General features: G+C 41.9%; 10 protein-coding genes across 21 annotated transcripts in view; 2 read left to right on the top strand and 8 right to left on the bottom strand.

The window, feature by feature from the left end:
* ACADSB (acyl-CoA dehydrogenase short/branched chain) overlaps positions 1–15,587 on the bottom strand; it is a 24,115-nt gene extending 8,528 nt beyond the window's left edge. The window contains exons 1-7 of the mRNA XM_074831475.1: positions 15,521–15,587; positions 10,790–10,949; positions 9,774–9,874; positions 8,802–9,008; positions 8,169–8,339; positions 1,053–1,178; positions 569–661 (exon numbers count right to left, since the gene is read on the bottom strand). Coding sequence (XP_074687576.1) covers positions 569–661; positions 1,053–1,178; positions 8,169–8,339; positions 8,802–9,008; positions 9,774–9,874; positions 10,790–10,949; positions 15,521–15,559 — 897 coding nt within the window. The 5' untranslated portion in view covers positions 15,560–15,587. The remainder of the gene's footprint in view (positions 1–568; positions 662–1,052; positions 1,179–8,168; positions 8,340–8,801; positions 9,009–9,773; positions 9,875–10,789; positions 10,950–15,520) is intronic.
* A 31-nt stretch (positions 15,588–15,618) lies between these two features.
* On the top strand, positions 15,619–29,954 carry IKZF5 (IKAROS family zinc finger 5). 4 transcript variants are annotated; one of them, XM_074831472.1, is made up of 7 exons: positions 15,619–15,710; positions 17,351–17,416; positions 18,267–18,361; positions 18,666–18,830; positions 19,103–19,285; positions 24,695–25,573; positions 28,004–29,954. In XM_074831472.1, the coding sequence occupies exons 4-7, from the start codon at positions 18,698–18,700 to the stop codon at positions 28,063–28,065; spliced, it is 1,257 nt and encodes a 418-aa protein (XP_074687573.1). In that variant the 5' UTR covers positions 15,619–15,710; positions 17,351–17,416; positions 18,267–18,361; positions 18,666–18,697; the 3' UTR covers positions 28,066–29,954. The 4 variants fall into 4 exon arrangements, with proteins under 4 accessions (XP_074687573.1, XP_074687570.1, XP_074687572.1 ...); XM_074831469.1 differs by having other exon boundaries at positions 24,695–29,954; XM_074831470.1 differs by lacking the exon at positions 15,619–15,710 and adding an exon at positions 15,828–16,013 and having other exon boundaries at positions 24,695–29,954.
* Positions 29,955–30,866: 912 nt separating this feature from the next.
* Positions 30,867–34,559, bottom strand: PSTK (phosphoseryl-tRNA kinase). The gene is made up of 6 exons (XM_074831473.1): positions 33,489–34,559; positions 32,939–33,236; positions 32,368–32,566; positions 31,847–31,922; positions 31,304–31,397; positions 30,867–31,073 (listed from the first exon to the last, which is right to left on the bottom strand). Exons 1-6 carry the CDS (start codon positions 33,825–33,827, stop codon positions 30,868–30,870), a joined length of 1,212 nt encoding a protein of 403 aa, XP_074687574.1. The 5' UTR covers positions 33,828–34,559; the 3' UTR covers position 30,867.
* A 1,299-nt stretch (positions 34,560–35,858) lies between these two features.
* LOC141926147 (disintegrin and metalloproteinase domain-containing protein 9-like) lies at positions 35,859–54,725 on the bottom strand. The gene is made up of 23 exons (XM_074831463.1): positions 54,656–54,725; positions 51,800–51,897; positions 50,788–50,864; positions 50,057–50,135; positions 49,015–49,091; positions 47,218–47,425; positions 46,660–46,725; positions 46,507–46,578; positions 45,700–45,872; positions 45,129–45,213; positions 43,971–44,092; positions 42,913–43,084; positions 41,742–41,831; positions 41,041–41,236; positions 40,810–40,915; positions 40,433–40,607; positions 39,937–40,017; positions 39,203–39,308; positions 38,122–38,254; positions 37,638–37,701; positions 37,130–37,182; positions 36,662–36,775; positions 35,859–36,318 (listed from the first exon to the last, which is right to left on the bottom strand). The coding sequence occupies exons 1-22, from the start codon at positions 54,723–54,725 to the stop codon at positions 36,697–36,699; spliced, it is 2,382 nt and encodes a 793-aa protein (XP_074687564.1). The 3' UTR covers positions 35,859–36,318; positions 36,662–36,696.
* Positions 54,726–56,283: 1,558 nt separating this feature from the next.
* Positions 56,284–94,013, top strand: C7H10orf88 (chromosome 7 C10orf88 homolog). Of its 3 annotated transcripts, XR_012624046.1 has the most exons (8): positions 56,284–56,539; positions 56,732–56,935; positions 58,088–58,160; positions 58,745–58,951; positions 59,791–60,260; positions 61,243–61,496; positions 66,486–66,567; positions 93,964–94,013. XR_012624046.1 is itself a non-coding variant. In XM_074831468.1 (7 exons), the coding sequence occupies exons 1-6, from the start codon at positions 56,361–56,363 to the stop codon at positions 61,469–61,471; spliced, it is 1,362 nt and encodes a 453-aa protein (XP_074687569.1). In that variant the 5' UTR covers positions 56,284–56,360; the 3' UTR covers positions 61,472–61,496; positions 66,014–66,062. The 3 variants fall into 3 exon arrangements, 2 of the variants coding, with proteins under 2 accessions (XP_074687569.1, XP_074687568.1); XM_074831468.1 differs by lacking the exons at positions 66,486–66,567; positions 93,964–94,013 and adding an exon at positions 66,014–66,062; XM_074831467.1 differs by lacking the exons at positions 66,486–66,567; positions 93,964–94,013 and having other exon boundaries at positions 61,243–61,787.
* LOC141926149 (CUB and zona pellucida-like domain-containing protein 1) lies at positions 63,154–73,713 on the bottom strand. The gene is made up of 9 exons (XM_074831466.1): positions 73,632–73,713; positions 71,563–71,698; positions 70,211–70,425; positions 68,964–69,111; positions 67,474–67,697; positions 66,478–66,650; positions 65,419–65,804; positions 64,820–65,088; positions 63,154–63,326 (listed from the first exon to the last, which is right to left on the bottom strand). The coding sequence occupies exons 1-9, from the start codon at positions 73,711–73,713 to the stop codon at positions 63,154–63,156; spliced, it is 1,806 nt and encodes a 601-aa protein (XP_074687567.1).
* Positions 84,163–153,508, bottom strand: LOC141926224 (scavenger receptor cysteine-rich domain-containing protein DMBT1-like). The gene is given in 46 exon segments (XM_074831650.1): positions 84,163–84,293; positions 85,649–85,947; positions 88,336–88,717; positions 92,602–92,712; positions 93,955–94,044; positions 95,058–95,138; positions 96,999–97,100; positions 117,137–117,408; positions 118,037–118,425; positions 118,950–119,122; positions 119,369–119,580; positions 119,893–120,043; positions 121,619–121,648; positions 121,855–122,202; positions 124,165–124,479; positions 127,305–127,616; positions 135,765–135,899; positions 136,542–136,813; positions 137,890–138,278; positions 138,648–138,817; positions 141,137–141,345; positions 141,555–141,708; positions 142,462–142,827; positions 143,383–143,694; positions 143,938–143,985; positions 144,250–144,561; positions 144,805–144,852; positions 145,117–145,482; positions 145,597–145,619; positions 145,668–145,719; positions 145,982–146,375; positions 146,842–147,240; positions 147,710–148,108; positions 148,572–148,891; positions 149,136–149,183; positions 149,448–149,813; positions 149,928–149,950; positions 149,999–150,050; positions 150,313–150,624; positions 150,869–150,916; positions 151,181–151,492; positions 151,737–151,784; positions 152,049–152,360; positions 152,604–152,651; positions 152,914–153,225; positions 153,469–153,508. Coding segments are annotated over 45 exon segments (9,621 nt in total). The 5' UTR covers positions 153,200–153,225; positions 153,469–153,508.
* Positions 153,509–161,256: 7,748 nt separating this feature from the next.
* On the bottom strand, positions 161,257–184,815 carry LOC141926148 (scavenger receptor cysteine-rich domain-containing protein DMBT1-like). The gene is made up of 20 exons (XM_074831464.1): positions 184,737–184,815; positions 183,142–183,186; positions 181,407–181,454; positions 181,034–181,051; positions 180,471–180,773; positions 179,537–179,581; positions 178,944–178,961; positions 178,382–178,684; positions 177,983–178,012; positions 177,447–177,491; positions 176,854–176,871; positions 176,292–176,594; positions 175,893–175,922; positions 175,440–175,484; positions 174,553–174,706; positions 174,117–174,331; positions 173,723–173,767; positions 171,432–171,582; positions 170,871–171,082; positions 161,257–161,910 (listed from the first exon to the last, which is right to left on the bottom strand). The coding sequence occupies exons 1-20, from the start codon at positions 184,798–184,800 to the stop codon at positions 161,870–161,872; spliced, it is 2,133 nt and encodes a 710-aa protein (XP_074687565.1). The 5' UTR covers positions 184,801–184,815; the 3' UTR covers positions 161,257–161,869.
* Positions 184,816–196,960: 12,145 nt separating this feature from the next.
* On the bottom strand, positions 196,961–231,519 carry HTRA1 (HtrA serine peptidase 1). The gene is made up of 9 exons (XM_074831462.1): positions 230,973–231,519; positions 214,156–214,255; positions 213,624–213,828; positions 203,463–203,657; positions 202,733–202,765; positions 201,338–201,452; positions 201,159–201,216; positions 200,187–200,282; positions 196,961–197,681 (listed from the first exon to the last, which is right to left on the bottom strand). The coding sequence occupies exons 1-9, from the start codon at positions 231,445–231,447 to the stop codon at positions 197,513–197,515; spliced, it is 1,446 nt and encodes a 481-aa protein (XP_074687563.1). The 5' UTR covers positions 231,448–231,519; the 3' UTR covers positions 196,961–197,512.
* Positions 231,520–238,929: 7,410 nt separating this feature from the next.
* Positions 238,930–277,699, bottom strand: PLEKHA1 (pleckstrin homology domain containing A1). 7 transcript variants are annotated; one of them, XR_012624045.1, is made up of 14 exons: positions 277,502–277,699; positions 261,977–262,137; positions 259,306–259,362; positions 257,783–257,828; positions 255,627–255,724; positions 252,860–252,991; positions 251,059–251,202; positions 249,972–250,040; positions 246,939–247,003; positions 246,037–246,100; positions 244,742–244,831; positions 243,568–243,608; positions 242,295–242,447; positions 241,346–241,427 (listed from the first exon to the last, which is right to left on the bottom strand). XR_012624045.1 is itself a non-coding variant. In XM_074831457.1 (13 exons), the coding sequence occupies exons 3-13, from the start codon at positions 262,115–262,117 to the stop codon at positions 241,098–241,100; spliced, it is 1,236 nt and encodes a 411-aa protein (XP_074687558.1). In that variant the 5' UTR covers positions 262,118–262,137; positions 277,134–277,245; positions 277,502–277,699; the 3' UTR covers positions 238,930–241,097. The 7 variants fall into 7 exon arrangements, 6 of the variants coding, with proteins under 6 accessions (XP_074687558.1, XP_074687561.1, XP_074687559.1 ...); XM_074831457.1 differs by lacking the exons at positions 242,295–242,447; positions 243,568–243,608 and adding an exon at positions 277,134–277,245 and having other exon boundaries at positions 238,930–241,427; XM_074831460.1 differs by lacking the exon at positions 242,295–242,447 and having other exon boundaries at positions 238,930–241,427; positions 243,568–243,642.
* Between the last annotated feature and the right edge of the window lie 10,659 nt (positions 277,700–288,358).

Raw genomic sequence — 288,358 nt, 5'->3', positions numbered from 1 at the left:
AAATAACTCCAAGGTCAGCAAATATTTTCCCCTAAAATGCCATAAGGTTCAATTTTCAAACACAACAATGAACTAGAACACTTCTGCTATTAAAAAAAATCATATTTATTTTAAAAATAAGTTGACTTTAAAAAATAAGTTGTTGGGAAAACATCAGTTAGCATAAGATCACATTTGGCAATCCCATACAAACATAGCTGGAAGGATTAATATTATACATTTCAGTGTGCTATACTTTCCAAAGCCAGTTTTCTTTGTAAAATAAATTTACATAATGGTAGATAAAAATGTTGATATATTTCAGGAGAAGTAAGTTAACCACCAAAGACAAACTAATTGCCATTTAATGTTTTCTAAATGTATTGCTTATGTCACCGAAGGAGAATTTTACCATTCACAGTGGTTTCAGTATTTTACTGCAACTTAGATACAGGAATAGTGACACCTAGTGGCAATTTAGTTTTTAATAAAGTATTTTCTAAATTGTTCTTAGTAGCTTTAAATACTTTGTAAATGTCAATTTCAATTCAAATACTGGCTGTATTCATTATTAAACAAAATTACCCACCTGTGCAGCAATACCTATTCTGCCGGTATTCAGCATTCCAATTGCATACTTATAGCCTTGTCCAACCTGTCCCAGGATATTGGTCTTAGGAACCTAAAGAATGAAACCACTCAATTAATCCTTCTCTATTCTGCTTTGCAACTGCTAGTAGGGTTCACAGGTGAATCAGAGTACATGTTTTATTTAATGTTCCTCATAAATGAAGGCATAAAACATAAACCAGACATTTGATTCCTAGAATATCTGATTAGAACATTTCCTGACACATGTGATTATAAACTGATGATTGAGAAAAACTGTATCACAACGGAAGAAACCCAACCCCCCTCAAGACTTCTGTGAAAGAATTGGGAGGAAGAAGGTAAAATATGCCAGTCAGTATGTCTAAGGAAAAAAAATTGGGCATTTAACATTCTTTCCTTGTATGTGGTCAGATTCCAATTATACACAAAGTCTGCTTCAATAGCTGAACAACTCACAGTACCTTTACGTTTTCAAATGTTACAGGGCAGGTAGAAGACGCTCTGATTCCAAGCTTGTCCTCCTTCTTCCCTACGTGTAGTCCCTCTGTGTTGCGATCTACTATGAAGCATGTAATTCCCCTGTATCCCTAGGACGAATGAAAAAATGATCAAGAACTGAGTTTTCTACTAATATCACCAAATGGTGGTCTAAATATCTCGTTCCAATACTGAAATGCTGTATCTTTCCAATACTGAAATTAGGAGACATACCTTTCTATTAAAATATTCCACGTGGCAAACATAATCAGAACAACCTTAAAAGTTCTCTTGATAAGATAGGGGACTGGTATTACATAAATAAAACAGAAAGGACTGTGGTGCCTGTCCATACTGGAAATCACTGGGAAAGCAAGCTGTTGCTGTGCAGTGAAGTCACTGCTTGCTGTTGGAACATATGTCACAGTCAAACAATGGACTGCAAGAAGACATCGGGTATCTGTAGACTAAAGTGGTCAAACGAATAATGGCTCTAAACTCATCTGTCAGATGATTCTCTAGGATGCAAGATTTTCCTTAAGCCAAATTACTTCAGCTGCTCTTCTCATGGAAGGCTGCATATATACTCTTCCTTTTAAGGTTGTCCAAAGTAAGAGCACTGACTGATGAGAGTGGTGTCACTGGGAACTGTGCTTGAACATTCAAACTGCAGCATAATTGTAACAGACCTAATTGTATTACAACAGTCCTAATCTAACACCCAGAATTGGTGCACACATTCTCCCTGCGATTCCAGTTTGCAGAACACTGATATCACCGTCTCTGCACTTTAGAGAAGTAGTGGGAATATAATCAATAAAGTAGTCTGAAGTCATTATGATGGCTGTTATCAAAAAGCTCAAAAAGTTGATTTGCTGTTGTCCCAGATGAAAGTATTTCACATGATTATGACTTAATAGCAATTTAAGATTCATTAATGGTGTGAGGTAGATCAAGGTTGAATTTTAGCAGCACTTAGTGATTGATTAATTTAAAGGTTAACAAAGTGATTTATTAAGATATGTTATGATTAAAATAGCAGCTTAATTACAGATTTGAGAATGACAAGATTCATACTAACTTACTACAAAGTGTTCTATATCAGTGGAGAGATATATATATATCTCTATGTATATATATATATAAACACAAAACATACACTCACACAGAAATAGTAGAATATTCCATCATCTGAGTTGGACTGAAATGGAAAAGTACCTGACAAAAGTCAGTTGTCTCGGCCCCTATAAATAGCGATTCCAAGAGAGACCCTTCAAGCTCTCCTGAATGGCAGTGGGCTGTGACCAGCATCTCCCTGCAGCTGGGACGCCTCTAGGGCTCAAACTCCTGGAATTTTGAAGATCCTCTGCCCACAAAGCCACAAAAGGCTGGGGTGAAGTCAGACTTCCTCTTGACTCTTAATTATTGCCCGTTGAGAGACACCAATGCATTGTACTTGCTCCAAACATGAGGAAAGGCAAATGTTAACTACAGACTAGTCTCTTCTGTCCAGCTCTTTACCTATCTATGTGCTTAAATACACACATTTACCTTTAGGAGTGTGGACGCCTACATATTCTACTGGATATCCGAATATTTCTGCACTGTTTGTGTGTGTGTGTTTGTATATGTTTTGTGTTTATACATATATATATATATCCTTCAATTTAGAATACCTTGTAGTAAGTTAGTGTGATGGGAGGAGATAGAATTTTGCTAAACAGCGATGAAGGCAATGGCTATTGGGGTCCTGGTGTCTTCTTAAATGCTGGCCCCAGCCTCCCCCCCACTCACAAACAAGCAGAGTGGCATACTGGGCTGGTGGCACCGATGTCTTGGAGACGACAAAACCTTTATTCATATCTATAAAATCTATACATGATCACAGGTGACAGCTTTTACAAAAAGCTATCACATAGCTTTTACAAAGGCTGCTGTACTCAAGCCATACATGAACGCGATCCCACTGATGTTCCTGTCTCAGCACCTGTAGCTCCCACTATACTTAATCCATTGATAAAAGGAGCCCCTCCTGCACTCAAACCAAGATGAAATCCAGAGGGACTTAAATCATAATGAATTAATAAACTTAACGCAAGTCTTTAAAGAGGAAGAGGAATTAGCAGGAAGGGAGGTCCCCACACGGGCAGCATTAATGCATGAAGTTGTAAATCATGTGCAAGAAATGGGATGGCACAAAATTCCCAGCGAAATGAAAAATACAGGTCGTGCTGTTATGCAAATTAAACAATCATATCAAAACGGCTCCCAAAAGCCAAAATCCTCTAACCAACAATTAAAGGCCCAGAAGTGAAGAAATGAGCTATGGAGACAAGCACTGGCACTGGGAATCCCTAGAGCTGTGATCAGAGACAGCCTGCCGGCCTTATCCTGAGTCTGATTCAAGTGTTTCAGAAACATGACATCCCAAATACTCCAATCTCCCCGCCACTGACTCCTACAGGGAGAAATAACCTTTTTCTGCCTCAAAGGGATCAATTTACAAGACACAAAACCAAAAAACTAATAGTGTCCGGATGGCAACTGGGCCTGCCTGTCCAGCAAGTAGAAGCTTATCAATGGCTAAAGGAAAGCAGCCCTTACAGTTTAATTCCAGTTGCTCCTTGACAACAATTAACAAAATTTTTAACTGATACTGGAGCACAAATTTCAATAATTACAGAACAGGAAGCTGACAAGCTAGGCACACAACCTGGACGGCAATAGGTTAAAATTGCTGGAGTTATGGGAACTAGTACTGTGTGCCAAACCACAAAATTTAATTTATGGCTCCCTGGCAAAAAGTGTATGACATCTTTTTGCTCTGTAGTTAAGGAGCACCATGAACATAGCTTAGGTTTTGATGCTTTAAACGGCTGAATCTGGCGTCTGCCATCTTTTGGTTCAAATACCAACCCTAATCCTAACAGAAATCAGCAAACTGCCCCAGTACCTCCCAAATCAAAAATCACTCATGGCCCGCAACACTCAATTTCTGCTGCGGCACGGACTGGAATTTCTGAAGTAATTACAGATTTAGAAAAATGACAAATTATTTCCCAAACTCACTCCCCACAGATCACTCCAGTTTGGCCAGTCGGTAAACAGGAGGGGAGAAGGCATTTAACAATCGATTGTGGGTGCTTAAAGGCCAATACAGCCCCACTGACGGCTGCAGTCCCCAACACTGCAGCCTTAACAGCTACTTTACCAGCTGTAAAACGAAAAAAAAAAAAGTTAGCAAGACGTTCTGGCTTATAGCTGCACACCCTTGGACCGCAGTGCTAGATGTGAAAGATATGCTCTTCATGGTCCCCTTGCAGGAGGAAGATAAAGAGAAATTCGCTTTTACATGGGAAGGTATCCAGTATTCCTTTAATAGATTCCCACTGGGATATAAACACTCCCCACAAGTGCTCAGCTGCGCTTGCTGAACTCCTACAAACAATTGCAGAACACAGTATTTACTGTAATCTATCTCAAACCCATCCTGATGGACCAAAAAGACCTTTACTATACAGCTCGACCACTTTTAAAGAAACAGAACAGAGGTATGCTGAGCGGGAAAAGGGTCTTTTGTCTTTAGTCTGTGCAATTAACCCTAATTAGACCATGAGGATCTCTAGCATGGAATGCTATTGGAAGTGATGGAATAAAACACAAAATCAGTACCAGATGGATTTATCTTGTATCATAAAAGGGGTAACCTGATCAACCTTCCCCACTGAGACCATTCTTTCTCTTTATCAGCAATAATGAATTTCACCAGTGACAACGTGAGGACAAACAATCCTACTAACAGCACCTTGGAAGCAATTCTCATCTTGGACGTCATCATCTTCACAACACTCTGCCTACTCCTCCTCGCCCTCGCTGCGCTGATCTGCTGGGATATACATCAATGGCAACAACGACAATGGTTATATGCCCCTTCCCCTTCTCTCTTCTTGCTCACTGGAGTGAGTATATTCACAATGGCCCAAGCACAAGATCCTTGGGACCATGTGCTACCAAAATACACTGGAAGCACTGGAACACCAGACAACAAGCTCAAGAAACCGGACAAAAGTCTTATCACAGTCCAGCATGACATCAAAGAAATATATCAAGTGTTAAAAAGAGTCAAAAAGGATGGAGAACACCGATGGTGGGAAGTCCTGTTTGGATGGTCTCCAACAGCAACTGGAACACTGAATCTGATGTTGCATCCCATCGTAATTTTAGTAACTGCTGTTACATTATGCTTGTTGTTAATCATTGCTTTATATGTTAGAGTTTGGAGGATGGATAAACACGTTACACTAACGGGGAGATTTCCTAGTGTATATATTCCTTCGTGTACATAATACTGCTTTAAATCACACTTAATTAATAGAGACTAACCAAACACAAAATTTCCCTCAAATTATAACTGGATTACAGTATTACCTGTTTATAGGCTTAGAGGCAAGAGGCAACCACACTGCCACTCTATGGAGGAGATAAATTGACTGTACTCATGGGGTGGACTGCGGTAGTGTGCCTTCCCCTGACCTGCCTGTACTTAGTGCAATTCCCCCCTGGGCCACACGCCAACCCAAGATGAATGGGGAAAGGTAGTGGGCCAGAGCATTCAGACACTCCCTTAATGCTCCAGATTCCTATCTTCCTTATCACTTGGAAACGCACTGCATGCCAACTCAGAATGGACTGGGAAAGAGAAAGGACCAGAGCCTTAAGGCATCCCCTCAGGCCACTCAGTGTTTGCTCCCCTCTTCTCTTATCTCTTAAGAACAATAGGAACAATCCCTCCTTACAGCCTAGCACATCCACACTCAGGTCCTAGCCCAAAGGGGGTGATACCAGAACTCCAAGATTTAGCAAGTCCTGGGCTTGCACAATGGATAAAAAATACCACAATATTTCATCATCCCAGTTGGACTGAAATGGAAAAGTACCTGACAAAAGTCAGTTGTCTCGGCCCCTATAAATAGCGATTCCAAGAGAGACCCTTCAAGCTCTCCTGAATGGCAGTGGGCTGTGACCAGCATCTCCCTGCAGCTGGGACGCCTCTAGGGCTCAAACTCCTGGAATTTTGAAGATTCTCTGCCCACAAAGCCACAAAAGGCTGGGATGAAGTCAGACTTCCTCTTGACTCTTAATTATTGCCCACTGAGAGACACCAATGCATTGTACTTGCTCCAAACTCGGGAAGAGGGAAATGTTAACTACAGACTAGTCTCTTCCATCCACCTCTTTACTTATCTATGTGCTTAAATATGCACATTTGCCTTCAGGACTGTGGATGCCTACATATTCTACTGGATATCCAAATATTTCTGTGTTGTTTAGGTATGTTTTGTGTTTATACATATGTACATATATATCTCCTTTGATTTAGAATACCTTGTAGTAAAATAGTGTGAATATCATCATTCTCAAATCTGTAATTAAGTCACTATTTTAATCATAACACACCTTGCCAAATCACCTTGTTAATCTTTAAATTAATCAATCATTAAGTGCTGCTAAAATTCAACCTCGATCTACTTCACAGCATTAAGAAATCTTAAATTGCTATTAACTCAAAACCATGTGAAATAGGTTCATCCAGGACAGGTATTCAGATAATGATCTGGACAGAACACTAAATAATGCATGTGACAACACATAAATAGATTGTTTAGCCAATCTAAATTCTGGCATCTCCTACATACAGGCTTACAGTCTTCACATCTTCGATGCCTTAAACCAGATTCTTGAAGTACAGAACGGTGATTCCTGATAGCTGTCACATTCTCTTTCTCCCTCTGTGTATTTCTTATTCCCCCTCCTCTCTCCTTTTTACCACTCATTCTTGCTCCCTCAGCATTTCCCCCAGCCAGAACCACACAAGTCTCTTATTCAACATACTACAAGGTCCATGAGACAGAAATGTGAGGTATTCCTGGCCATGTTTCCATCTCTTCCTGTCCCTAACATCCGCAGCACCTCCTCTCACTAAGAGGGTGACACTGAGAGGCAGGAAAATTCCTGTGGTTCTTCTGGAAGAGCTGCCTCTTATTAAAGAGGAGGCTGCTGTTTCAATCTCTCCTCAGTGACAGCCCATCTCACCAAATGGGAGCTGCTAGTGCAGTGTACATCTCAGTACACAATTCTACACTGGTCTGTTCTCTCCTTTAAACCGACATCAACTGTTATTTGATCTTTGAGCAGCACTGACTTTTAATGTCCTTCTTGAATATTTAAAAGCCAATTTCTAACTTTAAGCAGACAATGTATTATATATTTTTAAAATGTTACAGTAATACAGAAACAACTCCAGATTCTACAGCAAAGCACAGCAGTTAACAAATACAGAAACTGCCTTATCAAATATATTTTCATTGTGTGTAGTACTCAAATCGCCCATCAGCTTGTGAAGAAATAAATACAAATTTAGAAAGCAATGGAATGTTCAATTGTTCGATACAATGAAAGAAAAACCCCTCTATTTAGTCAAAACCTGAAATTTAAATTTTAGAAGTAAATATTTTCAAGTTATATTTCAAAGAAGGATACTGGAAATTTAAAAAATAAGTGATAAACAATTTAGTTTTGTATTTGATTATCGCTCCACCGTATTGGTATGGTACATTTTAAAGCCTGCAGTTGACTTTTCTGAATCTACTACCTATATCCAAATTGGTGACAAAACTTGAAACATGCACATTCAGCTATGTATTTTTTTACCTGATCATACTTTGCTGTTGTATTCTTGTTAGTTTTCCAGTGTATGTAGACTAAGCTCTATTTTGCCTTTTAAGAACAGCAATTTGTCAATTAAGTTAGAAAGGCTGCAAAGACTTAGACTATCTGTTCTTCTGTTACTCAGAATAATATTCTGTGCTCTTCATCTAAGCAATTATGATTCTGACATTTTTATTTTCCCTAGTGGGAGGAATTTATTAAATTGCCTAGCAAGTTTGCAATTTTTGTTGGGAAATATTTTTAAAGGTTTGCTGTCACCTAGGAAAAGGTTCAAAGAATACTAACCTTTCACATGGGATTATTAATATAAAATCCATAGTTTCATATATCATCAGCTGTCACTGAAATGCAACTATTCTTGAGCAACTTACTAAGGACGGATCTGTATTTGCCATCACAAAGAAAACTCCTGCATGTTCCGCTAAGCTAATCCACATCTTTGAGCCGTTGATAATGTAGTAGTCTCCTTGCTTTTCAGCCCGAGTTTTCAAAGAAAAAGCATCACTGCCAGATCCAGCCTCTGAAAGGCAGAAACTGCCTATCTGTCAATTGAAGGGAAAAATTAATTTTAATTTTTACTGAACATATAGGCATAACATATAACAAATTCTGCAATGAAAATAGTTATAAACAAGCACAAGTCTCTTAAATTCAAACATTTTAACCTACTGCATTGAAGTAACAAAGTTTCAGATACGGAGATTAAAAATAGAAACACTATGTAATTACACATCTCTCAAAGTCAACTGCTTTAAAGTTCTTTTCCACAGTAAATTAAATTTTAATGAAACTAATAAGCACCCTTCCACTTTTACCTCTCAACTACTGCTGACAGGTCGTATCTATATCACCACAGATCTCAGCTCTGAAACACTGGTTAAAGTTCACACATATTTTCCAATCCTGCAGTCACCCAATTTAGTTACTGAAAAAACCCACACCAGTAACATTACTTAAGTATTAAAAATTGTATTATAGTTTAGTAAAGTGAGAATTTGACTCACTGTATCTTTAGCGACTCTGGGCAAGTAAGTTCTCTTTTGTTCTTCTGTTCCATATGTAGTAAACAACCTATTTGTTAGTGTATTTTGGAGTTCACATAGAAGAGATACAGATGGATCAACTTTGGCCAATTCTTCCACCACCAATATGACTGAAAAAAATGAAGCTCCAGTTCCTCCATATTCTTCCCCAAGCTCAATACTCATCAGCTGCAATATGAGAGATGCAGATATATCAATCTGTTGGTTCCTGTCAACAACTTGTTAGTCCATGTTGATACTTAAGAGATTAAAATGAAAACCACAGAATGTATTTCCAGATCCTTCCCAAAGACCTGTTTTCCTTCAATAGCCTTAAACTAACAATTCTTCACAGAAGTTGATAGTCAATTCATGCAAGAAATAACTAACATGTGCAGTACACAGGCCAATCATCACCCCAATCTGATTTCCAGAACAACTGCAATCTAAACAGAAGTCTACTATTTAGAGTTGTTGTATAAAATGACATTTTAAACACAGACAAGCTTTATGTTTGATAGGGTGCAAAGTCTATAATTGAATCCAGGAATAAACACAAGTCCTTGTGGTTGCCCAGTGAGGACATAGAGGACTTCTGATACCATTTTCCAGCAACACTTATCAGAGTCACAGCAGTTCTAACATTTAACATGCTATGTGATTACACTTATCCAATAAAAAAAAAAAGGGGGGGGGGGGGGGCAAGGCATTCAAGATTAAGAATGTGGTATGGGAGAGGGAGAGATGGAAAGAATATTACAGTAAAAGATGGAGACTGATAATGCAGTAAAAAAGAAGATAAAGTTGTCTTGCTGTTAAATACAAAATTTTTAATGATTCATTAGTTAATTTGAATTATACCCCTCCACCTTTTCATCTAGAAATCTGAAAAGTGCACAGCTGGAGACTCATAAAATTATGTCACTTTCTGAATAAAAGATTAAGTGTGCAGACCCCTTGTTCAAACAATCCCTGTATTACAGAGTCTTCCATTTTCGAATTCTCATCCATTTTTTGCACCAAAGGTGCAACTCGTTCCTGGGCAAATTTTGTCACTGTAGTGAAAAGAAAGAAAGAAAAGAGTGTAAGTATTCTAGCACTCTCCTTGAAGATCAATATAACAGTAATGTGGTACTTCTGACAGGTTATGCATACATTTCCTGACTGCCAGACAAGTTAATAAAAGGACAAAAAGTTGCCCAAGTGAAACAAGGTGATGTGCCACCAGGCTCAATTATAATTGCTTTCTGTATCAGCTACAACTCTCTAAACCAAAACAAATACTTCCTATAAATTCAGAAACTTTGAAAGCATCTCAGCAACACTTATATAACATTGGTTGACCACAAAAATTACAGAAAATATTTCAAATACATCCCTTATTTGGTGAGCTGTATCGTATTTCTTTATAAATTAAACCTGCAGTTTGGGAAGATGGTCTCAGGCTTTAATGCATGTTATTTTGAGTGCTCAAAATCCTGTAAGACTGACCAGAGCCTTTTATAAGCTCTCTCCCAGACATGCAGGTCCTCACTCTTCCACCTTTGCTCTGAAACACTGTCTTCTTCGGGCAGGCCTGGTGGCGTGGCAGACACATCTGGCACCATTCTGGGTATACTTAAAATCTCTGCAAACCAGCCCAAGCAGCTAACTGTAGCTGAACTAAACACTTCAGAAAGGGCACAAGTCAATGCCAGGCAACTTCAGTTCTGCGACAGCAACAGTTTTAAACACTTACTATTTATTTATGCAGAGTAAACTGCACTGTGGTATACGGAACTGCTATCGCAACATGGAAAAAGAACATTACATTTTTCTCTTCTGAACTAAAGCAGTTTTAAAATTAAGCACAATCCCCCACAACCACCTCAACATTTAACTAGAATTAAATAATGATAAGAAATTTTTTAAGCTAAAATTTCCCTTCTAGTTAGACATTTCTGAATTTTAACTACACAGATAATAGGTACCCATATTTTTCAGCATTGTCTCCTCTTCGGTGAATGTCTGAAGTGGAGCACAGACAACTCCATCACTGGCTAGATTTGGCATGAGTTCCGATTTGGAGGATCTAAAGACACATGGGGAAGCTCTCCAAGGAGCCAAGTACGCTGGCAAATTTCTTTTCAGCTGTTGACAATAAGTACAGAACATGCAAACAGTTAATAGAATTTGTATTTGTAGACAGACAGCAATACACAATTTTAGCCCGTGTTTTTATTCAGTGATTACAAAATATAACATTCAATGTCTAGTTTAAAAGTTTTTGAGAAGAAATAACCCCCCAGTGTCCTAAAACAAAATATCCTTTAATAACTCTTCTTTTAACCTCAAACAATTTTCTTTCTGGAAGTTTGCTAACACAATGTTATTCTACAAAGTATTCACAAATGTTAATTTTAGTCAGTTTTCCTGTTTTCAGCAAATAAACCCTGCTGATATTATTTAGTTTTGTAACGATTTTGCAAGTCTTCAATATTCATAGTAGTGTGTATTTTGATAGAATTAATATCTTCATTAACAAATAAGGTAAGAATAAATATGAAAGAGACATACAAATGTTTTTTACAGAAGACCTATCAAGTTTAATGATAGACATAGCTTTCTCTCTGGTTTTCTAGGGACCAGCAACTTGTTTCTAAAGCAATCTGATAGCACTTCATCTGGATTATTAGTATTTTGATGTGAAAGGGCATAACTTTTAACAGCACTGTAGATTTTTGTATTTAAACTGAGTTCTTATCCACCACTTAATGACTTCCAGAATGTTAAATCCTATAGATAGTATGTTAATAGTTAATAATTAATGTGTCTTATTTGGTTGATTTATTTAAAAAATAGAGGAAGGAACTAAAATTGAATAATTTATGCTTAACCTCTCCCCATTCGTCCATGATATACAATTTCAAATGAAATCAAGAAGAATTGCTTATCCACCCAAGACAGCAGAAGTGTTACAGAGCGTTTTACTACAGGGGGAATGGCATTACACATACGTGGCAAAAGTCACAAAACCAAACAGAACAGACAGTGGCTTTTGGGAGCAAGCTAAGCACAGTGACTGTCAGGTGGGTGGACATTGATAATGTGACAGGTAATTAGTTTTGTACCTTGGAGACCTATAAACTACTTAGTGTTCAGAGACTTACCAATAGATAACAGCAGGCTTTAGAAAGTAACGCATTTGATTTCAAAGTTAATTTACTTTATAACCACAGAATAATTTCTCAGGATTTTAAGAAAAGTTAGCATAATGAATATGATCTTGCTCGCAAAGTAACAGGCTAACAGTAGCTAAACTGCTACAAAATGTTTTCCTGAAAAGCAATATTCAAAAAAGAAGCACAGTTTGACTGACTGATCTCAAGTGGCAAGACAGAAAAATGGCTTTGCTCTCATAGCTCCCCAAACCCAACTTACTGTGGCTAACGTCTACAGATCAGATCTCTGCTACAGATATCCGTCACTATTGCTATGTCAGTCTAAAGTGTGGAGATATTAATGTCTTACCAAGACAACTGCTGACAGAAGCCCCCAGTAGAGACACAGCTGTGCCATAAAAATAATGTATATACAAGCATATGCCTGCCAACATCCATTTTTGCCAGCACACACTGTTAACCCCACAGCGAGCAGACCAACTGCCTGTGCTGTAACCAGACTGCTGTTTAGCTCACAGAATGCAAGACAATTTTGCAATGCACACTGTGAGAGCAGCATTCCTGAAAAAAATGGCAGAAACTTTGGGGTCAGGAAGTAAAAATTCCTTTGATCCTTCTAATAATTCACTCTTTCATGTTGGCTTTCAACACTTGTCATCTTCCTGGCTAAGGAACTGATGTAAACCAGATATATAGTCTCCTTCTGTCTCAGAGACTAGATGCATAAGTCTATTATGGTAAAGAAACTCCAACTTTAGCACAACCAGTCATCCATGACCAAAAAAACAGTAGGGAGTAGTGATATACAAAACAAATATTGCTGTGAACGTTCAACATTCATTCACACCCAACCCCCCTGGGCCCATAAAACAAATACTGACTAGTGGGGCTGGTTCATGAATACAGTTTGGATGATCAGCAATAGCTGCAACACTTTCAAATGAAGACTTGAGTTACTGGAGTCACTGTAGGTCTTCACAGAAAAACAAAATAGGAGTTGCCTTAACAGAGATCAAATCCAAGGCAACCATGTTCTGGAAGCCATCAGTCAGGAATGGATTATTTGCAAAACATCCAGCTATGGTAGGATCACTCAACACCCAGATGTGCAAGACTATTAAACATCAACCTGTGTAAATTCATATTCTTAGCAAGGTCTGAGAAGGAAAACATAAGTATACGCACACGCAGACATATATATTTAACACAGTATGCCTCCTGAGCAGTTGTAAGATGACAAATCACACATACTTCCTGCTTTTTCCACTACTTATTTACAAGTGCAAAGAAAAGAGCATTTTTCTCTCATGGTGGCATAACCAAAGATGAATCGCTGAGAATATTTCACTAGTATTGACCAAGAGCTGTCAGGAAAAACACACGGTGCCTTTTTGAGAGTACAAAACTTTTTGAAAAGCTGTAAGTAGGTACAATCAGTAGGCAATCGGCCAGTACTGTTGAAACAACCGGTAGTACTCTGTGACTACCTCTACTTTCGTTTGATGGCTCCTGACACATGGATGTAGAATTATCGACCACGCAGGTGAACCCATTGCTAAATGCATGCAGAGGCCTCTGCTCCAAGCAGATCTTGATCACAAAAAATACACAGATTTTTTTCAAGTGCTTCCATGAAAATGGGAAGCTGGACAAACTTGATTAAAAGCAGTTCAGCAAGGTCAGGTACAAGTGCCCAGGGCTGTATTAGCTGACGTGACCTGCCAATAGCCTGGCTAGCAAGTAAAAGCTTTGAAACACAACAAACAGCTCAGTGTTTGGTACAGGTTACAGCCATTACAGCAGGCCTGCTCTTGCCAACAGCGCCAAAGGTTTTGAGAAAGTTGGTGCTCACAGGAACTGTCTCTTCCTTCACTTCCTCTCCTTCCCCCCTTAGTAAAAAAACAGCCCCAGGCTTTGCCCCCTGGCCAGAGCTTCCAGCTGGAGGCTCTTCCACTTCCACCAACCCACTTGAGAGTGGCAGAGAAAGGTGTCCCACCACTGCAGGAGAAACAAAGGCAGTCCTTAGCATGCATATGCAGACACGGTTTGATAAACGCTTGTTCGACTGGTGATTGAGATGGCATGAAAGGACAAAAGGAATATTCATAGCAAGGTTACCTTGAAAAGTCTTAAAACCAGTAGGATGACTCCAAGGGATGGGACCTACATTGGCAATATCCACACACAGAGCTGCAGCCCACAGGTATGCCAGAGCAATAGCACAGTGTAGAAATGTTTTATTTCAACATTTAATTTTAAAAAAACCCAATCAAGTAATTGTTTACAGTTTTATTTTTTGAAGTCATGCAGTCATATGGCTTTACTAACTTTCAGATAGTTATTTAAGGTACATGTATGTTACTCAAATGCTTTGACACTGCTTCCTTGCTTTTTAGCCCCTCTTCTACAGGTAAGGTAATGATTTATGCTGCTACAAGATTTAGACTGCTCGCCCTACTAAACACATGTATTTGAAAATTGGTTTCCGGGTTGCTGATAACATTGATTTTTCTGTTTATCTCAATTCTTACCTCCACCTCAGCTCTTTAAAGATTGGTTCTTCTGGTTTCCTTCTGTTTGTTTTACAATCTAAAATGAGATTTTAATGCTGGTGGACCTGGCAGCACCATTAAGATATAAATAAAAAAAGGCCAAAGCAATATATTTTCCTAAACTGGCTTTGCTTGCCTTGATGATTTCCACTGCTGTATCTCTCCTAGCTGGCTTCCAGACAGCTCCTATTTCTCAGCAGAGAAGCTCCATCTCAGGAAGCTTGTTTGCCCTCATTTATGGGGTTAGTATTCTTTGTTTTAGCTGTCACAACACACCCACAAGCTGCCGTGAGAAGGTCCCAGGCCAGCATGTCTTCTCACTGCACAGTAAAAGTGTGTCTGTGGCACAAACCCAGGTTTTCCACTTGTTTGTTTTGTCTTTTGATTACCCCTACAGTGCCACACGTCTGTCGAGAAGCAAAGGAGACATCAAAGCACCTCTGCTGCTAGAACCAGGCTGCCTCCTCACAGGGGTATCAGCCACGGGCTGCTCCGACTACGAGACGTTTCACAAGCCCTGCAAGAGCTTTTCTTAGCCAGAAGTTACCTAGTATCACCCCTCCACACACAAAAAACCCGCCAGACTGAAGGAGAAGAGGGATTTCTAAACCCACCCCCACCGGACTCGCACCTCAACCGGCCAGGTAGACCCCGGACCCCGCCAGCTCCGAGCCCCAGCCAGCGGCTCCTCGGTGCCGCGCTCCCGGGGAACCGCGGAACGGACCCGCGGGAGCCTCCTCGGCAGCGCCGCGCCGGCACGGCCCCCACCGGGCGGCCCCTCAGCAGCTTTAACCGGCGGCTAGCGGTGAGAGGCGAGCCGGGATCTCCCCGGTCCGCCGCTCCCTCAGGCGCCCGGCGTCGCCATAGCAACGGGTGCGGCCGCACCCGCGGGCTCGGAAGCACCGGGGGACACTGGCGCCTCGGTCAGTGAGGAGCCCACCCCGCTCCCTCCCTCCCTCCCGCCCAGCGCTCAGGCGCCTCGCTTCACCTTCGCGCAGCTCCTCAGCCAAACTCCCGCCGCCGCCATGTTGCCGCCCGGCCCGGCCCGGCCCGGCCCGCCCCCGGCGCGGTCTCGCGAGGCTGCGGTGGGCCGGGCCGCGCCGGGCCGTGGGGGGCACAACAAACATGGCGGCGGCGGCGACGGCGGGCGGCGGCCGCGGTGAGGGGCGGCGGAGGTGGTGAGTAGCGCCCTTTTCCGCGCTGCTTCCTCCTCTCACCGCCGTGAAGGTGCTTCGGCGGCAGCGTGGCCCGCACCCTCCCCCCCAACCCCCGCGGCAGTGGTGGCAGCTTGAGGCGCTTGCCCCGGGCCGCGGGGTCCCCGCTGGGGCCTCCCTTTGACGGGGGGGGCGGGCGGTGGGGCCGCCTACGCCCCGGGAGGCCGCTCTCGGCTCGCCGCGGGGAGCCGGCGGGCAGCGGCGGGGAAAGGCGGGCGAGGAGACCCGCGCTGCTTCTCCCTTGTTTTGGAGCCGGGGGGACCCCAGGTTAGCGCGGAGGTCTCCCGTGGCTGTCTCACTCCGCGCCCACGCGTGAAGGCGGCGTGGTTTGGGGAAAGGTGGAGGAAAGGTCGGGGTGATCGTACGCTCTCTGGTGTGGGAAGGGGGCGGTGGAACAACCGGCAGTTTTCGGTGGCTGATGACAAGTCGTGGGGCTCGGCCCGGCAGCCGCCGGAGCGGCGATTCCTCTTCCCCTTCCCACGCTCAAAACGCCTTGAGAAGGAGCAGGAAAGACTTGGATAGAGTTTGGGATCCTTCCTTCTGCCTTATTCTAAGTCCTTTGCACTGGAAAAGATGAGACTGGGGCAGAGACAGACCCCTTTTTTTTTTCCTTTATTCCTTAAAAGAAAATGGGGTGCATACATATGCTCACAGTCATTATTTTATTTCTTTATAATTACTGCCGTATGAGTTCTTCCTCTGTGTGTTAAACTACTGGTTTTACTGTGTCTGAATTATTTTCTTTAGTAGAATTCTTTAGGCAAAATATTTATAATAAACTTCTTTCATCCTGGCATATCCTGTGGCGCTTCCTGGACAATAAACTTACCACATATCAGCACCGTAACTACTGTTAAATCCAGCGGTTGTGCCTGTGTAGAAAATGAATAACCAGGATTCTATCTGTCAGGGTATAAAGCTGGAGAAGATGTAGTTGTTTATGCAGAAAATGTTCTGTATAAGTAGAGTTTGAGGAACATCTAGTGTGATCAGCCTATTCAAGTGCATGAAACATGATCTGGTCTGCTCAGGTTTCTAATAATTGGAATTGCATTTAGCAGTTTGCAGTAGTGACATAGCAGGCATCTGATCTGTATCATTCTTCCCTAAAAAGGAGAACTGTTGCTTGCATATCCATAAAAAAATACCACATAAAATCACAAAAGGTTCTTTTGTGTATACAAATGTAGAGGTTTGAGGTGGTGCTTAGATTGGGGCAAACTTACCTGCATTGATATAAAAAAAAGGATGAATGTTTTCAAATTAAATTGGATGAGGTAGAGAAATGAGGTTTTATGCAGTTGATCACCAAAATAATGTCTTGTCACCAGTCAGATTTTTAAAATTTTGTCTAATTTTCTTTAAAAATGTCCTTATAAAAGTAATTGATCAAATAAGTTTTTGTGCCTTACACAAAGGGATACATGGATTCTTCTGTGAAAATATGGACCTTTAATGTTTCATGTTGAACCATTCAACACTTAGAATGGTTTAATTTTAAATTGTTATTTCTTATTATAATTTGGTGAGTCAGGACTCTACAATGTCCTGTTTTTCTCTTCCATATCTTTGATTCATATCCTGATATCCTTGTTTTATTGCAGGAGACACCAACAAATGGAACACAAATTAACTTAAGCCTACACGAGGCTGGTGACACCTGAAGGAGGGTAGGCAAAATAGATACATAAAGATGTGTTCAAAACTAACTTAATGGTGATAATAATCATAGTAGTTGAGCGCACTTAGTTATGATGTGGAAGAACATACTCATCTGCATGCCAGAAATAAACTAATGCTTGTAAATAACTTTGAAAATACAGGAGTGTGTTCAAATGTGGCCTTGTACTCAGGACTTGAGTTTATGTAGGTCACGTAATGCTTTATTTAGTAGCTACTGGAAAACCGGAAAGATATTCTTATTGAAAATGTAGCATTATGACTGATTATAACCTGCAGGAATAATAATGTGACTGACTCATTACCCTCTTTCCAACTGAATCCTAAGTTCTGTCTTCACAAATTCATTGCAAATTGAGACTCCAGAGGTTTGTCACTTACAGTCCCAGAAAAGAGCATGACCAGTGACTTCTAGTGAATATTTTTATTATTTCAATGCAAAATAATGAAATGGATTAAGACTTTTATGCAGGATAGGAGACTTAAATTTTGCGAGAACTGTGCAATACTGCTTTCTATAAGGCTTCTTTTCATCTTTGCTAATCAGCAACATTCAGTTGGTTTCCCAATATTTCAGTTGCTGTAACTGACTTGCCCAACTCTGGGACTTTTTGGAGCCATGTGTTCATCAGAGAAGCTATTAAAATCATCAGTGAGATGCATGAAGGAGTGGATGCAGTCTTTGAAAAGTCTTTGCTGGAAGTGTAATTGTTTTAATAAAACAGTAGTAGAGTGTTAGAATCTGTCTTTCAAAACATAAATATTTTTTCAAGTTTCTTTCTTACAGCTCATGGGGGTTGGGAAGAATAACGGACCTACGTTTCCTTTTTTTCTTTCCAGGGAAAGTGGAGAAGCTGTGCTCTGTGCTTTCTGTCTGACCTGTTGGGAGTACAGTTTGGAGCATGTTTGCTACTTAGCAGGGGACTGAAATTCAGGTACAACCCATTAAAAAAAAAAAAAAGACAAGTTGATTTTGGTTATTATGTTATTTTATCCAATTTGATATTGTCCTTTTACTACTGTTGCTGAAAATGGTTTCCACAGTGATATGTATTTGGTGATCTTCAATGACTTAAAAATTCTAGAAATAATATTATTATGGTTGTCAGTTTGTGTGTTGAGTTGTGCTGTATGATAAACGTACTCCTTCACTTAAAAAAACCCCAACAAAATAACTTGTTTTTACGAATGCATTCAAATTCAATGACACTTGCATTTTGAAAATATTTTTCCTTCTAGGCACAAGAGGTTGTAAACATAAAAGAGTGAATATGGGTGAAAAGAAGCCAGAACCTTTGGACTTTGTAAAAGATTTTCAGGAATATCTTACACAGCAGACTCACCATGTAAATATGATTTCTGGATCAGTTAGTGGAGACAAGGAAGCAGAGACTCTTCAGGGAGGTAAGCTAATTTCAGAGCTATCAGCTTTTATTTTTCTGAGAATGCACTGTTTACATTCCAGATAATTATGCAGATGACTACAATTGTATGGAAGCATTTTGCATCACAAAAGATGTGTAAGTACCTTTGTTTTGATCAGGGTATGTTTTTATAGTTCTGTCTATTTAAAGACCAAGGGCATAGAGAAGCAAAAGATATTTGGCATATTCTCGTGGCATGATAGATAGTGTCCCACGGATTCTTGATTGACATCTCTGTTGCATTATTCACAGCTGGGACAGAGGGTGATCAGAATGGTCTGGATCATCCTTCTGTTGAAGTTTCACTGGATGAAAACTCAGGAATGTTAGTGGATGGGTTTGAAAGGACATTTGATGGAAAGTTGAAGTGTCGATACTGCAACTACGCCAGCAAAGGAACAGCACGGCTCATAGAGCATATCAGAATCCATACAGGTATGAAATACCCCGCAGTACTTCGCTGTGAGACATTGTGGTATTAACTCGATGTTACAGTTTGTACCTGAGGAGGAGTTAGCATCTTTAAGCAGTGTGATAGTTCTTACAATTACTCAACAACTCAAGGGTTTTTTTTTGTGGGTTTTTTAATATACTTTTTTTTTAAGGTGTGCCGTGTACCTATTTAAATTACGTAAATTCCAACTTACATTCATTATTGCAGACTACTGAATTTGAAGTAACTATATATGGGAGTAAAGTTTAACATGAAAGCATCAGTATAAATTGAAGGGCCCTAAAAGTAACTTTTAGTTTTTCCTTGCTAATCAGAAAAGTGAAAAATGTATATGCTGCCACAGGCAGATGTATAGGGGCTTTTCCTCCTGTGTTGTTTAGCTATGAAAATATTCCTGTTTTATACTTCCACATCTAGAATGTTGTGCAAAACAGGAATAAGAATAAAGTTTTCTTGGTAGAATATAAAAATGTGAGGGCATATCATCAAATAAGGGATTAATAACAGTAATGGAAAGAAAAAATATTTACTGTGGCTTGTAAGAGCAATTACTGTGCTTGTTAAAGAGTGTTTGCCACTGCTTGGTTTATAATGCTGAAAAGCAAAACTCTTGGTAAAGGTTAGAATATCCTAAACTGTTCGTGAAGTCAGTTCGACTTCTTGGAAATGAGAGAAAACAAACAAAAGGTCCTGGTGAAGTCTGACTTCAGTGTCTGCTGAGTATATTACACTGATGCAGACGACTGTATGGCTGTTAACTAACTAGAGTAAGGAGAAAAAAAATTGTGTTCTACAAAGAATAGAAGTTTTTACAGGTTTTCAGTCTGGTATGGACTGTCCCAAAACTTCTAAGTGTATCATTTCAGTGATCCTGGGTAGGTGGATTCTGGGACTCACCTTGAAGGAAAACACACTGTTGTAACTGGGTGTAGTTGTAGCTCTCTTTAGGTACGGTTATTGTTAGGCAGACTCTCACTTTGCTGTGAACCATTGCTTCTCCACAGTGACTCCCAGGATGTATTTTGGGGAAGTCGGTGCTCCTTGCTGTCCTGGTTTTGGCTGGGATAGAGCTAATTTTTCTTCTCAGCAGCTGGAATAGTGCTGTGTTTTGGATTCAGTATAGGATTTGGTATGGGAAGAATGTTGATAATACACTGATGTTTTCAGTTGTTGCTAAGAAATCAAGGTCTTTTTGACTTCTTGTGTCCTGCTAGTGTGTGGGTGCACATGAAGCTGGGAGGGACCATGGCCAGAGCAACTGGCCAGTGGAATATTCCACATTTGTACAACGTCCTGCTCAGTATAGAGATGAAGGTTGAAGGTCTGTTTTTTTCTGGGATTGTGGTTTTGGGATTTTTTGCCTCTTCTGGGATTGCTAGCCAGGAACGGGCTGGGCATCACTTGGCAGGTGGTGAGAGTCTCATTGTGCATTACTCGTTTGTATGTTCTATTATTACTATAATTATTATTTTAATTTTATTTCAATTATTAAGTTGTTTTTATCAACCTACGAGTCTCCTTACCTTTACCCTACAATTCTCTCCCTCTCCCCCAGGGCAGGGGAGGGTCAGCGAGCGGCCGCATGGTGTTAGGCTGCCGGCTGGATTTAAACTGCAGCAGTTGCACTGGCCCTGCAGTGTTGGCTTGTTTCGACAAGGTGTAATGGGATAGAAAACAGCAACCAACTAGAAATAAGAGTTGTGAGGTTTAGACTCTGAAGATAGAATCATAGAATGGTTCTGTGATCTTATAAATTCCTCTCTTGTGCTACCGTGAGCTACCTCTGTGTGTAGCTGTTGCTGTTTTCAGATTCCCAGTAGAAATTTTGTGTAGTTCCAATAGTGGATAAAATACTGTTGCTTGTGTACCTGCATCTGACACAGTGTTAATGCCACGGCTTGCTGCAGATCTGCAAAGCAGCAGTGTGTTTTGGAGCATTTTTTTGGTCTAGTTTTTCAGAAAGCAGTTACAGCTTCACCTACCATTTGCCTCGTGGCATGTGGACGAGATATTTTTCTTTTAACAGCTTTCCTCTGTGCAGTGCTATTTCTGAGCTTGTGAAATGAGTGTCATGTAGTGGGAGAAGCTGTACAGCAGACTGAGGCAGCTCATTTTTAAATGGTACTTAAAGATGCAGAAGTAACATCAACGTTCATGTCTTTTCAGTAGCATATTGCTATTGCCATCTAAAAACTTGCATCCCTGAGCCCACAGTTACTACTAGCCAGTTGTCAACATGAGCAGATGGGCTGCTAAAGCTGTGGTGGGAGACATAAATTGCTACTAGAAGATGTTGGTGTTAGTATATTTGCTGGTATATTTGCTGTTCTTGGTATATTTGCTGATTCTTGAGATGGTTTTGGCATGCATGGGGTTTCTCAAACAGAACAACTGAAATAATGTGTTGTTACTTAAATATCATAAATTTTAGCCATACTAGAGAGCAAAAAAAATGAAATCTTCCTTCTTTAAGTATCAAAATGTGGGTATTGTGTGTCAGCATTCCTTCTCTTACTCCAGGAAGCTGCCTATCTTTTTTATACTCTCAGATGTTAGGTTTACAGTTCTTTGGAGTTTTCAGAATGCCTCCTTTAGGGAGTAGAGGTCACTAAGTGGCTAGAGGTAGCAGAACAATTCCTGCTGCAGACTATGACCATTTCAGCACAGTTGCAGCATAATATATACAAAAATAAGATAGATTCCAATAAAGAATTGGATACTGAAAAATGTCCTCAGAAATCGCTGACCCAGTGGTCATTATCCAGAAACAAACATTCCATGAGCTACACAAACTTGGTTTTTAGGGCAAAGCATAATACTTTGGGTTTATGCCTTGACTAACATTTTGAGTTGTTTCTCGTGGTCGTAGTATATGATATTGTTGGCATTATACCAGAAGAACGGAGCTTTTCACGTGGGTTGACAATTGTCTTGGTGCTGCTGCAGGTGTTCCTATTATCAGAGGGTATATGCATGACTCATTTCATCAAAGAAACTTGCACAAAGGTGCTAGAATAAGGTAGCCAAATTGAAGGCACGCATCACTCTACTTCAGAATCATGCAGTCTGAATTATTTCTGTTCCAGAAAGCAAACTAGCCGTGAGAGGGGGATACAGGGGGTGTCTGCCTACTGTCTGTCAAAGAGCTTCAGCAGTTTGAACACACCTTCACCCAGTCAACACTTTGTAGCCAAATTACTGGTTCAAACATCTCTGATGCCCAATGAAATGCCAGTAACTGTACAATGATAACAGTTCATTTCCCTATACCAATCCATTTCCCTATACCCTATAATATGGACAACAATCTCGGGCTGCCAGAGGCCTTCTTGTTTCTCTTTCCCCTCTGCCTTCTTGCAATACGTTTCATATCCTTAATTTTAATACAGCACTGCATGGTGTGCTGATGGCAACCCCATTTGGCCATTACCTTAATGGCTCTTCAGAAAGCCCCACTTTGTGTCTTTGTACAGAGACAGGGCACTCCAGAACAAGAAAGGGTGTTTTTGGTTTGGTTTTCTTGGTTGCTTTTTTTTTTCCCACCCCCCTCACTTAAGGGCAAGGAAATCCAAGCCCTGAGTGTAGTTTTGCTTAGAAGCATAGTGGGGAGGCGTGGCAAAGGGCCAAGAGATGGATTGCATGGACTATGAAGGCTCAGAGTGACTGAATCAGCATTAAAATCAGGAAGTGATAGCTGGCTAGTAGCCTCAGAGCACTGCAAGGAAACAGATAATGCATCTGGGATAACATGAGTGCAGCAAGGTGTCTGCCAAAGTAATTGTGGCCCAGGCAGGATCACGCAACCATTATTAAGTGCAACTTAACTGCAGAATTAATTTCATGCTGAGTCTGACAGCAGTATAATTAGTAGCTCACCAGCTGTGTTGTATTAAGGGCGTGCAACATGGTATGTGAATATTTATCTCTGTGTAACCAGTTTAGAATGAAGACCATTCAGATTGACAAGCTCTTTGTGAACCCACAGAGTTTGTCAGTCTTACATCGTTGTTTGTACCAGATCTCCAGCTCTTTACGCATGTGTGTGTCTGTATATGTATATACATCCACCTATCTGAATATATTTATAAGCTTATGGAGAAATCGTATTTTCAGTTGGTGCAAATAAGGTGCTTAAAGGTAGCACAAAAATTGCTTGCTCTCTTCTTGAAGAGTCAGTGATGTAGGGAAAAAAAAAAATCTTCAGTGTGCTTAGGTTGTGACTCCAAACTGTGGGATGCTCAGCATGGGAAGGGTTTTCTGTATCAGTCCCATCTTACGGGGCCTGTAGAGTGCTCGCTGTGTCATAGTGGCCCTCGCTGCCTGCAGGTCTCTGGCTTCTACAGTTGTTCTAGATGGATTTTGAAAGCCACAAACCAGATGTATTGCCTTGTATTTAAAATGGTAGAAAATGCTTCCAAAAAAACCCATAAAGGCTGAAGAGGAGTAGTCCACTCGCTTTGTTTGTTTGTTTGTTTGTTTGGAGTTTGTCGGCTGTGTGGCAAGAGAATCAGTTGCACACCAGTGATTTAGAAATTGATCTGACATTCTAGATAGGAAGATAAGATGATGTTTCATTTCAGCGCCTGAATGTGCATCAAATCCTTTAGGACTTTTCTAACGTTGCAGACCTGGATCTAAAAGCTCCTAGAAGATCAGCCTATGAAAAGAAAATCAAAAGTCCCAAAGTACTGTGTTACAAATGCGTTGGCCTGTAATTATGTTTGCAAGTTTTCTAAGTACTTTTAAAAGTGTTAATGTGAGTATCATTTAATAGAAGAGCAAAGTCCTACCTGTCAGAAAGGAGAATACTTGACTCTCATGTCTGAGAGAGCACACAGCTGTGCAGGGATTAGCTGCCTTTTGTGTTCTTTCATAACTCTTTAGCCACAGGATCCTTTTTCAAAATTCAGTTCTTGAGTGGATGCATGGGTTATTTAGATAATAGGAATGTTTGGAAGATATCAAAAGGATACCCTCCATCAATGTTTAAACACAGTTCCTAAGAATGACAACACTTTGGTTGTACAGACATTCCTGTAGCCAACTACTTATGTGCTTTGTAGGCAAGGGAGAGTTTGGATCCAGTTAAGAGCACCACACAGGCATCATGGCATTCAGTCCTTGGCATCACTGCTGCAATTCCTAGTCAGGTTATTTGTTAGGCTAATTCTGGTCACATCTTTTACTTATGTTTGCTGTCACTTGGGTGAGGCAGAGATGTCTTAATCTACTCCACTCTTCCACCACATATCCCTCTAAACTCGAGACTAGCAGTGACTCTGAAGCTGAACTGTTTGATGAGCAGCTCCCAGTCAGCTACTTTCTGTTTCTTGAAAAGCCTTTTTCAAGCACTTGGAGATGCTATAGTATAATCTCTTTTAATTTTCCAGGTGAGAAGCCACACAGATGTCATCTGTGTCCCTTTGCATCAGCTTACGAACGTCACCTGGAAGCTCACATGCGATCGCATACTGGTGAAAAACCATACAAATGTGAATTGTGTTCCTTTCGCTGCAGTGACAGAAGCAATTTATCTCATCACCGCAGGCGCAAACATAAAATGGTGCCTGTCAAGGGTACAAGGTCTTCCCTAAGCAGCAAGAAAATGTGGGGGGTTTTGCAGAAGAAGACCAGCAATTTGGGGTACAGCAGAAGAGCATTAATTAATTTGAGTCCGCCTTCCATGGTGGTGCAGAAACCAGACTACCTTAATGATTTCACTCATGAAATCCCAAATATCCAGACTGAAGCCTATGAGAGTATGACAAAATCAGCCCAGAGCAGTGGGTTGCCGAGAGATCCACAAGACCTCATGGTAGATAATCCTTTAAACCAGCTCTCTACGTTAGCCGGACAGTTATCTAGCTTGCCACCTGAAAACCAAAATCCAGCCTCTCCTGATGTTGTTTCCTGTCAAGACGAAAAGCCTTTCATGATACAGCAGCCTGCTGCTCCTGCTGTAGTTTCAGCTGTGTCAGCAAATATTCCTCAAAATTCATCTCCGACCAGCCCGGATCCTCGGCCTACACACAATCAAAGGAACTATAGTCCCGTGGCAGGTCCCAGCAGTGAGCGCAGTGCCCACACCAGTACTCCCAGCATAAGTAACAGTCAACCGAGTACTCCAGCTCCAACCCTTCCAGTTCAGGACCCCCAGCTTCTGCATCACTGCCAACACTGTGACATGTACTTTGCGGACAATATCCTTTATACTATTCACATGGGATGTCATGGATTTGAAAATCCTTTCCAGTGCAACATATGTGGGTGTAAGTGTAAAAATAAGTATGACTTTGCTTGCCATTTTGCAAGAGGCCAACATAGTCAACATTGACTGAGAACATGCTTTCATTTAGTTTTTTAACATATTACAATATATTTTTCATACTTGCTGAAGGAAAGCTTGCACATTCCCATAAGGAATCTTCACATTAATCAATTTGACAAAGGAGGCAAATTTATTTCTATGTTGTTGTAAAACTTGCCAGGGAAATTTTGTATAAGATGTGATTATTATTTTATATGTAGCCTTTCAAAAAAGCTGAGAGTGCTATAAGAATTGGAATGCATTTACATGCTTTGGTTGCTAAATTTATGTTGCTTGCACGTAATCCCAATAAACATTCTACAAATACAGAAGCAGAGTATGTGTCCTGAAACATAGGATGCAATTATCAGACTATTTACTAGGCAAGACCAAATATATTAATCCTAAAATACAAAAGGTTAATTCAGTGACACATGGTTACTTTTGAGGCATACTTATGCTTAAAAACTTAGCTGCTCCAAACTGGAAAAACAAACAGAAGCAACTTTCGCATACAAATTAAGTTTGATGTAAAACTTCCTGTAATCTGAAGGTTACTAATAAGTTTTTGCGTAGTATAGTCTAAACTCTTCATGCCAGGGCTCAAACACTAATTTAACTATTAGTTTTAAAACTTGTCACAAAACTAGAAGATAACAGGTTATTGTGAATGAAACTCTGATAGGAAAAGAGAGTTAAAAGCTTGTCGTTCACTAATTACACAAGAGAAGAATTAAATATGACACCTTAAACTACACTTACCAAAATTTTACGTGTCATTCTTTTTAAAAGGTAATTTTTAACAGTCATAATAAAGAGCTTGTAGAACTAATATATATTCTGTGAGATTTTTAACTGCCTTAAACTAATTTGTACAGCTATTTAAAATTTGCACAATTGGACTTCTGTCTTGCCGATAGAAGTTCTACTAGAAACAAACAAGAGGTTTACAAATTAAAAAAACATTTGTTCAGTTTTATCTCGGGCCAAGCTACAACTGATAGGTTGCCTGTATGTTTGAAAGTTGTATAATCTAGTTTACTGTAAACTTCAGCTAACTTGGAAGTCAGTCTGTCTGTCCCTTCCCCCACATCTGTTGTCGTTTTGGTGTGCTAGAAATAAGGGGAAAGGCTTCTGGGTTTTCTGAACTGTTCATGTGGTAGGTGAAGAAATACCAGCTGACTACATTTGAAGTCATCGTGATTAATAATTGTAGGTGGCAAATGGTAACTAAAGATGTACATGAAGTCCATTGCACATGCTGGGGTTTTATTTTATGCTGTACATCTTACTTTAGAAGCACCTAGGCTAATGAACAGGCACTTTAATTTAAACCTAAATAAAACATCTTAGCAAAATTAATAAAAGCTCTTAATGTGCTACACAGGAATTTGTAATGTTTCAAAAAAGTGAAGAACTGTTATTTTTCCTATATTTAGACATGCACTTTTACCTTAGTTTGCCTCACTCGAGGCAAATTAAAGCTTCCTTTATATATTCCCCTTTTACTATCAGCAAAATATGGCAACAGATATGTTTTGTTAAAAGCAGGAAGATTTTATTCATGTTGTGCAAGTCAGAGGTTGGAATCTGAATAGCAAATGTTTGGCTTACTCAAATCTATATTGTTCTGGGAGCTAAAGCTTCCTGAAGCTGATGGAAAAACTTACAATGACTTCAGTGTAAGATCAACGCAGGAAAAACCACCCTTCTGAGAATTTTAGCTTTAGAAGTAATTTTGACTTTAGTGAATTAGAAATTTGGGAACCAAATGTGTTTCTCTCTACCTGATTTACTGACTGTTGAATTTTCTGTGCTTAAGTAACCAGTTGAAGGAAATGGATTCTTGACTGCACATAGTCTTGTAGTAATGAGGTCAAAAATACACCACTGAAGTATTTCCAGTGTAGTGAAGATGAATGATAACACACTATCACTCCAGAAACTGTTTTTGGTTTCAGGCCTTGTTCAAACCCCATTTCAGTTGATTTGTAAAGCAGAATGTAATTTCTACTTTTCATAATGACTCTTTTTATAGTTCCAAAATGTCTCTTTGTTGCTTTACACTTTTTAAATCTATTTTATAAGCAAAACTGCAACTCTGTGTGTGTAAACGTACAGAGTCCTTCATTTTAAGGACTAAAAGTTGACTGAACGGGAATCCAGTTGGAAGCTACTGCTCCTGTACAGGTTTTGCAACATGACTCTTTTTAGTCAAAGAATACTGTAGGACTGACAGTCCTCTTTTGACTGTGTATCGGCACATTTGAAAATCTAAATTTGGCTAAAATACAGTATTAGAACAACAGATGTTACTGTTGAAGACCAATAGCGATTTACAGAGATCATTTTCCTTGCCATTTGATATCTGATGCACACTTCTATTCCTCAGCTGTAGCAGCTCCAAGGAGTGTTCTGAAATGGTGGGGCTCCAGGAGCACCTTCCAGCACTGAATGATGCCCATCGCAACCCCCGAGTTCTCCTTGGTTTGCGGCTCTGGCCTTTCCCTCTCCTGGTGTCAGTAGGGAGATTAACTCCAAAATGCACACGTGTGTTTTTGAGATTTCATCCATTCCATTTATGCCATTTCCGATCCATTAGGACTTTCACTGGCAGTGCCTGTAAACTATAGACTTTCCTTTTTGTGTCAGCTAATGATTTGGCGATTTAGAAAAAGGACTTCTGAACCATGCTGCTCCTGAACAAAATTTTCGCTAGCAGAAGAGTTAGATCACAAATAGGTAGCTGGTAGCAAGAGGAAGCCTGCGTGATCTTACTGAAAAGGGGCCCTCATTTAGGAGGGGATCCTCTGTTGCAGGGGAATGTATGTTAATAATAATAGAACTCGGTATGGGAAAAAAAAAATCTAACCCCAAACCTTGCAAATAGCTGTTTAGAAGTATTTTAATAATGCTGACTTAATACCATCGTTTCTGCTTCGAAGTACCTAAGGAAAAGAAAATTAGCTTGAACATCTATGAACTGTTGAGCAATGAAAAAAATATTTTTCCTTCTTTCCTCTTGCAAGTTCCTGGTTGCAGGGAGGTTCTTCAGCGGCAGCAGGCCTTGGTGTTCATCCCTCGATCTGCAACCAGATCTGTGGGGCGGATCCCTGCTAACTAATTATTAATTTTTCCGTGTAATACTGTGTGTTCAGTTGTGCCAAACATTACCATGACTATATCTGTTTCCTTCTGTCTACCGAGTAGGTGTGGAAGGTGAATTTTCATATTAGTTTTTCATAATTTTGTATATACTATTTAATTTAAAGAGCAGAATTAGTACTGGAAAACTGTTTTAGAGTATGATCCTGATGATTCCCTTGCACAAGTAAGGCCTTACTCAGAGTCAAGGAGGGATACTTGGCAGGAATTGTGGGCTCGAGTCCTCAGGTAGTAGGACTTTTCATATTGAGTTCTCAGTGTGCTGCACTGCACTAACTTTTTTGTTTTCTGTTATTTTTTTTTTTAAAAAAAAACCCAAATCCTTATTATAAGGTGGTGATTAGCATTTTAACTTGTCTTAACAGGGAAGTTTGGGAATGAGCTGTTAAATTCTGCTTGACTGTTAAATTCTGTAGTTGAAAAAAAAAACAAATTAACTGTGGGTTTTTGTTTTTATTGTAATGGATTGTTTTATGGATTCGTTGACGTTTTTAACATGCACTATTTATAGTACTCTTAACATAGACATCTTGAGACTGAATATTCCGTTGAACATGCAAATATTAGACTGAATATCTTAGTATCTCAGTTAATACTTAAACCAACTGTGAAGCAGCTAATAGGGAAAAATAGTTGTTTTTTTCGCAGTTACATGTTTAGATGAAGAGGATTTTGACATAAAACATTGATTGGCATTTTAACATAAAACTCAGTGTTAGAGGACACGTTCCAACGGTGTTTCCTAGCAAAATGATCTGTTGCTATTTGTTTTGTTCCAGAATGTTTGGGGGGTGTTTGCTTTTTGTTTCTTTTTGACGAAGGGAATGTAATTTAGAAGTCTTCACTGGCAAGTTTTCTATTCATCTTAAGCTTCTTTGAAAATCTACAGCAAATGGATGTTCTGCTGCAGGAAATCTATCCCCTGCTGAAGCATTTTTCATTGAGCAATCTTTGTGTATGTGCTTCTAAGTACCTGCTTTGTTAATAATATGTATTTCAGTGTAAAGAGCATATTTTGTATGCAAAAATGAAACCTGTTAGAGTTGTAAAATAAATTTTATTGTGTAGTGAATGTTTTCAGATGACAAGGTTAATTCTGAAATAACTATATCTATTGTAGTTCATGTTGTGAAGCTTTGCTTTTGTAAGATAGGAATAAAATAACACTTTCTAATTAAGTCTTATGTTAATTCTTAATTGCATATGCTTCAACAGGTGGAACTGATGAACTGCTCATGACTAGCTGTGGCTTAGATATGGTAAGGGAGGTCAGCTTACCTTTTGGGTAAGCAAGGAACAGTGTGAGGAACATGTTTGTCGTCTTAATTTGAAAATGCTTAATGTTAGTGCTGACCCAGGACACGCTTTTACTCCTTTCCGCTGTTAATCTTGCCCATTTGGTCATCTTCTGAATTCTTTGTTGCCTTATACTCATATTTCCTTCTTAACAAAGAGTGGTTCTTTGTCTGAAATCAGAGTTGTTATCATGGTGAGGTGGTTGTCGCTGCATATGGAACTTCTCCCTCCGTACGTTGCTATTAGCAATGTTGAAGGTAGCACCAAGTTCCTCTGGACACCGGGGTTAATTCTCCCTGCGTGCGTACGTGCAGCATGCAACCCTCCAGTTTCCGGTTCTTTGCAGTTTCTGTCATTGAAACAAGTGAGATCCCTCTGCTTCTTGTTTTTGTACCTTCCCAGGCAGGTGCTCTCTGCCCCTTCGCTGGAGCAGAGCGGGTCACCACCCACGGTGCGCTCCAAAGCCGCAGCCAGAAGCTGATCCAGCCTGAAGTTAGTCCCCCTGTAAGCAGGAAACAGGACTAGATGACTTAAGTGTTCCTCCCAGGCTAAGTTTTTCTATGATTCTGTTAAATTTAAATAAAATCTAAGGATGGTTTGCTATTGGCTTGATCTTCAAAGTCAAAGAGAGGATGTGAGATGGTGTTTCTTTTCCGTAATATGGGGAGAGGAGTTTGAGAAGGCACAAGCCTCCAGAGCAGGAACCTGGAGATCTCAAATGTCTTCAACTGTACTGCTGAAAAAGTACTAAATTTTAAACACTCTGGCCTTCTAAAAAACACCAACACACTCTCATTATTTTAAAATGTATTTATTAACTATGTTTGTTGCCTCATGTTGGAAGGAAGAAATGACACTTGTAACAGGGTCAGAATATTGATTTTGTAGGCCAATACGGCTTTTCAAATTCCTTCCTTGCCGCAAGTCTTCCAAAAATTCTATTCTGAGTTTGTTGAGTTCTTCTGCCAGGCTCTTCATCTCACTTGGAAGTATGTTTTTATCTAAAAGAAAATTAAAGCCAAACTTTTAACTTCATGCTTAAAAGACAAAATTTACAGGCTTTGACTCGCATTCTACAACTAACTTTGACCAAACTTCTGAAGGCGATTGCCTCAGTCCCACCTGCAGGGTTGGGATTCCTTAACAATTTACCCTGGGGGAGTTTCACTGGTTTAGTCTTGGGTTGCCAGCCAGCACCGAGAATGTGCTACAGAGAATGTGCTACACGTACCTTTTGCATCCTTCATTGTCTGCGAGACGACGCGTCTGCACGTCTGGTCTGCCTGATGGACAGCACTAGCCGCACAGATTGCTCGATCTGCTTCCTAGCCAGGGTGACCAACAGAAGGGAAGAATACATGTAAACACGTTAAATTTGATTTAGACTGTCAGCTTTTGAAGCGCTCTTTGAAAACAAGGAGCCTGTTAGCAGCAAGTCAGTGACAGGCGCAGCGCGCGCCTACTCCTCTCAAGTCGGAGGCAGGTGACTGCCAGAGACAGAACTATTTTCCTCAGTGTGATGAGACTGCTCCAAAATCTTTTTACTACTCTAGGACATGTAACAGTATTCTTAAAGTTACTTCAGTGGTTTAACTTACTAAGGTGACAAAAGTACCCACTTCAGATAGGACTGACTCTTCGGTGTATGCTTTTTTAATCAAGAAATGCAATAGCTGTTCCTCAGTTTGTCATCACTGCGTTCCGAATACAACACAGGAATCACTCATTCATCATCATCTGACAGAGCCGTGCCGGCGCAGACAAGCACTGCTACCTTTTGCTCAGCGTTCTCCTCAATTTGCTTCACCGGATTTTCCAAAGCAGTGGCCAGCAAACTAATGATCTGCTCACTAAGAAAACAGACAAAACCCACATTAATCAAACAGTTTCACTGAAGATTTTTCTTTCGTTTTGTAATGACACTTCATACAAGAAAAAAAAGCAAGTTTTCAGTTAAGTTTGAGGTAATCAATGAAATAATCTTTGTACAGCAAGTTAGATGAAAAACAATTACAATTAAAACCACAGAAAATTATTTCCAGTCTTAATGTATTAACAATTTATGTAAATTACTCCAAAATAGTTTAGAAATGCAGTTAGTTTTGAGGTTAACTCTGCAAAGAATGGTGGCTGTGAGATCCCAACAACTGGCATGTATGGTGTGTAATTGACTGGCTTCCAAAAATTACCCTACAGAATACTTTTTACATACTGTTTAGATACAGTAAAAAGCTTCTACACCCCATTCATAAAAACAGTACTTAGTGAAAACCCAGCATCAACCCAGTAGCATACTCATCCTCCAAAGTGCAATCAAAACTTTTCAGAATGAGGCTGTTCTGTTCCCACGCATTTTTCTTGAGATCTGGCATTTCTATTTTTCTTGCCATTAAATATATCGTCTGGTCAGGTAACGGATGACTTCTCAGATGATTTCTCTGCAAGCAGCATTCAACTGGACAGTCTAAAAATAGCTGGCAGAAGCTCAAGGAATCTAAAAGAACATAAAGAGACCATTTCACCTTTAAACTGCTCAAATAAAAATTTCTGAGAGCAACATGCAACAAGAAAGGCTTTACGTGAATGAGGAACTTCTATGCTAGTTCTGAGCCTGAAAAGAATACAAAACTAAAAAGTATACAAACAATTTCACCTTCAGGGCTGCTCAAGTAGTAATTTCTGAGATCAACATACTTAAACGCTTTAAGTGACCAATAGAGTAATAAAATTGATGCTTAGTATACTGCAGGCATCTAGCAATTAAGAATAACAAACGTTCCACAAGTGCACTTAAAGAAAGGCAGCTGAAGTGCACTGAACTTCCTACAAGGGGAAAACGTTAAGCGTAGGAACAAAGAGGAATTACATTTGCGAGCCAGCTGGTACACCTCGTATCTCATGCTCTGGTAATAAAAATTGTCGTCCAAGATCAGGTAGAGTGGCCCAGGCGCGGCTGCTTGTGTCCGGTCCCGGCCAGCTCCGGCGTGGCTCTCCGCCGCGGCGAGCAGCCCCTGCCGCCGGCAGCAGGCCAGGAGGCGCCCCCAGGCCTGCGGGGAGACGGCGGCGGGGGGGGGGGCTGGCAGCGGCCCCGCGCTGAGCAGCGCCCGCAGGAGCCGCTCCAGGCCCTGCAGCACCTCTCGCCGGCTCCGCTTCCAGGGGGGCAGCTGCGGAGGGAAAGCAGCGGAGGCGGTGAAGGCCCGCGCTGCCCCAGCTCCCCCCCACCGCCGCCGCCGCCCCCCCGCCGCCCTCCCCAGGCCCCGCCGCCGCGGCACCGGCACCGGGAGGCCGCCCCTGAGGGCCGCGCCGCGCTGCCTAGCAACGGCCGCCGCGCGAGCAGTGACGCCGATGAGCGATGCGTCTCGGCTGGCCAATGAGGGCAGAGAGCGCGCAGCGGGGCGGGGAAAAGCCGCACTGACCAATGGGGACGGTCCCGGCGGCTCCGCCCCCGCCTCGCGCGGCAGGAAGGCCTCTTCCGGGATGAGCTCGTCGTAGCTGAGGAGCGCGCAGGCCCAGCCCGGCCGCCGCGGCAGGCGGAGGCACAGAGCGCGGCCCAGGGTGGACTTGCCGGCCGCCGGCAGCCCGCACAGCACGCACAGCCCCACCCGGGCGCGCCCGGCGCCCACCGGCTGTTCCGCCGCCGCCAGCGCCGCTAGAAGCCCGCTTGGCCGCCAGGGCCGCGGCCCGCCCGCTGCTTGCGCATGCGCGGGGCCGTGGTGGCGGGAGGCCCCCTGGCGGGCGGGGCGCGCGGGCCTCATCCCGCCGGTGTAGGGAGCTCCGGAGGAGCGGTTCGGCCGCGCGCGCGAAATTGCCGGTTTTACTTGATTTTAGCGTGGTAATAAATTCAGGAATACATGTCAGTGAGCCCAGAAGCGCCAGGCGGCTGAGCGATCCCGAGTGTGCCCAGCGGTGGTTTGTGTTGTGATCGTACAATGAAGATATTTCTAAGTGTGCTGACCCTGATTTATTTTAAATTCTATTAACGTAACGCTAGGCTTGTTAATAAAGTCTAAATGATAGGAATAATTAATAATAACAATTTCAGATTCTGAGGAATTAAGAAAGATGACACTTCTTTGGAAGACATTTCTCACCAGTGCAGATCTCGCCTGCAATATATTCTGGGTATTTTGTCCAGCTCCTTGGTGAAAGGTCATCTAGGGGAGTAGAAATATTTTCTTGGTGAGGCGATTCCATAATTTATTCACTCTTTTTGCTAATTTGTATTCCCACCGTTTGCACGGGGACACGGTCAGTGTGTGATTTACTCCCCCATGTACAGATTGGGCAGTAGCCACAGCTTTGTTCTTGCCAGTGTTTTTTTCTGCATAGCAGCTTCCTTTATTAGTTGCCATTTTGACAAACTATGTAACTTCACACATTTTCTTTGCAACCGTTACTATTTTCTAATTGTCCCATTTAGAATGATGAAAGTTTTCTATTGCTTTTGTAGTGGAATTAGTTTTGAGCAAAACTGTTATGACCAGTAAACATTAAAAAGCTGTTAAATTGTATAATGTATTTCCTGATATACCACATTTTCTGTAACAGATGGCTTGGGTTTTTTAGACTCAGCTATGTTATCTACAGAGCTTCTGCTGCATTTAAGGTGACGAATAAATTTGGTAAAACCTCGCGTTCTAGCCGGTTCTCAAAGATTAGAGGAGGGGCCAGGGGGTGGTTGGATTTATCTCTTAATAAGTAGGGCAATTATTGCTGTGACTAGGTCTGACACCAGAACAGCTCATGAGCTGTAGGTCTGGCCACATTCAAAAGCAGCAGTCAGATTCACGAGTAGTATGATTTATTCTTATGCAACATCTACAGATTCTTTGAGATTGCCAGTGATAAATGCCCTGTACTGCAGAATGGCTGCATAACTCTCTAAACGGAAAGCAAAACTGATTGCAATTGTAAGCTTAATTTCCTGGGTCGTCACCTGGTGTAGCAGAGGTCACAAATCTTACCAAAAGGCTTCCTTTCTGGGGAGGGGTGAGGAGAACAAACCTGTCGATTTGTCCTTGTGATTTGGTGTGGGATTCTAGTCCCTCCCAGTTAGGTATGAGCTCAGGGTAGTGTTTACCCACTGTTGTGCCAAGTGTGGATGTGGGTGTGGGTGGGGCTGTGGTCAAGCTGCTGTTCCTTGAGTTGTAGCACAAAACATTTCTTGGTGTAACTTCCAAGCAGTTGTGCAAAACATCTCTTGTGAAAAGCAGAAGAATGGGACTGTGCCCCCTCTACCTCGCTTCACGTTCCTCCTCGGTGCCACGGCAACACAAACCACCAGATTAGGTCTGCCCTGGGCACCAGGTGCTCAGCAAGTGTGGGGTTTCTGGCCTTTCAGCTTTGTGCTCCCAACACTTCACAGAATCCCAGAATCATCTCGGTTGGAAAAGACCTTGAAGATCCTCCAGTCCAACCATTAACCCCACACTGACCGTTCTCAACTCCACCAGATCCCTCAGCACTGGGTCAACCCGACTCTTCAACCCCTCCAGGGATGGGGACTCCCCCCCTGCCCTGGGCAGCCCATTCCAACGCCCAACAACCCCTTCTGCAAAGAAATACTTCCTAAGAGCCAGTCTGACCCTGCCCTGGCACAGCTTGAGGCCATTCCCTCTTGTCCTGGCGCTTGTTCCTTGGGTCAAGAGACTCATCCCCCCTCTCTGCACCCTCCTTTCAGGAAGTTGTAGAGGGCCATGAGGTCTCCCCTCAGCCTCCTCTTCTCCAGACTAAACCCCCCCAGTTCCCTCAGCCGCTCCCCATCAGACCTGTGCTCCAGACCCTGCACCAGCTCCGTTGCCCTTCTCTGGACACGCTCGAGTCATTCAATGGCCTTTTTGGAGTGAGGGGCCCAAAACTGAACCCACTCATCGAGGGGCGGCCTCACCAGTGCCGAGTCCAGGGGTAAGATCCCTTCCCTGTCCCTGCTGGCCATGCTAGTGCTGAAACAAAAGAGTATCCAAGAGATTCTTCCTATTGCTACTCTCTCTAGATGAGGTTATTTTCATAAACTACCCGAACTGGAAAGTAACACAGCTAGTGGGTGATGCGAGATCGGGTCCGGATCCCAGGTTTGATGGGGTTGCAGTGAAGCCGAGGCTCCGAGCGATGCGTGGGAGCTGTCTGCAAGCCTTCAGCGGGTGCCACAGAGGTCCCCAGCCTGCTGAGGGGATGAGCCAGGAGGTAGACTGACAGCAAACGGCCCAAGAGGTCAATCTACATTCTCATTTTCACAGCAGCGTATGCCTAGAGGTGAACAAATTATGTCTGTGAATAACTGAATTCACTTCTCTTTGGCCTGCGAGTAAGGCTGAGCTTCAGAAGAGTCCTGTTCTCTGATGCTGTTACAGGTTTAATCTAACAAGAGTTGAACTTCAGGTTTCTGATTTAAAAAAAACCAAGAGGTAAGGTAGAAGAGGCACAAATACAGTCAGCAGTGATCAGCAAAATAATGGGATGTTACAAAATCTGTGTTCAGTGCCTCTTAGCATCAGGTCCTTTCCAGAGGTACGTGCTTTCAGAAGGCATTTTGGCTGCACAAGCAGGGGACTGGAAGGTTGCAGTCTTTGATCTTTGTCAGACCAGTTACCTGTCAGAACTGGTTGAGGGCTCCCAAGAAATGCTTCAGAGAGCTGGTCTAGGTGGGACAGCAGGTTGTTGAGGTCCTGAAGGAACTGCAGGAAACTGGTTTTGTACTGGCTGCCTGAAGTGTGGAAAACACATTTGGTGAAGTATTTCATGACTTGAGACAACTGGTATTTCTAAACTGGTTCTTTACCATTTTTAAACAGTTGCTAGCATTTATACATATATTTGACTCTCTCTGCCCCTCCCTCTCCCTCTCCCTAGTAGCATTGACATGTCCCATTATGCTGTTTTCTATACAAGCAATAAAACAGCATTTCTCCTTTAAGCATTTAACCTAGTATCTCATATGATGCTGCACAAAAAATGCTCCTAAGCAGGACATGAGACATTAGGAACTTCACTTACAATGATACAGTAATAATGTAAACATAGCAAACATGAAGTAAAGAAGGTTTTAAAGACTACAAACCTGGGACAAGGGAAACCTGATACGGTAAAAATGTCAGGACTTGATGTGGCAGGCTGGAAAAGATGTTGCAGAAAATTAGGTTAACAGAAAACACCAATTTCAAAGTGTAGCTAATCAGTATTAAGCTAATGGTGTTTTAGAACTAATTTTCATTTCCCGTGACATTCTTCATATTCTCTTGCAACATTTTGTTTTGATAATTTTTATTTTGTTTTATCAAAACTAGATGGCTGAGCAGCTTCTCTGGCATTTGGCTGCAGAATTCAGAGTTCAATCTTCGGCTGCTCCGTTCAGTTGCAGCCTGTTCCAATGCAGTCTGCTCATAGCCTGTGTTAACAGGGCAGACAATAAAGCTCGTACTTACCCAAATAGAAATCCTGTTTAACACATATGAATTATTGATGGTTTCGATGTATCAAAAAGCCACAAAGTCATCAGTAACTGTATGAGAGAAAAGGCACTGTATGATTTGGGTTACTCAAAATAATGCAAGGATGTATTATCTTACCTGATTATTTCCTGTGTTATGACTTGGTCTGTTATTTTGCTTTGGTTGCTGCACGTTGTTATCCCTGAAATAAGAACCACGTCATCAGGAAAACCTGCATTTGGTTTCACTACCTTCAGGGGTGGAGCGTTTTTCAAGGGATGAGGCTACAGCTCGGAGATCTGGCTTCTGTTTCTGACTCCACCCCTTTCTGGCCTTGGCAAGTAGTTTCAATAGCTATGCCCCTGTGTCCATGCGATACAATTATCAATAACAGTTAGGAAAGTGCAATGTATTTTGAGAAAAAATGCTTAAAAACTGACAACTGGAGTATCTGGATTAAACTACCTAATAGCAGGATACTGGCTGTTAAACTACCTACTGCTACATTAGCAGGGAAATCTTTTAAGAATTCTTTTATAGATAAGGCATCTACCTGGCTTGCTACTTTAATCTGGAGAATGCTCTCAAGTGTTGAAATACGCATTTGTGGTAAGTGAAATACCTGTGTTGTCTTCTACTTTTCCTGCAAAACTTCCTTTTTATTGCATCACGCTTAATTACTGCTAATACAGTAATGATTACTACTGGCAATACAAGGAGGAAAAAAATAAGCAGACCATCCCGAAGTGATGTATCTAGAGAAAAAGAATTGAAATCATGTAAGATAGTAATCTTGTTTAATCTCATATTAAAGCATTTTTTTCTGCTAAAAACACCTTTCTGAGGTAAAAACTACAATCTTCAAATTATTATAGATTAAAATCAGTAACTCCACTGAAATTTATGGAACGCTATGATCAGAAAAGTAGGATTTGGCCTTATGTTATCACAAGTTCTTTCTGCCTTACCCACCCCACACTGTATTAGATACAAACTTTCTCCTTTTCCATATATTTTTGCAAGAATTCTAAAGCAGAAAAATGCGTTTTGTATTTGCTTGCCCACAAATGATCTGCACGTCTTGCCTTCCTAAGCCTTTAATAATTTGATAAAATATGAATTGTTTTTTGCCTCACAAAGCTACAGATGATGAACTTTCCTTGTAAACAAAGAGACGGAAACATTTTGCGTGGTCTCAGTGTGCAGGCCAGCAAAATCTCCTCCATTTTCCCTTTGCAGAATTTCATGGCTCTTACACGAGCCAACTGCTGCTTGCTGCATGCATCTCCTTAAGCCCTCTCATTTCTGAGAGACCCTTTCCATATATAAAGGCTGCTGGTTTCATTCTCAAGCTATAGGCTTCCTCTATTGCATCCATTTTATCAGAACTCTGTTTTAAATACCTAAATAAATATCTAACTATTTAAAAATGTAAGAGTAATTTATGTATTGCTTTTAATTTCAGTAATTTAATGTATTGCTTTTTAGCTCAGACAAAATAGAGATCAGATTTTCCCTTGGACCAACTTCCTAGATGTCTGCAAATGTACACATCAGGTGTTTGTTCTTCAAGTCAGTCCATGATTAAGTGTCCCGTGCAGTAGGAAAAAACAGTTGAAAAGAGACTGAAAAAACCCCCTGTTATTAGTAGACTATTTTATCAGACACTGGGGGCAGAGTGAAGGCCAGTTGCACTATCCTACCTATGTGAGCTGGACCACTGTCAACGCTGCCACCGTAGCCTGACTGGCTACAGAACGGAGGCGCCCATCCAGAATTGCAGTGGCAGTTCCCCTTGTTGTTACACACCTACGGTCCATACAACAGGGATTAGTCAAAGACAAAGACAGGGATTAGTCAAATTAGCCTTTCTGGAAGCGGCCACTTTCAACCTCCAGTGTATATTTGGAGTTGCACACTAAGAATTGCACGTGGAAACAAGAAGTATTACATAGGAATACAAGAAGTGTTATCTGGTAATAAGCTCTCCCCTCCATAACATCCCAAATTGCTGAGTGATCCTGGTACCTCTACAGAAGTTAATCTTTGTTTTGATATTTGCCTGCAGTAGATTACAGTCCAAAGAACTTCACAGTTTTACAACCTTTGGACTCCATTTTGATTTTTCACTGAGACATACATAAATCAGGAATCACTAGACTGTCCTCCTCAAAGGAATATTTGCCTTTTACAATTCAACAGCTCAGTAATATTAGAAAATTCCCTTGGGAAATTCAGAAGACGTGTCTTTCAATGTCAGCGCTAAGAGGTTTACAGTATACTGGCAACATGAATTACAGATAAAAAAGTGGACTTCACTTTTAATACTGATCAGAAAAAAACCCAAAGCCAATCTGGCTGGTTATTGCATTTATGCAGGGATTTTGCACCTATCTCTGTCTTCCAGAAACAGGGCATGAAAACACCATCTACTCACCCCATTATCATTACACTTCTCCTTTACATCACAGCTGTAGCCCAGATGACTTGCATCAACACATTTAAAGTCTACACAAGCCTGGAAAAAGTAATTAGTGTCTTTCAAACACAAAACTTCAAAAAATCCCATCCTTTTGTAAATATACTATATAAATGTACATGTTTACAAGTCTACAGCTTTTACTTAAATGTCAAAAGAAAGGGCTGATAGACCATTCAGTACTTCACAATTTTATAGCTGTATTTGTCTCAGATTTCCTTAAGTCTGTGGATGCATTTTGGTGGAGTAATTTGAATAACTGATAATGTAGTTCATGGATTTGTAGCATCCCAATTTTTGAAGAGTTAATTAATTGTTTGTATGTATATATCTAAAAAAAGCAGATTTTTAATTATGTTATGGCATACAAATAAGAGCTATGTAATGCTTTTGAAAGTTAAGAACTTTCCAGTTGGAGGAATATATTCTGTAATGCTGCTGCGATTCATTTTACCTTCTTTTCTCCACAGGCTGTTCCATCATGAACTTGGGCAGGATCAGGGACATCTGATCCTAAGTCAAAGTCAGAAGACCAGCATAAAACTCCAGATGCGTTATTGACAACACTCCAAGCAGGAAGATTTTGAAGACTAACAGACGTGCACTGGAGCTTGCCGCACAGACTGTGCCTGTATTGAATGAACGACACGCAGAGAGAAGGTGAACAGAAAAAAACCCACCAGTATCAGTGCAAATACACCATCCAGTTGAACTTTATAGCTTGCATTTCAAGGAAGTATTCTTTTAAATCTCATGCTCTAAGAGTTTGTAACAGAATATATTTTTGACATTGAAGATTTTAGGGTTAGCTTTTATTTGCTGGTGACTTACTGAACAGGACATTTCTTGTACGCTCCACCTCTCATTCCACAGTTTCCAAACCTATCTCCTTTAATATTTGCTTTTTCAAAGCATACATCAGGTGCTTTTTGTGCCCCTGTACAAAAAATAGTGAATCTTAGTAAGCCACTACGTTGTCTTAAAAATATGAGAAAGAAAAAGAAAAATCGGAAATGTCTATTAGGAGACTACAAGTCTTTTTATGTTAAATTATAAACATACCTTTTCCATATATAGATTCACATTGTGAATCAAAACTCTGGCATACTCCATAGTAGCAATACGCCTTCATGTTGTCGCACGGGTAACCATTCATGATATAAACATCATCCGGACAGTAGGCACTGCTTCCGTTGCAGTATTCGGGGAGATCACAGAAATCCATTTTGGATCTGCACTCTGCTCCTGCCACTTTAAACTAGAACCAGAGAGCCACCCTACTTTTACTTTGCAACAGCGGAAGTTCTAACATGAAACAATGAAACAATGTGATTTTAAGGAAGAAAAAATAGTTTTTCGGATCGATATCTAACAAATATCCAAAACTTCCCTCAGTTTCATATGGTGTAGCTAGAAAGTTTATGAGCTGACCCTACAGAGGACTTGGGTAGATCGTACAAATGCGTACACCCGTACAAATTAAAACTATTATAGCTGGAGCAGCTTGGTGTTGCCTAAAGGAGATCGCTCTACCGAGACCCCTGACCGCTCCTGCCTCCTCCGAGGGATGACACAGAGATGACATTCCGTTCCTAAGCTGCTGGCCAAGAGCTGTTAGACACAAATTCTCTGCCTGCATGCTCTCTGCTGGTGAATGTAGTTTGATAATGTGAAAATATGTCAAGAGTACTATGATAGCTCTTTTCAGACATTAAAAAATACTAGTAAATAACATCAATTTAGCTTTATAAAACACAGCCTACCTTGCAATTTTTGCAGCACAGCCCTTGAGCGCACTGCGATCCAGGCGTGAGTTTGCAGGTTGCAGCATCACAGCAAGGGTTAGTACATTCCTGAAGAACAGCCAGGGACAAGGGGACACAACTTTTCTACCTGGCTATGTAGCTAGGAAAGTACATCATCAAACCAAGTGCATGGACAAACCGAACTTTAAATACACCCCCTCTCTTGCATGTTCTGAGGTTGACAGCCTTCTGCTCTAACAGAAACCAGCATAGAGTTTGGCTGTATTTTTTTACCAGAAGCCATCAGAAAGACATCTGTTTTGATCTGTTGTGGCACAGAGGTAAAGGATAGGTTTACACTAAAAGAAGCAGAACACACGGGTTTTCAAATAACACTTCTTATCATCCCTCCCCTCATTTTCCACTACACTAGCAGTTTGAGGTAGAGAAATGTTGTATCTTTTAATGACTTAGCAGAAGGCCTATATGAAGGAACCTGAGTTTGCTGGCAGCCTTTTGATTTACTGGTGTCTTTTTTGAGACACCTTTATCTTCTAAAGAATGAGTCATTATTTGAGAGACATTTTGATAATGCAAATACAAAAGTAATTTTGTTGTGGGCAAAGTTTAAGGGTTGCAGTTAGGAAATCTGTAAGTGCTCTACAGACGAGTAATCTCTTTTATGTAACAGAAATACCCATGTTGCTAAAACCCAGCAAAAAAAAAAATGGTGTTTCCACATACTCTGCACTGAAGTGCTCTTCTTGCTTAGGCATTGGCTCAAAGTTCTGTGAAGTCCTGTGGCCCTTAACTGAGTTCATATCAAAATCAAAGTATGATTTTAGGCTTTCTCTAAAATTTATCTTCATATTGCTGGCAAAAATGTAAATTTACAAGGAAGACTCCTCAGACATTAATGCAAATCAGGTATACCAAACCACCAGTGTTACACAGTCAAGCATTGGAACAGGCTGCCCAGGGAAGTGGTGGAGTCCCCATCCCTGGAGGTGTTTAAAAGGTTTGTAGATGTGGTGCTTAGGGACATGGTTTAGTGGTGGCCTTGGCAGTGTTAGGTTAACGGTTGGTCTCGGTGATCTTAAAGGTCTTTTACAACCTAAATGATTATATGATTACATAATACAGACTAGTATAATAATCAAGAAGCATCCAGTTGAATTTCATTCATTACCTGCGGTTTGCCACAGTCACATTCTTCATTGTTATCAACCACATTATTACCACAGACAGGTTCCTTGTAAACGTTACTTGTTTTGGGAGGATTTCTAAGGCAGTTTCCACCTCCATTTAGAATAAGGTTCTCAAAATCATCAGCACTGCAGGTGCTGAAATTCCTGGATCCCCTGAAAAGCATAATATTATTTTTTATTATAAATATTAAAGGAAAAAATACAACTCAAGCTCTTAAAATGCTGTCAATCTATAATAAATACTGTGTTTCACAGCATTAGGAGATCATGAAATACTTAACTTTTACTCTATTTTGCATTAGAGTACAGTACTAGAAGTTAAAAATACTATATATAACATAAATGCAAGTACTTTCAGAAGAAATAGAGATCATCAGATTATTCATTCCGGTGTCCTGTATAAAACAGGCCTTAGAAATTCCTTGTCCATACTGAATCTAAAACTGCTTGATTAAAAAATAATTTCCAGAAAGACATTCAGCTTAACTTGGAGTCCCTAAGAACTCAGGAATGCATCTTCTCATAGTAGTTTTGTCCAGTATTCAACTACCCTGATTTATTAATACAAATGTGGATAGATAAAATAATATGATCTTTTTCTCTTAAGGGGAAGCCAAGGAACAAATGAACTGAGAGAAATCTAGGCTGGTAGTTTTTGTTTAAATTAACTGTTAAGAGAATCTGTGCAAAGAATGCATGTTTGCACAAGCCCAGTGAATATATGTAAAGCATTCTCAGCAGCGTTAAAAAAAAAAAGCAGCATATTATAATTTAAAAAAAACCCACAATTAAGAAAATCCAAATAAGTTTTTAGGAATGCTACAAATAAAGAATGACCGGATCACAAAACAGGTAACATTTCAAATAAATTAAAATGATGTCAGGAACTAGGTCAGTGAATTCACCTCTGTGGTTAAACTTTTCAAACAACTCCCCATTCACAAAAATTCTTCAAGATTCATGAGAGTTTCAGAGCTTATAAGGCATAGTCACTGCAGGTCAATAACAATTATAAAAATAAAATAGCTGGAAATCTTACTTATCTATGCTGTACATAATATAGGATGCAGGACACCTTTCATCATCATGTTTCATTCCGAGATTATGCCCCAATTCATGTGCAACTACTGTAGCATGATGCAACACATTGTTATGATCCAACTAATAAAAAGAATCAGTGTTAAAAAAAAATATAAACCTAAAGACATTACTAAGTTTCTACCTACTGATTTAATAAAGCCAGAAGTCTCTTGGGGGCTATGAAGACAGAATACTAGATTGTATTGCAAAGCGAAAGCAGCAAGAACAGACAGTTGGTCACTGTTTTTGCAGTAGGGCCAGATTCTGCCACTCTTTCTATTTCTTTCATTAGGATCATATTCTGAATAATGACAGAGTTAATCAGTCATGACACTGATTTCAATGGAATCTTCAAAGACAAAAAGACAGACTCTAAAAGAACAGAATCTGCCTCTAAGACTGTCCATGATGTTGTGGCATCTGTATTATAAGGACAGAAACCTCTGGAGATACTGGTGCTGCCCCGGGGGGAAGGAGAAAAAAATAGTTTCTGGCTAATTTTACCAGTTTTAAAATTCTTGCCTGTTTACAGCTTCATTGTGGAGAATTCCAGACACTTTAGAATAGAGCGCATTATGTTCACTGTCTGTCCATGTAGAGTCAAAAAATACACATTATTTTGTAGCAGCATTCCTGTCCCCAAAACACTGTGGTTATCAACCTTAACAGTACAAGAATGGGCTTTTCTTATACAACCTTGAGCTAGCTCAATTACAAAAAGGTGGTAAAAAATTATTTCAGGGCTAAATCAGCCAAATGGACTGGAACGTGATGAAGACAGAAATTGTAAAAAACTTTTTTTTTTTTAATGTAAGTATAAGAATACGCACAAGTCTTTACATCAGAAACCCCGTGAAAGAAACCATACCACTCCAAGACCTGAGTGACTTGAGCAAATAGGTCAACAAATCGCACATTACTTATTTAGGAAGTTCTGGGAGGTACCTCTGTGGAAGCAATGTCTGGCAATAACAGTAGCTACAACTGGATTGTGTAAATGCACAGGGGAAAGCCTTCGATTGGTCAGGTACCTCTTGGTCTCACTAGCAGCATATCTATGACATTTTAGCAGCTCCTGTGCTAGTTTCTGCCAATAACCACAACATTATGTACTTACAGCACTGATTGACCCTCCCAGGACTTGTGAGCAGATGCTACCTACAAAAGCCATTCCAATGGTTGCATTGTAAGAGCTTCTCCCTCTGCAATGAAAGCAGTTTGAAGGTGGTGTTGAAAGAGGGGCTGAAAGTTCATGATTTATACTAAAAGACACTGATGAATCTGAAACAAATACTGCAAGTCAAAAGTTGGTCTTGAAGTCAAGATAATTTATCATCATATCGGGGTTTCACTGCAATAAATTACAAACATCTGAATAACAGAACTTGAAAATAATGACTGATCACCTAAAACTGCTGTGTCAGTGCTTCTGAGTTCACAGAATCACAGAATGGTTGAGGTTGGAAGGGACCTCTGGAGGTCATCTGGTCCTACCCCTCTGCTCAAGCAGAGCCACCTGGAGTTGATGATCTATAAAGAATTCATTACACTTTCTTGACATTTTTCCAGGTTAAAACAGTTTGGAAGTTGAGTGAATTTTACTCTAGTTCATTCATACACAAACCCAAACTCATACACATTGACAACTCTGGCAGCACAGCTAGTTTTTCCACTGAACAAACACTTACACTATGAGATGGCTGACATCATTTTGTGATCGTTTAAGAAGATCTTTCTGTCTCCAAGAAACGAATCTACGCAGTACATCTACAGCTGAACCATCCATTACAGATATGTGGTTTGTATCTGTCCAGATCTCTAATCCAACCAAAACGATCTGGATGTTTAATGCTCTATACATCTGAGAAAAAAAAAAAAATTACTGTCCATCAGTCTGTTTCAACTGAATTATGAAAGATTATATCACTACTACAGTAAATATTAAGCTGAACATAATGGCCAAGACATAACTTTAGTTTCTTTGAATAATTAACAGTTCGATGTGAGGAAAGAATATATGACTGAAGGCAATCTACTTTATGAAGGTACCTAAACATATCATTCAGTTGGAGAAGTTGGAGAGACCATGTTTATTCATTTCCTTAGCTAATTGTCTTGAGGAGAAATTGGGAACAGATGATCAGAGTATGGAATTGTTCACAGCGCTGACAGTTTGCTTAATAAAAAAGAACTGCATACATGAGAAACAGGCTTCCTGGAAATGTAAAACCTACTGGAGACCTCACGTTCCTGAAGGAGCCAAAGTCTGGGAGCGCAGAGAAGTGGTTTAAAAACATCTTGCATCTCTCCCTCTCTCTACACCTTTGTAAGACTTGTGCATAGATTCATGAGGTGCCTTAAATATGTTAGAAATCGCTGTATAACTTCCAAATACAGTTTCAGGACATAATTGTTCAGATTTACTGCATTAGCTGTTCTTTTGAAAACGATGATAAAGTAGAAACTACTGAATCTCAGCAACTTATCTGACCTACCCCATCCACATAATTAATCAGCTCAACTGTTTCCTTTTGCACCGCAGCAGGATCAGATTTCTTCAGCAAAAACTGTAAAATATCATATGAGAATATCAGAGAAAAAATTTAATGGTTTAATAAAATGCATGTAGCATTGGATGAAATCATTACCCTGTTGTTATCCACAACCACAAATAATTCCACATAGCTTTTCTGTGGCAGGACAGCTCGCTTCTTCTGCAAATTAGAAAGCACAATAGGTTAACATAATGACTAACGAGTTCAAGGTTTTTTTCACTTATCTTTCTCATGATTTTAATTTCAAGGATTTATAAAGCAATTCTATATTTTTTTTTTAATGTGGCTTATCAATTTGCCATAGATTTCCACATAAATATATGCTAGCAATTCACTTCTGCTCAGGCACTGGGATGCATGAGCTGAACAGCAGCTTCCTGCCTTTCACATTATACCCACAACTGTCTCGGGCAGAGCTCTGCTCTTCTGCTAAAGGATTGCTTCGAGCTATGTTAAATTCACACTGTGCTGTTCTTCTGGTTTGGGATGTCCTTAGCAACACTCCCACCACTTTGGGGTCCATGAAAATGAAGGCAAGGCCAAACCCACCTGCAGTGATACCAAGCCAAAGCAAGAGCTCAGAGACCCTTGGCTGCTGGAACAGACTGAGGAGAAGGCTTGGGCTCAGGAGAGAAACGGAAAGGTATTTACCCTCAAAACCTTTTCCCTGCTAGAGGTACTGTTTGATAAAAACACGTATTTCATAGATGGCTTCACAAATATCTTCTCGTGATTCAGCACACCGCATTGGAAGGGGATATCCTGCATATCTTCTAACTGGTAAAACACGTGTTCAAATGTGCTGGATGTGTTGAGCGGCTCCATTCCATACCATTTGCCACCAATGTAGAGAATTCCTCTAATAATCATAAAAGAATGAAAAATTATTCCACAATTTTTCCCTCGTGGTTATGACTAGGTGAGTAAATGACAGCTGGATACTTAAAAACTAGAATTCTTCATACCACTATGCTGAAATAAATTATTATCTTAAATTATCTTAATATAGGGTGTAAGTTCAAATGCCCAGCAGGATCTCAGAAGACAAACCAACTTATTTAAAATACTCGATCGTACACAAGTGTGGGCTCCTTGCATCAGTTAGCAGGAAAGCCAAATTGTTACTGAATGAATCTGGATTGTGGGTACAGAGCTGATGCAAAGGGTCTCTTTTACTCCTTATCTCTAGTCTTGCTCCTAGCCGCATGCAGCTGAAGTAATCTAGCATTTTAGAAAAAGGTATCTTCCAAGACAGAAAGAGAGGTTAAAAGCAATCACCAGGGTGTTTATGAGGGCACCAGCAGTATTGCACTGTTGAGTGCAGCTAAGTATAAAGATTTTGCATTTCTCCATGGCTCAGAAACACCTGGCACATGCCCATTTGCTGTACCAGAATCTTTCAGAAGCTATTATCTTGTTCTTCAGAATCTCAAAACTGTATTTAAAACAAGAATTCTCTAGTTAATATCTTGTGAAAGAAGATCCTCAAAAATGTGAGTATAAGGTAACCAAAGGAATTGAGTCTGTGTAAGTCTGCAGAACAGCCAAAATGAAATATCTGTTCTGCTTAGTGAAATACCAATATGTTGACTATTTTATTCTTCATTTAGAGGAATGCCAGGAAATGTCATTATTTATTGCAAGTGGCATCTCACTGACATGAATACATGAAAGATATGTTGTTGAACTTTATCCCATTTATCCCATTTGCCTCTTCCTGCTTGTCAAAGAGACATCAAACTGAACAAGGCTACTACAACTGACAAGTATATCCAAAGTCCAGCTGAAGAGCCAAGCTCAGCAAACACCAAGGAGCATGGACACACTCTAAGCACATTCTGAATATCTGCACAATTTGCTGTACATGCCATCACATTTTGCCAATTCACATGGACTGATTCTGCAGGGAGAACATCACCATCTTTTATGCATTAATCTGGCCCCTTTATGTTTCTCAAATAAATGTAATTTTATTGTATTTGAAACACAAAAAATTGTTTTAAATTTGGTCAAAAATTTTTCACGGAAATGGTTTGTGTTTGAAATGTGCCCATTTATAAGATCGAATTGTTCACAGGAGAGTTGTATGTTCAGCAAAATCTTCATCAGATAGCACTTCTGCAAAGGTACCTCTGGTCAAGACATTCGTATCAAGTAATAGAGGCCTCAGCTGGTGCCCATGTTCTGCCTATATTTAGATTATGCTCTGTCTCATGTTATCTTTTTTCTGTGAAGGAATTTTGGAAAAGGGGGAAAAAAGTGGTAGTTGAAGGAATCTATAAAACCTGTAAAGAGTTTCGGCTTCATCAAAAGGTGAAATATTACAAAAAATATTTATAAGATAGGGTGGTGTTTTCTCTCCGGCTGTATGATGAATAGCAACTGGTTTTTTACTGTTTTACTATGGTACTGTACAATTATCATGAATTAAAAAGCAAGAGGTAATACCTAAGGCCATCGCAGGTGCTAAGAGCAAGCATTGAGTCAGCAATTCCTTCAACAGTGCCATGATAATAACAGTGTGTCTGAAATGCAACAAAACCACATAATCAATGACAAAATAAGGTTGTTGCCTTCAAATGCATACATTTTCTAAGTAACCTTTTTATTTGCATGACATTAAGGCTGGCTGTTACAAATTTACGGAGTTCCCTATTCTAAAAATAATCCCAACCTTCTTAGAGTAAAATATTACTTGACATGAGTACCTACAATAGCTTTTGGTTCCTTGGTTCTAGTAAACAACCAGCTTTTTAGTTAATCCATCACCATCTTTTAGCAAAATGTTTTCATCTACATAATGCTCATCTTGTTCTTAAACAGACTCCTCTAAAAGGCTGATCTGAGATCTCCCATGCACAAAGCACCCAATTAGGTCTCACTGAGATCACATTCAGTTTAAAGCTGAAATTAAATTTGAAGTATTTATAAGGCTTGTTTGATACAGGATCTAAAAACTATAGAGCTTTGGTGCCACCATTGCACCTTTAATCGCATACTATGCAAAGGTGACCTAATCAGGTAGCTCAAATTCAGTCTTGGCATAATCTCCTGGCATCTCCTTTCACAGTCTGGAAAACAGTGGGGCGTGATCACCATAAACAGCCCACTCCCTCAAGAGACATAGAACCTTATGTTTTGTATCCGTGGTAACCGTGAAACAGAAATGCTACAAATGTGAAAACTCACAAAGCCTCTTTCCCAGCAAATATACTTTTCTTCTGTAGATACTTTATGGGCATCACTTGCATTTTCCCTTCCACTGCCAAAAATGTAACCAATTTTCACTGTCCTATTATAGCGATGTGAAGACACTCAGAATTAATGATTGTGCATTCGCTTTTGCTTTGAAAATTCATTTAGGTGCACACACATCCTTGTTGTCATCATCAGTTCTATCAAATTGTTAATACGGCCTTCAATTCATAAAGCTTGGCTTCCCTGGTTTGAGAAAACTGACACAAAAGGGGAATTTTATTATATACAGTACCTCGGTTTTTGATTGTGTTGCCTCCAGTTTCCCATTTTCCCCATATGTATATAGCATAAAGTCTTCGCTAACAAGCTGTCTGGAAACAAAAATAAACTACTGCTCTTTTAACAGTCTAGAAAGCAAGAAATAAGTCAAGAATCCTTGTAAGTACTATATTCTCTTAGCAGCACACTCATGCTAAATTATTAAAATTCACAGACATGAAACAAAATACCTTAAAATGAGATGCATAATTTGCAAAATGAGTTATTTTGAAATATTGTAACTAAAATAACCATAGAAAATCTGAGCAGACTATGTTGCATCAGGGCCTGGACTATTGCAGGCTCAGAAATGAGGAACAGTACCAGAAAAATTTCTTCAAATACAACATGGTCAACAACCCTCCCCCCTGATAATAAATGTTGAACTGAATTCTAATTTTCCATAAGGATTTTCTGAAATGTACTATCACAGAATCATCAAGGTTGGAAAAGACCTTGAAGATCATCTAGTCCACTATCTTGTGCTGCTAATAAAAAATTAATCAAAATAAATTTCTTCACAACTAGAAAAAGTATTATTCCCTTCTATTTGCAAGCTAGCAACATAACAGAGACACTATTTAACAGAGTCATTTTGTAATTACTACAATCTGCCATTTAAATGGTTTCTTCTGAATTTTTTCAGTATAAAAATATTTGTCTATATGCAGCTAGGTCCCAAGATGGTATGAATCTATCACATACTTATTTTTCTTCAGTTTTAGGAGATATGTTCCATTTCTGGTTTTAACTGAGTAAGAAGGACTGTCATCTGAATGCTCCTGAAAACAGAACAAAAGATACCACTTAACTAGGTGATTTTCTACTTGGTTGTGTCAGTTCCATGTTTTGTCTGAGGAGAGAGGTCCAACTACTATATATGTTTTAAGTATCTACCAAAATACAAATTCCTAACCCTCATGCCTTCTATATTTCAAAGTCTCAGCAGCACACTCTACATTTCTTTCCTAGGGAAAGTTTAAATTCTATTAATCTATAAACTTTCACGTAGAAGGTAGAAGGGTACAGCCCATGTATGCACTCTTTGCCCAACTACCACATCTTGTTTCCTGACACTCCTTATCTAGTTCATCAGCAGCCAGATGAACAACTCACAGATTCTTCCTTCCTTAATTGGTTTGCACAAAGATGACTAATGTTATTTCATTCGCAGTTACTTCAGTAATTGAACTCGATATCTAGCACAAAGGTAAGTTACCTCAGAACTGAAGAATTAAGGCTCAGATCTTTCTCTTTTAACTCATTCATTTAACCTGTGTGACTCTGTGGGACCTTTTCTACAAAGTGGACATCAGCCCTGTAGGTGCTATACATGGTTGACATCCTCTGGTTATCCAAAGACCAGGTACAATGAGCAAAATAACTTATACAGCATGGATGTGAGTTCAAGTTCGAGTTCAACATCTACTCTGACTTGGAGGAAATAGAAATATTCTTCATGTTCCTTCTCACTTCTGTCTGATGAGGCTGTTAACAGGACTAGAAGTTTGAAAGGTGTCAACTTAAGAGTGTAATCACAGATCTTGTGGGAACAAATTTCCTCAAAACTAGTTGAAAACACTAAGAATCTGAAGAGGTAGTGTGGGGCATGTTTCTTCACAAGAAATATGTATACTATACATTGTGTGTACTTAATATAGGACAGTATTGTGAAAAAGAGCAACATCAGAAGAAAAAATCAGGTAGAACAACAAACCTCATGAAAAAATTGGTGATGTTTCTCTCTGTCTGTCAGATTTCGAGGAATAATTATTTCTAATGTAGAAAGTCTGGACGTCTGTTCAGAAGACACACCTAAAAATAAAGTTTGAAATTTCTGAAGAATCAGAAAGGATAAGTAAGACATTATGCTGGCACCTGCACAGGGGTGATTTCCAAAAGACCATTCTGATCTGCCTATAAATGGAGAAAGAGTGATTTCACCAGTACAGGACCTGACTGCCCATGCTCAGCTTGGTCTGTTCTGTCTCTGCCAGAGCTCTTGGATTATGCTGGGAAAGTCGCAGAAATCAGCATTTTCATTCATGGCCAAGTTACTCTTCATTTCTGAGTGTTTAGACTAAATATATGTGGCCTCATTCTCTGCAGAAATGCTGTTTTGACTGTATTCAGGGTTAATGACTACATGACCCCAAACACAGCTGATGTAAAGTGCTAAAACCTGCAAAATCGAGAAAAAGTTTTCTTAAACAGGTGTCCAAAACTGGATGGCAATCTTGGATTTAACTCATGATCTTAGTTATTTACATTATAAACTGGGATAATAGCTCGAATGTTTCTAATTCCTTCATACAGACAATATCAAACCAAGTTAATTATTGTTTGAAAAAAAATCCCTCAACCAATATGACAGTAACATAATAGAGAATCCCAAGAACAAGAAAAATGAAAAAAAAAAAAAATCCCTTCCTGTATTCAGTGCATACTTTGATAATGATGAAGAAATAATTTAGGAATGGGCAAACTGATTTTCAAAAAGTTAACTTCAGATTAAACCTGGGGTCTTCTGGAGCACACAAATTGAAACTATCAAATGATTTAAACACGATCTTAATTCTCACAGATTCTGGATTATTAACTTTGTACCTTTGTGGATAATTTTTGAAATGTTTTTTCCTCCATGACCTATACTTTTAACCTGATGTGCCACAGAAAACTTATGCAGCTACCTTCTCTGTCCACATATCTGTCCCCTCACAGTCATTTTTGAAGTAGCTGGCCAGTTAAAATCAACTGTGCAAGAGAGCTAACATCTCAGATAGAATTAAGTTCCTTCAAGCGTCGGGAAATCCCCTTGTCGGTGCCAGGAAGACTGCGCTGATCTGTAACTCTACAGCAGGGCTCTCTCGGAGTGGCTGATGGACCTATAGTACAGTTATTTTGAATGGTGGATCCAGCTTTTCCAGGATGTTTCAGAACTTGCTAAACAAAGAATTGGAGAATATTATATCTCTAGAAGAATAAATTCAGTCCCTAAATACTCTGGGGGAATGTTTTTTACTGGTTACAGAGCCATTTGCTGTGGTTTCGCCTTCTGGCTACTGTTAAGTCCTGCGCTTGTTCATCTTCTCCCTCTTGTTCATGCCTCCACTTCCTTCTGTCCTCTCCTTGATTAAATCAACTCTCTTCTTACATTTAAATCCCTTTACTCGTATTCCTTTCCCCACTGCCCTGAATGAGGAATACTTGCAGTTGTCCTCCGGATAGAATTCTGCCACCTGCTGCATATATAAACTTGGCTCACCACGCTGCCTCCTGCCACTCCCTAACACGGCATTTTGTTCGTTCCAGTGACAGTCAAACCTTTGCAAAAGGTTTGTAGCCTTTTACATTATATCAGAGTTATCTCCAGAACATCATGCTAATGCAGGAAGCTAAAGATAAGAAGCCCACTGAGTATCTGGTTTCAGGTAAACGGTTTTATAAAAACAAAACCAATCTCCAGCGACTTTTTTTTAAATTGTGTGAACTTGAATTCATCTTCCTTTTTCTTGTCTGCTCATCAGTCTGGTCTGAGTGTTGACTTTGATCAACAGAGACACAACCATTGCTTTTAAACAGGTTACAGAACCAACAGTAACATGGCTTTTAACAATGAAAGTGGTTTCTTCCTTCTGAAATTGTTCTTTCACAAGGAAACAAAGAGATTTCTTCTCATCTATAGTAGCACAAAGTCACCCTCAGCCTCCCATGTTTCTGTGAAAGGCATTCATAATTGCAAAGAAGCCACAGAATCACCCATTCAAAGTGAGGAGGAGGATTCTTCAGTGTAATGATGATCTCTACCTGTTAGATAACATCAGGATTTTTAAAAGCTAGTTGCAGGTAGCATATGTTTAACATTAAAGACTGCCATTGCAATCAAAATGTGGAAATTGCTATTAGCAAACAGTTCTGAAAATAATATTGGCACTCAATATTTACTTCTGACTTTGCTCTTAGTCTTCCAACAACTATATTATTATCTAAATCATAAAATCCATTCTGTTTTGTGAGTTAAGTGTATGTTGAACTAACGGTGGAAATGCAGTTCTAACAATTTAAATTTTGACACCTGAAAGCAGGAAACCATCTTTAGTGCACGTCATAAAAATATCACTTTCTAAGAAATATTTCAGATGTTACATCTCAATCTGAAACCAGATCATAAATAGAAATAAGTTAATGAGGAACTAAACCAAAACTGTAGGAATTTCCCTCACATTACTGAAGAAGAAATCTTTTTCTACAGTCTCTACTATTGATCAGAGCGACAGTAACTGCACTGCTCACAACCAGCGTCTGGTAGAGAAGATGATGTATTTATATATCTACTACATCACTATATCCTGGAGAAAAAACCCACAAAGAGCTCAATTATAAAAAGCTTGTAATCTTTTCTAGACACCTTTTTCTTGAATAAGATTTTCTCAATTAGCAGGTCAGCTAACAGCCTAATACCTGGGGAGAGCTGCGACTCGATTTGAAATGTGTGCATCGTTATGATCAGGACCGGAGAGTACAAGACAATTTGGAGAAACTTTCTGAATACTTAAAAAAACTGAAAGCTTACCTTTTATCCAAAAAGGTTTTCCAGTTAAAGTTAGTCCAAAAGTGAACAAAAATAGGCTGTGTTTTAACATGACTAGATTTCCTGGAGAAACCACTACAGTATCCGAGCAGACACCGTGTACCTGGCGCTTAGCTGCTCTACGCAGGAGGACCAGAACGGGAGCCCTCTGCTCTGAAGGCAAACCACTGAAAAAGCACTCTGATACTGCATCTCTGCTAAGGAAACGGGAACTAAAACTGAATCTATTAGGCTTGCAAAAAATCTGGTTAGACAGCTTAACGCCAATAAACAGCAGCACATTCTTAAATGCTGATTGGAGAAAGAGCACAAACCCAGGCCAGGATCAAACTGGTTTATTCTAAAGGACTTTGAAACCACAGTGAGATCATATAAGATTAGAAACAAAACATTGCTACCAATGGATACGACGCTTAGGATGTTTATATTGGCTATCGTCAGCTCTGTAAAAAGCTCTAGTATAAAGCACTCCCTGAATTTTCAGCTTGTTGTTTTCCATTTTTTCATCTTTAAAGATATCAAAAATAAAATGCATATGAACACACGGAAATGCCACAAACACATGGAAATCCCCAAACCAGGGATTTTACCCACTCCCTGCTACTTTAAAGATAATTCTCACCAAAACTCTGTAATTTTGTGCAGCTCATCACTCTTCCAGGATCAGAATAATCTTCCAAGGCATCATGCAACCACAGTGTCACCAACACCAGACGATAAACGCTTCTAAAACTGGCTGAATTTGCAATGCATTTCAGAAGTAGCAAGCACGGTAAGAAACTCAAAAAGGAGCCTGAGACAACACAGTTTTCACGCTAAAATATTTACATTAATGAATTTTAATTAATCAGTTCATTAAAACAGAGCAAATCTGTTTTCCTATTGCTAGTAAGTCACATAAAACAATGGCTTAAGTGAAAAAAAAAGCAGAGATGCCGACTACATTTGTAATATTAGCTCGTACAAAGCCTGTTCAAGTCCATCTTCCCATTTTGACAGACCTAGTTACGGTTCCCCAGGCGAGCACCGAGCCGAAGAACCCGATATCCGCGTTGCCTGGGTTTGTGTCTGTTCCGCAGCGTCAGGAGCAGCTTTCCCCGACTCCAGAAGCCGGGATCCTACTGAAAATTAAATGAACCCAATCTTTTATTTATGGCCTCTCTCCTATGTGGTACACTATTAGCATGCAACTTGGAAGAGAGAATTCCGTTGCTCCGAATTTTGCTATCCTGTCAAGTCCCGTGGTACTGACTTGCTTTTAAGGGTTTTCCATCTCGGCGAGAAAGCTTTATTTTATTAGAAAAAGGACTAATAACTGGCATTTACCCTATGGTGGGTGTTATTTCAAACAGCTGGCGCGCAGAGACGAGCCCGCCCACAACCCGCCTCTCCCCTCCGTGTCAGCCCTTGCTCCCCGGAGGGAGGCGGGACGCAGGGCCAGCGAGGGGAGCCCCGGGGGCCGGGCTGGGGGCAGAACACCCGCTTAACAGCCCTGAGACGCCCTGACCCGTTCCCGCCTCAGGGCCGCGGCGCTGCCGGTACCTCAGGGAGGCTTCCCGCCGCGCCCCCCCAACCGCGCATGCGCGGAGGCCTCTTTGCGCAGGCGCGGCCCGCCCGCCCGCCCGCCCGTCGCCGGGGGGGACCAGTGCCGCTGCCGCCGCCGCTCGGTTCCGCCCGCGGTGTTGCGATGGCAAGCGGCTGTGCGGCCGCGGAGGAGGAGGAGGAGGAGGAGGCGGCGGCGGAGCCGTCGGGCGGCCGTCGGGAGCCGTGCTGTGTGGCGGTGGGGTGCTCCTGGTCCTGCGCGCCGCCGGACGGCCTGGCCCGGGCGCTCTGCCTGCGGCGGGACGCGGGCGGTGGGGAGACCAGGTGAGGGCGGCGGAGGAGGGGAGGGGGGGGACGGACTGTCCGCCGCCCTTGGGGACCGTCCGCCCCTCAGCGGCTGCGGCCAGGCGGGCGGCGTGAAGGGACGCTGGGCTGGGCCTGGGCGGGTGGCGGCGGGGCGGGAGCGGGCCTGGCGGGGCAACGCGGCCGTGGCGCTTCCCCCGGTCCCTCCCGTAGCACCGAGGCCGTCCTTGTGGAGAGGCGGACGGGCGGCGGGAGCGAGGAGCCCTGCGTGCTGCAGCTGGAGTGCCGGCCGCCCGCCGCCGGGGAGATGGTCTCCGTCGGGATCCTGAGCGAGGCCCGGAACATGGAGGTGTACGTGGGCGAGGAGTACTGCGGCACCGGCCGGGGCGAGAGCCTGGGCGCCGCCCGCTCCCCGGGGTGAGTGGCCGCGGGGGGTGCCTGGAGCGGGAGGCGGACGTCGCCCCGCGGCGGGTGTCGGGGTGGGGGGCGGGGGGGTGCGACTGGGTCCCCAACACCGTCAGGCCCTTCTCTTGCTGGCAGCGTCGTTCTCTGTGTATCTGTGAGGTGCTGCTACTAGTAGAGACCTGACGCCTGCCCCACGGAAGCCACCCGGTTTGGCCTTTCTTGAAGGTCTGTGCAAAACTGGGGGAATGGTCATAGGCCCTGCAGTCTCCTGGGATAGCCCTGGTGTACCCTCACAGTTACTGCTGGCGTGCACAAAACCTGCCTCTCCGATGAAGATAATAAGGCTGCAGTTATGCTAGTTACTTGTTCTTTTGTAATTAGTGAAGCGTTTAATTCAGTAAGTTACAAAGTGCTACTCTGAAGTTCTGTTGTGTAAGACTACAGAGGAGTTAAGGCAGCTGTAACTTTTCTGTATTGTTTGATCTTTCTGGGCAGCAGAACTGCTGTTCTTCTTCAACAGATCTCTTTTAGCTGATCTTTACCGAAAGATCTGTTGTCTCTTTGGTACGTAGTCATCTCACACTTTTAAGAACAAGAGAGAAAATAAGAAGGATTTGTTTTCCCCTTCCAATACTTCCTTCTGTACTTTGCTAGGGGAATTAAAGCAAGGTCTTCTCTTTTGTTTTTAAGTCATTACATGGCACTTCTGCTGCTTAATTAGCTGAATTAAAACAGCTGACTCAGAGCCTCAGGAAAGATGTGTGAATAACGTTCAGAACCTCAAAAGCTTCTCTAGTAGATAATGTATGTATGTGTACAAATCCTTTCTTACATATGTATCTGATGAGATTCAATATAAGCACTAAAGCTGCATACCACATTGGAAATATCTTCCAGTCAGTCTTGTTTCTTACCTAAATATTTACTGTGTGAATAATGTACTGAACATCAAAAGCTTCTCTAGTAGATACTGTGTGTACACATACAAATCCTTTTTTACATACGTATCTGATAAGATTCAATACAAGCATTAAAACTGCTATACCACATTAGAAATATGTTCCAGTCAGCCTTGTTTCTTATTGCAATATTTACTGATATAGAGTATTTCTACTAAAGTACTTCATATAGTGATGTCACAAGTCTTTTATTTTATTTTTCTAGCGAAACTGAACAGGTGACTTTATACAAAAAGTACCTTAAGTTCGAATGCCCTGCAGCCTCCTGTAGAATTAAGGTAGGGAGTTGAACAGAATTGTTTTATTTTTCCCTGCCTTTTTAATCACTTAATTGACTAAATTGCGTTGCTCTTAGTCAAATTATTGTTTTTATACACTTCATCACTTCATGTAATCACTTAAAAATCTGTTAGATGGTACTTTGTCTTGATGGCAGAGTTCTTCTAAATTTGTATCTGTTTTCTTTTTATGAAGACTTTATATAAGAGAGATAATATAGTCTTAGAGGGGGAAAAAATTTCGTAAACCAGATAAACTGCAGATAATCAACGGTTGCTGTGTAGTTAGAACTGTCAACTCTGATGTGGTTAAATAACCTCATGAAAATCGGTATGGCCACTGCTCTTAAGTGCTTAGACGATCAAAGCCTTATTTATTTTTGGCTCATGTAAGCACCTCTGTTCCAGTCAGAATTTTCCAAAGAGTAATAGAAAGGAGAAATCTGCTTAATTTCTCTGGAAAAGAGTTCAGCATTGTTTTTCCCAAGACTCAAAAGAATAACGCATTGTCCCATACATACAAAGAAAACATGAAACTATTTTCTTCCTAATCAAAGTTTTTTTTTTTTTCGTTCTTGCAATAGCTGCTCTCCATTGGTGAGAAACAAAGAGTACTCATCAGTAAAATAATTGTACAAGTGAAAACAGCGTCTGCAAAGCTAGCAACTGATTTTCCTCTACTAGGCTCAAGCATAGATCTAGACAGAGTGCAAACTATAATGGAATCTATGGGATCTAAGTTGTCTCCAGGTGCTCAGCAACTCATGGACATGGTCCGATGTCAGCAGAAAGTAAGTCACTGTGCTTTTCCGTAAACATAAATAGTACTGATCTGTGACCTCATTTTCTGTAACAGTCAGGCATGTTCTAAACTGATTTAGTGAAAAAGATTTTTGATGAGCTTTTTTTAAGCCACACTTTCTGCCATTTTAATGCTGGTTTAGCTACTTGCACCCTTAAATGAGCACAATGAATAAAGATGGTGTACTCGAGGAATCACTGTGCATATGCCGAATCCAGAGTTAAGAACTCTGTATTGTCATCATTTTAAACTTCACTGCTACCCTACTCCTTCTGTTCATTTCCGCTGTCACTGCTTGTCAAGGATGGTGGGCATGTTCCCCGTAATGTTTGGTGTGTAGGTAGATGGGCTGGTTTGTTTCCTTTGTGGTTATTAAAAGCATGTCAACTTCACAGAATCATCTAGGTTGGAAAAGACCTTGAAGATCATCTAGTCCAACCATTAACCTAACACTGACCATTCTTCAACTAAAGGGAACATGCTCTTACAGAGCATTTATTTAGATCCTAATCCTTCAAAGTAGGCTATTCCAACAGAATCCTGAGTCCATCTGATGTTAATAACGTTCAGTCTTGGGGACGTAGCATGGTAAAAATGAAGTCAGTAAAACTGTTTTGTTACTTGGAGACTGACAAGATAATTAACACATGATATGTACAGGGAAAGTATTTTCCTGTGCTTTTCCATAAGAATATAATTCAGAACTACTTTTAAAATCTTTACACCACACTTGTAGAATTCTGAGTTATAAAGTATCTATTATTATTGTATAATTTCCAGTATATTTTAATACTTAAATATTAATTGTATTGTTTTTCTTTCCATCAGAACAGTTTACCTCTTGGAGACAAACTTAATTGGATCTTTGGGAAAAATTCAGACTTTGGGGGTGACCATGCAGTAGATGGATTGTGCAGTGCAGCTGTTCAGACATCACTAGATCAATCAGCCAGTGAACCTTTGCCTGTTAAAAATCATTTAACAAGTGAAACAGTATATGAAGACTTAAAAATAAGTCATGATCTGAACGCACAGGTACCTGAAAGAGGCAATACTTCTGAGTCTGAAAGACTTACTACCCAGCAAAATACAGTTGACCTCAGAAATGATTTTAAAGTCGTGGGATCTTTGCATATACAGGAACAAGTGAGCGAAACCCCAAACATAGATAATCCACAGGTGCTTCTTCCTTTTCTTCGAAACTTATGTAGTCAGGTAAATCATCTTCGGCTAAAAGATGGCAGTAGGCATTATGGTAAAAATGCAGTGACTAAGGAGGAAGGCATTCAGTGTGTTGGGTAAGTTCAGTTTGGTACACTTATTAAACTAGTAGTTTGACTGCATTTATTGACAAATTTAAAAAATAAGATATGTAATGTAAGCATTTTATTCTCTTAACAGCAATAGTGAATCTTAAAATATGTGGTGTCGAAGACTGTGTGGCAATGAACACGATTAGAATTAATTTTTCAGATGAAATGCTTGAGTATAGGAGTTTTTTTTAGAAGAAATCACATCATTTGTTGTTACTAAACTGTGTCTTTTGCCTCTGTTTCACCTTTTATGATTTCAAAAAAAAGTTTGTTCTTTCTACAACTCGTACACATTGTTTGTGTTTCTCATCTGTTACTACATTTTCATTTTGACTACTTCTACCTCCTAAATTTTTATCTCTTCTTTTCACACTACGTGCCACAATCTTTCTACTGTACTTAGTGTATTTCATCCCACCAATCTTTCCTGTCCCTCCTCATTTGGCATTTACAATGCAGGCTTCATGGTAGTAGTAGTAGTTTGATACCTAAGTAACAGTAGTGGAAATGGTGAGATGTGGGAATGTTGCGTAGGAATCTGGGTTCTAACAGAGCCTCCAGATGTGAAAATAAAGAATAACATAGTTTGTATAACTCTTGAAATGCTTTAGCTGAGAAGAATGAAGTCTGCTGTACTGACAGAATTTGAACTCTGTGCATACAGTTGAGTTGTGTGGGTTTTGTTACATGTAGCTAAAGCTGTCTAATGCATAATTGAGCCTTTGGAAAAATCAGGCTGAAAGATAATGACTATATGCTGTAACATGTTCTTAAATTTTTGAGATTTAAAATGTGGTAGACAGGCAAGGTATTTCACTTATGCTTAACAACCTAATACCTTCCAAGGTTTATTGTCTAATAATGAGATTTTTACATTTAAAAGAAGTTCAGCTGCCCAGATCATCTCTATTGCCCCTTGTCATTAAGAAATAGGTTGTACTTATTCTTTTATTTGCTCTTTTCACAGAGTAGAACAACAGCCAATTTGCTCCTATTTGGAAAAGATCATCTCAAAAAATATGGATCTGATGGAGAGAAAACTAATGGACTATATTGATTGCCAAATCCAGGCTCTTCAGACACATATAGATAATAAAATGGTTCTCTTAATGGACTTGGTTCAGAACTCAAAGCCAACCAAAATTTCACAAGCACGCTATGATTCTAACGAAGGGTTCTCTAATGGAGAGAGATAGATGTATATAGATATAGGACTTCAACGTAAGTACTTTTAAGGGCAATTATACTTTACAAAGCTTAGTATTTATGGAGTTATAACTGTAAAAAACCTCAGTGTTGTTGACTTGCATTTTGTTACTGTAATTCTATCTGCATTGTACACAGTTGTTTTATGAAAGATCTTAAGAATGTGTATGTTTTCCTAAATACAAGAATTTTGTATGTCCTTTGTGGCTTATTTATTTAAAGGGCATTGCTAAGAAGCCGTATGAAACAGTTCCCAAGTTTCAATTTGAACAATGAAGTACTCTAAATAAACTGAATTACAGCTTATCTTTTTACTACATGTAATCATTTCACTTTTTTGTTGTCTTGATTTTTGATGTGTAACGTGTTACCAGTAGAACAGAATGTAGTTTCTTTGTGCTTTTGGTTTATCTTAATGGCACTCCTGTTAAAGATGTTTAATACTCCCATCTATAAGAGGAAGGGTAGTACTGGCATTGCCTAACTTGGACTGTTTAAGGAGCCAGGTTTGGAGAGACAGGTTAACTTGAAGCCCAGCCTGGGTTCCTTGAAAGCCTTGCTGGCTGTACAGGCGCCTAAGTTAGGAATCTAGGATCCTAAAGTGATATCTAAAACAAGACTCATTAAACTTTTCCCTCCTAAACCAATGGAGCCATGCAGGAACAACTGAAATGAAGGGGTACTTAGCAGACTTGTATGTGTCCATGTTTCATTACCTGAAGAAATATAAGCACTTCATTCGTGGTTCCTCTCAAGGGGACGCTGTTGCCCAATAGAACGTGCTGGGGTAGGTAGGATCTGCTGCACTTCACCAAGCTGAGGCCAGAGAAGTACCCTTAGTGCATCATATTTAATTTAACCTGTTGGGATCAGTTCTGCTGTCATTTGGGGAGGTAGAAACGGGAGTCAAAGTCATTCTTTTCTGGAAGGTCGAGCTTCATACTTCATTCTGTTTATTGCTCTTTGAATTCTGGGGTGTGCTGTTTAACTTGGACCGTGTAAGGACTGAATACTGAATGGCAAACTCCTAAGCTGGGTGCACAGACGTTGGTTGTATTTGGTGTCTTAAAATGCATTGAGCAAAAGCTATCGATGGGGAAACAAGTGTGATTCAACAAGCAGCATAAGCACGTACAATCTGGTATCTTTACCTAATCTATCTAATAATATTATTTTCTCCTTCTCCAGAAAAACTAATGTCTTCTAAAGACTGTCAGATCATGATGGTAGCAACCCCCAGAAGCAGGTTTTTGAAGAAAGGGTAATTTGCTTTGAACAGACATCTTGCAGTTGTCCCTCAGCTTAACTCGTGCCAGGTGCAGTTTCAAAGTGATTCAAAAAGATTCTTTTTCTTTTTTGGAAGAAAAAAGGAGCTAAATTATCTTGTACTTTGCAAGTCACTTTACAACTGTAAAGTCAGTTTTTAGATGCTTTGTAAGCAACACCCTGAGGTAGACACTTACAGGCTTTTTCAACTCAGTGATTTAAGATATAGTACTACGTTGAGAGGATATTTTAATTACAAAAAAAGTTGGAATATGTTTCCAAGCATTGTTGTGTATTCCAAGGCTTTTAGTTTATTGATTTTTGGTTGGTTTGGGATTTTTCTCTCTTCTCTTTGGGTGACAGATCTGAGTAGAAGTTGACACAAATTCAGAATATCCTGAAGTAGTTAATAGGAGCTCTGGATTTTTTGGTAGCTGTATCCTGCTTGATGTTTGTGATATTTTAGTATCACAGTTCCCACAATGATAATATTTGAAATTAAAGCCACAAATGAAAGAGTATAGAAGCTGTATTGTTGCAGGTTCAGGGTTTCTTCAGCATCTGCTTTAGTGAAGGATTCTGTGTGGAGGAAAAAATTAAGTGGGATGTTTAAAGTTTTGAATACCATGTCATTTTAATGAAAAATAAGCCTTTCTTCAGATATTTTGGTTCTGAGGAGTTGACCCACACTAACTGCAAATTCTGAATCTGTAGTACTGAAGAGTTGTAAAAATTTGGAATAAAACAGTCATGCAGAAGAGCTTTGCAATGTTAACATTCTCTGGTATCGCTGCGGCCAGTTTTCTGCCAAGCAGCGCTGTCGTTATCTTTGTAACTGGATAGATGGGAGACATTGCTGAAGCAAAGCTGGGCAAAGAAGAAAGTCATGGTTCTAACCCTGTCACTTCTAATGGTTTACTGGCTGGTCCTTGGTAAAACTCATTATTTTCTGTAAATCATGAAAGATGCTATGAGCATTAATCTGTGTTTTATAATACTTTGAGTGTGATCCATTTGCCCTTGAATCCTTTTCACATTATACATGTGTCCAGTTTCTTAGCATATAGATGCAAAATCTTTTACTATTGAAATAAATGGGAGCATGTTTAAAATTGTGCTAGATTTTAAAGAGGTTAATAATTATTTTTAAAAGGAAGAAAATGGTTATTACTATTAAGAGCATGATTAATGCTAAGCAGTTCTTGGATCTGACTCCTGAAAGTGTATGACACACTGTGCTTTTCTCAGGTGAAGCACTGCTCAGCAAAAGTCAGAATGATGGGTGCAGTGGGAGTTGCAAGATAAGCCCTTTAAAATAGCTTTTTCCGTATTTTTCAGTCTGTTCTACATTAGCTCTCACTTCTCCTCTGGACCACTGTAGAGCTGACTGCAAATTGTGCTAAAGAGTATGGGAGATTGGGGCACTTAGAACCAGCTTTGCAGCTCTATTTTGAAAGCGTGGTGCTTTTGATTTCTGCTCCAGTGGCTGTCCTCTTCATATTTTTATTCTAAGAGACAATACATACAGTGTGAAGATTCAGCCTAGCCTGGAATAAGTCAATTACACTTATCATCTGGCATAGCTTTTCTGTAGTACCAACAAATCAAAACTGAGTAAAACTGAGTGAAACTGGGTGGACTCTTAGAAGATACAAAGGTTGTAACAAAGCCTGACTGATTTGGAATGTGCTCTTTATGTAGTCTGTGGCTTTGAGATGTGAGCCCTGGTCCCTGTGTATGCCTCATCAAAAAAATACCACATTTGAAAATCTGAATTATTCTCTTGCTGTTCATAATTTTTTCTGAATAGTCAGATTCTGCATACACTACTGTTATAACTAGGAGTAAGCACTGCTTTTTCTCCTTCAAATACCCCTTAATCCAAAAGACTTATCAGTCTGTCACTTCTTCGAAAAGTACTTCTGTGATCTCAAAACACAAACTACTGAACCCATTGCTCTGATGCTACGCTAGTTTTGAACTAGTGTAACTCACTTATTAGCAGAACAAAGGTAACTGCTTTACAGCAAGGAAGAGCTTAATCAGGTTCTTAACTTATGTATTCCTCTTACCTGAGTGATCAGCAGACCTGAGATCTCTTTTCAGGCGGATGGGACCTACTACCGTATTAGTTTTCCACATGTATGAAGAAATAGCTCTTTTTTGCCTGGAGATACAGCCTTCGGTACAGCGAGAGTTTGTGGTTTTGCTGTCACAAATTAAAATATCACACTGGAGATAAACTGATGCAAAGCTCCGAAGGAACCTGAAGGCGTTAAATTTGAATCTTCCATAGTGTTCAAGTGGTGGGTAGGTTACCACGGTGTCATCTTTATTGCAGCTGCAACAGAATTTACAGAGCTGTTACAGTCCATGTACAATAATCATTCTTGCTAACTATTAACTGTAACCACAGCATTTAAGTAGGGAATTATTTTTACGTGTGGGCATAAAATGATGTGCTTTTTTTCCTCTCCCCAGTGCCATGTGGTGCTCGTTTTTCCTAGCTATGTTTATGTAATGCCTTTAAATTTCATAGAAATTTAACTTCCAACCAGAGTCTACTAAAGATAAGTGTAAGAGAGACAAAAATAAAAGAATTATGGCTGACATTTAGATTGTATTTCCTCACATATTAGGGAATAGTCATAAAATAATTTTAGAGTCTTACCCACTTCTGATTAAGTCATACGTTAGCGATCCAAAATCAGGTTGTGGAGATGCTATACAGCTATCAACAAACACCAGAAGATTTGGGTCAGTGGAATGAAGACTGACTTGAGCAAAAAGAGTTTGGTTCAAGTCAACATAATACGGGGACTGATGTACAGGCTTGGAGAATGAATCTGAATCGTAGAATGACATGCTAACTTTGTATCGTCCCACAGCAGTTGTGTTTTGGATTATATTATTTTTCGTTATGTAAATGACTTCTAAGGTTGAATTGTTTTCCATTTTGCATTTTGCAATAATCTGTATGCTCTTTTGACGGGTGATAATGTTGCCAGTTGCAGAGAGGGATACGATGTTGGTGTAAGTGATGCTGTGACCTTCATCCTGTAAATGGAATTGTAGGAAGTGCTCAGGTGCGATTATATGAGCAGTACAGTTGAAAGCAATTTACTGAAGTTACAAAGCTGCCCAGCTATGCTTATCAGAGGCTCAAGATACCTTTGAAATGTGAAACAAGTTTCAATCAAAAAACCATTGTCAACACTCCTCCTGTTTGTTTTTTTTTTTTCAAAACACTGAACCAACCCGTGCAGCAAAAAGGTTAAGAAATACTGCATGGAGTGTGGAAACTACCAAAACTACGCTTCAGTCACCCTTATCAGAACAATGCTATGAACTAGCTCTTGGCAATCTTCACATCTTGGGGGTTTTTCCCCTTTCCTTGTGACTCCAGGATAAGTCGCAGCTGTACCACTTGCAGAGAATGTTTAAGTTGCCTAACATCGTGCTACTTCTGATAACCTGGATTGGAGAGGGAATGAAACTGGGGGTTAATTTGTGTGGATTCTCCTGGACTTCTTTGGAAAGGCTCATTGCTCATCAGGTCCTTAAAGAGGAAAAATGTTCTACTTAAGACTGGAAACAGACAACGGGATGAGGGAAGTTAAAGCAAATCTGTTAGCTTATTTATGTGCTACTCATAAACTGCTTTTAGAAGCTCTTGTCATTCATAAGCTGTTGTTAGCTTCCTCATGTAACATTTTTTTCCCCTCTTTACCTTTTTAGTTGTTCCACAGCTGGCTAACGGGAAGGAAAAGATCACTGACTCTGTTATAACAGGACTGCAAGATGGATCGTTCAGCTGCAGGTGAGTTTCATTATAACCAAGGGAAACCAGGTAAGACTTGCTCAGAACAATTTTCATGCTATCTGAAGAGCATGTAAGGAGTGCTGCCGTTGAAAGAGGAAAAAAAAAAAAAACACAAAACAAACACGTTACCACAAACTACTGTGGTCATTTCTCACTTGGTCTAGATCCTTGAAGCTGTTGTGTAGCTCTTGATCTGTCAGTCTGAAACAGCTCCTGCACGTTTGAGGTCATGCAGAATTTGGAAGAAAATTTCATGCTCAACTTCAAAAATGTTAGATAAGCAATACCATGGAAAACTCATGCTGAAAGCTTAGTCACAGTAACAAAGAGTGAAATGCAGCCTTAATAAAAGGGAAAAGGAATCAAAGTGCTAGTGCAGAATGGTGGGTGGAGAAATTGATTTATGGCAGACATCAAGGCTTTAGAAGCTCCTTTTCCACCTCAGTTAATGAGAAGTTGGGCATGCAAACATGGAAACAACAAGGGGAATGGTCCAGCTCGGGGGGAGGAGAAATTACAACACACCTAAACCCTGTTGGACTAACCAGTGCAGACCATTTTCCTGAGTATCTCAGGGAACAAAAACATTTAAATTAACCAGTCAAAAAAAGTTTACATCTCTGGGATGGTGACAGTGCCTGCTTTGTCCAAAAGATGGAAAAACTCAGATTTTTAGTGGTGCCAGCCAGAGAAAGGACCGAAAAGTGAAAGAATAGGCTTGCTTTTGCAGATGGGTCAGGTGATAACATAGGTGAGACTACTGTGGGATTTTTGTATGTAAAGAGGGTTACCGATGACCAATAAAAAGGCTTAAATCCTCAATATCAACCATCAGTTCTTATTGATATTTATAAGGGAAGGCAAGAATCATGTGTGAGAACAAGAAACAGCAAGTGTACTTACTGTCAGGCTCCACAGGACCTGGCAGCGGAACGCTGGTATACTGAGCAGAAAATCCTCTGTAGGAGTTGGCATAGTCTGTGGACAACACAACTGTCATAACATTTGAAGAAGATTCAAATTTGGGCTGAGCACGACCACATACTTTTCCTATTAAGCCGGTGTTAGTGGTGAGGCCATCATAGACTGCTGTGAAGTCAAATCGACAGTTTTGGTCTAGTTCCAGGCTGTAGACAGAGAAAAAATAATTGCACGGTAATCTGAGTAAAGAGAACGTTGCTCATACTGGATAGAGGATCCAGTGCAGATAGTGATGAATTCCCATCAGCTGAAATAAAGGAATGGAGAATAAATGAATACATAAATAGACATTATTAAAACCAAATAAAATATGAAAAACCCTTAAAGCCAAGAAATATGTAGGAGCAGGATTCTGCTCCCATTGAAATACCAAACATTTTGCTATAGCTCGACGGAAGGTGAATCAGCTATGCTTTTATAGCTCCGATACTGTATGTATTGATTGCTACTTATTTACTAAAAATAACCACACCTTCAAATACATATATAAATAATCTTGTATCTTAAAGACCTTTTAAAGTGTAGAGTTGAGTTCAATGGGTCTCTGAAACCTGTTATGTATGTCACCAGAGGAAGGCTCTTGCCCTTTTTGTCAATCTGCATGTGAGCTTCTCTCAGGACTGGTGAGAACATAGACCACACTGCAGAGTTCATCTTCTCAGAGGGCGGTGGTTAAGGTAACGATTTCCTATAGAATCCTGTGCATTTCATACTGAATTCTTATACAGCATTCTGTAGTCTGAATAGCTCAAGTGATATTCTTAAAGATACTGCCCTTCAAATTCCCTTGTTCTTGGGACTTTCCTTCATGCACGGTGTCAGCTGATGCAGGGAAAGCCAAAAAAGGGCTACCAGCCCACTACATATGGGCAACCAGCCTTGATAAAGAGCACTGTGAGTCAGGGAAGTCCATGCCAGCATGGTTTCCTTATGAAAATGCATCCATTAGCATTTACACTTGGAAGTACTTAAGCCAGTGCTGTGCAATTTTGACCCAACGACCAGCAATACTGAGGAAGATGTGCTTTGGGCAATGTTTGCTTTATTCTTTCGACCCTCAGTTCTAAATTGCAATTACAGTGCACACGATGGTTTTAAACCTGTTCCTTATGTAGCAAAAGCTTTACTTATACTGATGGTTTTAAATTCTGATCATTCAGGCTAGCTCAAAATGGACCTACACCTTGTGGGTAGTCACCTGAAATGTCTTCTGTGCTTCACTGACTGGCACTGCAGTAGCTATAGTGATGTGAAACACATTGCAATTACTTTATCGTAAGAGTCAGCAAAGCACATTTGTTTTAAAAATGTATAGCTAAAAGTTTGAAAGCACCTCTGCTTCCTGTGTTTAAAGTAATACCTTTAAACAGAATGAAAAAAATGTGTAATAGAGCGTTAGGGCATTTACTCACAAAAAATCCTGGAACTGTAAGTTTATCTTCGAGTTTTTTGCTGTTTGTATGTGCCAGACACAGTACATAAATTCAGGGTAAGGTGCTGGGTAGTTGGGGCTGGTAAGTGTCCCGTTAGAACCAGTTAATTGTCCCCCACAATTTTCAGCTTCTGAAAAGAAGAGTAAATATATTGGTAACATAATAGTATATATAATGAGCCATAAAACATAAATTAAAGATCTAAAGTTATGTCAGCAGCAGGATTATTTCTTTATATTTCTTTATATATATTTGTTCCTTTGGAAATGATTAAAGGTACTAAAGATAGAACTTCTATAGAGGATTTCAGGTCAGGTGGATGTTACAAAATGAAGCCTGTTGTCACTATGGTATATCTGTGAGGCACAGTGTAATGACATCTGAGATGGCTGTAGATGAGTTAGCTTTGATACTGTGAGCAATATAGTTATATCTACATTTCAGGTAAATTCGGTGCCATCTTGAAAAACTGCTAATGAAGATACTACACCAACCAAAAGAAAAGAGACTTTATGTTAGAGAAATCTATGAGGCCTTGGTTGTGACCTGCATGGAAGTGCAAAATCTTCAAGTTTGAGAGAGATTTTACTTGATAGATAAAGGCAAAATAAAATCAAGTGAATGGAAACCTCAGAAAGACAAATGTAGACTAGAAATAAGGCATAATTTTTCAGTAGCAAAGTTAAACACTGGAGCAGCATAAACTAGGATGTGGTAATTACTCTGTAAAATTGAAGCTTTTAAGAGCTTAATACCATGCCACTCATCAGCAGAAGCAAAGGAACTGGTCGCAAGCTAAGACTGATTTTGTCCAAGCTATTCTTTTAAGGAAAAAATGTAAGGAGCTTGTTCAATGAAAACCCTGACTTCTATGACCTGTACTCAGCAGAAGGTTTGACCAGTTTCTCTTTCTGGGTAAATGCTGTAATATTTACAAACTGAGTAAATTTAGTAGAAGCCTGTAAGTAAAAGTAGAGTCCCATAATGCTCTCTTTGCAATCATTTCTCTGAGTAAAATTTAACTTTTTAAGCTCTGTGCAAGTGCACTGTCATCCTGCTGCCTCTTTCCTTTCACTGATTTTCCCCCACACCATTCTCTAAGGCCTGAAGAACTGAGTGAGACTAGTTAAAGATTCTGTTAATAGTCTCTAATTGCAGTCCAAAACTTCCCCTTAATGGAAAAATTTCTTTTAATGGTGCAATTCAAATTGTATTTAATGACTTACTTGCTTCTGGAGAAAAGAAGTAATAGAAGACAAAGAAGTTTCGTGTAAAAGCCACGGAGTTTGTTGTTACAAGAAAAGTTAAACTGTTTGTAGATGATTGAAGTACTGGGACTGCATCAGTGTCGTTACATACTTGTCCAAGAAGAGGTGAATTAGTTGAGGGACCATCGTATACTTTAATACTTTCTGTTTCACAGCTTGAAGAAGGAGCAAATCTATTGAAAAAACAGAGTGAGAACTACCTAAGCTCACTGATAGATACACAGAGGAGTGCTGTTCCTCAGGGGTGGGTGTTGGGACCGGTGCTGTTTAACGTCTTTGTCAGTGACATGGACAGTGGGATCGAGGAACCCTCAGCGAGTTCACCAACGACACCGAGCTGTGTGGTGCGGTGACACGCTGGAGGGAAGGGATGTGCCATCCAGAGGGACCTGGACAGGCTGGAGAGGTGGGACATGCAAACCTCATGGAGTTCAACAAGGCCAAGGGCAAGGTCCTGCCCATGGGTCGGGGCAATCCCAAGCACAAATCCAGGCTGGGCGAGGAGTGGATGGAGAGCAGCCCCAAGGAGAAGGACTTGGGGGTATCAGTGGATGGAAAACTGACTGTGAGCCAGCAACGTGCACTGGCAGCCCAGAAAGCCAACCGTGTGCTGGGCTGCATCCAGAGCAGTGTGGGCAGCAGGGCGAGGGAGGGGATTCTCCCCCTCTGCTCCGCTCTCGTGAGACCCCCCTGCAGTGCTGTGTCCAGCTCTGGGGGCACCAACATCAGAAGGACACAGACCTGCTCGAGCGGGTCCAGAGGAGGCCATGAAGATGCTCGTGGGGCTGGAGCAGCTCCCCTGTGAGGACAGGCTGAGAGAGTTGGGGGTGTTCAGCTGGAGAAGAGAAGGCTCCGGGGAGACCTTAGAGCAGCCTCCCAGGACTGAAAGGGGCTACAGGAAAGGGGGGAGGGACTCTTGATCAGGGGTGTAGGGATAGGGTGAGGGGTAATGGTTTTAAACTGACAGAGGGCAGATTTAAATTAGATGTAAGGAAGAAATTCTTCCCTGTGAGGGTGGTGAGACACTGGCACAGGTTGCCCAGAGAAGCTGTGGCTGCCCCCTCCCTGGAAGGGTTCAAGGCCAGGTTGGACGGGGCTTTGGGCAACCTGGGCTAGTGGAAGGTGTCCCTGCCCATGGCAGGGGGGTGGGACTAGATGGTCTTTAAGGTCCTTTCCAACCCAAACCATTCTGTGATTCACTGGAGTCCACAACACAGATTGAATACAGAGAAGTATTTGGAGGCAATATTCTTCTGTGCTGTATTGTAATGGAATGAAACTATACAAGAGCATCTGGAGGAAATACTTACTTAAAATGGGAGAAAATGAGCCTAATTGTTTGATTTGCATTCCTCTGAATTTGCCAGACACAGTTTGCATTTGCATTTAGTTCAATCCTTAATACTTTGTTCAGCTCATGAAGTGAAGCACCACAGCGAGGTACACCTGTTGAAGAACAGCAACAACAAAAACCAGCTTGCAAGGATATTTCTCAAGTTTTCTCTTGCAGTAATGTTTCATCCTCCACCATGCAAAGACTCTGGGACAGTCCATTATGGAACAGACATGCAAAATGTACTATTTTATTTTCATTTATATTACTGCAGTTTATGAAACCTGAAGAATCAAATAGTAAAAGAATATTAGAAAATACATTTTATCCTCATTTTCCTAGTAGCAGAGAAAAGGGGATTTAGGGGAATACATATCACAGATGAAGCTAATGGCAAAACTGGAAATGCCAAGTGATACAGGATAGCTTAGCAGCTCTCTTCAGCAAGGTTTGTCAACACAAGCACTTCAAGCCTGTGGTCTTTCCCCTGCACTGAGTTCCTAAAGATCATTGAATCCAGTTCTGAGGTTCAGTGCTTGACTTAAAAGCATTTGGGAACCTACACCCAGGAAATCACAGACTTTTCAGATTTGAGCTTCTAAAGGACTATGTGAGGGATTACTGTATATTTACAGCTGCATACAATTCTGATTCTCCATCTCTAAAAGGGTACTGCTACACAGGAAAAGCTTCAGAAAATGGCAGTGAAGTTGTTCAAAAGTTTAGAATAGCTTCCAGACAAGGAATAAGTAAATGGACTGAAGCATTTCAGGTTGGAAAGGGGAGAACTAGGGGGTAAAGAAGTTACTAGAGGTCTGTAAAGAGGGTTAATATGGGATATTCTCTTCCAATATAGTAATTCAGTAGCCTGCAGTGAAACCAGTAAGTTGTGGTTTTGAAACAAAAGGAACTGGCTCTTTGCTTGTGGATCTTTGCTACAGGGTGATGTGGATGGTAAAAGTGAAGCATAAAACAGGTCAGATCCATGCAAGACAAAGCCTTTGGTAACTATTTAATACAAAGATAGCATTTCATCTGTTTCAGAAGTCCTGAACCATGTTTTCTGGTGACTGGGAGAGTATTGTGGGGATGTATTATCCAGGCTCGTATCTGTATTCTTGCCTGAGCTCGTGACTGTTTCTGAGTTCAGGATGTGGGGCTACCTGGACTTCAACCCAGTTCTCTTCTGAAAAAAACCCACAAACCAACCATGATTGACATTACTGACATCACTTAATAAGTTATGAAGTAGTTGCAGTAATGGCCATTGTATAGGGAACTTTAGAGAAAGTTTATAATCCTGTTTGAGCATAAAATCTCCTTTCTACTTTAGTATTAATCTAAAATTAATGGTCTAAAAGAGCAGGAAGGATTTCCTATACAGTGTATGCAGTCCCAGATAAAAAGGTCAGGGTTTCTGATGAGCTCCAGAGGGAAAAGAAAGTTTTAGGAGAGACCTTTTTCATCACATAGGAAACCTCCCAATTGCAAGAGCATTACAAGGCCAGCCCTGCCCTCCCTCCGCATCCCTCTGGACTGTTCTGTAGCCAGGCACCACTAGAGCAGCTCTGCAGCAATACTTCATTATCCTACAGTAGCTACCCACCATTAGTCAGGTGAATTGCTGATATGAGCACAGAATGGTGATCCCAAACCGAGCAACAATGCTTCTGATTGAACAAAGGAAAAATGAAATCTCTTTCTGAAAGCAACCCTTTCCCAATTAAGTCACTTTATTCCTGTTACTCCAATACACTATTAATTTATAAATGCAAATTTCCATTCCAGAGTAAAATCTCTTCAAAATCAAGTTCTTAGGTTAAAAATTTGCCATAGGGAATCATATATTGAATTTTTTTTTTTTTTTATTTACCATTTTTAACACTTGCTGGCATATTCAGGTGTTACCGTTATGCAGCAGTACATTAAAATAAGATGCACTTTTAGAGATACGTTTAACATTTTTCCATTCAGTTGCCTATAAAATACCTATTGTGCAAAAATTAATCAAATTTCACAGATGAAAAAAAGACTAAATTTCCATACCTGTGGATTGTACTGAGTTGTCTTCTGCAAGAGCTAGAGCAGCAAAGAGAGGCAGGAGGAGGAACTGTGTGAGCGCCTGCATTTTGATGGCAGCTGGGGAGGTTAGAATTTTCTACCTTTTATACCCTCTGCTATTTCACAATCATCTTGTATTACATGGTATCATGGAGGGAGGGCTTAATCTCTCAGTTATTTCTTTTTAACAGATATAAATGAGAAAGTAACAGGTGTGCCCATTTTTTTTTTAAATATGCACTGCGTGGAGTAAGTTCAACTGTGCTTTTGTCAGCGCTCGTGGGTTCAAAGGATATTTCTCAGTTGATTTCATTGAGTGTCTCAGGTGTGTTGATGTGAGCAGGAATGTTCTGGAAGGGATTGCCAGCACTGGTCCACAGAAGCTTGGTTCTTCCCATCTTCATTTTGACACCCATCCTTTTAGCTTGCACTGGGCAAATTATTCCATCTTTTCTGAGGATTCCTCAGGTTGTAATGTGCAACTATCATAATAGAGCTGTTGTGAGTAATGATTTCCTATTGCTGAAATATTCATGGATGAACAAGGCCAGATTCATGTTAGTGACAGATTTAAAAGAAGATGGTTGCACTGCAACCACTTTGCAGATAAAACTTTTAGTCTCACAGCAGAAGCTACAGAAAAAAAAAAAAGGAATCAGCCTTTCCTTCCTGAGGTAAGGAGACAAGCACAGTCCCAAGAGCCTCAATTCCTTCTAGCATGAGTCTAGTGAGTATCTGTGCCAATGTAATTACGTTACTTTGTCTGTCTTTGTCTTGAAATCCAGAGTATTTCCTACTGCAGCGACAGATGCCCAATCTTTAAAGCTTCCAGAGGCTGTGATGGTGCCAGCGCCACAGATGTGCTGTTACCCTGACCTTGGTTGGGTGCAGTACCTGTGTGGGGTGTGAACAGCCAGGGTTCACGCAGGAGCCTGGCTGTGTGATTCTTTCCAGTGCAGAGAGTGGGTATCCCACAGCTGTGCAAACAGGTGTTCCTTCCAGTTTCCTAGGAAAGTCAAATTGCAACGCAGACCTTCTTGAAACATATCCAGGTGATTTCATTATGGGTACAAGTTACTGCTGGGGACATTCCAATTGGACACAAGAGGAAAATTTTTCACAATGATAACAATCAGCCGCGGGAATAATCTCCCTAGGGAAGTGGCGGGTTCCCCAACATTGGACACTTTCAAGATTCAGCTGGACGGGGTGCTGGGCCAGCTTGTCTAGACCGTGCTTTTGCCAAGAAAGGTTGGACTAGATGATCCGTGAGGTCTCTTCCAACTTGCTAATCTATGCTTCTATGATAAACAATTTTTTTGTATGAAACCCTTTTTTTTCTTTTATAATCAAACTGAAATATGATGCATCTGTAATGATCCTGTATTTCTAATCTCAGACCCATGACTTTTTAAAAACAACTCTCTCTGATTTTTAACTCACTTTAAGGATTTTGAATGCAACTCTCTTCATCATGACAATGTACTTATACTGCCTTTAAACACAGGCATTGAATACATGTATAACGATGTTGCATCATATCTGAATTCCATTTAGCTTCTGGAAATGCTAAATTTGCATTTACTCTGTATAGTCTTTCATTTTGTAAACCCACACGCATACTTGCAAGCAATTTTCAAATACTGACATCTATTTTGTATGAGTTTCATGTGTGAACTGGTGTGTGGAGCCTTGCCAATCAATGCTGTGTCTATCAGAACCAAGAAAAAAATGATTGTGGCTATGATACCCTGGTAATTTACTCTGGTGGTTACAGGTTGGTAGTTAAACTGTTTGGAATTACTTGTATATGAATGATTAGGAAATTTTGTTGCACTGGAGTTGATAATAACAGACTGGACCCCTAAGCAGTGGCCTGGTGATTCTGAAGGGCTGAGTGGCTGCTCCCACTTGAGGCTGGCTGGCAGCTCCGTTTGCACAGAGAAGTCTCTAAGCAACTGTGGCTGCTCCTGCTGCTCCATACTCGTGCTACAAATCCCAGTGTTCAAACTGTTTTTAAATCTTGTGTGTTAAGCCCATGTGATGTGATGGTGTGATGTGTTCAGATATCAGGTGATGCTGAAATGTTAATGGCCCGCTCTGAAACTCCTCTCCCACCTCAAAAGAAAATGGCCAACAAGTCTTCATGAAAGTTCTTTAAGATGAGAAGAGGATGACTGTAGGGAAGGTGTTTTACAATAGCAGATCCTCAGAACAGATTAGCGTGCATTTTAGTGCAAAGGAGCAAGGATTCAGCTGTCGTGACACTTATTTACAGGCATTTTCTCTCACTGCAGCCAGGAGTGCCAACAGCAGGGAAAATGTGATTTCAAGCACTTTAAATCATTACTTGTGAGAAGCAGAGCAGCAGGGTTAGAGCGTGATAGAGGTTTGTAAGAACTAAGTATGATCAGGAAATAGTCTGGCTCAGGACGGGCGTTACAGTTCTGCAGGATGAGGACTTTGGCAGTGAGCCTGCTCAGCCAATGCCAAGGCTTAGCCACCAGGTAAGAGATTAGATCTGCAGCCTTCGTGGGAGAGCTGCATGATTTTGGCATTTGAGAGCTGGCTAAGTTTTTCATGGAGAAGCTGAGTTTCAGAATTACTCTAGTCCCTTTTTTGAAGGGATGAAGCATAAAAGGAAAGGTTGCTGAAAAAAGTGGATTTTTGTTGTCTTGTGTGGCACAGCCATTAGACACTAGGCATCCTCACTCAGTACAGGACATCTCATTGTGAGACCGAGTAATCTGCACATACTCGCCATATGGAAATTGAGCATTGGCCTTAAAGATGCTTTTCACACTCAGGTCAAATTCACCAGATTATCAAAATTTAATCCATCTCTTTCCCTGAGATGACTGCTGTAGTCCTGTACAGTTCTGCAATCGGCAAGATATTTTTCTCTATTATGAAGTGAAAATTATTAATTTCCATTTTTTTTCCCACTAAGGCATTCCAAGCAGGACAATTTAACATTAAAATGCAGAAATGCTTTCTTGACTTAAAGTGATATCATTTGAAAAGATACTGAAAGAAAAAGGATGAAGCAAATGCTTATAATGAAGTAAGATTAGATGTACAATCTTTTATAGTTCTAATCTCCAGTAATAAAACCTGATACATGGAAAGATTATAATAGTTTATAGGTATTGCAGAGATTATACCTCAGTACGTGTACAGTATTTTTTGCAAATATTTGAGTTCATATTTAAGGTAATTGCTCAGACAGTGCTGGTTACAAGGGATGCTTATCCTTTGGTTTATGTCTCTGTGAGCTCAGAAAGCAGCATGTGATGTGTGTGTCTGTGAGGCAGGTTAATCTTTAAATGCTCAGTATTTGAGCTATTTGGTACAATGGGGAGAACTGGAAGAACTGTGAGAGTGAAACAAAGTCTTGATGAGAAAAATCAGCCAACTGATCCACTTTTTGTCACTGAGAGTATTTACTGAAGTTTAGGGTTTTACAAATCTGGAATATAGATTCAAAATATCTGAAATTAAGGAACACAAGTACAGTTGAGATTAAAATACCTTTAGATTTACACCCTCTAGTATAATGTATTTTTAGAAATCAGTAGCAAATGTGCAACACACTGATCATGGATGTAAGTGATCAACATAATGTTACAGTCAGAAGAAGCATTATTGGGGCTGTTTGGGGATGATAATAGTAATAACACGGTCACTTGTGCTTCTTTTGCCTCTTATGATATAGCCCTGGTAGCGCTGGGAAGGATAACTGTGGTAACTGTTGCACCCTAGTATTTGGCACCGTAGGCAAACTCCTGAGGAGGTGGGACCCCTGAACTGGACAATCCTCTGGCCTGGTGAATAGTAGTTCCTACAGGTTGGGACCCTTACACACCTGAGAAAAGAAAAAGGAAAAAGCCCACATATAATTGTTGTACAAAAATTGTGACATGGTCACTAAGCCCATTTGTTTCATTGGTTACAAGAAACTTTCCTTCAGAAATTTCTAACTGTGAAGTTAATTACAATTCACAGCACAGAACTCCTAAACGCAGATGCAACTATATGGAATTAAAATTTCTATGGTGGTGTAATATGTAACACAACATATATAAATGTCACACATGTATGTAAATGTATAAATGTAAAGCACCTGATGGAATTCTGAGTATGTGAAAAAGAGTTACTGTGTAGGCCTGTTACCTCTCCAAAGTTATTTTTTATTTCAATGTTAAAATTTCTGAAGAGATATGAAGAAACATTTCCATATACCAGATCAGCCAAAACCCCTTTAGTCAGATGCTTCATCCTTCTCTAAATTTTTTATATGATTTGTGAAATACCTTCTGGGAATTTATACCAATTCTTCTTCCCTAGCAGAATATTATGGTGAATTAAACATAAAAAGCCAACTAAGAAAACTGTGTTTTTGTCCTAATAGCTAGTTCACTTAAAATCCTACTGCTTCTTGCAAGCAGGTAACTTAAATGTGTTTCAGGACTATGTATCTTTGGTGTATGTATTTGTTGTTGTCTGTATGAAGTCAATCACATGTGAGTAATTGTTTGGAAATAGTTTTTGAGAGATTTTCCTTATTGTCTTCTGACTAAATCAGATGCCACCGTCATAAAGTCATGAGGATTTGGAGAGACCACACACGTGTCTGTAAATAGCACAGATTTGGCTCTGTGCAGTAGAGGCTAGCATGAACAAACAAATCCTGGTTTGGCTGAACATAGTATGATGAAGCCCTCAGCAAATTTGAAAAAGATGGTGAATCATAAAAGGCAAACTTGACAATAAATCATCTAGATGGAGTTTGCTGGTATGGAGACTCTGTAACACTGAGTATCGTTTGGGCACCAGCATTTCTGTGTGTTTTGCAGTGGAGGTTGGCCAGAGAATTTGTATTTCTGCTTTTGAAGGTGCTAGAAATGGATCCTTCTGCTGTGTTGGAATAGGTCGTGGTTTGATGGACTATGAGTTTAGACCTGCAAAGTATGGCTAAGAGCTTTTTCTGGATGTCTCTAGAAAGTCAGACAAACTAAGGGGTGACGACTCAGCTGTCCATGCTGGGAGAATCCTGGCCCCCCCAGGATGGCCCAGCTGCAGGTCCCAGCTGAGGACATTGCCAAGTTGTGACGAAGTCTGCAGAGCCATGCAAGATAAGAGAGGTGAAATTACTGACGAATCAACAGTAGTTCATTTGGGTTCAGTTAGTAGCTCAAGGACTCAAGAGGGAAAACAACAATGTGGAGAGGTAGAAAGTCTTAAAGGGGAAAAAACCCATGGGGAATGGCAGCTGAGCAGAATGGAGGGTCTGTTTCAAGGAGTATGGAGGAAGGCCAACCCTTCCCTGCCTGACTGTTTCCTGGCCAGCAAAAGCTTATTGGGAGTTTCCTCGCTGTGGTGAGCATGCTACTGCCCAGCTCGTTAAATTCTACTCTCCGTTGTATGTTGGAGTGAATACACCATCGCCATATATGTCACAGCTGTACTTAACCCTCTTGCAGAGTTTCTTTGTTCTGGTCACATTTAGCCACGTGCAAAATGACCTGACAGGGGAAGGTTATCAAAGGGAAGTGGGGCAGGAAAGTGTGTGAAACAGGGAAGGTTGATTATATCGTATAATTTAGAATAATGAACTTTCAGAAACGTAATTTTGTTGTTGTGTTAATATAACGTTCATCTATGCTGTGGATGTTCCATGTCAACTTCCTGACTCTTGGCATTCACAAACCCGCAGGGTGGCATCATCCAGTAGCAATCTTTAAAAATATTTTTGAATATTATTTTCATAAATAATTTTGATAATGTTTTAGCATGTGATAATTTCAAACTCATATGTCCCTACCAGCCTTCTTGTGTTACAGCATCTTGTATGGCATGTGAAACAGGAGTTGACTCCAGGCCTACATCGGGGGTTGCTCATGTCTGTTCCCTGCATGGTAGCCTCTGGCATTGGTGTAGGGTCTTCTGGTGGACACTGTTATGAAAATTCCCTTCCCTAACTCTTAAATCAATCAGTCTTTAGAGGATGAAAGTGTATTAGTTTCGTTAATACATATTAGTTCACATTATAAACTGTAACATAATGAGGTAGTAGAATTTTACTGGAGAATCTGGTATTGTCCAGGCTTAGTTAAAACAAACTAAAGGACAACCCAGCCCTGGAAAGAAGGACTTTTCCTTGTGGCAGCTTAGAGCTCTCCAGGAAGGATTCCCCCGGACAGCCGAGATAATGCCAGCACCCCAGCCCCTCTGACATGTCTTTGAGACCCTCCCAGCATCACCTGGTGTCATAGATCAGTAACTCCAGCAAGACTGACTCCAGGGACATCTGAATCAATAGACAGGCAGCAAGAATGCTGCAGAAGTAGAGTTGTTTGGCAAAGTTTTAGTATGATTGGTAATCTGTAGTGTGAGTGATTAGTCAAATTGTGTTGTACCTGAACATTTGAAGGGTGTAAGAACCCGGTGTGAAACCACATTCGGGGTGCCCCAGTTTGCCTGGGACACCTCATGTGCATGAAATATTTACCCTTGTAATTTTACACTTTGCATCCCGGGTGTCCTTGGTTGGCACAGGCCAGTTAAGAATCTTAGTATCGTCAACCGCATGTATTGAGGCAGATAATGAAGGTTTTCTGGAGATGAAGAAATGTAATGTTAATAAACCATACATAAGCATAGAGTAAAATGCAACATGCATTAAATCCTAGTATGCTTTGCAAATGCAAATGTGGGCCTTGCTGCTGGACCTGGAAATAGTGACTGAGTGGAGAGGAAATTAATTTCTCTTCGTTTGATGGTGTGTACCATCGAAAGCTCATTACTCCTTCCTATGACTAACCCAAGGTTACACAAGTTACTGCTGTCCATCCGTCTGTTCTCTGGAGGGAAGAGGGTGAGCTCACCATGATAATGAGCTGTTTCTTTGCCTGTGAGCCCTCCAGAGCACATGGTCACTGACTGGCTGGCAGCCGGGCAGGCTATGGGCGGGTATTTTAAATGTGTTTTTTTCATAAATGGTGCAGACATAGGCCAGCTCATCCCCTTGATGCTTATTGCCAAGGATGGTTGGGCTGCCAGCCCCTCTATCAGCAGTGTGCGGTCCCTGGGTAAGCTGTGGCATCCCCAAGCTCTCTGCCTGCTCCTGGCCTCTCCCGCTCCCCCCTTTCTTCTGCACTCGGATACCCTCTGACATTCAGCTGCCAGGCTCTCCCAGCTCACGTCTCTTACCCAGCACATACTGCCCTGGTGAGGAGAAGTCATTAAAGAGAAAGAATGAGAATACCTTACCTGGGCTTATAGCTGCTGGGTCTGGTTTTGGATGGGCTTTTAATGCAAAAAAAAGAAAATAAGTGAGACCGAATGAAGGAAATTAATCAATTAATATGCATTGTAACCAGCTGAATGCATTAAGACTAGGAAATGTTAGTAGCAACTGTTCTGAGTAATAGAGGTGTCATGGAAAAAGGGCTCATGCTAAGAAAAGTGTAGGGGCTTCAGTACTAAAGATGACATATTACTAGCACTAACGGGAACAAGATTTAATTCTGTTTATTCCTTTGTGGAGGCATATAGGCCCATGCTCCAATGCATGCTTTACATCTGAAGTTCAGTTTCCTGTATGTTGTCAACACAGGTATGTATGTTTTACTGAGGCAAGCGAGTGCCTTTACTGATGTGTAGCTGATAGAGCCAGACTTTAAAAGAAAACCTTAGTCTGCTACCTAAGCATCTGAGGCAGAATATTTTCAGTTAATGAGCAGAACCTGCAGTTTTAGATTTTTCAAAAGATAAATCCCATTGTAGAAAACTAAGGTTCAAACCAAATACCACTGAAAGTGTCAGGAGTCCCACTGACTCAGCTTCCAATGGGCTTTGAAAGCACAAGGAGGCTGACTTTCTTGGGATGAGATGATCGAATGAAAATCTGAATTTATACTGGTGTGGTGTGTCTGGCCCAGTGCTTTCCCCCTGGTACTTTAATCAGTGCAGGTATTTCTTCCATATCAATACCAAGAGCATTTTCCATCCCTTGGTTTATATGCAAACCAAAGGAATTATCCCTGAAGATAAATACCAGATCCATGAGATTATGCACACAGTGGAGTCAGGGAGCCATGCCAACACATCATCAGATCACAACTTTGATAGAGAACTAAGGACATAAACCAGAGTAATGCTGCATTACTTACGAGTGGTAATGGCTCCTGCTTCAGGAGTTGGAGAGACTAATAGAGTGGATGAGTTTGTTACTGTGAGAAAAGAAAATATGAAATTAAAGTGTTCATGTTTTAAATAGATTGATGACTTACATGAAAAATAGTAAACTGCTCACCATGGTTCAATAAATGACCAAAATAAATACCTGGTTTTTCAGCCGTTGTGGACTCAGTCGGGACTGTCAAAGAGAAAGAAAAAGCCACACTTCAGTAACTGTTACATTACTGTGTGAGCAAGGCAAGGACTGTTAATGGGGAGCGAATCAGTTTACTTCCAGGATCAAGCATTAGACCAAATCTACTAAAGCTAAAGTCATACATACCTGCTGCTTCAGGTGTTGAGTTTTCTGCAGGGGCTGATCCGAGACATGAGAGAAAACAAAACTGCAGGTTAGCCCTTGTGCCAGCACTGGAAAGGCGCGAGGTACCCAAACCCCAGGAGACATGCAGGTCTCATTCAAGTGGCGATCAGAAGATGCTGCTGCTGCCCAGGGCAGGGGTTAATTAGCAAAGTCTGCCCGGAGCATGAGCAGCCTTGGTGGGAGGAAAACACGTCCCCATGAAGGCTGCCTCTGCCATGGCCTCCGACAGGCTGCTGACCTGCCGCGGGAAAGGCTCTGGAAACCTGTGGGGTGTTTGCTAAATAACAGTTTGGGTGCTGGGGGACAATGACATAAAGTTTTGTTTCTAATATGCAGTGCCCATAGCAGTGCTGTGCGCTGCACCGACGGTGGCGAGGCCCGTGCTGCCGCCTCCTCAGGTGTTGAACTTGGCCGTTCCGGTGAGAAGCACAGCATGGTTTGTGCAGTGATGGGGATGCAGCTGTGGGAGGCGCAGAAGGCTGGCTTCTTGGAGTGGGATGATCAAGTGCAAATCTGAATTTGTATCAGTGTAGTGTGTCTGCCCCAGTGGTTTCCCCTTCCCTAGTGCTTTCATCAGTGCAGGTGTTTCCGCTGTACCAATACCAAGCCCCTTTCCCTCCTTTGTTGTGTATGGAAGCCAAGGGAGAGGTGATTGGGGTTACCCTTGGAGCTAATGGTTAAATCCATGAGATTATACACACAGTGGAGACAGGGAGCCAGTCAATACATGATCAGAACTGGGGCAGACAACTAAGCATGTAAGCCAGAGTAACGCTGTGTTACTTACGAGTGGTAACGTCTGCTGGTTCAGGAGTAGTAGAGACTGTTACTGTGAGAAAGAAACGATGACATCAAATATTGTCTGCATTTTAAAGGTATGTTTTTGCCCTGAGACCCATAGAAGCAGCCTTGGCTGCTTGCAATATCACATGAAGCCATGTGAGTAAGCAGGAAATACTTGGCTACATGGCTGAACGTAGCCCAAGTATTGCTGCATACAGCTGTGAACATACCCTCTGCGGTGACACAGCCAGCACGATGGTGTGCATCACCCCTGGAAAACCCTACAGCGAGACCCTGAGCTTGGGCAGGGAAACAAATAATGCAGCTGGACAGGGCACGGCTCTGGCATCCAGTGTTGCCTTGCCAGGAAGACAGGTAGTCTGCTAAATCCTGAATTGAGACTGAAAATGTGAGTGCCTGGCAGTTAATTCCTCAACTCATTCTGGGAGCACTGCATGAGCCAGGGCTCCTGCTGTTCCTCATGGTCTGACAGTACCTCTGCTCACCTCGGTTCAGTAAGTGACCAGAAGTAAATACCTGGTGTTTCAGCCATTGTGGTCTCGGTCGGGACTGTCAAAGAGAAAATAAAAGCCACAATTCAGTAATTTTTCCAATACAAAGTGAGCAAAGCATAGGTTGACAAAGCAAAGCAATGTTATAATTTAGGTGTAATTAGGCGTGGTATAATGATATCCCCAATCCAGCTAGATTACAGCAGTTTACCCCATAATTTAACATATGTGTAAACCAGCTTGTGGTATTTCCACCGCCCTTGAGGATGGGTGGAAACCATGTGTCTGATTGTGTGTATCTCCACAGAGGCAAAAGGGCTTAGTGCAGCAGGACCCCTCTGTCCACAGATCCCACCAGCAGTTTGTGTTCACCTGAGCACCTTTGGGGCTGATGATGAGCTAAGGGCTCTCTCACCTCCGAGGGAACACAAATTTCAGCTCAGCGCTGCTGAAGTCCAGGGGAATTTGCGCTCTGCTGCAGGACAAGTTGTATTAGACTAAACCTGAGATAAATAAGTGAACACTGAAGTACTCTATACCTGTTGCTTCAGGTGTGGTAGGCTCTGGAGGGGCTGTTGGGAGACAAAATAAAAAACATCAAAAGAAGGAAAGCCAGATCAATGCATTCAGTTATAAGGCGAGACAAGCAGCTGCACAGTCAGGGCTCTCCCCAGAACCGTGACTGAGGTGATGCTTTCCGAATCCTTGGAGAAGGCTGCAGGTGTTTCTGCCTCGCTGTTGGTGTTTCTGCCTCGCTGTTTTCGCTGCCACCCTGTGCAATGAGTACATCTGTCGACAGTGGGGCAGAGAAGCAAACCTGGTGGGGACAGGTATAATTTCTGTCCTGCCTTCTCACCCAGGCTGAAATCTAGTGTGAATTGCTGTTTGCAGTGAAGTAGCTCCACCACTGCAAGATCTGCCAAAGCCTGGAAGATGAGCCACCCGGAAGTCCTTTTTAAATTAAATAAATTACCTGCAGCTTGGGAAGGTTAGTTGAGAAACAAACATATTGTTCTGTAAATTACTAAATTGTTTAAGCAAGTATGTCTTGTGCTGCAATACAGCCTCTTGATGGATCAGAGGAGAAATGGTTTGCAGTGTGCAGACTATGGTGGATTGAGCAGGACTGAGTGAATTAGGAATGCAGGCTGATAGTCTGAATGTGATTTCTCTTTAAATGCTTCTCCTGGGGCTTGCAGCTTGTGTAGAGCATGTCAATGATTCGTTGCAGTTGTTTCTCAAATATTCATTGTAATTATCTGTCAGTAACCATCAACTAAGAACAGTGCATGGTACCAGAAAAAGGGGAGAGGAAAAGAAATAAAAATAAAATCAAAGTGAAAATATGGGCCTCTTCAGAGGGGTAGTAGAAGCCTTATCGCTTTTCAGGAATATATAAGTGCCACGGCTATTGTTATTCATTATATCATTATAATACAATATGACAGCACACCATGAGTATCACTTCCCTATAGGATCTCAGTTTCTCTTGGGCAGAAACAGCTGAGTCCACAAAGATGCAGTGGCCTGCCAGCCTACACTGATGTCTAGGATCAGACACACCACATTCATCTAGTGCCAGAACCTCCATCAAAACAATTTCCTTATGCATCCTCAACTGGCAGGAATTTTCTTAATTTTCCCCAATAAACTTCACATAAATATGATGCAGATCTTTGAAAACGAGTACAAATTCATAAAAAGAAGAAAATACGTTTATAAAACTGCAAGTCTGACACAAGTACTTTGAGGCTTTTAGGCAAATAGTCTTTGTCCCAAAAGCAGATTCCAGGTTGGTCTGCCAAAACCTACTGATGGTCCTCTTTGGAGGAAAATGCCTATAGCCCCGCTTTTCCCTCTCTGCTTCCCTCAGACCCAGGTAGAGGAATCCCCTTGTTGGAAGGATGGAATGGCCTCAGGATGTGTGGAGCCTGTGGGGGCTGGTCCCACCCGTGACCAGGGTGCCCTTGGCTATCCTTCTTGGCTCTCATCGGCCTCTCCTCTCCCTGCATGGCCACTGCCAAGGGTCCCTGTTCCCATAGTGGCTCCCGCCTTGTGCCAAGCTCCTCCTTTCACCCATACCGGCTTGCATGCATGGCTTAGGAAATTTAATTCATGTTAAAGAAAATGGAAAAGGTCAGTACCTTCACAGATAACACCAGCATCTTCCTTGTGGTAGCAGTCGTGTGTGCCCAGCCCCCTGTGAGAGCACTGCTCCAGGGAGGACTCATCCCCTGCGCACGCCACGTTGTCCAGGAGAATATCTCCTGTGCCTTCCCCAAAAAATGCCTCGATATTGGCTGAGACAGCAGGTCCGCAGCCCAGCTGCCTGCACACAACCGTGGCATCCTGCATGTTCCAGCCATCATCGCAGATGGTTGCCCAGCTCCCATTGTGAAAGACTTCCAGGCGTCCCGAGCACATGTCCCCTCCGTTCACCAGTCTCAGGGACATGTCTTGGAAAAGCAGAGGGAAATGCATGGGCACTTGTCAGCCTCAGAAATGGGCTTGCCAGGTGCATTTATCAAAGAGCAAAAGCCAACTTTGTTGTGTTGCACTGAAAATGGCAAAACCATGAAAATAATCGTATTACAGAATCCCAGAATCATCAAGGTTGGAAAAGACCTTGAAGATCACCTAGTCCAACCATGAACCTCACACTGACCATTCCCAACTCCACCAGATCCCTCAGCACTGGGTCAACCCGACTCTTCAACCCCTCCAGGGATGGAGACTCCCCCCCTGCCCTGGGCAGCCCATTCCAACGCCCAACAACCCCTTCTGCAAAGAAATCCTTCCTAAGAGCCAGTCTGACCCTGCCCTGGCGCAGCTTGAGGCCATTGCCTCTTGTCCTGGCGCTTGTTCCTTGGGTCAAGAGACTCATCCCCCCTCTCTGCACCCTCCTTTCAGGGAGTTGTAGAGGGCCATGAGGTCTCCCCTCAGCCTCCTCCAGACTAAACCCCCCCCAGTTCCCTCAGCCGCTCCCCATCAGACCTGTGCTCCAGACCCTGCACCAGCTCCGTTGCCCTTCTCTGGACACACTCGAGTAATTCAATGTCCTTTTTGTAGTGTAACAAGCCACATTGTGTCCATTCATCAGCTATCATAAAGCCTTACTCTCATAGTGTGCCATGTACACCTGGGAGTAAACATAAAGATGCTTTTTCTCTTTCAGGCTCTGATGTATATGTCTGTAGCTAACACAACCATTCCTATTGATACCAGTAGTCTTTAACAGCAAAACTCTTAGATAAACCTCAAGTATCTCAGGAACTCATTTTACACACATTTACTTGTTTTGAAATTTTTACCTGTAAAATTTTTGCCTTCCTACCAGTGCTTAAGCTCCTATATAACATATATCAGTTGTGAAAGCTTTGCAAGACCCATCTAGGGAGAACTCACCAGCTGGAACTGGCTCTGTTGTGAACGGGGGAGTAACTGGCTCTAGGAAAGGAAACGGAAAAGTGAATTTCTAGTTTTACTACAGAGGATGCTTAATAATGTTCTTCAGGTACTATATGAGAAAAAAAAGAAAGCAGTAGTGATAAAGAGCAACCATTCAACTTTGGAAGCACATCACCAAAAAGGAGAAGGTGCAAACCCATTTTTAAATGTCAGGTATTAATGGTTACTGTTACCTTGTAGGTGTAATCTTCAAGTGTTTTAGGTGTGGGACATACTCACCAAAGAGACATGTCTGCTTGTGTCATGTGTTTAACTTCACTTAAGGTCTTTATGAAAAAACCTAACTCTATTAAAATTTGCTTTGGTTTTTCCTCAGGGAAAGGTATCCCCAGGATAAGCTGTAAACCAGCATTCTTTGTGCCAGGTCTCACCCACAACCTCTTTCAGCCAGTTATGCTTCACCTCGGTCATTTCAGGCTCATGGATGAGCTTTATCTGTGGACCACCACTTGCTGTGTCACCGGCCACACAGAGGCTGCAGTGACTTGGGCTCTCCAACTGCACACATGATTCCAGTCAGAATAAGAAATTGAAACTGATTTGGAAAAATCCTAGGGGAAGTTACTAAAAATAATTTCCTACTAAATACAAGAAAAGGAAATCTGATTTACTAGTCATAGTTCATAATTTATGGGAAATCAGGACTAGGAGGACTGAAATATAATAGTGATGACGCAAAATTGTAATTCAAATAGTAATACAAAAAGCAGTCAGGTAATAGAGGAGGAAATGCATCAGATATAAGACTGACAATGATATTCCAGGTAGCTAAAGGAGTTGAGAGTTAAAATTAAAAGTTGAACATAAACCTGTGTGAATAAACTGCGTAAGTTAACAAAAAGAAAAAATGTGGTAAAACACAATTCTCATAGCTCTTGGTTTCATGCCTGAAACAATTACACAATCACAGAATCATCTCGGTTGGAAAAGCCCTTGAAGCTCCTCCAGTCCAACCATGAACCTCACACTGACTGTTCTCAACTCCACCAGATCCCTCAGCACTGGGTCAACCCGACTCTTCAACCCCTCCAGGGATGGGGACTCCCCCCCTGCCCTGGGCAGCCCATTCCAACACCCAACAACCCCTTCTGGAAAGAAATACTTCCTAAGAGCCAGTCTGACCCTGCCCTGGCGCAGCTTGAGGCCATTGCCTCTTGTCCTGGTGCTTGTTCCTTGGTTCAAGAGACTCATCCCCCCTCTCTGCACCCTCCTTTCAGGGAGCTGTAGAGGGCGATGAGGTCTCCCCTCAGCCTCCTCTTCTCCAGACTAAACAACCCCAGTTTAATTCCACTGATGGAAACAAGTTGTGCATCAAAATTTTAGCTGCAGGCAAGCTTGCTTTGCTCACGAAGCAATAGTTTACGAGAGATGTGCTAACGTACCTGCACAAATGACGCTGGCATCCTCTTTGTGCTGGCAGTTATGGACAGCGATCCCTCTGTGGGAGCACTCCCACAGGTTGTCTTCATCCCCTCTGCACTGCACGTCATCGAGGAGGATGCTCCCGGAGCCTGGACCAAAGTGGGCTTCCAACACAGCTAGCAGAGCTTCCCCACACCCCAGGCTCCTGCACACCACCTTGGCATCCGCCAGCTCCCAGGCATCGTCGCAGACCGTTCCCCAGCTGCCGTTGTGATAGAGCTCAACACGGCCCGAGCACCGGCCGTCCCCATCTGCCAGCCGCAGGGATGGAGCGGAGGGGTCTGCTGCGGAGAAAGAGCCCACAGAGCACATCGGTGGGGTTCATCCGGGGCTTGAGGCCAAGTGCCACCCCACTGAAGACAGGAGCAGGTAGCCCATAATGTAGCCTGCGCTGACAAAGGGCCCTTGCCTGAATTTCAGTGCTGTTGCAGGGTATAATATTATAATATATAAATGCTCAAACCCATCTTTCTATGTGCAATATCCAACGGGTGTGGACATAGTCCTCTCCCACAATGTGCTGATCTCCAGGGAAAATGCTCCTCACCCCTTTAGCTAGCTGCCACCTCTCCCCACTCTGCGCATCAAAGGGAAGGGTTTCTACCTCTCCTTTATCATCATTCTCATCTATACAGTAGTGCTGTCTAAAGGATGAACACAAATACCCAGAGCCAAGCTTTTCCTGGAATACTTTGCAATCTAAGGGATATGGTTTGATTTTTTGTGGTGTGGTTTGGGTTTTTTTTCCTTTAAATAATGCCTGGTTCAGCTTCTTTTCCCATCCTTGCTAACCCTCTGGCATAACAGATGGTTGGCACAGCATCATTTCCCCAGAATAGTAGCAGAGCTATTTCTACAGACCAAGCTCATTTCTGAGAGCTGGGTACTTATGGAATAGTCCACACATTTATCTCACTTTCAGAGGGAAAGGCTTTTAGAGATCTGAAGTTCCAAATGAGTTTTATGGGCCTGGGGTGTATTTTTCTTTCAGAGAAAGAAATCAGAGACACCGCTGACAACATAATTGAGTTCCTCCTAGTTTGTGGCCATCATAAACTGTACCAAGTATACACACCTGTCTTACTCCTTGGTGGGTCAGCGATTACGAGGTTTTAATTTTGGGACATTTTGCTGTCACCTGGCAGCCATTTGTAACTGACTAATGCACATCCATTCAGAATGAGGGCCATGTTTCCTAGGACTCTTTCTCCTTAATTCCTCTTTGCTGACCATGATCAAAGCTCCTTCCATCCGAGTACCATGCTTATCATTTACTTCTGCAAGTGTTGGCTGTAAAGAAATGCCAGCAGCAGTGTGCTTGGCTCACTTCCCAAGATCTAGGTCTAAACTTCTACAAGACTTTCAAATACAATTTCAAGGAGAAAAAAAATTGAGGCAAAAGATAATTAACCTGTTGGTCCAGACATTGAATATTCACCAGTGATGGTGAAAGGTGTTAAATAAAAATTTAAGAACTACATTACATTAGCTATCTAAATCCAGGTGGGAATAGAGAGAAAGAGGCAGATTAAAAATTCTATATCCAGATCCAGATCTTGACTTAAGTTACAGGCAGAAATAAATTTGTTGTGATTCAGCTGATATTAAAAATGGCTTTACTGGGAGGGAGGCATCTTTCCTATTAAAATTTCTAAGTAAATGATGTATTTCATTATTCTGAAATATGAACATCAATCTGAAATTTTTGGGGGCGCTTTTTCAGAAAAAAAAGGACTGATTAAGTAACAGTCCCAAGAATCTTTCTTGTGGGGGAGTCTACAGACAGCTGAAAGGCAACTTTTTACTTTCAGCAAATTAATAAGAGAAAATAATTAATATTTGTATCTCTTCAAATTCAATGCTTTGTGCTTAGTTAAGTGTAGAATATAATCAAAGGAATCAGTAAGCATTTAGTTTTCCTGAGTCTTTAACACAAACAACAGTTTAGCTGCCATATGTACAAATGAAAATAATGAGGTTATTATTTAGGGCTATAGATGAGCCTTTTTTTTTTCCTTTAACCATCGAATAGCATCCCTGTTACACAGAATATGCATAAATAAGATGAAATTTTTTTTCTCAGATACTTGGTTGAGTAGACACAGGCAAAGCACTTAATAGTTACAAGCACGGAGTTGCATAGTAATGAGGGTATTATTAGGAAACCATATATACCCCATGTATTAAGTTCCTTATGCCTGCATAATAGTCAACAGATTACTCGTTTAAGAAATTCACGTTCAGCTTCTGAAAGCCAAGCAAATCAAAGTAAATCTTGAGGAACAAGATTCATTTCTCAGTTTCACTGCTGTGTGCAAAGAAGTGCAAACTTCTTTCATTCAGCTGGAAGAGAGCCCAGGCTGAGTAAGTAAGGCAAGCAGCAAAATCTGACCAAAGCTCTGTAAAATATTTTTCAAAGTAGGACGGTTTTAATTTCTATTCTTTTGAAAGTGAACTGACTGGCAGAAAAAAGGTAGAACACTGGCTGAAATTTCTTCTTCACTGTGCTGAAGATTTGTCTGTTAATTTCTAAGACATTTGTAGAAATTAAGGTGGATAGATCCTAGATCTTGAACATGAAAATATTTTTCAAAATAAGGTTAATGGGTGGAGCAGTAAGCAAATCTGTATTACAATTTCCAGTGCTGCTACCAGGGGTATTGAGTCACAGCTCTGAACTTCTGACAGCATAGATAAGGCTGTAGAAGATGAGCAGTGTTAAAAAAAGTTTTCGAAGAGAGGAGTTATCAGTTGCTTTGCTAATTGTTTATCATGTTATGCAGCATCTTGGACTAACAGATGGTATGGGTGTTAAACAGCCAGTCACAGCTACCAAACCATAATGAGATCCTCAGCCCTTGCCACTGAAACTGGAACAGAACAGAGTGGCAGAAGGAAAGGCAAGATCTGTGCGCTCTCTGGAGGACACGATGAGAATTCAAAACGATCTTCACAAACTGAATAAATGTCAAAAGTCAGCAAGCTGAAATTCAATAAAGACAGGTGGAATGGGCTGCTCATTGGAAAGAGAAAAACTAATGCACAAAGGCAAAATCATCCTTTCAGATGGCACAGCTGGCACCGTGGAAAAACTGGAAGTTGGTAATGTTAACGCTATGGTGAGCCAGTCCAGTCTCAGCCTTGCTCTCAGTGATCCATGGGAGCTACTTGTTCTCCTTGGTGCTAAAGAGACCTCAGCTGCTTAGTCGGTGATTGCACATTTAGGAAAGAGAGAGGTAATGGGGAGAGCTTGGATGAATGCATCAAGAATATAATACGCTTGAAAATCATGACCTCTGAGGAGAGCTTTAAAGAGCTGAATTTAGTTTATGTGGGAAGTGTCTTTCACTATTCTGAAGAGGGGTCTAAAGAGGATGCCCACCAGCTCCTCTGCTCCCAGGAGCCCACAGAGAGCTAAAAGAGCAGCTCTAGGCACTACAGAAAATGCCCATCAATAAAAGAGCTTTGAATATACTGTCCAACATATTTTTTGGTGTGTCTTGAAAATATCTGTCAAGTTCAGAGGCAAAGTACACTTAGTCATCTTTCCCTGGTGGAGATTTGCATAGCAGTTTAAAGCCTACTGGTGCTACCAATTTCTGTTTCATTAGAAGAGGACATAGGACAGCATGTGGTGGATAGGAAGGTCCCAGCTCAGCTGATGTCTGATGCAAAACGGCCCTGTCTGGTGAAATTCTGGTTTTAAGATTTTTTTAATACCCAAGAAATTATTTCTTAGATTCATTAAAACAGCTCATTCATTTAAAACTTGTATTTAATATATATTATATTTATATTTATTGTATTTAATTTATTGTATTATTTATAATATTTATATGTATTGTATTTAATAATATAAAACATATTACAAAATGGATGCCAGACTAAAAATTGCCCCAACAAAGAGAATGGGGAAAAGGTGGGACACGCACACACATTGCGGTGTGATCAGCCCTGAAGAAGGGCTGGACCTGAGCTCTGTATAATTTAATTTCTCCTCCGCAACGAGGACCACTGAGAAGTGCTGAGAAGGAGTATAGGGATGGGACAAGCATACAAGGTATGCCCAGAGTTGTCCCCTAGCCACCTGTTTGCAGCTCGGGGACTTTCTGAGCCCCAAATGGTGCCTTGTGTGGTGATGCAGGACAGAGACATTTCTGCTCCTAAAGCACGCAAGGCACACAGGTTGTATCTGGCGGTTCCTTACCTTCGCCCAGCGTAGATGGTGATGCTGGAGTTGTTAATGGCTCAGTACTGTCTGTGACTGCGGGAGATGGGATCAGGTCATCTGTTTCTGTGACAGAATAATCTGTTGAAGCTTTGAGGAAAAAAAACAATAGGAACAATGAACGATAATGACCAAATATGAATATGAACCAGAATTAAATTTTTGGTTAAAACGATTTGGATTTGCTACAAAAGTGTGAAAATACAGGCACATGGACTTATCCCTTGTATTTCTACCCAAGTCTCTATCACCACATAATACAATGATAAATAAATATTTAAAATTTGGATTTTTAAGCTTCATAGCTACTGGAGAATGAAGTAATGTGTTCTTATCTCTCTTCATTAAAACTTCATTACATACATTTTCCATACAGTATGACTTTCCCTTAGGTCACTTAGACTCAAAATTGATTTTGCAACTATAATTTTGTCTTTATAAGCTGTGCTTAGATTTTCTGGTGTAGATATTGCCTCAGTCTCTTCATTTACTGAAATGGATGCAAAAGAGGAATACAGGGATATTGAAGGGACTGTGAAAGGTTGAGGAAATACATTATTGGAGAAAAACATTATCAGTGATAGAAACTGGAGCTGATGGTTGCTGATATGATTTTGATTATGTCCTTGAAGGAGAAGTGAATTGGATTGTAGCCGCTAAAATCTGGTAATTTCAGTCAAAACTTCAAGTAAATAATTACTCAGGTAAGGTGATATTTGGTTAATGTTGACAATAAGGATGTGGGCAGCAGATCTGGGGTCTTAGGGGTAGCAGGCATTCAAGTGAACTTTCTGCTGATATTCTCCATAGGCAGCTCCACAAAACAACTACAGCATGGTGTGCTTTATACTCTGCCATCATTAATTCCTCAGTGAGAGAGTCCAACAGGGATGAGTGGGAATGTATAGAGAACCAGCTTCTTTACTGTGTCAGGTGGTAGCATCTCCATCTTTAAGACTGGGAAAGAATTATCAAAGATTATTGAATCTTTAAGGTGAAGATTTCCCAGTCTGATTTAATCATTGATGCTCTCCACTTCCCAGACAAAAACACTGATATTTGGTCACTTTTGCTGATGCCTAAATTATAAAAATAGCACAAGCATCTTAAAGCTCTAAGTTGTTCATAACTGCATACCTCCCAAACTTTGACAGCCCAATATTTTAGAAATGAAGGGTTTAGAAGCTGGATGCTTTCTTCATTGAGATGATTAATTAACAGTTAACTGATCTTAAACTTTATACAGTTATTGTAATCCTAACAATGTAATCTATTTTAAACAAACTTAAACACTATTAATTTTACATTTTATGGCATAGTGTCTGTTCTTACCTTCAACAGCTGTGGAAGGGATTTCTGGAGCTGAGGTGCCACTGTCTCCTGTAAGTGGGATGGGTGAACTGGATAATTCTGCAGCTGCGGCTGTGAGAAGAAGGAGGAAACATAGAAACAAGAGGGAAAGAGCATTCAGGTAAGGCTGAATGACTGAAATCAGTTATAGATGAATTTAATTGCCTTCAGGCTTTCTGGAAAAAGGAGTCCATGTATTAGTTGTCTTCCACATCCACTGACATGGCTCAGAAATGGGTCTTCATGTTAATGCTTTGTATTACAAACATCTGAAAAGTTTCAGACTTCTTTCACTGAAAGTGAGAAAAGCTGCCCAGAAAGCCAGCAGGTTGGTACCAAGCAGATGAAGTTCACAGACAAACATCAGCTGCACTGAGAGATGATGATTTTACAACATTTCTCGGCATCTCCACTGATGTTCCCTCTTAAGCAAAACTTATAACCACCTTTTTCTAATATGCTGCAGGTTGTGCAAATGCCCTTTACCTGTCTGCAGCACAGTCAGGATTTCTGATGTCCTGCTTTCCCCTGTGGTGGTGGTGGAAGCCAGGGAGGCACCTGTGCTACCAGAGCAAGCTGTAATGATGAGAAATTAAGTGGTTGCAAATAGCAATTAAAAGCACAAGTGTGCTTTGAGGAGCTTATGACTTGCTTTAGGTCTCAGGCTTGACAGAAAACTGTGTTATCAGTCTGCTAAATAACTGGAGAGGCAGACATCCAACTGAGGAAAATGAATGCAAATACCTGGCTGTGCTCCTTAATTTTTCTGGAGTTTTTATGAATCTTGGATGCACAAAATCACAATGATCCGGACACTTTTGCTTTACAAAAAAAGTGTAGTATTTAGAGCTACAAGCTCTGAGGTATTAATCATTAAATGCATATATTCCTGATATGTCCTGACAGTCTGATATTTTTGAAGTGAAGATGTCGTAAGGGGGTTATTCCTTCACAGAGATGTTTAATTTGTAGTTGTCTGCTATGAATATTTTACAGATTTACATGGTCACATCTTAATTCAGCTGAAAAACCCAAATTAACAAAATATTTGTTTTAAAAAGCACTTGCAAAATGGCTGTTCTTACCTTTATAAACTGTGGTTGGGATTTTGAGAGTTGTGACAGTTTCCTCTGTGACAACAGTGGGCACGGGAGATGTAACTGAGGCTAAGAGAAAGTTGAGGAAATACAAAGAAGAGGAGAGATTTGCAGTAATTACGAGTGAACATGTGAACTGAAATCTTGATGAAAGTAAGTAGATTTCGGCTTTGCAGGACAGTGAGTCAATGCATAGCCTTTTACTTTTGCTGAAAAAAAGTATTTCCTCTTCAATTAATATTTAATAATAAAGATAGTAGATATTTCTGACTGCATTCTTTTACTACTAGAGATGCAATAGTTATTTGGAAAGATGCAAAGTGGCCATTGTTAGGGGGAATAAAGAATGAGATTTTTCTTGTGCTTTGGAAGTGACTTCCAGCATGCAATGTGCCTCACCTTCCTCGAGGGTTGTCAAGGTCCCTGGAACAGATGTTGTCTCGGCCTCAGTTGTGCTTGAGCTGGGTGCAGAGGAGGAATCTGCAGAGGTGGCCAGGGGGTGGGGAAATATGTTACTAAACAGAATCACCACCATGTAAAAGAAATGACGTTTCAAGGATCTGTAAAATCATTAGTACTTCAGGCATGGAAAAGAAAGTCAGTTCCCTGGACTTTAACTTGTGCTAATGTGGCTCGGAAGAACACCTTCCAAGTAGTGATTATAAGTGAACTTGGGAGACTGATGCAACTGGTGCACCTCGCAGCAGGTTATAAACACACCTCATTTCCATTCTATCTTTGCACTAACTTAAGAACCAGGAATAATTAAGCAAGATTATTAAAAGAATTGAAGGTGAAGAAAATATCCAGGTAAGAGTGCCCCAGATGAACTGATTGTAAAGATCTCACCATACATACATGCAGTCTTGATAATTGTGTATGCAGGTGAGCTTAATCATGTACCCATTTTCCCTCCAACCACATTTTCCTATGAAAATGAAGATAGTGTTGGTCATTGGCTCTTCCAAGTCTAATTACATGCAGAGTTATTAAATATTTTTACTGAATTTCCAGTGTTCCTCCTGTCTGCTCTAAACAAACTGCATATATGGCTCAAAATTTCCGCACATGACATTTGCAGTTTTTTCCCTTGCCTTTGCCAACAAATGTCAGGGGTTCTGTGGTAGATGTCACAACAGTGCTGTCTGTGGAAAATGTTGGTGCAGAAGTGGAAGTTTGGGGCTTCTTTGAAGATGCTGGAAGTTAGAGGAAGTAAATTATTAGAGAACTGTAAGAATGGTCATGAGAACTGAAACACTTGTAAAGTAATTTAATCATCAGGTTTTATACACCACTGGGTTAATGCACCAGACCTTAACTTCTGGTAGTGTGAGTGAGATTTCTGTTGAATAATGGCAGTTCTAAATGAACTTCAGAAATATTTGCCACTGGTGCCATCAAGGGCAGAAATAATGTGCAGAACATGCTACAACAGTTCAGGGCTACTACAATGTGTTTTTGCAGGTTCAGGTTTTGAGAAATGATTTTGGGAGCCAACCTTTCATTTCTGCGCTACCTATAATAGAAAACTACATTTTAGCACCCACTCCCCTGTGTCTGTATTATGAAGAGCATAATTAACTCAACACTTAAAAACCCCAGGAAACGTGAGTAAAGTCTGTAAGGTTTCCAGGGTGCTATGATTATTTCAGGAACAGGAAAAAAACCAGGATTCAGAAACTTAGACCTGGAGTGTTAAGACTTGCTTTATGTTTTCCCTAATTATTAGTAGATGAGTAGCAAATACAGTTCCTGTGAGCAATCCGAACAACAGAAATAAAGTTACAGTGGATGAATAAATAGTAATTTGGAGCATTAACTAGTTATTCAGAGCATGTACCTTTCTAGAATACCACCCAGAGCTGGCTCTTGTAACTCTACAGGTGTGCTCAGTGTGTTCACACTCAGGAGCATGTCTCACCCTCTTACCTTTGGGTTTAAATTTGTCTTTTATCCATTTTGAAAATTGCCACAGTAAGTTTTCACCTCCAGTTGCTGAGCTTCCTGGTGAGTTCCACCACGTACCACTTGCTGTGGCAGATAAGAAAACATATTAGCATTGATGTAACATATTACAATTCTAGGTGTATTTTATGTTTTGTTGTGAGATGGTACCCGGTATGTGTTGATACAGAGTTAGATACAGTAAGTGTTGGTATGTGGGGTGTTTTCAAAGCAATCCTGCAGTTCCCCCCTGTGACTGGAAGGACAAGCTCATTTCCTCATAGTTCAGTGGAAGATGACTGTAGAGGATCTTATTTCATGGCAGCACAAAGAGCAAAGGGATATGACCCCAGAAATCCTTGTGTACGTCCTTCACCTCTAGTGAAGACATGGGCTTCTGGGAGCTGAGCTTTGCCAAATTTCACCGAGGCAGTAGAAAGGGTTACTTACCTTTGCCATATGTGATTACCACAATAGCAGGGGAGGCTGTGGACCATTTGTCTGTGCAGAACATGACAGTTGTTTTGGCTGACAGCCCAACCTGTTAGCTTAAATCTTTGCAAATGCCTGTTCAGGTCTGTATGGGAAGCCTAACTTTGTCTAACTCTGCAGTGACAAATATACTATATACTGCTTAAGGTATTTAAAAATGTATGTTTGATTAAAGCAGATCATGGCATCATGGTTCGGGTACCAGGGGATGAAATGATCTTCCAAACCAGGATACAAACCTGTGGTCTGACAGTGTGATTTTATAATCTGTAGTTTTAGTCACATAAATACCTCTGAAAATCTACTTATATTCACTGAAAGGAAAAAGGATTTAGGCTGCTAGGGGTCGAAGCAATGTTTTCAAATGGCAGCTTTTTTGAAATAGTATCCTTGCTCTTTCAGAATCAGCATGCTCTGGAGATCTGTGCCTGATTCAATCACTAAAATCAGGAGAAATTTCATGTGGGGATATTTTTCTTTTTTTTCAAATTGGCATTTGACTTTCAGACAGTCACTTTCACAGACTTTTACTTTAGTGATGCTAAAGTCTTGGATTTGCAAGACAGGATCCCAAGTGATTTTTCCAGTCAAAGTTAATCCAGTCTACATTAGGTCAAATCAAAGACAAGAGTGAGCCTCTGAAATAAGGACAGAGATTATAGGGTTGCTGAAGTGCTGGGATTTGACCATGTTCTTGAAATGAAGCTTAGTCCTCTTTGATATGGCACCTCCCTCTGGATGGCCTTTGCTCTTGTCTTATAAATAATTTAATATAACAAATCCCTTAATCTAGACTCCTTGTAATTATCTCTTTTTGTAAGGGATTGACAAGACTTTATTTGTGGTGTCCACACTGATAATTAAAGATCAAAGTGTCTCGTTCAAACTACCAAGATTATAAGGAAGGTTTGGGGTTATTGTTGCTTGAAGTTTGAAGGAACATAGCACTGCAGTAAAGTATATTTCCACCTGGGTCTGGCAGGCTGTTCTGTGTTTCTTTTTCTCTCTTTCTCTATGTTTTCAAATGTGCATTATAGAAGAATTTACATTAAAAACTAGAATATTGGAAGAAGGATGTTTAGAGAACAACTTCCCCAAACTATTCCCTCACAGAAGAGAAACAAAGAAAATATTCTTCAGCACCTCCAGTTTTGGAATATAACCTATGGATTTGATCCAAATCACTGAATTAGAAGAGAAATTAAACCAACAATTTTATGGTACAAATCTTGTCAGCAATATTCTAGGAGACTCTTTGCCACACTTCCCAGCAAGGCAGTCTATTAGTAACTGATTCTGTCTGTAACGTTTCCCTACAAGCTTGAAAAAAATTTAGATACAGTACCTGGTTCAGATAGAAGAGTAGCACTTAACAGCAGCAACCAAGTGAGACTCACTTGAAGGCCCATTTTCATTGCGGTTGTCTGTTCTAACCCAATGCAATTTCAGAATTTATACTAAGTGAGTTCTGGTCTACATCAAAGGTGTGTGCTGTGCAATTTGATCTTTCTTCCTGAACTTCCAGATCAATGCCAAGGAAGTGATTTACTGAGTATTTTCATTTCACAGGGTACATCCAGATATCCGGATAAGTAGATCCAGATCACAGTGCTGTTCCGGACCAGCTACCGAGGTCTTCCCAAACACTCCCCAAGCACCTTTGTGGCCATGTGTTGATGATGTGGTTGTTCCAGGAAGCAGTGATTTACTTTTGGAGATTAGGCTGTTTGGTAAGGATTCTCATACCACCAGCTAAGTTGGTTTTCAATTTGCAACCATACTAAACCAGATTAAATTGGTGTGAGAATTGTGCCAAGAGAAGATTAGCATCCTAAAAATGTCAGCAAAGGCTCAACAAAATTCTCTCTGTCTGCTACAAATTATTCCTGTAAGAAGCAGTTTCTATGCTTTTTCGTATTTCTCTGACTCCTCTTTAACGTGGGACTAGATCCCTCCAGCATGTTTCAGATCTGCAGTTATCTTTCTCTCACTTGCAGCCTACAGAGCAATAAAATGTCTGTAAGAAATATTGGCCAAGGCATGGTTGGGTGAGAAGAACTCTTTTGGGGGGTAAATAAGTAGGGCTAAACTACAACCAAGGAAATGGAGCAAGATAGGGCCAGAAGGTGCCTAATTAAGGTAAGCAAGTCAAGGAATCTGTATGTAAAAACAGAGAAGCATGACCAGTTGCCATACCCTGTTCTGGGGAAGACCAGTATAGGCTGAAGTCATGAGGCACTATGGAGTGATCTGCACTGATTTGATGAAATCCCTGAGAGAATGGTGAGCACCGATGGAGCACAATAGGGAAAATGCAAATGATCTTTATGAGCCAGGAGGCTGCGAAGGGAATTAGTCACCTTCCCTACTTTACAGTAACCATAAATGCTGGACAAGATGAAGACTCCACTAATTTATGCCCTGCTCTCCATCACCAGTTTCACAGCTGGTATGTTTCTGATCAAACTAGACTGAGATTTTCCCCTTGTCTTCAAAGGACAAGTACACATGCTATCTGACAGTCCTGTGTGTTACATCCCTCACAAACATAGACGGCACAGAGCCTAAGGAAGTGGAGCCTTTGTCTGTTAGGACCTGTGAGACATGCTTTTGGATCTGTGAGATATTACACAAAAGAATCAAGGTACAATATATTTTTCAGGTGAAAGGAAGAAACTAGAAACAGGTTTTTATTCTAGTGACAGGAGATACGCGATTGTAGGAGGAGAGCCAGAAGATATTGTAGTGCCAGTATAAATACAAATTAATAAGGACTGGGAGAAAACATGAAAAAAAGTCATCATGACAAGGAAATATACAACAGGCCGTGCTGGAGATTATCCTTTGCCACCTGTTTTCATGGTATCTTTTCAGATTAGGTGACTTGCATGAAAAAAGGGAATTCCATCTAGAAAGACCAGCTGGAAAATATTTGCCCCTAGCAAAGCCATGGATCCAACAGGATCCCTCTGGCTATGCAGTCTTATCCCTGGCATGAGGTGGTGGTGTCAACACCCCTGTGGCCTCTGATACCCCAAAGAATGCTTCCAGCTCTGCCTCACTCTGTACTGTCAGGGAGAAGATGGGTCTCGGCTAGAGAGAGAAAAAAAGCAAAGCTAAATTTTCTTAGCTGATTTAAAAATGAACATAAATTCTTTCTTTCTGCAAATGCTTTTCTTATTTTCTTAACACAGTACAATGTATGATATCTATCTAGATATTCATGTTTCTCCCATCACAGTATCTTCCTGAGCAAAACCAGTCATGTCAAGTATCTAAACTCCTAGTTCCCTGTGTCTGTATTACTTAAATTCAGTGTCATTTTCTGAAGTGACTGAGTGGGTTTATAGTAGATCGTTATCAATATACTTCTATCATGTAGCTTTAAGATGGGCCTGAACAGTACAATATGTACCAGTTTTCTTTCCTGACAGCAGTTAAGCTATTTTATACAAACATTTTTCACTTTTGACTGAAAAAGAAATTTTAGAAACAGCCCAAAACTCCAACTGAAATCTCATTAAGATTTTATTCTCAAAACAATGACTAACAAATTTGTTATATCTTGTGATTTGACCCAGATCTAAGTGCTCTGCATTTAAAGATTTGGATCTAAACAATGTCACATAGAAGACACAGAAGTCTGGTATGTTTGTGCCATTTCAATGCACTTCATATCCACCTCATAATGAAAGTATTTATTTGGCTGCTGCTGGACTTTCAATAATATTCTCTCTAGGAAGTGTAGAGTCCTGTAGAAATAGCTGATGTGTCAGTCTGGTGACTCAGCCAAGTTGTGCTCAGCAGTAAAGCTACTTGTTCAAGAAACCCCATGCAGCAGGAGCATGAGTGATAATGGAAAGTGGGGACATAATTCACATTATCTGGTTGTAGGCATGTAATCTATTTAGAAACTAAGCTCTTAATCAGTGGTATTTCAATGCACCTCTATTTGGACCCTTGATATAGGGGTAGGAAAATATGGAGAACATGGCTGAATGCAAATATCCTGAGTATGAAGAAGTGTCAAAATTTGCTTTTTTCAGCATTCCTCAGTCTCTTTTATAAAACAGGTCCCAAAGAAGACATTAGTCTCAGCAAACATGCGGAGAGCTGAGAACTTTTCTATCCAACTCTTGCCTGGTGAGGCTGGATCTCACCTTAGGCTATTTTACACCATATCTAAGAAGTAATGGTGGTAGGTGGGAATGCTAGCAGGGACAGAAGGTTTGTACAGCTAATCTGTAGTGATAGGTGACAAAGAATGGCCAGCCTCCACGTTAAACACTGCAGCTCCTGTCACAGGCATTGAAGGTGCCATTAGAAGGGAGGTGGTAAGCTTTCAGCCCAAAGCTAAGCAAGCAGACTAATCCTGTGAGGCAGGAACCAGCAGTGATGACAGTTAGGGATGACCTTTGTGGTCTTGGAATAGCAAAGCTGTTTCCCAGAACATCTTCTTAAAGAAATCTGTCAAAAATCACTCATAGAAAACAAACAGCATTTGTCTGTAGTGAAACAGTTTTATGCTGGAGGTTGGGTTTTATGCACTGGCAAAACTACCCCTCACTTGAAATAGATTTTTCCAGCTTTTTCTAACTACATATGAATTTCAGTGTGTATTTTGTGTGGTGCAATCTAGGATCAGAATAGTGGGGAAATAGCATTCATAAAGTATGGGCTATATGTGTGCATACACAGACAGAGGTATGGATGTTTGTATATGTGACATATTCTCATAGAACACCTTCTGCTAAGGGACAGGCTCTCCGTGAAGTCATTCTGCTCTGCAGCTCTGGGTGGGCAATTTCTCCACCATTTGCAAACAAAAGTAAGCTCACCAAAGGCATTTGAACATCTAATTTTCATGGAAAATTAGTGTTGTAATTTCCATAATGTGTTGTAATTTCCATAAGGGTCTGGGTCTAACATAGTTTAAGGGGCTAAAAGCAATGGGAAAACGCAGAGCTGTTCTGGAGGCTCCTGCCACTGGAGGGCAGCCAGGCACTGTCCTTGGGGAGCGAGCATCTTTCTGGGTAAGATGGTCTAACAACACTGTGTTTGTAGGGTCCATAAAGAGGCCTCCACTCTAGCAAATACCTTTAAAAGCAAGCAGACGTGAAAATAAACATCTGCAAAAGAGACAGCTACAAATAGCAGGACAGTTGTTTCCATTCCTCACCTACCTCCTGCCAAGGTCAGAGGATATGTCTGTGCCCAAATGGAGATTGGGAGAAACTCGGGCCCACCTCAGACGTCCATCTATTTCATCTTCCCTCGTTATCACATAAACCATGACACCTGATAGCTCTCATATCTAATATTTATAAAGGATTTCACTGGAGTATCTTTGAAGGAATAAACAAGGGCTGACTGCCTTTCTCCTATACACGTATTTCTTGTACAAATACTTATTTGTATTTCTTCTTCCCTGAAAAAAAGAAATTACTAGTGTGTGTGAACTCACAAAATGGTGCACTTTTTTCTTTGCTATAGTAATGTATTTGTTACTTCTTTAAATATACTTACTGGACTTTTCAGATTTCTTATGCAACAAATCCTGTTTTTTGCTGAACCCGTTGCCTTCCCAAGGGTCTGATAATGGCCATGTCTAGTTCGCTGCCATAGTGGAAGTGTTTGCAGTGCCATACAGAAACAGCCCGGGCAGCTCTCAGCTAGTGTGGCTGAGGGACCAGCGTGACAAAACCTGGATCCCTACACAAGTAACTCATCTGCTCCTTCAGGCCTGACCTGGGGAGATAAGGGAAATACTTCTCTCAGGTCATGAAACACCTTTGCTAAGGACCTGCTTAGCTGTTTGAAAAATAGTGTCTTTTGAAGCATGATGAAAAATGATTCAGTTAAATGTAATAAGGACCAGTCAAAACATTGGTTTCAGAAGAAATGTCATGCTTTGTTTCATTAATTTTACCTTCTGTTTCTAAAACCAGAGAAGGACTAACTTCAAAGGAACTTTTGAGGCCTCAACATGTACATGTAAATGAAGGCTTCTTATTTTTTCTACTTTGAAAAACATCTGGAAATAAACACAGGAATGAAATAATATGTTGCCAAAGAACGGCAAGGTGAAAAAGATGCACAAGAAAAAGTGAGCAAGCAGAAGAGCCAAAGACTGCCTTTTTTCTACATTTCCCAGCCCCAATCCCTGCCGCCTCAGGGGCAGCAGATTTACCTGATAACAGCAGTCCTTGTTCTGTATACATACATATTTCTGCATGCCTGAGGTGAGCAGTGGGCTGGGTGCAATGTGTGTGCAACAAAGGATGATGAATAGCTATTGTGCAGCTCGGTGGTATGATGTGCATTTGGAAATGCAATCTTCTGTTGAGGTTTGGAGACCCTGGGTGTGTGCCTGGTTACTTGCTCCAGTTACGGCCCGTGATAAATATTCAGTGTTGCTGTTACCCATGCCATCTCTATGAAGCTGTGTAGTGCCTTAATATTTGTTGCTTAGCTGTCCAGACGTATTCTCAATTATAATTGTGTATTCTTTCAATGTGTTCTTTTTTCAGGTTTTCCCTCTGCCAGACATTCCACTAAATTCAACCCCAATAAGTTCATGGAGTTGTAGAATCATAGAATGGTTTTGGTTGGAAGGGACCTTAAAGATCATCCAGTCCCAACCCCCTGCCATGGGCAGGGACACCTTCCACTAGCCCAGGTTGCCCAAAGCGCCGTCCAACCTGGCCTTGAACCCTTCCAGGGAGGGGGCAGCCACAGCTTCTCTGGGCAACGTGTGCCAGTGTCTCACCACCCTCACAGGAAGGAATTTCTTCCTCATATCTAATCTAAGTCTACCCTCTTTCAGTTTAAAACCGTGACCCCTCGTCCTATCCCTACTCCCTTTAAGTCCTGGGAGGCCGCTCTAAGGTCTCCCCGGAGCCTTCTCTTCTCCAGCTGAACACCCCCAACTCTCTCAGTCTGTCCTCACAGGGCAGCTGCTCCAGCCCCCTGAGCATCTTCATGGCCTCCTCTGGCCCCGCTCGAGCAGGTCTGTGTCCTTCTGATGTTGGGGCCCTCGTTCTGAAATGAAAGGTATTTTTGCACACTGAAGAATGTATAGAGAAAAGGGCAAAGCCCAGGTGAAATAAATCATGTCCCTGATAACATAACCTTCAAACAGATTCCCTGCATTTATTGGTAAAGCAAAGTGAAAACTTTACATGTGAAGCCATCTTCTGTGGACAAAACTGAGTTTTGAGTGCTGGGTCTGGATTTCTTGTCCCAGAGGAGAATTTCTTGTCCCAGAGGAGAGTTGCCTTGGGGTAAGGATGTCACCATGCAGCCTCTGGAAACCCCAGTCCATCCCTGTGAATCCTGCAAGGGAAAATCTTCGTCAGAGATGAGGGCTATGCCAATGTAAATGGGTATCAGTGATCTCTGCACATAGTAGGACAGGTCATTTCATCCTGTTACCCAGCTAAGGCTTTGTGTCAACACAGGGTGCTTATCTTGGCATATGCTGCATTCTTGCAGTTTTTCCGGCTTTTCATGTTCACGTGGCCAATGGTACAGTCTTAATAAAGAGGTTTTCTCAGCTTCTAGCAAATCCCTTTGATCTCAGCAGGTACCATGGGTAGGGGTCACACAGAGTACCACCAGTGCTGGTGACTGTCTCCAGCACCCTTTTAGCATTTGTTATTACAAAAATGGAAGTGGCCTTCTAGTGCCTTGGGGGTGTCAGGGAGTGAGGTGTGACTAATACCGCCTTTAAATTTCTTTTAAGTAGATTTTGATAGTAAAATCACTGCAATAAGAAATGTCGATTGACATGCACAGTCTGACCAAATGCTAACTCTATCCCAAAGTCTAATTCTTTCAAGAAATAAGATCCCTTTATGAAAGCTACATTTCTATTTAGAGCTTTAGCTCCTGAGAGTTTGGGGAGACTGTAACAATTTCTCAGGATTTTGATTCAGAGACATCTCTACATAAGAATAATCAATACATTACTTATTAAAAAGTGCACAGAGACAACACAAAGCCCAGCACATAAATGACTAAACCCCAACCCAATTCAATCCCTTATTAAAGTAATCAAAGCTCAAATCACAGAAGAGGAGAGAGGAGTACCCTGAGCCAATGTTTCCACTGATTTTGATTAATTGTCTCCTGATACTCCTCATGAGTAGTGTTCAATGAATGAAAAAAATTGATTAGGGAAACTCACAAATGCTTCTCTGGAGAAAACACTGGGAGTTGTGCCTGCATAAAACTCAAGGATTTTTTATACAATATTAGAGCCCTAGTAGAAGACTTCAGCAGGACCCTTGCATGGTTCCTGCCATCCATCAGCCTCAGCGGCACCTCCGAGAGAGCAAAGGGAATGGGTCTGGCACTTTGATTTTCCTCAGGAAATTAATGTAGCAATGCTCTGGGTCTTGATTCATAAGGTAGCTGAATATACCAGTTGTAGGTGCAAAGCTGCTTCAAATCTTGATACATGTTTACTGGAAATAATAATGATAAATAGGACTGATGCTGTCCTAGCTTTGTTTTATTAGTTACTAATGAAAGATGATGAAAAGAGTAATTAACAAAATAAGGAAGATTAATTAGTAGAGAAAATAAACAACAGGAAACAATCAGGTTAACTGCATCAATTGATTAAGAAAACCTTTTTCCCTGCATGAGTCCTCAGTGGCTTGGACGCAAGAGGAAAAACAAATTCAGTTCTAAAACATTAAAACATGCTGATATTAAAGGCAACGGCACAAATTTCAGAAGTTTACCTGTCACTTCAGATCCTGTGTAAGCTGTGAATGAAAAAACAGTAGGTCACCCCTAGGTGGAGTTTTCAGTTACTGCTCTAACAACTACATCTATCAATGAAATGTTATAGTGCACATTATGCTGAAAATATTACTGAAACAGTAATAAGCAGATTAATGCACCTTGTATCAGAACTGTTACACAGGTCTACGACAGAAGTCAGACCAGTTCTGAACTGCATCATCTGATGACTGTAGGGGAAAATATGGATTTTTAAAGTGTTAGTGATAAAAAATTGTATAAACTAGACAATGTAGTCACTAGAGAAAAAACCCAAGGTAATCAAAACAAAAACAAGGGATTTGATTTGGTAAAGTTTGAGTACTACAGAGGAAATATTACTGGAAGGTAGAAATATTGTGAGAAACTGAAAGAGCAGTGGTGGCCAAAGTGTCTCATTTAATGATTGCTTGCTGGCTTTCAGAAGACTCAGGTTAATGAGGAAACTCAGGTAGGCTTCAGTGGAAAGTGAAAAGCTAGGTCTAGGCTGTTCTCTGAAGGACATCAGTGACTCCCATGTGAAGTCCAAGGGTGTCTCACAGTGTATAAATTCAGGGTACTAATTTTCTTGTAGGCCTGTTCTTAACATGTACAGTTCAGTGCAGTATAGGTGATACTATTACTATTAACTAGTAAAGGATGAGGACAGTTTGCTGTACAGAGAGTTCAGTTTATCAATGTCCAGACAGGCTGTTGCTCCCAGTGACTGCATGGGGCCACTGTTTATTTCACCTTTAGCACAATGACACCTCTGTGTTAAAATTCTTGAAGATATGCCTTGCCAGGTGACTCAAAAATCAATCTGGACCCACGCTCTGCATCTACAGAGGCATTTCTCCCTGGGATGGCTCCATTTGCTGACATGCCAGTTGCAAGATAAACAAACACCAAAGGAACTACCACATGATGGGAGGAGTAGGAAATATTAGGAGATTAATGACCGAACAGTTTTACTTCACCTGGTAATTCTCTTGGACTGTTTTATCCAGTTTTCATGGAAAGACCTTTGGCCATTTCAATTTTACCCTAGACCAAAATATCTATGTAGCAGGGCTCTCCCCTGCGCTTTGACTGGCCATGACTTTGCACCACTCCACTGCCAAGCTGTGAGCCAGGTGTGCAATGGAGCACTGAGTATGGGGTGAACAAAAGGTCAGTACAGGAGGAAATAAAGCAGTAGGCTTTTGCAACAGTGGTTTTTATGCTGACATTTAGCTCTGCAAAGTCAGACTTACATAAAATGCACCTGAGCAAACGGCACTGATGTCTTCCACATGTACACAGTTGTGTACAGACCTCCTCTGGGGCACTCCAAGATATAAGCCCTGTTCCCGTTGCAGTGCACATCGTGAACAAGGATCTCTCCTGAGCCTTGACTAAAATTGGCATTTCCAGGGGCAGAAACTGCCCTGCCACACCCTAGCTGGCTGCAGGTGACCTGAGCTTCCTTCAGGTCCCAAGAGTCACCGTAGACAGTGCCCCAGCTGCCCTGGTAATGGACTTTGACATGGCCCCCACATCTGTTCCTCCCATTCACGAGCATGAGGGACAAGTCTTTGGAAGGCTAAAAAAGACAGTGGTATTTGTGAGTGATACTTTCATATTGCCAGATCTTTAGTTGGCTGTTGCAAATTGAAGACAAGAATAAGAACTTGTAATCAAAGACAAGAGATTGGCCAAAAATGAAATTAATTCATTAAAAACTGGAAGATATGGCATATTCCTAACACAAAAGATTGGGATTGATATATGATATGGTCAAAATTTCACAGGGATGCATATTCTGAAATATTTGGGATCCATAAATTAAAATCTCATTGTGACAAAAGGATTTACAATTACTCCTCTTCATAAACTGTATACTGGTACTAAATGACTATATTAGGCAAAAAATTACTTCATCAGTAAAATCAATAAAGATATATATGAGATTAAAATTACCGGGAACTTCAGACAGTAAAGAAGCTGGGAAAAAAAAAAAAGAAAGAAAAGAGATAACTTCCACTAAACCAAAATGAACAGAAATTATCTATTTACCCACACTGCTAGAAAAAAACCCCCATAAACCAACTCTCAGTAATTTTGTGCTTATAAGGTTATTTATATTTTTAAAATACATAGTAACGTATATTTTGCAAATATACAGTAATATGTCTCATGAAAGATGCTTTTCTACATCACATAAGGAAATTTCTAGTTGGTTTGTGATTCTTATGACCAATAAGTTGAATTCATTTTTTAGTTAGGAAGCAACGGGAATGGTAAGATGGATAAACCTCTGCGGAGCGTTATGCTCTACAAAAAAAAAAAAAAAAAAGGCAATGTAACTGTTCTGCTCCTTACAGTTTATTATTTGAAGATTTTGAATGCAGAGGCTAGTGTGTGGGTTATACTACTCTCTCAAGAAGTATCTGCTGAAATACAGGGGAATAGTTTGGAATGTCCTGAAGAGCTTGATAATGATTTTGGTGGTTTTGTTCCCTATCTCTGAGCACCAGAATATCAACGCAGCAGGTGTGTATAGCATGCTATTGATCACTGACATCAATAAACCAGACGTTATCTGCACAGATGACACCAGCATTTTCCTGATGGATAGAGTTATTGATGAGCCTTCTGTTATGGGAGCACTGCCAGAGGACAGCTTCACCCCCTTGGCACTGCACCTCCTCCAGGAGGATTTCTCCTGTGCCATCACCAAAATGAGCTTCTTCCAGAGGTGCAGAACACCTGTTCTACCCATTCACTATCTCAGGGACAAGTCTCTGGAAGACAAAAGGAAATTAGGTCAACTATTTAGGGTAACTGATGTGTTTTTAGTGGCCCCTGCAGTGTCAGGCTATTGGAGGTAATGCTTTACAACAGAATTTTAAGGAGTCCATCAGCAAGGAAGGGTGCTCTAAACTGTGCTGTGCACCAGACTTCAGTTCCTGTGGTTTTGGGCCTGATTTTAAAGCACCTTCCAAGGGTGAGGCATGTGAGTGTCCTTATGGCAGTTGCATAAAGTCAGTGTTACACTGATACAATGCTGTCATCATCTAGCGGGGACTTCAGCATATTATATTGTGTTTTATCTGGCTAGCAATGGACTTAACAAGGAAACCAGTGCTGAGGATAATGTAGGAGAAGGTCACTGCCATCAGTGTTTCATTTACTGAATTAAAATTGAATGCATGTGGCCCCTTAGGGGTTACTTTTGCATTGGGTGCATGCATACTGCATGGCTCCTAGCTGAAGATCTGCACAGTGAAGACCACTGTGGTACCCCTTGGCTCTGAACTACTTCCAGTTTATTACCCACACTGACTAATTATTCCCAAAGCTCACAGAAACCGTGTCACAGACAAACACCTCGCTATAAGGAAGAGATCTGCTGACACTGGTGTATCCAAAGCAGTAATTCAGACCTAGGCTGTGTCTAACCTCTAGGCTGTGACTAACCTGCTACACCATGCTTTTACCAAATGCTCTTACCTGCTTGGTAGGATCCCCTTTCAGTGTGTCATTATATTTTTGTCTAAGCCCCTCCAGTGCACTAAAGAAAATTAATTACTTATCATTATGTATGTTTTCCTACAATTCATTAGAATACAATACTATATATATGCTTTCTACATTACATTTAAAGAAATAATTAAAATCTTTGGTTGCATCTTGAGTCCTCGAGCCCACTAAACACCCATGATGTGTATTGGTTTGAGTGGGCTTTGATACAGGTTACAAAATTTGCGAATATTGATTTTAGAAGAAAACACAAGAGAGAAAGGTAGTGCTGAATAGCATAAGGCACAGTACCTGAGCCCTGCAGACATCCTCCGTGCAGCAGTAGCATCCGAACAGCAGTCAGCATGGGACTCATGTTAATCAGGTTCCCTATAATGCTGATAAAACATGTTTCAGAATTTATAAGCATGTGGATTTAAAGGGGTGTGCTCTGCAGTTTGACCAACCTTATTTTTTTTTTTAAGTTAGCGATTTCATACAATGGAGATACTTTTAACTTCCAAAAACATTCTCTTAATTTTTTTGGCAAGAGTTTGTTTAGAATACCTTGATTTTTTGGTTACCTTAATTATTGTTTGAAACCTTTCTCTTCTATGGGACCAGAGATTAAACCCTCCCCCTGGCACATCCAATGGCAGCCAGTGGCCCAAGAGGAGCCAGCTGCATGCAGCCAGGGAGAAAATTAGTGATGCCAAGCGAAAAATGATGGCAGGCTTTTTTCACCTCTCAGTTTCTCCACTGCCCTGAAGTTGAGCTAGGGGTGGTTTTGTTCCCCCATCCTCTCGCAGACCAGACCCCCCAGCCCACGTCCATGGTGGTGGCTCTGTCTGGGGTCCATTGGGGTGGCTCTGTGGGCTGAGGGTTGCGGGGATTTGCAGCACCTCCTGCTCTGGGCTGCTTGTGCTGTCCAGGAGCCTGGACAGATCGAGCCCCAGCAAGGAAAACCCATTCTGGGGCACCCCTCTGGGCAGGGGTATCACGAGCTGGCTGAGGTCTTAGCCCCATGCTCCCATGGCTCACACAGACAGGCCCTGGGCACCAGAGCACTGGCAGCTGTACGTGTTACCGGGGCAATGGACTGCCTTATCTGCTAGGAAACAAAATGGTATTTTTTCAGAATGCAATACCAGAAACCCCTCAAATTCTAGTCTGTATTTCAAGCAGTTAATTTTCAGCTTGATCTGTAAGTGTCATCTCAGCTGTCATACTTCACAGCCTTTGGGAGGCATCTCACGTGGCGCCTGGATTAATCCTTGCAGTGTTGGCAGAGAGTAGTCCACTTGTCTTCCTCAACAATATATTCCTCAGAGAAATCCAGTGAACTTTTATGGAACAAAGAAGGCTTGTCTCACACTGACAAGGCTCAGATCAAGTGTTTACTCTATGGTGGTAACTAATGGTGGTAACTAATGCCAAATGCTTCAGAAACACCTCAACATCACTAGATGAACCTGTGTATAAACCTTTGTAAACAGATAACTTCAGCAAACAAGGAGCCCTCAAGTTGGAGTCCTTTTGTGCTAGCAACTTGCCAGTCATGGAAGAAAAGTCAGTCTTTGTACAGAGTGCCTAATTTTACTCAGTGCCTAAATTAAAGATCAATAAGCAGAAGTGATGAGGGAGATAAGGCAAGGAGTAAAAAGATCTTGACATGTACGAGGAATTTACCTGCATGGTTTTCAAGAGCAGGGATGAGAGGGAGGGAAAAGAAGAAAGAAAGCAAGAAGTCATATGAAACCTCTACTAAAACCAGAAGAGACTTCATCTCCATCCCAGTAGATGGGTTTCTTTGCAGCCTCTGAGGCTAGCAGGCAGCACTCATCTGACTGCAACTGTGCAAAAACCACATTATCTCTATTCTGTGTAGTCATGCGCACACCCACAGGAAACTTTCATAGACTCAACATGTCTGAGGACGAAATACAGCCCTCACAGTCTTCATACAGAAAGAGGAGAAAAGAGAGAAGCCATCTCTCTGAAACTATAGTTTCTGCATACTGAAAAAAAAAAATGCAAATAAAGAAGACGACAGTCATTCAAACTTGTCAGACTCTTTAGAACATCAACAGTCCAATTAATTTCTACATTACAGCCTGTGACTAATTCACTTATTTCAGAACGAAGGAAAAATCTGCTTGGATGGGTACCAGGTGATTCAGGGCAAAAGAGGCGATCTAAGTGTTATTCTAGGAAATTTAAAAAAATCTCACTCCCAGTGACCCAGCTGGGTCACTGATGAGTTTCCTCAGCTAAGCTTGATTTCGTTAAAATATGCTTTTTGTGTCATAGTTCTTGAGCCTGAGATAGAAAATCTCCTAAAATATACAAGCTGCTGTGAGAATTTTAATATCTCCTCAGTTTTTCCCAGCTAGATATAAACTGCCAAATAAATAAAAAATAAATTAAAAACCCCATGAAAATAAAACTACCAAAATAAAGAAAAACAAGTAAATAAGGAAAATCTCTTCTCCTTGTAACATAAGGCATTTAACATAAGTTGTGCAAAAAATTGCTCTTGGGTTCAGGGATGCTGGACAGCAAAGGACTGCAATTCTTTTTATCCTCAGCTTGTCACAAATGAATGGCAGTGGTGGGTCAGTCTCAAGAAATGCATTTGTTGTTTCCTCTGGGTTTATTAAGCGTGGTGGACAATTCAGCAACCCAGCTGCCTGATTTCCCATTCAAGGTAGATTGTAGTGCAATCCTGCTAAAAAAGCTTGCCCATGGCTGGTGAGTCTGATGGAGTAATTATTAAAAAAAAAAAAATGTCGGTCAAGTGAAAGTGATCTTCAGAGCATATTCATTTAGCTATTTAATTGGAATTTGGTGCAAGCATTCAGTCTTGGGCATTAAAGGGCACCTAAGTCAGAACTGTGAGCAGAAGGTTATGCTTAGCTGCTTAATTCAGCTTGATGTCAATGAATACCTGTGGGCTTCTATGGCAAGTCATGGGGAGAAAGTAATGGAAACGAGAAAAATTGTGTTTCTTACCCATACCCTGCAAACCCAAATTAGCGCTTTTTTTTGTCTCAATCTACATGAGGATTTGTTATTAACAACTGGAAAATGAATCTACTTGCTAGCTATGAGATACAGAAACAAAACAATGTTTATTTATACCCAGTTATAAATATTTTTATATTATGTTCCTGGGAAGGAGGACTACAGAGTTGAGTTATCTGCTTCATACTCCAAAATTAGAATAGAAACATAAACAGGACACCAAAACACAGGAAATTTAGCATACAGACAAGCAAAAAGAACTTTGTTTCTGAGCTTTGTTTTAACCCAGATGCTGGCCAAATATGTTATATGACAACACTGGGAATAGCATAATGGCAAGAACCCATAGAGTCCATATAATCTTTTTTACCAAAAAAGGTATATGTATTTGAAACCAAAGTGCTATGGATCCATCCTCTTTCCATGAAAAAAAACCTCCCTCAAGCGCCGCTTCAGGGAAGTTGTTCAGGGATGTGCAGTTTTGTCAGAGTTATGAACACTTGGAGCTACATGGTCTGTGTATACGTGGTGTAATTTAGGAAATATCCTCTCCCAGCACAGCTCACACTACATAGGTTGACACTTGTAAGGGATTTTAGCATGATGTTGCAAACAACATGCTTAGTTGGTGCTGAGGTTGTTGGTTGAGTACATACTACTGAGAGAACAAGTAGTGACAGGCACACTAGGAAGAAACTAAATGATCTAACACCAAAGTCAGACAGTTATTCAAAGCGAACACCTGCCAAGTGATGGTTGGTGTGTCTTCTCTGAAGGTGGAGGAGGTGACAACAAGGAGCTTAACTGCAGCTTCCAGAAAGCACATTTAAAAAGAGCAAAGGCAGTGGCCTCCACATGCTCCTGGTTCTTGACATCCTTGTGCTTGCAGGCACCAGGCTTCACTATGTGGTTGGCATAACACTGATCCCACACAAAATGAATAAACAGTTTAGTTAACATTTTGGCTTTAATTCTCTGTATTTTCAACTAGGACATGAAAGGCAAAAATCCCAGATCTTGCTTTTCATGTTTGCATGCACCAATGGTTAATGTTTATGTGGGATTTGACTGTTTGCATTTCCAGCATATTTCAGCCTGATTTATGAATGCACACAACACACTCTGAGAGGCTGGGTAAGTCCTGAGAAGCCAAACTCCTCACAACCACAATGCATACAACCATGGGAAAAAAAAAAGAAATTAAATCATTTTATTGTGATAAGCAACCAAAAGTATTAAAAATTAAACAAAGCTCTTCCTTCTGGAAAGCAGATATGAAATGTCTTTCAACGTTTAAATGACATTTTGCTGAGACCTGAAATGTCTCCTGGCTGAGATTCGATCTCTTGGATGAGATTTACAGTTTTGCCTGGCTTAGGATGTATGTCAATGGGAAGGCTTCCAATTAATTTGACAAACCTTTAGATCAGATGTGTGATTCAGCCTTAAATATTACAAGCAAAACACCTTTAACAGCTCAGTATCTTTTGAATTAGGATTTATTTAGTCTAGAGAAGTGAAAACTTAATGGAAAAAACATCAATCTTCAACTAGATAAATAGACCTAAAGAGAAAGGGGAGAAAATTACTCCCATGGCCAGGAGGGACAGGGCAAGAACTAATGGGCTTGACCAGCAACAGTGAAAATTGAGGACAGCCATTGTGAAAAGCCTTTTCAGCAGTGATGCTAATTTCAATAGTGAGTCTCATTAAGCATGAGAAGAGATTGCTTAGGCAAATTAGGGAAGAGTCTGTTGGGAAGCTGTTGGGCTGAGGTGGTGGTGCTGAGGGTGCAGGGGGAAGCTCCAGCTGATGTGATTTTGATGCTCTGGGTGAGCAGTAGTGCCCATGGCCAAGGAGGAGGTGGCACAGGGGTGGCTGGCAGTTAAGATGGAGACAGCAGCAGTGACCTAGCAGCTCTGTGGAAAACAGGCTGTGGTGTTCATGTGGACAAGTGCTGCAATGTGGAGAGAAGAGACCGGGGCTACAGCAGAGATGTCAGGAGCAGGAGGTGTGTGTCATGAGGAGATAACAGAAATGGCAGGAGAGCAAAGAGCAACGGTAGTTACAGTGAAATAGTTGGGGAACTTCTAGATCTCTCAGGGCACAATGATTTCTGTGCTCTATTGATTCTCAGCTTTGCAAATATGTCTATCATCAGTGAGGAACCAAGGAGTCTTTCCGAGCCTTCCCTGTGAGGGTTGGACATTTGTTTTACCTTTGCTGGTAGATTTTATTTTATTTTATACCCACCCTTTACAGCTTAAGTCTATTAAAACGCCTTGCTGTAGCCACATACACAGAATGCACAGAGGTGTGCCCAACACTCATACAAAACAGAGGTACTTCACAACTCTTCACAGCAGTATGTAGGAGTGTTTCAAAATACAACTGATGGGCAGAAAGTCAAATACTGGAGGAAAAGTTTTCTCTCCAATAACATGGAGAAACACACTGGCGGTAGAGGACAGTTATTCCTCACTGGCATGTAGGGGAAGCTCCTCACCTTTGGCAATGCTGTGGGAACAGCAGTTGGACGTGCTTGGGTGGGAGAGGATGCTCTGGACTCGGTCAGCCATCTGCTCTGGAGGGAACACAGGGGCTGGGGAAATGTGGATAGACAGGTCCTTACAAGTCCCCTGAACTATGTGGGTCATTTTGCTTTTGTGTGTGACACACAGGAGAAAGTAATGGAAAACAAAAGAAAAGGCATTTCTGAATCAAGAGCAGCAATCTGGCTTCCTGGGGCCAGGTATTTTCCGTAAATTTGTATGTGCAGAAAGAAAAAGAATTAGCTCATTCCTTTTGAAGTCTACATTAAGATATTTAGAAATTCAGAAATTCCCTACCTAGTATTTCAGAAGCAGGGGCCCAGTCCGTCGCTTGGCAAATTTTTAATCCAACAGACCACACTCTTCAACACAGTAAAACATTTGTTTGTATTTTAATCAGAGACATTAATTTGAAAGTCAAAATAGAATTATTGCTTTGTAAACATTCCTTCCTTTGATTTTAAATTACACTGCTCATATAACAGATTACTTTAGCTTGGAGATCTCTGCATTTTATAAATAAGCACAGTTTCAAAGAGAAATTTAGCATTAAAAGCCATGCTCAAAATAATTAGAATATTGTATAGCCACAATTCCAGATGCAATGGTAAGATCAATTTTCACATTTCCTTTCCAGACATGACCTATTACTTCTCTCCAGATTAAATCTTCCTCCCTTATAATAAACCTTGAAATATTTATCAATACCTCATTCATATTTTCTCTCCAGCTCACAACATTTCAAGGCATTAGATAAATGGTCTTAGGAGGATGTGAGAAGAGAATTAAAGAGGAGAAAAATGATAAAATGGTTGTATCAAACAACTTGTGACATGAATGTAGAAAGTAGTTTTTAATCATTTAAGAGATGATAGGATTACAAAGTTATTCTAAATCATTGTAACAGGCTCGAATTAATTGTAGATAAAGATATCACAGTTTCTTACAAATGGCACCTATGTGACTGTCGTCAGTGAGGCATTTTGGCAGCTCATCATATGTGGCATTTGCTCTGTAGTCATTTAATGGATGATGCTGACCTTTGATCTCACATTATCCCATGCGAAAGCATTTTCTTCGGTGCAAGTCTTGCAAGAAAACCAGCAAGAACAAAAACAACAACTGCCAGGATGGCGACAGCAACAACGAATGACACGAGGGGTTTGTCAGCAGCAGTGGAAACCGCCTGGGGAGGAGGCACAGAAGGGTCCAGCCCTGCGAGTGAAGGCAAGGGGCATTGATCTCAGTATATTAAAGATAACGGCACAACGAGCTGCTGCATTAAAAGGGGTGGTTCCCAGATCAGAGTCAGAAGTAAGCTAACTTCTTAGAGAGTCATTACTTTAAACTATTTGAACAGGCTTTATAGCAGCAGGGATGACAACCTAACTAAGCAGTCTTCATAAGCAGAAGACAACTGAGGGAATCAAATGTTTCTCAAGAAGGCTGGGAGTTTGCTCCCCGTTGGCCATCACCTTACACAAGCAGATTGGGTCTAATTAGTTCAATGGAGTTGCAGCACAAAAATGGGTTATACGCTACCTGTCCCTTGGGACAGCCAAAGCAGTTACATTTCTTGCAGGTGAAAACAAGGGGCTTTCAAGGTGTTGAAAGAAGAAAAGATCTGTATAAATTTGGGTCAGCCAAACAATCCCTACATTTTTATAGTGAAGTTAGCAAAAGCAGATTTCAGTGGCAGATGTCAGAAACACAGAGCTATGGCTTTTCTTGAAGCCTGAAGTATTCTTAGGGTAAATATGAGAGAAATTTATTCGACTTTACCAGTATTCCTACTCTGAGCACCCCCTCCTCGAAGCTGAAGTGGTCCGACAACAACATTCACTTTTTCCTCGGCAGAACTTGCATCTCTCTTGGACCTGCTAATGCAGCCCCGGTAGCAGCGGGAGGAGTAGTCCCTGAGCTGGCACACCACCAGCTCACACTGCAGGTAGACTAACGTATGGCGGCTAATGAACTCGAAGGCATTAAATCTGAACCGAGCAAAGTGGCTGTAGGGAGAGTAGTACGTGACATAGGAAGAATCTTTAACACATCTAGAAAGAAACGAAAAAGAGAGTTAGTCTTCACGGATACACACATGTACAATCCTGCAAAAACACAATAGATTAAAACAAAATTATATTATAGACAGGTACTAAACACAATGGGATAAAAATGCTACTTTTATAGCACAGTATAGACTTTTAAAATATAGACTTATTTAAGTCCTCCGAAGCATCTAGAGCATTGGCAACTCTTTTTTATCAAGAGGAGACTATAAGTGGTGAAGAGGAGAGAACAGACTCTTACTAATATCTGTGCTATACAAGGCATAAAAAAATGAGTCTAATCCTTGATCTGGTTTTACTAAAATAGAATAGGACAGTATATTCCTGCTGCCAGTTTTCACTATCTCATCTCATCTCATCTCATCTCATCTACCTCACTCCCACTACTTTGAATTTTGCATATCAGACAAGAATGACGTAAGTGAAATGAAATGATAGTAAGGTCTAAATGTTTCTTATTTCTCAGTCATACTGTAAAAATAAAAAATCAAACACCCCTTTTAACAGTCTGTTGATAATGAGATCTAAACCAATTCAAATTGGCTCTATTCTTTTAAATAAATGCAGAAAGGGTATTACAGCTATGCTTCTAATGACTTAAGAAAGCTCTTACCCATTCTTGATTATATCATAGGCCAGAGTATTAAAATCATGAGGATCAGGTGATGCCACACATGTGTCCACAAACACCACCAAATTTGGGTCAGAGCTGTGAAGATAAGCCTGAAGGTACAAATTTTGGTTCAAGTCAATGTAGTATGGAGAGTCGTGCACTGGCCGCAAGAATGATGAGGAATCATAAAAAGTGATGTTCACATCATATCTTCCAAACTGATTTTTGTTCACGTCTACAGTATCCTCAGCAACATACATTATTTGCATCCATGTGTTCTGTAGCATTTTGCAACTGATATGTAAGTGAATATTCTTTTTCCTCTTGATTAAGTACCCAGAAGATGTAACTTTGATCATGTTGGAATAGTTGATTGTATCATTGTTCTCCTGTTTAACACACAATTTAAAACGAGGAATTACATTTTTGTCACGTACCATGTTCTAAGCTTTGATAGAGTAAAATGCAATTTTAAAATGTAGATCCATCTTAAACTCTTTAAACCAAGAAGCTTGATGTTGGTCTTTTCCGCTCACACATTGTAAATAAACTTGCTGAAGTGTGTAATTAAACAGAAATCAGTGGAGAAAAACTCTTTGTTAAATCCAAGTCAGAGCCAACTCATTGAACATCTGTACAAAACCGCAATTGTGAGTACACAGTCATCCCAAACCTGCATGGCATTTACAAAACTTTGTCTGCTTTAAACCACGGAAAGTTCATATAAATTCCTCCCGTGTTTTCCTCTCTAGAAGCTATTTTCTGTTAAGCATGGGGATTCCCTAAGGCATGGAAATCTAAAGCACCAAAAACCTCCTGGTCTTGTTGGTTGACTTCTTAGCACCACAATGGCCCTTTCATGGCTCTTTCCAAAGTGGGTCCTGCAATTCAGTGTGCACAGTGGTGAACATACCTCTCGTATGGTCCCACAGCCATTGTAGGGAATGTTGAATATAACTTCGTGTGACGTGACTGTTGGTTTACAGTGACTGTCGTTCAGGGTGACCATCTGCGCCGAGTAGCCTTGAGACTGGAGATAGTCTCTGCTAACCACTGCATGCATGTAGTCTGGCAAGCACAGAAGGGCTGGTAGAAGAAGAAGAAATAATATATTAGTGACTTCAGGAATTTGTTAATGATTAAAGTTTCTAATTGAACCAAATATTGATTTTTTTTCTTAATTTAGAAAGTAGGTAGTTCACACACCAACCCATCTTATTTCACACCCATCATTTCATTTCCCTAACATCTTTAAATATACAGAAATATTTATTTTTCAAACAAAAGCAATAAACAGGCTTGTCCATTGAGAAACACCGACCAGGAACTTACTAGTGTTGTGATCTTCTGGAATGGAGGAGTAGTGAGCCTGAAACCCTCTGAAAGTGTATCTAGAATCACTGTGAAAGCGAACAGTCATCATGTTTGAAGACGATATGTACGTGGGAAAGGAACCAGAACAAAGTCTTCCAAGAAGTGGGGAAGAGTGTGGAGGCCCATCATAGACTTCAATGTAGTCATACTGGCATCTGCTGCTTTGCATCCTGGCGAACAAACGTCAGCACCTTGTCAAATGCATTTCAGAAACTCTCATTTAACTGCTTAACACATGATAAAATCTTTCAGCACTTAAAGTTTTCAGGGAAGAGGTATTAGTCATTTTGTATGTAGCTGTAGCAGAAAATTTTGAGTAGAAAATACCACAGTAAACCAGATTTTGTTCTGGTCTTCCAACTGCTGGATGTTATTGAAAATATCTTTAAAATTGGGAAGGCTGTCTGTGTCAAATAAGTTTTCAAACTTCTCAAGCAAGTTTTTACTTTGTTATTTGCCCAGGGAATCAATGTTTTACTTACACAATATCTCTAAATGTGAGCATAACACGGAAATTGTTCTCTACTTGTATTTCCCACACGCAGTCAGCATTGTTTGGATAATTTCCAGGGTAGAAGGGACTCTGCAGCAACCCAGAGGAATTTGAGATTGAGCCACCACAAAAATAAGGTGCTGCAGAAAGAAATGGAAGAGAATTTACTTATGGTAATGTCTACAAAACTGTACTTGAGCTGCACGTGTCTCATCCACAGCTGCTAAGCAGGTCTCCCACTGACTGTAGGTGATATTCTGTATGACCCAAATCAAAACAAATATTTGTTTAATCTTTAGGTTTACTTTGATATTGGATTCGGGATTCCCTGTCACATCCATGGTGTCAGGCCACCCTCTTCAGGCTGGGCTGGTAACACTCTGACGCTTTCTGCTCTGGTCTCTCCATTCTGCAACCGAGGTCTGATTCTGGGAGGTGTCATGACAGTCAAAATGGAAGTACCTTCCTGAACAGACAACATCTCCTCAGTTACTCTGCTGCTTCTCTTTATTCCCCTAAGGACTTTGGAGGATAAATAAGTTGCAAGTCTTCTAGGAAACTCTGTAATTTTTGGTCTCAGACTGAAATAATCACTCTAGGCTGCTGGGCCAAGTCTTAAACATATTTCATTTCTCCTGTATGTGTAGAAGCAAAAAGCTTTCATGTCCCTGCCAGTATGAATGACGTATAATTCTTATGTTAAACACAACCAGATAATGCTAAAATTTTCCTTATAGGAAGGTGAGCACAAGCTCTGAACTTATTTCCTACAAGATGTGACACATAAACGCAACAACCCCCCATTTTATATTCCTGCACAAGAACATCCCCCAGTGCAACACACTCCTCCCTGCCTCAGAGTTTTGGGATTCTCGGGCGATTTCAACCTTGGGAGCATCAGTTGTACCCAGACACTGCCCCTTCCTCTGATCAGACGGGACAGGCTGTCAAGCACCTTCACTTTTGTACTTTTTTCTACTGTGAAGGTCTAAATCTAAAATCTTTCTAAGTCAGAAAGAGAAGACTGAAGACCATAACTGCTCTAGTAAGCAGAAAAGACAAAAATTACACATGGCAATACTTGAACACCACCCTCCCAATACTGAAGTATGTGGTTAAAAGTTAAAAATTTAGATATTTCCTAAGCCTTGACCCAGTTGAATAGCCCAACGAGGAAATGGCTTGCCCACAGCCAGACAGCATAAATGCAAAATAAGCATCACTGAAAAGTAAGTGGATATCACAGTCTGTCTAAGAAATATCATGCAAATTTAAAGTGATATTACCATAGAATAGTCCTTCCAGTACTTAAAGAGGGTCTACAGGAAAGGTAGGGAGGGACTCTTCATCAGGGAGTGTAGTGATAGGATGAGGGGTAATGGCTTTAAACTGAAAGAGGGCAGATTTAGATTAGATATAAGAAGGAAATTCTTTCCTGTGAGGGTAGTGAGGTACTGGAAGAGGTTGCCCAGAGAAGCTGTGGCTGCCCCCTCCCTGGAAGTGTTCAAGGCCAGGTTGGACGGGGCTTTGGGCAACCTGGGCTAGTGGAAGGTGTCCCTGCCTGTGGCAGGGGGTTGGGACTGGATGATCTTGAGGGTCCCCTTCCAACCCAAACCATTCTATGATTCCATGAAACAAAAATCAAATTAAAAACAGCCAAACAAGGAGACGGCCCACAAATTAAGAAGGTGAAAAGAGCCACAGAAGAACATTACCTGAGGGAGGTGTCGGGGTGGCTGGAGGACCTACGGGTGTAGAGGAAGAAGAGCCACAAATGAGACATGTTGGTCAGGAGAGAGGTGCTGGGGCACAGATATGAACCCACCATGGGGAATAGGGTACCATGGCAGGGAAGGTGGTGAGGAGGACATGGGGACACAGAGGATAAGGGATAAGGGACAGAGGGCCATGAGCTCGATGGGAGAGCTGGTGGCCTCTGCTGCCCACGCACCTGCACAGATGACGCTGGCGTCCTCCACATGCTCGCAGTTGTGCACGCCCCAGCCCCTGTGCCTGCACATCTGGAGGGAGGGCTCATCCCCGCGGCACTGCACGTCGTCCAGGAAGATGCGCCCGGAGCCGAGGCCGAAGTGCGCGCTGCCTGGGGCGGCCACGGGCTGGCCACAGCCCAGCTGGCGGCACACCACCCGGGCATCCCTCAGGTCCCACATGTCGTCGCACACCGTCCCCCAGTTGCCTTCGCCGTTGTACAGCTCCACGCGGCCCTCGCAGCCATTCCTCCCTCCGGAGAGCCGCAGGCGGGTGCCTGGGACACGGCACATGGCACTGGGTTAGGGCCCTCCAGCCTGACACCCATGGCCCCCACCTCCCCGGCTGTGTTGGAGATTTGGCCACAGTGATGGTGAACTGGGGTGGTGCAGACCCCAAGGCACCAGGTGAGGGTGGTGGGCGAGCAAAGACCCCGGGTGCACAGAAGGCAGATGCACAATGTGCAGGGACCTCCTCGGGGGGCCTGTGGGACCTGCCTGGGGGTCTTGGGGAATGCATGGGACACATGGGCATTTGCCAAGTAATCTTTTGTACACCTTGACCATGGCCCATGCCCTGAGGGGAACCACTTGTGCACCCTGGAGATGTCACAGGCAGAGGGGAGCAGCAGCCCTGCACCCAGCAGGCACAGGCCATCATGTCCCCCCTCCTCTTCTCTCCTCTCCTGCCAGTCTGGGGCTTGCCGCAAGGTTGGGAAAAAGTTGGGTGAGCCCAAATTACCTGTTGTGTATGGTCATTCAGCAGGAGGGTTCAAATGCAGAGTTTCAGGGAAAGAACATGCAGGGAATGAAAGGGCAGCGAATGCAGCAGGCTCGTGGCCATGGATATGGCAATGGCCATGGAAATGGAAAAGCAAGGCTGGAGCACTAATTGGGGGAAAAGACCGTGGGGCTCTGTCCCTCTGTCCCCCATCCAGACACCAGCCTGATTTGTCCCAGTTCTGTCACTTCCTCCCTACACCAGGATTCCACAATCCTGCTCTTTGCCACTGCACTGAGCCCCTACAGCTGTGAGCGTGGAGAGCCTGTTGTGGTCTCTGGCCCCCACCTCCCCAGCTGTGTTGGGAATTTGGCTGCAGTGGCCAAGAACTGGGGTGGTGCAGATCCCAAGGGATCAGTGCAGGGCATTGACTGAGGAAAGACCCTGAGCGTGCAGAAGGCAGATGCACAATGAGCAGGGACCTGCTGGGTGGCCCATGGGACCTGCCCAGGGTTCTTGGGGCTACCTGGGTCATATGGGCATTTGCAGAAAAACCCTTTGTACACCTTGACTGTGGCCCATCCCCTAAGGGGAACCACTCTCGCACCCTGGAGATGTTTGAGTCCATGGGGCTTGACAGGGTGCCTTCAAGGGTGCTGGTCACCTTGGCTTGACAGTTGTAATGTCACCGCCATGCCCTGGCATCAGGGCATCAACCTGTGTCCTGGGCTGCCCCAGCAAGCGTATGGCATTGAGGGAAGGGATTACCCCCATCCACTTGGCACTTGCTGCCCCACAGCCAGGAGCCGCGGGGTGGCTGGCAGAACACAGCTTGGAACTGTCACCAATGCAGCCACCCTTCTGCAGCGTCTCAGCTTCTCCCTGGCAGCAGCTCCCAAACCACATGGCCTCTTTGCTGTGGGGAGAGGGGCACAGCAGACCCGCACTGGGCAGGTTCGGGCTGGCATGTCCCCTCTCCTCTCTCATGCCGGGCTGGGACTCGCTGCAAGGCTGGGAAAAGGTTAAATGGGCACAACTTACCTGTTGTGTACGGCCATTCAGCAGGAGGGGTCGAATGCACATCTGCAGGGAAGAAGATGGAGTGAATGAAAGGGCAGCAAATGCAGCAGGCTCGTGGTGATGGAGGGACAGGGACATGAACATGACAATGGACATGGAAATGGAAAAGCAAAGATGGAGCATTAATGGGGGAAAAGACTGTGGGGCTGTGTCCTGCCATTCTTCCCCAGACACCAGCCTGACACATCCCCAGTGATGTTCCATATTCATCACATCCTGATGCCACAATCCTGCTCTTTGCTACCGCACTGAGCCCCTACAGCTGTGAGTGTGGAGAGCCTGTTGTGCTCCCTGTGTGAAAAACAGGGGCTTTTGCATGACACGAGCTTCCAGCACCGGGCAGCAAAGCCCCCAGGGTCACTGCTGTCCCCTGGCTGTACCAAGGGAGGTGAGCACAGCTGCTCCCAAGGGAGGGCACCAAAACCTGCCCAGTGGGGTCTGCGGGAGCCGGTGGCCTCTGCTGCCCACGCACCTGCACAGATGACGCTGGCGTCCTCCACATGCTCGCAGTTGTGCACGCCCCAGCCCCTGTGCCTGCACATCTGGAGGGAGGGCTCATCCCCGCGGCACTGCACGTCGTCCAGGAAGATGCGCCCGGAGCCGAGGCCGAAGCGCGCGCTGCCCGGGGCGGCCACGGGCTGGCCGCAGCCCAGCTGGCGGCACACCACCTGGGCATCCCTCAGGTCCCACATGTCGTCGCACACCGTCCCCCAGTTGCCTTCGCCATTGTACAGCTCCACGCGGCCCTCGCAGCTGTTCCTCCCTCCGGAGAGCCGCAGGCGGGTACCTGGGACACGACACATGACACTGGGTTAGGGCCCTCCAGCCTGGCACCCTGCTGTCCCCAGATGAGTCCCTACAGCAGGGAGCTTGCATCGCTGATGGAAGACCAGGGATGGGTCTGATGGGCATGAATTACCTGTGGAATATGGCCAGTCTCTGGTGGTCCTTTGAGCTACGGATTCAAATAAGAATTTGGTGTCAATGAGAAAGGCTCAGAACACAGTCAGTTCCTGTCATGCACCCCAGAGTAGCCCATCTTCAAGGAATCCCTGTTCTATGGCATGTCACAGCATAGGGAGGTCTTTCATTCAATTGGAATGACATCATGACTTCTCGTTTCACATAGCCATCTGCTCCCTGGTCAAGAACCACATGCCCATGGAGATCAAACTCGCATTGCAAGCATTTGATGCAGCAGCTTTGTCTTTTCCAGTCACATCCAAATTCCAGAGCATGTCTAAGAAATAGCTACAGTACTACCGATGAAGGAACTGGAGGGGTGAAGGCAAAATGATCCCCTGTCGCAATTCCCCAGTTGCAGTGAGAGGAAATCCCTCTCTAAACAGTTTCCTTCACTAGCATTGACTACAGACGTCCTGCCCTCAAGCCTATGCCCCCCCAGTTTACCAGCTCTTCTCCATGATCTGATTGTATCCTCAGTGTGGACTTGGGTGCCAGGAATGGCCTAACTGGAGTGGTCCAGGGATGGGAGATGCCCTCCAGTGCCATCAGTTCTGGGAAGGGAGATCAAGGGCACCAAGGAGACCAGTAAGTGAGAGTGGACGGAGTTACCTGGTGTGCTCCCCTCTGCTGTGGTAGCCATTGTTGCTGTGGTGGTCGTCTCTGCTAGGGTGGTCATTTCTGCTGTGGGAGTTGTTGGCGCTGTGGTGGTCGTCTCTGCCAGGGAGGATGTCTCCATTGGGAAGGACATCTCAGCTAGGGAGGTCTTTAGTGCTGTGGTGGTCATCTCTGCTAGGGAGGATGTCTCTGCTGGGGAGAATATCTCTGCTAGGTAGGTCGTTGGCGCTGTGGTGGTAGTCTCTGATGGGAAGGTTGTCTCTGTTATGGGGGTCATTGGTGCTGTGGTGGTTGTCTCTGCTAAGGAGGTTGTCTCCACTGTGGGGGTCATTAATGCTGTTGTGGTCATCTCCACTAAGGAGGTCGTCTCTGCTATGAGGGTCGTTGACGCTGTGATGCTTGTCTCTGCTAGAGAGGTCATTGATTCTGTGATGCCTGTCTCTGCTATGGAGGTTGTCTCCAGTGTTGAGATTATTGGCACTGTGAGGTTCATTGGTTCTGTAGTGGTGTTTCCTGTGGATACAGAAGAAAAACACACCCACATGAGTACCATGCTTGTGCAACGGGTACATCTGTGTGTTAGCTACAAGCCCAGTTCCTCAAGGATGAAGTAAAACCAAGACAAATCACTCTGCTGGCATACTCCATCTTGACTGGGGTAAATAGAGAGAATGGAGGTGGGTAACAGCCAACTGAAAATTTTTCTTGGAAGTGGTTACCAGGTGGTAACAGCAGGGAAAGGTGCTGATGGGCATCTGCTCCCAGACACGGGACAGCATGGCCCAGGCATAGCCAGAGGCTGTCTTCTACAGGCTCCTGCCACAGAGCTGGGAGCTGTAGGGTTGCTGGCAGCAGCAGGGCTTAGACCTATCACCATCACGGACACCCTTCTGCAGAGGCTCAAGTCATCCCCAGGAGCAGCCCGGGGAGTGGTCTTGGGGTGGTGCTTCACCTGTTGAATGCAGCCAGTCTGTCATAGGCACGGGAGCTACAAATGCAAGCAAGAAATAAATGGCACTTATAAAGTTACTGAACACAGCATGCATATGGTAGTAGAGGTATCACAGCAAGTTTTGTTGTTTTCTTCTAAGTGCAAAGCACTGATGTAGCTAGCATTTTCTTCTAGCATGAGTTATCTCTTTAGGCTCTTCCTTTTTGAGGAAATATGGAAAACTGAGATATATATAAAACACCTGACCAACCTGTTGCCATCAGTGATATCTGAGTTCATCATGATCTGTTGTTAATACAGAAGAAAATAACGTACAAATGCACTACCTTTTCTTAAGAAATAAGGGGAAAGTAAAATCAGAAAACAGCAAAGTAACAGAGTACTAAAAATGGATGGATATTTGTAAAAGAAAAGAATATTAATGGACCTAAACTTGAAGGGAAACTTGAAGAATACAGAAGCAATGCAAAGTGAGTTGTCAGCTATGGCAGTTTGGGTTGTGACTGTGAAATTAGTATTGCCCATAATGAATGCATTAGGGCTTGAGATAAGATGAGTTTCACCTAACCCCATTCCTCCCTGATGAACATGACCTATCAGACATAGCTTTGCCTCTAATTTCAACTTATTTCCTTATTCTCTTTGTCACTGCTGGGTGATTAGATGGAATAAAAATTCTGCATGTTGCAATGCATATCTGATCCTTGGGGTTTTTAATTGCTTTGCATGGACTGAGCAAGCACAGTTTGTATACTACCCTAGTGAGAAAAACATAAGTCCATGCTGGCTCTGCAGGGTCATCCAAGTGAAAAGACAGGGCTGTTGGAAGATCAGACTCTGCTTCCTGAGAGCAGGCCTTTTCAGAGTGAGTGTGCCCTTCCACAGATAGAAAATTCTTAATAATAAAGTAGAAAGAAAGATAGACATATGTCTGGTATATCTGGTATAGCTTTCCACCATATGTCGAATGAATAAAATGTTAACTCAGGAGGAGAACGTTTGCATATCCCCATGCTGACACATGTATATTGAGTGCAATTTATAGCAAAAATATTTAGAAAAGAAAAATGTGACAGCACCTGAACAGACAACACCAGCATCTTCATAGTGGTTACAGTTGTGTATCCTCCATCCAGAGTGATTGCAATGCAACAAGGAGACCTCATTTCCACTGCACTGCACGTTGTCCAGCAGGATATCGCCTGAGCCTTGCCCAAAGTAAGCACTTCTTGGAGCTGCGATGGCCTGGCCACATCCCAGCTGCCTGCACACAACCTGGGCATCGGAAAGGTCCCAGAGATCATCACAAACTGTCCCCAGCTGGCCTCTGTAATAGAGCTCAACGCGGCCTTCACATCTGTGCCTTCCATTCACCAGCTGGAGACCGGTCGCTTTGGGAGAGAGGGAGTTGAGCACAAACAGTCAGATAAAGAAGCTGGAAGTGACCTTAAAAAGTCATCTATTCTGTCCTCTTGCCCCATCGTTCCTAGTAGGTGCTTGCCCAGCCCAATATTGAATGTCTGTGAGGACAGAGGTGATACTTTTTTCCTTCCTCTCTTCCAGATCTCAAAATCAGCTGCATAGATTTTATGCAAGATTTCTACAGAAAATTTAGTCGGCAGGCTAAGCACAAACCAATAGAGCAAGAAAGGAAATTCTTTAATAATAAAAAAAGCATGATAGGAAAGCAAAGGAGAGAAAATTAATTTCAGTCTCTGAATGAAATCTAAGTAAAACTGTATTAAGAAAACAGCACTTAATTTTTTCACTTTGTTAATAGGAAGAAAATGACATGTTTTAAGAACACACTTCATGTTTATCTATTTCTTTTATTAATTGTTGTCGGAATGTTTTATTTTATTAAAGAACAAGGAGATGTTGCAATTTGCATTGAATCCTACTGGAATTTAGGATGTACAGCACGCCTTTCCTGCCCTCCACTTGTGTCTTCCCAGAAGCATGTATGTGTAGCACTTCTACGTGATGTACGAAGCCTCTGCTGACCTGGGTGCAGGGGGGCAAAGCAGAGCAGTGGCTCAAGCAGATCACTGAGGCTTCAGGGACACAGCAAGATGCACCTTGGACAGCCAAGACCATGGCTTTTTCCTAAACTTATGCTCATGGGGCTGCTACAGTGCTGCCATACAAAAATTACCAGGAAAGTAAGTTGCAATTCATGAGCTATTATGCACTACTGAAGGACAACAAGCACTACTTTGCTTAAAATAATGTCAGAATTAGGCCAAATGAATCCTTCATAAAAACTATACAATTTTAGAGAAAACAATAGCCATTCTTTATTTTTCTCTCAGGTTTATGTAATTTAACTAGAATTTCTCTTCTTGCTCTAAAATTTTTAGGAGAATTTTAAGAACCTAGAGTCCACACATCACAAACAAATCCTATAGTTTTTAAGAATAATTTTAGCTGAAGAATTCCACTAAGTGTTCAACAGAATGGACAATGGTCTCAACAGGATTATAAAAAATTCAATAAGAATCCAGTGGCTTCATTTCTTATATGCCAGTAAAATGTTATTAGAGTTTTAAATAAAGGAACACCTAACAACCTATCATGTATACATCTGATTACTGCATTCATTCAGATAAAGGCAATCTGCTTCCCTGTTTGATTGAGCTTGTTTAGACATTCTGCAGTGAACAGTAGGAAAATTCTGATTTTAGAGGTTCATTTGTGATGAAGAAGTTTATTAAAGACTTTACCACTAAGTGTAAGTGAGCAAATAAATGTTGTAATTTAAGATTTGCAGTATTTACACTTTGGAAATCAGAACATACACACTGCATTTCTTATATTTTGCATTTCTGCCAAACGCTTGTTATTAAACACTGAATAAGTCATCCAAAGCAAAACATATCTGAGATGTTAACAGCTCTAGGATTTCTTCACCAAATCTAATTCTTTGTTGTTGGACTAGAAGAACAGTCAAACAAAAAACAGTGTCAAACCGAATTTGTCTCTATTTGTATGCATTTAACTGGCAGTTCAAAGGGAGAAGCTATGAAAGTGCCCCTTGACTTATATCTAATTTGTTTCTTCAAATATCTACTTGGACATGCACATTTTTGAACGACACTTACAGGATTTTTGAGAAGTGAAACAGCAAACCTGGCAAAAAGTCAGAGTGGGATTAGGAAATTAAAGCTGAGCTAAAACAGTTTTATTTGCTTTCATTCAGGGTCTGTCATCACTGTGAGAGCATAACCATCAGCTGGGCATGTAATTAGATAGGTTGCGTCCTGCCTCACATTTTAAAGGTGTCAAAAAGACAAAAGCCTGTGGTTATACAAATACAACACTTACTCTGACCCAGGAAACAGAGAGAAAAACTAGAGTTGCCAGGGTGAGATGGTTTATCACCAGACAAGCAGAAGACAGATGAAGAAAACTGGATGAGGTGGCAGATGACAATATAAATTATCATAATGATGCTTAAACAACTAGTTAGAAAAATCATTTTAGGATATACATAGGACTATACATAGTCACCCAAATAACTTAGGAGATAGAAACCAATCATGTAATGAAAAAGCCAATGACCAAGAAAAAGTTGAACTAAAAGTGTTTCATGTCTTTCATTATTTTTAGATGTCCCTCATTTATCCAGGGCTAAATTATGAAAACTAACTTCTTGTTATATTTCGTTAAATTGTACATAAGATTAAGAAGAATCAAATAATACAAGCAATATTAAATATATAGCATATGTATGCATGCATTTACTCTGGAATAAATATACATTTTTAAAAAATAAATACATTGTTCCATAATTCTTAGAGTAGATTTCTGGAACTGGAAGAATTACTTGTTCATAACATACTCACAGACACAATTCTCACAATGATACAAGGTGCTAAGACAAGTACAACCTGTGGCAGCAAAATGAGCTCCACTAAATGGTTTAAATCATTCTTATTATTCCCTATGATGATTAGTTCATAATTTTAGAATGAAACTGCCCTATCTCTTTCATCCAATTTCCCCTTTAATCTTTCGCCCAAACCGATACCAGCATGACTGTGATTTTTATTCGCAGAATCAACAGAGAGGACCCCAAGTAGTCTTTATATTTTTTTTGCGTGCTCTGGAACAAGTCTAAGTGCTTTACCTGATTTGACTTCCAGAATTGCTGGACCTAGCAAGAGTAGCCATGTCAAAATCATAGTGGTACCCATCTCATCAAGTGGTGTTGACAGAAAGTACCGTCAGAATATATAGTCTCTATTTCTGAAGGGGAGTGGCTGTATAGGTTTCTCTTTCTACAGGAGAACAATAAACCAACAAAAGTCCTATGATCCGAAACAAAAATAAGTTTCATTTGTTATTTAAGATTTTGTAACTTCTTGGCTTTTGCAGAAAGATAATATCTCAAGAGTAACATTTTCCACTGCCTGGAAGGAAATATTTATGCTACCATAGGTTTCACAATCATCTCATCTTCAAAGAAAATGAGCTCCTATCCAAAGATATCTTTCAATTATGGTTGATTAATCTCGGTATTTTACTTTTATGGGGAGATTATTTGGCAGGTCTGAGGAAGCTAGTGGAATCTTGAAACTTAAATACTTTCCTCCAGCAAAGTAATAAAAAAGCTTCGTAACTTGGTACCAACTAGTGTGGCAAGTCTCCCTGGGGAGCCATATTCATTCTTAAAGCTTCAGCATACTTTAAATAAAATCAGACCTAGTGGTCATGTTCATGACTAGGGAGTCTCTGAAGAACCTTGCTGTTGAAATCAAAACCTCCAGCTCTGTTCCTTTTTGGCACTTTTAAGTTGAGGTCAAACCTCTATTCACTGAGAGACTGTTAGACTGGAAGAAAGTGTCAAGAGAATTAGGGTCAGCTGGTAATATTTTGTGAAAACTGTGCAGAAAGATCAGTGGATTTTATGCATAATTTAGTAAATTGCACAGGTTACGACTTCACATTATTCTAAAATTTCCTTTGATCCTTTGAACCATCAAAAGGGGGATATAAAGGTTCAGATTTCTATTAAGAATTTTTCTTAATATATTCCTTAATTTTGCATAGTGACAATTACAGCTGTGTCATTCTTTAAAGAATGAATCCAGATCTTTTCCACAACATGAAATACTGCTTAATTCTCATTCATCACTCTCTTGCCAGATTGGTTGCTTTCCTCTGTTTCTGTGTTCTAACCATTTAATGAGAAAAAGCTGATGACCATCCTAACACTGAAGAGCCAGAATATTGTTCTTCACCTGATTCCTACCTCTACAGCCATCAAGTCTTGGATGGCATTATCAGGAGTCAAAATTCATGATACAGTTGTTGCCATATATGTATTTACTGCTCCAGGGACAGTCATCAAGGATGAAGACTCAAGTCCAGAAGCCCAAGGGAAAAAAATAATTACTTAGAAGGTCTTTCCACAAAGGTCAGCATTATTGGAATGGAAGAAGGAAGTGCAAAACGCAAGAGGCCAAAGAAAATGTTGGGAGCCTTGAAAGTGGATGTTGAGAAGGGTAAATATGTTTCATCTTTATTCAAACATCCAGATTCGTACATGAATGAGGAAATGTACACAACACTTGGTATTCACTATTCATATTCTTCTGGCTTTGACATCTGGCAAGAAGCAGAAAAAATCCTGTATGTTTGACTGACCAAACACTGTAATCAGTGAAGCAAGAGTAAGTGATGGATAGCAATTCTTCTCCAAACTCTTGTAATAACTGGAAAGGGTGGGGAGGAAAGGGTACACGAAAGTGATTCCTAGGTAGTTCAAGTGAAAAAAAAACATGTCAAACTGCCCAGGTAAATGAACAAGACTTATTAATTAATCATTCACTACATTCTTCACTAATTCTTTACTACAAAATTGAAAGATCTAGATATTTCTAGATATCTTGATTATCAGACAATCTCTGAACAATAGGAATAGATAAATCATAGAATCACAGAATGGTTTGGGTTGGAAGGGACCTTAAAGACCATCCAGTCCCACCCCGCTGCCATGGGCAGGGACACCTTCCACTAGCCCAGGTTGCCCAAAGCCCCGTCCAACCTGGCCTTGAACCCTTCCAGGGAGGGGGCAGCCACAGCTTCTCTGGGCAACCTGTGCCAGGGCCTCACCACCCTCACAGGAAGGAATTTCTTCCTCATATCTAATCTAAGTCTACCCTCTTTCAGTTTAAAACCGTGACCCCTCGTCCTATCCCTACTCCCTTTAAGTCCTGGGAGGCCACTCTAAGGTCTCCCCGGAGCCTTCTCTTCTCCAGCTGAACACCCCCAACTCTCTCAGCCTGTCCTCACACAGGAGCTGCTCCAGCCCCTGAGCATCTTTGTGGCCTCCTCTGGACCCACTCGAGCAGGTCTGTGTCCTTCTGATGTTGGTGCCCCCAGAGCTGGACACAGCACTGCAGGGGGGTCTCACGAGAGCGGAGCAGAGGGGGAGAATCCCCTCCCTCGCCCTGCTGCCCACACTGCTCTGGATGCAGCCCAGCACACGGTTGGCTTTCTGGGCTGCCAGCGCACGTTGCTGGCTCACAGTCAGTTTTCCATCCACTGATACCCCCAAGTCCTTCTCCCTGGGGCTGCTCTCCAGCCACTCCTCGCCCAGCCTGGATTTGTGCTTGGGATTGCCCCGACCCATGGGCAGGACCTTGCCCTTGGCCTTGTTGAGCCCCATGATGTTTGCACGTCCCACCTCTCCAGCCTGTCCAGGTCCCTCTGGATGGCACATCCCTTCCCTCCAGCGTGTCACCGCACCACACAGCTCGGTGTCGTTGGTGAACTTGCTGAGAGTGCCTCGATCCCACTGTCCATGTCGCTGACAAAGATGTTAAATTGCACCGGTCCCAACACCCACCCCTGTTGAACGCCACTTATCACTTGTACGTTCCAACTAATTTGAATTAATTAATTAATGCAAATACCATACAGCACATGTTTTCATCCTTCCCATTAACTAGATAAGTCTCTTGCAGTAATACTTTTTGTTCTCTAGGACTTCTGGCAGACTGAAGTGTTTCTCAGCACATTACTCTGAAAGAAGCTCCACTGAGTTTTGAAAAGACTTTCTCTTCTGCTGACTATTGTTAGGAGACTTCTGCAGACATACTGGCTTTTGTGAGGTCCAGAGGAAAACCAGTGAAAGGACAAAGAAGATTAATCAGCTTTCACCTGTGACTGTAAGAAAGTACCTACACTGAAATAAGGGTATCCACAGACTTCAGTGTAAAAGCATGATAATCTGAACTCATGTGTCATGATGCAATGGGACAGCTTAGTCTAATTTACCGGGTTCCTTGATGGTCTTTTGGGCTCTGTTGCCTGTGTCATGTGAAGCATATAATTACAAATTGATTTGCATTTGGGGTGCAAGAGGATCAGAACTGTCTACTGCTGAGAGTTAAATCCACTGGATTTACTGGTAGATTTCCTGAACGTGGTGGGGAAGGAGGTGGGAAGGAAGGTTCTTGGTAGGAGATCATTCATCAGGCACATGTACTTTAGAGCATGACCCTTTTCTCATCATCAAACCCAGTTTTCTTGAATCCTGCATTTCTATAATACTTATGGATGAAGGAAGATGGCAGGAAATGAGGATGAATCTGAGACACCAACTACTTGAACAGTTTAGTGGTGCTTTCTACAGCAACATTTAATATGAAAACCACTGATCTTGGTACTTCTACCTTGCATTCTGATACAACCTTGGTATATCTCCATCTGGGATCCCTGGCACAGACATAGTATGAGAAGACTCAGCTCTGAGTAGCATAGGCACATTACAGATTGGAGGCACACACGTCCTAGGTCTAGGATTTTTCTGCTTGTCTGATCACAATAATATTCAGAGACTAGGAGAAGTGGAAAAAGTGCCATCAGGCTATGCCCTGAAAAATGGTGGGGTAGCAACACCGCAGCAGCAAGGCCACAGCAGGAGCAGGGGCAGGAGAAAAAACAGCAGGTCTGGGAAGAGCAGAGGGGAAGGTCCTCTTCTAGAGAGGTAGGAAAGCCTGGGTCCAGGAAAGTCTTCACTGTGTTGAGCAGGTCCCTGGATTCCTCCAAACCTGGACAATCTCTGGTCCACACAACAGGACTAGATGAAAGTCAGGTCAGCCTCCTGCATTGCTCTGCCTTTCAAAGTTGGCTGTAGGCAGAGAGGAGAGAAGAACCCTCTATCCTTCTTCCTCATGTGTAGACAACAAAATTCACTTCAGCTTTCTGTGTGCAATGCCTGTCCCTCCTTGTATAGTACCTTCTCCACAGCACAGTGACGAGAGGCCTGCTTGGAGTCACCAGGAAAAGGCAGCTTGAAGGAGGAAATGGTACAGGCTGTAATGATGATTCCTGTCAGAGCTGGCTGCATCCTCCTTGTCAGGTCAGGATGTCACCCTAGAGTACAGCTCACCTTCCTTACACGTCACTACTTTGTCTCTGGCTCACCTCACACATAGTACATTATGCTGCTCCTAATGAACTTTCCTCTTTCATAGCTGGCTAGCAAACAAGAAAGTCTAAAGAAGAGCATTTCTCAATCAAATACCAATGACCTTTCCACCTGTAGAAGTACCTTCATACTCTTTACAACAATAGTAAAGGATTCTTCCTTTACTATTGTTTTTATTTTGTTTTCACATGGGGATAGGAGACAGGTCACCCTTACGGCAACTTACGTATATTCTTCCCCCTCCCCACCATTACAGGTGTAGAAATGCGTAAGAACAAGAGCAGAAATCATTGCTGGGCAAAGCCACTTTGTCAGAAGTCACGTTCTCCAACCTGATCATGCGTTAGCTGAGAGTTCAAACACATAGGTGGCATGCTTGCAAGTACACAAAAAAGTATTGCTCAAAAAATGCTTTCTTTTGTGCTTTTTTAAATTACACATTTACAGAACAAATTTGATTATGTTCACCCTCTATCTTATAAATGGCCTACATTTTCTCAGAGAAACATGTAATTGTGAAGAACCATGCCCCCCAAAATAACAAATGCTGTACAGGAGGAATTCCTTACATTCATTTTCCCTTATGACTTGTTATGGAAATATTTTTACTGCAAAGAAACATTTTTCTTGGACTACTTTCCAGAGTATCACATGGTGCTACACAGGTGTTTTATCTGCATATCAGCAATGGCAAAAGAAGTCAGTTTTTCTTTCTCAAGTCACCTAAATCAGTCTTCTCAGACAAGACACTCAACCAGGAGCTCAAATGAGATGCTCTGAAATGTCCAGCACTGAAGACAGTAGCTTATTTGGATGCTGGGATGGAAGAATTAACCTTTCTTTAGACCTTAGATATATTTGGACTTGAGGATTTTAAAGTCAGGCTCCTTTATAAGTTCAGTTCATGGTAACACTGGGTGCTATCTTGATACAGTACATTCTTCAAACAAGATCTGCGTGGCGGAATAGTCAAGTAAGAGTTGCCCTCTACACATATTGAAAAAAACCCAAACAGATGGCTGGTGAAAATATCCTTCCACCTGCAAGTCTTGGGTTGCCTCTCACATTATCTGGTACGGGATGGGTTCCTGCAGTTTACGCTTCAAAAGAAATCCTCCCACCGTGAGAACAGCAGCTACCAGCACGATGGTGGTCACAGCCAGAGGAGCGTGGGAGCTGGCAGCAGGTGCTGAGCTCTGAGACTCCCCTTTCGCCTGGATGTCAGACTCCAGCTCTGTACATAAATGAGAAAGAGAGAGGCTTACATATGTTTTCCTGAGCTAGATAATCTCAAAGGTAATTAAGCAAAGAGAACTTGAATTAAAATCTCAGTCTGATCAGAAACCAGATTTTTTTATCTCACATTGTTTCACAAATGATTCTGTGGCCATGCCAAACAAGTAAATATTATGACAAGAAATTAAAGAGCAAGTAAGAGTTTGTAATGCTTACACTCTAAGATGCTGTTTTCTGATAGGGGAAACAGCAGCTACAGGACACTGGGTAACAACATTTCCAAGGGGACCTACAGATTGGTTGCTAATATATAAGAGACATGCCAATCAGGCACAGACAGCTTTGAAAAATTAATATAAATCCTGCAGGGAGATGAGTTATATCTCATCATTCTTCCCACAGAACTGAATCAATTGCCATTTGGCATGTGCAGAACAAATAATGGATCTAAACTATGATAGAAAGGACATAGCTTGTAAACCTTATAAAACAATTTTATAAAAAATAATTTAAAAAAATCCACATAAGAATTATAGCAGTTATTAAACTAACAAAAGTGTATTTCAGAGCTGGATTTCATGTCTGAACTGACATGCAAACATACAGTAGTATACCGAGTCTTATGTTATTTAAAACTTACCAGTGTTCCTGTTTTTAGCATAAGCTTCCCAAAGCTGGACAGGCCCAATAACAACATTCACGTTTTGCTGGGAAGAGCCTGCATTCCTCTTGAACCTACTCACACAGCCTTGATAGCAGCGGGAAGAGTAGTCATTGTACCTGCACACCACCAGCTCACACTGCAGGTAAACTGACGGGTATCGATTAAGAAATGAAAAAGCATTAAATGCAAACCGAGCAACACTGCTGTCTGATGAATAGTAAGAAGAGTAGGTAGGATCCTTAACACACCTGGAAAGACATAAAATTAACAGATTAGCTATCGTGAATAGAAACACTATTACACTATCTCTGTGCAATGTTTCCAGTTTAAATATAAAACCAGAAGGTAAAACTATAAAAGAACTCAAAAGGATTTTTTTTAAAGTGTGTTTTTAGCAGGAAGAGAAATAGAGACAAAAATAAGCAAGAGTGGCAGTGTTTTCTACCACAATGATGTATACAGCACAGAAATTTCATAGCTCAATAAATTTCATGTAAACACGAATAGCTGAAAAATAACTAGTGGTTCTGCTGGCTTCTGTGTTTCAGGTGAGGACCTGTTTTGTACACACCAAAGTGTTCATATTGAAGGCCAGGTTGGATGGGTCTTTGAGCAACCTGGGCTAGTGGAAGGTGTCCCTGCCCCTGTCAGGGAGTTGGAACTCCAGCTTAGCAGTAGATTACTACACTGCTAAGGTTACTGATGTGAACACCCTCCCAGGAGGCAGAGAAATTCAGATGCCACAGAGCACAGAAGGGAAATAAACTAGTATGTCTTTCATTCCTGGAACAAAATGGGACACTGAGAGTTGCACTTTTATGCTCCTAGCTCCTTGTCTTTTTTGTATTCTTTACAAGAGTCCACAACTTTTCCATTTCAAACCAAAATGCACATTTTGTATCAAATTAAGCAAAATGTTTTAGGTTGCTAGAATAGCAACAAAAGGCTAAGGATTTTCTCTTCTTTTTGAACAGACTGTTTTGTATTCTAGTTGTGATGATGCAAAACTCTAATTCTGATGCACTGAAAGGTAGAGCCATTGACATCCCTATATTTCATGCATTTATTTCAGAAAGAAATGCAGACCTTAGATTCTACACTGCCTTCTTGAATAAAATCTCAGTGCTTGACTGCAACTTCTGAATGGCATTTCTCTGTCATATTATCTTTTATTCAGGCTTTACCAGAAGGTTTTTCATAGAAATATATTTGTATTGAGAATTGCAACCAACATATGCTGGCCCTAAATCACCTCTTTCATAAGTTAAGCTTTCAGAACTATGCATACAGATACTTTTAAAGTAATTCTTTAGAAAGTTCTTACCCACTTCTGATCAATTCATAGGTCAGTGTTCTAAAATTGGTAGGATCAGGTGATGCCACGCATGTGTCCACAAACACCACCAGATTTGGGTCAGAGCTGTGAAGAGAAGCCTGAAGGAACAAATTTTGATTCAGGTCCACGTAGTATGGAAAGTCATACACTGGCCACAGGAAAGATGAGGAATTGTAGAATGTCAAGTTCATGTCGTATCTGCCATACTGGGTTTCGCTGACATCAGTGATGTCATCAGCAATGTACATTACTTGCACCCAGGTGTCCTGAAGCATTTTGCAGTTGATATGTAGATGAAGGTCCTTTTGCCTCTTGATGATGTAACCAGAAGCAGGCACTTTTATCACATTGGAGTAGGTGATCGTTTCATTGTTGCTCTATTTGACACATGAGATGGGTACAAAATTATCACATGTAGACATGTTATGTCAGGTCCTAGTATTAGTCAGAAAGAACAGTCATACTCAAAAACCCCAAGCATCCTGGATGGGATTATTTGCTTAACTCTCTCCTATACTTTGTTCTCTTGAACATCACTCTGAAAGAGTTACAGGGATTACCTAAACCCTGGGAAGGATAAGTAAGAATGTTTAACAGACTTTAGCCTCCAGAGATACATGTCTCTTTTCTGTGTTTTGAATACCTGTGGGCTACAACACCCTTTGCGATTCATGACAATTTTCTAAATGTCTGTTAAATTCCCATGCCCAGATCTGGAGGGCTCTTCAAAATATGTTGACACCAACCTGTCTACGTGTACCACAGCCATTGTATGGAACGTCGAATATAACCTCGGTTGAGGTAATTGTTGGTCTACAAGAGTCAGACAAGCTGATTTTCCACACCGAGTAGCCCTGTGACTGGAGATAGCTTCTGTCTAAAACTGCGCGCATGTGGGTTGGCAAGCACACAAGGGCTACGGAAGAAAATATGAATTATTAGTGATTTCAGGTGCTTGATAACACTTGCATGTTACGACTTCAACAAATGCAATAGCTGCTACCATTTAGGCGAGAGAATTCATAAGCCAAACCAGTTATTTTTGCACCTTAGACTTAGATATGAATAAGAAATAATCTCTGACAAACTTCAGCTGACCTTTGGTTATTCTCCCAACAAAAATATATATCTTACAATAGGCTTTTTCTGAGACCTTGAGCCTGTATCACTCCTCACACAAAAATGCTAAGTGGGAGTTTTGCCTGAATAAGAATCCAAAAGTTATTGTGAAAGGTGTACAGCTAAGCGTGCACACTGGCTTGCAGAAACATTAATTGAGTGGGAGGGGATCCTGAAACCAATCTCCATGACGGTTCACTGAGTCCATAACATGAAAAGCAATGATCCCAGGGAGAGTTTGGTCTTTGATAAAGAGAGATATCTGATGACAGAGACCTACTGGCAACACACAGCCTCTTGAAAGGCAGTTACAAAAACAAAAGAGCCAAATGTGATGTCCACTGTTTGTGCCTGGGGAGGTTGTGAGTGCATATTAGATAAACTTTCCCACTGGGACTGCAGGACAGTACTGGAACAGTCACTCAGAGAAGTGGCTTTGAAGATTTCATCCTTTGAATGTTTCTAGAGACTCAGCAAGACAAATTCATAATGGACCTGACCTGGTGTTTGCTATACCTCTGCTTTGAATAGTTAGGCTAGGAAGCCTCCAAAGGTCCTTTCTAACCAATGATTCAGTGAAAACCTGTCCACAAAGGTAGAAAAAGTATATGTGAATAATGATATGATAAGAAAAAATATGAATTTAGACTGCCCATTGTAGAAAACATCTATAGGCAATTAATTTAATACTTGAAGATTTTTTTTTAATTTATAAAAATATTATTGTCTGAAAGTGATTGGTCAATAACCAGTTATGAAATTCAAGTAGGAATGTCATCTATGTGGGATTTCTTCAACAACATTAACAAATACTTATTTAGCAAATAAAATCAGGATAGAATCATAGAATCATAGAATGATTTGGGTTGGAAGGGACATCAAAAAATATCTAGTCCCAACCCCCTTGCCACAGGCAGGGACACCTTCCACTAGTCCAGGTTGCCCAAAGCCCCATCCAACCTGGCCTTGAACCCTTCCAGGGAGGGGGCAGCCACAGCTTCTCTGGGCAACCTGTGCCAGTGTCTCACCACCCTCACAGGGAAGAATTTCTTCCTTAGATCTAATCTACATCTAACCTTTTTCAGTTTAAAACCATTACCCCTCATCTTATACCTGCACCCCTGATCAAGAGTCCCTCCCCCCCTTTCCTGTAGCCCCTTTAAGTCCTGGGAGGCCGCTCTAAGGTCTCCCTGGAACCTTCTCTTCTCCAGCTGAACACCCCCAACTCTCTCAGCCTGTCCTCGCAGGGGAGGTGCTCCAGTCCCCTGAGCATCTTTGTGGCCTCCTCTGGACCCACTCCAGCAGGTCTGTGTCCTTCTGATGTTGGAGGCCCTAGAGCTGGACACAGCACTACAGGGAAGGGTCTATTCCTGCAGAGTGGAGGGGAGAATCCTCCTCCCTCGACCTGATGGCCACATTTCTCTTGATGCAGCCCAGAAAGCCAACTGTATCCTTCGGCTGCATTGCTGGGTCATGCTGAATTTCTCATCAACCAACACCCCCAAGTCCTTTTCCTTGGGGCTGCTCTCAATCCACTCCTCGCCCAGCCTGGATTTGTGCTTGGGATTGCCCTGACCCATGGGCAGGACCTTGTTGAACTCCATGAGGTTTGCATGTCCCACCTCTCCAGCCTGTCCAGGTCCTTCTGGATGGCACATCCCTTCCCTCCAGTGTGTCACCGCACCACCTAGCTTGGCGTAGTCAACGATCTTGCTGAGGGTGCCTCGATCCCACTGTCCATGTCACCAACAAGCGCCGATCCCAACACCCACCCCTGAGGAATGTCACTTGTCACTGCTCTCCACTTGGACTTCAAGCTGTTGAGTTGTCTCTTTGAGTGCAACCATCCAGCCAATTCCTTACCCACCGTATGTTCCATCCCTCAAATCCATGTCTCTCCAATTTAGAGACAAGGATGTCACATGGGACAGTGTCAAATGATTTACACAAGTCCAGGTAGATGATGTCAGTTGCTCTTTCCTTATCCACCAACGCTGTAACCCCACAGTAGAAGGTCACCAAATTTGTCAGGCACAATTTGCCCTTAGTGAAGCCATGTTGGCTGGTATAAAAGCTTCTGAGCAAAGAAAACATTGCAAACAGGATGGAAACTTACTGGTGTTCTGGTCTGCTGGGAAGGACTGATACTCAGCATGAAATCCTCTATTGGAGTATCTGGAGTCACTGTGAAATCTGACAGTCATAAAGTTTGAGGATGATGTGTATGTGAGATGAGAATTAGAACAAATTCTTCCAAGCAGAGGAGAAGTCTTGGGTGGCCCATCATAGATCTCAATATAGTCATTGTTGCATCCACCTTGCAACCTGAGGGAGAAACATGAATATATTGTAAAACGCTTTTGGTAAACTTTGTTTTTAAGTTCTGAATAACAATAAAATAAGATACTGCACACACACAATTCCCATGTAATATTTATAATTCACTTATAAGCATGGGAAATGTGCTTGGAAACTGTGGTTGTAGTTGAGATTTGAGACCCATTTATTGCCCAGGCAGGACGTGGTTTACTTACTGAATACTTCCAAATGTGAGCATAATGCGGAAATTATTCGTTACTTGTATTTGCCACAAACAATCTGCATTATCTGGATAATTTAAAGGATAAGAAGGACTCTGAAGTGTTCCAGAGGAATTAAAAAGTAAGCCACCACAAATATATTTTATAGCTGAAAAAAAAAAAAAAAGAATATAAGATATAGATGTAATTCATTTAGATTCAAAGGAAAATACATTTTATATTTCCAAGACATAGCAACAAGAGGTTAAATCTCAAGAGAACCTGAACTGTTCTGTTCTTCTCACTCAGGCTACAACTGTGATGATCTCTTCAGAGGATCCTGACTCTCCCTTACAATTTTGCATTTCATAGGCTTAAGGCATAGGTATTTCTGAGAGAAAGAAAGAGATGCTCGCCCAAATAACATAAAAGCTAGACAAGAAAGAAAAGAAGACTTCCGACACAACAACACGGTCCAAAATCCAACACCAGCAATAGAACTCAATGACATAAAAGACCAGTATGTAGGATTTAAAAAATTAGTACCAATAATAAATTTTTTTTAAAAAATTGAAATATGTAAATGAAAAAATTATAAACTAGATATTACTAATTAATACACACTAAAAGAAAGTCATTGAACAGAGGAAAAAAGCAGACACACCTGGAGGAGCGGATGTTGTGACGGTGTCTGGGGTCGTGCTTGTGGCATCTGTAGGGGAGGAAGAGAAAGGAGCGAGTGAGGCCTGTGTGGATGAAGGAGCATGGCCAGGTTTTCTCACACCACTGTGGATGTTGCTGCCACCCTGACACAGAGGTGATGGAGAGCCTGGGCGTCTCAGCAGGCTGGTCCCCCATGATGGCAGCAATGCAAACCACAGTCTATCAACACGTCTCCAACGTGTACCAAGCTGCGGCCAACAGGGTCCAATTTTTGGCATGTCTCCAAGCATTTAGGAAGACAAAACAACGGTACCTGAACATACAACACCAGCATCTTCCTGGTGGCCACAGTTGTGGACACCCCATCCTCGGTGGCGGCACTGGAAGAGGGAGGACTCACTCCCTGTGCACTGCACATCGTCCAGGTAGATACTGCCAGTGCCTTGCCCAAAGCGGGCACTTGTTGGTGCAGAAACAGCAGAGCCGCATCCCAGCTGCCTGCACACGACCTCGGCATCCTTCAGGTCCCAGCTGTCATCACAGACGGTGCCCTGGCCCCCATAGTGGTAAATCTCTACGCGCCCCTCGCAACGGTTCATGCCGTTCACCAGGCGCAGGTAGGCACCTGGGAAAGAAGGAGACAGGGAAACAGTGGGAAAACCCTGCAGCACGCAGGCATCTTCTCTCGCTGGTGCATTGGACACGCTCTGTGAGTTTCAGAGCAACAGGCCTGCCACCCTCAGCTTAATTAAACTGGGCGTTTCACTGGCCCTGCTCTCCAGGAAAAAGACTAAACCCCACCCAGGTAGTCACAGACAGGCACCAGAAAAAGGAATGACTGAAAGAATCATGAAAAATTGCGACCCACCTGGAGGAGCGGACGTTGTGACGGTGTCTGGGGTCGTGCTTGTGGCATCTGTAGGGGAGGAAGAGAAAGGAGCGAGTGAGGCCTGTGTGGATGAAGGAGCATGGCCAGGTTTTCTCACACCACTGTGGATGTTGCTGCCACCCTGACACAGAGGTGATGGAGAGCCTGGGCGTCTCAGCAGGCTGGTCCCCCATGATGGCAGCAATGCAAACCACAGTCTATCAACACGTCTCCAACGTGTACCAAGCTGCGGCCAACAGGGTCCAATTTTTGGCATGTCTCCAAGCATTTAGGAAGACAAAACAACGGTACCTGAACATACAACACCAGCATCTTCCTGGTGGCCACAGTTGTGGACACCCCATCCTCGGTGGCGGCACTGGAAGAGGGAGGACTCACTCCCTGTGCACTGCACATCGTCCAGGTAGATACTGCCAGTGCCTTGCCCAAAGCGGGCACTTGTTGGTGCAGAAACAGCAGAGCCGCATCCCAGCTGCCTGCACACGACCTCGGCATCCTTCAGGTCCCAGCTGTCATCACAGACGGTGCCCTGGCCCCCATAGTGGTAAATCTCTACGCGCCCCTCGCAACGGTTCATGCCGTTCACCAGGCGCAGGTAGGCACCTGGGAAAGAAGGAGACAGGGAAACAGTGGGAAAACCCTGCAGCACGCAGGCATCTTCTCTCGCTGGTGCATTGGACACGCTCTGTGAATTTCAGAGCAACAGGCCTGCCACCCTCAGCTTAATTAAACTGGGCGTTTCACTGGCCCTGCTCTCCAGGAAAAAGACTAAACCCCACCCAGGTAGTCACAGACAGGCACCAGAAAAAGGAATGACTGAAAGAATCATGAAAAATTGCGACCCACCTGGAGGAGCGGACGTTGTGACGGTGTCTGGGGTCGTGCTTGTGGCATCTGTAGGGGAGGAAGAGAAAGGAGCGAGTGAGGCCTGTGTGGATGAAGGAGCATGGCCAGGTTTTCTCACACCACTGTGGATGTTGCTGCCACCCTGACACAGAGGTGATGGAGAGCCTGGGCGTCTCAGCAGGCTGGTCCCCCATGATGGCAGCAATGCAAACCACAGTCTATCAACACGTCTCCAACGTGTACCAAGCTGCGGCCAACAGGGTCCAATTTTTGGCATGTCTCCAAGCATTTAGGAAGACAAAACAACGGTACCTGAACATACAACACCAGCATCTTCCTGGTGGCCACAGTTGTGGACACCCCATCCTCGGTGGCGGCACTGGAAGAGGGAGGACTCACTCCCTGTGCACTGCACATCGTCCAGGTAGATACTGCCAGTGCCTTGCCCAAAGCGGGCACTTGTTGGTGCAGAAACAGCAGAGCCGCATCCCAGCTGCCTGCACACGACCTCGGCATCCTTCAGGTCCCAGCTGTCATCACAGACGGTGCCCTGGCCCCCATAGTGGTAAATCTCTACGCGCCCCTCGCAACGGTTCATGCCGTTCACCAGGCGCAGGTAGGCACCTGGGAAAGAAGGAGACAGGGAAACAGTGGGAAAACCCTGCAGCACGCAGGCATCTTCTCTCGCTGGTGCATTGGACACGCTCTGTGAGTTTCAGAGCAACAGGCCTGCCACCCTCAGCTTAATTAAACTGGGCGTTTCACTGGCCCTGCTCTCCAGGAAAAAGACTAAACCCCACCCAGGTAGTCACAGACAGGCACCAGAAAAAGGAATGACTGAAAGAATCATGAAAAATTGCGACCCACCTGGAGGAGCGGACGTTGTGACGGTGTCTGGGGTCGTGCTTGTGGCATCTGTAGGGGAGGAAGAGAAAGGAGCGAGTGAGGCCTGTGTGGATGAAGGAGCATGGCCAGGTTTTCTCACACCACTGTGGATGTTGCTGCCACCCTGACACAGAGGTGATGGAGAGCCTGGGCGTCTCAGCAGGCTGGTCCCCCATGATGGCAGCAATGCAAACCACAGTCTATCAACACGTCTCCAACGTGTACCAAGCTGCGGCCAACAGGGTCCAATTTTTGGCATGTCTCCAAGCATTTAGGAAGACAAAACAACGGTACCTGAACATACAACACCAGCATCTTCCTGGTGGCCACAGTTGTGGACACCCCATCCTCGGTGGCGGCACTGGAAGAGGGAGGACTCACTCCCTGTGCACTGCACATCGTCCAGGTAGATACTGCCAGTGCCTTGCCCAAAGCGGGCACTTGTTGGTGCAGAAACAGCAGAGCCGCATCCCAGCTGCCTGCACACGACCTCGGCATCCTTCAGGTCCCAGCTGTCATCACAGACGGTGCCCTGGCCCCCATAGTGGTAAATCTCTACGCGCCCCTCGCAACGGTTCATGCCGTTCACCAGGCGCAGGTAGGCACCTGGGAAAGAAGGAGACAGGGAAACAGTGGGAAAACCCTGCAGCACGCAGGCATCTTCTCTCGCTGGTGCATTGGACACGCTCTGTGAGTTTCAGAGCAACAGGCCTGCCACCTTCAGCTTAATTAAACTGGGTGTTTCACTGGCCCTGTTCTTGCAGCAAGACCAACAAATCCACCCAGGGAGCCACCAACTGGCATTGCCAGAAGTAGACTTCAGAAAAACCGTGAAAAATTGCAACCCACCTGGAGGAGCGGATGTTGTGACGGTGTCTGGGGTCGTGGTTGTGGCATCTGTAGGGGAGGAAGAGAAAGGAGCGAGTGAGGCCTGTGTGCATAAAAGAGCATGGCCAGATTTTTTAAAACGCAACTTGATATTTTGGTGCCACCCTGAAACACAATGGATAGCCTGGGCGTCTCAGCAGGGTGGTCCCCCATGATGGCAGCAATGCAAACCACAGTCTATCAACACGTCTCCAACGTGTACCAAGCTGCGGCCAACAGGGTCCAATTTTTGGCATGTCTCCAAGCATTTAGGAAGACAAAACAACGGTACCTGAACATACAACACCAGCATCTTCCTGGTGGCCACAGTTGTGGACACCCCATCCTCGGTGGCGGCACTGGAAGAGGGAGGACTCACTCCCTGTGCACTGCACATCGTCCAGGTAGATACTGCCAGTGCCTTGCCCAAAGCGGGCACTTGTTGGTGCAGAAACAGCAGAGCCGCATCCCAGCTGCCTGCACACGACCTCGGCATCCTTCAGGTCCCAGCTGTCATCACAGACGGTGCCCTGGCCCCCATAGTGGTAAATCTCTACGCGCCCCTCGCAACGGTTCATGCCGTTCACCAGGCGCAGGTAGGCACCTGGGAAAGAAGGAGACAGGGAAACAGTGGGAAAACCCTGCAGCACGCAGGCATCTTCTCTCGCTGGTGCATTGGACACGCTCTGTGAATTTCAGAGCAACAGGCCTGCCACCCTCAGCTTAATTAAACTGGGCGTTTCACTGGCCCTGCTCTCCAGGAAAAAGACTAAACCCCACCCAGGTAGTCACAGACAGGCACCAGAAAAAGGAATGACTGAAAGAATCATGAAAAATTGCGACCCACCTGGAGGAGCGGACGTTGTGACGGTGTCTGGGGTCGTGCTTGTGGCATCTGTAGGGGAGGAAGAGAAAGGAGCGAGTGAGGCCTGTGTGCATAAAAGAGCATGGCCAGATTTTTTAAAACGCAACTTGATATTTTGGTGCCACCCTGAAACACAATGGATAGCCTGGGCGTCTCAGCAGGCTGGTCCCCCATGATGGCAGCAATGCAAACCACAGTCTATCAACACGTCTCCAACGTGTACCAAGCTGCGGCCAACAGGGTCCAATTTTTGGCATGTCTCCAAGCATTTAGGAAGACAAAACAACGGTACCTGAACATACAACACCAGCATCTTCCTGGTGGCCACAGTTGTGGACACCCCATCCTCGGTGGCGGCACTGGAAGAGGGAGGACTCACTCCCTGTGCACTGCACATCGTCCAGGTAGATACTGCCAGTGCCTTGCCCAAAGCGGGCACTTGTTGGTGCAGAAACAGCAGAGCCGCATCCCAGCTGCCTGCACACGACCTCGGCATCCTTCAGGTCCCAGCTGTCATCACAGACGGTGCCCTGGCCCCCATAGTGGTAAATCTCTACGCGCCCCTCGCAACGGTTCATGCCGTTCACCAGGCGCAGGTAGGCACCTGGGAAAGAAGGAGACAGGGAAACAGTGGGAAAACCCTGCAGCACGCAGGCATCTTCTCTCGCTGGTGCATTGGACACGCTCTGTGAGTTTCAGAGCAACAGGCCTGCCACCCTCAGCTTAATTAAACTGGGCGTTTCACTGGCCCTGCTCTCCAGGAAAAAGATTAAAACCCCACCCAGGTAGTCACAGACAGGCACCAGAAAAAGGAATGACTGAAAGAATCATGAAAAATTGCGACCCACCTGGAGGAGCGGACGTTGTGACGGTGTCTGGGGTCGTGCTTGTGGCATCTGTAGGGGAGGAAGAGAAAGGAGCGAGTGAGGCCTGTGTGGATGAAGGAGCATGGCCAGGTTTTCTCACACCACTGTGGATGTTGCTGCCACCCTGACACAGAGGTGATGGAGAGCCTGGGCGTCTCAGCAGGCTGGTCCCCCATGATGGCAGCAATGCAAACCACAGTCTATCAACACGTCTCCAACGTGTACCAAGCTGCGGCCAACAGGGTCCAATTTTTGGCATGTCTCCAAGCATTTAGGAAGACAAAACAACGGTACCTGAACATACAACACCAGCATCTTCCTGGTGGCCACAGTTGTGGACACCCCATCCTCGGTGGCGGCACTGGAAGAGGGAGGACTCACTCCCTGTGCACTGCACATCGTCCAGGTAGATACTGCCAGTGCCTTGCCCAAAGCGGGCACTTGTTGGTGCAGAAACAGCAGAGCCGCATCCCAGCTGCCTGCACACGACCTCGGCATCCTTCAGGTCCCAGCTGTCATCACAGACGGTGCCCTGGCCCCCATAGTGGTAAATCTCTACGCGCCCCTCGCAACGGTTCATGCCGTTCACCAGGCGCAGGTAGGCACCTGGGAAAGAAGGAGACAGGGAAACAGTGGGAAAACCCTGCAGCACGCAGGCATCTTCTCTCGCTGGTGCATTGGACACGCTCTGTGAGTTTCAGAGCAACAGGCCTGCCACCTTCAGCTTAATTAAACTGGGTGTTTCACTGGCCCTGTTCTTGCAGCAAGACCAACAAATCCACCCAGGGAGCCACCAACTGGCATTGCCAGAAGTAGACTTCAGAAAAACCGTGAAAAATTGCAACCCACCTGGAGGAGCGGATGTTGTGACGGTGTCTGGGGTCGTGGTTGTGGCATCTGTAGGGGAGGAAGAGAAAGGAGCGAGTGAGGCCTGTGTGCATAAAAGAGCATGGCCAGATTTTTTAAAACGCAACTTGATATTTTGGTGCCACCCTGAAACACAATGGATAGCCTGGGCGTCTCAGCAGGGTGGTCCCCCATGATGGCAGCAATGCAAACCACAGTCTATCAACACGTCTCCAACGTGTACCAAGCTGCGGCCAACAGGGTCCAATTTTTGGCATGTCTCCAAGCATTTAGGAAGACAAAACAACGGTACCTGAACATACAACACCAGCATCTTCCTGGTGGCCACAGTTGTGGACACCCCATCCTCGGTGGCGGCACTGGAAGAGGGAGGACTCACTCCCTGTGCACTGCACATCGTCCAGGTAGATACTGCCAGTGCCTTGCCCAAAGCGGGCACTTGTTGGTGCAGAAACAGCAGAGCCGCATCCCAGCTGCCTGCACACGACCTCGGCATCCTTCAGGTCCCAGCTGTCATCACAGACGGTGCCCTGGCCCCCATAGTGGTAAATCTCTACGCGCCCCTCGCAACGGTTCATGCCGTTCACCAGGCGCAGGTAGGCACCTGGGAAAGAAGGAGACAGGGAAACAGTGGGAAAACCCTGCAGCACGCAGGCATCTTCTCTCGCTGGTGCATTGGACACGCTCTGTGAGTTTCAGAGCAACAGGCCTGCCACCCTCAGCTTAATTAAACTGGGCGTTTCACTGGCCCTGCTCTCCAGGAAAAAGATTAAAACCCCACCCAGGTAGTCACAGACAGGCACCAGAAAAAGGAATGACTGAAAGAATCATGAAAAATTGCGACCCACCTGGAGGAGCGGACGTTGTGACGGTGTCTGGGGTCGTGCTTGTGGCATCTGTAGGGGAGGAAGAGAAAGGAGCGAGTGAGGCCTGTGTGGATGAAGGAGCATGGCCAGGTTTTCTCACACCACTGTGGATGTTGCTGCCACCCTGACACAGAGGTGATGGAGAGCCTGGGCGTCTCAGCAGGCTGGTCCCCCATGATGGCAGCAATGCAAACCACAGTCTATCAACACGTCTCCAACGTGTACCAAGCTGCGGCCAACAGGGTCCAATTTTTGGCATGTCTCCAAGCATTTAGGAAGACAAAACAACGGTACCTGAACATACAACACCAGCATCTTCCTGGTGGCCACAGTTGTGGACACCCCATCCTCGGTGGCGGCACTGGAAGAGGGAGGACTCACTCCCTGTGCACTGCACATCGTCCAGGTAGATACTGCCAGTGCCTTGCCCAAAGCGGGCACTTGTTGGTGCAGAAACAGCAGAGCCGCATCCCAGCTGCCTGCACACGACCTCGGCATCCTTCAGGTCCCAGCTGTCATCACAGACGGTGCCCTGGCCCCCATAGTGGTAAATCTCTACGCGCCCCTCGCAACGGTTCATGCCGTTCACCAGGCGCAGGTAGGCACCTGGGAAAGAAGGAGACAGGGAAACAGTGGGAAAACCCTGCAGCACGCAGGCATCTTCTCTCGCTGGTGCATTGGACACGCTCTGTGAGTTTCAGAGCAACAGGCCTGCCACCTTCAGCTTAATTAAACTGGGTGTTTCACTGGCCCTGTTCTTGCAGCAAGACCAACAAATCCACCCAGGGAGCCACCAACTGGCATTGCCAGAAGTAGACTTCAGAAAAACCGTGAAAAATTGCAACCCACCTGGAGGAGCGGATGTTGTGACGGTGTCTGGGGTCGTGGTTGTGGCATCTGTAGGGGAGGAAGAGAAAGGAGCGAGTGAGGCCTGTGTGCATAAAAGAGCATGGCCAGATTTTTTAAAACGCAACTTGATATTTTGGTGCCACCCTGAAACACAATGGATAGCCTGGGCGTCTCAGCAGGGTGGTCCCCCATGATGGCAGCAATGCAAACCACAGTCTATCAACACGTCTCCAACGTGTACCAAGCTGCGGCCAACAGGGTCCAATTTTTGGCATGTCTCCAAGCATTTAGGAAGACAAAACAACGGTACCTGAACATACAACACCAGCATCTTCCTGGTGGCCACAGTTGTGGACACCCCATCCTCGGTGGCGGCACTGGAAGAGGGAGGACTCACTCCCTGTGCACTGCACATCGTCCAGGTAGATACTGCCAGTGCCTTGCCCAAAGCGGGCACTTGTTGGTGCAGAAACAGCAGAGCCGCATCCCAGCTGCCTGCACACGACCTCGGCATCCTTCAGGTCCCAGCTGTCATCACAGACGGTGCCCTGGCCCCCATAGTGGTAAATCTCTACGCGCCCCTCGCAACGGTTCATGCCGTTCACCAGGCGCAGGTAGGCACCTGGGAAAGAAGGAGACAGGGAAACAGTGGGAAAACCCTGCAGCACGCAGGCATCTTCTCTCGCTGGTGCATTGGACACGCTCTGTGAGTTTCAGAGCAACAGGCCTGCCACCCTCAGCTTAATTAAACTGGGCGTTTCACTGGCCCTGCTCTCCAGGAAAAAGATTAAAACCCCACCCAGGTAGTCACAGACAGGCACCAGAAAAAGGAATGACTGAAAGAATCATGAAAAATTGCGACCCACCTGGAGGAGCGGACGTTGTGACGGTGTCTGGGGTCGTGCTTGTGGCATCTGTAGGGGAGGAAGAGAAAGGAGCGAGTGAGGCCTGTGTGGATGAAGGAGCATGGCCAGGTTTTCTCACACCACTGTGGATGTTGCTGCCACCCTGACACAGAGGTGATGGAGAGCCTGGGCGTCTCAGCAGGCTGGTCCCCCATGATGGCAGCAATGCAAACCACAGTCTATCAACACGTCTCCAACGTGTACCAAGCTGCGGCCAACAGGGTCCAATTTTTGGCATGTCTCCAAGCATTTAGGAAGACAAAACAACGGTACCTGAACATACAACACCAGCATCTTCCTGGTGGCCACAGTTGTGGACACCCCATCCTCGGTGGCGGCACTGGAAGAGGGAGGACTCACTCCCTGTGCACTGCACATCGTCCAGGTAGATACTGCCAGTGCCTTGCCCAAAGCGGGCACTTGTTGGTGCAGAAACAGCAGAGCCGCATCCCAGCTGCCTGCACACGACCTCGGCATCCTTCAGGTCCCAGCTGTCATCACAGACGGTGCCCTGGCCCCCATAGTGGTAAATCTCTACGCGCCCCTCGCAACGGTTCATGCCGTTCACCAGGCGCAGGTAGGCACCTGGGAAAGAAGGAGACAGGGAAACAGTGGGAAAACCCTGCAGCACGCAGGCATCTTCTCTCGCTGGTGCATTGGACACGCTCTGTGAGTTTCAGAGCAACAGGCCTGCCACCCTCAGCTTAATTAAACTGGGCGTTTCACTGGCCCTGCTCTCCAGGAAAAAGATTAAAACCCCACCCAGGTAGTCACAGACAGGCACCAGAAAAAGGAATGACTGAAAGAATCATGAAAAATTGCGACCCACCTGGAGGAGCGGACGTTGTGACGGTGTCTGGGGTCGTGCTTGTGGCATCTGTAGGGGAGGAAGAGAAAGGAGCGAGTGAGGCCTGTGTGGATGAAGGAGCATGGCCAGGTTTTCTCACACCACTGTGGATGTTGCTGCCACCCTGACACAGAGGTGATGGAGAGCCTGGGCGTCTCAGCAGGCTGGTCCCCCATGATGGCAGCAATGCAAACCACAGTCTATCAACACGTCTCCAACGTGTACCAAGCTGCGGCCAACAGGGTCCAATTTTTGGCATGTCTCCAAGCATTTAGGAAGACAAAACAACGGTACCTGAACATACAACACCAGCATCTTCCTGGTGGCCACAGTTGTGGACACCCCATCCTCGGTGGCGGCACTGGAAGAGGGAGGACTCACTCCCTGTGCACTGCACATCGTCCAGGTAGATACTGCCAGTGCCTTGCCCAAAGCGGGCACTTGTTGGTGCAGAAACAGCAGAGCCGCATCCCAGCTGCCTGCACACGACCTCGGCATCCTTCAGGTCCCAGCTGTCATCACAGACGGTGCCCTGGCCCCCATAGTGGTAAATCTCTACGCGCCCCTCGCAACGGTTCATGCCGTTCACCAGGCGCAGGTAGGCACCTGGGAAAGAAGGAGACAGGGAAACAGTGGGAAAACCCTGCAGCACGCAGGCATCTTCTCTCGCTGGTGCATTGGACACGCTCTGTGAGTTTCAGAGCAACAGGCCTGCCACCTTCAGCTTAATTAAACTGGGTGTTTCACTGGCCCTGTTCTTGCAGCAAGACCAACAAATCCACCCAGGGAGCCACCAACTGGCATTGCCAGAAGTAGACTTCAGAAAAACCGTGAAAAATTGCAACCCACCTGGAGGAGCGGATGTTGTGACGGTGTCTGGGGTCGTGGTTGTGGCATCTGTAGGGGAGGAAGAGAAAGGAGCGAGTGAGGCCTGTGTGCATAAAAGAGCATGGCCAGATTTTTTAAAACGCAACTTGATATTTTGGTGCCACCCTGAAACACAATGGATAGCCTGGGCGTCTCAGCAGGGTGGTCCCCCATGATGGCAGCAATGCAAACCACAGTCTATCAACACGTCTCCAACGTGTACCAAGCTGCGGCCAACAGGGTCCAATTTTTGGCATGTCTCCAAGCATTTAGGAAGACAAAACAACGGTACCTGAACATACAACACCAGCATCTTCCTGGTGGCCACAGTTGTGGACACCCCATCCTCGGTGGCGGCACTGGAAGAGGGAGGACTCACTCCCTGTGCACTGCACATCGTCCAGGTAGATACTGCCAGTGCCTTGCCCAAAGCGGGCACTTGTTGGTGCAGAAACAGCAGAGCCGCATCCCAGCTGCCTGCACACGACCTCGGCATCCTTCAGGTCCCAGCTGTCATCACAGACGGTGCCCTGGCCCCCATAGTGGTAAATCTCTACGCGCCCCTCGCAACGGTTCATGCCGTTCACCAGGCGCAGGTAGGCACCTGGGAAAGAAGGAGACAGGGAAACAGTGGGAAAACCCTGCAGCACGCAGGCATCTTCTCTCGCTGGTGCATTGGACACGCTCTGTGAGTTTCAGAGCAACAGGCCTGCCACCCTCAGCTTAATTAAACTGGGTGTTTCACTGGCCCTGCTCTTGCAGCAAGACCAACAAATCCACCCAGGGAGCCACCAACTGGCATTGCCAGAAGTAGACTTCAGAAAAAACGTCAAAAATTGCAACCCACCTGGAGGAGCGGATGTTGTGACGGTGTCTGGGGTCGTGGTTGTGGCATCTGTAGGGGAGGAAGAGAAAGGAGCGAGTGAGGCCTGTGTGGATGAAGGAGCATGGCCAGTTTTCTCACAGCACTGCAGATGTTGCTGCCACCGTGACACAGGAGTGATGGAGAGCCTGGGTGTCTCATCTGTGTGAGCCTTCTTGGTGGGAGCAATGCAAACCACTACCTTAGAACTTGTGTTGAAAATATTTTTTCTTCAGGCATACAGGTGCCCATTTCTTGATTGCCCAGAGACAGTAAAGAGAAGCACTGGAGGCAACTCTTTTACAAATTAAATACAAAACAGTGGTGAGGAACCTGTTTCTGAGGATACATATTCCACAGTGCTTGGTAGACATAAAATACTATAAACAGAGACAACTGAGGGCAAATCTGTCATCTAGGAAACTGATTTTTCATATATGCAGGTTTGGATCAATGTTCTGTCAGACTAAATTGAATAGTTTGGACTTTTGACTAATATTTGAATTATCTGTGGTAATTCTTAGAGTGTATTTGCTGGCAATAATGGACAGAAGGTGCTGGAAGTTAAGTAAACCAAGAATTGCAGAGACTTGTCATCATAATAAAAAGAAATAGTCAAAGTTTACAGAAAAATTTGACTAGGTGAGAGTAATGTAGAATATTTGTGGTATTTCATTAAATCTGTGATTTTAGTTTGAAATACCCACAGTATTTTAGTTGTTGAACACATGTTATTTATCTGCAGTTGTGGGGTTTTTTCTGTAAATTTAAATGTGTAGTGAAAAACATGTAAAACAGTAACAAAGAAAACTTGCATAAGGTACTTATTTCGTACCTAATAGGAAAAATGTATTCATGATTTTCACATAAAAATGAAGTATTAACATGCTTAGCCATAGTTCATGGCTGAGAACAACATTTTTGAACTGTTGTGGATTTCTCAAGCCTTTTTCATTTTGAGTAGCACACAGAAAATACTTGGTAATTCCCACACATTCAAAAAGTGACTCGAGACATTGACACAGACTTTAAGCTAAAACGAACAGCAAACAACAATCACCATACAAACTCCTCCTTCTCTTCCAGTCTGGGTCATGTAAACTCCACTGGGCTTCATGATTAAAATATATATTCTTGTAGTAGGGGAAGCTCTTTGGAAAGCCAGAGTAACTTTCATTAAGTAATGGTTTGTGCATTCTTTAAAATTGTACAGCTTGATTTAAAACAAACAAGACATCCCGATGTTCCCTTCAATCCTCCCCTAATGAAGTGCTTTTCTTTAAGAAGTGATGTATAAAGCCATGGGTTTGAGTCACACTGTTAAGTTTATATAAGATATAGTTTATTTAAATCATCCCTCATCTGAATAATACTCTGTAATTCATTGTGGATGTGAGTCAGGCTACCTACAAAAATTTCAAACTCTGGTTTGATTTTGGTGTTATTTTCTGGGCTTCTTTGTTCTATTATTTTATTTTTGTAAATGTCTCAGAAATTCTGATTTCCTTGTCTTAGTTTCTGTTTCTCTGTTTTCTATTGATATAATTCAAGCATTTTGTGCTGCCTTTTTGAAAGCAGTGGGCAAAATAAGCAACACACACTACATCCCTCATATATCCCCAGATCTTATTCAAGGCTGCAAAGAACAGTGAACAGAAAGGTGTCCCAGTCAGAAGAAATTCCTAGCAGGAGCACACCACCTCAGATCTCTTCTCTGAAAGAGGAGTGAAAGTTGCGCCTTTCTTTTTTTTGCCTTGATATTACAAATGCTTGTGCCTGAAATAAAACAGGGAAGTCACCTTGCCAAGGCAAAGTGAGAGACTGGCAGGCATGATGCAACTCAAGAGTTGCCTGGGAATAGTAAATCCAAGAATTCATCCCTGTAAAATACTGGTAGTATTCAGAAAGTCCTCAGCAGTACTAAATAGTGTTTCTGAGAAAACCCCATGCTGTTCTGATTTGCACATGTAAATTTGCAGACTGGATTGTTACAGTCTCCAGGTTTTTATTCCACATGTATGAAAGTCTCAAGGGTACAACTGTCAGCAAAATGCACACCTCTGGGACTTTGTGATACCATACAGAATAGCAACTCTGTCGTACTATTGTGCTTCCATTAAATTATATAAAGTTAAATAAATATTGGGTGGTTCCATGTGCATCTGCAAGATTGAATTTGGAGTCTTTTAAAACAGATATTCATTCAGCCAAAGATATTATATTCCCTCTTAATTCCATACTGAGAACCACAGTTTTATAAGAATAAAGTATTTCAGTAGTATTTTCATGGTAGTTGTTTGTTTTTTAAATGTGGTTTAAACTATGCTACAAGACACTACTGCAAAACAGAGCAATACTAATTTCATTGCATTAATTTTACTTCAACATGAATAATAGTTAATAATGATATTGACTGGTTCATACTTTTAATAAGACAACATGATGTTATTTAATTTCAGTCTGTCTTACTTCTAATCTTTGCACAAAGTTCATCATACTAGCATGTGAGTTACATGTATGGAACCAGTGTAGAGGAGTAGGACACCCCTTTTTCCTACCTTTTTTGGAAGAATGTTCATTAAAGGTTGTAAGTGGTTTATCTGAGGTGGCATCCAGGAGTGCTGTATTTAACAGGAATAACCACAGCAAGTTCTTGGTGGTACCCATCTTGTCAAGAGATGCCAGTAAAGCAGGGCGTGAGAATTTATACTCTGCACCTGTAAAAGAGGGAGGTTCCCAAGGTTAGTCTGGCCCATGACATGTCTGATTTCTTAGGCAATATTTTTATGACTACTTTGTCTTTACATAATGATTATATGTGAATGGTAAAGTTTCCATTTCCTGGATAATTTGTGCTACTGCTCTTATTATAAATTATCTTAACTGTATGTGCAGGCCCAGTGTTACCTTTGGAACCAGACCAGTAAATCTACGTGTTTCTTTGTACCCACCATCCCAATTTTATTTATTTACTGCTTGTAGCTAATGACTTAATTAAGCAGACCTAATGCATTGCAAGGTGAGGCAGCAAATTTGTAGCAAGCTTTCTGATAAATTCTTCAGCAAAGAGTCCTGGTCTCATAAATGTCTGTATTTCTGATGGTTTCCCACTTGAAACTACAGGCTTGTTTCTCTGTTGCTTGTACACAAACAGCACATCATAAATGGGATTATGTCAGGTATTGAAAGTAAATAAACAGCCGCTGTTTGTAACATACCCTAAATGGAACTCATCTGGGGGCCTCTGTTGAGCTTGCCCTGCTTTACCAATGTCTTCCCTCAATCTACTGCTATGCTCCTTAGCTGAATTTGCCAACAAGGCTTCCTTCAATCCTTTGAATCACAAAGTTTATAAAAAGAGAAAGAAGTATAGGTTGAAGTAAAATCAAAAGTCTTGTTGACTGATTTCCTCAGTTGGTCTACGTGAAGTCTTAATGGAGTTACTGATTGCTTACGGCACAACAACCCATCATCCTGTCCTGCTAATCTGTTCACTGATTCTTGCACTTCTGCTGTTTCTCCTCATCTGATGAGGGCAAATACAGGCCAGCCAGAAACAGGCCAATAGTAATATTCTATTCATTACACTTCATCCAGACTGTACCTATCTGTTCATTTTGGCTATGATACAAATGCCAACCAAACCACAATAGCTGACATAACTCATGATTCATGCTGGTATATTCCAACCTTCCTCCTGCAGAAAAGCACAGCTTGGGTCCAGAGAAAAAGGGAATAAAGAGTCCTCTTTTTGCAAAGGTTCACAGCACTAGAATAGAAGAAGGAAAGACAAAAGGCCAGAGTCCAGAAACAGAATCAGAAACTGTCAAAGCAGTCGCTGAGAAAAGCAAACAAACTGGAGGACAATGGTAAATACAACTGATTGTATTCATATGTTAATAAAGAAATGTAAGCCTGAACATTGCTATTCACAGCTCTACTGTTCCTGACTTCCTGACAAAAGCAAAAACAATGCCATGTGCTCAGTGGAGTGATCACACACTGTCATTGGGAAAGGGCTATGGGGGCACAATGCTGTCTCTAAATTCTTGAAAAATAAGACCTTTGTACAGACCAAGGAGCCCAAGCAGCTGGAAAGCAGTTTGCAGAAAAGGACCTGGGGGTCCTGGTGAACGAATTGACCATGAGCCAGCAATGTGCCCATGCAGTAAGATGGCCAGTGGCATCCTGGTGCTACATTCAGAGAAGCATTGCCAGCAGGTCAAAGGAGGTGATTCTCCCCTTCTACTCAGCACTGGTGAGATACTCCTGGGGTGCAGGTTCCAGCTCTGGACTCCCCAGTACAAGAGAGACATGGACATACTAGAGCAAGTCTAGCAAAGGGACACTAAGATGATTTAGATACTGGAGTGTCTCTCATATGAGGAGAGACCCAGAGAAGAGAAGGCTCAGTGGGATCTCATCAGTGTGTACAAATACCTGCTGGCATGGAGTAAAGACACAGCTGGACTCTTCTCGGTGGTGCCTGGTGGGAGGATGAGAAGCAATGGGCATGAAATGAAGTACAATAAATTCCACTCATACATAAAAAGGAATTTCACTGTGAGGGTGGTCAAGTAGTGGAATATGTTGACCAGCAAGGTTATAGATTCCTCCATGCTTCAAGATATTCAAACCCAACTTCACACAGTCCTGAGCAACCTGTTTTCTCTGACCCTGCTTTGGGCAAGGGGATGGACTAGAGGATCTCCAGATCATCCAGCTTTTTCGGTCTGTGACACTGTGAATAGAAAATCTATGGATGATGTCAAGGATATTCAAGAACAGAGGACGACTAAATGTGCTGTGGTTAAGTTTATCCATAACAATTAAATCTGCTAGTATGGTTCTTTAACACAAACTTGGCTGTCAGAGTTCTTGCCAGGCCTCACCAATTCCAGCTTACTGGTGCATTTCTAACATTTGCAGTAAATGTTCTTTAACTTATATTAGGACCTATGTCTTCAGGTTTGATAACAGGAACCTTTGATTTGAAACTGCTAAAACGCCAGAGTCCTTTGTACAAAATACGCCTGAGATTACCTCTCTTTTCCATTGCACATACTGACATTAAATCAGCAGGAAGTTTGCTGCAAAAATAAGTGCCATAAAAAACTGTAAATAACCTGATGTGTGAGGCTGCATTCCTGATAGCGTATCAGCAATCCATTGCTGTTCTCATTATTTCCTCAGATCTTGACCACGTATCACTGAGACAAAATACAAGGGATCAAATTTGTCTTACCATAATACAAAAAATATCAGGCACAGGAAGCCTAAAGAAGTTTGTGTAAGAAAATCAGACTCAGTTAACTCATGATATCTTCTATCAGAGATCAGCTGTGCGCTGGAACTAATGTTCACTAAATTATACTTGGATTAAAGAAAAAAATGTTATCTTTCTATGCAATTCCAATAAAAAATGCAGGTCCAAACTACCAAATATTGAATTTTTCAAACACAGTTATCATTTTTAGTGGCACTTAGAGCTGATAAAGACTATAGAAAGGTCTGTCATCTCCCTTGATCAATCATTTTCTTTGAGAAAGAAAAAAACTTTTACTTACTGTAACACTCTGTGTTCTAGATCCATGGACTGGTTTTCTGCCATGTGCTGCTCACAGGAGGGAGCTTATACACATCAGTCTTCACACTGATCCTTTGTATCTGCCCAGGAATTCTCTGCAGGACTTAAATTCTTAGATATGTTCCCATTCATTTCATGTTGTATACAGATGGGTAATACCCCATCAGGAGAGCACCCAGTATTTCTCAGACTTTACTTTTAGTCTACTTTGCTTTGTTTCTACAACAGGAGAAAATGTCAGTTGTAAGTCTAAGAAAGTGACAAAAATAAATATCAGAAATCTTACGAAGAGCTATATACAGCTGAAATAAATCTGTACACCATCCATACCTAAGTCTAAAAATTGGGTAGTGTCCTGGTTGGATAGGATCTCCTATCCACAAAACAATCTGGAAAATCTAAAGAGATTTTGAATCGAGAGCTTGCAGCAACATTCTATTTCTTGAATGATATTCTCCATTTTGAACTGACTCTTTCTGCCTGTAGCAGAAAAGTCAATAGCCAAGTTTTAGCTTGTATGTAACCTCATTGTCACCTCTGGTGACAAATGCACATTTGCATTTGAAATCTGGGTAGAGTCATGTTTCTTCCTTTGTTCAGACTTAATCAGGCAGAAATATAGAGACTGTATACAGTTTTCTTAAGGCTGGGCATTTCAGGCACCTGTATTATTCTCCATACGCCTATATGGCAGCTGCTGCTCAGCTAGCTGCCTGACTGCCCCTATCTGGTATGTAGAGTTGAGTATAGGCCCTTAATCCTTTTGTAGAGATGTTTATGCTTCTTAATAAATAGAATATATACCAAAAGATGAACATACATTCTGCTAAATTCATAAGTACCTTTCTATAAAATGATGCATTACCAACTCCAGTGGCAGACTACACCATTTGATTTGGTCATGCCTAAAACAACAGTTTGGTCTTGCCTCTTTTACTGCCCTGAGCAATTACCTCATTATTTTAAATCACCCATTTCATGCTATTTTCACCTCTTTTACAGTTTTACTGCATTTGCTTTCTCATGGCCCACTCCCCTATTTGATTTAAATTCTTCTGTAGATCTCTAGTCCTCTCCTCTCTAATTTCTGTGCACTACTCAGCTTGCACCTCCCACATTGGGCCTGGTACTGTCCGGTAAGATTGCAAGACCTCTGGCAAAAGCAGGATAAAGCATGGAAGAGATGGCTGGCAACACCTAGCCAATGGCTGAGCAGGATTTCACAGTGCTTATAGCTAATTGCTGATACATAATTCATACATTTTTGGACACTCATGTTCTGTGACCTTCCCTGCACTATGTGCCAGTTTCAAGGAACTTCCTACAGACTTGGACAGCCAGGGTCCAACAGAGATGACTTGGGAACATGTAGCAGAGCTGTCTCCCAGTGATATGTCTGGGATGTGGGATGTACAAATAGTCTTCAAGGATGCAAGTCGACCTGCAAGCCACTCTCTCATTGCATGCTCAGACTTGCACTTCTCTTATGACACGATACATGTGCATTTTTGTCACATAATGAATGAAGGTCCTCAACAGTCAGAACAGCCTGTACTTGAAGGGTTTCTGGAAAAGACCGTGAGTACAATCTCAGTGAATGCTTCTTACTGGCCATATCTGCTCCTGTGTTACACTTCCCTGCAGCTGCATTTTTTCCTACTGCTTTATATCTGAGTCTCAAGCCTGGCTTTAGCCTTTCAACCTCTTTTTATACTCCTCTATTTAAACCATCCTTAGTTCTTTGAAGTATTTTTAGTTGAGTGATTTTGTCTTCAAGTAATGCCAGTTTCCTTTCCAAGCTTCATTGAACTAAAATATACCAGATGTGGGGGAGCCTGAGGCAGCTGGCTACTGAAAGAGAAGGTGTGAACTGAGAAGACAACTTGGGTCCAAGACTTCCAGCTCTATTCAGTGTTACCATCTGTTCACCTTCATGCCCTGACCTTGCCTTCAAACCAGGAGAAGGACCAGCAGGAAGGAAAGGATGCTGCTAGTTGCCAAAGGGAATTGCTCAAGGAAAGTCATTGCTTCATGACTCATGCAAAAATACGTAGATGCATGAAAAGCCACATGCACTCAAAACATCACAGGTGTTGTGCTGCAGGTGTGTGCTATGTGATTTACGTATAAACTCAAGGAAAGTATATAAGGAAGTAATACTCATTTCTTTCTGTGTGAAAGTTTATTTCAACATAAGACATAGAAGTCGTGATTGCTTCTCAGCACCAATCCACTTATAATGTGTTGCTCAACTTTTATTCTACTTTACAACTGATACAAACTGATAAACCATAAAGTCCTCCTACAGAAAGCTAAAATTGCCCTGTATATAACATTTTGTCTAAATGCTTTTAACCATTCCAGCTCCTTTCAAGAATGTGTTTCCATGTCTGGTTTTAGCTAGCCTCCATATTTTTTCCTTTGTTCTCACAACTTGACAACAATAGCATATTTCTGAAGCTTTTCAATGACCCCATGAACTTTAAAAATAATTCTCTGGCCACAATATATCTTTGTCAAGCACTTTTTGTTTATCCTGTGTACCTGCCAGAACTTGGTGTCATCCAAAAAATTTTCTTAAAGCAATTTTACTTCCGGTTAAACATAGAAGTGCAAAGTAAAAGCTGAACTAAGCTACTTAAAAATTAATATATTTTATTTACTTGGAATGTTACCGAATAAAAACAAGTGTCCCTAAATTTTTGATATTCATTGTGTTTAAGGAAATTCAAAAGCTCATAGACTAAGAATTCCTTTTTGTGACGTAACTGTGGTACTGGACTCCAGTCCCATGTCTCATCATATTTGTGGTTCAAGTATATGTATGTGCAGAGAAACACCTGTGGTTCGAAGGGAGAGAAAAACCACATTAAAATTATTTAATGCTTTTAATCCTGAAGAAGCCAACCGAACTAAAGGTCTTGAGTCCCAAAGATATAAGTCTACAGTGCTAACTAGTGCTGGTTTTGATGATTTCCCCACTCAGCCCCACTCATGCAAGGTCTTCCCAAAGATTCCTGAACCGGTAGCCTGGAGAGCAGATGTCTACATTGTTCTGCTCAGTGCTGGTCAGACTCTTTCAGGAATTTTATCTTCTTTCAGCGGTTAAACAATAGAAGAAACAAAGAGCCATAATGGAAAAGTCTTAGGATTACAGCTTTTAGATTTTCTCTGCTCAAGGACCCAAGCATTTATACCTTTCATACAAAAAATGTGTGCCTTGATTTGTCATTTAAAGTAGACTAGATTGTTGTTTGTATCTATCATATTTCTTAACACTTCTTAACACTTTTTGTTGCATTTCCTCCTTGCACTAATCAAAGATCTGAAAGGATCAAGCAGTTTAACTTAGGCTTGCGTAGTTTTAGTAGTTACAATCTGCACCAAAGAAAAAATTATCAATTAAAAGAAATTCTTCATATCTCCAGTCTAATACCCAGTGCAACATGAGCTAGTTTTCTGGGCTGCCTGTTTTATTTTCTCTAAATCACAAGTATAGCAAGATAGAATGAAAAGTGCACTATGTTCCATTTCCTTTTGCTTTCTTTTTTTCCCCACCTAACTGAGCAGATCATTTCTGCTAGTGTGCTTTTCATAATATGAGGAGTGCCCTACATGTGATAATCTGAAGCAACAAGAGCGTGGTGTTTACTAAATGGATGAGCAACGACAAATATAAATACATCTCATCTGTTCCCTCCCTACCCTGGTTACTAGGCATTATATAACAATTTGTAGACAAGGAGAAGAAGTTAGTGAATTTTGCCATGCTAGATGAAGTCACAATTTTACACATATATTGTTGTACTAGATATTGCATAATGTATTGACATTTAACTGGGAGCCAAGATAGGTCATTAAAATTAAATATCTGAATTAGCAACAAAACTTTGTAAATGTTTAAATAAGTTATGTGCATAACTTTTCTGTTATGAATAGTCTCCCAAAATCTTTGGAAATTATAGACATAGTTAAATGTTTGCCTTAACCTCTGCAAGATCAGGCCTCCAACACACCTCTCAAAATCCATTCCAAAGATATTTGCTGAAATGCTTATTGCTCAACTGATGCATGCCGTTCACAAACTTCATGCGGGTGCATATTGTGGGCAGCATACCTCAACCTTCACATTGGAAAACTCCCAAAGGCCAAACCAGACTGTGCTATGCCTTTCTACAGAGCCTGGCAAAACTGGGGCATGACCACACTGATGCCAAGCAGTAGATTTTGTTCTTTAGTATGAAGAGAAAACACAGCAATGATCTTGAGCAGTCTGAACAAGTGATAAGGTCTGCCCAGTGGGCTCCAGCCTGTGTTTGCTGTTACATAAATAACCAAGAATTAGCATAAAGCCTAGAAGCTGGCTGTAGCTTAATGCATGGGAAGGCATTATTGACTGCCCAAGTGTTCACCGCCTGCAGAAAAGTCTAGGCAAGGCTTAGCTGCCAACCCAGTCACTTCAGACCTTGCAAACATATCTTTGTTAGATAAGAGGAATTTTGTATTGGTTTATTTGTCTAAAAAAAGAAAGAAAAAAAAGACTGAAAGGTGGTGGAGACACCTTCAAGTGAGCCGATATCAAATATCTTCTTACGGTTTTCACTGACATTCAGTTTTATTAGATCGATTGTAAACTCAACAAATATGGTCCAAGAACAGTGCGGATCTACAGAAATGTTTAAAACACTCTAAAAAGATTCTGCATTGCATTTGCAAGTTATCTGTTATAAGAATCTCATACATTTCATCCCCTGTATGACGTATATTTTTTTCCTGAGGATTTCACTGTGCAGCAACTGCCTTTCGGTTTGCCTTTCCCTGGTTCATGTGAATACAATAACACAATGAATCTACTCTGTCTTGTCATAAGTATGTATGACTCATGTCTTAAAAAAATAAAAAGACAATAGCCATTGACTTATTCCATTGTGCCTTTGGTAGCTGCCATCCTACAGTGTAGGAAGACTGGTGTAGTTTTGAACCAAGAACCTGAGCTAAGAATAGTAATAATATAGGCTTTTACTGAACTGACAAGTCTTGAAAGAGAAATAAATACTAACACAAGCCTTTTCAAATGAGAATTATCACAACACTTAAGGAAAGAATGATTAAAAAGATGTAAGAGTAGATGTTAGTTATTATTAATCAATATTTGTATTTACTAAAAGCAATGACTACACCATTTGACCTAAATTTTGAGATTTGGTATATAGATGGAAGAGACTCACTGTACATAAACAAGGAATGGTGGGGAAAACTTCAGACCTTAGTGCAAAGATGACAGTGTAAATATTGCTATAGGGATGCTCATATTTTTTCTATTCATTCACCAGTATTTAATAGGGCAGAAAATTATGGAGACTTTTGGAGTTTTGCTGCAGTTATGTAGGTTGTAGATTCATAACAGAAATTACAGTTCCTTAGCTACTCCACGTACTTTGGTCTTAAATATTAAGTACTTGTGAGTCATTTAACTTTCATCCAGTTCAGTCCTCAATCTATGTTATCTTTTAGCCCTCTTCTTCTTCAGAAACCTTACACAGAAAATCTTCCTCCAGCTGTACACAATTACATTATCACAGTGGCAGTGCGATAAGTGAAAAGACATTGAAGTCTGATCTAGGTTTTTTCCCTTGGGAAATTTTGAACATGTTCCAAAACAAGAGGCTGTAACAGTAGCTCAGTTTGCTCGTTCACAGCTCCAATTACACCTAAGGTTAGTCTTGCTTTCTCCAGTATCCTAAACCTTTAAATCATAGAATCATAAAATCGTTTAGGTTGGAATAGACCTTTAAGATCATCAAGTCCAACCAATAACCTAGCACTGCCAAGGCCACCACTAAACCATGTCCATAAGCACCACATTCACAAACCTTTTAAATACCTCCAGGGATGGGGATTCCACCACTTTCTGGGGCAGCCTGTTTGAATGCCTGACAACCCTTTTGGTGAAGAAATTTTTTCTAATATCCAATCTAAACCTCCCATGGTGCAACTTGAGGTTACTTCTTCTTGTTCCGTCGCTTGTTACTTGGGAGAAGAGACCGACACCCACCTCGCTATAACCTCCTTTCAGGCAGTTGTAGAGGGCGATAAGGTCTCCCCTGAGCCTCCTTTTCTCCAGACTAAACACCCTCAGTTCCCTCAGCCGCTCCTCATAAGACTTGTGCTCCAGACCCTTCACCAGCTTCGTTGCTCTTCTCTGGACACGCTCCAGAACCTCAGTGTCTTTCTTGCAATGAGGGACCCAAAACTGAACCTAGTATTCGAGGTGAGGCCTCACCCATGCCGAGTACAGGGGGACAATCACTTCCCTAGTCCTGCTGGCCACACTATTGCTGATACACACCAGTATGCTCTTGGCCTTCTTGGCCACCTGGGCACACTGCTGGATCATGTTCAGCTGCTGTCGACCAACACCCCCAGGTCCTTTTCCATCTGACAGCTCTCCAGTCACTCTTCCTCAAGCCTGCAGTGTTGCATGGGGTTGTTGTGACCCAAGTGCAGGACCCAGCACTCAGCCTTGTTGAACCTTGTACAGTTGGCCTCAGCCCATTTATCTGGCCTGTCCAGCTCCCTCTGTAGAGCCTTCCCACCCTCCAGCAGATCAACACTCCCGCCCAACTTGGTGTCGTCTGCAAACTTACTGAGGGTGCAGTCAATCCCCTCATCCAGATCACTGATAAAGATATTAAACAGAACTGGCCCCAATACTGAGCCCTAGGGAACACCACTTGTGACCAGTGCCAACTGGATTTCACTCCATTCACCACAACTCTTTGGGCTTGGCCATCCAGCCAGTTTTTTACCCAGTGAAGACTATACTCGTCCAAGCCATGAGCAGCCAGTTTCTCGAGAATGCTGTGGGAAACGGTGACAAAGGCTTTACTAAACTCCAGGTAAACAACATCCACAGCCCTTCTCTCATCCACTATGCTGGATAGAAAGAGATCAGGTTAGTCAGGCAGGACCTGCCTTTCATAAACCCATGTTGACTGGGCCTGACCACCTGGTTGTCCTGTACTTGCTGTATGATGGCACTCAAGATGATCTGCTCCACAGCCTTCCCCAGCATTGAGATCATGCTGACAGGCCTGTAGTTCCCTGGATCCTCCTTCCAGCCCTTCCTGTAGATGGACATCACATTTGCAAACTTCCAGCCAACTGGGACCTCCCTGGTTAGCCAGGACTGCTGATAAATGATGGAAAGTGTCTCAGTGAGCACCTTCACCAGCTCCCTCAGGACCCTTGGGTGGATCCCATCTGGCCCCATGGACTCATGTGTGTCTAAGTGGTGTAGCAGGTCACTAACCATTTTCCCTTGGGTTATGGGGGCTTCATTCTGCTCCCTGTCTCAGTCTTCCAGCTCAAAGGACTGGGTACCCTGAGAACAACTGGTCTTATTATTAAAGACTGAGGCAAAGAAGTCATTAATACCTTAGCTTTTTTCTCATTATTTGTCACTAGGTTTCCCCTGTTAGCCAATAAAGGATGGAGATTCTCCTTAGCCCTTCTTCTGTTGCTGATGTATTTATAGAAACATTTTTTATTGTCTTTCATGGCAATAGTCATATTAAGTTCTAGAGGGCTTCGATCCTTCTAGTTTTCTCCCTCCATAACCTCACAATATACTTCTTCCAAAGGTCATGTATGTTGCAATAAAGGTACCAAAGGTCTATTGACTCAGGTGGAACTGACCTGAGAGCAGCCGTTGAAGTCCATCTCCACCTGCCTTGGCCACAGTCCAGGGCCAACCTTGATCACACACAATCCAGCGCTAAGGATGAAAATGCACTTTTCAGAGACATCAAAGAAAAGCTGCTGTGTAATGAGGGCTCCGATGAAGTGTGCTTCGTTGCCAACAGTGTCATGCTCTGCCTCTGCTGTGCCCCATCTTGTGCTGTGGTCACAAGAGGTGCAGCAGGAGAACAGCCCAGCTCATGCAGGCAGCCACAGGCAGGGGATGAGGAAGCACAGCAGTTCTTCAAGGCAACAACTTCTTCAAAGATCTTTCTAGAAGCTTCCTGCTGATGGCCCAGCGGATGAAGATCTCCCAGTATCTCAGTCTAGTACGTACCACCCACAACATTTATTGTTATTTGGAAAAACAGGAGGAGGAGACTTGCAGTTGGCTGATGGCTGTGATGGGGTTTGGCTTCTCAAAACTGCAGTTGGATAGTCAAGACTGATGCTGCATCGGTTTATATAGTGGTTTGTTCTTCTCAGAGCCCAGCGGTGACCAGATGTTGTGTGCAACAGTAACCTGAAGGGGCAAATCGTGCTAGGTCACCTCTGCAACCCCTATGGCGCTGGCCCAGCAGAGCTGTGGATGTCCTGAGGAGGAGTCGGGGGTGTTGCAGCCTGGAGCAGGAGGGTGGCAGACAGGCATTCTTGAAGTGACAGCCCTTTTGCCATCCTACAACTGCCAAGATGTTTGTGCCATACAGCCCTACAGGAAGGGACTATTTGCCCTGGTGATATTCACTTGTGGTGGCAGTCACTTGTTGTGGCTGTAATTGACTTTTCTTTTCTTGCAGAAATTCAGGCAGATAAACTGGTACCTTTGTTTGATATGAAGCAGAGCTATGTATTACCTAAAAAAGTGATACTGACTTTATTTGACCTTATTTGTTGGCAAAGAAAAAAAAAAAACCAACCAAAACCCCAAAACTAGACATGGGACTTTTAAGCTGTTTTCCAGAATTGCTTTTGGCTGACAGTGAAGTGTTAGGTTAGGCTGTAGCAGTAATTATACCATCACAGTAATAATATAATAAAGATTTGTATGAATTTTACAGAGGTGTCTGGCTTAGGCAGTAAGTCACAGACATAAGCTGTTGTGCAGGGCTGAGCTTGCAGCAGATCTGGACCACAAATAAGATCTTCCTGGACTTTTCCAGAACCCTGGTATGTGATGTTCCTGTGTTCTTGCAGGAGAACCCCATACATGAACAACATATTGTTTGGAAAAATTCTTTTTTACAGATGATGCTCTTCAAGACAGCAAAACTTTGAGTTCAAATGCAGACACCTTCAGGGATCAAGACTGTAATGTATTAGAAACACTGTCTTCCTGATCTTGTATTACATAATCTATATTGGAAATCAGCCATAATTGAAAATAGTTCAAATAACACATTTTCTCAACAAGAAGGAGCACCCTAACTAACTAGTCACAAAATATTCAGACATTACGTATGAGGATCCATACGCAATTGGAAGAATAATTTTTTTTCAGTCGTGCATGATTGTCTGTGTATTTTTGGCTGCATAAAACCTTCTCCATCTGAAACATTTCATTATGCTATGCAACTTTTATGCAAAATTTAATCTTCGTCTTAGGGAGTTGGAATTGATAGAAAACAGGACTTAAAAGAAGGCTTAGCAGAGTACAACAGTAGTACTTGAATTCAAGTATTTTGCCTGCTAGCACTGACTGCAGTGGAAACAGAAAACATTACAGGGCAGTTTCAACTGTGTGTACCTTGTCTGAAGGGTAAATTGAAATACATTGCATCTCACTGAGATTTATCAAAGTACCTTTCAGGGGTATGCACACGGGCTCTGATGCTGGCTATCACACAGCACACGTTGTGTGATGCACTCACAACTGCCCTATGGAAAGGAAAGACTCTTGATCTTAATTCATATCTGAGAAAGAGGGAAACAAACTCATGTCTGGTGTGGAGCAGGAACTGGCCATCTGGGTTCCCCAAAACCCAGGCTGTATTTTTCACTAGCAGAGTCAAGATGTCCATCTTGAGAGGAGGGAGCTGATGATTCAGGTACTGTATAAAGATTTGAGAGCCTAATGTTGCAGGTGGCAACTAATTTGAAGGTTGGTTTTGGGCTGCAAACTTTCCCTGGTCTTCTGGCTTCCTTCAGTGCTGAATTGTTATGTCAAGCCCACCTCTTCTCACAAGGTGAGCCTTCACCAGAGAAAGCCTTTCATGCTTGGATTTTAATCTTGGATTGTCAATGAAGTTACTCAATTCAAGGAAATTACTCAATCCATCAAATTACTCAACCAATCTGATCAGCTGCAGGTGTTTATCAAGGCTTACATGATCCGTTATGGAATTAGTTTCTTCACTTTATGTTTCAAAAGAAACCCAACAAGAGTGGAAACAGTAATTGCCAGGGGCCCAACAGCACTAATAAATGGTGCATGAGAAACATCAGCTGGGGCAGGAGCTGAATTCACGTTCTCCTGGATGACAAGAGTTCAACTCAGGGAAAGATGAGAGGACCTGGTTACATTTGATCCCTCATCTTGCTATCTCCAAAACATAAAAAATGAAAAATAATGGCATTCTAGATCAGATTTAAAGATTAGTCAATTTCTTGCACTCTGATACATCCAGGTTCAGGTTTATATTGGTAGAGCTTCTTTATAGAGCTTAAACATTTCACTTTTTTTACCATTAAGAAAACAAACAACAAAAAAAGCTGAGAGATCACAAAGTTTCCAGACTGGCTTTTTGGACGCGACAGCTACAAGCAGCAGGCATTTTGGGAAGAGGTGAGTGCCACAGAGCTGCCTGTGCCCTGTCTCATCCCCACAGAACTGCTGAAGAAGAATTTTTGTTATATGCAGATGAAGACAACTGGTGTAAAGTAGGATTAACAGGCTTGAATCAGTAAGCACATTCCTAATATTTATTGCAGAGCTGCTGGTAATCCAGCAGCAGCATAGTTTCTTTCAGAATTAAATTGGCATTTAAAGATACTATCTGTCAAAGGAGACAGTTTTATTTAAAATCACGTGCATTCCTATTCTCAGCACCAGCTTCCTGAAGCTGTATTGGGCCAGCAACAACAGCCACACTTCCTTGGCCAGAGTTTGCTTCTGTAATCTACATGTAATATTCAGTGCCTACAATGCGGGCCCAGAAAACTACTCACATTAAATGCAGACATAACTGAATTAAATACAACCTCTACAATACTAAATGTCTAAAGGTTCAAGTCCAGCACAGTATTCAAGCTGAAATCTGGCTTAAAACATGATTGGTCATATTTAGTAAAAGCTGTGAGACCTTTTTCACCACAATACTCAGCTTGGGACCTTGAAAATGCCAAGCATTTGCTTCCTTCCACACTTAATTCCTTAGGAGATCAATAACAGGCTATAAGTGAACGCTCTGGCAGCAGATGAAGGAAATACAAGTGGTAATACACCTTATCCCTCGGGAGAAGGAGAGGCAACTCATAATCACCAGGACACTTCCAGTCCCTGCAGAACCCAGTACAGCTTTCAATTTGTGCTGGTTTTCAAAATGAATTCTTCAGTCTGAATTTTTACACACTCACAATATTTGCACGTTTTTTTGAAACACTTAAAGTCATACCTCTCTCACTGTGCCGCAGCCAGTGTATGGTATGTTGAATATAACATAGTGTGAGGTAATGTTGGGTTTGCCATAGGGGTCGTTCAAGGTGAGATTCCAAGCAGAATAGCCTTGTGACTGAAGGTAGTATCTGCTCACAACTACAGGCATGTAGTCTGGCAAACACAGCAGTGCTAGCAGACAGCAAAGAAAATATGTTACAGGCTCATTGAAGTGACCGAGAGAAGCTATAATTGGTGACTTAAATAAACCATATCTTTTGCAGAAGCAGCTGATATTGCAGAATGAGTTCAGAATCCAACCCACATGCTTGCATCTCTCTGAAATGCTACAGATCTAATTTAAAATAACATGAAATAGGTGATTCATTGAAGTGGTACAAGATTAACAACCAGTGAATAAGTAGCAAATAATTGAGAAATGGGTTTCTGCTTTAAACGTGAACTTACTAGTACTCTGATCTGCTGGAGTGGAATAATACTCAGCCTGAAACCCTCTGTATGTGTATCGAGAGTTACTGTAAAATCGGACAGTCAGCAGGTTTGAGGAGGATGTGTACGTGTGAAAAGAACCAGAACACAGTTTCCCAAGGAGAGGAGAGGTATGGAGTGGCCCATCATAGACTTCCACGTAGTCAGACAGGCATCTGCCACCTTCCATCCTGGGGAGAAAACATGGCTAGTTAAATGACTAATTTTTACTTTATTAGTTTTTGGTTTTTTTTTTTTTTTTTTTTTTTTAAATTTTAAACTCAGAACTGTTCAGAACAAAAGAGTACATTTTACTGGTATGACTATCAAAGCTTTGGAACGGAAATTACAACCTCCAATTTCTGTCTTACTAGATGCCAGCCACATTATTGACTAAATAAACAAAAATGAATACATTTTTAATCTCAGATGTACTAAAAGCTTTGAAAAAGATGCTTGAAATGAAGCAGCTATCTGCTTAGTAAGTTCAAGATGTTGAACCTAAACATTCATCTTCTCAAGTAAAAAATTTTTACTTACTGAACATCTCTAAATGTGAGTGTGACATGAAAGTTGCTCTTTACTTCTATTTCCCAGACACAGTTGGCATTGTTCGGATAATTTCTGGGGTAAAATGGACTCTGAAATGTACCAGATGGAGAGGAGAGCAAGCCACCACAAGAATAATCTTCTGCAGAGAAAAGTATGAGAAGAAAAATATATATACACACCATTTAAGGTTGCTTTTGGATTATGTCTATGCAGCATTATAAGTCTAAAATTTAGAGGCAGTGACTTCTACCAGCTTCAATGGTCTTTCTATTAGGTTCATATATCATCTGAATGCAGATTAGGAGATGTTAAGCACACCGAATAGTTTTTATAATGCTGATCTTCAGTGTCTGCGCTAGCAGGATACAAGTGTTTGTTACAGAACTGCACAATTACTGCCATTGGACCTCTGGAGGTCAGCTGTTCTTTGAAAAAGTCACAGCTGAGCCTGGTTCACCTCTACTACAATTGCTAATGACCAAAGGGAAGGGAAGGAAGATCAAAATTATTTTGTTTCTGAACAAGAATGCTGACAAATATCTAATTCATAAGCATGAAGACCTTATGTGACAGTCAAAAAATTGTATGAAATTTATATATAGATCAGATGCAGCCTAATCAACTAACAGGAGAATCAAGATCTAAGAAAGTTTAGAAGTAAAATAAAGTCATGGATTTCCCAGATACTTTTCAGTACATGCTCAAACTACTCCAAGAGAAGAGAAATGTGCAAATAGACACCACCTTTTGAATTATATTCCAAATTAGAAAAAATTACACATTTACTTCTTTTAACCTAAAGAATGAACAAGAGACTTACTGAAGTCTAAGAGATTTCAGTTTTTATTTTCACCTTCTAGCAAACATGAAAAAACCTTTCTCTCTAATACCTAATATTTACTATGTGAACAATTAAACTTTCAAAATATGCACTATCCTCAAATTATGTGCTTGAAAAAACAGCTGAAATAGGAATTAGTAGAACAACAATACTTGAGAAGTGGTCAAAAACAATGCTACCTAAGCACTTGTGAAATTACTGCTCGACTGCAAAGAAGTGACTACACTAACCTGCATGGCTATTTTGGGATATTTTGAGGTATTGTCCTTTTGGTATTAAATGAAGAGGGTTATGCCCCAAAATTATAAGCAGTAATATCCCTCTCATTGGCTACAACCAGGACCAAGCAATTCCTCTGCTTGCACTCATACACACACAGCCCCAACACAAACACAAGCCCTTCCATCTGGGGACCCCATCTCAGATGCTCCATATATGTCCTGCCTGAACATCAGGAAACTCTGTTTTACTGTGAGGGTGACTGAGCATGGGCACAGGTTGCACACAGGTGGTGGATTCTCCATCCTTGGAGACAGCCAAGAGCCATCTGGACATGGTCTTGGGCAGCCAGCTCTAGGTGACCTGGCTTTAGCAGGGGGGTTGGACCAGATGACCTCCAGAAGTCCTTTCCAACCTCAGCCATCCTGTGATTCTGTGACCCGTAACTGGGGGAAAGAGCTAGTCAGACTCCTCAAATCCTCCAAACCTATCTGAGGTTGATGACACAGTGGGTGTTGAGCTGGAGCCACCTGGTGCTGCAGGGAGAGAGCAGCAGGTGAATGCGCAGCATTTTGCCTAAGAGAAACAACCCTCTGGAAGTCACCCCTCCCCAGAAGGGCTCCCAGGACACTGAAACTCCTGTGACACCACAACCCAAGACCCACAGTCACCACCTGGATGCGTGACAAGTCCCTGTGTGACTGCACCTCAAAGCCTTCCCCCTCCATCCCACCAGTCCTGAGCACAGCTCGCATTCTGCATGTGCAATAGCTCCCAACAGCAGGGCCTCGAATGTCTTTGTTAGTCACTGGGATGATGGGACAGAGTGGATCCTCAGCAAGTTTGTTGACGACACCAAACTGAGAGGCTGATCCACCAGAAGGTCCTGCTGGCATCCAGAGGGACCCCAACAGGCTGGAGAAACAGGCCAACAGGAGCTTCATGCAGTTTAACAGGAGAAGCACCAAGTCCTGCTCCTGGGTAAGAACAACCCCAAGCACCAGTACGTGCTGTGGGCTGCTTGCTCGGAAGCAGCTCTCCAGAAAAGACCCTGGGGGTCCTGGTGGACACCAAGTTCAACATGACCCAGCAATGGTTTAGCAGGGGGTGTTGGACTAGATGACCTCCAGAGGTCCCTTCCAACCTCAGCCATACTGTGATTCTGTGACCCTGAGCAAGGGAATGAGATAACCAGACCCCTCAACCCCTCCAGACCTACCTGCGGTTGGCGTCACGGGAGGAGTCAAGCTGGAGATACCTGGCACTGCAAGGAGAGAGCAGCAAGTGAGAGAGCAGCATTTTACCTAAGACGAAGAGCCCAGTGGGAGTATCCCAGGGTCTGCCTGCAGTAAAGGCTGGAAAGATCAATGATGGTTCAGCAGCAGCACTGGCAGAGGTGGAGAAATCCCTGTCCTTGCCCATTAGGCAAAGAAACAGCATTTTGGCAGCAGTCTGGTGGCCGTCCTTTCCAAAAAGATGCCCCTGACCCAAAATGCCTGTCAGTGGTGCCAGAGGGTCTGGATTTCCATAGGCGTCAGGAGCCATCAGAAGGCCTTTAAGAAAGAGTTTGTGCTTCTGCCCTGGCAAAGAGTAAAGGATGGCTCTGGTCTTACCTGTGGTGCTGCTGGAGGTGGAAAATGAGTAGTAGTAGGCCTCGAAACCTCTCCGGGTGATGCTGATGTCACTGCGAAACAGGATGGTCAGCTGGTGCCCAGATGACTTGAAGACTTGACGGTCATTCCTGCAAACAGTCCCGAGAAGTGGGCTCCCAGGGGACCCCCCGTCATACACCTCGATGGCGTCATACCGGCAGTTGCTGCCTTCTAGCCTGAGGAAGGAGAGAAGGGTCTGTCTGCAACGTAGGCCGTGCGGCCTCCGAGCACGAGTAGCAGCAGGAGCTGCAGGGCTTAAGCAACCGGACTCCTGGCCTGGCCCCAGCGCTTGGGCAGAGGTGGCCAAGGCCCCACGATGGGGACAAAGCCACCCGTGAGCCCACAGCTGGCACTGGGCACCCTGCCCACACCACAGCTGCCACCCTGCTGGACTCACTCGACATCCAAAAACTGGAGCTCGACTCTGCGATCCAGCTCCCGCAGCTGTATGCGCCACACGCAGCGGGCGCTGTTGGGGTAGGAGTCGGGGTAGCCTGGGCTCTGGACTGAGCCGGACAAACCCTGAAGCAAGCCACCACAGGAGCTGGCCCCTGAGGAAAAGAGCAGAGCCTGGGGATGGGCAGAGAGTTCTTGAAATCCCGTCACCAGAAGATGTCAGAGAAGGGCTGTGCCACAGTCCCACAGAGACTCTCCCTCCTGGGCACATGGCTACACCCCAAAGCCTTATCCCTGCCTCCCCCCAGCCCACAGCACAGGTTCTCTCAGCATGGGCAGTAACCCGCTCAGCAGGGCCTGGCCGTCCACAGGAACACCTGGGGCAGGAGACAACCAGACCCCTTAACCCCTCCAGACCTAAATGTGATCAATGACACAGGGGGAGTCAAGCTGAAGCTACCTGGTCCTGCAGGGAGAAATCAACATGTCAGTGAGCAGCATTTTTCCTAAGAGGAATAACCTGCTGGGAGACAACCCTCTCCAAAAGCCAGGCTCTTTCCATTGATGCCACTGATGGCACAAGTGGCCATGGGCACAAACTGAAACACAGGAGGTTCCCTCTGAATATCAGGAAACGCTTTTTCACTGTGAGGGTAACTGAGCATGGGCACAGGTTGCCCACAGAGATGTTGGACTCTCCATTCTTGGAGATAGCTAAGAGCCTTCTGGACATGGTCTTGGGCAGCCAGCTCTAGGTGACCTAGCTTTAGCACGGGCGTTGGACCAGATGTCCTTAAGAAGTCCCCTCCAACCTCAGCCATCCTGTGATTCTGTGATCCATAACTAGGGGCAGGAGCTAGTCAGACCTCTCAAACCCTCCTGACATACCTGTGACCAATGACACGGGGGAAGTTGAGCTGAAGCTATCTGGTGCTGCAGGGAGAGAGCAGAAGGTGAGCAAACAGTGGTTTGCCTATGAGGAACAACCTGCCAGGAGCCACTGCTCTCCAAAGGGAATCCCAGGTCAATGAAACACAAAACCGACAGTTGGCACTGCAACGTGGCAGGACTGAGCAAGACAGCAGCAGTACCAACCATCCCAGCACTTGCTCAAGGGCATCAACAGTGCAGCACCATGAAGGCCAGCACCAAAACTCTCCCACAGAAGAAGCAACTACACAATCCCAAAGGGTTTCAAGTGATCCTGCATCTCCCTGAGCATCAGGAGCATTCCCCAGGGTCTGCAAGCACAGCCCATGTTTGGGGCTTGTGCTCTGATGGAGACAGAGCATCCCAGGGGCAGAGCACACCACAGAAAAGGAAACACAAATCTCTGCTTACATGTTGGCGGAGGCACTGTTAGTCCTGAGTCTAGAAAAGGAGAAAAGCAGAGGGCGTGAGGCACACGGACCCCTTGGCTCCCCTCGCATCACATGCTATAAGCTCACAGAGAGCTATGGAGGGACCCGTGGGGAGGATGGTCTGGCTCAAAACCAACCCCCTCCTCACACCCTGCTCTGCGTGCGAGCCATCGCCCAAACCTCAGGTCTCCCGAGCACAGTCTGCAAGAGCAGCCACGGTGCCCCCTCAGAAACACAGGACCCTGCGTCAGGGACACGGACCCATGACCCGCTGCTGCCCTGCAGAGCACGCAGCAAGGGCTGGCCAGCTTCGCCCAGACTCACACAAACTCCCGACAGGGTGTCTTCAGGAACACACCATCAAAATGCAAAAACCCACCTGAGCATATGACAGAAGCGTCCCCGGAATAACAGCCAGAGTACTCTTCCTTGAAAGGGCACTCCCACAAATAGTCTTCAGAGCCCGTGCAATCCACCTCCGTCATCATGTACGGGTACCAGCCGCTCGATGGGAAATGCTGCATCACACCAAGAGGCGAGCCGCAGCCAAGCTGCCTGCACGCAACCTGGGCGTCTTGCAGGTCCCACAAGTACCCACACACTTTTGCCCAGCCTCCAAAGTAGAAGACTTCCACGTTGCCTGCACATCTGTTCGGCCCACCGGTCAGCTGCAGCAACAGCTCTTGGAGAGACACAAACCCCCCGGTCAGGCCAGCGGTGTTCTGGTTGCAGGCAACGACAGTGGATGGGAGAGCGCAGGCTCCCACGTCCTCCTGGGCACGGCTGCCCCTGACACCCAGCGCCATCCACCCGCAGCACGGCCCAGGGCCGGCACCACTTTCTCGGGCTCCCATGCTGGGGGACACAGAGGCTGGGGCAGCAGTGCGCATACATGTCCCCGTGCCCAGGGCCACGACGACAGACCTGGCAGGCAGACTCACCATCAGCTATGATTCCAACTGTGGAGGAGAACAAGCAGAAAAAAACACACGGAGAGCAAGCGAGTTAGGACAAATCCCTTGGGGGCCATCGGTGTCCTTTACCCTTTCCCCAGTGAGTCAAGTCAGAGTCCCCAGTGAAGGGCACAAGCAACAGAAGATCACTTTTCCTCCTACCACGGATGCTGGCTGCTGGGGGCCGAGCAATCCCTGAAATCCTGGCTCACAATCAACTACTCCCTCACACACACCCTTCGCCCCAGCAGCAAGCAAACACAGGAGCCTTTTTGTCTGTGATCTCCACCTGACACGTTGCACCAGTGTCACTGGCTTCATTACACTCTATGCTTTCCGTTACTCATCATGGACAGCCAGCAAAATTTTTATGCTATGAAGACTTCTCGGTTAACTCATAGGATTAACCATGATCAAGCACGTGGTTTATGCTCTGACTACCATCACGGAAATACTTCCCAACAAGATCATACAAGGGACATCCCAACAGCATGAGGGTGGTAAACTTAGAAAGCCGTGTTTCATGTCTGGATTAGGCCTGGTCTATCATAGTGGGAAAGACAGTACTAAATCCAACTTACAAGTCGTCCTCTCTGTTGTTGTCGGGATTGTTGTAGTTGTTGTGGCTAGAGGAAAATAAATACCCACCGTGAAACCCCACCTTAAGAAAACAAAGACTGCCAGAAGCACAACAAAAGAGGTTCCCATGTGCAAGCTTCGGCAAGAATAGCTATTACCCATCACAAAGATTTGCAGGAGGGGAAGAAAGCTAAAACTATTTCAGGGATGAGACTGAAAAGAAAGACGAGGCTAGCAGAGAAGAGAAACACTCAAAACAGAATGGCTGAACCCACCACATTGCATCACCTGATGCCCATAAGGCACTGCGATACAGAAGCCCCAAAACACCACGTGGACAGATCCCAGGGACAGTGTGTATTAACCATGTCCCAAGGACACTCATCTGCAACCAAGTGATCCCTCGTCTCCCTGAGCATCAGGAGTATTCCCCAGGGTCTGCAAGCACAGCCCATGTTTGGGGCTTGTGCTCTGATGGAGACAGAGCATCCCAGGGGCAGAGCACACCACAGAAAAGGAAACACAAATCTCTGCTTACATGTTGGCGGAGGCACTGTTAGTCCTGAGTCTAGAAAAGGAGAAAAGCAGAGGGCGTGAGGCACGTGGACCCCTTGGCTCCCCTCGCATCACATGCTATAAGCTCACGGAGAGCTATGGAGGGACCCGTGGGGAGGATGGTCTGGCTCAAAACCAACCCCCTCCTCACACCCTGCTCTGCGTGCGAGCCATCGCCCAAACCTCAGGTCTCCCGAGCACAGTCTGCAAGAGCAGCCACGGTGCCCCCTCAGAAACACAGGACCCTGCGTCAGGGACACGGACCCATGACCCGCTGCTGCCCTGCAGAGCATGCAGCAAGGGCTGGCCAGCTTCGCCCAGACTCACACAAACTCCCGACAGGGTGTCTTCAGGAACACACCATCAAAATGCAAAAACCCACCTGAGCATATGACAGAAGCGTCCCCGGAATAACAGCCAGAGTACTCTTCCTTGAAAGGGCACTCCCACAAATAGTCTTCAGAGCCCGTGCAATCCACCTCCGTCATCATGTACGGGTACCAGCCGCTCGATGGGAAATGCTGCATCACACCAAGAGGCGAGCCGCAGCCAAGCTGCCTGCACGCAACCTGGGCGTCTTGCAGGTCCCACAAGTACCCACACACTTTTGCCCAGCCTCCAAAGTAGAAGACTTCCACGTTGCCTGCACATCTGTTCGGCCCACCGGTCAGCTGCAGCAACAGCTCTTGGAGAGACACAAACCCCCCGGTCAGGCCAGCGGTGTTCTGGTTGCAGGCAACGACAGTGGACGGGAGAGCGCAGGCTCCCACGTCCTCCTGGGCACGGCTGCCCCTGACACCCAGCGCCATCCACCCGCAGCACGGCCCAGGGCCGGCACCACTTTCTCGGGCTCCCATGCTGGGGGACACAGAGGCCGGGGCAGCAGTGCGCATACATGTCCCCGTGCCCAGGGCCACGACGACAGACCTGGCAGGCAGACTCACCATCAGCTATGATTCCAACTGTGGAGGAGAACAAGCAGAAAAAAACACACGGAGAGCAAGCGAGTTAGGACAAATCCCTTGGGGGCCATCGGTGTCCTTTACCTTTTCCCCAGTGAGTCAAGTCAGAGTCCCCAGTGAAGGGCACAAGCAACAGAAGATCACTTTTCCTCCTACCACGGATGCTGGCTGCTGGGGGCCGAGCAATCCCTGAAATCCTGGCTCACAATCAACTATTCCCTCACACACACCCTTCGCCCCAGCAGCAAGCAAACACAGGAGCCTTTTTGTCTGTGATCTCCACCTGACACGTTGCACCAGTGTCACTGGCTTCATTACACTCTATGCTTTCCGTTACTCATCATGGACAGCCAGCAAAATTTTTATGCTATGAAGACTTCTCGGTTAACTCATAGGATTAACCATGATCAAGCACGTGGTTTATGCTCTGACTACCATCACGGAAATACTTCCCAACAAGATCATACAAGGGACATCCCAACAGCATGAGGGTGGTAAACTTAGAAAGCCGTGTTTCATGTCTGGATTAGGCCTGGTCTATCATAGTGGGAAAGACAGTACTAAATCCAACTTACAAGTCGTCCTCTCTGTTGTTGTCGGGATTGTTGTAGTTGTTGTGGCTAGAGGAAAATAAATACCCACCGTGAAACCCCACCTTAAGAAAACAAAGACCGCCAGAAGCACAACAAAAGAGGTTCCCATGTTCAAGCTCTGGCAAGAATAGCTATTACCCATCACAAAGATTTGCAGGAGGGGAAGAAAGCTAAAACTATTTCAGGGATGAGACTGAAAAGAAAGACGAGGCTAGCAGAGAAGAGAAACACTCAAAACAGAATGGCTGAACCCACCACATTGCATCACCTGATGCCCATAAGGCACTGCGATACGGAAGCCCCAAAACACCACGTGGACAGATCCCAGGGACAGTGTGTATTAACCATGTCCCAGGGACACTCATCTGCAACCAAGTGATCCCTCGTCTCCCTGAGCATCAGGAGTATTCCCCAGGGTCTGTAAGCACTGCCCATATTGGATCTTGTGCTCTGACGGAGACAGAGCATCCCAGGGGCAGAGCACACCACAGAAAAGGAAACAGAAATCTCTGCTTACGTGTTGGCGGAGGCACTGTTAGTCCCGAGTCTGGAAAAGAAGAAAAGCAGAGGGCGTGAGGCACACGGACCCCTTGGCTCCCCTCGCATCACATGCTATAAGCTCACAGAGAGCTATGGAGGGACCCGTGGGGAGGATGGTCTGGCTCAAAACCAACCCCCTCCTCACACCCTGCTCTGCGTGCGAGCCATCGCCCAAACCTCAGGTCTCCCGAGCACAGTCTGCAAGAGCAGCCACGGTGCCCCCTCAGAAACACAGGACCCTGCGTCAGGGACACGGACCCATGACCCGCTGCTGCCCTGCAGAGCACGCAGCAAGGGCTGGCCAGCTTCGCCCAGACTCACACAAACTCCCGACGGGGTGTCTTCAGGAACACACCATCAAAATGCAAAAACCCACCTGAGCATATGACAGAAGCGTCCCCGGAATAACAGCCAGAGTACTCTTCCTTGAAAGGGCACTCCCACAAATAGTCTTCAGAGCCCGTGCAATCCACCTCCGTCATCATGTACGGGTACCAGCCGCTCGATGGGAAATGCTGCATCACACCAAGAGGCGAGCCGCAGCCAAGCTGCCTGCACGCAACCTGGGCGTCTTGCAGGTCCCACAGGTACCCACACACTTTTGCCCAGCCTCCAAAGTAGAAGACTTCCACGTTGCCTGCACATCTGTTCGGCCCACCGGTCAGCTGCAGCAACAGCTCTTGGAGAGACACAAACCCCCCGGTCAGGCCAGCGGTGTTCTGGTTGCAGGCAACAACAGTGGATGGGAGAGCGCAGGCTCCCACGTCCTCCCCTGGCACGGCTGCCCCTGACACCCAGCGCCATCCACCTGCAGCACAGCCCAGGGCCAGCACCACCTTCTCGGGCTCCCATGCTGGGGGACGCAGAGGCCGGGGCAGCAGTGCACGTGCACGTCCCTGTGCCCAGGGCCACAACGATGGACCTGGCAGGCAGACTCACCATCAGCTATGATTCCAACTGTGGAGGAGAACAAGCAGAAAAAAACACACAGAGAGCAAGTGAGTTATGACAAATCCCTTGGGGGCCATCGGTGTCCTTTACCTTTTCCCTGGTGAGTCAAGTCAAGTCCCCAGTGAAGGGCACAAGCGACAGAAGATCGCTTTCCTCCTACCACGGATGCTGGCTGCTGGAGGCCGAGCAATCTCTGAAATCCTGGCTCCCAAATAACTTTGTTCTCACACACAACCCCATCCCCAGCATAAAGGAAACGTGACGTTTTTGATCATCACCTTTCTTCCCAAGAATAAATATGAGTTAAATATATAAAGCTATCACTACCATATAAAGTGAAAATCCGATAGATTTTACTTACTAGTAGTGGTCTCAGTTGTTGTTGGGGGAGCTGTACTTGTTGTTTCTTCTAGAGAAGAAAAAAATATGCATGATACCATATGGGGAGGTCAACAAGGCAAATATCATTTGAAACTTCCCCAGACACTGTTCCAGCCTCTAGTAATTCGTGGCTGATAAACTTTAGATCCAACAATTCTTTCTATTTCAGTAAACCTCAGCAGTTTTTTCCTGCATTAAACAACAAATCTCTTTGTGAACCCACCAAAACCTGCAACTGGCCCGGACGGTGCCATGTGCCCTCAAAGTGAGAAGTCTCTTTCTCTGTTTGCTTTGAACAAGGTAACTGCTGATTTCACCTGATCTGATCAGAAGTTCATGGCTCTGCTTCTTGCATGAGAATAGGCTGTGAACAACTGTCTCCTCCTCCCTTTCTCTATACCAAGAACAACAAATCTACCCTAAAATTCTTAACAGCAATGAATATGACAGAAAACTATCTGGGGAGCTGGTCAGAGAAAGGCTGATAAGGAAGGGAGGCTGCAAATCCAACTATCGTTCTTCATTTTGCACAGCTGCAGACAAAATCTACCTGTGACAAGTTTTGCTCACATTCCCACCACATTTAAGCTACTCTTGCTCCCTCTGAGATTTCATCATACCTTGCTGCTAAGCCCAGCTGGTAGCATAAACTCTGGGTCAGAGTTTTCCCTGCTAAGGCTCCTGTGCAGGACACTCGATGGAGAGCCCTCCAGGTGGCACCAGCAGATCAGAGGTGTCCTGTGGGACAGGGCTCTTGCAGGCCCAGAAGGGTGATCTTCCTAGTGTTTCATCTAACCTAGAGTTGTTTTCTGAGATAGGGCTTTATGGGGTTACTCAAACCCTGGGCGAAGGACAGTGTATAGACCACCATTACCCTTCTGCATCAGGCCTGACAACTCTCCAAACGTCCTCTCAGAGAAATGTTTAAAAGGATTTAAAATAGGTGTGTTTCACTGTTTAAAAACTAGTTTCAAAATATAAACAAAGTTGTTCCAGTGTTTGACTTATTTTAATAATTGCAGTTACTGAAACAAAAGTGGTTTCCATATTGCCTTAATCACAGTGTCACTATATTATTTTGTAAGAACTGCGGTTTTGGAAAAGATGAGCTGATGGGTCTTGTAAGAGGAGAGCGAGCATGGATGAGCCTAGAAAAATTAGGCCACCGGATCAGGTGACAGCACCAATCTTATAATCGAATAAGGGCATTTCACAGGGCCAGTGAGGTCCTGCTCTGTCTCTGTATAGGTCAATGGAAAACAGTCTACAAACTTGTATTCAGTTAAAATTTGTCTGTTCAAACTGTGGATAACTTTCCTCTGGGCTTTCAGATACTCAGAAACTGCTGCATTTATACAGTCCTTATTTTTCACACAGCATTATTATCTTAAGGTTTTAATACAAGCACTTACTTATTTAAGCTCTTCCTTGCACCAATGACTTGCATTTTTTTCTTGGAGAGGAGTGACATATATTCAGTTACATGTTGCATTTTAAGTGCATGCACATGCTACCATATAGATTGTGTATGGGTACATTTCAGCATCTAGGAGGCCAGTCTGAAGGACACTGAACCCCTGACTATAAGGGTAGGTTGGCCTCATTGTCTACAACTGTACTAGAAACGTTTTCAGATGCAAACATCAACTTGGAGAGAATATTTCGCAATGCCAACTCTATAAACAATGTACATTTTAATATAACTTTTAAGCTACCTGTTCTTAGGAGCGTTTCTGTTCTAGAAGGTGCTGATGTCCAAACTGCAGACGTTGCAACCATGAGCGACCAAAAAAAAAAAACAACCAGTTGGAAGAACATTACATGAATTAAGTGGATGGAAAGTTTGCATGCACAGGATCCCCTGGTGACACTGATAAAGGGATGGCTGCTGATTTACAGCTGAGTGGATCAGGTCCAACTACTGTTGGACATGGAAATCCTGCTCCATGGGCAGCCTGAGAGGTGGGAACATGCCTTCACTGACTAATATCATGTACGACAAGGCCTGTAACATTGGCCCTTAAAACACACAGATTCTGTATTTAAAGTGATTTCTGGATGTAGAAGATCCTAACAGGGAGATGTGACATTTATTCAGTGAGTAGGGAACTTTTCAACACGTCCCACCACACAGCTCCTCATGCATGCAAGGCTTTAAATCTACATTAGATGGTAATGAAAGGATTAAACAGTAACTCAGTATTTTCCAGGTCAATATCAACATTCCATCTTAGTTTTTGATATCACTAATTGCACTTCAAATATTTATGGAGGGAGTAAATAATAAGAGCATTAAAAACCTGACCCCAGGAACAGCCCTGAATGCTTATTTCTTTCCACTGTGTATGTGGATGTGTGTGGGAGAACAGAAAGGCAAAGTAGGTTTTTGCTTTTGGTTCATTAGTCAAAGCCAAGTTCATTTCAGAACTGTAAGTCTGAAAGAGGAAGGGATGGAAAGACAGCAGCTTTGGCAAACACTTTTGATCTTTTTCCGTTCCACCCTCCTGCACAAAGAATGCGACAGCAGCTGCTTGAAAATAAATGCCTTGTTTCTCACAACACCATGCTGGCACTCTGCTCAGCCAGGGAAGCCTCACCTGAAAAAGGGGAAAGTGTGTTTTGAACACAGGAAGACCATTTTACCCTGTTTGAAGCATCCTCCCTCCCAGCAGACCCTCCCGATATTTGTACTGGTCCCAAAAGGGACGAAAGTAGCTGGGCAGATGCAACCAAATCAAATTACACTCGTAACAGGAATTAGACTATGGAAAACTAGAATAATATAAAATGACAGTAATTCTTATTATATTCTAATAATTACAATATTAAGAGGAACAGGGACAAGTGCCGTACTTGTTTTATCTAGGGCACTCTGTTATTAAACACCAATGTGTTAGTTGTGAAAATATACTTAATCAAATACAAAATATATGGTTCAAAGAGCACCTCAAGCTCTTTAAAATAAACATGCATTTAATCCAGAAAATACGTATTAGTCTTTAAATTCATTATCCCAATACAAAGATTCAGAAAATTATATCATTGGCTTTACAGTATATTCAAATGAATTTCCTTTACTAGTCTCTTTACAAAAATGGTGAGAACAACAATTTAAATTCACTAAGCAGTTTCAGTAAAAGCTTTTGAATTAATGAGTATAACAATTTATTTGCTCAGCTCACAGGTTTGACCTGCTCATGGTTTTTGAAAGAGCTAAGCCATGCTGCTGAATCCTCTTCTACCCTTAAATCTCAACATTAGCCTGATGTGAAATATAGTCATGAAGGTGATCAGAAGTGAGACTCTTTACCTGCATCCACCTGAATTTGAAGACTTATCATTACCATCCAAGACAAGATCATGGCAGCAGCCATCTCCCTGGAGCTCCTGATACAGGAGGGCACCAGAATTTATAAGCAGAGACGCTAAAGGGTGTAGCTCAGCAGTCCAATCTGATCCTTTGGTAAGTCAATACCAAACACATTCCCTTATAGCATTACTTCCCTAACTTTCATGACTCTATGTTTGATTTATTACCCAACTTTTTATAGCTTCCTGGTTCTACAAGAAGACAACACCTGCTGTTTTGATCAGGGAAGGTAGAGAACAAAAGTGGTTGCAATAGCTGCTATTTTCCCATCCTGTCTCTCTTCCAGCTGTGAAGTTCTGTTGATGTCACTGATGTAACATGTCCCTTTCTTGCATCTGAGTGGTATCTGAGCTAAACTTGCCTTTTAAGTATGTGTTGCAGAGCCTTCCTTTTTATCACTGCAGATGTGGGAGGGTAAGAGCATGGTGGGAAACAATCGAGGGGCTGATGGAGACCCTTCTGACTGGCCTGGACTCCCCTGGGAGTCCAGAAAAGCAAAAAAAGGATTAAAAACATTGAAAACTCAACAAAAGCTGTTAATATTTAAATGGAAAAGGAGAGCATGTGAGACAACTCCAAAGATTGTCTGAGGCAAGGTCAGAGTGCTGGTCCACACAGGTCCCAAGAGATTGTAATGGCAAGTATCACTGCGTGGCCACCCTGCTTGAGGACTGGCATTTGCTGCTTGGAACCCAGCATCTCAGTTCTTCCATCTCTAGATTAAAAGAAAACAAGTGTGGTGGATCAGCCTTAGCAGGCTGCAAGGCATCCACCCAGGTCCTCTCTCATTCCTCCTCCTCAACAGGGCATGAAGAGAAAATAAGGTGAAAAAGCTCATGGGTCAAGATAAGGACAGGGAAGTAACTGATTATTGTCACAGGGAAAACAGCCTCAACTTGGGGAAAAATAATTTAGTTTACTGCTAATTAAAATAAATTTGGATAGTGAGAAACAAATTAAAACAACACCTCCCCTACTCCCCATTTTCCCAGGCTCAGCTTCATTCCTTCATTTCCAACTCCTCTACCTCTCCCCTCCCTGAGCGGGGGGGATAAGGGGAATGGGGGGCTGTGGTCACTCCACAGCAGTTTGCCTCTCCTGCTCCATGCTCCTCACTCTTTTCCCCTGTTCCAGTGTGGGTTCTTCCCATGGGCTGCGGTCCTTCAAGATCAACCTGCTCCAGCATGGGCTCTCCATGGCCACAGCTCCTTCAGGAAATGTCCCCTTGCTCCAGCACAGGGCCCTCCATGGGCTGCGAGGCAACCTCAGCTACAGCATCTAGAGCACCTCCTCCCCCTACACCTTCTCTGACCTTGGTGTTCACAGGGCTATTCCTCACATTCCACCCCCCACCCCCCACCCCGTGTGGCGTTTTGCTCTTTCTCAAATATACTTTCACAGAGGTGCCACCAGCATGGCTCAGCTATGCCCTGAGGTGAAGCTGTTGCAGGGCTGGCTGGAACACACCAAAGCGCCAGAGACACGGGGTCAGAGATCAAGATGCCAGCTGGCACCAGACAGAACCACCCTTTCTGTTTACCGTACTGCTTCATACATTTTGTACATACAAATGTACAAAAAAGTACATTTGCTTCATACAGTGGTCACTACATGGTCCCTGATACTGCAGAAAAAAATCCAAAGAGCCAAAATAGTACTCTGGTATTGACCTGTTTTTTGCACAAAATGACCTTTCTTCCCACCAGGTTGGATGGCTGATGGGATGAGGGATTGGTTGTTGACTCGTGGCTCCTTTTGCCAGAACTGGAACTGGAAGAGGGCGTGTACAAATATTAGCTTCAGTTTGGATCCATACTGGCTTTATAAGTCAACTATGCAATGAAATGTTTGTCTTTTGGGTGGCAGAAAGGATGCAAGTTGTTCACATTTTTTTATTAATTATTATTATCAGTTACCACTAACTCCTTTAAATTCAACTGATACCATAACTTCTATTGCAGCATCAAATGGGGCTTCCATAGCCTGGGACACAGCAAGGGGCAGAAAGCACATACCACTCACTCAGCCCAAGCTGAGATAGCCTCCATGGCACCCACCTTCCCCTGCCTTCTGTCCTCTCTCCCCATTTGTTCACTTTCCTTGCACCTCTGTCCAAAGCTTTGTTCACACAAGTGTTACCAAAGCAAATTGCAAGGTTGGCATGGTTTTGTTGCATAATGAAATCAAGACATGATTAAGCTATGTTTTCTTGGAACGGTGAAGATTAAATGATTCAGTCAGCAGCTGGAACAGCCATGGGAATACTGGCTTCTGTCCTCGTAGAGGACGTAGATGGCCTCCTGCCATCCCTCTGCTGCACTTGCTTCCAGTAATGGTCATTTCACAGAATCACAGAATCACAGAATTGTCTAGGTTGGAAAAGACCTTGAAGATCATCTAGTCCAACCATTAGCCTAACATTGACAGTTCTCAACTCCACCAGATCCCTCAGAGCTGGGTCAACCCGACTCTTAAATACCTCCAGGGATGGGGACTCCACCACCTCCCTGGGCAGCCCATTCCAACGCCTGACTACCCGTTCTGTAAAGAAATGCTTCCTAATATCTAGTCTAAACCTTCCGTGGTGCAACTTGAGGCCATTACCTCCTGTCCTATCACTTATTACTTGGTTAAAGAGGCTCATCCCCAGCTTTCTGCAACCTCCTTTCAGGGAGTTGTAGAGGGCAATGAGGTCTCCCCTCAGTCTCCTCTTCTCCAAACTAAACAACCCCAGTTCCCTCAGCCGCTCCTCATACGACATGTGCTCCAGACCCTTCACCAGCTTTGTTGCCCTTCTTTGGACACGCTCAAGTAATTCAATGTCCTTTTTGTAGTGAGGGGCCCAAAACTGAACACAGTAATCGAGGTGCGGCCTCACCAGTGCCGAGTCCAGGGGTAAGATCCCTTCCCTGTCCCTGCTGGCCACGCTATTTCTGATGCAAGCCAGGATGCCATTGGCCTTCTTGGCCACCTGGGCACACTGCTGGCTCCTGTTCATCCGGCTGTCAATCAACACCCCCAGGTCCCTCTCTGACTGGCAGCTCTCCAGCCACTCCTCCCCAAGCCTGCAGCGCTGCTGGGGGTTGTTGTGGCCAAAGTGCAGCACCCGGCATTTGGCCTTATTGAACCTCCTACAGTTGGCCTTAGCCCATTGCTCCAGCCTGTCCAGATCTCTCTGCAGAGCCTCCCTACCCTCGAGCCGACCAACACTCTCACCCAACTGGGTGTCGTATGCAAACTTACTGAACATTTACAAGTACAGTGGTGCATCTGACAATATGTAAACAAGAGAAAACGGTGTCAAATTGACTTTTCTTGTAGAAGACTTGCTTGCACTCCTTGGTCCCTGTCCTCTGGCTGCTTTGTTCAGCCATACAACCCTTCACCTCATACTCTGCAGATTCCCTCAGCACCACTTCCGCAAGCTTTTCTTCAGTCCACCCCGTTTTTCTTGTTATACAGCTCTGGCTGTGTTCACCGTGGAGGTCTGAGAGCCCATGCACACCTAGAACAGATTAAAGATTGATCTTGATTGCAGTGTACCAGCAACAGAGAAGTCACAGCTGTGGATGACCACATAGACACTGCAGTCCCCACCACATGACTACATGGGGGTCTGCTCTCTTCATTCCTCTCATATACCCTCTTTCTCTTTGATTACTGTTCCTTTCCCAGCCCCTTCCTCTCTGCTCCACTGCTGGCTCTTCCTTCCTCAAGAGGAATGGCATTTAGATCCATACTAGCAGCTCACAGGAGGGCACCTAGCAGGAAAGCAGTGAGTGTTTGGCCAAGACCTGTGCCTGGTGTTACAGGTGAGAGCATCCAGGTAAGCAGGTAAGGACAATTTTCATAAGAGTCAAGAGCTGCATAAGGAAATAACCTCATTGATTTTATGATACTTAGAATCTACGACACATTCCTGAATAGTAACCGTACCCCTGGCTGGAGTGAATACTGCTGAAAAATGGGGAGAAAAAAGGCTCATTGCAAATTCAGGTCGAATTCAGCAAACGATTTCATTTGAGAAAAATGCTAAAGTGTAAAAAATTTGTGTTCTAACCTGTCATAACAAAATGTTTCAAATAAAGTTGTTGGAAATTGATCCAATCTATTTTTTAAAGCTTGAAGAACTCAAGAGCAAAACAACACTGTTCCTTTGAGGCAGTGCAAGATTGCAACTGAAAAATTTACTATTCACCAGCTCTGCTATTATTGAACTGCTTGCCCATGCCTGAGATGGTGAACTGCTGAGGAAGAGAGGGGATTTGGGATTATCTGGGAAAGGTGTGAAGCAGGTGGTCATGAAAGACACGAAACTTGTGTCTAGTGTCCATTTTGTGTTCTTGTTGGTTGCTCCTCATCTGCTTCCAGCTCCCCTCCCTCTCCCGGACCTCTACTGTCTCCAACCTACCTCAGCTAACAAACACCAACCTCTTCGTCACATGCAAGTGAGGTACACAAGCTCATTACCACATTTGAATGCAACAAGATCTGTTTACCAAAGGTCTGTATGAGATAACAGAAATCAAATGCTTTTATCTTACAAAAAGAGGACATCTTGCAGAGCAGGAACTGTTGGATCCCTGTTTACTTTCTGGTAACAAACACCCCAATATATTATCCAGCATGTTAGAGCACAAGATACTCCTTATATGAAGATTCACTTTTCCCTCCTTAAATCAACACACTCAGACCTGCAGCTGGTACAGATAGATAAAGGCTCAATGGCAAAGGAAAAAGAAATTAAAAATGTAATATCAGAGAATATCGCTGTCCCTATGAAGTCTCAGTACCTAAGGCTTACATAAACAATTATTGGAACAGAGACAATAATGAGACCTAGAGCTGGGACTAGGACTGAGGCTTGCACACTTTAAGCAGCCTTTAGCTGCTGCTAAAAAGCTGCTCCTTACCCTGCAATTCTCTGTGTCTGGCAGCACAGAGGTAGAAGCATGGAGACCTCTCCTACCCTGGCTAACTGATAGTCAAGTGTTTAGATTGGTTTTCTGGGATGAGATAGATTTGATCCCTTTTCATCTTGGGCATTTCCTTGCTGAACAGACTAACGCTTAAACTGTTATAAAATGGGAACCACCCATGTGCGGAAGAAAATGGCTTCTACTTTTCCATCTGTAAGTAGCCTCATCCAGTCATAGCACACAGGGCAGTCACTGAGATCACCCACCATTTCAGACCTTTTAGGCAGGTACTAAATGTCTGAGTCCCAATAATCAAATTTAAGTGCCTCTAAAGTTGGTGGCAACTGATGCCAGCAAGAGATGGGGAACGGCAGTTCAGCTTCCATCCATCCAAGATCTCCCTTGAATCATCCCTTAAGTTTGTTGAACAAACTTGATCTTGTTGAACAAACTTGATCTAATACCCTACAAAACAGCAGAATTTGAAAAAGGCAAGCAGTGGGTTGCAGGAGGAGGATGGATCTGAAACAATCATATTGTTTGCTGAACACAGAAAGAAAAATAGTAGAATGATCCATTAAACCACAATCTCATAAAACTTCACTGAAAAGTAAAAACGTTACCATAAACTTAAGGATAACCAGATGCGTTTGACAGATGTCACAGCTTGAAAATTTATGTTTTCTTGCAACCGGGATCTCCAAAACCAAAGTTGGTGCTAAAGTTCACAACCTGTCACGAATTGCTTCACCTCCAAAAATGACAAAACATTTTGTTCTGTCATTAACTAGTTTAACACTGCTTTTACACAAATATTGACAATGTTCCCACATTGTTTATGCAGCAGGAGATAAATTAACATTGCTGTATATTATTAACGCATATTTTGCCTATACAATTTGGCTGACTTCCTAAACAATCCATCACACCTAGTTCTGAGTTTAGAGCAACAGTTTCATGAATGTGGCTGGGCCGGGCCGGTCACTGCTAGTTCTAAATGTAGCAGTTATGCCTCCTTTTCCCAATATGACTTGTAATTGCATCAAATACCTCTGCCATCCTGACAAAATAAATAAGCCCACAGCCAGACAAAAAGTCAAAGCCAAGAGCATTTCTGTTAAAAAGGAGAGGGACTGTACCCATACAGACATTTAAAAGAAAAAAAAAGGAAACCACAAAAATATGCTTCATGAGAGGAACAACTGTTTGACCAGCACTAACATGGCTGAATTCTGCAGTTGTGTCCTCCTTCATTATTGTAATGTGTTTTCCAAAATACCACATAGTACTTGCTAAGTGTCCTCCAGACTCCTGAATACTCAGAGCAGTATTTGGAGGAAAAACTGACTTCCAACACCAAATGTCAGAAATTCAGACTTTTAAGGCTGCACCCTGGGAGTCCCCCACTCAGAGAGGCCCAAGTACTTACCAAAGCCATGAATGACCAGCAACACCTGAATGCAGGTCCCTGCTCTGAGGGACCAGCCACCGGCCATAGCTCCAGCCTGGCCCCAATGCTCTCAGTAGAGACAGCCCCATCCCTCCTTACACCTGCATTGCCCTGCTACAGGAGTTTTAGGACCAGATTAGGCACCTTTCTCTGCCTTGGGTTTCTGTACCACTTCCCATTCCTTATTTTTCAGAGTCATTGCAGTGTCTGGAAGTAATATTCTGTGGCTATTGTTTTAAATAAATTGGTTATATTTCTCTGCTGAAGCAGACTCTCCCGGAAGCACAATTTCCCTGCTGTGGCTGAGGGTTGGCAAAGGTCTGATTCAGAAACAGAAAATCCCCTAAACCAGATCCCAACCCGATTCCCTACAGGGCAGCAGCTATGGGAATTGCAAACACCATTTTATAAAAATCATACAGGCAGCATATCACACTAATGAGGTGTCAGGCAAAACTCAGGGGCAAAATCCTCCCAGAATACCATGTTTCTTACCCACCCCCAGCCTTGCTGGACCCTTCGAACAGGAATTTGAGTCCCAGGTGAACTCCAAGGTGGTGACACCCCACTCCTTGCACCAGCCATCTGCTCAGCACCATGCTGATCTACTTCACTTTCAATGACACCTGCAACAACAAGGCACCTTCACCAAGTTCCCGTTCACGATCTACCACAAAATGGCTCAAACAACGTAAAAAGGAAAAAAGAAGGCATAATACAACGCATTTTTGGAAATACAATGCTGATTGACTCCTGTGAAGCTCACCCCAGACTGTACATCTTGCTGCCTTTCTCAGCAACACCCACTTCCATAGAAGAACCTATTCACACTTGGACATCAGTACATCTTAGAAAGACTGTATTAACCCTTCTGGGTTCCTATTGCCTGAGAGAAATGCAAGCAAACAGACTTAAGAAAATGAATTGCCATAAAAGAAATTTTAATGTAGACATCCTGATATCCAGAAGCTAACCTCATGTTGCTTGAATTGTTTTCCTCTGAGTGTAAATTTCAAGTTTTAGTAGTAACAGCATAGTTAGCATAATATAACGTGCAGATGTAATTTTGACCAAAGGACTTTGCACAGGCAGTTATTTTAATGTAATAATTGATTCTAATTAAAAGAATTTACAATTACATAAAATAAGTGGTTAACAGCATGTTAGAGTTATTTGATGGTTATATGAAAAGATTTCCCTACAGTAACATCTGGATATCATGACATCTACATCAAGGTAGATAAAATAAATAACCCTTTCCATTTTAGCAATAAAGCTTCTACCTTTTGATTTCTGTTTAAGAAAGTCTAGCACTTCTATGATAAAGATGAGAAAGTACAGTCTTCAGTTTATCGGATGGCCAACGACCGCGTGGTATATGTTATGTCTAAAGATTTTCTGATATGGGAGATTGTGTGTGATGCCAAGAAGCAAGAGTGGAGCTGTAGTATTTAGCATTTCTAGTAACCAATCAAGTTGCTGCGTGGAAGAGCTGGACCATCTGAGCCACGTCTGTGCAATGATTCCAGATAAACCAAGCAGTTGCTGTTGCATGGGGCTCTGATCCCACAGATGGAGGCAGACACGTTCCCTTCTTGATGCATCGATAGCTTTGTACCCATACCCACGGCAAGACGGTAATTCACATAAGCAGCAGTTCTCTAGCAGGTTCAGGAGATCAGTTAATTGCAACTGCTTAGAGCAACAGCCGCAGAAACCTGACGGAGCATGTTCCAGCAGCAGGACACCACTGTAACACAGCCCATTTCCCTCAGATATTCACATTGCAAACTTTCTGAAAATCACTGTGCTCCCTGCATAAACACCGAACAGAAAAGGAATGAACAGAAAAAATATTTAATTTTCTTCTCCAGCATGTTATGCAGTATTTCCAAGCTACTAAAGTTAATTCTTTACCAAATTTAGTAAATTTGACTCCCATGCTTTAGCTCTGACTCATCTTCTCTCTAATCAATTCCTAATTATTATCCACTTCCTCAGAGAGTTTATGGGGACAGACACTGCAGTACCATGACTACTAAACAAAACCATGAAAATTGGAAGAAAGCTTTCCAGAAAATGCAGATAGATTAAATTGATAAGACGCTCTGGTAGCCTTCTTCCTCACTTTCTCTGTTCAATTGGTCAAATTACATATGCACTGGTTTTAGCAGTAATTTTGTGCAATAAATAACACTTAGCAAATCAAGTTATTGCATATTCACAAAGTAACAGTACAAAGAGGCTAAACTGGCTGAAATCCTGGGGCCCAGTGGCTCCAGCCCTGACTTCCCAGGATCTTGCACAAGAGAATGAAGTTTGGGGGTTGAAGGGAACAAAACAGATGGAGTATGTGTCAGACATCCGTACAGCACAGCTGGACACACAGTGCAGGATGTACAGATTTACAGTGTACACGCACTAAGAATGTAAAATCAGCAAAGGTTTCTGCTATGCATTTCTATATAATCAAGAACGGCAATGGCCTTCACGTGATGAGTGATGTTACCAAGCTCTTCACCTCCAGATAAAGTTATCAGACGCTGGTCAAATTCTGGGGTCCAGATGGGAGGTTGCAGAGCTGAGGTTTGCATCTTAAAGTTGAGGGTACAGCAAGATGAGGCAGCCCTTTAGCCATCACTTCTCTGTCTGGCCCCTTCCTGTCTCTTAGGGAAGTTTCTGCCTCTCAGTGTGAAGAAAGCCTCACAACGGCTCAGTGACGTTAAACTTCAAAGTCTCACTTAACATCAGCCCAGGATGTCATCTGGGTTTTCTTTCACCACCAGTCATCAGCAGGGACGGAATCAGAGCAAAGTGTGGGTGGGAAACTGAGTAAAGGATGCCTAGTCACATCCTTATTTTCTGGGTGGAAGAGGAAACAGTGGAAAATAATATGGGAATTTAGGAACAGCAGGAATAATTTCAAATCTAATTCAATCAAGGAGACCCCTGAAACCTCAAATGAACATTTCTTTATTCTCACTCTAAGAATGAAGAGGACTCCTGCAGTGACCTACCACTGCATGCAAATAAATACTCAGTGGCACTCATCATTCACTACTCTGGACTGGTGACTACCAACCTCTTGATCACCACTGTTTCTCCTGGATATCTGCAACTGCAGTTTTAATCACCTCTACAGTTATTTTTCTGATAGACAATAAGAACATACATATAATCTAATGCCCTACTAGATGTCTCTCTCACTCTAATTTGGAAAGATGTAGTTTTAAAAACATCCTCAGCTTCTTTACCATAAATACAAAGTAGTTAGGGGGAGGGGGGAAAGAGAAAAAAAAAATAAAAAGAAGTCCTCTGGTCCTCTGGTATTGAAACCATAGGACCTTACTGCCTGGCATATAAGCCACAGAAACTAGACAATTGTTACTCATGATCATTTCTTTTACAGCTCGAGACATTTCCCTCATGGAATAAATGAATTAGCTTTTCAAAACTACCTCTGAGTGTAGCCACACGTAGCCATCTACTCAGCATCACATATGCAGCAACTCCAGTTTCCATTTCAGACATTCCAAAATACTGAAAATCAAGCCAGAACGTCCAATTTCCCTGATTTAGTGTCCAACACTTGCTAAAATTTCCAGGAAACTGATATTTATACAATTGTGCCAAAGCTATTCTGTACAAAGTATTTTCAATTGCATTTTGGAAAGAACTGAGCGTTGAAGCAAACAATAAAAACCACTCCAAATCTATAACCCCATAATACATCGAAAATACATGCTAATTAATTGTATTAAAGGCAAACTTTGCTTCTGTGTCTCTGCTTATCAGTAATCTTATTATAATTATTAAAAAACATTGAGATAACTTTGATGGTAAGAAACCATCTGGGTAGCTGCAAACATGGTTGGATACTAGAAGAGTAATTTCTAAATATTTTGCAGGATATGTACATGGTTACGGATATCTGATGCAAAGAAATGAATTATAAATTTTAAAAAAAGATAAGTCAGAAAACCACTTTCAAATATACGATGGAAAATGACTGGCTGCAATAAGAGACCATCTTGCATCCCACTAGATGGAGCTACGGGCTAGAAATCTGGTCAAATATTTCACTAATCCCAGTGGCGCAGGAAAACCATTTACAGAAATCAAGTTCGTTTGCCTCTTTCCTAATGCACACACAAAACCCGAGCCATTGTCCTGAGGCATTTATGCCTCACAGTAGTATCTATTTAAAGCACAGGCATAAAGATGTGCTGTGCTAGCTGTCATTGCAAGGACATCATTGGTAAACCCAAAGTAGCTAGCTAGAAATCAAGCAAAAAAATTAATGATTTTGCATATTAGGAGATCACAACAACAAACAATAGGAACAAAGAGAATCAACCAGCTCTGTAAATTATGCAACCACTTGTTTCGAAATAAAAAGGCAGATGAAAAATAACTTCTGTTTTTAGCACCATTTCCTGGCTTTGGGGCTTTTAGCTTAATTTTTGCTAGCTGGGATAGATGCAGTAGCAGAGAAGGTAGGTGATTTTTTTAATTTGTTTTTGCCGAGAGCTGTCTGTCATCACACTCTGCACTACACAGGGCATGAATGGCCTACAAAATATAATACCGCTTCAACAGGCAGCTGAAACATTAATCAACATCAGTAAAATAAACTTGCAGTGCGAATATTTGACAAAGCAACTCTGCGAGATCATTCTACGTTGCATCTTTCATGCCAGAAAGTATTGCAGACCTTCAGCGCTTGGCACTATAACATCTTGGCAGATTTTTAGACATGTGTGATTTATCACAGCGATGGAGCAAGTGAATCAGTAATGAGGTGTTCAATCATGTCAAGCGTCCATATACTGTGTGACTGTGTAAATTTATAGTGATGCAGGCAAGTAAGTGCAGGCATTGGTGCTTAGGGATACAGAGACTCCCCAAATTGGGATAAGCTGGCTGAAACAGAACTGAAATACAGCTGGAGGGAGAAGGAGCACTGTCAGGGATCCAGGTCTAGCGGATTTCTTGCTGTAATTGTGTGGAATACAGCCCTTTCTTTAAAAATCATAAACTGCCAGCTACCCCGCTGAAGTTTTACTAAGAAGCAGTTTCCAAAGAAGAGCATGTTTAGGAATGACGGTCACCAAAACTTGTCTACAGCCCTTGGATTTCTTCTCTGAGATACATATTTCAACAGAGGAAAGGAAAGGCTGCTTAGCCTATTGTTTACCCAATGAGTAATTACACTGTAATTAAATTTAGTTGATTGTTCTGCTTCACAGTAAGACAATCCCATTCACTACCCAAACTTCAAGGGCATCCATAAATATATGTATAAAGATTAGTCTCCGTGTTAGAGGAATGCCCACTATCCTGGTCAAAACCAGATCCTATCGTACACACCAGCACTCAAGACTGCAAATAAAACAGCCTGTTTGAAAGAGCTTAAGGCCAGATCTACAACAGCTGCAAACATCCTAACATCTGAACTAGAATGGTATAGCATCTGTGATCCATAATATGACAATTTTTCCTATAGTGGAGCAAACAGACTTCAGGCATTGGTGAAGCTGTAATTAAAACAGTAAGGGAAATGTATTAACATCTGGAAGACAGGCAATCTACGATAGCCCATATGACAAATTCGAGCCAGCCATGCTAAGAAAAGCAGATGCACAGGAGTGCAAATACAAGCACACACTGAAAAATAAGTGTCTCGGTTTATGATGATAAAAAAGAGACCACCAGGACATCCTTTCAGGCAGATGTGCTGCTCAAAGAAAAACACTCCACAAGGGGAAGTAAAATGAATCACTCACAAGAAGAAGTACTGTTGAATTCTTTTAATAACACTAGGAAAATATCATAGTATTAAAATCCTGCACGGGATCCTCAAAAGGTTATTTCGGTTGGGATTTCTCTGTGTTTATAAACCAAACTTTTTTTCCCAATTGTATTTTCTTTTAAACCAACTACACCTTTACAATGGTATTTCCAGTTAAAACACAGCTAACCTATAAATACCTGAATACCACAACACACATTGTGTGCATGGGTTTTGTTTAAATCTGAGCAGAAATAATGGTAAATCTATTCAACACAGGGAAGCAAACATCGATTTGTTAAGCGGGGAATGTAACAGCCAGTAAAGAATACATTGCATACATAATACAGAAGGAAAAAAATTATCATCTGGAGTATGTGAAATTACACTGATTTTGCACCTTAAACCTATTAGAAGTTATTCTGTTGGCCAATACTAATCCACTGAACAAGCAGAATGTTGGTCAGAAGTCTAACGTTTCCTGTACCAGCACAGAGAGAATATAAGCAGTCCAATGCTGTTAAAAGAAAACATGAAATCCAGCTCATGTTTCTGGTTAGGGATCGATTTCTTCAGGAACTACTGTTAACATAACATCTTCATTGCCCCTGCGTACAACCATGTTCAACGTACTGTCCTTTTTAATAATGTCACTGACATCACTGGCTGAACTTATCGACTGTCCATTGATGCTTATAATCACATCGTTGTCCTTCAGGCCACCACTGAAAATACAAAGCAGCAATGTATCATTATAGTTGCCATTTTATTGTCTTTACAATATTGTTTTAAGAAAAGATTGCTGTATTTTTCCTATTTCCCACCCAACGGCAGTTGCACAGCGACACAGCGGGCATGCAAAAAGCAATCTGAATTTATGAAGCAGTGGAGATTACGACACAATGCAGAAACCTCAGAAATCAGATGGAGGTACAAGTTTGATGAATCCCATATTCCACTGTCTTCAAAGGAATTCACTGTTGCAAATAGTGCAGTAATTCTGCAGGAAGGATCCTAGATGCTGATTCAGTAGAATAGATAGAGGCATATTTTTCTTTTTAAAATAACTGCAACAAGGCACTCATTTTAGAGGGGAAATTTTCCAAGCCTTAATCATGTATACATAGCAAAGCAATTTGAGTGGCGCTATGTGTTAACACATGAGGAATTTTGGTCCCAGACTGCCCATGCATAGCTTTACTTCACCTTACCTTCATGTTTTAAACCTGAGCAGAGTAACACACGCAGCAATCTAGCCCAGTCACCAAAAACACATGCGTGTCCTTCCCTTCACCCACCTGCCCATAGCCCACAGAATCTCCTGACCTCAGCACCGCATGCAAACCGAACCCAAAACCTTCCCGACTCAAAGCAAGACCCAGCATTACAAGGTCCCCCTTGCCCGGGGTCATGGGTCTCTCCCTGAGCTGGCTGAGACTGCTGCTGGGACCAAGAAACAGGGTGGTAAGGGATACCATCAACCACAACGTCTTGCCCGGTCTTGCACAACGATCTGGCTCCAAGTTATGGAAATATTAACCAAGTAACCAGATCAGACATGATTCAGCCCTTCAGCATAATCCTTCTTCACAAAACCACAGAGCAGTCATCAGCCCCTTCCGCCCGCAGAAAACGCCTTACATGAGTGTCTTCTGCAAGCAGGATGCCTTGGCCAACGTCTGCAACAATTCCAGTTGCCTACCGAAGGCATGGCTTAAAACATTTTCATGAGAGAAACCATTCCAGATTATCTTGGTCTCTCATGCAGTCTCTCCTCTCAACTCATACCCAGGACAGGTCGCTGCAGAACTGCTCTCATCCCCTACCCAGCACGTCTACACAACGCGCATTAGAGAGGAAATGAGCAGAACGGGGAAACGCACTGGCAGGGGGACTAGGAGTGAGGGACACAAGCAAACAAGGGCTGCATTTTAATTGCCAGGCCAGCCTTCGGAGGAAGCATCCTGATTAGAGTTTGCCTTCAAGTTACGAGGCTACATTGCCTCACATTTCTTCTACCTCTCCAATGTCCTTCTCCCACTCTCTGGTATTATCCATACTCCTATAAAGATTTCTCTGCACCTTCAGATTGGACCTGCATGTCAAGGCAGTAAATTCAGTCCCACACTGGAGCAGCCACATTATTTCTGCGCTAACTGCAGTTTAATTTCACATTACAGACATACACCAGTATTCTGCATGAACACCGCTGCCAACAGTTATCTACAAAACGCAGCAATAATTTAGCGAGCACACTAGAGAGCTAACACTGTATATCTTACAGCAGCATCCAAACGGCAACAAAATTACATCATCCAACCATCCTTGCAGTCTTCCTAAGAGATAACATATGCTTGCTCCAAGCAGCTTTCTGCCCACGTGCCTTTGGTGGTACATACACCTCTTTGTTGCCTCAAAGATTTACTCTTCTCTTAAATGATCTCAAGTTTCAGAAAATGCATAAAGTTTCCTATTTCCTACTCTGGACTACTGAGTGGTTTCATATCAAGCAAACTCTGAAAGAAAAGGGTCTCCAGCAAAAGCCAGCCAGACCAGATGCTGTACTTCAGCCAAGGATCTCGTGAAGCGTGGTACCAACTAGCAGGTGAGCTTCTGAGCAAAAACCAAATAATACAAAGAAAAAGATCAGTTGTTCAAAACCAAAAGCTCTTCCCAGTAACGTGACTCCTGGCAAAGCTCTCACATGGAAGAGAGTCTCCTGCCGAGAGGCTTTCACCCCCGATGGAGGCACACCAGGAGAGTTGGTGGGTTTGCCCAACACTGAGGTGCTTGGGTTGAGATGGTCACTTCTTCACAAGGTGAGCACAAAACTTCTCCCTTGCCCTCCTACAGGAGTGACCAGCAGGGCCATGGGGAGCACGCACAGGCAAACGTCTTTATTCAGCACTGGCATTGGTGCAACACGCATCTTGGAGGCAATCACTGAGAAAAACAAAAACTGAGTTTTCACGCCCACTGAATCCTTACCCTTTTGGCCGGGAACGCTGACAGGGCTTCGCTGAAATACCCTGATATGTTTGCAATATTGCCCATTGGGGACCGGACTAAAACCACAAACTGATTTCCAGCAGACAACCTAATAGCTATCAGATGGTCGTAATTTTGTTAATTTAGCATAATCAAGATAGCCAGTTAAGCAGGGAACATTCTCTAGCATTACCCCCTTAAGTCAGTGGCAGTGGTTTTGAGAAAAAAGTACTTCAACTTACGCTTCAGCTGGTGTTTCTGGAATTACTTCAATAACATAGGCCCCAGAGACAACATCAGGAAAGTCTTTATGGCGATCCTTCAGCTCTCTAGCTTTGCTGGAAAATGAAGAAACAGCAACAAAAATATTTTGACAAGACAGGGAAAAAAAAAATTATGCATTTTTACTTAGTTAAGTCCCTTTGCATTACGAGCTGAGGGTATTTTACATGTTGATGTGATACTTCACAATTCATTTTAACCCTTACAAGTATTTAACTTCTTGCATGCATACAGCTTTTCAATGCCTATTTCTGATAAAGGCAATCATTTCAATAGATACAGAGAATGGGAGTTAAAACATTTCAGCACTTGGTCATTACTTTAGAACTAGCAGATCCTGAACACCTTAAAAACTCTTCAGGTTTTAATGCTCTGTTATACCTGTGATGCTGCACACAGGAAAACTTCTGGTTATTTCTACAGGACGCAGTATCACCTGCTTATGAGTCTTTTCTGGTTTGAGTATGAATAAGCAAGTCAACACAAAAGCTTCATTTTACATAAAGTGAATTGTTTAATGAAAATAATTTTAAAGAAATGGAAATATGCATGTGTCTGCCGTAATTCTTGAAAACTTACTGTCCTGTTTTCTCCTTGACCCACATGACAGCACGGGACAGATGGTAACAAGAGTAATAGAGCCCCAGGACAACTTAATAATCACTAGCTATTCTCTTCTGAAGCATTAAGGAAAAGAAAAAGCCAGGGAGTTGTTTAAAAACTAGCTCATACAAGTGTCTACAGGAGAGTTCAACCATGTAGCAGATGCAGAGAAAAAGGCAGCAAAAATTGGCTTCAAGTTGTCACCAGCACCTGCAGAGGCACACGCTGCTGATTCAAACCCTCTGGTTGTTTCTTCAGATCATGAGCTTGACCCAAACACATGCAGTGACCATACTCCGGGAAGGGCAGGAACCACCACTGTTACTTACCTAGGAGTTAGGGACATCATTCGTATGCCAATGTATTTCTTTTTGGTTATAGCTTTTCCTACAAAAAGGAAAACAGGCCTTGATCAATTGTTCTTATCAAAAGAGCCTCAAAGGCTGTTGACTTTCTGGTTTATTACTATTTTCATGTTTTTCTCTTTCAAAGCAGTGACATACAGTACCTTTAGCTTGTCTGTCACGGGATTCAGTTAGGAACTTTCTTATTTTATCTGATGGGATAGCAAACGAGATGCCTGCTGTAACTTTTAATGTGTTAATTCCAATGACTTCACCATCCTGGAGAAATAAGAAATTGTTATGAGCAAATGTGAAACGTGTCAAAGAGAAATGGATGATTTCTTCCAAGCAATCACAAAGACAAATTCACACAACACTCTGTAGCTGGCTTTCAATTTTCTAAACGGTTTCTTTAAGTCTAATTTTTTGAGTCTATTGATAAAAAGCTATTCTACAGTTTTGGAAAACTGATGTGGATATTCATCTTGCCACTAGCAGAAGAGAGATCAGAATTGGGCAGCTCTTCTGCCTGCAGCAGACGAGCAGCATATTCTACAGCCAATTTTGGTCTGTTTATTTCAGCAGAAACCTCATGAAAACATGGTGCCGACCGGTTATGAGCAAGTATTGCATAATAATATCAAGAAAAACAAGAGTTCACCAAAATCAAAAGCTTTTCCTGGCAATGTGACTCCAAGGGAGAGTTTCAGATGAAACATCTCTGCTGTCACCTGATGATTCGAACACTTCTGAAATCTCAGCAGCTTCCTTCCCTGATCTATCCCAGACAAAAACTATCCAGTTACAATTTTTTAAATGGAGGTTACTGGTACTGAAATTGTGAGTTGGGTGAAAAAAAAATGCCAAATGTCCAAGGCAGAAGCTCTGACTAGCTCTTTCTTCCAGATTGTGCCGTCCTTCATTGAGGATCGCTGCCTCTCCTCTGTTCGACCCCAGGTGTCCCCATCTGAGAGCTCTCACAGACCAATTGGGGTTTGCAACCTACTTCACGTTGTTCTCTCTTGGGCTTATCCACAGCTGCTGCAAGGTCAGCTCTGGCTATGTGCTACAATATCAGCAAATAAACCCTAATATCCAAATAAATACATGGGGTTTTCAATCTGCCTCAGTGTGATCCAAAATAAAGGGGTAGGCATGTTTTTGGACCATTAAGCTGAGTTCTCGTATGAAAAAAACCCATTGCCGGCTGCACGGTAAACAGTGAGGGCAAACGCCTCAATTTTAAAATGCACCTTCTACTTTTTTGCAAGGCATGGGCAAAAAATATCAGGCATGACACTTGCTCAAAACTATGCAAATCGTAAACACCTCAAATATTGAAATCCAAGCATATTTTGTGATTTGCCAACATGAACACAGACAACTGATTAGTAAGAACCATATGACTTTTGTGTAGTCTGCCAGATATCAGATGCTCTGAATCACATTTCTGGTGTGGGGTTTTGTTTGTTGGTTGGTTTAGGTGGGGGTTTTTTGGTTTTGTTTTTAAAATAAAAAGTAATAAGCTTGACACTAAGCAAACTTAAAGAAACTCTTACCAGATTTACTAGGGGTCCTCCAGAGTTTCCATACTGCAAATAAACATATGGCAAGAATATGTTTTAATATCTACCTCTTAATTCATAGAAAGGAAAACATAAAATAAATTTTTGAAATATTTCTGTAGTCATTTTTTCATTGTCTATTAAATATGTGCAATAGAAGAGTCTTAACATCCAAACCCATTAACTACACTTAACATCACTCCTTTTAGCTGAGCTTTGCAAATGCTTAGTCTTTCTTCTCTTGCCAGAGTAAACAGAGAGCCAAGGTTTTTCTTTTGTTTTAATAGTACCACACTAGCAACTTAGAAGATACAGCTGTGGGAGCTGTTAGTGAAGATTTCTTACAAGGCAACAGTAGAAGTACAAAAACTATTGTTCTGCCTTAATGCAGAAATAAACTGGAATCCTTAAACTAAACTTGGCTTCTTTTTCAGAAAACATAATGGATTTCAAAAAGACACTTATTTGCCAGAGAATATTGCCTCCTCCCTCGTAATTTGTAAGAATTTTGAAGTGAAGGCAGATATTGTACTTGGTGTGGTTCCTTGGGGGATTTTTAAGTAACAAGCAAGTGCTGCTGTAGTGCAGATGTCCATATTTACATGGATGAAGGAAGAGCCAACTACGCTCACTGTTCTTAAGAACTATATCACTGGTGACATTTTCAAAGCAACTATTCAAGAAATGTAAGAGCTGAAGGGAACAAGCTCAGAGCGGGACGTACATTGATGATGGCATCGGTCTGAATATAGTCCATATCGGAGTTGCGGAGGCCCAGCTCCTTCCCTCCACGTTGAGTGGTACTAACGATCCCTGTAGTCACTGTGTTTTGAAGGGAAAACGGACTTCCAATCGCGACCACAAATTCTCCCGGTCTCAAGTCCGCAGACTGACCAAGCAGAAGAACCGGCAGTTTACCCTACAAATAGAAATACAATTTATTTTTCTTTTTTAAAAAAGGAAACAAGACAGATTCGAATGTTAAGACACTATTAGACTGGTAAAACAAATTCTACAGAAACATGAATACATTAACAGAGCAGAGGAAAAGATAAAGGCTTTTATCCCTTGGGGATTTTCCTTGTTCTGTTTTCTTTGAATATTTCATGTGGCTTGGTACAGAAATATCTCAATAAGCTTCTACTCTAAAGAGTGGGCTCTTTAGACCGTGGGAGTACTTCTTCCACAACAGGTACCCATTAAATCAGGAACAGTTAGAAGACCAAAGGAATATTTATGCTCTGCTGTACAAAGTGAACATCTGATGATACTAGGAATGAGTTGTTTCCAACAGCTTCTTGAAATAATTAACCAACAGCTGCTGAAGTAAAAATAATATAGTGTTTGAGAGTGAACACTAAAGTCAAGAAATCTACAGCCGCAGTGTATCAAAGATACATATGTACAGTTAAAAGCATTTTATATTCTCATAACACACCAGCTAATATTTCATCTTACTTTTTTTTCAATGGACTATCTCTTCTAAATAATTATATTGCCTCCTACGTACACTGATGACTTCTTCTGGAGATGTTAGGATTTAAAGACTTTATGGGATTTTTCTGTTATGACCGTAGAGGATACCATTATACTTTCCTTTCAAGATCTTATCTCTAAACATATTAACTATCATGTTATTGAAGACATTTCCACTAAGACACAAAACATTCTTAAAATCCAGCATCAACTGAGATCACTGCAATTTACAGTAACTTCTTTAGTAAAAAGAGAGGGAAGGTTGGATCCACACACCCTTGTCAATGCAATAGATTGAGAGAACCGAGTATGATTTCTCAGGAACTGAACTGGCTGGATAACAGATGATTCAAGCTGGACCAATAACCCCCCGCAGCAACCACACAACAGCTGGGAAGTTCTTAAGGGCTTCTACTCACCAAGTAATTGAGTATTCTGAAACGGAGCATATTTCAAATAAATACTTTGCCTTTATTTATTACCTGCCTGTAAAATACACATTGAGCACCATTTCTCCTTTTCTTTGCATTTTTAAAAATCAGTCTTCACCCCTTCAGTAATGTGACATGTTTTTTAATCTGTTTATGTTTAATCTGTTGTCCAAATGATCCTGATCCTCCTCAGGTATTTAACTACATATTTAATCACATAGACTAGACTATGACTATTAGTATCAATGGACCTGGACACGTATAAATTCAGGTTTTGACTTAAGGATTTGGAGGATTAGGAGGTTACTGAACCGGAAATCAAAACAGAAAAAGTTGTATCTTGGCAAACTTAACTTTAACCTAGCTTTCCTCCAAGCTCGGCCCAATTCAAAATTCTTTCCTTTGCTCAACAAACCTGGCCCCAAAAGGAAAAAGGCACTACTATAAACTTTCAGCACCGGCCAGTGATTCTAGATGCAGTGGAAGCCCCACCTAGAAATTAACTTAAACCAGTTTCCAGGGAGTGGATAACATAGTCACTTTATTAAAAAACACGGTACCTTCAAGGTATTCTTGAGCTGTGTCCCTAAAATGGAGGTACAAATTGGCTTAATATCCCTTCTTGTAATTCATTCCTTCTCGAAAACTTGTAAAGGTGCCTTTTTTCATCCCATACCTGTTCCAAAGCACACAGATTTATGTGCCTATAATTGATGGGCTCATAAAGCTATATACTATGTAGCACAGAAACAAGGCAATATTTAATTTTCCCTGATTATTTGTACAGATTCTTAAGTTAGTGATAGCTTCGTTTCAGAAGTTAATAGAAGCTGAGTCATTACTAAATTTTGGCAAAAAGGGAAAATATTATGTGCTTAAATTGGAAATCAAGAGCTAGCTTTAGGGGTCTTTTGTCACCAGAAGTTTGAAAGCCTGTCTCGATAAGTTACCCTCAGGGACAGAAGTCCACTAATACAAACTATCCCCAATGTCCATCACTTCTTATTTTCCACCTACAGTTTTATTTCAAATATCCCTGGAGATACACAATGTCTATAAAGTAGAAAGCAAAAAATAAAGGCATCAGGCATCGCTATATGCTGCTGCAAATACAGAAGTTATGGTTTTAATATTTAACAAGCCTGGTCTTGTGTATCCTTTATCCAACTTTGTTGAGATTCCACCAGAAAAATTTTACTCAGATGAACAGATTGTTTCAATAAAACTCACTGCCAAATCCCAGACAGGGTAAGATGCTCTATGGAAACTTATCTTTCAGTCTCCAGACAGCAAGAAAATAATTAACCAACTGCTTATTAAACAGAATCAGTTGGAAGAGCAACAGAATAGGCAATACAGTAAGGAGAAAAACATTTCCCTTTCTAATTATCTTTCAGAGGAAAGTTTTCACAACCAGCAATGCCCGACTATTAAATAATAAATACCTGTGGCCCGTATCAGTGCCACAGTCATAGATAAACTCAACCAAGGCTGTGGCTTAATTTTGGGAAGGATTCAACAGCGATACCCCGTTTCGCCATCGTGTTTGCAGTGCGTCAGACGAGCAGCAACATCCCAAGGCAACACCACTGAGCAGTTCGTAATCTCAGACCACAGCCCTGACTCCAAGGGACCTCTCCAGTACAGCGGGGAAGAGGCAGCTACGATTAGCTGTGCTGGGAAGCACGCAGCATATGCAACACAAACAGCCCCATATGGGTATTGTTTGGCCAGAAGGAGCACCCTGGCCCTTCCTTCTCTCACCAGATGCTGTTAAGCTTACGTAGCACGTGTTTTCAAGATGTCATTGGTCAAGAAGCGCATCTCTTTTTGGCACTGCTTTTCCTTATTTAAAAAAAAAAAATAAAGCAACACAAAAAGTGGCTTTTGTTTGCATCCCAGTGCACTGAAAACTGATACTTTATAGAGAAAGAGGACATATATCAGCAAAAGAAACATAGACAAGCAAAAGAAAGCAGAAATCTTTTTTTTTTTTCATTAATAGAAAAAAAAGACTGGTCCTGTACAAAGTTAAAGATTTATACAATGTTCCTGAGTTATAAAAACAGTTACAAAGCCAAAATCGCACTTGGCAGCAGAAAGAAAATACATGAACAATCTCTGACTAATACAATTACTTTTGATTGTGCTGAGTTTTCAAGCCTGTGCCTATACTAGCTAGGCTTCAGTTCAAAGTCTAACGCTGTATGGATTGGCTGTGGGTCATTCGGGTGATTCAACATGCCTTCTGGAAAGAGGCTAACCTTTCCTTTGCTAGGAACAAAAATCAACTGCAAAAATCGCCTTGTTCTGCACATATTATGAAACATAGCTTTGGAAAATGTGTTCTCTATTCCTTATGATTTCACAGTATGGTACCGAGCGCACTAACAGCACTGCGTGTAAATACTCTCATTAGTGCCTCTACAAGTAAATGCCATGAAAAATTGGTTATGATGAATATATACATTGTAGTGGCTTTAAATTGAGGGTTTTCTCTCTGAAAAAGCTTAAAAGTAACATTGCCACATTCAGAACTAAACTTCCCATTACCAAAGAAATCCAAGTGTTTATTTAAATTGCAAAGGTGGCTTTGAAGTGAAATCAGTTTAAAGCCAGTCAAAATCTCTGGGCATCAAGCGACTGAGTGGGAACTATGTCCTTCTGCAGTCCACGAGAGGAGCACTGATAGCAACGTTCTAAGCAGAATTATACCAGAACAGCCTGCCTGTGCCCTCACACCCTTCCCCTGGCAAGCTCTTGCCTTGATGCTAAGGCAGACATTGTAAACCAAATTTAAGTGCTTAGGTCTAGGTCCCTTAATAACTATACTTAATAAATGTGCACTCTTCAATTTTTACATAATGTGGTGATCCTGATGGTGATCAGGATGACGTTAACTACTGTTACAACTCGTGATTCTCTTCCATTAACTATAGATTTGCCACAACAGTTAATTAAAATCCCAGGCAGACGAGCATGCCTTGCAGCACAATGAACAGGGAGCCAGAAACACCCAGCACCTAAACCCAGCTTTCCCAGTGACTCACTGCACGACCTTGGGCAACACATAACGTCTTTTCTTTCCCTCCTCCCTCCATTTTTCATTTGAGGAAGCCTCAGGGCTCTGCTGGTTCCGTGTTTACTCAATAAAACAAATCTGCAAGCAGGCATTCTGCAAGTACACAGAAATAGGACTAAACATGCAAAACCCTAAGTGGCACATGACTCACTGTTTACAGCTAGCCAGAGAAGGAGCCATTAATTACTGTTAATATTTTAAGCCTTTCTCATCCCAAAGGGCTTCAGACATTTTTATATATGGATTTGACTCAAACCCTGGATAAACATAACTCCCACGAAATGAAGAGCTGCACACCACCACAAGAAACAGCTCCATCCAACACTAAGACGCAGCTATCGTGGCATGAGAGATTAGGACAAGTATAGAAGAACAGCATCATCAGCCATGAGCCAGATATTTACCTGATGTACATTAGCATCGTAGCTCGAGTCAGGTAAAATAAGTGGAGCCTTGACAAATCAGCTCTGAAATTAGGAGAAGGGGCAGCATGTAACCACCACTGGGCACAGCCAGTGCTGTAGAGAAATAAAAACCACGAGGCAGACGGCCATAACCAGTAGGTGTTTCGGTTGGAACTTTTTCATCCATGAAATAAATGAATCTGTCTCTATGTTGGCACAGAAAGCAAGTAAATCCCTTCTCTGCTCTGTAATCCCCTTCGTTTGCAGAAGGAAGATCACAACTTTGCAGGAAGCAGTTTGCAGTTCAATAAACTGATGAAGATGAGACAAATATTCTGAATTCAATTTGTCTTAAGTAGTGACAGATTTCCTTCATGCATTTTATTTTTAGGTGGAAAAGAAACAGATGCTTGTATGGTATGCTAATTCAGCTGGAAGTAACTCTGGCAAAACATATAACTTCCCTGGGAACTGCATTTCTGTTCTCATTAATGAAACTAACTTTCAGAATATGTTATGGCAAAATAAAAACACAGGCCATAAGCATATAAAAATGTAGAGTATCATCTATAATCTAGAAACTGCTTGACAAAACGCCAAAGAAAATGAAAAACCCAAGCTGAATGCATTACAAGCCTCCAAAAGTATTTCATCTATAGTTAGAAAAACAAAACTGAGTCTCCCTATCTAAATATGGAGCCTGGGAAGCTTGCAGAAAAAAAAGAAAAAAGGATGAAGCGTTGTTTTGCTATGTCACCAGGATTTCAATTACCTGGCAAGATATGGCTGTTCTCCCTTAAGATAAAATAAAATCAATATAAAATCTAAAATAAAATATATTTTAAAAGTATAAAAATGAAAAAATAAACAATAAAATAAATTTTAAAAATTAAAAAATAAAATAAAAAAAATAAAATAAAATAAAATAATACCCTGGTGCTGGCAGACCCACCCCGGAGGTGTGTGAGCATTTTGCTGTGTGGGGAGCTGGACCAGTGCATCATCCTCACAGCGAGGGCTTCTAGCAGCTATGGAAGGAAACAGCTGCTGCCTAGACTGATGAGTACACAGGAGTTAACATCCAAACTATCTCATTTCTATGGATCCTGAAGACTTCTGGAAGCAATATGTGGTCTTCCTCAGGCTCTCAAGAGGAAGCAACGTAATATCCAGCAACAGATTTCAAAGTAAAATAGCATTTTAGAAAAGCCGCTTACATCTGGTATTCAAGTAGTTTGGTTTTTCAAAATGTGGGCTATTAAAATATTGATACATAAACAGGAAAGTTTGCTTTCCTGCTTCCTCCAGTTTGTACACACAGGGGAAAAAAAGCAAATCCCCTCTAACCACAAAGATACAGACGCTGCATTGCCTCACAAAACCACCAAAGGAATGAGGGCAGAAGGCCCTGTTGATTTAAAAGTGTCAAACTAAGTGGTTATTAGTAAGATGCAGGAAAAACTGTAAGCAACAGGGTTGAAATACCACCGCAAATTAAAGATTGGTCACAAACCCACTCTGCTGTACCATGTAGATGCCAAAACCTGCCTGGGATACCAAAGCCAGTAACTGGTCACACTGAGGAACAGAAAACTTCAGACCCTGGCATGGTTTTCATGACATGGGTGCTATTTCAGAGTCAGTGGCAAGTGTCTCACAGCTGGTTTTTAAGTGTGTAGGAAGAAGATACACCTCAAAATAAAGCCATTCACCGTGCTCCCCTCTTTTGTACTCATTGCCAAATCCTAGACACCTGCCACAAAGATCATTTCTGTGGGCAGAGTCCAATTTCCAGAGGTGAAAGGGGTCTCCAGGCAAAAGCCACCTCCACTTTCCACTACTTTTGGCTTCCAGCTTTGATTTGGGTCAGGGCACAGGGCTCTTTTATAACTCTGCTCGCAACTAAACTTGACATTGTCCATTAAACCACCCTAAAATTTTCTTTCCTCCTCCTGGTGTTTACAGTTTTCAGCCGCTGTATCATACATTCTTGTTTAACAAGGTAGTTATTTGTCTTGAGATGAATTTCATTATTAAGCTCTGCCAGCATCTGGAGTGTTGTGTAATATTTCTGATGGGTTTCATGCTCACTGCAGTATCACACGTGCCACACAGGATGGATTATTTCACCAGCCTCCGCCTGTGCTGCCAAAGTCCAAATTTTTCTAGGAAAGTTTCATAAATTTTGCATGTTCATATCCAAATTGTTTGCAACTGTGCTGTTTCTTTCTAGTATTGCTGTCTCCTCAGAGCTGTCTGCATTTGGAAGGATAGTTGTATTGCATTCACGTTTACCACACTTGACTCCAATCTTACTTCCTACTTTCAACACTTCAGCAAACTGCTGTGTGTCACTGTGGACACAAGAAAAACAGTTGCTCTCCTTTACAGGCCGATAAAATTAAGCATATTTTAGGATTAGACGAACAACTCCAAGATTTCTGTTCTTCATTGACTGCAGTATGATTTTCCATGGAGAAGAATTTAATCAGGGAAATGGTTCACTCTTACTGGTGCCCAGATTATACCACTCTCTTTCATTTCCTATTGCACTCAGCAAAGCCAAATTAGTTCTAGCAAGGTCTTTGGCCAGATATTCACAGCTTAAAGAAAAACAGCATGCAGGCTGCTGCTAAAATCTTGACAGTTTTCGGAATATCAGCTGACAGCCTAAACTCATACTTCAAGGTCAGCTCTGTTCCTCCCACAGAGGCATTCTTCACCCTTCAGATCCTGCCTTAACATGCCACAGAAAAACAGAAGAAAAAAAAAATTTTTGCATCTTTGATGTCACCTTCAAATAATTTATTCAAAAGGAAGAACTTCACCTCTTACTTCAGAAAAATTCTTAGGGATGGTTTTCATGCCATATCCAGATTTTTAAAGGGTTATTTGTTCCATCACACTGACTTCTTTAGTCATCAAATACATTTCAATTCAACAACTTACTACCTTTGTGATTTTAAAAAGCCTTTTATGAATCTGGATGATTGCAAGGCATTTCAGTACAAAAAGGAAAGCTCAAATACTGAACTTGAATCGATACGTAAAAATGTCACAGGAAAGTTCAGTCTGAAAATCAACTTCTCAGCTGACCGTCTTTCCATTTTAACTTTTTGTGAACACTTGCAATTTTGTGTTTCTAATTCTCCAAGTGCAAAGTATCATCTGTCCTGCAAACAGAGGTGCTTCAGGCTTCATCTTGCATTGCAATTTTCCAGTGCCCTGTCACTAGAGCTAGCTGGAAAACTAGTCTCCCATCCTAGAAAAAACAACAAGAGATAAAAGAAGTTTTCCCCAAGACTTCCCAAAATTATCCTAAAATGCAACAGGCAAGGGCCAAGGGGGAATAACATAACAAGGTACTGGGTTGTACAACTGATAGAATGCTTACCAGGGGTATGTCAGACCCAAGTTTATATCCATATTCTACCTAAATTAGAGCAGAAACATGAAATTTGATGTCCTGCTACCCAGATGGATGTGCTAAGTTAACAATACCTGAGGAAGACAGCGGGAGCCTGCTCACCTCCTTCTGCAAGAGCTCAGCCTCCAGGCACTGAGATACTTCCCAAAATTTTATTAAAACCAACCCTTTTTCTCATAGCCACCTGAATATTAATGGAACAATCCCTCCCCTCTCCACCTCCAAAAAAAGAAGTATGTAGCTGTTTGGCTCTAAATAGTTCTAAGACAGAAAAAGCTTCCTGCCTTAAAGAATTTGCAAATATATATAAATGAATTAGGTTGCAATGCTGATGTGCCATTTGCAAAACAGGGTCACAACTATGTTCAAAAATTAAACTGATGGAAGAAGATGACTATCCTTTAATTATACAGCAGTAATTTTTAAAAAAGAAGAGTCTCTGCCATCTTGCAAGTCGTAACTAGAATCACCAGTTCCAGTCCTGTTTAGCAGTGGTTTCCACTACAGGCAACTCATCTGGCTGTGGTTCTCTTTTTTCCAAGCTGCTTCCAGTCTTCCAGGTTCTCCCTTCCCGCAAGCAGCTTAAGCAGGGAAATTTTGGAGCCATTTCTTTAGGGTATCAAATAACAAAAACCTCTATGTCTGCCTGCTTCTTAAGTCCTCAAAACGATCTGTCACATCAGTTCAATGTTTCCTCTCTTTGACTCACCAGCTTCTCTCTTCTCTGAAGCTCACCTTCCCATTGCTTGAAGTCCTCCCCTTCTTGCCACCGTTTTCTGGTCTACTTTCCTCACCATGTTGTGCTTCCAATTTTAAATCACTTTTCCACTGCCCTTCACACCCTGCCATATCCTACTCGGCCTAATGCAGCCAGTTCTCATCCTGGGGATCTTTCCCTTTGCTTTGTTACTGCAGATCTGCTTTTGCTTATTTTAATACAAAAATGAGAAAATAAGTCATTGGTAAATGTATAAATAGGTTACTTCAGGAAAACAGAGGAAAAAACAAAACAGCAAAAAAAATTCTTGGTATTGTTATGGTTTTCTGCCATGTTGCTGTTAAGAAGCTTTTAAATAAGAAAAAAAGAGCGAGCTTTTAAATGACAAAGGTCGCAAGGGAGCAGCAGGAGCACTTCATAACTTGGGTCATCCAAGACGTCTGATTTAGTCATGAATTCTGGCACAAACACTTTTGACCTCACTGGGGAATAGGTCTGAAGTAAAACAACACTGCAAGATCTACACATTTTTGAGTCATGTGTTTCAAATGAAACGTTCTTGCCCGTTAAATTTGGAGGTCATTAACAGTCCAAACCAGGGAAACCAATATGAGCAGCACCCCAAGCAATCACACGCATCTAATTGCATCTATGTTACACACTATTTCGACACAATATTCCACTTGTGCTATGCTGCTGACGTGCAGAACCGCATGGCAGCTTTCCTCCTGTTGCAAGAGGCAGAATAATGCTGACAGACGTATGTTTGATATGGAGGAAGACTATGGATGGGAAGTTGCATTCCCATTTGTTCAGAAAACCACTTGCACTGCAAGAGCACCTTTCCAAGCTGGCTTTAATTTGCACATTCAAGATGCTTCCTAAAATATATTCCATTTTAGTATCCACACCAGCGTGGTACAGCCCTTCAGAGGAACAAATGCATCCTCTAAAAGCAATTTGTGACTTCAGTACAGGCACACAAGAAAGACTAATACGTCCCTCTACCAGCAACATGGGAACACCCCCATTTCTTCTCAGAGGGAGAGTTATATTAGTCAATGTGTGTGTAAACCAGCCAGCAAACCATGTTGTTGTTTTTCATTTTGAGGATGCATACAGAAGTGCTACATACTCGCTGGCACTACACTGAGAGGTGATAAACTTAACCACTACCAACCACAAACTTGGCTTTTAAAAATGTGTATCCACCCAGCTCAAATATTCTCTGTAACTCAGACCACTAAACGACTAGCCTTTCCTTCAAACATGAGAATTAGCAATAGCTTTTGGAAAGGAGGATACTAAATTAAGAGGAATAAAATGTGTCTTGCTTTCACAACCCACCTGAGAATCTATTTTAATTAGTGCAATGTCAGCTTTTTCATCAACATCTTTAATTTTAGCTTCGTATGTTTCACCGTTCTTCAGCTCCACTTTCACCCGGTTTTTGTTGGTGACGACATGGGCGTTTGTCACTATCAGTCCGTCTTCTGAGACAATGAACCCTGAACCACTGGCAACAGGAATCTCCCTCTTCGAATAAGGAAGTCTAAAAGACATGGGAAATAAACATTTATCACTGTAAAAAGTTGAAAGATCACAAATCACTCCAAATAACACACAGCCAAAAAGAGTCTGGTGGGTTTTAATGCTTTAGGATATCTGTTGTTACTTACTATCATTAACAAGATAAGACACATGCATTAGTTCAACTTTTTTTTCCCCCAAGACTCTTAAATTCTCTTTAATTCTTAAGCATGACAAATATTTATCATCTCAACAACCTCTTTGCCATTACATAGCATCAATCAACATTTCTGGCACACTGGCAGCTGTTTTCAAGAATACAAAAATCAAAATTGGGCATCTTGTTTACTTGCGAAATAATTCAATGTGAACCACAGCAGGAGCGATCTTCTCCACCACATCTGCAATAAAGTTGTATTTGTGCCGCAGGCTATTAGGATGTTCTTGGCCTGAAATAGAAACACAAAACATGTCATGAGTCCTTCAAGTGACAGGGGAAGGGTCATTGCAAAACACCTGAATTAAAAAAAGCTCCATGTGGATAACCTTCCCCTCCTTAAAAGTCATCTGCAGCATAACCCTTGCCCCCAGATTTCCCTTTAGCCTCTTTGCACAGAAGAGGCAGCACGCTTTATCATCGGGACAAACGGATCCATGAAACCTTCTTGTTTCAAGCACACGTAATCGGGTCATGGGGCAGCAGACCCGCTGCTCCAGCGTGGCTGTAGCCGCAGCCCCCAGTTCAGCACACCCCGCTGCTGGTGGCCCCAGGGATGAGGCACTGGAGGACCAGGGGGTTTAGTCCCTGTCTGCACTGCCCCGCTCTTCCCTTCCTGAAAGGCGTCTTGAATTTAGCTGCCTCCGCTACTGCTCTCACCTCTTTTCTTTTCTGGATGGTCTATTTAGCTTGTAGGGTTCTTCTCAGATTAAACAAACGGGCTCTGTTCCTCTGCCAAAATACGCCTGCTTAGTGATTTTTGAAGTCTCATGCTGCTGCATTTGTAAAATGCTGAGGACAACAAGGTCCTAACTCCGGTGCGAGCCTACAGCAGCTGCTGTGAACCTTCAGCTGGGGTACGAGGTTTGTGCTGCCTCTCCCACCAGTGTCCCCACACAGCTCCAACCACCAGCCTCTGCCTGGCACCGAAATGTGGAGGCACGTAACATATGCTCTACACAACCACACTCAAGGCATCCTTCCCACTGCGCCCACCCACCGTCCATCAGCTCCACGGAGGAGTGGATCCCATGGACTCCGGAGTTACTGAACCACCCTCAAGGCTATAAAATAGATACGCACACGAAAAACAATGGGACCCCAAAGCTCTGCATTCCTGGGCAGTGCTGTAACACAAAAGCTCATGGTCACTGAGTATTCAAGAGAGTTCAGTGGGATTTTCAAAAGCAACTGGATACCAAACTCCTATTGTAGACATCAGAAAACCTGTCTGCACCATCAGATGTCTAAGAATTTCTGGAAAAAACTCACAACTCTGACACAGCTTTCCCTTCTCAAGTAGTTCAGGGGCAAAACTTTTTTTTTCAAATTGAGAGCAACTAAGCAGTGGGAAAACCCCAAAGAGTTACTTTGTATTTCCCTAGAGGCGAGAAACACCCTTTGTTTTCATTAGCCTTCCCGTTTTATCTGATGCATATTATTTTGCGTTATAAAGGCAGAAGCCAAATCCACGATTGACTTTCAGATGAGTATTAATGTGCTGTGCTGCTCCCATCCGTCCTTGCCATTTGGCTTCTAAATCCATCCGGAGATTAAAGCAGTAAGCAGCTTGTGGATGCTGTAAGTGCCTGTGATGGTGTAACAGGATGATTTATTTGCAGATCTGTAGGAGACACAGGACTGTCCTATAAAATCATCCCAGTATGGATACCTGAATGACCTTCACTATCGGAAAACCACACTGAAAAACCATGCAAATTTTTAAGTACACACTGGAGGCAAAAACCCAGGGCAGGAGATTCAGAGGAATGATTTGGGAACAAAACACTGCTGCTTTTAATACTAACCAGACATTGGTTTTATTCAGGGTGAACAAGGGGTTTCAGGTGACTTACCAATGCCAACTACGTTACACTGCCCTCATGAGAGGAGTAGATGCTCCACCCAAACACTATCTGATCACTCAAGAGCATGCTTTTTTCTCATTTATACCCTGTGAAACATCTCAAGGGCTTTTAAACGCAATCAGTCATGAACAGCAGCCACAGCAGTAACCACATAATCCACTCTGCGGTTTCAGACCACAGTTCAGCCGTTAATCTGCTTCATGAAGCAGGAATGTTGATCAGGAAACTTGTGTCCTCACCTACTGTTTTCTTCAAAAGTATTCTGTGTCTCATTTACACATAAACTGTTGTCCTTAAGACTTTTATGTCAGAAAGGCATAAAGGCTTGCTGATTGACAAACATCAATTTAAAAGGATTTATGTTCTCTATTAGAAATATTAGGTATCAAAGGAACCATATCATTGCTATAAAGCTGACAACTATAACAGGAGAGTTTTGAAAATCCAGTAGGAGAATGAGAACTGCCATTTGGAAGCATTCATTCGCATTAAATAGGAGCTTTGACAGATTATCAGATTGGATTAACGTGATGTTGGGATATAACGCCACAGGGCACTACTGTAGCCATCAATATGCTTTTTGATCACTGCTTATAAAATGATTTCATCTCAGTTACAATGCTGTAGACATTCAAAGGTCATGTCCTGCCCTTGAAAAAAAGAGCTCCCACAGATGAGGGAACTGCACAGGAAAACACACAGCTTTTTTTATGCCTTCAATCTTTTTTTTGCGTTTAGCTATTCAAGAAGAGAAAGGATGCCTAAGCTGTACATGGTGAGACTACTAACACTTCATCTCAGAGAGCTGCCTTCACTTTGAGTCGGAGGCTACAAATGCCCAGATTTCAGAACTGACAGTGTTTTCCATATAATCTGCCTCCTTGCACCGTCCCAAACTAAACTGCACAATTAAAAGGTCAAAATTTCATACTCTGAAAGAGTTAGATAATAAATACTGATCCATGGCATACTGACCTAAAAAGCTTACAACAACTTGCCACGCCTGCCTATTGCTTATGTATTAGGAATTCTTGCATTGTGTAACACAGTTTTGCAACAGCTCTTGAACAACTGCCAATTTAAATAGAAAACATACCTTTTTAAGCAAATAAACAGAAGTCAAAGTACCATTCAGATAAATTCATTGATGAATGCTAACAAAAAAAACCCCTATCACCTGATCTTTACCGTTATGTGACAACATAAAACCTGAAGGCTATAGTAAAAGTATTAACATGTTGAAAATTTCTTCTATCACTGAGGAAAAGTATCATGGGGGAAAAAAATCGAGACCAAAAATAGACACGTCTGCATGCATACCATTTGCCCATTATGTAAATACTTAATGCTCACCATCGCTAATTGCTCTTTGGGATTCCTGAGCAATGCATGAGAGCTGAAAGGAGCACTGATCTTTCTCACAAGCAACCACTACCATGTAAAATTTTATCTTAGATTTGAATCACCAGTAGGCACAGGCTACTATGTAGAAGCCTAAATTGTCACAAACCCACCAATAATACAAACCTAATATGAGCAGATGCTTATTCCTCAGCCACCATACGGTAGTTTCCAGCCATCACCAGCCACTGCAGAAGACGGCAGGTGAAATTCAGAACTTCTCAGGAGATACTTTCCTCTTCTCTCTCTCACATGCAATTTCCAGCTGTACTGATAGTTCAGGGTCTTAGTAGAAAATAGTTTTAAGAATGGAATGGGTATCATGCAACATCCTCCAGGTTTTCAGGTTTAAAGAGCCGGAGACTCTGCAGTGGTTTAATGGACTTTGCTTGATTATTAAGCAACAAAAAAGCAGTAGCTTTGTTTTGATTGATGATATTGTTTTGACTATGTAATCCCCACTGCCTGTGTATTCTACCCACATCTAACCACAAAGTCCATCCTGACTAACAGGTACCCCACAAGCAGGTGGCCAGCTCTTTAATTCCATGCTTAAATTGGTCCCCAAAATGTAGTTTTCTCAGTTCAAAACTACTTTCTTTGCTGTAACCAGTGTTGAATTCATGAGAATTGTTTCCCCAATCTTCTGGCCTTTTTCTTTTTTCTTTAAACCACACCCTTCTGGAGTTTTGTTCTTAGTAGAGTCATTTCATTATTTTTTTGGTTTTGGGGTTGGAGCTTTTTGGGGGTTTTTTTTTAGTTTTGTCGTGGGGTTTTTTTTAATCATTGAGAGGTGGGCTTGAATAAAGCTCTAGTTCCTAAATACCTTCAGGCTTTGATGTTCAGATCTTTGCAGACTGTTCCTCTTTCTATTTATATGCTGTGACTATTGTGTTTTGTAATGTTTTTATTGAACTACTGCACAATGCCCTGAATGCCCATGAGCATGGTGAAGAAACCTTTATTAATGACATTATAAAGATGATTGTTGTGAATTCATTTAATGATCAAAAACTGACTTAAAAAACATAAACAGGTTACAGCTTGAAAAATACCCAAGGCAACTAATTCTTCAAGGACTTCAAAGGTGTGCTGGCTGTCCGCCCTCAAATGAAAAGGAAAATCTCTGCCAACTGACATTAATAGGGTTAATATCAGTAAACAAACTGCTAGGAGGCAAGACAGAATACTAAGCCATGGAAAAAAAGCACACCAGGCTGTAAACAACTGAAATAATTTGGTTTCATAAAGATGAGCCAAAAAGCATATTAAGATCTAGGTTCTGATTAGGTCCTTGCTCAAAGTGGCATTGATGCTTTAATGCTTACAACTCATACATGCTGCTTTTGGTAATATTTTGAGCTAAACTGTAAAGATGCTTTGGAGATAGAAATCTCATAAAAGTAACCTCTCCCCTTCAGTTGTGAGAACTGCTGTGCTGGAAGATCTTGTGAGAACTGCTGGTCTGGAAGATCTTCTCTCAACATAGGTCCACCTCTCATGAGAACAGATCTTCACACAAAGCTTTAGGCACATCGCAGTCAGAAATGGATCTTTTCTCCACCCAGTTTTCACGTGTTTCCCCCCCTTTCAAACAAGGGGGGCTCTGCTCTCACCCAGCAGCACCAGCTCAGCTCGCTGCCTGCTCTCCCCTGCTCCCCGACTGCATCCAGCGCAGCCAACCTGTCCTAATGCACCCCCAACACTTCCCTGTCTGCTTTCCACCATCTGAAGTTAGAACGAAACACAATTATTTCATTCTATGGGACTTTTTTGTCTCAGATACAGGAAGGGGGGAAAAAAAAGGCACAGCCCAGCAAACACCAGCAAGCCCATGTCCAATGTCAAAAAGCTCAAGATTCAGCCTGAAATCAAGCCTTTGATTTCTTTAAAAACAGTAAGAAACTTCCATTCCCATTAAGATTCAGAAAAACCCAACTTCCCATGAAACAGTAATCATCCAAGACAACTGCAACTATCAGTATTTGTAATTTTATAACTGCTCATATTTAAAAGGCTGCTCATATGCAAATTGCAGGGAGGGTGGAGCACCATCTCCAGGTGCATCATTGAAGATGCTTCATATTGGAAAAGTGCAATGCCCCTGTCCTTCCAGGGGAACCAAATTAAAATATCCTTTGGGTTTGCTTTGTACTTGCACCTGAGCAGCAGCGTGCTCAGCTGGGAGGGCTGTTTCACCCCCGCCCCGTTCATCAGACCCAGTGTTACCACCTCAGCTAGTTAGGTCTCACGGTCTGCTAACATCAGGCTGGTGCCAGTGGAAGAAAATGGGGCTTGGATCCAGGGATCTATGGTTGATCTATCTTTTCCTGTTAACTCCATGATGATCAGAAGCGTGTCTATGAAATCCTTGCCCAGTAACACAGAGTATGAGCTGAGCCACTGCAACCTGCTGAAGTTCATGGGCTAACTAAATGTCTTAAGCTACCCAGGTTGTTGAAAAATAGATGATTACTTCCTCCTGTACTCACTGCTTACTTTATGTTATATTCAGATACACAATCCCAGGTGCATACACACACTGAGGGTCTGGGGTCTGAAAGAACCGCTTAAGACTGTGTTTCTCTGAAGGATGAAACCAGAAGGGCTTAAGCACTCACGAAACCTCTGGGCTGGCAGAACCGGTGACTGCTAACACAAACCACAAGACTGTAAAGTTTTGCTTGGAGAGCTTCCACCCTCCCAAATAAAACTCCAACCGCTGGTGTTTGTACAAACTCCCATTCATGTCATATAGGGAAACGTTAAAACCTCTGACGCTACTATGGAAACAAAAACTCCAGCAAATGTGCTTAGCTCACACTGAAAATGGTGGTATCAGCAAGCTCCGCTGGAGAGACACAAGGAAAAATTGATGTATGGGAATCTGCTGCCATGCTTTTTTTTGAAATTACATAAAACTGCAAGCCTAAATATTCCACTTCCTATTCAAGGATAAATTGTGTAATACACCGAAAAAAGGATATTACGCAATGAAAACACTAAGAAAATAAGAAACAACATTGTACGTATCGTTGACAATTCGCTTAAGAACAACTTTCAGATCAGTGGAGGGAATTTTGAGAGGTCTAAACCACAGCACCTTGCTAATAAGTCTACTATTACCTCAGTTATTTTTTCCCCTGTATAATCCAAGGAGAAACTAAAAGACAGTTCACAGATTTCTGAGAATTATATCTGTATTAACTGTGACAGCCCTAAAAGCAAAAATATTTTCACAGCACTAAATAATGGAGAGATTTCAAGTGTTTTACTCTAGCAAACAGTAAACTGCACAAATCTGGTATTCACTTAAAATACTTCCCACAGCAAGAACCACTGCAAGATTAAAGTGAGGATTTAAGCAAAATCACTTTTTGGCATGAACGCAAACTTGCAAAGGGAAAATAAAGTCCATTTTCATCATCATAATATTTAGATGATCAGTTCTTTCTTGGTAACCTTTAACAAGGACTCTGTCACATGCACCAGAGATCTTGCAAGTAACAGGCTTTGAAAGCTGTATTTTCCCTGCTAATCCAAAATCCTGAAACCATTAATTTTAATCACTGATTTTAAACAAACCAAAAACAAAGCTGCCAAGCTAAACAAAATAGGGAATCTATACAAAATTTGTAGAACAAAACTGCTCTCAAATTAATAACACAAAAACCAGTTTTCAGACCAGTGTCTGGCCACTCATATAACACTGCACGTTTGAGTACACAATTGAAGGTAAATTGCATGTTTTAATTGATATTCCCAAGAACAAAAGCTGACTTTATTGCTTTTCATGGAAAAGGGTGTGAAAGAGTAGACAAAGCCCACCAAGCAACAGGATGTTCCTGCTGGTGGTGCAGAGGCTGCTGCGATGCACTGGATAGCTCAGTCTCTGCGTGCACCCTACTCCCAGCTACTGGACACAAATTAACGTTTACTCTGACCAGAGTTTAAGAAGGCAAGTTATTAAAATGTAAATGTATGAATAAGTAAGAGCAGATATTGGTAACACATGAATGACCAGGCTACACGAAGAGAACACCAGATAGAGAGCTCTTCTGCATTTATAAAACAAGAAAACAGAAAAAAATAAAAGTATTTGAAGATAATTAAATTGTGAAGTACAGAGTCTTCCGAGAACTTTGGTCCAACCTCTCTGGTCCAGCTTCTCTCTTTGTATGAAACAGATCTCTTTGGCATCCAGTCCCAATGTAATTCAGAACTTGCTTGCCACTGAAAACAGTCAATGGGCAATGTCCTTGGGCAATGTGCCTACAGCTTTCTTGCAGCAGGTTTCTATAACTTCAGACACAAAACTTAAAATTTTAGCCGAACAGGAACTGTTCCTACCACTTGTCTACAAGGCAGAATAAGCAGCAAATGAACCGGATACTTCTATTGCAACTCAACTACTGAATTTCTAGATAGATGTCAAATGGTTGGAATGTTGTGCAAAAGGAGGAACACCCAGGATGTGCATCTTGGTTTAAGCCATGTTACTCAGTCACTACACAACTTGTGAAAAGTAATTTGAATCCTCGGTGTCTTAGATTTATCTTTAAAATGGGCATAACCCCCATTTCATCTCACGGGAATCTCAACTCAGAGAGAGTTGGGGGTGTTCAGCTGGAGAAGAGAAGGCTCCGGGGAGACCTTAGAGCGGCCTCCCAGGACTGAAAGGGGCTACAGGAAAGGGGGGAGGGACTCTTGATCAGGGGTGTAGGGATAGCATGAGGGGTCATGGTTTTAAACTAACAGAGGGCAGATTTAGATTAAAGAATAAACTCTTCCGAGTGAGGGTGGTGAGGCCCTGGCACAGGTTGCCCAGAGAAGCTGTGGCTGCCCCCTCCTTGGAAGGGTTCAAGGCCAGGTTGGATGGGGCTTTGGGCAACCGGGGCTAGTGGAAGGTGTCCCTGCCTGTGGCAGGGGGATGGGACTAGATGGGCTTTAAGGTCCCTTCCAACCCAAACCATTCTATGATTCTATGAATAGTCTTGGGCTTTAGCAACCCTTGTAGAACCTCACAGGGAGAAAAAACGTATATAAAAAACTCTCAGAAATGCCAGAAATTCTTCTATAAGCCAAGTGCACTGGCTGCCCCTGCAAAAAGTCAGTCTCACAATTATAGTAGTAGTGAGCAAAAGCAATAGACTTTCAAGCTGATGAGGCTGAGCAGGGAGGGCAGGCATCCAGAGCGGAGCAACAGCTCCATCTAACACAACAGGAAACTCCAATTCCTTCTGTAAACACCAGCGGTGAGGTGGGAGGAAACCCAACTTCTGCATAAACAGCCAGGCTGGAGCCCCGGGCCGGCGGAACGCAGCCCTGCGAGGAGGAACACGCTGTTCCCGGCGCAGCATTGCCATATTAATACAATGCCGAGCCTGGGCTCATCAGAGATGACAAATTAATTGCAACTCAGCAGCCTGCTGGCAAAGATTCACAGCTCCGGGTGGCCATGCCAGCAGCGCTCCCCGCGCTTGCAATGCCCTGCACGGGTGCACTGGCCTGTCCGGGGATGAGGAGGGAAAGCAAGGTGCAGGCAGATGCTCAGACATGCAAAAAAAAATGGTGAAGAGCAATTCAGGACAAGGGCAAAGAGTGCTGAGCTCGAAAACATCATTAACAGCAGTCCTGTCTGAACTGGAAACATTAAGAAGTGTAAGGCAGGTAGTTATGGAAAAGAGTCTGCCTGATTTCCTGCAGACAGATGAAAAGAATATTTCAGTCAACAGGTTAAAGCAGACATGGTATTCTCTTCTCTGCAGAAGGCTGAAAATATAACAGATGAGTCAGGAATAATTTCTCCTCTCCTTTTTCCAGCTCCGCTCAGTTTACATCCCTTCCAACTCAGGTCATCACCCTACTCTACCTCCCAGCTCCACTCATCACAGTCAAAGAATCAGCTAAACAACCTCAAAACGCCTATTAAGTAACAACGATGTGGTAATTCCTATAGCCTATGTGTAACCAGCAGCTGTCCAATCTTGAAAATTCCTCTTAACATTATGAAACCATTAAGGTCTCATTTTAAGTATGTGCGAAACTTTCCCACTACATCTTTAGAAGAAATCCCTGCTTAAGAGAGACTTAGTTTCAACTTCCAGGAACCCTGGTATGAAGACACAAGGGAATAGAAGTAAGTTCTTGTTTTCATGCTTTTTAAACATTTTTTTTCTCTAACAAGAAACCTAAAAAAAGCATCTTAAGATGCAAGTCTAAAAAAAGCATCTTAAGAAGCAAGTCTAAAAAAAGCCTCCTAAGATGCTGCTTCTCTGCAATGGGAGAAGGCACTGATTTCACCACGTGGCTGTGGCAGGATTCTTCTTACAGTGACACAGAGATGATACACAGAAAGATCAAATCTATAGAAGAAACCTCAAACCAGTAATAAAACACATCCCCCTCCTACTCTGGGGCTTCATAATTGTAAAACACATAAATCCAGCATAACTGTATTGCAAAAGCCACAATATCTACATATTGAACAAATCCCTCAACCTCTGGCAGTATTTTCTACATGTGTCTTAAGAATCAACTCTAAGACCATCCAGATTTGGTTTAATGTAGACATCAGAAATCAAGGAGTGTTTGGAGTAATGCAGCCGGTATTTCTGCCATCTTACTTTAAGCATTACAGAAAGGAGGTGGCACTGCCACTGGCGAGACAGCCACTGTCACACAGCGCCCTGCTCCACTGCACGTGCAGGCTCTCCTGAAAGGTTAAAAGAAGACAGGTTTCTATTTCACACTCTCAAATATGCATATTTTTATGATATTTATAGTTCTAATTATTATATTCACTGCTCCCCTATCAACATTAAGTATTTACATAGTGGCTTTTTTATCTGCACATCTATTCTGCTTTATTTTATGGATGATCTGAATATTTTTCGTATTTTATAAGTGGTTTCCTGCTTGCCCACTTTTACTGTCTGAAAACAAAAGAAAACAAGAGTTAGCCAAGCTTTACCTTTATAAATGAAGGTCAACATACAGATCTCTGATAGGAATGGGCAGACATACCAAACAGTGCATATGTTGTCCTGGAAAAAGTAATGAATCATCCCCTTACCACCACAAATGTTGAAGTATGAGATTCCTGGGGGGTTGTGTTTATTCTGGGGGTGGGATGGTGGGAGGGGAGAGAGTTGTTTGGGTTTCTCTTCCTTAGCAGTGCTTGGTCCACCCACTTCTTTCCTTCTCCAAAATTACTTTCTGCAGATGCAGATTGACAGATCATCGATGCTGTTTGCAGAACGAAGCCAAAACTGCAGTCTGCAAGTTTAAGGAATAGAGTAATGGAAAAGAAAAGTAATGGAAAATGGAACGGCAATGCTGGCAAAGGGCAGAAGAATGAGCAGGGACTCATAAAACCTCAGTTTGCTCTCAGCTCTGATACTGGCATTAACTGGCTGACCTTGAGCAGAGCTCTTTATCTTGCCCTGCCCTAGATTCGCTATCTGTAAAATGGCGTAACAACACTGGCCTCTGGAAGAACGTTGCGAGTTTCTCCTAATGCTCTGCTATATCAACTATTCCAAATTTTAGACCACTGGATAATTTTTATGCATGGTTACTAGAGTTAATATGCATTATTTTATCCGTCAGTTGTTTGTCAGGAAAAATATGTGCAAATCCGATTGCTATCAGAAACATGAAGTGTTTTTTTTAATTTGCTGAGCTCCACCTCATCAATATTTCTAGTAACAAGCCTGTAAAACTGGATACAGGAACTATTCACTGCATATACGCCTATCCCATCCCACCAAAAAGGCAGATTTACTACAGTAGGGAAATGGAAAGACTGAGAAACCCTCACAGAATTTGACAGGAAAAATTGACAGACACAAGAACAAGGTTTGGTGAACCAGTAACACAGAAAACTGTAATGGGGTGCCCATAGCACAGTTATGCCATGACACTCAGCACAGCCCCAGCACTGGTGCACCAACAGGACCAGACACCGTCCTGGTGCCAGCCCGCAGAGTTAGCGTGCCATGAAACCAGAGGCTAGCAGATCTACTCACACATTACACACATGCAGGTATTTTTTTTTGCAGTGTGTGTGCATACACACGCACACATTTTTGTCTCCAGAAACAGGCTCCTGGCAGAGCACTCCTAACAAATTACAAAACCCAGCTGGCTTCCAGCCTTGTGCTTCATCTTATCAGTGCACCAGAGTATCTGGTATTAACCCAGAAATTAAAGAGCCACTCTGTCTGGCCGCCTAATTCACCTCCACTCACTCAAATATGGTAGCCAAGATCTTCTCAATTCACTAAACTGTAAAATAACTAGTTACCTGTGTCCTGTCTTACAAGCATAAGATATTTTAAGTCTCCTTGTTACTTACAGATGCAAGGTGAACATCACCAGTTTGTATAAGATCAATTGCATTATTTTATAGCCCTTTGATATAAGGGAGTTGAGAATTTTTAGTTGTATTCTCCTCTCTGAGGCAGGCAAACCAATCTGTGAATCACAATGACCTGTATCCAGAGGCAAAATAAAGTCGTCTTTTTTTTTTTTCCTACATCCTGAACACAGCCTCCAAAATAATACTAGATATTCACTTGGGCCCAGTTACAAACTGTGGGACTTACTGCCAAGTCCAGCCAGTGATCCTAGAGGCCCCAGCAGTTTATGGGAGTGAGGAATGACTTTATTTACAACAAAAGTTAAATTCCACAGTACCCCGGTTTCTATTTCTAAAGTTGCTTTCTTTCACTCGAAGCACACGTAAATTCACATTTGAAAAATATTTTCCAGCTTCTCCTATTTCTTGGACGGCAGAGTCTTTCCTTTAGCTCCTCAGGATATGCTGCCTCCATCACATCCAGGCTCTACTTAATAAGACTCCTGCTGCTTACTCATGGCTTTAAGTATTCCTGTCCAGTCCACAGGTACCTTTAAATTTCAAAGCCCAGAAGATGAAAGGATTGAATCTTTCCTGCTTCCAAATCTGTATTTACTGACTTGAGTGTTTGAAGTCTAGAGACCACAGAATTACTGCCGGCTCCCCGGGAAGGAAACCTAGATGCGGAAAGGGGAAAAGGTGAGCTTCTTCAGACAAACCACTTCTTACAGTTCCCTCCTTGCAGAGCTGAATACTTGGCTTTGGAAAAGCTTTTTAATCCCACACTTGGGAATTGGTCCTCTTCTGGAAATATGTTGCTATTTATTTCCATTGCCTTCAGCTGCCTCTTCCATCCCTCCCTCCCCTTCTCCTGCTGCTGCAAAAGAGACTGAGGAAAGCCTGAAGATAATGACTTTCAGACCACCCAAACACAACAACTGAGGGAGATGAAGGCAGCTAAAAAAATTAACGGCACTGGAGCGCTCATTTGTGCATCCAGTTCCTTAACTCCTGGTCCTCCCAGGTCGTTTTTAATAGACTCGACACATGCCAAGTAACCTGCGAAGGTCTCCCAACATTTCTTCAGCGCAACAACCATCACGTGCCTGTTATTATCTTTTGGGAAACAGCTGAAAGCCTAGTTCATAACAACAATATCAACTTTCCTCTTGATAAGTATCTGGCTCAGTTCCTGACCTTCCCAGATTTCTCAGCTGAGTTTCTCTTCCTGCCCTGATTATTCATTCCTCCATGCTCAGCACCGCCAGCCCCTTAGCCCTACCCCTACTATAGGCAAAGGAATTCAGGCAGGTCCCTCTACTGCTCTTTCCCATCCTCTGCCGCACGGATCTCATCCTTATGCTGGTTTTAAAGGACTCAATTAATGACAAATGGTTTATTGACCACGGAGGTCCTTTCCTTCTGCCAGATAATTACAGAGAGGCACTTGGATGCAGTTTCGCCTAGTGCATTTCAAAATACAGAGTCAGCCATTTTGAAAGAAACTGAGATTGAGCGATGGATTCCCCCCCCCCCCCCCCATCTCTGGAACTATGAAATGATAATGTGGTGAAGAGAAATAGCAAAGCCTGGGTCTGTTAGTGATACAAAAAGGTGCTTCTAGAACTGAGTTATCCCTAAACTCATCTCTGCCTTACCCCACAGCAATCAGTAATGACCTGCTTAATCTAAACCAGAGGAGCTCACATCAGACTCCAGATACGACACCATGGTATGAGCACACCTGTGACAGAGAAGCATGAACCACCTGTGACAGATGTTAGCGTGCTGAGGACTGCCGAGGTTACTGAGGTACCACACTAGACACAGTCAATCTAACAAAACTATGAAAACATAAAACCCAGTTCAAAAAGGGGCAGAGGAACGTTAGGAACTGAGAGCAGCGATGAGGAACTTTCTTTTTCTTACTCTGTTTAAAGGTGAAAGGACAAATCCAGGTTGGTTTGTATTTTACAGTGTGAAGAGCACAACATGGAGAGATGGGCACGCTGTCCTAACACACCTGCCAGCATTTGCTGGGAGATGTGAGGAGGGGAAGTAAGACTGGTTTAAGTTGTGTGTTAAACATCGCAAGCCCAGCGGGAGGGATTCAAGAGCACCAAAAACATATTTGCAGAAGAAAAATGAAAACATCCTCCCAGCACATTGAACCTCAACAGCCAGAACATTGTGGACTCACTGCACAGCTCTTGCTCCCACGTGTGGGATGGTCTTTACACAGTCATGGTTTCTCCTCAGAGGGTGTTCACCTTCTTTCTTGAGCCTTTACATTTCCATCATGCTGTGCTGCACCAGCACATGCTTTGCAGGCCTGAACGCCCTCTTCCAACATCTCTCATGTCCTTTACGGAAAGTGAAGATTTCTTTCGTGAAAGCTGCAGGTCAGCAGCCCTGGCCAGGCTGGTGCAGAAACGGCTTGCGGGTGCTGAAAGCACTCGTCTGCCAGCGGTCTTGATAGGAAAAGCAGGGCTAAATCATCTGCGGGAGGCAGAGGGAAGATCTGCCCTGGGCACCCTGGGGAGGCTGCTGGGGGGGTACCACTGGTTACCCAAGGCCACACTGCAAGAAGGGACTTCTGGAAAGGGCTGGAAAGGGACACACTGCTAACAAAATGGGTTGGTGGGCCACCCTGCTCATCACCTGCCTTGCCTGGCTTTAACAGAGGAGAGCCCAGGCAGGGCACGCTTCAGCCCCACTCCCATCCTGTGTGCCCACTGTACTAGTTTAATCGATGCTGGCTAAAAAGCCCCAGCTGGGCTTTCCCCTCTCCTCTCGCTGCGCCTGGCGTTTCTCCAGACAGAGCCTGTTTTGCCCTTTCTGCGTGCCTGATCCTGCACCCCAGAGCACATTGCTACGTTGCAGGAGACCTGCTCGGCACCTCGGTGCCACCCGTCCCCGCAGCGGTGTTTATAGGGCTGAGACTAGAGTAAGCTCTGAGGCTTGTGAAATTTTTCTTGAGGTTTTTTAAGACTCACAATTCCCATTTTGCATAGGAAAACATTCCCCATAGAAAAACACAGACCCAGAGCAACCTTCCCCTGCCTCTCCTGTGTCCTCTCAAACACGGCCAGTATGTGAACAGATGCTGAGGATCACTGAAAGACAAAAGTGGCACCGGGAGTGGACTGTAGATGATGAAAATGGAGAAAGACAGAAAGTTTTGCTTGATTTTATGCAATATACACACTATTGTACATGACCAGCTACTAAAGTGATGTGAAACTTAAAAACAACAGTAAAAAGTGTTTTCCAAACTGTTTCTCTGCATCCCCATTCCCTCGTTTCCCTGGGTCACTGCACTGTATTCACCAAATTATTTATATAGCTACGTTACTATGAAAGCATGAAAATGTATTAGCAAAGTTAACTCTAGGTAGCAAAAGAACTCCTGAAAATGAACTCAAAATAAAATTAACAACGCTAAGGAGTCACATACTAGGCAACAGCTTTTCAAAACAGTGGTTCAATCTGCCTCCAGGGAACAGCCTTTACAGCCTGCTCTCCACTTCTTTTTATTTTAGGTTCTTTACATATGAAAAAAAAGCTTTGCTCGCAGCAAGGTTTGCTCTGGTCTAGGGATAAACATGTGCTATGGTCAGCTTCTCTAGCACCTTCCTTTTGTCCCTAGTGATACAGAAAATAAGTATCGCTCCAACCAGAGGTGCAACAGGGCAAAATGATTGTCTGGACCTACACACAATGTAGCTCCTACAGTGGAGTTCTCCTATACAAGTTCTATCCCAGCCTGTGCATTTTCTGTACAGCCTACCGGAGGCATGGATTACTGTCCAGCTCCAACACAGCCCGAATTCTGCAAAGCAGAAAAGACTGAGAAAACAATATTGGCTTCAGGAATTGAGAATAAAAATCACAAGGCATTATATTATACTGGACATCAGGAAACTGTAGCGTGAAAGCTTTAATTGTCTCCCGTGTCCGTAAATGCCAGCAATGTTCCACAGAGCACAACGCAGCTTTGAGGGGAAAACTGGCGGTACAAAAAATTGATTGTGTTGATACCAAAGTTGTAAGTTCGATCCGCAATGCAGGATCGGTATTTTGCCCAAGCTGAACGTATAGTCACTATACATCACAATATTCTTCTGCTGGAGAGATGATGGCTAAATCTAAATGAAAAAAAAGATTTGCTTTTAAATAAAGAAGTGCAGAAGTGGTACAATCTATACTGAAAGAATCAATCCTCAGTGAAACAGCAGTGACTTACTGAAAGGTGACTACCATGTCAGGAATAAAGGCTTAATTCATGCTAATTTTTACATATTACCCCCTAAATGTGGCTGAATGGCTTGAGAGAAATATGCAGCCTTAGCCTAGGAGGTTTAAGCCAGCCTGTACGGGGGGCTGCATCTCATAAAGGTCATCATCCCCTGTTTACCCCCGCCAGCAGGGTTTTGCCTTGCTGTGTCACATCCCGCACCCATCACTGCTCCAGTGCTTCACCGGGCTGCTCAGTTCCATAACCCAGCAACTAAATAATAATAAAGCTTAAGGAAAAATACTATATTGTTACTTCTCGACGGCCACGCCCATCCTCAAAGACAAAAAAACCCCAAACCAAACCACCACCACCATCAAACCAAACCCCCTAAAGTCAGCTCAACACGCAGCACCCCCTTTCTGTAGCAAATCTATTATTAATAATCAGAGCGCATCTGCTACAACGGGCAACGGCAGCCAGCTGCCTGCCCTGCCGACACGTCACATTCACTTGCTGCCACCGGATTTTACGAGTTTCTGCATTCTTAGCTTTATTTCCCAAGGCGTTTCTTTGTGACAAAGCGCCTGGATGGGAGCGCGCTCAAGTATTTCTCCAAACTTTGGAGAAGCCGCACAGCCGGACTCTCCGTCCGTGCCAGCTTCTGGAGTTCACGGCCAGTTCCCCCCGTTTGGAGCCCGGCATCACTCTCGGGGTGGGGGGGAGGGAAGGGAGGGGATGTTTAAAGCTGGCTGCGGGGCTCTTCCCCCCCGCCCCCCGCCGCTTGGCCGACGAAGAGAATCGCTGCATTCTTGCTCTAGTTTCTCACTGAACGGGAAAACCAAAGCGGAGCCAAGCCCAGCCCTTTCCTTGGCTCCTGTCCCCGTGATGCCAACCACCAGCCCCGACGGGGCGGGCCGGGCCGATCGGCGGGGGGGGGCTCCTCTCCGCCTGCCTGCGGCCACCCAGCCGGAGGGACGGGACCCCCCCCAAGTCGGGTGGGTCCCGCGGGGTCTCGGCTCTGCAGCGCCCGTCGGGCGGCCCCCCCGTCCCTCTCCCCCTCCGCGGGGGCTGCCCTTACCCTGCCCGCAGGCTCCGCGCTGGATGGCGATGACGGGCGGCTGGCGGAGCCGCTCGGCGCGGCGGCTGGCGGCCCGCAGCTGGCAGGGGCTGGCGTAGGTGAGGCCGTCGCTGCCGCAGACGGGCTCGCTGCTGGAGCAGAGGCAGCGCCCGCTCGCCGCCCGCTTCCGCACGGTAGCCGAGGCGGGGACGCCGCCGCTGCCGGGGGGCACGACGCACTGGAGCCCCTCACCGCACGGCGGGCCGCCGTTCCCACCGCAGGGCTCGCCCTCCTCCGCCCCGCAAAGGCGGCAGCAGCCGCAGCCGTCCAGCACGGCCCCGCCGGGGCAGGAGGCGGGCAGCGGCGGGCACCGCGACCGATCGCAGCGCTCCGGGCACGAGGGAGGCGGCGAGGAGGAGGAGGAGGAGGCGGGGGGAGGCAGCAAGGCCGCCAGCAGCAGTAGCAGCAGCAGCGGGCTCCAGCCCCACAGCGGCATCGCGGCGGCGGAGAGGCGAGGCGAGGTGTGGGGCCGGCGGCGAGGCGTGCGCCCGGCTGCGCGGCCCGCCGGCTTTAAGCGGCGGAGAGGACGGGGAGGGCGGCGGGGCGGAGCGGCGGCGGGCACGGCCCCCCCCTACCGCCTTCCCCGGGCAGCAACACCCCTCTTCCAGCCTTCCCGAGCAGTAACATCCCCCCTCCCGGGCAGCCACATCCCCTCTTCCCGGGCCAGTAACACCCCTCCACTTTCCTCTCCCCCCCTCGACAGTAATACACCGCTTCCCGGGCAGTAACACCACCACCACCACCACCCCCCCCCCCCCGCCATCCGCCTCCCTCGGGCAGTAACATCCCCCTTCCCAAGGCAGGAACATCCCCTCTCCCGGGGCAGTAGCACCCCTCTTCCCAGGGCAGTAACACACCCCCCCTCCCCGCCTCCCCCGGGCAGTAACACCCCCCCTTTCTGGCCAGTAACACCTCCTTTCCCGGGACAGCAACATCCCTTCTCCCCGGGCAGTAACAACCCCCCTTCCCGCTTCCCCCGGGCAGTAACATCCCCGCCTCCCCTCCGACTTGGTTTTTTTTGAGCAAACTTAAATGGTCCGTTACCGCACGGAGCTGTTAAACTTGGCCTTGAAAGGGTAATAACATGCTCCTGCCAGCGAGGGGGATGAGGGGGTGTGTGGAGTTGGACGCTCTTCCCCACTTAAAGAATTAGGGGAAAGGCAACGTGGATTTACATTTCTATCTGATACGGAGGGCAGGGCCACCAGCTGGGCCCCGACTAGAAAGAGAGAAGGGGTGCAGGCAAACGTGGGGGGCTGTCGGGCATCCCGCCGGGAAGGGCCGGTGCTCCCCGAGAATTGGTACCCAAAAGCAGCGGGCAGGGGAGAAACAGCTCCCGGGATACTAGCAATTAGCAGAAGGTTAATCCGAAAGAAATAATAAGAAAAAGGAGCAGTTTTCCGTCATCCCACAAGCGGGCTGATCCAATTTATCTGGCAGCTGTGCAACCGCCAGAACCGGCGGGTAGAGGCCTCTGCACCATATGCTCTTTTAGCACATACAAGGTGGTTTGAAAGGCAACTTAATTACACACAAGTACCTTCCGAGGGAAAAGACATCATTTCCAAAGCTGGCAGGGAAAGGTATAACAAGAACTAATAGCTGGAAATGGAGCACAGCCATTTTTTTAATTATAAGCCGATTAAACTTTTGAACAGACTACCAATATGTAATTATTTAAGTGTATCTTGATTGGCCACCTGATAACCAAGGACCTAATGAACTTTACAAACCATTAGGCAAGATGAAATGCTATTAGCTGTTAGATGAGCTGCGAGTAAGAAATGGAGAATGCCAGCAACTGCATTATACAGAAGAATATAGTCTTTTCTCCTATGAAAAATGGAATAATCTTAAACAACCAGCTGCCTGAGCAGGTGGAAGCAGCATCCCAAGTGTCAGAATTCAAATCTAATTGTTCCAGGAAACAATATAAAATCTTATCAAACTGTGACCACAAAGCCACAAATATGCAAAACTTACTTAATTGCTTGGTTAGTACCTGAAGGTGGGAAACCACGTCGGCGCCAATGTTCCCAATAAAAGCTCCAATACAAACCCCTTACACCTGCTGTTTTCCAGTAACTTCTGCACTGTGCAAAAAGAGACAGAATTTCAGAATTACTTGATATCACGCATGATCAAAATAGTAAAGTGGTAATCTGGAACAATTCACAGCAAAACTTCCTTAGTATTAAAATCATTACAGTGCTAAAAAGTCTTAAGAAAAAAGTTTGAAAGTGTTTGTAAGTTTAAATATTTTTTTTGTGTATGTATATATGTAAACATATAATATGGGTAGATATCATAGTAAATGTTTCCAAATTATTAATTGTTTATTCATTACTTATTGGCTACTTTTAATAAGCTTTGGGGGTTGTTTTGGGATTGTTTTGGTTTTTTCCCTTTACTTTTAAATAAACACAGGTCTTTAAGGAAAGACATTTTTTAGTGAGAAAAAAAAAAGAAATACAGGTTTAGAAAAGATCTTTGAAGCTCCTATTTGGAAGCAGGAGCAAAGTATTCAAAGACCAGTGAATGACTGTGGGGTTTAGTCCTGCCCTGCCCAGAAGGGCTATCTGGTTTTCTATCGCATTGCCTTCGTCAGATAACTTACTGCTTGAAGCCACAGGAGCCTTATCTCTGTAGGTAGGAGAAAAATTGCATGCAGTTGGAAAGCTCCTTGTTCAGCCACCCTCTCTCCGTGGATGTTTTGTCTTTTTTAGCTTGGTATCCTTTGATATCAGCAAAGGCAAAGCATGAACGGAGGCTCAAAATACATTAACAAAAGCCCCATTGACAGAAACCTCCTTGGAATAGTTATAATTCAGTAAGTCAATCCCCTAGTTCAAAACCAAAGTAAAGTGAATGCATCATTGCCTCAGGAAAGAAGTAATTAATCAATGAAAGTATAAAGTATTTACTTAACTGTTCAACTTATAAAGTTTGCAAATCTTAGGCGAAATATTTAACTACTTCAAGAACTACTGCAAGTTTATAGTGTTCTCACACAAAAGTTTGAAACATCAGTTGAGTATATTTATCTTTCCCTTGATGTATGGGTTTTTTTTCCCACAATTCAGCCAGCACTATCAGTTTCAAGCTCTTTTACAGACTACTAAAGACCTGTAATACACTAGCCAATATTTTTTAAAAATAAATAGCACAGAAAAGGGACATACATTTGTTGATAAACACTGCAAAGGAAATACATCCCAAGGTCCTATGTGAAAACCATTAATTAGCAGTTCACTTCCAAGTAAGTGGACTAATATGGAGGACCTTCTGCTATTACGGTTTTTGTTTCTTAAACGAGGTAGAGATGTGAATGCTAATCTGAATATTAAAATATTTTTATATGAATTTTATAGGTTTCACATGGGTGCACACACAGCTGAAAATAAACATCTCACTTTCCAGAATAACTGGGATGAGTCTTTAGGGGTTTAACAAGTCAGTTTACTGACAAATATATTTGTTAATTGCCCATCTAACCTGTGCAGAAGTGCCTTATAACTGAAAGGCACTATAAACCCAGAGATTATTATTTTTCCCCCATCATAACGTTTCCCACAGAACAGCTATCCAAGCTAGCAGACATTTATCAACACTCGGAGAGGCTGAATATGTGGTCTGAAAAATACTTGAGAGACTTACTAGTAAAATATTTAATCTCCTACTTTTCAAACAGAACTCAATGAATGACAGGAGGCTCCATCTAGAGATCACAGGCTATAAATTCTTCTAAAAGGTATGAAAAAAGTTTGGATACTGCTGTCAGGGATCCAGAATTTGCCCCGGCATGCAGCCTCACCTTGCTCTGCGTAGGGGCCAGGACAGAAGAGGTCGGCCTTTCCTGCAGTGTGACGCTGTGCTTTGTGTTACCAATGAAAGGCAGTTTTCATGGATATAGCAAGTTTCCCTGGATGCCCATGAAGATGCTGTCACGTTACCAAAGATGTATTACTTACTGCCTTTGAAATATCAGTTTCCAAAAGCAGCAAAATGTGTTAAGAGCTGCTACTCCCAGTGGTACCTTTTTTACCTTGGTGCTGCAGATGGGCCAGGGAGGTGGCTCTGGAGTAAGGGCACATGTGGAAAGGGTGAGAATGGGAAGCGAGGAGCAAGTAAAGGATGAAAAAAGAGTACACTTGGCAGGAGAGGAAGGGGTTAACTTTATAGTCTGGGGCTAGAAGGGTCCTGGCCAGAAAAGAGGATGGGGAAAGTTTGAGGTGACCAGAACACCTATATTCTGAGGAAACTTAGAGCTTGGGCTTTGCAGAAAGCTTTTGAAGGTTTATTATGACTGCGTTAGCGTGATCATTTTGCTTCATTCATTAATGGCTTTCTCCCAGGTTTTCTATGGGTAAATTTATGCTGTCCTAAATACTTTTGGCCAGAATACAACACCCCTATTCCCCAGGACTTCAAGGTGTAGGAATTCCCCATTTTGTTAAACAAATATTTACTTTTTTAATTAAAAAAAGCAGCACTTTAAAACCATATGATGGGTTCACTGCTATATACAGAAAAAATGCCATTACTTTGCAATAGAACAGCTGCAGACCGGGGAGTTTAAAACTACATGTTCTTTTCCAGATGTGAATTCAGCCCTGGTGCTTGACAGGCAGAGCTGTTGGCATAATTTACAAAATAAATGAACCACCAGGGCATCTTTTGTAAAGCCTCGCAGGAAAGCAAGCAACTGCCCCAAGGAACAACTGCCAATCTGAACAATTAAAATATGTATTTGTGTACACGTGGTTTTTTCCTTGATGGCAGAGGGCAATCCTACAACTAGGAGTACAAGTACTACACTACAGGCAGAGACTGTAAAACGAGCGTTGAAGCTTCATAAATTGCTTAAGATTAATTTACAGAAAACAAAAACGCTGCTATAAAAACATGCAGTTGACACCCACCTCTTGAGAGCAGCCTTTGCCCTTGGTGTCCTGACAGGCTCAGTTATCATTAGGAGAATGGGGCAATAGGAATGTAGTGCAACAGAGTGGTTTAAATTCTTAAAAGATGTGCTCACTGTTCATATTGATATGCAAAGTGACAGTCGTTTTAAATGTAAATCTCTAATTACAGTGTCAAAGGTGCCACTTTGAAGAGCAATACTCAACTACTACTACTACACCATTACATAGTGCCTTTACAAATGAGTACCAGGTTCTTTCTCAGAGAGGCTGCACAGAAAATCTAAAGTGAAAAAACAAGGCAGACATTTGGGACATGATTCAGAATAGGCCCCACACTTTAATTTTCCAAAGAGTTTCCTTCATTACTTCCATGGAAGATCTCAGAAGTACTTTAGCAGCTTACTAGCTTGGAGCATCAATAGTTATATAGATTATGGTCCAAAATATAGATGAATATTAAGACATTAAATAAAACTGATAAAAGGTAAAACTACATGTAACAGAGGTCTTCAGTTTTTTTACTTAACTTTTAAACTAAAAATGCCCTGTCTAAATTTCCTTCTTTCATTTCTCCCTCTATCCCACCTCAAGTTAATACTGAATCTTTAGAAGAACAGTAATATTTCTGCCCCACACCTTCGGAGTGCACCTTTTTAGTGTGCTCACCGATTCTTACATCCATTATAATATAGACTTCCTATAAACCCTAAAAAAATTAGCCTTTGAATGTCAACATTTTCTACCAACACAGTAATTTTTATGACAGGAAATACTCTGTGATGCCATGTGTACTTTTAACTAATTTCTGAATGGAATTTTGATTTCTGAGCCTATATATGCAATTGCAAAACCCCAAAGTCAAAAAGTACAATTATTAAAATGGCAGCTCAGTTAGTGAAGAATAAAGTTTCAAACAGGTTAGGTCCCCTCCTTCAGTCCATAGCCCCGATTCCTCTGGTCTACCTCCAAACTCCTGTCTGTGTGGCATTGCTTTGCCTACCAAAAGCAGCAGAGACGCTTCCTTTCCAGTCCAGTAGTTAAAGAGACTGTACTCGGACTAGACATCTTAAAGGTCCTTCTGACCAGCTGCATCACTCCAGATAACCAGTTTCCTGGGCACAATTCAGAAATTTTAAACTGCAGTAATTGAAAGTCAACTAGCTCAGCTCAAGACCTTTTAGTACAGAAAGTTACTGCCTTACACTGCTGGACATACACATGTCTTTCAAGCCTCACGCTTTCATTATTCACTGAACAAGTTAACAGATTATTCACTTTTCCTCTATAACATCATAGCTTCTCCAGCAGTAAACTGGTATTGTAAACAAAAACAGCAGGGAGAAAGGTATGTTTTGTTTTGTTCTCAATTTGCTGCCATTGCTTTTCAAAGCTTACAAGGAGCAAGAGCTTAAAAAAACCCAACAACTTTGAGTAGTCCAGTGATTTAACAACTGGAGTGTCAAGATGGATTTTTAAGATTCAGAAATATACTTTAAAAGTACAATGCCTGACTTGTATAATTTTTAAAGCTAGAGCATGACCTCTAGGTGGTGCTGACATCCTGTTAGTCCATGACGTTAAGGCACATGCCAGTTTACTAAACAATATTCTGGACCATTACCCTTTGGCAGTGACCTTCAGGCACATGGATTGCAGATTTAGCAGTTACAACTTCTGTAAATTTCGTATTGTAACACAGTGGGTTTAAATCTATTGCCATAAAGAATAATTCAACTCCCTCCTAAGTCAAGCGGCAGCAGCAAGTACACAGCAAGTGAAAACAGGCAAGACAGCACGTAGTAAGAGATAGACATCATCTCAGGGACCACAGTTCAGGTCTCAATGGGCTATGAAACGTAACTAGGATTTTTATGAAAATAATTAGAGGATAAAAAAGTTGAAAGCAAACCAATGGAGATGCATGTGATGAGAGATGAGCTAGAAGTGGTATTTTTCAGTTCCTTTAAATGAGTTGAGATGCAGCCAGTAATTGCACTTTATTCTGACATTTATTACTAGGAAGAATAAATGGTATTGCTGTACATGGATTAGTATCTAACTCTGTAACCAAGGGCCCCACTGAAACATCAGCTCCACACTGCTGCAATCAAGCTGCTTTCGGAATTTAGTGATGTATGAGAAAGCTGAAAATGTCTCATTTAAACGGAGGTGGGCTACCAAAGGTACAATTATATACACATTTCATACCAACTCTGGCCTGTGGTGCAGCCGGTTACAGTGGAAGTAACTCCTCCAGAAGTCGCATGTTACAGAGTAAAACGTTGAGGGCAATTGTATGCACATTCTGACAGCAGTGTAACTGCAGATGTGGACTTACCTGGAATAATTCAGTCAGAAGATGTCACGGTCAAACTGGAATTTGGGTAACTGTGTGCAGCCTCTATAAAATATTCAATTCAGCTGAAGCTTGCGTACTGTTGAGACAGCGTGACTAGGTGTGCTGCTTTACAAAAGGGAAAAATGGACTTCAGAAAGGCAGTCACTCAAGTGTGATGCTATCATACTGTCTGCCGGACAGTGAGGTGCTTCCCGAGGTCACACAGGTGCCGTTATTTCAGGAGAGTATTTTTGAGAGGACCTTTCTTACGCAACAGCATAAAGCCAGAAAAATGCATGGTACATTTTGCTCTCCTGGGATGGTTCCCCCCCCCGCCCCCTTCAGACAGTTTCTTAGTGTTTCCAAATGGTTGACATTACTACGCATCATCTCTTCCCTCCCACTGATGCAGAAGAAACCCGATCAATTTCCCTTGGATAACATGTAAAAATTCCACTGAATAAACTGAGAGCAGTAAAAGAAAAACAGCTCATTCCGTTGTTCAATTTCTTTCTTAGGCTACACCACCTGATCAGCCTTGAAGAATTAAAGACATTATAGCTGGATAAAAGATAACCTGACCTCTTGTATGCTAAAAAGGAATATATTGTTCTGATAAAATATTTCACATGGTGCAAGGAAACTCAGTCAGATGTTAAGTTACCCAAACTGATTTATTGACAATTTAAATGTGACATATTTACAGCACTGTTTCTAAAATAATTTAACAATTTTCATAGATTTATAAAAGTACTGATAAATAGGAGACCCTGACAATTACCAACCACAAATATTTCCCTATGCTACTGAACTACAACAGTAGTTCTCTTTTTTCTCTTTTTTTTTTCCTCCCCTCTTTTTATAAGTCCCATAATGGAGCTGCTTTACCTCCACCCAATGTGTAAAATTGCCAATACCAAAATATAATAAAATGAACATGCAGTGTGAAAGCTGTACCAGAGCAAGTGATTTTGGATGTTAGACTACAGTAAAAATATTTCAATGCAAAGTGTCTTCCACACAGAATGTACTTATGAAAAAATAAGCTTTTAAAGAGCTATTGTTTTATAGAAGTTAAAACCTACAATACTAGTACAGACATTTACAGTAACTTCCAATTCTGTGGTAGTTTTCACATATATCTAAAGAGTCAAACAAAACTAGTAATTTACAAACACCACTGCCTTAAGACAGTGGTTAGTTAGCTTATGGATAAGAAAAAAATGAAGGTGCTGATATAATTTAAGGTTTTGAAATTAGATATTTCATTCTTAGTATGACACCAATTATTCTATCCTTGGATCAACAAACTGTTGTGGTAAAGCCATCCATATCTCTCAAGCAGAAAGTCAGTTTGGAAGTTGGAGAGAAGATGGACTTGTATGATATGTATCTTAGGTTCCAGTAGACAAAAAAAAAATGTCTCACAAAACTGGACAATCTGAATCACAATAAGCAGCAGCGTGAGATATTTGTGGGGGTTTTGATTAAAGCAAACGTTTTTCAAAAACAGTGACGAGTACACACTCAATCTAATCCAATACTTGAAATGTAAAGGTTCTTTTCATTTGCATCACTGAAGTCCCATAACACAGTGTACACAAACAAGTATTCATTTTTTAAAAACATATATTGCACAGCTAGTAGGTGCAATACCAGAACACTGGTATCCCTAGCATAAGTTTTCTATTTTAAATAGCTGTTTCGAACTATGCTATTCAGAACAACTCCAAGCCAACATTCAAAACCATTAAGAATGGTTTGTGTACATAACTAATCCAGAAGTGTTTCAACCGTGTGAGATAAAACACAGGCACTTAAGATTATTAGTGCACCAAAAGTTATAGGCCACAACTGCATGACTATGAACAGTTCAGTACCAACAATGACAAAACTAGACGAGCTCTTCCACTGATCATGTAGAAACAAGAACTGTTCACGAAGCACTGATAAGGAAACCATTCTCAAAACAGTAACCAAATGATACATTTAGACATTTAAGAAAAATAATTGCTGCAAAGCCTAATGTAACACAATAGAAACCCTAGTTGGTTCAAAAGATCTAAAGTGTCCAAATTCAAAAGTCCAATTTCTCTTCTCCCCCCTCCAAAACACCATTACATGCAGTCCATTAAAACCCAAATGTGCAAAAAATTATAACCCACCTTTAGGAGTGCATCAAAAATAGGCTGACTATTCAAAATATTATTTTAGTGGAAATTTTACAGCACCACGATTAGAATTCCAAGAGAGTTCAGAATTCTTGTTCCGATAACAAATCAGTTGACACTGTTGATCCTAAAGAACAGAAGAAACATTTTGTGCATTTCCTGGTATCTGAAAGTCATGGAGGGAAACAATTCTCATCTATGCCTAAAATATTACTGTAGTTCAAAAGGAAATTAAGTAGTCACATTTGTTGGCAATAAGTTCTCCGCAATATAGCATTAGTTGTAAATTTAGTAAATTCGCCAGATTAGGAATGAAAAGTTGCTGGTACCTTGCTTACTTGCAGTAGTACTTTTTTGTTTTTGTCTTTTGGTTTTTTTCTTCTAAATTGTGCAGTTTGGCCCCTTCCTAGTAAGTAATTTACTATCAGGCTTTGAGAAAATGCCTAAGGTCCATTTCAGACCCTCAGCTGAAAGGCAATATACAAACACATTATATATACACATGTGTGCACAGAAACACACACATACATATATATAAAAATCAGTGTTCCGGTTTTTTTGTTCTCATTTCCTATAATTTTCTTTGGTTAAAAGTCCGAGCAAGGAAATTAGAGGACCGAACAAATGGATCATTCTCCAAACACTTCCGTGGCTACACATCACTAACTGGAAGGCTTGCATCATCCAGATCCACGAGGCCAGGATCCTGTTCCTGAGTGCCATTTTTACTTTGGGGTTCTGAGAGGCCCCGTTCAGTCACTTTGGAAGCTGATTCTCTTGGAGCGACAACCTGGATCTTGTAGCTCCCTGGCTTGGCCTTGGTAAAAGATTCGTGAAATCCTCGCTTCTCCAAGGCAGGGTATTTGGCGTGAGGGTTTGGGACCAGAGGGCTGCCGTGAGCGGCGGTGGAATGTGAGGTGGCTGGGGCTGGGATGGCAGAACGGAGAGCATGGTTGGGTTCGGAAGAAGACTCGGTATGCTCCTGGAAAAGAAGAGCACCTGTCAGATGAATTCACTGTCGTCATGTTGAAAATACGCAGTTTCAGATTTCACTCTCAGGGAAAAAAAAAATCAAGGCAGAAAATACACAAAGCGAAGCATCAGCCACAGCAGCAGGAGGCAGGTGCTTTCCTCAAGGCAGCGTGTTATTAAATGTGAGCTTACAGCAGTATGTGACAGCAACATCAGTTTCTTCATTTGAGGAAATTAAATTTCTCAGATCAAGCTCAGCAGCTCTTTAGACTTTATAATACAGTCCAGCAAAAAGAAGCTTCTCATTTTACTAAGGTGTTAAGTAACCTTTTGAAGATACACACTTTAAAGGCTGCTGAAAGGGCCATCCTTCCAAGAGAAAAATTTATTCAAACATATTCGTATACATCAGGCACTCATATCCTAAATCCTGAAGTAATGAACATTTTACAGTTCCCTCTTCTTGGGGTACTTATCTCCCCAATTTGTTCCAGGGACCAAACAAAAACAGTAACTATTTTATGCTATCACGACTGTGTGACAATGTCCAAAGTTAATGGACCTAGAAAGAAAACTGATCTTCAAGCTATTCTTTCTGTCAAGTTATTTTTTTGTGTTTATTATTGTTAACTGCCATTCTGTTGACCTTTACACAACTCTACTAGATTGATACTGTGAAAATAAGCTTCCACCATTTACTTACTGACAGAAACACGTTCCCAGACTACCTAGGAATGATTTAGATGTCTAAAGCGTAGGCAGAGTGACGTTTTAGATATCCTAGGATACCCTGCCTGATCTACAGCTCTATCTCCAGAACAAAAATTCCTCAGGTTCTGCATTGTATCTATCAGTTCTGTACAGATGTCTCAAATACCTGGGGTATCTAAAATAGTGCTGGATACAGCATTAGGTGACTCGATCAGAACGCCGTGCGATGATGCAGTGCGTACTTCCCTCTGCAGGCTTTAGGAGCTGCAGCTGCTGCCACTTCTGCCATCACCAGTGTTAGTACGTGAACTAGAGAAATCTGCGAGCCCATGGGTGTACACAAACCAAGTCACTTTTCAAGCGCATTTGTTAGCAAAAAAACCCATCACAGATGTGTGTCCAAGATGCAAATATACATCCTAAATGAAATACTTATTTTTTCACAGCAGTTTTCCAAGTTTCTTTTAGAATGCTATGACATGAATTCATAAATTTAAACGTAATGGATTCTGCCAAGTACTACCGTATTTCTTTTTTATAAATTAAATATTATTTGGTAGGAGCTGTGCAATTTTTTTTTGGACTTCAGTTGTGTTCAATTTCAGTGAAGTATTTCACATTACTTACATTGCCTTATTTCATACCTGACTTGATACTCCACTTTAACACCTTTGGTTTAGAAGAACATATGATCAGTAATTTACCTACTATTCTTTGTGTCATTAATAATTTTAGTTCAACAAATAGGACAAAAGTAAGGGATATTAGGACAAGATCTCTATAATAAACTTGCTAAATTGAACTGAAGAATACTCAGATTTTACTACCCACACTGACTGTAATTTCACAGTTAAGAGACTGTGCTGCTGTGTTACTCCTAAGGTGTACTGCTTTGAACAGTGTACCGATTATACATTATAATGCTTCTATGTTTGAACTAATAATTTCATGCAGAGACTTATAAGCCATGCAAATCAGGCTACAATATTATCCTTCCAATTACCAGAGTTATGACGTGCATTCTTTGCGTGCACGCATCTGTATTAGTTTGTGGGTAGCTTAAATTTAATTTTGCTTTTGCGCAGTTTCAAATAAATGTAAAGTAAAATGGAAATATGAACTCTCATGCAAATTAGTTTTAATACTTTCCTATTAAAATGACACCACATAACTTATGTTTAAATATATAGTATGCTTTGAAGTATAAATACGTTTCTGCCCTTTTTAATTTCCAATTACTTTAAAAGAAAAAACAGTGCGAACCTGTAAGCGAATGATATAATTTATGAGTTAGTCTTCAGTAATGATAATGACAACAGGTAGCATTATTTTTAGTTTTTTATAGTGCAAATTAGTCTCTAGTCCCAGCCCTCTGTTAAGAAGGCAAGTTTACATGAGAGCCCACATACGTGCTGCATTCACCAGTTCTTGATGTATACCTCTGTATACAAGGATTCGACAGCCTTCTGGCCTGCCGCATCTGGAACACAGTGCAAAGCTAAGATTAGAGTAACCTATACTTGGGAAAAGAGGAGAAGAGAGGGAAAAAGAAAGAAGTGATGCAGACAGTAATAGCTAGATTGCTCAGTTAGCCCCACAAAAAAAAGCATACACAAAGAGAAGTTATCTGCGTATTTTCATTCCCCCAAAAAGAAACAGAATTTAGGACAGGAAGTTTTATTTAAAAGCATGAAGCAGCTCCCAGCTGCATAAAATAACTGAGTGCTTAGACTGAGTTAACAGAAACGCAATACCAATGCAAATGTGTAGTCAAAAGCCAGATTTAAATTATTAGATCTCGGATTGTGGGGGTAATGATATATTCAGCTTATTACAAAACATCCCATAGCCAGAAAGTGAAAACCATAGCTTGCAACATCTGAACTGTAAAGTATTCCATTTGTTAAATCTGGACATACTGGGAGACACTGTGACACTACAGTAACCTTCACTGTTCACAAGTTAATGTATTTTGTACTGAACATCTAAATACAGTTTAAATGCAAATATGCTGGCATCCACAGGGCTTCACAAATACTAACATCTGTCCCAGTGCCTCAGTTCAGCAATGCTAGATGGTGTTCACGCTACGTTCCCAACAGCAAAAACTAATTCATGCGAGCAGAGATCTCTCAGAGAAGTTACTTTAAATTTGAACCTGTATCTGCATATATGATAAACCATCAACAATAGAAAACAACAATTTAGTAGAGCCATTAAAAACAAATTAGAATATTGCCATTTGATTGCAAAATTCAGCAATTCACAGCAACACCTCGCAGGAATTAGAAAGTTTCAATTTTACTTCCAAACTAGTAGCAGCATAGTCACAAAGATCATACTGAACTCAGAACTTTTCTAGGTTAGCATTTGCATTATCTACGGGTTCAAGACAAGAGAGCGCACATAAAATTACATACACGTAAAACTAAGATAAGTGCTCAATTAAAAACGCAAAGTATTTTATGCCATTCTGTATGAAAGTTCATGCAAAGATGCCACGTTACTACAGGACAGTATAGAGGACAGGCAAAAGGAAGAAACAACTAGAACTTCATGTGCACAAGTGAACATCAACTAATCACATTTTCTCTGAGGTTCAGAATAACATACGGAAGCTGCTGATCTTCCAGGTCCCCGCTGTGCTACAATGGCCCCAGAAATTGCCTTTATCCAACTGTGCATGTCTTCTGGACTGTCCGCCTGGAACAATATGTATTATATTAAACATAACCAACTCTCAACACTCCCAGCGTCCTGACCATCTGCATTAAAGTGACAGCCTTACCCTCCTTTAGTAGCCTGTTATTTAAAGCTATAGGGACTTAATTTCTTAACCCAGGCATTTCTTAAAATCTTACCCTGAATTTACTATTATATGTATATAGTTATATAAAAAAATAAGCAAGAAATAAGTATTTTTTAACACTATTTGCACACTCTAGACTCAATTTTTTACTTTTCAGCAAAGAAAAAAAATTAAAGCACCCACAGAATTTCTTACAGGAGATCAGCTGACTCCTCTTAGCAGACTTTGGCCAATGACATAACTTCTGTACTTTTCAGTCACTGTTGCACTTTACTTCTATGAGGTATTTACTGAAGAGTTACAGCAAAATAAAAATCAGTCTCTGTCGGGGGTCAGCTACACATGTACTTAGAACAACAATCCAACAAAAATGCAACAGATTAACAGTAATACCAAGGGTGCACATATCGGGGATAAAAACAGATAAAAAACTAAAGCTATCTCCTAACACATCCACCCAGCAAGAAACATCTGCAACATGTCACTTAACTATGTTCATAACTCAGCATCTGGCACCACTGCCTGTATGAGACTATACTGGCCTTCCTGATCCTACCAGAGAAACTCGAAAATTATTTCCAGTACTATAAGCATCACATTCCCACAGAGCTAGGAAGAGCAAGTCTTTGTGACTTGCATTATATCCAAACATTTAACAGGTAACATAGATACGGTGAATAAAGTGCATATGGATACATATTACCAAATAGGTACTGAAACCTAAATGTTGCTGTGCTTTAGCAGACATTTTAATGTGGCAACTAACTTCAATATGAAAACTCAATTACTATACATAAAAATTCAGTACTTCAAAAGATAAGATTTAAAATATTGAGTCGATCCTACAGAATTTGAAGATCCAAATGCCAACAAAATCACGTTAGGATTTACTGTTTGTTGCTTTCATACACTACCAACGTAACAGTTGCTGTTACATGGAGTATTTCTTACATTCACCTTTCTGAAACGTAACGAAGATGACATTCCCTCCGTAAATCATGGCATAGTTAAATACAACTTTAAAAGCACAACAGCAGTGCTTCTTTGCTTTGACTATGGCAGTCCCCTGGTTTTGCCCAAAGTTTAAAAAATAAATTACCTGTACATAAAATGTTCGAGAAGTTGTTACAATTTCAAAGAGATTGTCTCTCATCATTATATCACTGTAAATGAAAACACACAAAAATACTTCAACCGCAAGTATAACCTTATTTTAAAAAGACTCTAGGATGTGCAGAAGAATCAGAACATCTGAAGACCTTTTGCATTTCTTTATCATGCTACTGTTGTTTTTTTGGTAAATACTAAGTAGAAAAAGAAAACCAGCATCTCTTACTCGTTTTAGTCCTAAGACTCTTTAGTTTATCAGTGGCATGTGTGCTATACATATTTTCAATTGGAGCATTCTAAACCATATCATGTTAAGTTTAAAAATATTTATTGTTCTAGTCAACCTTCTTTAAAATTTCACATTTATATTTTGTTGTGTCTTCGCAAAGTATTAGTCCTAAGCACTAGCCTGCTAAAAAAAGAAACTACAAAGGCAATTAATTCCTTAGTATATTGCCATTTGGTGGGAGGGAAAGAGCAGGAGAAAGTATTCTCAGCTAAATTCAGCCATTCAGCATAAGGTAATGTCCTCTAAAGGTTTAGGGATTATATAAGCAGAATAGAGACTCCCAAAATCACTGCCTCAAATCAGACAGCACCCATGCACCTCTCCCTCATGACTGCATCATACTCCTTTGTTCCACCCTTGTCCAATGCATTCACATTCTACTGAATGTTACAAGTTTGAAACGCACACTAATGCAGAACCCTCAAAACCAGTTTTATGCACAAAACTACTCACTGTCCTGTAAGTAAAGAGTATCACACATGCATACATCCACTGAAGTTATTAAAAAGTTCTCCACTGTTTCCATCCAGTGATGAGCAGTCTAGCCATCACAAGGCAGTGTGCTACATCCCATGTAACCACATCAGTGCTGCTCTCCTCACCTTTGTTTGCATTCCTGAACTTTATGGACCTCCTTAAGTGGTATAACCCTGAGAGGTTCCTTTTCCTAAAAAAAAAAAAAAAAAAGGGAAAAATATTTCAGTAAAGTATATCTAACAACTAGAATATAGTCAGTCAAGAAGCCAGAGGTCAGGACAGTTGACAGCAGCAGACTTATGATAAATGAGACTTTCAGGGCAGTCACTTATGCAAAAGGTGATGTCAACCAAAATCTGCTTTTCTAAGTATTAAACCAACCATGGCACTTGCAACAAAGAGGAGGCAAAAATCAAGAAACAAAACACCCCAAAACAGTCATTCACCTTACCATAATGGGGACAACCACCCCTGTTCCCTTCCCCTAACTAGATCACAAAATTGAATCTGGCCTCAAGCAGCTTATTTCAGTAAAACCATGATTATATTTATTCGCTATGAAATGCTACAGTACAAGATGCTTTGTTAATTGTTCCGCATGACATGGCTTTAAATAAGATTAATTGTACCCTATACTCAATAAAATTAAAAATAATACAAAGAAATCAATCATATCAAAACCTGTAAAAGAGCAAGTATTCTTAAAGCATATGAAAATTCTGTTACCATAAAATAAGTAATTCTGTCAAAGTTTCACACAACAGAAAAAAAGATGAGAACATTCAAACAGAAATACTTTCACTTTTGCCATGACAACATGATGTCATACATACTATTATTTTCCTGTGGTTGTTGCAGTAAAACAAACAACAACTTATTTTACCTCTGCTGTGTTTTCTTTAAGCAATGTTACAATGGACTACTGCAGTTGGCTTCAGCTTATAGACAAAACAAAAGCTATCAGCTCTGAAATGATTACTTTCTCTACAATTTCTATTACATATACTTAAGAGATTTATGTTGTTACAGCAAACATCAAATGTCACCCAAATATAACCATCCTCAAATGTCAGTTTTCATTAGATCACTTGGGTCTATAGCAGATCAAATGTACTGAGTTTAAAACTCAGTGTTTTCTGTTATTTTGCCCCTCTTTCCCCCTCTCCCCTCCCTACTCTTCCTAGGTTCACTCATCCATTACAAGAGAGTTTTCAAATACATCAAATGTGAACTGCAAGATCATCCCTGGAACACAGACACCTGTTGCAGGGAAGACCTCAGCCCAGAAATGATAATTTTCTGAGTCTGATATGGCTGTATTTCAAGACTGACATGGGCTTTTCCTCAAACTGAAAAGAGGAGGGATAGTTAAGAGGGAGTGGGGGGTGAGACTCATTACACCACCAAACAATCACAAGAAAAAAAATCCCCAGAATATGCACATTTTTCATTTTTTTTTAAAAAAAAGCAACTTTTTTTTTACATTTTTGAGAGCAGAACACAGATCTATTTCTACAGATGCAAAACAACAGCACCTCAAGATATCCAGTAGGAGTCATTTGAAGTACTGGTGAGCAGGTTGGCTGTCAAGACAAACTGATTTCAAGAAAGAGCCATACTTGACTGAAGACTGCAGCTACTGGGAACTGAAGTCCAAAAGAAAGAAGTTTTCCAGAATTAGAAGTCTGATGCTACACTAGCCGAACACAACCTCCATGCCTTACCCTTCTTAACCACAAAGGCATGACAAACAACTGCTACTGAACTTTTTTCCTACCTTTGTATTACTCTCATTAGGAACAGGAGATCCCACACATTACAAGGCAGATCCTAATTGTTTAAAAAATTATTATGAAACATGATTATCATGATCAGGTTTCCTAACCATGGAATTCTTTGATTAATCACTGTAGTCCAATAAAAGGACACTATATTCTCTATTTACTCAGTATTTAATTCCCTGAAGAGGGATGACTTAAAATGCAAAAACCCCTAATTTTAGTAAAAATTGTGAAGCAGGACCTACTTCCCTCTTGTCTGACAGCTGGTCAGTCCAGTACCTTCCTCAAACTGCAGCAAGGGGATATTAGCCTGAAGAACAGAGGACACTACAAGATTTTATTTTGTTCAAAACAGTTAAACTGGAAAGAGCAGGATGAAACACTAAAAGTGTATGCATTTCTACCACCTTTCTAGTATACTCACACAGTACAATTCTCCACTGAGTGAGAATTTGCTTGTGAGCAATCTGCACTCAGATTTTTTTTTTTTAAATAAAAACAAAGAGTTTATTATAGGCAATGAGTCAGAACTGTGTTATGCTGACAGTAACAAGGATAATGATGCAAGATCAAACTCCTGCTACTGTTGTATGCTCCCTCATTAAAAGTAAAGCAGAAGTTCTCTTCAGAAACAGCCTGAAATTCAGGTTCTTGACATTTTACATCCTACAGTTGGCCTGTAAACTCAATTTTCCTTAATTTATAATACTCTACAATTCAGACTTCACTCCTTAGGTACAGATTTTCTCATGTTTAGTAAGTGTGGGACTCCTTTCTGGGAAAAACAGACTGTCTCCAATACGAGACACTTCATTTTTAAATGAAGCCTGAAGGCACTTAACGTTTGGTCAAAATTGTTCAAAAGGTTGAAGAGTGATGAGTGGGGAAGAAATATCATGAAACCAAAACAAACTCTGTAAGCGTTCCTTCTGAGCAGCAGAATTCTCTGCCTGTCTTGGCTGCCCTGGTGAAAGAAGTGTGTGGGAAAAGATCCCATCATTTGTATGATAAAACACTTCATAATTCTAACTTTAAGAATTTAAGTTTTGTCTCCCCACATAATGATCAGCTGTTTCAAGGACACAATTTTATGTGAGTACAAAGTGACATAAGATACTAATACAAAAATCAGGGTGATTGTAGAATGTATCCCATTACTGTTCTTCAGTGCCCTACAGACAGACTCCCAAAGAGAAGACTGATGTCTGAGTTAACAGCCACCCTATTAATTTTTTGTTCTTCCTGATCATGAAAATTATTACAGTACAGAGTTCAGAGTTGCAGGAGCAGCACAGCACATTTTTCAAATACAAGCATATTTCTTTAGATTTACTTGCAACTATGTATGTGGAGAATAACACATGTTTGGAAACTTACCAGTTCAGACTTGAAATACCCTATTGTGTTTTCATCTAACTGAAAGTATCTTCTCTTCCAGTTCTTCATCTGTTAAAAGAAAATAAGCAAATATAATAATATTTTATATATGAAATACAAATACACGTTATACATTGTTCATATATTCATATATTTAACTATATAATCTCATTTATATTTGTAATACATGATACTGTATAATTCCTATTTATTTATAATTATTCTTCTATAAAATATATGTAACATCCAAAAGTTATAAATATATGTGTGTTATGTATATACATAGTGCCCCCAAAATAATTCTTCAAGACTCTTCCCAGTTTTTTTTTTTTAAACTGCAAAAATTAAAAATTCTGGAAGGTACTATTTTCTATGATAAGAATTTTTCAACAATCTCCACTGAAACTGTAGCAACTCAGCAGCACAAATACCCCGTAAGAAATGTTAAAAGATGGTATATTAAAGGTTTCCAGCTTATTTTTAACTAAAAAAGGAATGTTACAAAAAGAAGCTTCATAATCCAAGATAAAAACAAGTCCTGAGAACTCGCAAAGGATGAATATCTTGCTTAATCCAAACTATCTGTTCCTTCTTTTAGCAAGGCATCATGTGGATAGGTCCACTTGTGTTAAACAGTCTGACAAGTTGTACAATTCTTCCTCTGAACTGAAAAATTAGCTTTTTCTAAACGTTTTAGTGATTTAAAAGGTATGGAGGCATTGAACTTCTACCTTAGTTTAGGTGCCTCTACTGAGCAAAATAAGGATCTGTACATCACTGTAGAACAGAATTCCTAGTTGCATGCACTAACCAGAATGTGGAAGCCTCTGAGCACGCAATTTTTCCTCTCCAGAACATCTCCAACAACATAAGATTGAAGAAAACAATGAAGAGAAGTAATACAGACATAAATTACGGGCTACTGGAGGATAAGTTTTATCTATAGCCATCCTTAATACTGTCAGTAGTGCTAAAGTTACCAGCACTTAGGTCTTCTTTTTTTTAAAATCATCTACTTGTTAAGTACAACTACCACCTTAGGACCTTTGTTCTTGATTAATGAAACACACTGATCTCAAATACTTACCACTGCTCCTTGCTTTACACAGTAGCCAGCTTTGATAATAGCATTATCTGGGGGATGCTTAGCAGTAAAATAAGGAAGGTGACTTTGTGACCGCTTCAAATAATTCCTATCGCCCCCTTCACTGCACTCACTGATTTCTTCTTTCTAGAAAAAAGCAGGAAATTTCAGAATACTCTCAGTTTTTTCTAAAGGTCAAAGAATAACTGTACTAGTTATAATAGGAAATAATTGTACCATCCCATGCTCACAAATCCCATTTCCAATTTGTTTGAAAGGATAAAATATTTCAACTGATTCCTAGAGACAACTAATGAGACTCTCCAAGGGCTCTGGTTTAGTACTTGCAAGCTCCATTTAGAAATTAAACTAAGAAAGTATTGAGTATCGACAGACACTCAATGAAGAATGACGTAGACCTAAAACCAAGATATATGCGTATATTTAGTGCAAACTCATAACATGACTTTAAGGGCAAAACACTAGAGGTGGCTACAGCAAAGAAAAAGCTATTTCTAGAACTAAGACACATCAGAATTCACCAACTTTTTTAATGCAGTTCAGGTATGTATATATGTAATTTGCACTGTGTTAATCTAATCTGTATTTTCAACTCAAGGAACTTCCAGAAACAGGTGCAGGTCTGTATCTTTAACACTGTACAGATTCTTCTTCCATGAGCTTGTCCAATCTCTCAAACTCAGGAGAGTTTCTCACATCCATGACATCTTTCAGCAAGGAGTACCTTATATTTTATTACTCACTGCAAGAACAACTCCTTCCCTATGTTTCACCTGGTTACACCATTAACCTTGTTTAAAAGCCCATCTTTCTCATACTGGAAGAGACAGTTTACATCATCCACTCCTGCCAATCGTGATTTTGTAGAGCTCTTACACCCTCCTTTAGTTATTTCTTTTGCACATGAAGAGTACTAGCCTAGTCAGTTGGAGTATAGGTGATCATTATATAGGAGATCATTCCACATGGACCAATCATCCTTGAAATCTTTCTCTGAACCTTTCCAGTTTTTAAGATGAGAACAAAGTTAGACAAAGTAATCAAGGTCTGGTCAAAGACAGAATTTATACAGCAGCAAAGATGTTTTCTGGTTTGCTCCTTACTCTTTTTCTAGTAACTCCTAATGTTTGTGGGGTTTTTCCTCCACTGTTACTGAACACTAAGATGATGTTTTTATAGTGCGACTAAGTCTTACCTTTCACTCAAGTGGAAATGGTTATTTCAAAATCTAGTATTTTCCATAAAAATTATGATTGTTTTTCCCAGAGTCCCTTAGATCACACTTATTTTCACTGAATTTCACTTGCTATCTTATTTGTCCACACATGCTATTTCATAAGGCCCTTCTGCAATAGTTTAATCTTCTGTCATCCTTACTACCTCTAATCACATAGTGTATATACAACCAGCTGATTTAATCACATCCTTTTTCTCCCCACTTTTCCTGGCAGTTAAAAAGACATAACTTCAGCATTGTTAACACCAACAATTCATTTCACACACACAAAAAGCTGTTTTCAGCATACTAACTGTTATCTGCGACCAAAAATCAATACTCAAGTAATTCTTTATAGCCTTGTGTAATTCCCTATAATCTTGTATAAAGGGGGAAAAAAAAATCCTCAAAAACCCCCAGTATCAATAAAAGGTGCACATCAAAGTTTACGTCCTCTGGTCAGGGTGAGCAGCTGACAGCTATATTGTGATACATAACCCGTTCTTACCTGTCAAACAACAAAGGCTCCTCTATCAAATAACGGCTCACTTAGTTTATGGGTATTACCTGGGTAGGTGTAATGATAGGAACACCGCCAACAATTTCTGTCCTGTAAGAGACTTGCTTCTTTCCACCTGGGCTTTCAGCTTGACGATTTGCGTTATCCATTTGACACAGAGGATCAGACTGCTTTGGTACCTGAAAGTGGAATATGATAATTTGCATTAAAAGTTTCAGGAAGAGCCAAAAAAAGTCCTAATCATTATTCAAGTGTTTTTAATTTGTCTTCAGCAGGATTTAAAAAATGTTCTCTAATTGTAAAAGGCTAGAAATAGCTTACATGAAAATTTGTTGGCTATGCCTTAGTTCTCAGAAGAAAACTGGTGCCAATAAAGATATTTCACCAGGTGTCTTGAAATCTAAAACTCAATTCCCAGCTTTGCTGTAAGTGCCACACTTGATCTTCAAGAAGCACTGCTAATTTGTAGAAGAACTAGTTCTTTATTTTTCACTTGCTTTCAGTTTTAGTAATAAGTGCTCTAGCCTGGAGACACCCCAGTGCCTGTAGAGCTAGCACAGTAAGGCCATAAACACAGGGCTATAGCACTGAGACTTTTGTCAAACAGGATGCCTGACCAGTATGACATTTGCACTCACATTCCAATATCTGGCATGAAGACTGTGTGTACTGCCTCCATTAATGCTACATATATTGCTAAATTCTGTCCCAAATGACTATAACTACCTATTTCTAACTATCATTAACTAGTAGATAATTCTCTCAAATGTGGAACTAAAGGACTCAAAATATCACAGCAATTTAATTTCCACAATAAGTGTTTTGATCTAAAACGTTTACTCAGATTTCTGAGTTTGTGCAAGAAGTAAACATCTGTAACCTAAGAAATGCACTGACTGGCTACCCCAGACATTTTAATTGATAATCTACTTTTACCCCTAATATTAATATAGTAAGTTTGAAGTGACTTCAACAAGAAGATATCAAGAGTCTCACACCAATATATCCTAGCCAGCAGCTTACTGGATATTTATATAGGATATCCAAATTCCTTCAGAAAGAAGGGACACACAAATTATTTTTACACAGTGAATTACCATGCAAGACTGTGGCACATTCAGAACTTGAAATTGAAATGATCTAGACAAAAACAAAGCTACTTTATAGTCTGCTGTGATTCTAGTTCCTAGGCCCAGGACTGCCTATTTTACAAAAAGCAGCCCGCAAAGAAGTACAAACACTGCTGAGAGCACCAGTGTCAGCCTAGGACAGCTTCCTCCTGGCCAAGTGAAGGTGGCACTCAGCAGCTTGTTCAGCTGTGGCATCAGGCTCGTTCTCTCACTGCCACCATCCCCTTAGCCTTGCACAAGGCCCAGCTTTGCTAGCACAAGTAAAAGGTGACTCCATTCACAGCCAAGCCTGGCGCTGGAGGGTAAGACATTCTCCTAGTGCACACAGATCACGGGCCTCAGCCTTTCGTGAGAAGGGGCTTGTAGTTACAGCTTTATGGGTAAGTGCTTCAGCTGTCACAAACTCCTACTTAAAATGTTACAGACCAAACCCACAGCCACCTTCTCATGTGAATTCATTTTCAAACGGTACTCATAAATAGTACACAATGTGCTGGACTGCAAAGGTTCATCGTTATTTCGAAATGATCAGCACTCAGAGTACTAAAAAACATAGCCACTCTTGGAGGATTACAATCTACAGCAAGCAATGTTTATATGAAAATTAGTAATTGAATGATCGTAATTATTTGATTAAATAATTGGCCATAATAAAGAACCTCTGAACAGATTAACAGTTCAAAGGCTTGTTCCTTCAAAGACAAAATGCACTAATGATTTCACCAGCCATTTAGAATGCAAGTTAAACATATGATAAACTGCTTTCAGACTACATTCTAATTTTATGCAATTAAGTCTTTATTCACTCTGTTGCTTGAACTGGAAACAATTCAAGCCTTGTTGTAGTGTCCTCCTTATGAAAAACCCAAGTGAGAAGGCTTTGTGTTTCTGGTTTTTTTATTAGTAGTAGTAACATTTTTGTATTTCCAAAGGAAGGGCTACATTAAAACAATGCAAACATGGAAACATCCTTAGATAACTTAAAAATGAGAAAGTTACTGACAACAAATATGAATGTGTGCACCCATGCCCAGAACCCCTTCTTTGTAAGGGGTATGCTCTCAAGACAGTTTGTATCATCACTTCCCCAAAACTTGAGAGAGAGAACAAAACTGTAACTTCTGCCTCCTGAAAAGACTGAATTAATACGTGGGGTTTTCTATCATGTGATAACAAGCTGTCCTAGTACAAACCAGAAAAGTGATTTAACAGTTAACAGAAGAATACATTAATGTTTTGTTGAATGGATGGTCACTTGAAATCAGGAGAGAACATTTGGAACATGGCACAATGTGTTTGCTCCTTATTTTAGTGACACTAAGAAATACAAACTTTTGACACCAGGCAAATGTACATGTATCTTTTTCACTGCTTGCAAGTGTCTTCTGGATATTTTGATTAATATTAAATGTGTATGGTTAATTTTAAATTACTGGAAACCATCATATGCTGCAATGAAAAGGTTAATCACATTTTTGTCCAATATCCAAAGCAAAAAGTAAAATAAACTCAAAATTTAGAGGGAGTTCTGTACAGTTTCTCCAAGTCTTGGAAAACCAAGCCAAGAGTTGTTTGTAGAGATAAAGACTACTCTATCATAAAAACTGAAGGCAAAGGTTACATTTAAGCACCTTGAGACAATCACCATTTGAAAGCATTGCTAAGTATCAACTAAACCACTTACTGTGATTTTGGTAGCTTTGTTCAGAACATTTACCCATTCAACTAGGTCCTGCTGATCATTGGCTTGTAGAAAGTATTTTCTCATCCCTGCATTCATAACTGTTAAAAACCATTATGAAAAGTTAACAACACTGAAATTTAAGAGCAAACTTAACACGACAATAGCAAGATTTAATTTCAGATGGAAAATCCAGTTGATGTATTTAAGCTTTCTGCTGCATTCCTTTTTAGAAAGCCATCTTAAGACACATACATGCACTTGACAGGTTTGCTTTATTCTAAAAAAAACCCCTATTTTTTTTTGCTTCTTTTAAGCTCTCCACTTAGATGGCATCATCCAGAATTTGTTAAGTAATTTTTATTACGTAGAAAAAGCATTGAATTTTATCAGAATTTTCTACAGCTCCATCTCCCTTTTCTCAATTTCCCTAAGCAAGAAAGTTTTATACTTGAGGACTTCTACAATTTCTCCTTTTAATCCCCCAACCAATATCTGTTATCCTTTGCAACAAACTCATTAATATGACTATGATCACTGATTATTTTTACTTTTTTTTAATTTGTGGAAAAATCAGTATTGATTACTAAGTATATGACACTCAGGACCAAACAGCTTTAAAATAACCAGAGCATCAAATTTGATTTTACTTCAGTGACTTGGTAGAGAAAGCATAGTTTTAGTAAGTTTATATATTTACCTGGCAACACCTAGCATACCTTTATCCAAAAAGGATAAGCATATTTCTGTGTAACAGTAAAAAACCAATGGCTAGTTTTCTCACAAATTCTAAGATCTTATCTTGAAATTAGTTTTAAGGTGAAGAGTAACTAAAACCTCCCCAGAACTTTGAAGCATCTCAACTAAAGTCTGAACAGATTTCAGTGCCCTACCCACAACCTAACAGTTCTTCAGGTTATTGCTAACAGCAAACACATGCCAGAAACAGACACTTTTCACTCTTCTATCATCTTTCTCCCCAAAGCTAATGGTTGGAAGCAAACATGATTAGATGCAAATATAAATTCAAAATGCAGAACTGTATAATGCGTTGATTGAAACAGTAACTCCCAATATTTAAATAAAAAGACAAACTTAAGTTTTTCCTTTAAAAAGGATCCAAAATGCTTCAATAAATTATAAATATTAAAAGCTTTCAGCCAGCATCTTGGATCATCACGGCTTTTTAGAGCTGGCTCGCTGACAAGAGCAACTTTCCAACTGATGGAGACAAACACCTCTACACATGCATGTGCAGAGGAATCTGTAGATGGCACTGAACCGACATGCTTGGTACTAGCCTGGAATCCCTGAAAGCCTCACACACAGGGCGATTTACCAACTGTTTCATGAGCTCTGACACAGAGACTGCACAAGTCTGGTGGAGCTGCCTTCTCTGGGCCAGTACAACACTGCATATGGCGATGGACACCTTAACTAGCTGGTACCATCATCTGAGCTAAAATTCTTACATGAATGCAGCCATAAAGAATGGTTGTTCATAAACTGAGAGGAGGCTGATTCCAGTCCCTATACATACTTTCATGAACACTAACTGCTTGTCAAAAAAAAATATGGAATTACGGTAAATTCTGGACAAATTAATTGTAAGAAAAATCTAAAAAAAGGTCCATTAAGGGGCTTTTATGATTATCTGAAGCTTTACTCAAGTTTAGGGTGTTTTTAAGTATCAATAAACCTAGAAAGTACCCCAAGCAAATTATTTTTCTTTGGTTCAGCAACAGAGACTGAGATATAACGTAAGACCATAGGCTGGCAGTATTTTTAGATCAATTAAATCAACTCTTTTATCAGTAATACAGATTAAAATAATTAAATTACTTGCCTTCGTAGCTGACAGTCATCCCATGTTTCCGAAAACACCTATCATTTTTTATTAGCTTATTAATGCCTCAAAAATTTCAAACATCTGAAAAACAGTTCTCACCTACTCCTCATTAAGCTGCAATACGAAAAGCCACAAAAACACCTTATTTAGAAGCTAACATTTCCCTCATACTAAAGAAGAAACAGTGAATACAAGCTATTTTTAAAAAATACACTACCAGCTCTACCTAGTAACAGAATTGCAGAACATTATCTTTGTTTCAAATTTCTGAAGAATGCACCTGATGCACGTGTCACATGCAAGAACTTACCAAAACAGAACTCTGCCTTTGGCCTTAGCTTAGTTGCATCGCTAACCTAGTAGGGAAATTAAGATTATAACTATCACTGTGCATACAAAATATACATCAAATATCACAATTTTTTTTCTCTTTCAAGTGGCTAAATTTGAAGATTAGCAGTATAGCACGCTTGTTTGGTATAAAGATATACAGATATAACAAAAAATACTATATAAAATTCAGTTCAAAATGTGCAACCTAAGGTAAGAAGACAGCTTAAGCCATATGTTCCTATTCCTTAAATTTAAGGATTCATTACCAGACAAATGTTGAAATCTGAAAACATAACACTTCTACTTGCATTCTGAAGTTCTACGTCTCAACTGAACGAAAAATTTAAGGACATTCATACTGTCAAGGACATCAGTTGCATTTTGGTTCATTTACATAACAAGAATAATAGCCAAGTTCTTCAAGAGTCTCTAAAAGGTTGCAGTGTTGGGGGAGGAGAGAAGCAGGTGTCCCGTTCTGAGAGGCATTCACATTTTTACATTAGAGAGCACTTTTTGTCAAGGATGGGGGAGAAGGCAAAGAGTCTCACATCAAAACCTTTTATTTGGCCAGAAACAAGAAGAAATACTATGTAACGAGAAGAACTATGGAAAGTTAGATGGAGCATCAGCACAGGAGGCCCATCTGAGCTGCCTTCAAAGGTGCACGCAGGTGCAAAGGCACAGGTGACCACCCCTGCTCCCAATAAAAGTGAGGTACAAGATTTCAAATTTCTTAAAATGACAACTGTGAGGTTTGGGGTAAAGTAAGCATAGAAGAAGGAAGTTGGGATGGACATAAGCAGGTCTCCACAGACATTTCTGAATTCATAGCCAGCATCAATGATATCTTTCACAAGAATAAAAAAACCAAAACAAACAAGCAAGGTGGGAAGATGCAGTACGACAACAAGAAAAGCAAAGGAAGGTTGAGAAATGAGCAGAAAGTCAATTATTTTTCTCCACTTATTTGTTAATACAGTATCTGCTACAAATTTAACCATGGAGACTTTTTTAATTGACAGTTTTCTTTCAGATGTATTTGGGAGTGAGTGCATACAGAGCATCATGAACTAAGTATTGTCTAGCAATTTTTCTGTTCTATCTATTAAAGATCATTATTACTTGCAAACTATCACACTCCAAGACTTATCTTCCAGTTCATAAATGGCCTGTCTTTTCTCCAAGACTAACTGGAATTCAAATACTCACAGAGAACTGAAACATACAGTTCAGAAATATTAATTCTATGCAGCACAAAGAGCTGCCATGTGAAATCACAAAACAAACCTAGACAGCATGGTAATTAGTCTGTTCTTATTTTAACCTGATACTATTGAAGTGTTTGTAACCACCAAAATTCAGGTGTAGCAGACAAGCAAAAATCTCCCCATGAGGTACATAAGAGGCATTGAAAATTGTGTAAAGTTGAGGCCTTCAGAAGCAGCCCTTGGTGGTTATCAGCAAAAATTCACCAACAAGTGTCTTACATTATGATCTTACCTTTGAAATATAGGTAAGTTTAATGACTCCAACAGGTGGAGATCCAGAAGGAAGATTCTGAAACAAATCATATGTCACAAAGTGAAACTAGTCTATTCTCATATCACAGTCAGTGTTTACACATAAAAAGCAAGTAATTCCACAAACAAAAAGAAAATCCTACGTGTTTTTATAGACAATGCACAATGTATGCTTGAAACAGGATCTAAACTACTTGTTTATTATACACACATCTGTTAATCAACTAAAAACAGAAAGACTGCTAGAAACAATACAAATAGTAATTGTTTCAGAGGTTTATGTATTTTACTAGAGGAAAAAGGATTCTTGCAGGTCTGCATCCAGGAAATCCGGAAAGAATACTTTTTCCTTAACAGATGTTGGCGCCTTATGTATTCTGACCAGGGCAGGCGGAAGGGACAAGAAGTGACATTCATCTATTATGTCAGATACTTCAAAGGCCGCCTCACGTATTTTCCAAAACGGATTGAAAAATCATAGTCTTATCATATAATGTTAAAAGTTATTGCAGGGAAAGGCCATAATACTTCCTAAAGTTGCAGTTAAGCCTAAGTATATTTACAATCCGAAAAGGAGCCATCTGTTGTTTTTACATCCTTGCTTAATACACTAGTCTTAACATTTACATTACTATTCACAATCTAGAAATACAACAGTTAAAGAACTGAGCATCACAAAAAAACGGTTAACTTTGTTATTAACTGTTTCTGATGAAGAAATAAAATTAGGAAGACTGTTTCAAATAGAATATATACTTTTTTCCATTACAATTTTTCCTTTCAAAACGTCCCTTCATGTCACAGTATTATTCTTCCCACTACAGGCCTCCCTGGAGACCATAAGAACGGCGCTGCATCTGCTTACTGATGATTATTCATTATAGTGCTCTTCATTATTCCGTAGTGCCTTATAACATCTACATCGCAAAGAGGAGCCTAATGCTACCCACAAAGTCAGAAAGACAGACAAATAATTGGTTTATACTCCATTTGTATTTCAAAGCTAAGAAGTAGGTTAGGTTTACTATAGACTGGTAACACTGAAATTTGATAAAAAGTCTTCCCGTTCTGCCCAAATAAATACATTTAAGTTTTACTTTATCAGAATGATAAAGTATGATCAGCATACACCAGTTCTATAATCTTTATATAGTGTGGTGAATGGCAGACTTAAAAACATTTCTTTGAACAGCTGAAACGATTTTCACAGATACAACTAGAGCACTTCTATCAGCAACAAAGGGCCCAGTGAAGCTCTGCACACACTTGTAGACTCATCCTATATGAAGAGTTTCATCACTTCAAGGATTAAGAATGGTCTCCACATAGTGGCTCTACAAAAGCTCTGTACTTCTTCAAAACTAAAGCAGCAGTGGAAGAAAATCAAGAAGCTTCAGCTGTCCCCCTGGAAGGCACCCTTTCATTTATGTATGAACTCTAACATTAAAAGATAAGAAAGCCTGAACTAAAAACTTTAAGTGGTGTGCACTGCAAATATCCTTAGTCTTAAAACTGCTGACGAACTGCAATTTCTATGGCATTTCAAGTTTTTGCCCACATGCCCTGGTTATATCTCAGGAGAAAGTGAAGAAATGAACTGCTTCATATATCACTCGTCGAGATCAAACGTTTGAAGTCTTATTTCAAGAAATTATTTCTTTTTTCTTCTCAGTGAGAACTTCTGAATGTTTCAGTCACAAGTCACATTCATTGAACTATACATAATTTATTTTTTTTTTTTGGTTGGTTCCTTTGAACAGTAGACTAATACTGCATTTTAACTGTGGTCTTTCTTGCAGAATGGTACACAAATACTCTTCTGGCAGACAGCTGTCAGCTGACCTAGATACTACAATTTCACTGTCTCTGTACCCAAATCCTAAGCAATTATCCGTTCTCCCCTATGCTAGGAAACACATCGATGCACGTACACTGTAGAAGTAGCTTTTGTATAAAGGGTGCTCTCCATCATAATGGCTTCCACACCCACATACCCTTCACTCCGTTCTGAAACTGCGCGCATCACTAGAAATTGCTTTTCAGTGACTGATTCAGTTGAAGTAACATAACATAAAACTGCTAACTGACCCATGCAATGCAAGGAAAACTACATACTTCCACATAGGGTTAAAGGTGAATTAAAAGACCTTAAATAATGAAACTAGTATGTGATTTGGCTCATCTGGTTTTATTATACAGCACTACCTAGTGCCTGCAGGAAACTGCAATGCACCTTCACGGCATCAGATAGAAAACAAAATAAATATAGCACATCATGATTCAAAACAAAACTAATTTACATGTGGTATCAAATTCAGATTTCTGTCTGATCCCAAATTCTCTTCAATACTTATGATTCCATATATCGGCAATTCACTGACATTCAAGTTGTTTTTAATGTTTTACTACTAGCCGCAATTGATAATTTTTTTTAACAGAAATATGAATTATGTTTTTTCTTTAAAATATTGCACATATTAGCAAAGAAGAGACACTGATTTACAATTATTTCACTTATGTAACTTCACCCCCCACCAGCTTTCAGGTCCATAAACTAATATTAAACCCTATTTTTCTTCAGTAAATTTGTTAAAAATCTGAAAAAGTTTACATTTATATAAGCAAGATAACTATTGCCAAGAACATCTCACCTGTGGGTTATCCATGTACCACACCAGACTGTCTTCTCGTGTGTCCAGAATGAAGTACCGCCGCAGAAATTTTCCACTATTCTCATTTTCTTCAATATCTAGGAAACCACAAATGCGATTCTGACGATCCACATAAGGCATTTCTGACCCTGAACATCACACTGACGAAAAAAAGCACAGAAGTTAAGCAAAGTTCCTCATTACTAATTTTAAGACTGTTCTGTGCCTACCCATGACATTTTGAGCAGTTTCAACTAGTAGCTTAAAGAAGTTTCTGCAGAAGATGAAGTGAAGCGTAGCTGGTTTCCCCCACTACCACCTCTGAATTTTTAGATAGGTCTTTTTTACTTCTTTGAAGCATCTACCTAGGATATCTAATCCCCTAAATGCAAAGGTACAAGTGGTAAATAGTAGATGCGCATTAAGATTAGCTTTTACAAGATCACTAAATAATCAAAGATTCTCCTTCACAATTTGCACAAAGTTGAGATAATGCTAGGTTTACACTTCCTTCTTTGACATTGCCTTTCATGGTCAAGAAAGGATCTTTGTCAGCAGCTCTACTGTCCAACGTGATTTTTTCATATTTTGCTTAGGCAAATTCAACAAAAAGGCTTTTAAAAACACTGTTCACATTTTCCTTTTCTCCTACAAAAAGCAGCTTCATGTCTGACAATGTCTAAGAACAGACATTTTTCATCCTTATACATTAAACGGTCAAAATGAAGTTGTACATGCAGCAGCAGAGATGTGAACACACTTGCTAGTCCAAAACCAAAATCCTCAATATCCACGTGGTACTGAGGGTGGCAGGCTTTTTTTATTTTGGATTTTGGGGTTGCTTTTTTGCTTTTGTTTTGCTTTAAAAAAAATAAGTAACTAAGAATCTGTACTGCTGACCACCTACTCCCATTTTGCCTGCTTCACCTTTTACAGCTCAGTCTTACTGCAAGCTATTGCACTTTTTTTTTTTGCTTCCTTTTATTTTACGGGACAGTCATTTTACCTTAAGAGCCAGCCTTGTGAGACCAAAGATAAATTTGCATACTCATCTAAAAATGGCAATAAACCGACATTTAAATATGATAAAAATAAGGTCGATGCCATTCTTTCCCAGAGCAGGAAAGAAACAATACAGTCTTCTTTACATTTTGTTACAGAACTCAGAAATGGTACACATCCAAAATTATTAACATGAGACATAGAAGGTTTAAGCACTTCACATTTTTCATAGCATCTTCCAGATTTCACTGTGTAATATGAAACTTTTGTTTTAATATTTCTTGAAATTGTTTATTATCTCCTTGCTTAAAGTTATTTAAATACAGTCATATACACACACACACAAAAGCAGACACCTGATAACTACCTGTAGCTACCTGTTGATACACCACAGGAAAACATGACATACGGTTAAGCAGATTTTAAAGTGTTTATTTTGGAGAATCAGATGTACAGATAAGCATACATTTATTTCTGTGAATCAGATATACAAATGTGTAGATATATGTTTGTATTTACAGCTGCAATTTTATATGACTAATTAGAACACTAGTCAAATTCTGTTTCAACCACTTTGAGAAAATTTGTTTTTAAAAATCTATTATGATTTTGATACCATACTAGAAGAATTTCTAGTAAACAGTTTTAAGTCATTTAACTCAATCTGTAAAATAAATAACCTTTCTTGTGCCCAACACTAAACTGATCCTCTGATGCGAACTCAAGTCTGATATATTAAGTTTGGCATCAGGGACCAGATCTAACAATCTCAATTCTGGAGTATTTGCAAACAGATGAAGAGATTACAATATCATAGTAATGACAGACTATTAAAAATGTTAGTGGTTTGGCTTTTTTAATATAAGCTATTAAATTCTAAAGTTAAATGCATTTTTATGTATAACACAGTTAACACACTTTTGTTTGAGATAAAAGACATTTTCTATATAGCTACAAGGACATTAAATGTGTATAAGCCTTCCATTAAGCACTTGATTGATCTGCTTTTCTTTTTAACTCCAAAAGGGAAAAGAGTCTCCATATTTAAGGCGTGTAACAATGGTTTAAATTTTTGAAAGCATAGGTTTGCTCTTCAATAAAAGTAAGAAAATTTACTAAGGTAATCTAAATTTTATCGGTATGTTCCTCACAATTTAAGTATCACAGATCCACAACAAGTTCTGTACCAAAGTTATAACTATAACAGCAAAACCAAACACTTGAGCACTCTTAAGACAATGTCATAATCATAACAAACATTCATCCGTAATTCCCATGCTGGCTCTTGGGATCACTTTACACTGAGCAACATCTCACTATAAACACATCTGTAGCTAGGGGCAAGCTTAAAGGTAGCTGTTCTCTAAATTATACCTCTAAACTGGCAAAACCTGGCATCACACATTGCCTTCATTTAAATGAATATAAAAATTGTCATTTACCAGTATTGTCCTAAATTGTGCCAGGTGGTCCCTCAACAAAATACACAGCACTTCCGGGACACCACTGCAGCTTAATATCAACAGTTTATGAAGCCCAGAAAAGCCTTGTGCCTAAAAAAAGCAAATATTGGTGGCTGGTTTCCTGTTTGAGCAGGCTTAAACTGGGTTCTCTGCAGATGTGAAGAAAACGAAACAAGGAAAACTTGTTTTTGAAACAAATGATTAAGAATCCCTGAATAGAACCAACTCAATTTTCAAAGCACTGTTTCCCTATAGGAGAATCTATGATTCAAAAAACCTTTTAAGAAAAATGAAAGGGGGATACTAATAATGACCCATTATGAGCATACAATTCTCTAAAGTTGAACCACTCCAATACTTTAGTTTTTGTTTCTAGGGCAAAAGGCAAAATTCAGAAGCTTGCTCTTATTTGCCAGTAAACCAATTTTCACAGAAAAAAAAAAATTCATAGAGATTTTCTATTTCAAAGTACTACTAGCTAATTCCTAGCCTACAAAATTATACTATTTGCAGTTCCTTTGTCCTCTGATGAAAATACAGGATAAACTATCATTAATTTAAAAACTTAAGTTGTATAACTGCTGTTTTCTTCAGATTAGTTTGAAATTCCTCACAGGATTACTACCATCTACCCAACCGACACTTGAAGAATAAGAGAAAAAACTCCCTCTAACTATTATAAAATTGAAATTGAACAGAAAACCATGCAATTGTTTTCTAGTTTTAAAAGTCCACTTCCAGCTTATTACACCTTGGCAAGATTCCACTGTAAATTAATACCAATTCAATTCAGCATTCATTAACAAACCACAATTTGTAGCGCACATAAAAAAATCAATTTGTGCCTTTCTTCCAGTTACTAAAGCCACTGAACATACATGACAAAACCACCACTGTGACTCCCTTCCTGGCAACTCTAGACAGACCAAAAAAGCAACGACTGAATTACTACGTTACTTCTAAAGATTCACAAAAGGAACTGCAGAACTCCAACATTAAATCCTCAGAGTAGGAAATCTGGTTGGAAGACCACCAGCCTAACAATTCACCAGAACGTCAACTTAAAAGTGTCATCAGAATACAGATCCTGTCTTACATAGATATGATTTATTTTTCACGAAATGATTATTTCAGGTAATTATAAATCAAAAATCTCCTAGTCTGTGTCTGTTTTACAGCTCTTATTACATGTACACTTTGTTACTTTCTGAAGCAGAACCTGCAGCACAGAACAGCGTAATAACTCTTCTGCCTACTTTCAGAATGAAATATTATAAAAAGATCAGGAGTTCTTAGGAGAAAAAAGCTGAAGACATCAAACCTGTAACAGATTACATACAACTTAATTTTATTTTGCCTTCCTTCCCCGGGGACGGGGGGGGGGCAGGCAGGGTAGGGGAGGGAGGAGCCATAGGTCAATGACATAATGCTACTTCAGAAAAAATCTCCCTGTGGCCCATTTCCTCTTGGTTCTCACCATAATCCACCAGAAGCTAAAATATTTTTGAAAACTCATTTTGTGGCATATATTGACACTCATATGTAAGAATTCAGAAAACTCTCAGCTCCTTAAAATGCCTTCTTGGAAGGCTGTGTTATAATTCAAACAGGAGGTCTTACCTATTTTTGAAATCTTACATCCCTCTTTCCAGTGGCAGTGTACTAATTTAAGTAGGTCCATACCTCATCAGCCCAGCTTCTCTCAGATTTCCCCTCTCACCACTCTTTTCCTCTGGAGTATACTATACACCAACATTCCTCAACATTTATATCACAAACGAAAGGCTGCCTGGCCTCCTGGGCACCACTATAAATAAAAATCACAGATCACCTTCTCCCAGTCTGTAACTGTAAATGCATGACTGCACAACTAGAACCTGCAGAGGCACACAAGCATCTCGTTTTCACCATTTATAACGGACTGCTTAAACTCTCCTACATTCATTTCTATTTTTAGTTTCACACCAGCACCTGTTCTTGAGTTCACCTTCTTCACAGTTTGGTTGCTGCCTCCCTATCTTCAAGTACAAAGTCCATAGAGGACTATTAAAGCGGCATACAAGGTAACATTTCTACGGCCCAACCTCCTCTTTGGCAGCTAATGCTTGATTTCCACAAGCAGGCATAAACCATGGACTGCTGGCTTAGTAGAGAAAGTGGAACTTTGTATGAATAAAAAGGCCATGCAATAGGCTTTGCACTGTCCACGTGAAAGCTTGATTAAGAAATACAGCAAGCACTGCTCCTTAATACCTTTTAGCTTTATTTCACATGTGTTTTCCCCAAGCTGTGTGTATAATTTTATTATTTTTATTTCTTTAATTTAGTGTAACACTTCTACTTCCTGCTCTATTAGTGTATAGACATTTTGAACTTCGGATTTAACTTACCACAGGAGATGACTCTGGGGTTCTTTTTCTATTAGCTGAGAAGATTAAGAAACATACATTACCTACTTAGTCATCTCTGTGAAATGATGAACAACATCCACAGAACTACACTTGATAAATATAAAATGATGCCATGAGTCATGTCCATCCCTCCTCCCCACCCCCCTTTTTAAGCTCTACTATTTACACTAGGCTCCATCACCACAAAAGGGAAGGTAAGCAGCAGCCCCAGCCATCTCCAGTCTTTCCTGCAGTTCCAGGGCCAGCTTAATTATTGAGTGTTCTTGGCTTTTGCCTAGGCAATTACTATCAGCTTCCTGCTGTAAATCAGCTACTCTCCAGTTGGTCATCTCTTTTACTGGCCATTTACTCCATTTACTGACTCCCAAGGGTACGGGATGAGTTCAGACTGTCCTGCTTATACCTTGAAGAACACAGCAATGAAAGCTTTCCTTCTTGCATACATCCCAGACAACAAAGAGGAGGGGGGGGGGGGGGGGGGGGCGCAGGAAACCCCAACCCTGAGACAACCAGCTCAGAACAGCCTCTGAAAACAAGGCACATAAATATTCCAGGACAGTTGTCCAAACGTCTTTATTTTCAATCCCTTGAAAACTTTCCAGTATAAGCAGAACAGCATATAGATAATTTAAACTGAGACACAACATGTCTGGTCATCTTTCACAAAGCCCTTAAAGCCACAATTTCCTAAGTATCCAAAACATGAGAGAAAATCCCTAATCCAGGAGTTGGGAGAGATGACCTGGGGACAATTCTGATGACAACTGAATATAATTTAGGATTGACTGGTTTAAAATGACACACTGAGCTTTTCAATTTCCCAAAGATCTTCAACTGATTTGTTTTTGCTCTGGGGGGCACAACAGACTTTGTACACTTCTGTTTAACAAAGACATGACTTTGATTTGGTAGAAGCATATGAAACTATTAGTAGCGTTTTAACTATATCTACAAATGAGAACTGGAAGTCTACAGGACGTGCTACCCCCTAAATTTAGATTCTTTCTCTAAAGTGGTCAAGAAAGAGGAAAAAAGCAGCTGCAAAAGACCCTATTCACCTGGAAGAGAATTACCAAGCATAAGAAATTGATCTTCAAAATTAAAAAACCTGAAGTAAGTACCAGTAGCATTGACCTCTGCTATCCCTGATCAAACTGTGAGGCATAACAACAAAACATCCCTCTCCCAGTGCCTAATTCAACTTCCAACCAGGCCACAATATAAAAGAATCATAATTTGCACCAATGAATCATCTAACAAAAACAGCAGTCTTATCTTGCACTTAAGTCTTGCTCAGTCGTCATTCTGTCTTCAAAACACATCTCATCTGCTGTTTTCCAGGAAGACTTGTTAAATCAGGGTAAGTCAATTATTTCCTCTTTTCCAGTGTGCCTCAGCAAGTCAAATGAGTATAATTTTATTCCATACTATCTACTACTTAAATGCTACAGCATTAATTCCAGGTGCTTTCAACATCCACATATAACCCATATTCATTAAAAATATACATTTTAAAACAGAAGTCCATCAAAGCATACAGTTTGATATACCTTCTTTCAGTACAGATTGAATCCAGTAAAACCTGCAACACCCCAAGACCCTTGGTATAATAATAATACACCAATGAGAAACAGTTGGCTAAAGCTGAAGTGAGCAACAACTGAGATGAAGTTAACCACAAAAGATGCACACCATTAATGAATGCAGACCACCGCTTCCCTCCCTGATATGCTGGCAGTTAAGGTTTTTCACAGCTGTGTCCATCTGTCTCCCAGCCCCAGCCCCACTGCTCGCCAGAAAGCCGCAATCGTTCACCACAGACAACATCAATCCACACCCAAGCTCTTCATCTTTAGGCTAAACTGTACTAATGTTACCTTGTCTAGGTAAAAATTTCAGTATGTTTTAGGGGAGGATTTAGTTCTAAGAAAAATAGAAGTTACCTGAATACATCGTCCACTGGCCTATTTCAAATACAGACTCGTACTTCCTCAAAAACTTTTGAAGGAATTTCTTTAAGTGATGTTTCATCCTCTTAATTTAACTCCTTTCCTCCATTTTAAGGTATCTGTAACAGCAGCCAAAGGCTTTGGGATATGATGAAATAAGGAAATGCACTGCACAGGATGCAAAATTCTTCTCTATCACTGATCTCTTAAGACAGCCAAAACAAAAAACCTCACCTATTAATGGTTTTCGCCTAGCTAAAACAAGTATTTTAATTGTCCCTCTAAATGCACTGAGCTAACGCAAATAAAAGGAAGTATCCTGTGCAATGAGGCCATTATAAAGACACTCTGGAAATGTATCTATTAATAACTTATGAGTGATGACTGGCCTAGAAAGCAATAAAGTAAAATAACAAAGTTAAAAGAGACAGTGAAAGAACATGTTCAATAACACAAAGTTTTTACAACAATAAGAATTACAGTCTTCATCACTTCATATTAAGTCTAGGTAAGACAAAGTTACTGAAAATGAGATCTAACCAGAGATTAAGTACAATAGAGGAAAACAAAATATAGTTACACTAATTCACTTTGACTTATCTCATACAAGCCTCAAACAAAATTTTTAAAAGCTTATTCATTTCAGTTACAGACTAGTTAAAATATTTAATAATACAAGTTCAGAGTTGACTATTATTTACAATTATATTTAATGTTATTATGGGTTTCTTCTAATCTTAAATAAAACTCCAAATAGGACAAATTAGGTCCTTGTTCTTGAAAATGCTTACATTAGTCTATAGAAATTATTCCATTCATGACAACTAAATCAAATTAAAAATTAAGCAGGGAATAAATGCATTACTTATGAGGATTACTTACTATTACTAGTTACTCATTAGTAAAAAACCTGTTTCATTTCAATTACTAGTAACTGTTTCATCTAGACCAGCCACTCCAAGAACTCAGATTCCACACACTGCCAGCCATTTCAAATTCAACCCTTCAAATATGAAAGGGCAAGAGTCTCAAAAGTATCCCAATGACTTTGAAGCACAAAGACTATCTCCATCAAACTACAAATCCTGATGAAGCTTATTTGACTTGAAGTTCAATAGAAAAAAGAAGGCGAGGCTCGTTAAAAAAGTTTGCCATTTTTGAGCCAGCATTGCTGATTCCCACTCTGAGTCCGGGGTACAAACTCACCAGCACAAACAGACCTTCTTCCTGTGAAGTATGCAAAAAACCAAAAGGCCAGCTGGTTAGGAAATTAACAAGTTGAAAAACACCTTCTTCAGTTTTCACAGAGTACTCTTACATTGTTAAAGAAACAGCAGCTTGTACATGAGTGCGTTAAATTAATTTTGAAAGTACTACTGAAAAAAAAAGTCTGCTTCAGTAGCACCAAAATGTGCTGAAAACATTGGGTAGAGGCAAACAGAGGGAAACTTAAGGAAGCGTTGGAGTAAGGAAAAGATTACCTTTTACAACATATCGATCCAAAGGCAAGTTCCAAGTTTGAATGCAAGAATATTCTAATTGGACTAATTCCCTTAAACTGTACATATTTAAGACACTCTAAAGGCAGCTCTGAATAGCTGAATACCTGCAAACTATGATATCACATACGTTTACTAGTAGCACAGCATATTGCAGGCCATCTGAACACAAATTTGAGACAACATTTCATTTTGTCTACAGTGAGTTCAGAACAAAGCAAGCAAAGCATATTTTTTAACACTTGTAGCCAACCTGTGGAGTCTAGCAAGGACCGTAAATAACTGATTTTTCAGTTCATTTAGAGTATCAAATAATGAAAAGAACACTATCAGATGAATATTTGGCATGACCTTTTTTAAAAATATAAAAGGATTTAATGAAACCAAAGCACATAAAGCAAGTATCTAATTATCAATTTTTATTTTATAGATCTAATTTAGGAAATTCAACGCAGAAAAAAACCCCGCAATGGTTCATCTACATTAATACTTCAGGAAAGAAAGAAAAATTGTTGCCATTAAGATTTCACCCCATTTTAATACTGTGGGACTTTACGGTACAGACCACGTTCAGTTCATTGCACAAGCCACTATCCGGGCCAAAATTCCCGCTACTGCAAAGACTAGGTAAGTCCTCCAGAATCTAGCCTACTTACCAATCGTGTTAGTACTGCACAACGATTCACAGCCATTAGGACTAATCTCAGAGCTCTTCAGTAAGCGCAGCTTTAGTAGAAGTTTTTTAGGAAGAATACGGCTTTGTCTCATGTAAGTGAACCAATACTCACTTACAGAACAGATGCCAGCTCCTGTTTACCATCGAGGGAGGAGAAAACTAAGTTTCCATCAAGTGGCAAGGTTTTCAGGTCACTACCTTTCCCCAGACACTTTTTTATACTTCTTAAATGAAGAAAATTACATCCCACTCTGGTATATTTATTAAAAGTCCCAAATGACAGAGAGAGAAAACCTATAAAAGCTTATCTGCAATGATAGGTTTTGTAGCATAGAGCCAGCACACTAACACTTCACTTGAAGCACATACTTCACTATAACTTCTCACACAATTAATTTCCAGCAGCCTTCCTCCTTGGAAGCAAGGCGTGAGCCCAAGGAATTGTCCTCACATCAGGTACAGCCCATGTCTGGTTGCTGACCTTCTTCCTTACCTTTTTTCTTATTTGTGCAATGACACAAATACCAGTTTACTGCACAGCTGTGGTTCTGCACGGACACTGGTGTTTCTCAAAGTGTAAATGACGATGCGTATGGAGAATAACAATGTTCCACCTCCAGAGTAATCCCAACACTACCAGGAAGTCATCAGGCTCCTGGCACTTTGCAGGATTGCTGCCTGACCTACACACTGCGAGACGGAAATACTCCAGAAGAATCACAAGTCCTGCGTATGTGCAACAACATGCCTGAAAATCCTGAACTTACCATGAGTATGCAAAAGACTGGTTTTCAACACACTGTACTGCAGCCTTCCCCCAGGAAGGGAATAAATGGGTCTCCCTAAGAAATCCTGCTCCTCCATCCAAAAATCACGGCACCAGCACAAATGAGCAAGACAGTACAAATAAATGACAGCACCTGAGGTGAACTTGATTTAAGGGAAAAAAATTGTAATGAGAAAAAAAAAATATAACCAAAGGCTGAAGTCCTGAAAAAGCAAGAACATTTCTGAGGCAAGAACATAATTTAAGCACTGCTACCGAACTCTGCAGCACCAGTGCACATGCAGACACTGAGTCTGCTAGGTACAGAAATAACTTGCCACATGAATTATTAGTACAGCCTAAGCTTCCATTTGTTATTACAAACCTCCCTAAAGAGTTAACCAATATATTTAACAACACCTTTTGAAGTGCGGTTTTAAGAGGACTGCTCACTCTTACAACAAACCTGACATGTAACTGTTTTAGTGCTTAACAGAAGAACACTTAATTAAGTCAACTAGTCTGAACAAGTTCAAACACATTTTCTTGGACATGGCATGTAAATGTGGTGGGTACCAAAGCACCCATGGAGAGCATACACATCAAAACAATTACATATTAAACTAATGAATTTATCACCTATTTGTCAGTATAGAGAGACTGTTCCTGGGAGTGCAGACTCTCAACAAAACACATTTGCAAAGCCTGATAATTGCTGTCTAGTCTACATTTTCAGCTTACAGCAATGACAACACCATCTTATGTCTCCACCAGAAGGATTTTAAATCCAAAATACTTTTAGCTCTATAAAGTTATTAAAGACACTGCTCTTCAGCAGTGGCTGCAAATTCTTTTCCCCCTTGGGGGAGCAAGGAGATAGAGAAGCTCTCTTTTCTCAAAAGTCTTTCGCATGAAAAGCCAATAAATCAGGCTGGCCTATCATGCCAGCAGAACAAATGAACAAAATTGATAGGTAAAACATTTGGATGTAATGGTTACCTAGAATTGAAAGCATTTTCCAAAGAAGAGAACAGTCGACAGAGGAACAGAGACAGCTTTGCTATTGTTCCCTGTAACAGAAAGGATCTGCCTGGTTCATTCAGTTATTTTAAGCATTGTTTTTATATTATGTTAAACAAAGCAGTGCAGTGCTCCTTAAAATTTTAAGGACTTGGTTCCTCTGTTTTTAACTGATCCAAGAAATTTCCAGTCAAAACTTCCCCCCCCCCCCACTTATTTTTCTGATTTTACTGCTTCTGCCTGCAGCTTACCCCTAGCTTTTAACTTGGGGGTCTCTTCAAACCTCTCCCTCTAGCACAGTGGAGCTATATGCCCCACATTACTACTGCACCTGAAGACATCAAAACCTGACATACCCTTGTAACACTTCTGCGATGCATAGAGCTGCTACTGCTCTGTAGTTTCAGTATGAGAACGGAGGGACAGAGAAGCAGCTTGTCCCAGGCCACACAGGAAGCTTTTGGCAACACAGTGAGCTGAACCTGTTTCCCAAGTCCCAGAGCAGCAACTTCACCATTGAACCACCTTTCTTCTACATAAAATACCTGAAACTATTCAGATTTTCAAGGCGAAGGCATATGTTCAAACCTGAAAACTGTTTAAACTGTTGAATGCCACAAATGTCTACCAGACCTGCAACTCCCTACTCATGCAGATAACATCTGTTAAAAGTGGCTCATAGAGTTCTGCACCAGAAAGCTTAATAAGTTCCTTCTCCAAGATTAAAGAAACACCTACACATTCTAGATGCTTCTGCAAGTCCCTGGAGGGAGAAAATGCTGCTTAGTACCGAGACAATGAACCAAGCTTCCTTCCTCAACAGCAACAAAACCCTGCTGCTTTACCTAGCGCTAACAGGAAAGTGTTATTTATAAAATTGAGCCATATACAAATACATATCTAAATGTTTCTCAAAGTTAGGCTACAACATGTATCAAGATGACCTTAGACTTACAAATTTTCAAAGTCCTAATTTGAGAGATCACTAAGAGTAGAAAAAATTTTGAAACAGCTCAGCCATGTCTTCCATTCCTATTCTTTTCAGTCATTCTGTGCATTAAAGTGTAACTTCAAAACCTGAACTTGAGCCATACTTGTTATTCTGACCTCCTCATCAGGCAATTTTTTAAGAGCAACTACATTATTTCTATACATCAGATAAGCTCACTAGAATTTTGTATTTGTTTCTTATATAATTTTATAAAGCATTGAGAGCAACGCTTGTAGCCATGTCTTGTTGCATTTAGGCTCAAACCCAAACGAATATATTTACTGACTGTTGTAGTTCTTGTATCATTTATTTCCTGGTGACACTTTGTAAAAATGTTTTATGCTAAAGCCAGTTACCTAAATTCCCACATTTTGGCACTGAAGCTGCTAACTATCCTGTATTTTCATGCAATTATACAACTGCACAAAGGTTTATTTGGCTCCAAACCCCAGTAAGTATTTTCTAAGAATGTTTCTATAGTTCATAATTATCAGGGAAAAAAAAACCATCTTGCAAGAAAGATACATGCTCTTGTATCACAAGCCATTGTTTAGACAAACACTAACTTACAGCTGGATACAAGAAAGAGCGCACCACAGCATGCAAGGAAACTTCTCACTTCCCAATGCTGCTGGTTTGCTGCATTTTGAAGGAACTACACTTACTATGATAACTGTCATCTTAAATAATTGGGAACATTTAGTAATAAAGACATCGATGGAATTCTAAATCTACTAAAATAGATTAAGAATTTTGCAGGCCTGGCAGTCTGGGCTATATCCAACAGTATGCTGGAGACTGCATTACAAGTAGAGATCTGTTCACATTTCAGTAATGTCCTCAAGTTCTTTCTAATCTGTTACAGTCAATAAAAACTGACTTTTGCACTTCCTCTCTTCTGACATACAGTCAGCCTTTATTATTTCTGCTGATATAGCTCCCTTGTCTTCTGAAATAAACCACTGCTACCTGGAAAAACCAAGACCTTTTCCTGCATTCAGGTCTTTTCCTCATATTCCTGCCTTCCTTACTCCCTATGCGTGTGTCTGTCTTCTGTCACTCAGTTACTACTTCTGAGGAAGAATAAATACAGGGGGAGAGGAGGAGGAAAAGATGCTTCCTATTTTCTTTATACACTGGTTCTTTGTCTACTCTAATTTGTATGAAAGCATCTGCTCCCCTGAAACATTTAAACACTGCAATATACCTGTCAGTGACCTACTGTGCATCTTTTTCTTTATTTCTGCCATTGAAATGCATAGCTATACAATGGAACATAAGGCCAACTGTAGTTAGAAAACACAGAAATAGCTTAAGAAAATAGATTTAATCTTTACAAGTTACTAACTCAAAATTAAATTTTCTACACTAACAAAATAAAATCGTAATGTTTAATAACTGTAAAAAGGACACAAGAATGTCACACAAAGTTTTACTTTTTATGCAAAGCTGTCTCCAGCAGTCTAATATTCAGTGATATCTAGGATACACGAAAGTATTATGTTTTGAATTATCACTTTCTGCAGCATCAGTGCTCATTTATTCCTGAATTAAAAGGCTTTCCTTCGTATATCAACCAGGCTAAGAATCTCTCTCTAGCATGAGAGATTTCAGCCCACTTTTAACACTTACTCATGTGACAAACAGGAAAACAGCACTTCTACACTTCTCTGCTTTACATACCTGACAGTTTTATGTATTGTTACTTGTGTGACTCTCTCAAGTAAAAATAACCAACAGAAGTAGGAGACAAGACTGCAGGGACCTAAAAGGCAAGTCCACTGTTCCAAACCCCCTGTTAAGACTTACTAGAATGCATATTACAGTAAAGACACTTACTAGTGTCCTGTGAATTTATCTAGTGTGAAACCTGAGGAGAACAAGTGATTAAAGAAGTCTTCCTATATGTAATCAGATGTATAGACCTCAAGGACTACTTAATTTGCTTTAAAGTTGCACCTGTAACTCAGCTGTGAAATAAATTATACAAGACTTCATCATACTTCATAAGTACTTTCAAATCAAAACTATTAAAAACCCCATCCTTAAAAGTGCAGTATAGTAAATTCATTAAGACAGAGTAACTCATCATAGAGCAACCAGCCAAAGTTGCCATGCACAGCTCCATCTCGGTAAAGATTGTGTTTGTGCTGTATCATAATGAACACAGCCAAGTATAAAAAGGAAGTGGACAAATCAAAGAAAACACCCAAAAAACCAAACCCTGCTGCACTCAACAGTAAGAAACTATTCCTGGCACCTCATAGGCCCAAACTGCACGATCAAATATGGCTCTGTCTTCCAGTGTCATGTATGGGATTGGGTAACGGGAAGAGAAAAGAAAAATGTATCTTTACAGACATTAGGGCCTCTTTTAGGAAAGTAAGCAATTTGTCAGAAGGCAACAAAAAGCCGATATCATTCAGCTTACTACATGCAGGGATGTCTAGTGGTCTCTTTAAAAGTACTATGCTTTTGTAAGAAGGTGAAGCATGGAGAGATCTAGATCTTAAGAATCTAAACCCAAAGTAATTCTCCCTCTCAGCTTTCCTCAAGATAAGCAACACCACTTTGCTCACGCCTAATTCAAAATGCTCAACCTAACAAATAATTGTTTCCTCACTCAAAGATAAACTGTTCTTTTTGCTTGTTTATAAACTAATGTAGTACACTGATTAGTGAAAATTACTTTTTTTTTTGAGAAGGGCCTCAAACCAGGAGCCTGTTCCCCGAAGAGAAATTGTTGTCCTCTTGATGTTCCTTTGCAAATATTTTATGCAATAATATAATACCTTTTATGCATTAGTTACACCTAAGGGGAACTGCACAAGACATACAGTATTTAAGACTGTGTTAAGTCAGTAGCATGTCGAATGCCTATCTGGTATTTTACACGTGCTAAAACCTGCAAATATGACAACATTCGTTATAGTTTAACATTCATTTATAGTCGAGTTATCCATTTAAAGACACTTTGCTTCAGTAAATAACCAGCCCAGGTTACAACTAAGCTAGAACACAACTCAAGAGGTGCAGACTTGCACTGCTAGCAGAGGCAACAGCTTTCCAAAACAGCCCTCTTCAGAACTAGCACCTTCAAAAGCTAGAAACAAACTAGCCACTAAATGTTAGCTGTCCCGATCACACTCAGCTCTCCTGGAAGCTGCAGTTTGAGATCTCAATACCGAACGCGAGCACAGCCGAGAGAGGCCGGCTTGGCAGCCGGGGTGCTCCGGGAGCCCACACCCTCCCAGGCACCATCACTGCAGGGCTCTGCCCAGATAAGATCGCTCCTTCCCATCATGCTCAAAGACCGAAGTTGAGAAGAAGAGAGAGAAGAAAAAAAAAAAATATTACGGGTAATGAGATCATCCTCTTACCTCTGGGGATGTGACAGAGCCTTGACTGCTCTACCAGGGCAATTATGCCACGGCCTCCTATACGCTGCCCCCGAGGTGAAACACGGGGAGAGCCCCCACGCCAAGGAGGCGGCTTCGAGGGAAAACGAAAAGGAAGAAAAGGAGAGGGAGGAGGGAAGGGGAAGGCACGAAGCGGTCACGATCGAGGAGCTACACAAAGACAGGGGCGTCGAGGGAACGGGGCAGTGCCCTGCCCGGTCAAACACCGGGCAAGCACGGCAGGAAGAGCATCAACCAGACGCCTTCCCCACACGGCCGGGCCGGGCCGCCCCGCCGCCTCAGCCCCCCGGCCCCGCCTCAGCGCCCCCGCCCCGGGCCGAGGCACTTACTGGAGTCCAGGGCAGTCCGGGAGCCCCCGTGAGGAGAGCCGGGCCCGCGCAGGGACCCGCCGCCTCCTGCCGCGCTCCCCTCCCGGCCCAGCCCGGCCCGGCTCGGCTCAGCGCGGCGGGCGGCCCTTTCCCTTCCCGCCCCCTGCTCCCTCCGAAGAAACTTCGCCGCCGCCTCCCGCCGCCACCGACCGCGGCGACACCGCCGAGGCCCCCGCCCCGCCGTGCGCATGCGTCGCGGCCCCACCTCCCCGGGCGGGCCGGCGCCGCGGGGCCTCCTGGGATATGTAGTGCGGCCCCGCGGCGCAATGGCTGACGGGAGCTGTAGGCCCGGCGGCGAGGCCTGCTGCGGCTCTCAGTTCCGCGGGGCACCGCTTCGCGTCATTTTCTGCAGCTTTGTTTTTTCGAACGCGGAACTGCGCTGGTTTTCATGTTAAATTTAGTGGAGAGGGGCCAGCAGAAAAGGAGTGAACCGTCTGGACGTGTGGAGACTCTTCCCCTACCCTTCCCGCAGGCGGCTTGTTGGTTCAGGTGCTATCTCAGTGCTTTTTGCCATCGGTCACTACGGTCCTAGTGGCGAATAGCAATTTCCACTAATGATATTTAACCAGTTGTAACGGGAAGTTACTTCTAAGCATAATACTAAATTTATACTGAAATACTTAGTGTTTTCTGAAATAGAACTTTTTTTCCTAGCTGAAAGCAGTGATATCTCTAAAAATAGAAATCATTTGAACTCTGCCGTTGCCTGTAAATACATCTTTGTTTCAAGCTGGCATTTAACAATCGTACTTCACAGTGAAACAAAAGCTGTAATCAGAGCACAACAATAAAAGCTGAAGTCAGCCACAAACAATGCCGTACCATTCCCATGGCAACTTTTTCCTATCAAACCCTGGCTAGGTCACACACTCTGCAGCTACACGAGCCAGCTGCTTTTCAATCTAGACTCCATTCACAATTATTCATACATCTTTTTGATGATTTTCACTTAACAGTGTTTTACTGGAGTTCATGTTTGGGAGTAGCCAGTACCACTTCCCTCCCCCACTTAGGTCCCGAGTTGACATTTCTTGTGCTGGCAGAAGCATCGTGACTCTGGCAGCTCATTAAAAAGACTGCAGGATGTGACCTGCCATTGCGCTGCGCGGAAGAGCCTTTTGCAAAAATGATATGCCCTTTTGGGCAATCAAAAAGCCGTGCAATCAAAAGCCGTTTCATAACGCATGTGCAGAAGGTGGCAGAATGAAAACCATGGCAGTCTACAGTCTGATATGCCTTAACTTTCAAATACTTTCTCCATCCTCCCAAACAAGGTTTGAATAACCATGTGTTGCAATAATAGGACTCAGGAAAGTCAAGAAAAAAGATGATTACATTTAAAAAGGGGAATATACTGGAATCAGGTAGCAAACCTCATACTGTAGTTTACCATATTTTCCACGATGGAAGGCTACTGCAACTTTCCTCTTGAGATGGCCTAATTCTTCTGATGTTTGCAATTTAGTGAGGAGAAAATAATGCATATAAAGAACTATCTTTGCTTAAGCTGAGATACAAACCTTTTAAAATAGCCAAATCCTGTTAGGTGCACTGTTCACAAAAGTATATTCACAAAATATGCATGTGGGGAACCAAAAGATGAAGCGCTCAGCCATTGACCAATATGAGGTGTCAGTCAGCTGCCACCGACACCCATCCTCTGTACCCAGTGCTCTGCCCATCCCTTCTCCCCAGACACACAGACTACTGAATGCTTTTAAAACTGGCTGTAAACCTTCTATCTTTTATCCCTGTAATGTTGAAGAGGAAATATTCTGTAGCTAGCTGGTATACATTGGACACTTCTAAGATTCAGCTGGATGGGGTGCTAGGTCCTCTTGTCCAGACCGTGCTTTTGCCAAGAAAAGCTGGACCAGATGATCCTTGAGGTCCCTTCCAACCCAGTATTCTATGATCCTGTGATTCTGTGACTGAAATACAACAGTTACAGCTGTGCCTAGAACACACACATATTGATCTCTATGCTTGCCATAAATTTGGTAACATCTGGTCAGTAATAAAAAGCCTTGAAGACAGGCACTGTGGGTCAGATCCTTGAAGTCAATATCATCAGGCTAACTTAAAGCAGCCTTCTATCCTGCTCACCATTTTCTTGTTTGTGAACATTTAATTCAGTGGGTACAACTGCAAAGTACCTACTGGGAGTCTCTATACTCTCCTGCAAAACAAACATGAAATTTTAAAATAATAACACAGATTTTGTTCAAGTGAGCATTGCTCCTGTTGACATAATCCCCGAGTTTAGTTTTTCCTCTCCCCATTGAATTAGGACCACTGTTTCTTCCTTCCTACCCTGCGTGGCAAGGGAGTGAGGACATGTCCTTCATAGCGTCTCAGAGTATTGTGCAGATAAACCAGACTGATCCTGCACAAGGCTCACAGTATTTAATACCTCCTTTAACCTTTTCCCCTGTTTTCACATAAAGATTTTAAAGGATGAGAAGAACGCAAAGATTTTTTCCCTCCATGAATGACACACACAGTGCAGTTGAGCACAACAGGCTATGTCTCCATGCTAAACCATTTAGGTATCAATCTTTGATGTCCAAAACCACTTCATGTGTATAGAAACATAAATATAGTCATCTCTAATGCCTCAATTTAAACCAAAACTTCCTTTTGGTAGGAGGCTGCTCATTACTGTAGTGTTACGGTGTTGTACTGTACACTACTGGTACGCAGTCTACTTAAAGCTCAGCTGAGCTCACTGACTTCGAGGCAATTCAATATTTTCAGTATTACTTTCTGTCAAGTGTGCAAATGTAACAGCTGAAAGAAATCGTGGTGACAAGCAGGTAAACTTCAAATCTGAAGTGATTAGGTCACGCTGGTACTTTCCCATTTTTCTGCAATACAAAGTAGGTGTGCGAAGATGACAAAGGACAGAATCTATTCTTTACCTACCCTGCAATTTCTACACATTTTCAGGAATAAAATCTGCACTGGCGTCTGCCCCATGCAGTGCCACTGACTTCAGTTTAGACATTGGCTCAGAGCCCAGTATATTCCAGCAGAATTATGAGACAGGCACTTATTTCCTATCCAGTTGTCTCTATTCATAGTCTTCAAAAGCTGGCAGATACTGTCACAACAGTCTTCATGCATGGCAAAAAATACTGGCAGGCCCCTTCTGTACTGATCCTTAACTCAGGAGCTGCTTGTGACTCTCATCACGGAAATGGGTAAGAGAGCTTGGACATCAATTCCTACTGGGATTCCAGTTACTCAAAATACAGTCTATAATAAATAATATTTGGTATGTCACCTGCGTCAGTATGTGCCTTTAAGAACAAGTGTTTGTTTCACGAGGTATGGAAACTCCCAGTAGAACATACGTGTATAACAGTAATACCCAAAGGAGTAATATGTATCTCTCTCTATATATGTATATGCAAATATACAAATATAAATATGCATATCACACATACACCCTGTGTGTATAAATACACACCTTGCATGTCCTGGTGATGAAGCAGAAATACTCAACAATTCCAAAATATCCCAATTCTTAAATTTTCTAATTGTATTTTCATGATGGATAATTTTATCCGGCAGAGGAAGTTCACCAACTTTATACATATGCAGAAATAAAGAACTATGAACAAAACCTCACTTCATTGCTCTAAAGAAATTAATTCTGCCTTAGACAAAACGGTTTTGTTAAGACTAACAGTTATGTTACAGTGGAAAACAGGAAAAAGCCTGGCCAGTGAATTACTAAGTGTAGAGCAAAATGCTCTCACTATATTCTTTTTTTATGGGTTCAAGGTTGCAAATTCCATCCACATGCAGTATGTCTCCTGCACACTATTTTAGGAGGGGTGTTACTGAACTCAGTGGGACTGCTTTTCTTAGAGGCTATGATCAGGTGAGGTCGTTACTCTGCTGACACCTTCAGTGTTAGCAACCAGGGAAAACTTTTCAGTCATTAAACCTTATCCCAGAGGATGAATGTCTGAGTTTTCTACAGCAGCATGGGATTGATTAGGTAATATTTATTACCTAATTAAATTATTTGCCATAATGTTGAGATAGACAAGAATTCTCCAAGGTTCCTGTCAGGATGATGGGAGGAAGAGCCACCTGTCGTACCTCAGGGTTGCCAGTCGCTGTGACTTCAAACATGTGAGCAAGACGGATTCTAAGAAACAGGGTTGTCTTCTCCACCTCGGGAGTACACTCTTACCCAGTTATGGACAGTTCCTGGAGCTTGAGAAGATAACAGTGATCCCCAAGCTGTTACTAGCTAACAGGTAGTGAAGGAAAAACATCCTCTCCATCCCTGCAGGTAATTAGCTGAAGCACTGCAGAAGGAGGTTTCCATACAGTCATTGTCTGCCAGCAAAACTGTGTGTGTGCTGGGCACCTGGAGGGCAACGCAGACAAACCTCTTCCCTCCACACCTCCCCGGGGGAGGAAAGGAGCAGAAGCATTGAAGTCCCTGCACGTATAAGCAGAGAATTTAATTCAAAAGCTGCTTTAAAGCATATTTACAAAACGCATTTTAAAGCCTCTAATTGAGAGCCAAAACTTCATCTCTTCTGATGAAATTATGTGGACAGAGCTTGGAAATTTAATCTCATATAGAGGTTGAATTCATTCAGCTTCAGCTGCCAGTCATTGTTATTAATTTGATACTGAGGTAGAAAAGCACCCTGATGTAACCAGCTGCTGTGTATAAGTACTGATACACAGTGATGAAGTAATTCCTCAGCCTTTTGAGTTAAGGACTCCCTGAAAGTCATATTTAAACACTTTGAGTTCATTAGATCTAGGAGTTTAATATTGTTATGTTGCTGTTGTTTTCCTCATTCCTATGGGCATAGTGTTACAGTAAAATATGTATGATGATTCTTCAGTTTCTATCAAACAGTTCATTTTTATTTTTCTTCCATCAATTTAGATATATCTTCAGTTTCTATCAAACAGTGCTTTTTTATTTTTTCCATCATTTTCAGATATAAAGTGTTACTGAAAAACAAAAAGCCCTGTTCCCCCCTTATTTTATTTTACCCCAAAGCCATTCCATGTAAAAAAATGTGAATTGTCTTTAAAATGTAGTGTCTTTGCAATAAAAAGTTTGAAATGTTTTCTTCATCTGGGGACTATCTCTTTCATTCCAAAGCTTAAAAGACGAGAGCTTAATCTTCTTCGGAAAAGGGCGTATTCTGTACTGAAATATATGCAAACTGCCTGGAGGGCTTTCAGCTTGCAGGGTTGTTGCAGTCGCTTACTCAGCTCAGGAAGGTGCTTTGCTTTTGTCTGTCGCGGGGCTCAGCAGCGGTGTACCCTAGAGAAAACCAGCACATGATGCTCTGATAGTCTTGGGATGATGATAGAAGGTCAGGATGTGCGAGCTGGCTTTCTGGTGGTGTCACAGATGTGATGCTGTGCCTTCAGCTCATCCTTCACCAGATGCTAGTTGGCAACATACACCTTCTCTTGTGAAGGGTTTGAGGTCGACGTGTGAAAGTATACAACAATGTAAACGTGATTTATTACTAGAAAAAATGGTACTCTATTGGAACACACAGATTGTGAGACAGAGGCAATGAGATACACTATTTTATTTCAGAATCCCAGAATCGTCTAGGTTGGAAAAGACCTTGAAGATAATCCAGTCCGACCATTAGCCTCACACTGACCGTTCTCAACTTCACCATATCCCTCAGCGCTGGGTCAACCTGACATATTTATTTATTTAATTGGTCACTATGCTCTATATTACAGAGGAAATTTATTTTTACATTAAATAGTGTAGTGTGGAGCAAAACAGATGGTTGAAGCTGTTCTCATTTGTACTTTTACCCAGAGCCATAACATTATACTTCTCTGTACCAACTCAGAGTCTCGGGGTGACAGTCTAAGTCACAGTCCATGATGGGTGAAAGGAAGAAAGCTTTCATTCAGTTATAGCAAGATCCCAAAGTATGTTGCAGTGCCCTTCCCTCGGCTCACACTTCTGACTTAGCTGTGGGTGATACTTCCCATGCTGGGGCATCCCTTGGTGACAGCACTCTGGGTTTGTCCTTCCAGCTGTGCCAGGCGGTAGGTCGAGGCGGTGTGCTGGGCGACAAGAGTCCCACTGCTGGTGCCACCAACCCTTGACCCCTCTCATTGGTACCCACTTACCTCCTGCATGGAGCAGCCCCCACATAAACAGCAGAGCCTTAGACCAAGGTTCTTAATAGGAAGAACAGCTCTACAGGTGGAGACTAAAGCAGCAGCATCTAAAAATATACTGTTTAACATTAGAGGAGTAACTACAGGGGCTCCTGGTACAAGGTCAAAAATGTCACAGCCCCATGACATACAGTCCATCATCAGCACAAGCGCATTTGATAATTTCGGATGGGGTCAACATTTTTTCCAGCTTACTTTCGCCCCGGCAGGCGCTGTGCCAGATCAGGTATCACCCAGCACTCTGCAGCTGGCACGGAGGCGGCGTTAAAGCTGAAAGCTGGTGCGGGCTCCAGAGCCCATGCCATGGCTCAACCGGCTGCAATGTGACTGCGTGCCCACACATCTAATCCTGACCCAGCCTGTGCTGCTGGGGGACGTGGAGCTCAGCCCAAGGAGCACCTCTTCAATGGGGCTTGGTCCCGCTTTTGGGGCAGCTGGTGAGGAGCCACCCTCTGACATCTCTGGGACTGGGCTGGGCACATGGGTCATCTCTGCACGCACCCAAATAACCATTAGCCCTGCTCAGAAGCCAACAAGTGCCAAGAGAAAAGCTGGTCTGGCTTCTCACACTGGGGCAGGTCAGGGCACTGCAGGAGCCATTCTCTGGGAGCAAAATTCAGCATTACCTTCAGCACAGAGGAAATGGCTCTTTCTGGCCCAAGGCTGATGGGCCAGTTTCGTAAGCCTTAAGGATATATGCTCAAAATGTGTTTTATTTTGTAAAAGCAAAGGGCTTTCTTGTTCTCTGTATAGTCAGGGAAGAATTTGAGGGCTGGGAAGTAACTGATATTGGTAGCCATTAAAAAATGTACAAGAATTGAAGTGTATGGAGACCCTGGTTAACAACTAAAATTGTAACTTTTAAACTCATAAAATAAAATTAATGAAACAGTTATTAAAGATTTATTAAAAGATAAGGATAGCTCTATAAAATCCACCATATTACATTACATGATTTCAAAACAAAACAAAACAAAACAAAACAAAAATAACAACTCTCTGCCTACATTTAAAAAGGAAAATAGAAACACCAGTTACCATTTTAGACTATCTAGAAGAAATGCAAAAATCTTTGAATGTTCAGATTTAGAAAATGTGTGAAATTGTAAGGTTCTGGTGACATTCCCAAATTCCAGCTTTTTATCCTGTTAGTGTCCCCTTCCTAGGTTGTTCCTTGAGTGCTTTTTTACATCTCATTCATAAAAATTCTTTTGTAATGTCAGGTTCATTTCTGAGCAGATGATGCCTGTCATCCTTCTAGGACAATCCCCATTTTTCCTACCTCATTGCTTCTGAGGAGCTCCTAGTATTCCCAGCATGATTTGCTTTTTATATCTCCCTTTGTGTCATCTTGCAAACTCTGTTGCCTTCAGTAATGTCACTTTTTATTAACATTGGAGGAGAGATTAAAATTGACCATTGAGATTAAAGCAGCTAGAAATCTGGTCCCAACCTCGACCAGATGTCAATGTTTGCAACTTCCAACTGCTCTAATTTTTAATATAGGAAGTCAAAGTCTTTGCGCATTGTACACGATACAATGGGTTACTGGTGTAAACTGTTTGTGAGTATTTTGTTATCAAAAGCTGCCCAATGTTGGTCTTACCAATTTAAAATACTTGCATCTTTATTCCATACTCTCTAAGATTTACACTTTTATTGAAGTCAGTGCAAGAATAAGGCTTTTTTAGTATGTTCTTCAGTAACGGATGCAGTTATGACACTGTCTATAAAATCCCCTGTTGCCAACAGCACCTATCCAGAAGCCACCCTGAACCGATAATTGCTGATGCGGGGGGAGAGACCCAGAGCCAGAGCCAGCTCCAGCTCCACCAAAGTGGGGAACAGGGTTTTGAACCGAGATAGCAGCCCTTGTGCCTCGGCCACAGCGAGTACCCACCACGGGGTGCAGAGGCAATCATGGCCTCTCCTTCTTGGCCCCCAAGGATGCTGTGGGAGATAACCATTTTTCTCTGGAGCCCTTTTTCTAAGCCCTGCTGCCATCAACGAGTACACCCAGGGCTGAACATGGATGGAATTCAACCGCTGCTGAAAATTATTTAACTGACAACGCGCCCAGCACCACTCCAGATATTGCTCTAGCTTGTCTGGCTTTTCAGCATTTCCTGTCTCTCCACAGATTTTCCACTCTTGCTAAAACCAGCTCCACTGGTTGTGGCAATAGCTTCAAGGGGTTGTGTAAACAGCAGCATTGCCAGGTCATCTGCACCTCTGCTCAGCCGGTGGCCATGCTGGCGTCTCTGCTCCCTGCAATCCGTCATCCTAAAGTAGACAGATGTTGACAGCTGTTCTCATGCCAAATGCTACCTTTGCCATCAAGCTACCGTGCTCACCCAGCCATAATTTATCTAAGTTAACCAGGTGGCTTTATGTTTCAAAGGCAGAGACCCTATTTCCATGGTAAGCGGATTGGATTTTTGTTTCTCCTGATATGGCAACATTTCCAGAGGGTGTATTGGGCTGCTCTGTGACATTTTAAGATTTTTTATTATTGTTCTGTAGACAGCTGGGCTATGAAATGCGTCAATCTTTTTATATGACTGAGTGCAATTCTGATATTAATGATGAAAAGATGACTGGTTCTGTCAATTCTGTTTTGTCTTGGGGAAAATAAAACAGAAATGACTTGCCCTTTGGGTCATTTGGTAGGCTCCTTGCACGTTGGAAATATTTAAAAGCAACTGTAATGGCATTGGCCATGAATCTGACTGGGAATGACTTCACTACTATGCAAATACCTCTGTAGATGTTAAATAATGTCATATGAACCAGTAACACGACGGTGAATTAAGATTAGAGAGGAGTAAGGTAGAGCTGATGCAGGGGAAAAAAGATAAATATTTGATGGCAATTAAGATGCATATCTTTCTTTTTACAGAGATTAATTGAGTTATAGTTTTGTTAAAAGCATCTTTCAGTTTTGTTCAAAGCAATAAGAACCCAACAGAAGTATCTTATGGCCCTGTTCAGAATTAATTATTAACCAGCAAGAGTAATCAAAATAATTAAATAAATTTGGCTCTCTGTTTAAAGCTAGCAGCATGGTTCGCAGCAGCAGACTATGGCCAGATCTGACATTTCTAAGGAAAAAAAGGGTGGGCAAAATAGAGCAGCTGGTTTTTGTGGCACGTGCTGGGAGAGAGCAGAGGTGGACCTGTGCTGGGGGACAGCCCCGAGCCATGCTGGGGCACAAACTTTCCCCTTAGGGAACAGCCCTTTGGGGTGGCCTTATGTAGTTGCAAGTAATGGCACACTTATCTATCAACCTTCGAGTCTGTAAATTGTTTTACAGTTTGAGGCTAGTGGATAAAAAAGTGTCCCATTCGCTTAACAGCAAACGGTTCCCTTGCTTGGAGTTATACTGTCATTTATTCCTTTTGTGCCTCTTGCGCTTGAGACATTGGTAACGATCGCCACTGGTGACTGGGGAATTTCAGCGTTACTTCTCCTGGGCGAAGGCTGGGAGCACGGCATGGAGCTGGCTCTTGGATCTGCGGGAGTGGTGGCACTCACAGCGATGGGCACCAGCCGGGACTGGTGCCTGTCTGCTGGGGAAGCATCCTCCTCCTTTGAGGTTAGGGAGCTGTCTGAGCGCCAACCGCCCCTGGCTCCTATGCCCTTAATTTGAGCTGTTTAAATGAAGAGGCTCCTGTGAATGCTATAAAACTGCAGTTTACTGAGAAATCAAGGGCCAGTGGGCTGTGATAGGAAGCCAATTTAGTCCACAAAATGCAAGAGCCGTGATAAGGAAGAACAAAGGACAAAAGGAAAAAAGGCAGAAATCGTGGCTAACAATTATATGACTAACCCACTCACTCCTCTGCAGTGATTAAACATTAAACTCCCACAAGCTAAGTAAACAAAAAAAATACCCTCTGAATTCCCCCAAGGCTTTGTCTTTGTAGCAAGGTCTGAACTTGAGGGACGAGTGCAGCCACATCCTCTGCCAAGCTCCCCTCCGCCCTGGAGGTGGGGGTGTCTGTAACGGGGGTGTCCCTGGCCGGGCTGGCCATAGCTTGGGGTGCTGAGCACCCTGTGCGTATAGCTCCCATACCATCCCTACAGATGCAGCAGGGTGTCAGAGGCTCTCTCCCTTTGCAGAGAAAGGGGCTCCACCTTATCTGCATGGATTCTAGCCCAAGGAGGCAAAATGGTACCTCTTTTTTTTTTCCTACAAAGGAATAATTTGGGTTTACCTCTCCTTAGCTGTAATAAACCCACTAGCTTGTCCTCCTTTGGCTTCATTTTATTCATCAGGTACATCCCAGGCACATGCAGATTGCCTGTAGCCTGAAATTTGGCTTTTGCTACTTATTGCCTCCCCTGTTTGCCAGCACACCTTTAATTATTCTGACTAACTTCAAAAAGCAGAAAGAGATTTAAAATCTCTACAAAGCAAGGAACGGAATTTGCTTTTACAGAGCAGCCTTGCCAAAACAAAGACCGCAAAAGTGGTTCTCTCATAGGTGGACTCAACCACCACTTTATCAAAGAAAGGAACAGAGAAGCTGGCTTCCCACGCAGCTCCCGTCCCGGCTCCAGCTCCTGTCCCCGCAGAAACACAGCTTCTCTCGGGAATGCAGTGCAAGCATG

This window comes from Strix aluco, chromosome 7 (assembly GCF_031877795.1).
Source record: "Strix aluco isolate bStrAlu1 chromosome 7, bStrAlu1.hap1, whole genome shotgun sequence".
Taxonomy (NCBI): Eukaryota; Metazoa; Chordata; class Aves; order Strigiformes; family Strigidae; genus Strix; species Strix aluco.
The sequence above is the reverse complement of the archived record's forward strand: the minus strand, read 5'-3'. Positions and strand labels throughout refer to the sequence as shown.

Coding starts and splice junctions, on each gene's coding strand:
- IKZF5 (XM_074831471.1), top strand. CDS start 18,698: ATGGGTGAAAAGAAGCCAGAACCTTTGGACTTTGTAAAAGATTTTCAG. Junction 18,831..19,102: donor AGCAGAGACTCTTCAGGGAG/GTAAGCTAATTT, acceptor CATTATTCACAG/CTGGGACAGAGGGTGATCAG. Junction 19,286..24,694: donor GCATATCAGAATCCATACAG/GTATGAAATACC, acceptor TTAATTTTCCAG/GTGAGAAGCCACACAGATGT.
- PSTK (XM_074831473.1), bottom strand. CDS start 33,827: ATGAGGCCCGCGCGCCCCGCCCGCCAGGGGGCCTCCCGCCACCACGGC. Junction 31,923..32,367: donor GATTGCACTTTGGAGGATGA/GTATGCTACTGG, acceptor CTGTTTTCTTAG/TGAGCAGATCATTAGTTTGC. Junction 31,074..31,303: donor GACAATGAAGGATGCAAAAG/GTACGTGTAGCA, acceptor ATTTTCTTTTAG/ATAAAAACATACTTCCAAGT.
- LOC141926147 (XM_074831463.1), bottom strand. CDS start 54,725: ATGTTAAAACACAGCCTATTTTTGTTCACTTTTGGACTAACTTTAACT. Junction 37,702..38,121: donor AAAAGTAGAAGACAACACAG/GTATTTCACTTA, acceptor TTCTTATTTCAG/GGATAACAACGTGCAGCAAC. Junction 37,183..37,637: donor ATAACACAGGAAATAATCAG/GTAAGATAATAC, acceptor CATCTTTTCCAG/CCTGCCACATCAAGTCCTGA.
- C7H10orf88 (XM_074831468.1), top strand. CDS start 56,361: ATGGCAAGCGGCTGTGCGGCCGCGGAGGAGGAGGAGGAGGAGGAGGCG. Junction 56,936..58,087: donor GGCGCCGCCCGCTCCCCGGG/GTGAGTGGCCGC, acceptor TTATTTTTCTAG/CGAAACTGAACAGGTGACTT. Junction 60,261..61,242: donor GAAGGCATTCAGTGTGTTGG/GTAAGTTCAGTT, acceptor CTCTTTTCACAG/AGTAGAACAACAGCCAATTT.
- LOC141926149 (XM_074831466.1), bottom strand. CDS start 73,713: ATGCAGGCGCTCACACAGTTCCTCCTCCTGCCTCTCTTTGCTGCTCTA. Junction 70,426..71,562: donor CTCATTTTCTCCCATTTTAA/GTAAGTATTTCC, acceptor TTTTTTCAATAG/ATTTGCTCCTTCTTCAAGCT. Junction 69,112..70,210: donor CTTCTTTTCTCCAGAAGCAA/GTAAGTCATTAA, acceptor TCTTTTCAGAAG/CTGAAAATTGTGGGGGACAA.
- LOC141926148 (XM_074831464.1), bottom strand. CDS start 184,800: ATGGCTGCTGCCATGATCTTGTCTTGGATGGTAATGATAAGTCTTCAA. Junction 178,013..178,381: donor CGCTTCTGTCATATGCTCAG/GTGGGTTTTTGC, acceptor CTCCTTTTCTAG/ACTCAGGACTAACAGTGCCT. Junction 174,707..175,439: donor CCCCGTGTCATTGGTCACAG/GTATGTCAGGAG, acceptor TCTTTTCCTCAG/GGGCCAGCTCCTGTGGTGGC.
- HTRA1 (XM_074831462.1), bottom strand. CDS start 231,447: ATGCCGCTGTGGGGCTGGAGCCCGCTGCTGCTGCTACTGCTGCTGGCG. Junction 201,453..202,732: donor GAGGACCCCTAGTAAATCTG/GTAAGAGTTTCT, acceptor TTATTTCTCCAG/GATGGTGAAGTCATTGGAAT. Junction 201,217..201,337: donor CCGTGACAGACAAGCTAAAG/GTACTGTATGTC, acceptor TCCTTTTTGTAG/GAAAAGCTATAACCAAAAAG.
- PLEKHA1 (XM_074831460.1), bottom strand. CDS start 262,117: ATGCCTTATGTGGATCGTCAGAATCGCATTTGTGGTTTCCTAGATATT. Junction 247,004..249,971: donor GGTATTTCAAGTCTGAACTG/GTAAGTTTCCAA, acceptor TTTTTTTTTTAG/GAAAAGGAACCTCTCAGGGT. Junction 243,643..244,741: donor CTGGAAGATCAGCAGCTTCC/GTATGTTATTCT, acceptor TCCCAAGTATAG/GTTACTCTAATCTTAGCTTT.